Source organism: Microcaecilia unicolor, chromosome 6, assembly GCF_901765095.1.
Source record: "Microcaecilia unicolor chromosome 6, aMicUni1.1, whole genome shotgun sequence".
In the NCBI taxonomy this organism is placed as follows: domain Eukaryota; kingdom Metazoa; phylum Chordata; class Amphibia; order Gymnophiona; family Siphonopidae; genus Microcaecilia; species Microcaecilia unicolor.
Genome location: NC_044036.1, coordinates 265499949 through 265731289, shown reverse-complemented (window position 1 = coordinate 265731289; position 231341 = coordinate 265499949). Strand labels below are relative to the sequence as shown.

At 43.6% G+C, this 231341-nt stretch overlaps 1 protein-coding gene across 1 annotated transcript; it reads right to left on the bottom strand.

Moving 5' to 3' along the window:
* Window positions 1–40297: 40297 nt before the first annotated feature.
* On the bottom strand, window positions 40298–230052 carry CRB2 (crumbs cell polarity complex component 2). The gene is made up of 13 exons (XM_030207351.1): window positions 229847–230052; window positions 139876–140577; window positions 132581–132776; window positions 130263–130402; window positions 129389–129571; window positions 128499–128612; window positions 84298–85233; window positions 81760–82322; window positions 76054–76219; window positions 63718–64582; window positions 60838–60954; window positions 51474–51594; window positions 40298–41110 (listed from the first exon to the last, which is right to left on the bottom strand). Exons 1-13 carry the CDS (start codon window positions 229917–229919, stop codon window positions 40883–40885), a joined length of 4404 nt encoding a protein of 1467 aa, XP_030063211.1. The 5' UTR covers window positions 229920–230052; the 3' UTR covers window positions 40298–40882.
* Between the last annotated feature and the right edge of the window lie 1289 nt (window positions 230053–231341).

Here is a 231341-nt window from a genome sequence, read left to right as displayed (position 1 = left end):
GGCTTACCACTGTTGTATCTTCAGCCCATATTCTTTTATCTGTTTAAATGTCTCCCCCCACCCTATCCAGCATCTTGAATTCACACTCTGTTCTTATCTCCCCACCTCCACTGGGAAGCTTTTCCATGCATTCACCATCCTTCCCATAAAGAAACAAGTCCTTAAATTACTCCTGAGTATAAATGGAAAGGGATCTTAGAATGAGTGTGAAGTGGGGCCAATTTGTAAAAGGGCCCCCTACATTTCATTAGGACATTAATACCCCACCCGTGCCTCAAGAGTTCAGTGTGGATTCCAGAAATTAAGAGACTGAGCATTATCCAGGAATTACACTACTTAAACTCACAGTAATGTTTCTAACATAATTAAAGAGTTAAGATCATTTTAGAACTCTGTTATATGATGGCAAACTAGAGAATGACATGGGGAGAAAGTTTGTCCCTGTCCCATCCCCGCCCTGTCCTCACAAGCTCTGTTGGATCCCATCTGCACAAGCCTCAAACCGTTATGATTTTATATTTAAAAATCATTTTCTTAAAGTATAAAAAGAAACAATATTCTGTACAACTGTCATTTTATAAATCTCAAATCAATACAGAACATGGATCAACAAAATCCCTGTCTCCCCTCACAAATATCCCCTCCAATATTGGGAAAACTGAACAAACCACATTACTACAGAATGCTACATAGAAAATTCATGTTAACAGAATACCTTGGTCACACACACAGAACACAACTGCCAAATACATAATAGCTGACCAAAAATGATAAACATATATTAAACCGAAGCCACACCACAGAAATAAATGAATTTCCTCCTCCACTGTACAAAATATAAAGATCACACATGGTGTTAAGGGAGTGCAACTAGGACAACTGTCCCCTGGCCAGAGAGAGCCCCAAGCCCACTGGAAGCTGAAGAAGATGGCATGGTATGGAACTGGGCTTGGGGGGGGGGGGGGTCTCCTCCCAAATATCTGCCCTGGGCCCTAGCCACATCAAACACCAGCTCTGGCAGGGTACATATTTCAAATCTGACATATTCTAATCACAAGATTAGAAAATAAAAAAAATTTCTACCTTTTGTTGTCTGGTCATTTTATTTTTCAAATCAGGTTGGTCCCAGACTTTTTTCTGTTTCTGTCTTCTCAACTCACTCGCCAGGGTCTCCTGCCCATTTGATATTTCTTCTTTCTCCGTGCTCATCATCCATCTTCCATGCTCAGCATCTCTCTTCTCTGTCTCCTATACTTCCCTGTCCAGCATCTTCTCTGTGTCCATCTCCCCGCATTCATCATCACCATTCTATGACCCTATCCCCTCCACTTGTGTCTAGCATCACTCCTCTGTGTTCCTATGCCCCCCCCCCCCTACAAGTCCAGCTTCTCCCTTCTGTGTTCCTGTTCTCCATGTCTGGCGTGTTCCCTCTGTGTCCATATACCATCCACATGTAGCATCTCCTCTGTGTTCCTGTCCCTATTCTCCCCTCCCTGCCCATTACCTCCCCTCTGTTTCTGTATACCTCCCTTGTGTCCAGCTTCTCCCTTCTCTCCCACACCGGTGTCTCCCTCCCTTCACTGTGTGTTCAGTATTTCACTCCCTCATCCCCTTGGTTCAGCATCTCTTTCCCTCTCCCCCCCCCCCCCCCCCCCCAGGTACAGCACCTCTGTCCCTTACCTCCAGCAACTGCCCAAGGGTCCCGCACCTCTCTCCTTTCCCTCCAGCAACCCTTCTCCCATGGGTTCGCACCTCTCTCCCTGGCCCCCAACCCCCCCCATAGGTCCAGTACCTCTATCCCTGCCCCCCCCCCTCATGAGCCCAGCGCTTCTCACCCTTCCCTCTAGCACTTTTGTCTCCCACACCACCACGGTAGCTCTCCTATGCAGCCGACAGCAATCTTCTCAGGCCTAAACAGGAAGTTGCATCAGAAGGCAGCAGAGAAGGCCCCAGTGCAGCCTATGGAGATCACTGTTAGCTCATCTGGCTGCACAAGGTAGAGCTACTGTGGGAGGGAGGAAGGAAGGCAGACACGGAGATGCCAGACCCACAGGAGCGCTAACCACAGCTTTTTTTTTTAACCATGTGAGCAAAGCTTTTTACTGTTTCTGCAGGGTGGTAAAACGTTTTATTCACACGGTAAATGGGCCAGATTTTTTCTTTTATCACAGCTCCCCATCCCCATGTCAATCTCTATGACAAACCTCTGAAATAAGTAATTCTTTAACAGCTTACAAAACCTATACTAGTTTGGCATCTTGACAACTGAGGAAATTCATTCCACTGATTTGTATTGAATATTTATTGATACTTCCTTCCTGTTTGAGGGGCTCTTTTACAAAAGGGCAACCCCCAATGTGTGATGGCTACAGATTCCCCCCCCCCCCCCCCCCCCCCCACTGCACATTTCTTTCAGGGAATAAGAAGAGGATTGGATTTATTATTTTTAGTCTGTCTTTGTCCAAGGTGGCTTACAAAAGTACACACATAAAATCATATAAACACATACATAAAATATAGTAAATGTCCTGACTGGGTGAGAATCTCTAAAGCTTTGTCACATCTGCCTACCCCTGTGAACATTTTTAGATATAATTACAAAAATTACACTCTGAATATACAGTATTATTCAAAAGAGCATGTTAGACATTAAAGCTCACTTTTGTGCCAGTGAAATTCTGGCCTTAAGGAAACCCTGCAAACCCTATCTAGTTCACATTCATCCTCACCTTGCAGTTGTCAAATTACAGTAATTAAGTATAGTCTTGGATTAGGAATGAAGTTGCTTTATGTGTAAACAAGATAAAGACTAATAGGAATAAGGCATAGGCATAAACACATTAGAGAGACCATTTGCACATAAATAATCATTTTCTGGCAATGTGCTATTCTGTAAGCATGCAGTAATATTCCAATTTTGTGTCCTTTGCAGGTGAATGGAATTTAGGTGGGGTTCATATAGATGATTATAGACTCGTGAAAAATCAGCCATTCTCAACATTTTGGCTCCACTATTTCCCAGATACACTAGTATTCTACATAGAGTAGGAAATCAAAAACTATGCTGCAGTCAGCCTGTAACATTCATAACCCACACTCCTTTTCCCAAACTTTATCCTTCCTTTCCAGCTGCTATCCTTCCTTTCCCTTTGCCCATTTCTGTCCTGTCCAGCACCTCCTCAGTACAGCCCAATCACCAAAGAGGCAGCGCAAACCCTGTAAGAGCCTGCCACATCCATCCTTGGCATAATATGCTGCCTGCTACAAAACTCTCTCACAAAGGGTGGGGAGATATGTCAGACCATGACTAGTCCCTATTTAGAGCCATAAATTTCATACACCACATCAGTTGTACTGACTGTGTTACCTGTGGAGTAACCATACATAAGAAGAAAAAGACTGTATATATGTTTCCTGAGTTGGTCTCTTGTTACTGTTTTTGCCTAGATTATAACAAAGATAACTAAAATTAGGTTTTAATTAATTCTGTTTGTTGTTTGTAATACAAGTTTCAAACCCTATCCTTTTAATACATAAGTGTGTTTTCCTAAATGGAGTCAATCAATACCTCAAAAACCACGACTCAAGGACTCTTAAGTATTATATTCAGTTGACATAAACAGATGCCCAGAAGGTATTCCTTCACCTGTGGAAAAAAAATGGAAATCCCAAGGGTATTCTTGCTTTTGAATTTGAATCTTTGCATATTAGGCCAACAACTGTGGGTAAGGTTCAAGTCTCAAAGCTTTCATTCTGCATCAGCATACGAGAAACCCATCTTGCACCAATCTTTCGATACCCAAGAATATTAATAATGTAACGCACACGTTCCTGTGAAATACCAAGTGTGTCAGCAATTTCCCTTTGAGTGGTCCTTCGATTATGCTTTACAAGTTCATCAACCTTTCTCATGTGAGATTCATCTGTTGCTGTCACAGGTCGTCCACTACGTTTTTGATCACACAAATCAGCCCTTCCTGGTCCACAATCTCTACATTTTTTGGCCCAGCGACGTACAGTACTCACATCAACACAGTCAATACGATAAACAACCTGCATGCGGCGGTGAATTTCGATAGGAGGGACTCCTTCAACAGTCAGAAATTCTATCACAGCACGTTGTTTGAATCGCACTGATGAGTGCTCACTGCATGCTTCCATTTCAAAAAAACAAGTGAACACATGTAGCCTTCAAAACCTGCCAGTTGTGGCTCTCAAAGGGCTGCAGCGTTGAGTGACGTTCGTACAGCTGTCCTGTATCAAGACAAAGAACAAAGGGTGTAGGTCCCTAGACAGGATGGCTTATAAAGTTCCTTGTAGGCCCTTAATCCAAGGCTACAAACATAGGGGCCCTTTTACTAAGCCGCATAGGCGTCTACACAAGTTGGTGTAGGCGTGTTGGATGTGCTCAGGTCCATTTTTCAGCGTACGTGCAAAAGCCTTATTTTTTTTGTGGCCGAAAATGGGCATGCTGCAAAATTAAAACCAGCGCGTGTCCATTTTCATCATGAGACCTTGCCACCACCCACTGACTTAACGGTAAGGTCTCACGTGTTAATCATCAGCACGTGTACACTGAGAAATACCACCGGGTAAGCGCCACAAGGTAGAAATTTCTAATGCGTGTTTTGGACGTGTGTTAAAAATAGAAATACCACTCAAGGCATGCAGGGTAGTTCCACTCTGACAAGCATTGTACGCGCCTTAGTTAAAGGACCCCCCCCTTATTCCTTACTCCTCTTACTCCCTCAACTATCTCTATGTTCTATCTTTGCTTATTTTAAAATGTTCTATTATGTATTGTGTTGACATTGTAAGTAGTATACAATGCCATCTACTTTATAATGTTATTACTGGCTATAAATGTCTATTGCTTGTTGGATTTATTCTTACTGTACACTGCCTTCAATGAATTCCTTCAAAAAGGCAGTTGGTAAGTAAATAAATAAAGGTAAGTGAAGGTGCTTACAGCTGCTGTACAACATTTGCTACCTAGCTCTAATCCATACAGCAAATGTACTCATCTACCTCCACGGCTGCTACACAACACCCACCCACCCATACAGATACCAAATCACACGCTGAGCATCCATTCTCACACGAGATCGACCTCCCTTCCGCATGATCTGCCATCTCTTCCTCTGTCTTCCACTCTCCTCCTTGTCCGCGATATGGCACCTGTCCCTCAAATACCATCCCACCCCCCGATCAAACTCATACCTGACTCTGCGGTCGTCCACTAACAATCCCACAGCTTTCCTTCTCCGGTGCCCTAGTGACCATCCACTAAAATGCACAACCTTACCTCTCTCCCTCTTCATCCCGCCTTGCCGGAAACAGGAAGTTGCGTTGAGGACAGGCAGCGTAGCACTGTCTGCACGGACTGCTAAAACTGGAGTCGATTGACAAAGCACGCAGCATTGATGCAGTTAGTGTACTGTAAAGGTATACAAGCCAGGGTACATATGTGGCTGCTTTGCAGATCTCCATGGGGGAAGCTCTGCCAGACTGCCATAGTCCGAAGACGCTGAGGCATCTGCATTTTCATGGTATAAAAAGATACAAGCCGCTATCCACTGCTGCCACAAAGTACGTTTTGTGACTGGTTGCGGCAGCTCCTGCTCACGTAGAAAAGAAATAACAGAGATAGGCGGCCCCAACTTGGACATGTGCAAGTTAAATAAATAATAAGTGCTCGCGCCCAATCTAATGTATACAATCGACTTTGTTTAGCAGTATGAACAGGTGGACAGAATAGTGGAAGTATTATAGATTACTTTAAATCAAACGGAGACACCGCCTTAGCAAGAAATTTTGAGTGTGGTCGAAGAAATACCTTATTATGCAACATTTGAGTATATGGCTCATAGTGTACCAGCGCTTGAAACTCACCAATACGGTACACTAATGTGATTGTAATCAAAAAGAGCTTTTTCCATGTGATAGAACAGTCGCACTTGTTTTCTGCCAGGGCTGATGCAGCTAGGTACGACCAGGGTTGCCAGGTAGAAATTTTTTTTCCAGCCCAATCCAGGCCAGAAACCAGCCCAAACCCCGCCCCTGACACCCCCACCCCCGCGTCACCGGCCCTGCCCCCGCCGTCACCGGCCCCGCCCCCGCTGTCACCGGCCCCGCCTCCCATGTCATCGGGCCCGCCTCCCCGTCATCAGCCCCGCCTCCCCATCATCGGCCCCGCCTCCCACGTCATCGGCCCCGCCTCCCACGTCATCGGCCCCGCCCAAAACGTCACTAACCCCGCCCAAAAACGTCACTAACCCCGCCCCCCGCGGCCGAAAAAAATCAAAAAGCCGCCCGGAAGCCCTAAAAACCACCCAAAAAACCGCAACCCGCCGCGGGCAAAAATTTCCCGCGGCGGGTCGCGGAAAACCGCCCAATTGGGCGGTAAAACCGCCCACCTGGCAACACTGGGTACGACCAAAAGCACACTGTCACATCCACGTGGGTGCCAGTAGCTTCGGAGGTCACCTGATCTACTGGCGCATGCGTGTGGCTATCTTCTTCACGTGCCGCCAGGGCGCACTCTGCTCATGGAGGTTGGCGCATCCATGGGCTGGTGTTGGTCTTTGCATCAGCTTGAACAGAGGGCGCTGTGCTGAAATATTGAAGCGAGGACTTATGTGTTTTCTACCAAAGCCATAAGTATTCAATATTGCACCGTCCGGGAGTATAAGTGTATGCTGGTTGGGTAGTTAAGAGCAGAGTGACTGGCTAGGAGCCAACATAGAAATTAAACTACTTTGAATATATCAAACCAACTAAATAAAAAGTCTACCTTATATGCATGAATGGTGACAGAGTTCCTGCTTATAAGGATTGTTAGGTTGATTTTTTTTTTTTAAGTACTACTACTACTACTTAACATTTCTAGAGCGCTACTAGGGTTACGCAGCGCTGTACAAAATAAACAAAGAAGGACGGTCCCTGCTCAAATGAGCTTACAATCTAAAGAACAAAATGTCAAGTTGGGCAGTCTAGAATTCCTGGGTAGAGGTGTAGAGGTTAGGTGCCGAAAGCGACATTGAAGAGGTGGGCTTTAAGCAGAGATTTGAAGATGGGGAGGGAGGGGGCCTGACGTATGGGCTCGGGGAGTTTGTTCCACGCGTGGGGTGAGGCGAGGCAGAAAGGGCAGAGCCTGGAGTTGGCAGTGGTGGAGAAGGGTACTGAAAGGAGGGATTTGTCTTGAGAGCGGAGGTTACGGGTAGGAACGTAAGGGGAGATGAGAGTTGAGAGGTAAGGAGGGGCTGCAGATCGAGTGCATTTGTAGGTTAGTAGAGGAAGCTTGAACTGTATGCGGTGATATGAGTATATCGGTCAAGGCGGAAGATAAGACGTGCGGCAGAGTTCTGGATGGACTGAAGGGGGGGATAGGTGGCTAAGTGGGAGGCTGGTGAGGAGTAGGTTGCAGTAGTCAAGGCGAGAGGTAATGAGAGAGTGGATGAGAGTTCGGGTGGTGTGCTCAGAGAGGAAGGGGCGAATTTTGCTAATGTTGTAGAGGAAGAAGCGACAGGTCTTGGCTATCTGCTGGATATGCGCAGAGAAGGAGAGGGAGGAGTCGAAGATGACGCCGAGGTTGCGGGCAGATGAGACGGGGATGATGAGGGTGTTATCAACTGAGATAGAGAGTGAAGGGAGAGAAGTGAGTTTGGGTGGGAAAACAATAAGTTCAGTCTTGGCCATGTTCAGTTTCAGGTGGCGGTTGGACATCCAGGCAGCAATGTCGGATAAGCAGGCCGATACTTTGGCCTGGGTTTCCGCAGTGATGTCTGGTGTGGAAAGATACAGCTGGGTGTCGTCAGCATAAAGATGATAGTGGAAACCATGAGATGAGATCAGGGAGCCTAAGGAAGAGGTGTAGATTGAGAAAAGGAGGGGCCCAAGGACAGATCCCTGAGGAACTCCAACAGAGAGCGGGATAGGGGAGGAGGACGAACCATGAGAGTGTACTCTGAAGGTACGATGGGAGAGATAAGAGGAGAACCAGGAGAGGACAGAGCCCTGGAACCCAAAGGAGGACAGTGTGTCAAGAAGTAGGTTGTGATTGACAGTGTCAAAAGCGGCGGATAGGTCGAGGAGGATGAGGATGGAGTAGTGACCTTTGGATTTGACGAGGAACAGGTCATTGCAGACTTTAGATAGTGCCGTTTCTGTCGAGTGTAGGGGGCGAAAGCCGGATTAAAGCGGATCGAGGATGGCATGAGAGGAGAGAAAATCAATGCAGCGGCTGTGACCGGCGCATTCAAGTATCTTGGAGAGGAAGGGTAGGAGGGAAATGGGGCGGTAGTTGGAGGGACAGGTAGGGTCAAGAGATGGTTTTTTGAGGAGTGGTGTGACCACAGCATGCTTGAAGGTGTCCGGGACAGTTGCAGTGGAGAGAGAGAGGTTGAGGATATGACAGATGGTGGGGGTGATAGTAGGAGCGATGGTGCTAAGTAGGTTGGTGGGGATGGGGTCTGAGGAACAGGTGGTGGATTTCGAGGAGGAGAGGAGACTTACATTTTCTGCCACTTTTTCTCTTTTAAATTTTCTCTTCTTATATTTGATCTGCCTTGCTTGCATGAACACTTCATAACATAACAGATGGAGACTATATAAGCCTAAACTTATTTTGAATGTAATAAATGAATTGTTAGCTTTTGGAAATGTGCATCGCACATGTTTTTGTTTTGTGTTTAGTACAAAAGGAAATGCATTTTTTTCTCCAGTGTTGCAGTACATGCCAAGTTTAACTTGGTGTTGCAAATTCAGTTTTTGACTTCATACTTCTATTTCTAATCCCCCATTGTGTATTTTATTTATTTAGCTTTTTGCAGAGATCAGGATGGGGGTGCAAGGGAGAGAGGGGATTGTGGGGGCGGGGGCTCCCTAATATCTGCCCTGGGCCCCAGGGCAGCGCTGTACACATTATATGCAGGTACTTTCTCTGTCCTTAGAGGGCTCACAATCCAAGTTTTTGTACCTGGGGCAATGGGGTGTTAAGTGACTTGCCCAAGGTCACAAGGAGCTGCAGTGGGAATTGAAACCAGGTTGCCATGATCAAAGCCCGCTGCACTAACCATTAGGCCTAGGATTTTTCTGACCATCTTTCAGGTTAGGTTAGTGGTTCAGTCCCTGATATTCTGTAGAGTTGATTACTATGATAATCTACTGGTATGGATTCCTAACAAATATCTGCATCCTCCAATTCGGAATGGAGCTGCCCAAGTTGTACCTGAATAAAAGTACAGACAGCCTATTAGCTTCAATTTGAATATAAATGTTTGCATGCTTTGACCCCAGTCTTTGAGAGAGAATCGGGGTTGGCTGAAGGGATTGTGGATCCCTGAGCCAACTTGCTTCAGCCCCCCCACCACCACTACCACCACCATTGGCTCCCTGCAGTTCAGTATCTCTTTCTCCCAATTGGTCCAGCATCTCTCCCTGCAGATTCGGCATCTCTTCTCCTTGCTACACGCCCCCCCCCCCCCCCCCCCCCCCCCCCCCGTAGTAATGAAGACAGGTTGCCTCCATCCAACTCATAGGTCTCTCTACTACATTCCATCTCCTCTGATGCAGGACGTGGCAGAAGGAAGACCCAGTGGCTGCAGACGCTGCCTGACTTCATCATTGGTGCTGCCAGCAACCCAAGGCAAGTCTGTAGGACTGTAAGTAAAGGAGGGACACAGGAGAAGGAGATGCTGGAGAGGATTGGACAGTGGAGAGAGAGAGACTGGACCAGGAGATGTTGAGGGAGACACATCATCCTGTGGTGGTGTGTGGTAGTGGCAGTAGGTGAGGGGAGAGGAAACACATGCAGTGGGCAGTTGAAACAGCTCTGCATACCAGCCCACATCTACCTGCTTGTACCACCTGATTGGTTGAATATACAAAAAAGGTAAGCTAGGCCAGTAACATCAGTGACTGGGGATTTTGACACCCTTTATTTCTGGTGTCTTGAGCCAATGCCTCACCTGATCCAATGTTTAAGCCGGCCTGGAGAGAATCTAGTAGTATATGTTTCATCTAGGCTCCAGTTAGGTTATTAGTTTTAAAGGTAAAGCAGCCTGGTTTAGCTAGAACTCATGCAAGTGCATTTTTCATGTCCTGGACCAGCTTTATGAAACTCACTCCCCTTGGAGCAAAGAAGTTCTATGAGTTTTGTGTCAACTTTCTCAGGCTAATGTTTTTTTTTTTTAATGGATTCATTTTCTAGGGGGAAGGGGATAGGATTTGATATACCACCTTTCTGTGGTTACAATCAGTTTTACATATTATATACAGGTACTTATTTTGTACCTGGGGCAATGGAGGGTTAAGTGATTTGCCTAGAGTCACAAGAAGCTGCAGTAGGAATCAAATCTAGTTCCCCTGGTTCTCAGACCACTGCGCTAACCATTAGGCTACTCCTCCACTTTAAAGCAGGTCTTCTCAACCCAGTCCTCGCGGCATACCAAGTCTTATCTGGATTTTAGGATATTCACAGTGACTACACATGAGATAAAATTGCATGCCAATTTCTTTTCTCATGCATATTCATTATGGATATCCCGAAAACCCGATGGGACTTGGTGTGCCCAGAGGACAGGGTGCTTCTCAACCCCGTCCTTGGGAGCACACCTAGCCAGATGGACTTTAAGGATATCCATAGTGAATGTGGAAGAGAGAGATTTTACATGTAAAGGAGGCAGTGTAGGCCAATCTTTCTTATGTATTTTCAGGATATCCACACACTGAATACGTGATATATGTGATAGGCCCTTAGTATTGGGTTGAAAAGCAGTGCTTTAAGGAAGTAATTGTATAGCAGTGTTCCTGTTTTGGCATTATTTTATAAAGGCTTTGATATTTAATGTAGCTTTTAAAACAAGTTAACAAAGTGTGTTAGCTTATCTGTTGCATTGATGGAGAAATTTTAATTAGAAAGCAGGAAATGAGCCTTGTGCTTAATGTGTGGTTATGAGGCCTGTATTAACTGCTAATGTGGTAGCTTGGACAGACATAGCTAAATGCATTCCATTTTAGTGACTTTGCTGTTAGCACATGGTAGCAACCATTGTCTATATTGGTGGTTTTCAATCCATTCCTCAGGGACCACCTGGCCTGTCAGGTTTTCAGGATATCCACAATGAGTTATGCATGAGAAATTTTCAAGCACTGCCTTCTTGGTATGCAAATCTCTCTCATGGGTTGAAAATCACTGGTCTCTCTCAAGCAAAATGTCTCTCATGGATTGGAAATCACTGGACTGTATTAACTGCATAGCTGCCTTTCCCTAAATGGTGAGAAGTCAAGGCTCTAGCACCAGTAAGGCGATCCCTTAGTTGGTAGGACAGTAGAGCTGGTACTGTGGTGGCCATTGTAAGAAGAATACCCCAGCAGTTACCATGGAAATTTTGCAGCTGCCATAGGTTAACCTTTGCAGTTAGTACAGGTTAGGAGCAAAACCTTAGCATAAGTTAGTAAACATACTCCTAAGTAAGCAATAAATTATGCATTAAATATTTTACCATGTACATTAGCTATGCTGGGTATTAACATTATAACTTTGCTAACTTCATTGTTGAATTTTTGCCAGTATTAGCATGCTTCATGAACTGGTTGCAGCCCGGTGTTCCATATTCATTAATAAAAATGGATAATAAATCCTAATACAAAAATAAATATAAAAGTTATTAATTTGGTTGTTTGTTGGCAAATTTTGCTTAAATGGCTTCACTAACAAAGCTAAAAACTGTCTTTGTATTGGATAGTAATATGCATGTAAAACATTTATACTGTAATATATGGTAACATATATTAAATGGTTTTTTCCTGGGGCTCTGGGGGGGGGGGGGGGCTGTTCCAGGGTTTTGGTGGATGCTGCTGGCTGGAAAAGGTTTAAAGTTAGTTTGGGAATTATTAATGGAGTTAGAAGAAAGTGTGAGATGTTTCTTAAATATGGTTTTATTTTACAAAAGAAATAAACCATGATTAAGTGGGGATTGTACTTTAAAGGTAAAATTATGTATAATCATACCTGATAATTTTCTTTCCATTAATCATAGCTGATCAATCCATAGACTGGTGGGTTGTGTCCATCTACCAGCAGGTGGAGATAGAGAGCAAACTTTTGCCTCCCTATATGTGGTCATGTGCTGCCGGAAACTCCTCAGTATGTCGATATCAAAGCTCCATCCGCAGGACTCAGCACTTAGAGAATTACACCCACGAAGGGACACTCTGCCCAGCTCACCACCGCCGAAACGGGGGAGGGGAATTAACCCAGCTCATCCCCACACAAGTGGGGGAGGGGAATCCGTCCAGCTCATCCCCGCGGAGCGGGGGAGGGACACCACACCCGCCGATGCGGGGGGATCTGGCTTATCCTGCAACCGCAACCGCGGGAGGAGCTGACTGACCCTAACACCGCCGAAGCGGGAGGGGTACAAAGCTGCCCTACAGCCGCACGAAGCGGGAGGGAGTGCCGGCAGAATTTATGTCTCAATCCAGCCCCGTAAAACGGAGGGGAGAGGAATGCAGCAGCTCACTGTAACACAAACTCGTCTCAACTCTTGAAGAATCCAAGTGAAAGAACTTGAACACGAAGTCTTTCTGAAATAACTGAAGACTAAACTTGAACCTGAAATGCAACCAGAATAAAAACAGAACAGATATCTGGGAGGGGCTATGGATTGATCAGCTATGATTAATGGAAAGAAAATTATCAGGTATGATTATACATAATTTTACCTTCCATATCATCAAGCTGATCAATCCATAGACTGGTGGGATGTACCGAAGCAGTACTCACCCAGGGCGGGACATTGAAATCCCTGACCTCAACACTGAAGCTCCAAACCGGGCCTCCGCCCGTGCAGCCACAGTCAAACGGTAATGCTTGGAGAATGTATGAGCCGAAGCCCAAGTTGCCGCCTTGCATATCTCTTCCAAGGAGACGGATCCGGCCTCTGCCATCGAGGCCGCCTGAGCTCTCGTGGAGTGAGCCTTCAGCTGGATAGGCGGCACCTTCCCCGCGGCCACATAAGCCGCTGCAATGGCTTCCTTGACCCATCTTGCCACTGTAGGCTTAGCAGCCTGCAGACCCTTACGAGGACCTGCAAACAGGACAAACAGATGATCCGATTTCCGGAAATCATTGGTCACTTCCAAGTATCTGAAGATGACTCGTCTCACATCCAGATATTTAAGAGCAGAGTACTCCTCTGGGTAGTCCTCCCTACGAAAGGAAGGGAGACAGAGCTGCTGATTCACATGGAAGCGAGAAACAATCTTGGGCAGGAAGGAAGGCACTGTGCGAATAGTCACTCCTGCCTCAGTGAACTGCAGAAAAGGCTCTCGACATGAGAGCGCCTGGAGCTCGGAAACTCTTCTGGCTGAAGTGATAGCCACCAAAAAGACTGCTTTCAACGTCAGGTCCTTCAGAGATGCCCTCGACAAGGGTTCAAAAGGCGGCTTCTGCAATGCTCTTAGCACCAGGTTGAGATTCCACGCAGGCACCACTGAGTGCAGAGGAGGGCGCAGGTGATTAACTCCCTTGAGAAAGCGCACCACATCTGGCTGCGAAGCCAGGGAAGCACCCTTCAGGCGGCCCCTGAAGCAAGCCAGAGCCGCTACCTGGACTTTAAGGGAACTGAGCGACAGGCCTTTCTCCAGACCTTCTTGCAGGAACGCCAACACTGAAGAAATTGGAGCAGTGAAGGGAGAAAGTGAGCCTGCTTCACACCATGCTGCAAAGATACGCCAAACCCTGGCGTAAGCAGTAGAAGTAGAGCGTTTCCTCGCTCTCAGCATAGTGGCGATGACCTTGTCTGAGAAGCCCTTCTTCCTCAGACGCTGCCGCTCAATAGCCAGGCCGTAAGACCAAAGGGAGAGGGATCCTCCATCACCACGGGACCCTGATGTAACCGGCCCTGCTCCACTGACAGCCGCAGAGGATCGTCGACTGAGAGCCTGATCAAGTCCGCATACCAGGGACGTCTGGGCCAATCCGGACCCACCAGGATTACCCTGCCGGGATGCTTTGCCACCCGGTCTAGCACCCTGCCCAACATGGGCCAGGGCGGGAACACATAGAGGAGCTCTTGTGTCGGCCACTGTTGGAGAAGAGCATCTACTCCCAGGGATCGAGGGTCCCGTCCTCTGCTGAAAAAGCGCGGCACTTGGCAATTGGCCGATGACGCCATCAGATCTAGGCTCGGCTGGCCCCAGCGCTTCGTGATGTCCAAGAACGCCTGAGCAGATAGTTGCCACTCTCCGGGCTCCAAGGTATGGCGACTGAGAAAGTCCGCCTTGACATTCATGACTCCGGCAATGTGGGCCGCTGAAAGCTGCTCCAGGTTCGCTTCCGCCCACTGGCAAAGACTCATAGCCTCCTTGGCTAGAGGGGCGCTCTTGGTACCTCCCTGGCGGTTGATATAGGCCACAGCCGTGGCATTGTCCGACAGGACCCGTACAGGCTACAACACCAGTACCGGGATGAACTCCAATAACACCAACCGAATGGCTCTGAGTTCCAGGAGGTTGATAGACCACTTGCCTCTGCAGGAGACTAGAGCCCCTGCGCTGTCCTTCCCAAGCAGTGGGCTCCCCAGCCCATCAAAGAGGCGTCTGTCGTGACGACAATCCACTCCGGGGTCACCAGAGGCAATCCTGCAGACAACTTGTCTGTCTGCGTCCACCAGCTCAGCGCCTTGCGCACTGCTGGGTCCATGGGAAGGCGCACAGCATAATCCTCCGACATCGGAGTCCAGCGCAGCAGCAGAGATAGCTGTAGTGGTCTCATATGAGCCCTGGCCCAGGGCACTACTTCCATCGTGGCCGTCATAGAGCCCAACAGCTGCACGTAGTCCCAAGCCCGAATAGGAGAGGCTACTAGGAACTAGTCCACCTGAGCCTGAAGCTTGACAATCCGATTGTCTGGCAGGAACACTCTGCCCACTTGGGTGTCGAATCGAACTCCCAGATACTCCAGGGACTGAGTCGGGCGCAGCTGGCTCTTCTTCCAGTTGATGATCCATCCCAGGGAGCTCACAAGAGCAACTACCCGGTCCATAGCTTTGCCGCACTCTGCATAAGAGGGGGCTCGGATCAACCAGTCGTCCAGATAAGGATGGACTTGTACTCCTTCCTTTAGCAGGAAGGCCGCTATGACCCCCATTACTTTGGAAAAGGTCCGCGGAGCAGTAGCCAACCCGAAAGGGAGGGCTCTGAACTGGAAGTGTCGTCTCAGGACTGTAAAACGCAGAAAGCGTTGGAGAGGAGGCCAGATGGGAATATGCAGGTACGCTTCCCTGATGTCCAAGGAAGCCAAGAACTCTCCTGCCTTCACTGCCGCTATAACAGAGCGGAGAGTCTCCATGCGAAAGTGCCTCACTTTCCAGGCCCGATTGACCCCTTTGAGGTCGAGGATAGGCCGGACAGAACCTCCTTTCTTTGGAACCACAAAGTAAATGGAGTAACGTCCCTTGCCAATCTGATTTTTTGGCACCGGAACGACCGCACCCAGGCGGATCAGGTTGTCCAAGGTCTGCTGCACTGCCACAGCTTGACCGGAGACTTGCAGGGAGAGAGTACAAACCCGTCTCTTAAGGGTTGGCAGAACTCTAGCTTGTAGCCGTCTCTGATGACTTCCAGCACCCACGCGTCTGAAGTTATAGTGGTCCACTCGCCCAGAAACGAGGACAGCCGTCCTCCAATCTGCACTGGGGCGTGGACCAAGGCCCCGTCATTGGGTACGAGACCCTGGGGGAGGACCGGAGGGAGCACCTCCGGGACGGCGGTCTCTGCGAAAGGAATGCTGCTGGGGGAGAAATTCCTCTTGAAGGAAGAGGGGGCAGAGGAACCCGACTTGCCCGGGCGGTACCGACGGGCTTCCAGCAACCGTCCTCTGGAGGTACCGGGACGAGTACTAGCCCGAGCCCTGACCTCTGGTAATTTCTTGCCCTTAGACGTGCCGAGATCGGTCACAATTTTGTCCAGCTCGACCCCAAAGAGCAGCTTGCCTTTAAAAGGCAATCTAGCCAGGCGGGATTTAGAGGCGTGGTCAGCAGACCAATGTTTCAGCCAAAGCCACCGCCGCGCAGAGACTGTCTGAGCCATGCCTTTAGCTGAGGCTCTCAAGACATCATACAGCAAGTCTGCCAAATAGGCTAAGCCCGATTCCAGGGCCGGCCAATCAGCCCTCAAGGAAAGATCCGAGGGGGAAGCCCGCTGCACCATAGTCAGGCACGCCCTGGCCACATAGGAGCCGCAAACTGAGGCCTGCAAACTTAAAGCAGCTGCCTCAAAGGACGACCTTAAGGCCGCCTCCAATCTTCTGTCTTGGGCGTCCTTTAGGGCCGTGCCACCTTCCACCGGCAACGCCGTTTTCTTAGTCACCGCAGTGATTAAAGAATCCACGGTAGGCCACAGATAGGCCTCACGTTCACTCACAGCCAAAGGATAGAGGCGGGACATAGCCCTAGCCACTTTAAGGCTCGTTTCCGGGACATCCCATTGAGCCGCAATTAAGGTGTGCATGGCATCATGCACGTGGAAGGATCTAGGCGGGCGCTTCGTCCCCAGCATAATGGCAGAGCCAACAGGGGCTGAGGGAGAGACGTCCTCCGGAGAGGAAATCTTCAAAGTGTCCATGGCCTGTAAAAACAGGTTGGGCAAATCCTCTGGGCTAAAAAGCCGCGCTGCAGAGGGGTCATCCGCTCCATCCGAGCGGGGATCTATCTCCTCCAAGGAATCCGCAAAGGACCGTTGGGAGACCTCAGACACGCTGCCCTCATCTACATCGGAGGAGACAAAGTCCTCCAAGGCCTGGAAATCAACCCGAGGGCGTTTACCTCTGGGAACCTCAACCTCTTTATCAGAAGAGGGAGCAGGGGCAGCGTTTTGCATGAGGAAAGCCTGATGCAGCAGCAAAACAAACTCGGGGGAGAAACCCCCCAGACTGTGCACTTCCGCAGCCTGGGCAACAGCCCTAGACGCACTCTCAACCGGCGCTCGCAATAGCGGGGGAGAGACATGCTGCGCATCCAAAATGGCGTCCGGCGCGAAACTCCGCAAAGGAGCCGCGCGGGAAGAACGGCGCTTAACTTTAGCCGCTTGTGCCGTCGCCCAAATTAAAGGCGTTCATGGCATTAATGTCTCCAACCTCAAGGGCGGCCCACGAAGAAGCCGTCCGAGCCGCGTGGCCGGCCAAGATGGCGGAGGCGAGGAGCGGGGGATGGGCGTTTATGGCGGGAAAAAACCGCCACGCCGGAGGAACGACCGGGACATTCATCGGTCACTAAACTGTCACCCATCAAGGGCGAATCAGGTTGTAAAACCCCCGCATCCCCTCTAGAAGCGCTCCAGCGATCCGGGGAGCGACCCTTTGCTCCCTCGCCCTCCGACGCCATATGCCACGAGGAGAAGAATCGGGGAACCCCCTGCCCGCTATAAAAAGGTAAAATTACCTGCTTGCCGCTCCGAGCTGTAACGAACTGGTGTCCCAGTGAGTAGCTGCAATGAACGTTTAAAGAAACGTCGAATTAAACGCCTTTAAAGACGTTTAAAATTTATTTTTTTTTCTTTTTTTTTTTCTTTTTTTTTAAACGGAGCCAGCGGGAGGGGGGAGAAAAGGAGGGACCTGGCACCACCAGGTTTGCACTTGCTCAAAAGAGCCCTCAACCCCAGGCCTCAACAAAACCTAAGGATTAGGCTTGGAGGCCTAGCCAGAGCTGCTGCTGTGTGTGACCACCACCTGCTGAGATAGAGAACATACTGAGGAGCAGGGTTGCCAGGTGGAAAATTTTTTTCCAGCCCACTGGAGCCCAAAAAACAGCCCAAAAACCGCCCAAACACAAACCCCGCCCCTGACACCCCCGCCCCCGCGTCATCACCCCCGCCCCCGCCGTCATCAACCCCGCCCCCGCCGTCACCGGCCCCGCCTCCCACGTCACCGGCACCGCCTCCCCGTCATCGGCCCCGCCTCTTACGTCATCGACCCCGCCTCCCCGTCATCGGCCCCGCCTCCCACGTCATCGGCCCGCCTCCCACGTCACTAACCCCGCCCAAAACGTCATTAACCCCACCCAAAAACGTCATTAACCCCACCCAAAAACGTCATTAACCCCGCCCCCCCGCGGCCGAAAAAAACCGCCCGAAGCACAAAAACCAGCCCAAAAAACCGCAACCCGCCGCGGGCAAAAATTTCCCGCGGCGGGTCGCGGAAAACCGCCCAATTGGGCGGTAAAACCGCCCACCTGGCAACACTGCTGAGGAGTTTCCGGCAGCACATGACCACATATAGGGAGGCAAAAGTTTGCTCTCTATCTCCACCTGCTGGTAGATGGACACAACCCACCAGTCTATGGATTGATCAGCTTGATGATATGGAAATGTTCCTTACTGTTTTGGGTACAAGTCAGGTTAAAATTAACTTTGAAACTCTCTATATAGGAAGTTTTGCAGTAACTTCTATGGGGGAGGGAGATTCTAAACAGATCAGAGAAAAAAAAACAGTCTTTAGCTGACAAGCTGATTGGTTGAGTGATGTCAGGTGTTCCTCTAGTGGGGGTGAGTTGCCAGGGAGACTGCTGAGCAGATAGAGCTAGGGAAGACTGGGAAAGAAAAAATGTATGGTGTGTGTGTAATGTAAGAGGAATAAAGGTATATTTTATGAGTTTAAAGTGAAATAAGTGACATTGAAAAAGGGTACTTTGATATTGAAAGTGAGCTGAGTGAATGTTCCAGTATAGCCCTGAATTTCCAGAGATAAGTGATTTACCATTTTAGGGTGAGAGACACTTTGATTTGTGGTAGGAATTATACTACATGAGAAAGCCTATAAGGGTGTCAGAAAAAAGTGTGTAAGGATTTTAAGTATGACACAGGGGAAGGACTGAGAAGTGAAGTTGATATTTGGAAAAAGAAGCCATTAAGCTGTGTCTGTGGGAAAGGTGTGTTGTTGGTGAGAGTTCTGAGTTCAGTACAGGGTTTGGAATCAGACTGCAGATTAAAGAAAATCCAGCACTGTTTTTGTATGAGTATGCTGTATTCTCCAGATTGATCTGATAGCTGTATAGGGAAATGCTATGTTTTTATGTGAAGTCTGTGAGATGTAATGTTGAATCATAATTTGAATATGGAATGGGTTACTGTGTGAGATCTCTGAATGCAGTGTGAAGCCTGCTGGATTTTAGAACAGGGAATCAACAGTGAGAAATAGGTTTTGTAGTGAGAAAACCTTTAACTTATTTTATTTCAATTAGAGAGTGTGGCCACAGTATTGAGAACTGATTAATTGTCACCAGAGTGGAGTCCATTCCTGGACAAGCAGGGAGTTTTAAGGGCTTTGCTTCCATTTATTTTCTTTATAAGTGAGGTTTTAGGAAGAAGAATTCTGTAGATCATCCGCTGAAGGATTTCCAGATGAGCTCCAACGCAAGAAAGACATCATCTAAGTAAATTCAGCTACAGCTAAGTGACATTGCCAAGGGTGTGAACGGAATATATTATTTTTTCACAACACTTTAAGGGAAAACAAAGGAACAGACCATCAGATATTAAAAATCCATGTGATCCCTGCAAAAACACCAATAGTGCACACAAAGAGACCAATTTTTACATCAGGAAAGAGAATAACCACAAATATCTGATTTTGATAAAAGACAATTTAAATCCTTATCTGAAAAGGTTCTTTTCTGCCTTTTTAGGTGAAACAGACAAAGTTAAGGGTTTACATGTAGTTCTACATTTGAATGTTAAATATGTTATTGCATTTCTATTAAGCCTTACACTAATTGTGAATTTGAGTTTATTTGAATGAAAATTTGCTTGCATTTGTATTCAATAAAGAAAAAGATAATTTGTAAATCTGAAGGTGCGGTTCTTCCAGTCCAGGAACAAATCCTAAATTTAGCTTCTTTTCCTCCTTTATTCTTTGAGAGTAAAGGACGGGGTTAGTTTATTTGTTCCACTCCCTCAGCTGTGAGTGTGTGTTCCCTGGATATTCGCCATGACTACAACCATCAGGTATCTGGGAGCACATCACTACAGTCCAGCCGAGAGGGGTGGTAACAATACCCGATTCAGATTTGCCAAGGTCATATGTCTCTTCATAGAAGAGATATAATACGCATGAACACTGCAGCCTTGAATTAGTCATTGTGTAAATGAGTGTGCATAGCTATATTTTGTAACACCTGGTTAGTAGACTGACTATTGCTGCTAACTGTAACTTCTGGCTCTGCCTTTGCTCTATCTCTGGACTGCCCTGGCCCTATCCAAGTAGTGGGACAGTCAGTGATCATTTTCCAGATCATTCCATTGAAAGATACCGATTGGCCCCAGTCAGCTCTGTTTATCTGGGTGTAGCAGCACGTGCTACCAGATAGCTAGCATTGGAATATTGTTGTTGCCACAGTGTTTCTTGCTGTCTGGAGACTATTATGCCTTTATATACCAGGATATGCATGAAACATGTTGACGCGTTTGATGGTATGTGCTGTTAGGGGAAGTAATTAAGGAGGAGGTCATTTGCAGTTTCAAAAGGTACGTGAAGAAGATGTTATATAAAAAGAAGTTGATGCCTGATCAGTTCATCCAGCTGATGGAATGTATACGATCATTTAATCTTAGTAAATAATACTGTTTCATCAAATGCAGTTAGAAACAGAAACAGTTCTCCGAGAACAGGCAAGCCATATTCTCACGTGTGGGTGAGATCATCCATGTTGCCCAGTGCAGAGCTCAAACAAGCTATTACAACTTTAAGAGAATGTGCAGCGTCCCCACTGTGCATGTGCAAGTGCCTTCCCTCCCACCACGAAAGCGCAGGACCATCAAACTCTTCTCATGTGCACTGAGGAGAGAAAGCGATTGTCCCACACTCCTCACAGCATCTGGTGCGTGAGCAGTATTTTTTCTATTTTGTGCATTCCCTTTGGTTTTTTTACCCTGCTTTTTTCATTTTCTTTTCTTATTTTCCTTTCCTTTCCTTTATTTTTGGCGTGCTCCGTTTACCCTCTTAGGCGTCTACTCCAGTCAGGCGTTTGTCCCCCCCCCCCCCCTTTTTTTTCCAGTCTTTACTCCTTTTTTTAGTCACCATCGAGCCATTTGATCTGGCTACGGCTGTTTTTCCTTCTATGTCATCGAAGGTTCCCAGTGGCTTTAAACGCTGTAGCTGGTGCAATAGGACAATCTCTGGCAAAGACATTCATTCTTGGTATTTCCAGATTTGAATTACACGTTGAGTGAAGAAAAATTTCTCAGATTCATTTTAAATTTACTACTTTGTAGCTTCATCGCTAGTCCTAGTATTTTTGGAATGAGTAAACAAATAATTCACGTCTACCCGTTCCACTCCACTCATTGTTTTATAGACCTCTATCATGTCTCCCCTCAGCTGTCTTTTCTCCAAGATGAAGAGCCCCAGCCGCTTTAGCCTTTCCTCATAGGGAAATCGTCCCATCCCCTTTATCATTTTAGTCGCCCTTTGTTGCACCTTTTCTAATTCCACTATATCTTTTTTGAGATGAGGCGACTAGAATTGAACACAATATTCGAGGTGCGATCTCACCATGGAGCGATACAAAGGCATTATAATGTCCTCATTTTTGTTTTCCATTCCTTTTCTAATAATACCTAACATTCTGTTTGCTTTCTTAGCCGCAGCAGCACACTGAGCAGAAGGTTTCAACGTATCATCAACGACGACACCTAAATCCCTTTCTTGGTCAGTGACTCCTAATGTGGAACCTTGCATGATGTTCCTCTTTCCCACATTCATCAGTTTGCACTTGCTCACATTAAACGTCATCTGCCATTTAGATGCCCAGTCTCCCAGTCTCGTTAGGTCCTCTTGTAATTTTTCACAATCCTCCTTCGATTTAACTACTTTGAATAACTTTATTTCGTCAGCAAATTTAAATACCTCACTAGTTACTCCCGTCTCTAGATCATTTATAAATATGTTAAAAAGCAGCGGTCCCAGCACAGACACCTGGGGAGCCCCACTAACTACCCTTCTCCATTGAGAATACTGACCATTTAACCCTACTCCTTTTAACCAGTTTTTAATCCACAATAGGACATTACCTCCTATCCCGTGACTCTCCAATTTCTTCTGGAGTATTTCATGGGTTACTTTGTCAAACGCCTTCTGAAAATCCAGATACACAATATCAACCAGCTCACCCTTATCCACATGTCTGTTCACCCCCTCAAAGAAATGCAACAGATTGGTGAGGCAAGATTTCTCTTCACTATATCCATGTTGGCTTTGCCTCATTAATCCATGCTTTTGAATATGCTCTCTAATTTTGTTCTTTATAATAGTCTGTACCATTTTGCCCAGCACCAACTTCAGACTCACCGGTCTATAATTTCCCGGATCTCCTCTGGAAACTTTTTTTAAAAATCGGTGTTACATTGGCCACCCTCCAATCTTCCAGTACCACTCTCGATTTTAAGGATAAATTACATATTACTAACAATAGTTCCGCAAGTTCAATTTTCAGTTCTGTCAGTACTCTGGGATGAATACCATCCGGTCCAGAAGATTTGCTACTCTTCAATTTGTCAAACTGCCACATTATATCCTCAAGGTCTATAGAGATTTCATTCAGTTTCTCCGACTTGTCAGCTTCGAATACCATTTCTGGCACCGATATCTCTCCGAAATCGTCCTCTGTGAAGACCGAAGCAAAGAATTCATTTAATCTCTCCACTACGGCTTTGTTCTCCCTGATCGCCCTTTTTACCCCTCGGGCATTTAGCGATCCGATTCTTTTGCCGGCTTCCTGCTTTTAATATACCTAAAAAAAAATGTTACTATGTGTTTTTGCCTCCAACGAAATCTTTTTTTCAAAGTCCCTCTTTGCCTTCCTTATCAGCGCTTTGCATTTGACTTGACATTCCTTATGCTGTTTCTTATTATTTTCAGTCAGTTCCTTCTTCCATTTTCTGAAGGATTTTCTTTTAGCTCTAATAGCTTTCATCACCTCACTTTTTAAACATGCCAGCTGTCATTTGGGCTTCCGTCCTCCTTTTTTTAATACACGGAATATATTTGGCCTGAGCTTCCAGGATGGCTACCAGGTTTGAACAGCATCTACGCCTGATGTACATTTTTGACCCCCTCTAAGTTTTTTTTTCACCATTCTTTTCATTTTATCATATTCTCCTTTTTTTAAAGTTAAACGCTACCATATTGGATTTCCTGTGTATACTTACTTCAAAGCTAATATCGAATTTGATCATGCCAACTGTATCAGGAGGCCGCCAAGATGTGGCACTGGGCATTCCAGCAAGGGATGCTCCTTAAGGCCACTTACCTGGTGAGCAAATCCAACAGCCTTACCAACAGACTGATTATCCACATGAGTGGTCACTCAACATGGGTGTTGCCTGTAAGATCTTCCAAGCGTGGGGCAACCCCACGGTGGATGTCTTTGTCACTCAGATCAATCATACAGCCCCTCAGTTCTGTTCCAGGCCCATGACAGACTAGCATCTGATGCCTTCCTCCTTCAGTATGCGATTTTCAGTATGTATATGCTGTCATCCCTCTTATGGGGAAAACTTTACAGAAACTCAAGACCAAGGAACCACGATCCTGATCGCTCCATACTAGCCAGGCAGATTTGGTTCCCTCCTGTTCTAGAGTTGTCCTCTGAAGAACCTTGGAGATTGGAGTGCTTTCCAACCCTCATCACGCAGAATGGGGGACCTCTTCTGCATCCCAACCTCCAGTGTCTGATCCTCACAGCGTGGATGTTGAGAGCTTAGAATTTGCTTCCTTGCATCTTCCTCAGGGTGTCTCTAGGGTCTTGCTGGCTTGCAGGAAAGAATCTCCTAAGAGGAATTACTCTTTCAAATGGAGGAGTTTTGCTGTCTTGTGTGAGGGCAAGACCTTGGACCCCTTTTCTTGCCCTACACAGATCCTGCTTGAATAACTTCTACACCTCTCTGTCTGGTCTCAAGAGCGATTAGCACTTACCATTGCCATGTAGAGGGTATGCCCATTTCTGGACATCCTTTAGTTTGCTTCATGAGAAGTTTGCTTTTTACAAAGTCCCATATCAAACCTCCACCTGTGTTATGGGACCTAAATATCATCCTCACCCAGCTAACGAAAGCTCCTTTTGAGCTGCTGGATTCCTGTCATCGAAGGTCTTGTTTTTTTTGGTGGCTATTACTTCAGCTCACAGGATGAGTGAGCTTCAGGCCCTAGAGGCAGATTCATCTTACATTAAATTTCATCATAGCAGAGTACGGTAGTTCTCCATATGCACCCTAAGTTCCTACCTAAGGTTGTGTCAGAGTTCCATCTGAACCAGTCGATCGATCTTCCAATATTCTTTCCCAAATCTCATGCCTATCCTGGCGAAAGCACACTGCACACTGGACTGCAACGAGCACTGGCCTTTTACTTGGAGCAGACTAGGCCCTACAGACAGTCCTTCCAACTTTTTGTTTCTTTTGATCCCTACAGGACGGGAGTTGCCATCAGGAAATGCACAATTGGCTGGCAGATTGCATTTCATTCACTAGTGCCCAGGCTGGGCTGACTCCTGAGGGTCATGTCAAGGCTCACAATGTCTGAGCCATGGCTGCATTGGTAGCCCACTTGAGGTCACCCTCCATTGAAGAAATTTGCAAGACTTTGATGTGGTATCCAGTCCACACATTCACATCTCACTACTGCCTTGAGCAGGATACTTGACATGATAGTCAGTTTGGACAGACAGTTCTGCAGAATTTGTTTGGAGGTGTAGAATCCAGCTCCCCCCCCCCCCCCCCCCCCCCCCCTTAAAGCTTGTTTTGTTCCAGGTTGCACTCTCACACAGTTGTTTATAGTTTCAGGTTAATTACTATTTTGCCTTCGCTGTTCAGTGAGCCTGGTAGCTAGGGATTACTACATGTGAGAATATGGGCCTGCTTGTCCTTGGAGAAAGTGAAGATACTTACCTGTAGCAGGTATTCTCCGAGGACGAGCAGGCCATTCATTCTCACATACCCTCCCACCTCCCCTCCAAGTTCATTCCATGCTATGTTGTACTGATGGAACTGGGACAGGAAGGCACTCACACATGTGCGATGGGAACGCTGCATGTACTCTTAGATATGTAATAGCTTGATTAAGCTCCACACCGGGCGATGTGGATGACATCATCCACATGAGAATGAATGGCCTGCTGTCCTCAGAGAATACCGGCTACAGGTAAGTTATCTTTGCTTTATGGAACCATGGCACAAATGATTTTAAACAAAATTTATTGTAAATAAATTGTTAGAAAACACCATCTAATCTTAACAGTACAGTAAAATTTACAGTCCAGTAAACACTTTTATGTATGTTTTCACATATATATTCAGTTCTTGGTGACAAAAAAATTTCAAAAATTAGATACCAAAACATGGTTTAAAATTCAGTTGCAAAAACATGTACATTTAAAAATAAAACTGTTAAATGTATATATCAGTCTCTCGTACTATTCAGTAACCATCCTTCAGCAAAAATGTGCAACATTTTATTTTTATTCCATAGTATGCCTTTTAAAATATTCTTGTTTCCCCCTACTCCAAACCAAAGATAAGGTTCACACATTAATGTAAAAACAAGCCCTGATTTATAAAACTTATTCTGTATAGGCACACAACTCTGTAGAAACTAGGCACAGACCACCGTTTCAAATGCTAGCAGCAAGTAAATACAGTTTATTCTTCTCCATTCAACGATCAATTTTAGCATTCCATGAAAATAAGCAGATAGATAACACTAGGAAATAAAACACGATTTTTTTTGTATCTAGTACAAGCTAAAGTAAAACCACTCCAAGCTTCTTAAATAGTGGGGCCTTTTTACAGCGCGGCAGTAAGCCCAACGCGGGCTTACCACTCGCTCTTTTGGGACTACTGCTGGCCCAGTGTAGCTGCTGGCAGTAGTCCCATCCCACGTGCGTGCCATTTCTGGGGGGAAAAAAAAGCCATGAGTTGAGGGTCAGACACTGGAGGTTGGGATGTGGAAGAGGTCCCTCATCTGACGTGTTAGCGCCAGAGCCCTTATTGCCACCTCAGTGGGTGGCGGTAAGGGCTGCCCGCTGCATGGCCATGCGGGGAGAAGTATCTCACGGCATGACCTCTTCTTTTTTTATTTCGGGTTTTACTGGCTGCGGGCCCTGACACAGAGGAAAAACGGCCCCCACCGCTGGCGCAGGGCCCTTTTTCCCATAACTTAGCAAAAAGATCCCAGTGTGCCATTAAAAATATGGGTTTATTTAATGTATTCATCTTGTTAAGAGATATAACATGAATATTGACAGTAAATAGATATTTCTTTAAAATTAAGGTGATTTAATAAAAATGTAGCAAATTGGAATATTATCTTACTGTGCATTGTTGTGTTAACTCCCACATCTGTCTATATCACTGATTCTCACTGCTGCCTTCCAATGACACCACTACCTAGGCTATGCTCATCACTGCTTTTGGAAATTTTCCACAGCTTAGGACATCTGGTCATAAGAACTGAAAAGAAATGTATCCTGTTCCCACTAAAATACCTTTTAACATTCCTTGTGAATGTCTTCACACCCTTTTCCACTCTGCTTTCTAAAAAAAACAAATACAGCTCAAAATATGAGTTTGTTTTACAGATCTACACAACATACTCTATCCTTTCAATGTAAAAAGCCAATTTAAAGAAAATGTGAAGAATGAATTAAAATTAAGAAACCAATGTTTTCATACCCCCTTGTCTGAGGAGCAGGTGGAAACTACTATTGCAGCAATAATTAACCATGTTGCAACAATAATTAACCATGACTTATTTCATATCAGTATCTGCTACTTTACACAGTCCATGGACTGCATTCTTCAAGTCTTGCGACAGGTTTTCTGTTGGATTCAGGACTGAACTTTGACTAGGCACTTCATTGCCTTTGCTTTGTACTTAGGCTGATTGTCCTGCTGACATTTGACCCTCTCCCCGTCCCAGGTCTTTGGGAATAGGGGATCTGCCTGTACTGTGCACCATTCATTGTGCCATCTCTTTTTACATCGCCCTGTTAACATTTCTCCAGTGTCAGAAACCTCTAAAGTAATCTTAAGCCTCACAGGCCTTCCTCAGTTTTTCTTCCTGGCTTGAGAAGAATGGCCTGATCAAGGCAGGTTCTTGGTGGTGTTACTCTTTCTACTTTGCTATGATATTCCTGACAGTCCCAATGGATATTCAACCTGTACCTTTGAATAACTTTAGCCCAGAGGTCTTTGACAGTTCCATGTTTGGTATGTTTTATAACTTTGCTTCAAATTCAGGACATCCAACAAACTGTTTGATTCTTCATTCAAGACTATTCAAATCAATTTAGAGTCCAGCTATGCATAATCACAACAGCTCATCTTACTCTGCAGGACTTGTTAAGGCAAGTTTTGGAAACGGCGACTTTGGGTTTTCTATAACAATGAATGCGAAGAGATGTGATCAAGAATTTTTTGTTTCTTATTCTTAATTATTTTCTATTTCATTTGTTCTGTTAGATTGGAAGTGTAGAATCTGTTATGCAGATCAGTGAAAATCTACTTTAATGCATTTTAAATTATATTTTATCAACAGCAGAATGTGAAAATTTACAAAGGTGTGAGGACTTTGACAAAGCACTGTTGATACTAGTTAGAAAACATATTTATAATGATAGGAGGGATTGTGTAGACTGGGGGGGGGGGGGGGAGAGATTATAAAGAATCAACAGTAAGAAAATCCTTCTATTATTCTGCAAGTATATGTCTTGGGACTTTCAAATGCAGTACCTTAAGAGGGTGAGTAAGCTTACATTCCAGATTTTGCTGCTATGGAAGACCCTTGATCCATTCTGTGATGATCAATGATTGTGTGAATGGCACTCCATGGTTGCTTTGCAGATTTTTTCAACTCAAGCTTTTCAGCACAGCTAACTAATTTAGCCCTTGCTGAGTGAGCTTGAAGGAAGAAATGGTGGTTTATCGAATCCTTTCCTTTCTTCTACGGTATCAATTCTGAGCCAGCTGGAAATGAAAGTATCGTTGTCAGGAAATCTCTTATTGGGAAATCATGTAGCATAAAAAGCAGTCGAATCTTTTGGAAATCTCTTCTGTGCAGGCAGACTGTTTGAGCTCCTGGATATTTCTAAATTATGAACTTTCTTTTTGTTTTTTTAGGATTCTGACAAAAGGATAGTAATACAAGTAATATGAAATTAAGCATATGAGATAAACTGAAAAAATGGTGTGTTAAATAGAAGTGCAGAACAGGGGAAATGATGAAACTTTATTTTCATTTAGTTCTCTGGCTAAACAAGTTACCACCACAAATACAATTTTCAGAATAAAAATCTGATGATTTATAGTTTTAAAAGGATACTCCATTAAAGCATGCAGACAATGTTCAAATCCCAGTAAAACTAGAAAGGAAATTTTGAGCTTAGCCAATTTTGTTGCACTTAAAATCAAACAAAATGTGGGTATTAATACATTTACCTTTGCTCTGTCTCTAAGTTGTAGGCATTACCGTTGAGCAAATATTCTAATATAGACTTGATAAAGACTTTGGATGGAATATTTGGATGCAAATATGTTCATATGTTTGGAAAGGGTGCATCATAGAAGGCACAGGTATGTCTGCAAACTTTAAGCCACTGAGTGGAAGTTTCTACACAAATATTTCTTCTCTAAATCACATTCAACAATTGACATATCACATAAGACTCTTGCCTCTCCCACTTATGCTCTACTTCAACCCACTGGAGGAATTTAGGCATCATAATGTCAATTAGCATCTTTATGCCGATTCAGTGCAGCTATGGCTGCTACTCCAGAAAGATCACATTGAAACCATTGTCAGTTTAAATCTACTTTTTCAAAGGGGCCTACTGGATACCACAAATAAACTGAAGATAAACTCAACGTGTCCAAAGCTTTGATGGTGAGCTCTTTCTTGACGCATCCTTTAAGTGTTTTACTTCCAGTTGATGAAGCTACTCTTCTTGTTCAAAATTTTGGCTTCTTGTTTGAGGTTCGAAGATAAAAGCTGAATCAGTTTCCACATCTAGAGCAGCATTTGACAGACTATGCCTGGTCTGCCAGTTGAAATCATTCTGCATTTACGTGAGCTAAAAATAGTCATGCAAATATTAGTTTTATGTAATCAATATTGCCTTATTATGTAGGCTACAAATATAAAAACCTGATGTGTAAGTTTTACTTGATACAGACATTAAAAACTGAGCCAAATAACGAGCCTTTACCGGTTGCCTTTGATCAATTGCGCCAAATTCAAAATCTGCAATTGAACTTCAAGGCTTTACTTAAGATTGGTCTGCAATATCTAGGAGTCCATCTAATATGGTATCAACCGCTTTTGAGGTCATCACAGGGTACACAATTAAGTATTCCTTCCTTGTCCAGTATGAGATTAGTTACTGTAGAATGAGATCCAGAGTTTTTTTTCTGGAATTGCTTCCTAGTTATGGAAAAGTTTTACAGAATTAGGCAGATAAATACATATTGTGTCATTCCAATTTGATCTGAAGATACAGCTTTTTAGTTATTAGATAGGGTTTGCAGTGCACAGTTATTTAACAAAATCAATCTAGCTCGCATTTATCCATCCTGTCTACTGCCATCATCTTGCAGTTTTCAAATTACAGTGCTGAAGTATAGTCTTGTATTAGAAATGAAGTAGTTCAGCCTGCAGTATGTTTTATGTGGACATAGTAAAAATAACCAAGGTACAGACTAATGGGAACAAGGTAAAAGCATAAACACATTACAGATAATACTCTTGAGTTCTGTCTGAATAAAACAAGATTGCGTAGTCTGAAATGGGTTTGCTGTATGTCATCATGGTGATTAAATATTATTTTGATAAGACCATTCCATCTTTGCTACTGTAAGAAATCTGTCTGGAAGATTGACTGCAACATTAACTTTGATGTTGTGTCATGAACAAAGGATGTATGTTATTTGAATGCTTAGCCTTTGGACTCAAGCTTCATTGTCTTTGGATTCAAGCATCCCCGAACTGTGTGGATTTTTTATTCTTGGATTTCATGAAGTGACAAGTGAAAGGAAAATGATATACCGCCTTTCTGAGGTTTTTTGCAACTACATTCAAAGCGGTTTACATATATTTAGGTACTTATTTTGTACCAGGGGCAATGGAGGGTTAAGTGACTTGCCCAGTGTCACAAGGAGCTGCAGTGGGAATCGAACTCAGTTCCCCAGGATCAAAGTCCACTGCACTAACCACTAGGCTACTCCAAAATAGTTTTGCACTTTTGCTTTTGATATGAGGATTTTAGGTTTGACTTTTTATACATATGTGCACATTTTTGTTGGTAAATTGGTAGGGGATTGTGGATAACTAATTGTTTTTGAAAACGTGTTTGAATAATTTTGCAATAAAATTTGTATACTTTTTCAATATGTTCTCTATGGGCCCTGTTTACAAAGGCGCACTATCATTAGATGCCCATAGGTGCTAAAAATGCACACCTTTGTAAACAGGGCCCTATATATATTGGATGATCTGTATGAGAGAGCAATTTAATATTGTTCCTAGTATATATTTTGAGTAATGAAGATGCATTACATACTCTGATTCATGGCTTATTAATTTTGAGGTTAGATTATGCAAATGTAATTTATGCAGGTGTATTGGGCAGTAAGTTAAAAAGGCTCCAAATTTTACAAAATGCAGCAATTAAACTTTTAGGTAATACATGAAAATTTGATCATGTTACCCCATTATTTTCACATTATCACTGGTTGCCTATTAAATGTAGAATTCAGCTTAAGATCTTAGTTTTATCCCCTAAAGCCTTTTATGGCTTGAAATCATTTACTTAAATACCTTGACTATTCCAAGTATTCCGGAAAGGGTACTCAGGTCAATGCAAGACTCAAGGATGGTAGTATCTTCTAGATTTAAGGAAAGGGGAGAGTGGGTGAAGGAAAGGGCATTTTCCTGTCTGGCGTCCTGTCTATGGAATATTATTCCTAGAGAAAAACACAGAAATGAATTTACTAAAGTTTAAGATCATGTTAAAAACTTTACTTTACACAGGCATTCAATTTTATAGGACAGGAGGAATCTAGAATCTATTAACTTTTTGTATTGTGAGACAATAGCCTTGTGTATGTTTATGGATATCTTGAATGAATGGGATCATGTCTTTTCTATTAATTAAATTTATGCTTTTATTGTCATGTTAACCGCCTTGATCTTTATTAGCTAAGTGGTATACTAAGTTTTTATAATAAACATAATTTCTTCTATTAGGCAGATTTTTACTAGCAGGTTTTGTTAGTTTGTTACTTGTTATATGTTTTTTTTATTTAAAATATATTTATCTTTGCATAAACGTATACACATGATTATACATTTGTGACACTAATTTGTTCTGATTTTAACAATGTTTTGTTAAAGTTAAGTATATTATAAGAAAATTCAATACAAATGTATTGCAAGGAAAAAAAACTATATAAAGATTTGCTTGATTTCTAAATCCAAAACATGACATTTATAAAATTGTGTGATTTACAACAAGTACCTTTTCAAATAGTCCCAGTCTGTGTGCAAGTGAAGCTCCAAGGAAACTACAGGAATTGCATGAGTATTTGTCCAGGTCCTTTTGAAAATCTAAGCCCCCTGCTGTTCAATCCTTTGATTTCCAAGCCCATAGTCACTGACTTTTAGATACATCTTTAAAAGCTTATGTGTTTAGAACTATTACTTCTGGAGATACAGGGGCCCTTTTACAGAGTGGCGGTAAGCCCAATGTGGGCTTACTGCTTGCTCTTCTGGGAAATGGATTGCACGGCGATAACCTGACAGTAATCTACTACCGGGTTAGTGCGGGAGCCTTTATCGCTACCCCAAAGAGTTATCTCACCACATGGCCATTTTTTATTAGGCTTTTACTGGCTGCGGAAAAAATGGCCCTGGCCCTGGCGCATGGGAAAAACAGCCCATGCAGCTAACATAGGGCCTTTTTTTCTGCAGCTTGGTAAAAGGACCCCAAAGTGTTCCAGAAATTGTGCCCCTTCAAGTAATATCAGATTATTATACTCAAAGCTTTTCACATTGCATAATAAGGCATTGTTACAAAGGGTCATGGAAATGTAGCCTCATTGGGAAGCTAGTGGATAAAAGTCAGGTATTTTAATGGGTACCTTAAATTTAGTTTAATTTTTTGTGGGGAAGGGGAACTATGTTAGCTCCATACATTTCAACAACTCTTTCTATGATATTGCAGGCACCTGCTCCTTCTTTGTCTTTCTCCTTCCTCACCTGAGACTGAAGTGATCACAAATTCCACCTGATGTTGAAGAGGAAGTCATTATCTTGTCATTTTTTACATTCTGTTGGTCACCAATTAACCTAGTCAGCTATGTAATTTACTGCACTAATTAGGTGTGCTTGAACTCTGTATTCAGCCATTAACCTTCTGATGTCTGAGGTTCTGCTCATGGTTTAATGTGTACACTTCATGCTGAGCGCATCACAAGTTTATTGGTTACGCTACTGCTCACACACACACACACACACACACACACACACACACACACACACACACACAAAAGAACAAAGAATAGGGAGAAGTCTAAGAAATGACAGTGGTGGACGATTATTAGGGTGCTCATGTCCTATACATTAACGGGCAATTGTAGTACCTTTAGTCTTCTATTTAAGCTGCTATTTATGTGTGAAGATCCATACCACACAGATTTCAAAGGGTCATAGTGGCAGCACTTTTTGGGTAGGGTAAAGCTACCATTATTTTAGCAAGTTAGCTCAGTCCTTTAGCACACAGTATTTCCAGCTGCATTAACACAAAGCCAAATTTAATGCAGGATTCACTAACCTACAGTCCTAAGGATCCATGAGTTAGTAAAAGGGCCCTTAGATTATAAGTGGTGGAGGAGAAACCTACAATCATGAATTTAGAAAGAGTAATAAAATGCAAAAACTTTCTAGCAATTCAGACATGAGGTAAATTTGAATAGACTGGATGCTCAGGATCTGCATCTTTATCTTATGCGTATCCACAATGACTATCCAATAAATCTGTGGGGTTCTCCAGGACAGTCCTGAACTAAAGCTTCTTTATAATTATACAAAACATTCACACTCATTAGCCTGTCCTATTCCATTTATTTATTTATTGCATTTGTATCCCACATTCCCCCACCTATTTGCAGGCTCAATGTGGCTTACATAGATTTGTTAACATTGTCATTTCAGGATATCAGATACAGTTCGTAATGTGTAGCAATTAAGGAAGGGAAGAAAGAAGAAGGAAGAGAGTGATTAGGGTAGTTATAGAAGGTGGGCGTTCATACTTGAGTGGGTTGGTGAGGTGACTTAGTGAGGCTATAGGTTCTCACTGTATGAAGACGTATTTACAAAGAAACTACTATTTATAAGTAACTGTATCAAACAAGTGGAGGAATAGTGTAGTGGTTAGAGTATGTAACTGAGAACCAGGGAGGCCAGGGTTCTAATCCCGCTTCTCCTGTAGACTGTCCTTGAGACTTTGGACAAGTCACTTCACCCTTCATTGCCTCAAGTACAAAGTTTGAGCCAGATTTATGCAGATTATTTAATACAACCACTACTATTATTTGTGGGGCTTGTTTACAAATTAAGCACAAAATACATTATCATGTGAGTAAAAGTCAAACTAACATGCATTAATATGTTGGTAAATCAGGCCCTTAGAATGTAAACCGTCGTGGGAAAGGAAATACCCAATTGTACCTTGCCTTGAGCTTGGCTGTTTAGCCATGAATAATTAAATTTAAAATAAAAATTGTTTACAATTCCTTAACTGTAGGTGGAGGACTCCCACTTAACTTAGGGGGAACAATGATTACCCCATGTATGTGCCATATACACAGATAAAAAAATATTGTGGATAATTATATTAATATAAAACAATCCACAAATCTTTACGACATTTCTTACATCTTTGCAAACCTCACTTGTAGTCCAACTTTACATACCATCCAGTGCCTAGTGATTATATCAGCCTCTCTGTTGGAGGGAGCTTCATGACATCCCACATCTCTACTCGAGCCCCATCTTTCTCATGGCGACTAGGACTGTATGTTCCCTGAGTTGCTCTCTTGTTTCTCATAGCAAGAGTGATGGTTATGACGACTGCAATGAGGATGAGGAGTGATACCGCTCCAAAAGTCAACCCAAGGAGGGATGATGTTTCAGACCTTCGGAACATCACCAGCTTCTGTCATGGAACATGGTTATTACAAAGAGATCAAACAACTCTTTGTCAGGAAAAGCAGGACAGGAAACAAAATACAGCAAAGCAGATTTTAAACTACTGCCCTCAGTCTAATTGGTAGTAACCCCTTTGCATGTTTGTAGTTTTATCAGAGTGATTCCACTGTGGAAAGAACGAACAGAATGCTGTAATTCAAATTTTATATAATGGATTTCACTGTTGGCATGACAGCATATGCTAAAAAAACCCACCAGCAACAGATTTAAGGACACAAAGAAAGCAATAGTTAACAATCTCAAAGACAGACATGAAACTGGCTGGTAAGATTTTTTTTTGTATACTTTTACTGGAATCTCTCAAAAACAATTCTGCATGAAAAAGCAACATACACAGGGATCAACAAACTTAGGGGTCCTTTTAGTAAACTTTAGTAAAACATGGTCTTAACGAACCCATAGGCTGGACTTCCCCATATGCTAAGGCCATTTTTACCGCAGCAGGAAAAAGGTTAATATTTTCCATTTTCCCAATTAACGGCCATTAACAATAATTAGCATGTGAACCCTTACTGCCACTCATTTTGTAAGCAGTAAGGGCGCATGCATTAATCCCGCGCTAATCTGTATGAGGTTATATGGCTGCACTGATTCACGCTTGATATGTACCCTCTGAGAGAAATTTAGGAATGTTTTTCAGCATGCAATTTGCTCACACATTAGGATTTTACTGGGCGGCTAGATGGCAGATAACGTTTAATGTGAGCAAGTGCAAGGTGATGCATGTGGGAAAAAAGAACCCGAATTATAGCAACGTCATGCAAGGTTCCACGTTAGGAGTTACAGACCAAGAAAGGGATCTGGGTGTCGTCGTCGATAATACACTGAAACCTTCTGCTCAGTGTGCTGCTGTGGCTCGGAAATCGAATAGCATGTTGGGTACTAGAAAAGGTATGGAAAACAGGTGTGAGGATGTTATAATGCCATTATATTGCTCCATGGTGCGACCGCACCTTGAGTATTATGTTCAATTCTGGTCGCCGCATCTCAAGAAAGATATAGTGGAATTGGAAAAGGTGCAACAAAGGGCGACTAAAATGATAGCGGGGATGGGACGACTTCCCTATGAAGAAAGACTAAGGAGGCTAGGGCTTTTCAGCTTGGAGAAGAGACAGCTGAGGGGAGACATGATAGAGGTATATAAAATAATGAGTGGAGTGGAACAGGTGGATGTGAAGCGTCTGTTCACACTTTCCAAAAATATTAGGACTAGGGGGCATGCGATGAAACTACAGTGTAGTAAATTTAAAACAAATCGGAGAAAATATTTCTTCACCCAACATGTAATTAAACTCTGGAATTCGTTGCCGGAGAACGTGGTGAAGGCGGTTAGCTTAGCAGAGTTTAAAAAGGGGTTAGCCGGTTTCCTAAAGGACAAGTCCATAAACCGCTACTAAATGGACTTGGGAAAAATCCACAATTCCAGGAATAACATGTATAGAATGTTAGTACGTTTGGGAAGCTTGCCAGGTGCCCTTGGCCTGGATTGGCCGCTGTCATGGACAGGATGCTGGGCTCAATGGACCCTTGGTCTTTTCCCAGTGTGGCATTACTTATGTACTTATGATGCCTCAGCAAGTCCCACAATAGGCCATTTTTAAGATGTGGTAAACGTGTATGAGCAGTACCGCAGCTAAGTAAAAAGGCCTATGCTTGTGTTATGTCCTGCTTTAAACTTGGATTTCCTCCAATCATTTAGGTTCACAGAACAGTTTATACAGTTTTATGCTGAGCTAAAAAAAAAATACACAGATAAATGAAAAGTAATACCGCCACCGTCATAATTTATCAACAGATGGCAGCACTGACACACTACAGGTGTTCACTTGTTCTGTGAAATCTCTTCCTTCACCTCAGCTGGCGAGAAGGGTCTGTCCGTGTGAAGAGGCTGTTTTGCTATTGCTATTGTACCCAGATAGAATTTGACTGTTAAAGGAGTCCCTTTAATTGAAATTCACCACCACATGTAGGCTGTTCATGGTAATAATGAGTTGATATGACTACTGTGCGTCACTGAGTCAAAAATGTAAAGACTGGACTGAGAAGGGCTGATTTGTGTGATCAAAAATGAAGTGGACAATCTGAGTGGAGTGGAGGAGTGGCCTAGTGATTAGAGCACTGGTCTTGAAATCCCGAGGTGGCCAGTTCAAATCCCACTGCTGCTCCTTGTGATCTTGGGCAAGTCACTTAACCCTCCATTGCCTCAGGTACAAACTTAGATTGTGAGCCCTCCTGGGACAGAGAAATATCCAGAGTACCTGAATGTAACTCACCTTGAGCTACTACTGAAAAAGGTATGAGCAAACTCCAAATAAATAATAAAATGACAGCAATGGAAGAGTCTCACATAAGAAAGGTTGATTAACTTATGAAGGACAATGCATGCAGTTGTGAATTTCAATTGAAGGGACTCCTTCAACAGTCAGAAATTCTATCACAGCACATTGTTTAAATCACACCAACAAGTGCTCACTGTGTGCTTCCATTTCACAAGCAATAGCAAAACAGCCTCCTCAGAGAGACACATCTCACCAACTGAAGTGAAGAAAGAGATTTCAAAGAACAAGTGAAGACATAGCATGTCAATGCTGCCATCTGTTGATGAATTATGGAGGTGGAGGCCTTACTCTTCATTCAACCCTCAAATATAGTGTGCCACTCTCTCTTAGGCACAAAGGGGGAAATTCTATATATGGTGCCTTTAAAAATTGGCGCTGTCAAACCACATAGTGTGATTCTATAAACTATACCTAAAGTTAGGCGTACTTTATAGGATATGCTCACGCACTGTTCCTGCGCCTAAAATTTAGGCGCACCCATTTAGGCCACCTAAAACCAGGCCTAAATACCTGCGCCTAAGTTAGGCACAGATCGGGTGTATTCTATAAAAGTGCACATAGTTTTTTGAAACACCCACAACCCGCCCATGTCCACGTCCCCTTTTTGACTGCATTAGAATTTACATGCACCATGTTAGAAGAATATGCTTAGAAAGCTGTATGCGTAAATTCTAATTAAAGCCAATTAGTGCTAAGTACCAATAATCAGCGCTGATTGGCTTGTTAATCAGTTGTGCGCACAATTTGACCACGCAGCCAAATTAGCGTACACAACATAAGGCGCCATATATAGAATTTGGGGGAAAGGGCCTAATTTTATAAGGTGGCACCTAGTTTTAGTCATGAACAACGTGCATAAATCTTGGTATTTTATTCATTTACATACCACTGTCAATATATATGCATAACTGACCTCTTATAAGTTACTGACCAGTGTAACAGTATACACTTTGCATGGCGCATACTTTCCTTGTGGACAGGCACATGGCTGGAGTTTGAACAGTGTGAGCAAGTATGGTGTCAGGGATCATGCCTCATCCGAAGGAGCATTTTCAGCCACCAACATTAGTATTTTATAAAGAAAAGTAGGTTTCTACTTCCTTTGTAAAATGGGCTTGAAATAGGTACATTTTTGCCGTCTTAAACTAGGCCCCCAGTTATAAAATTACCTTCATGAGCCAGCTTGAGAGGTTTCTCCCAATGTCTGCTTATGGGGTAAGATTGAGTGTTTTGGTCTAAGTTCCCAGTCATGTCTCTTTAAGCATTGCTATATCACCTTGGTCCTCACGCCTAGTCCTCGAGGCTTCTTAATGGGTCAGGTTTAGGGGGTACCCCTAATGAATATGCATGAGATTTTCATATAATGGTGGTAGTAGTAGACATGCAAATCTCTTTCATGCATTAGAAGTATCCCATAAACCTGACTTCAAGGACTGGAAGTGAAAAACAGCTATATCACCTAATAGGCCTTTAGTGCTTAATTATATCAAAGCTACAAGAAGGTGGAGAGATGAGACTGACATTTGAAGATCTCCTTGAGTTTGGTGAAAATTAAAAAGTAATTCAGTCACATTGATAGGAAGATGAGCTATTATGGTCTTTAACTGCTATTGTATTCTGCTGTTCTCCGAAAATGACAGTATGTACATTTTCATTCATGGTTTTTTTCCTTTTTTTTTGTTACAAATAAAAATGACTTTGTATAACTTCTTAGATTTAGTTTATAAGTAAATAACCAACATTGTCAGTGGCTGAAAGACTTTATTTTCCAAAGATTATCCCCATATACATAAAATCTAGGAAAACCTTTGGACAGTAGAATATAGTGGGCCATATTTATTGAGCTGCATTAAGGGTTTGCAGTTACAAAAACCTCTGTGTTAACCAGAAGTTTTCCATTGTAACCAAGAGTTTTTTTTTTTTGTTTTTTTTTTTTTTGGGGGGGGGGGGGGGGGGGGGGTTAAGCACTTTAACAACATTGCAGTGTAGCTAGCAACAGCTATGCACTTTGCATTAACTGCATAGTAACTACCTCCATTTTAACTGTAAAGTATAATCCTCACCTGTTCTATGTCCCCTTCCACAGTTGCTATTAGCGCACATTAATAGCTACTGCAGCTGAGTAAAAAGGTCTGTCTAAATATTTGCATTCTTAATCTTAAGCCCACTGGATACTGAGGAGACAAGTTATCGTTGTGGGCTACGGATAAGTCAGTTTATTTTACACAAATTGGGTTGTTTTAGCAAAGGCTCCCATTTTATGCAAAAAAAAAAAAAACCCTATGGTAAAATAACCAGAGTTAACAGTAGCTCATGTTGATAACTTCCCCTTAGTGTACCATCTTGTAGAACCATTTTTTCAAATAGCACAGAATCCTGTGAAATAAAAATAGCAATGTTGGGATTAAAGGGAACAACAAAGAGAACAGAAGAACAAAGTCCCTCGCAAAACACAGATCAAACAAACACAGCGGCATTGACACCAAACATAAAGCCAGATGATGTGTAACTCATGCAGAAATGTTTATTCAAACATCCAAAGATTCAACACAAATCGTGTTTCAACCACAACGGCCTGCTTCAGGAGTCTTCAAATTGGATGTTCTCTAAACATTCTAGCTTTCAAATGTAGCACCAGTACCAATTCTCCTGTACTTACTGGCCTCCTGAAGCAGGCCGTTGTGGCCAAAACACGATTCGAGACGAGTCGTTGGATGTTTGAATAAAATTTTCTGCAAGCTTCATTTTTGGTGTCACCTTCGCTGACATTAAAGGGACACCATCCTCTCTCCAGAATATTTTATCTAAGTTCCTCTGCTAATAGCTATTTAAACCTCTTAATAGCTTTTAATTTATAGAAAATATATGTTAAATTATGCCAATGAGATTGGTGGGGTGGAGGAGTAGCCTAATGCAGAGAGCATCAAGCTAGGAACCAGAGGGCATAGGTTCAAATCCCACAGTGGCTCCTTATGACCTTGGGAAGCCATCAAATCTCTACTGCTAGGGATGACCAGCTGTAGCACTAGCAACATCACCCCATTTAGAAACCATCATACTTGCGGTGGCCCCATGAGCTGGTTGCAGCTCACTGCTTGTAGACAGTAGGGATGAGAGAGAATCAGAGTGGCAGTTTTATAAACAGTCCATTCTAGTAGGTACTATATGGACATTATAAAGTGGCTCACTGAGATTTCTAAAGGGGAATCTGACTACCTCAAACATAATCAGGGCTAGTGCAAGGGTATAAACATCCTAGTCAAACATTCAACCTTGCACTCCCATCCAATTACTCTTTAAGCCGTTTGGCTCCTCCACCAATCATGATTACCTCAATGCTACCCCTCCCTAAATAATCTGAGTAAATGGGTTTCTGAAAATTGTCCACCCTTTGAGTTTGTATGGTTGTCAGGACTGAATTTTGCTTTGACTGTAGGTAGTCTTTGGCACAGTTCCTCCTCCATCCCGGAATCTGGTTCTCTAGGCTTCTGCCTAGTTGTTGGACCAGCCTTTGCTATAATGTATATTTCCTGATGAATCATTTTATTCTGCTATCATTTGGTTTACAGTTATGCAAGGCAGCCCATTTCAATGGATTATTAGAAAAAAGAGACAGAAAATTTTGGAATTTGTTACAGGGCATTTATTTGCGACCTGAAGAAAGAATTCATGTCACTGCTGTTGCTGCTGAGATTCATATCTCAAAATCAGTTCCTGACACCCTCTTGCTATCTATGAAAATATAATATATACAAACTGTCTATAAATATTTACCCAGATTTGTTATTCAGCATTTAACACTGCTGTGGTCTTGAAAAATAACCAAATTTACACAAACTACATTGACCTTTCAAAGGCTAATTCAGTGTAAAATTAGGTGAAAGTCAACAATCACATAAATTTGATAGTAGCATCAGACATATTGAAAAGTTGTTGAGAAAGTTCCCAGCTTCCTAATTGCTGAAAGATTTGGAAAACTAGGAGCGGGGGAAGGCAGAGGGCCAAAGTCTTATGACGGGTCTGCATTCTTCTTAAATAATTTCTTTCCATAATTCGTATTTAATACATCGATAGCTGCAGTAATTCCTCACCCCAAACCACAGGCAATGCTTGGAAAAGAAACTAAGATAGAGCGAGTTCTTGGTGGACTGTAAATACTGGAAAGTATCAAAGACAAGACCTTGGTACTTGGCATCCCTGATATCCACGGCCTCATAGTTACGCCTATCCCTTATATCAAGCGCTCCTCGGGTGGCACTTTTAGAACACTGTCCATCTCCAAACGAGCTCCTGCCACCTCCTGCTGGCTTGGGCTGTAGGTTCCCTCTGACTGGCGCCTCTTCCTTGCACTGAGAACCATGAAAATGAGACCAATAACAAGCAGCAATACACACGCGCAGGCTACAGGGACAGCTACTCCAATTAATGGGAATGGAAATAAACCACCGGGTCTCCCTTTCTGCAAAAGAAATTAATGGAAAAAACAATAAGGCCCTAGAAATTTAATGTAGGTAATGTAGATTTGTGACTGGTTTCTATAGTAATTGGTTAACAAGCAGGAAAAATACATCTTCATGAGGCAAATATTTCAAATATTTGACTGGGCAACTTGTGGAGTTACTGGAAGACTTCAAAAATCTCATCCCACCGTCTGATAAAATTACGTCTAGCCACTTTGTCAGATTAGACAAAGTTTATCTTGAGGCAATGTTTGGAATGTTCCAGTAGCAAGGTTTTATTGGAGTTGGATGGTTTTGAATACTGACTAGTTAAGTCAGGCTGCCAAAATAAGTTATATCCAGTTATGATCAACAGTCAGACTTTTCTGGTTGAGTCCACCGAACATCATAAGAGTCTGGTGAATACTGGCCCCAGCGTGTCAACCTACAATTTCCTAAAAATAGACAATGTAAAGGAAATGTGAGGAGACTTTGTTCAATGTCATTAGACCATTAATGTGTGTGTGTGTGGAGGGGTGGGGGGGTTGATAGTTTTAATTGGCACAGTGGTTTCCTCCTTCTTTAGTTTTCCAACTCAGGTGGACTCTTAACACAGAACCAGCACTTTGAGCTTTCCCTCACAACTACCTTACTTCATCTTTTCAACCTGGCCTGTACAATAGTAGTCTATGACCAAAGTGCATTAGACCATATTACATTTGAGCTGTTACTATTCAGAGATGGTCAAGATTTCCTTCTCCCTTGGGACCATGAACACTGTTGTGTGGGTCAGCAAGGGATGCTATGGAAGTAGAATCCTTCAATAGCAGCAGCAAACTCCATCCAGCACAGTAAACCATGAAATGAGGTCCCTCTGCTTGGCAGTATACTATATATACACTAACAGTGACCTCCCATGATTTTTAAAAAGAAAATGCATGTTTAATAGGGATATATGCAGGTCTTATTTAGCTCTGGTGCTTCAATTATACCAGCCTTTTGGGTGTGTTATAGCTAAGAATCTCACTTATATGTGTGGCGGCCAAATATCGCTGCTTATACAGGCAGTATAGGAGGCCATTCTGTAACAGGGCATCAACGTTTAGGAACCATCCCTCTAATTCTATAAAAGTTGTCAAAAATTGTTCAAGCAATTTAAAGAGCTAATAAGCACCAATAATTGGCCTTTTAACAAGCAATTATTGGCACAAATTAGATTTAATTGGAATTAAATACGCACAAATTTAGGCAAGAGTTGAAAAAGGGGGTGCAGAAATGGGAGGGTCATAGGCGGAACGAGGGTGTTGCTTACATTTACGCGCAATGTTACCGAGTGCAGGGAGATACGTGCCTAATTTAGGTTCATACATTTGCACCATGTTTGTTGGTGGAAATGGCCAGGGCTAAAGTTGGGTGCAATTCCTGGGCATAAGTGCTATTCTCTAAACCGTGACTTATAGGTAAGCGCTGTTTTTGGTGTCATATATAGAATTCACCCCCATATTTCTAGGGGTAGTGAGCCTATTCTCTAAGAACACTTATGTGAACAAGCATTCTTATAAAATACCAAAATGTAGGCCACGTTTACTACAGCTCTATGGCTTGTACAAATGTTAGCACCTAAATGCAGCAGTATGTACCAGGGCCACCGGGGGGGGGGGGGGAGCAAAATTCCCCAGGACCCATCCTTCAATGGGGGCTCAGTGTCCGCCCAGCACTATTATGGCTCTCCTGCTCCTGTGTGCTGCAGAGCAGATTTATCACGCTATTGCATTAACTCTGCTCTGCCGGCCACAGATCTTTCTTCCTGTCGCATCCCGCCTCCTGTGTGAAGTACTTCCTGTTTGGACACAGCAGGAAAAAGGACCTGTGCAGTGCAGCAGAGTGGAGCAGGAGAGCAGACAAGTGAGAGGCTATGGAGGGGGAGGGGGTAAGTGGTGCTGGTAAATCTTAACCCCATCTATGCCCTGCCCATGCTTCTCACCTGTGAACGTCCCTGTAACAATTACACGTGAAGCTTTTATTATAGAATAGGTACACTACTGCCATTTATGCACAATAAAGTACATTTACCCATGTGGGTGGCAGTATTCCATAGCGTCCCACAGATCAATCCAGAGACTTATGGGTTGTGTCTCTCTACCAGCAGATGGAGATAGAGAGAACCTCTGAGGTTTGCTATATGTGGACCTGTGCAGCCAAGTAAATCTCAGTATTCTCTCTATCTAGCAGGTGGACGGACATCTCTGTGCAGCTCTGGTTTGATATGGCCACTGTGCAGCTTGTGGTGTACACCTGGTGGTGCCAGGTCTCCCCCTACCTTTCCTCCGTTGCCTGGGGCTGTTGGCCTGATCGGGTGTTTCCTTTCTCTCCTGACAAAAAAAAAAGTAAGCGTCTCTTTAAGAGCCTTGGTTTTTGTTTAATCATACGGAGGAGCTAGATGGACTGCCGAGTCAATTTTGGGGCAGGCGTTTGTGGAGCATGTCAGTGCCTTCTGAGGCGGCTAAGCTCTGCTCCTGGTGTGGGGGCCAGAGAGCAGTGTCGGGGGAGTGTGAGTCCTGCTGCCGTCAGCCCACAGTGGGTGCTCAGCGCGACGGGGGTTCCCCTCAGGCGTCCGGAGAGTCGGAAGCGCAGGGGATAGTTTCGGCGGTTTCCTCAGGGCAGTTAGTGCAGCGTGCGTCGGCGGGTGTTATTTTCTCCTCTCAGGTGCGACCCCCACCTACGTGAACCGTCAGGGGGGCACCAGGAGTGCACCACTGGCACATGAGGCGGCTCTGATCTGCCATTGGGCAGAGACTCATCTCTCTCTCTCTTGACGGCGGCTCATATAGCAGGGTCATAGAATGTGCAAGCGGACTTTCTCAGTCGCCACCAGTTGGAGGCGGGGGAGTGGACACTCTCCCCTCTGGCCTTTGATCAGATAGCTGCCCATTGGGGGATGCCGGTGATGGACTTAATGGCCACTGCATTCAATGTGAAGGTTCCCTGTTTCTTCAGCAGGGGAAGAGAGCTGCACTCGGAAGGCATTGATGCTCTTCTACAACCTTGGCCCAGGGGCCTGCTCTATGCCTTTCCCCTGTGGCCAATGGTGGGCAGGTTACTGACTCGCATTGCCGGTCATCCCAGTCGAGTGATCCTGGTGGCCCTGGATTGGCCCAGACGTCCCTGGTACGCGGATGTGGTCAGGCTCCTGTTCTCCGGCTCAAGGCGCAGGACGGTCTCTTGTTGCAGGGCGAAGTTGAGAAGGAAAGGGTATCCGGACGCGGTTATCGCTACGATGCATCAGGCTCGGAAAAGATCCACCTCGGTAGCATATGCTAGGGTGTGGTGTACCTTCGATTCGTGGTGTGCGAGTTCGGGATTGTCAGCGGCTTCGGTATTGGTTATCCTCGTGTTTCTTTAGGAGGGTGTACAGAAATCACTCTTGTTGAGTTCTCTTAAGGTGCAGGTGGCAGCTCTGGCATGCTTTAAGGGCCGGCTTCAGGGGACGTCGATCGTCTCCCACCCGGATGTGGTTCATTTTTTGAGAGGCGTAAATCGGTTGCATCCTCCGCACATGCCAGTTCTGCCATCCTGGAACCTTAATCTAGTTCTCATAGCGCTTCAGCGTCCTCCTTTCGAACCCTTATCGGGGATTACGGTTAAGGATCTCACCTTGAAGGCGATTTTCCTAGTAGCCATTACTTTGACTCAGAGAATTTCAGAGTTGCAGGCTCTTTCTTGCAGAAACCCCTTCCTGCATTTTACGGAGGCAGGGGTATCGATTAGGACAGTTCCTTCGTTTTTGCCCAAGGTGGTTTCTCGTTTCCACTTGGGGAAGTCCCTGCATTTGCCAGCTTTTCGCCAGGAAGATTACCCCGAGCAATTCCAGGCTCTTCGTTGCCTCGACGTGAGACAGGCTCTTCTCAGGTATTTGGAGGTGACGAATGAATTTCGTCTTTCTATCTCTTTGTCCTTTTTGGAGGCAGTAAGAAGGGTCATATGGCTTCCAAGGCCACCATAGCCTGTTGGGTGTGGGAGGCCATCTCTTCAGCCTACGTGGCATTGGGCAAGCAAGCCCCTGTGCAAATTCGAGCTCAGGCTTCCTCCTATGCAAAGTTCCGTTTGGTTTTCGGCCCATACGTTCACTCGTCATTATTGGGTGGATGTAGCAGCTCAGCAAGATGCGGTGTTTGGCTCGTCGGTGATTTCTGCCGGGTTTGGGATGTCCCACCCTACTTGAGGACTGCTTGGGTACATCCCACAAGTCTCTGGATGGATCTGTGGGACACTATGGAAGGAAAAATTAATTCTTACCTGATAATTTTCTTTCCATTAGTCCCAACAGATCAATCCAGAGGCCCCACCTGGATTTACTGTCTGCGGTTTTGTTTCAGTTGGTTAGTTTTTTCGGGTTTCATGGTTCTGAATGTTCCTTTGCTTGATTAAATAATAAAAAGAAATAAATTTCGGAGTGTTGGAAGTATGTTGGGCATTTGGTCTGAATGTCAGGAGAGTTTTCTATTGTTTCCATTCCACTGCTTTGGTATCGTTCATACTGAGATTTGTTTGGCTGCACAGGTCCACATATACAGTGGGGGAAATAAGTATTTGATCCCTTGCTGATTTTGTAAGTTTGCCCACTGACAAAGACATGAGCAGCCCATAATTGAAGGGTAGGTTATTGGTAACAGTGAGAGATAGCACATCACAAATTAAATCCGGAAAATCACATTGTGGAAAGTATATGAATTTATTTGCATTCTGCAGAGGGAAATAAGTATTTAATCCCTCTGGCAAACAAGACCTAATACTTGGTGGCAAAACCCTTGTTGGCAAGCACAGCGGTCAGACGTCTTCTGTAGTTGATGATGAGGTTTGCACACATGTCAGGAGGAATTTTGGTCCACTCCTCTTTGCAGATCATCTCTAAATCATTAAGAGTTCTGGGCTGTCGCTTGGCAACTCGCAGCTTCAGCTCCCTCCATAAGTTTTCAATGGGATTAAGGTCTGGTGACTGGCTAGGCCACTCCATGACCCTAATGTGCTTCTTCCTGAGCCACTCCTTTGTTGCCTTGGCTGTATGTTTTGGGTCATTGTCGTGCTGGAAGACCCAGCCACGACCCATTTTTAAGGCCCTGGCGGAGGGAAGGAGGTTGTCACTCAGAATTGTACGGTACATGGCCCCATCCATTCTCCCATTGATGCGGTGAAGTAGTCCTGTGCCCTTAGCAGAGAAACACCCCCAAAACATAACATTTCCACCTCCATGCTTGACAGTGGGGACGGTGTTCTTTGGGTCATAGGCAGCATTTCTCTTCCTCCAAACACGGCGAGTTGAGTTCATGCCAAAGAGCTCAATTTTTGTCTCATCTGACCACAGCACCTTCTCCCAATCACTCTCGGCATCATCCAGGTGTTCACTGGCAAACTTCAGACGGGCCGTCACATGTGCCTTCCGGAGCAGGGGGACCTTGCGGGCACTGCAGGATTGCAATCCGTTATGTCGTAATGTGTTACCAATGGTTTTCGTGGTGACAGTGGTCCCAGCTGCCTTGAGATCATTGACAAGTTCCCCCCTTGTAGTTGTAGGCTGATTTCTAACCTTCCTCATGATCAAGGATACCCCACGAGGTGAGATTTTGCGTGGAGCCCCAGATCTTTGTCGATTGACAGTCATTTTGTACTTCTTCCATTTTCTTACTATGGCACCAACAGTTGTCTCCTTCTCGCCCAGCATCTTACTGATGGTTTTGTAGCCCATTCCAGCCTTGTGCAGGTGTATGATCTTGTCCCTGACATCCTTAGACAGCTCCTTGCTCTTGGCCATTTTGTAGAGGTTAGAGTCTGACTGATTCACTGAGTCTGTGGACAGGTGTCTTTCATACAGGTGACCATTGCCGACAGCTGTCTGTCATGCAGGTAACGAGTTGATTTGGAGCATCTACCTGGTCTGTAGGGGCCAGATCTCTTACTGGTTGGTGGGGGATCAAATACTTATTTCCCTCTGCAGAATGCAAATAAATTCATATACTTTCCACAATGTGATTTTCCGGATTTAATTTGTGATGTGCTATCTCTCACTGTTACCAATAACCTACCCTTCAATTATGGGCTGCTCATGTCTTTGTCAGTGGGCAAACTTACAAAATCAGCAAGGGATCAAATACTTATTTCCCCCACTGTAGCAAACCTCAGAGGTTCTCTCTATCTCCACCTGCTGGTAGAAGGACACAACCCACAAGTCTCTGGATTGATCTGTTGGGACTAATGGAAAGAAAATTATCAGGTAAGAATTAATTTTTCCTTATAAATTTAAGGATTCAAAGGGTGCTTAAAATTTAGGTGAGCTGTTATAGAATCTGCTGGATTCTATATATTGTGCCTTAATTTCTGAGCAGAAATCGAAGCATATTCTATAACAATATGTGTAACTTAATTAGTTAACTATCTAATCAGCGCTGTCAATTGGATGTTAACAAACAATTAATTACCACTAATTGGCATTTAGAGTTACGTGCACAACTCGACAACGTATTCTGTAATGTGATGCACATAAATTCTAAGTTGCATAGTTGAAAAGGGGTTGTGGCCACAGGTAGGTTGTGGGCATTTCTAAAATCTATGCGCGTTGTTAAGAATACACCTGCTCTGCACCTAATTTAGGTGTCAGGATTTACACCAAGTAAAATGTGACATAAATGGCCGCAACAAGTTGGTCGCAGGGAAAAGCACTTGGCGTATTCTATATACTGCACAGAAATCTAAACCTATAAAATTTAGGCATACTTTAGAAAATACGCCTAGGTGTATTTTTTTCCACGTGGAATTTTCAGGCGCCATAGAATCTAGCCCAGAATCTGTACCACACGTGGCCTGCTCCTTTAACTCAATGTATAATGCTGCTTGAGTTTTTTTTTTTACTTACACATTCTGCACTGACACTGAACATACAAGCGGTTTTGAATATTGGTCCCTTTATTATTCCAGTCATTAGTGGCCATTTGTAGCTCTACTGATCTGATAGAAGGTTGGCTTGGTGCTAATGACCTTCTTGAACTGTCCCCACAAATTCCAACAAATCCACCAGTATGTAGGCTATGAAAGGAGCTGGCACCAAAAATCTGGAGGCTTCTATGCTCAGGACAGGGGGAGGGAAATCTTTTTGTAGGAAGTGATGATTGTGTAGGTTAGATTATAAACTATTGAACAGACTGGTCCTTGACTGTGGTATATAAGTGTTTTCATTCAGAAGTCAAGTTTTGAGGTTTTTTTTAATTGTTAAACTGAGGTAGGGGGCACAACATAATGAAAGATGTGTTTTTATTTAAAAAAAAATTACAGAAAAACCATTCTAAAACAGTACAGTCCTTAAAACGTAGGGAGACATTTTGATCAAACACTCTGCACTTTTCTGAAGTGCCTAGATTTTGGAATACTAGGCACTCATTTTCCACACCCTAACTCCATCACAATAGCTGCCTGTTTTTAGATGCCTAAACCTTTCTACTCATTGAAAATAGGCTCTACAACGATATAAAGCAACTAATGTGTTTGTTAATAAAATAAAAATTACAAAAAAAAGAAAATAGGCTCTTATATTTAGGTGCCCTGTCCTAATCCATTTTCAAAGCTCCCTAAGTGAGTGTCTAAAACATTTGGAAGGTGCCTCCTAATTTTTTTAGCGTAGCAAAAATTAATCTAAACCCACTGGGTACACTAACCCTCCCTTTTACAAAGCCATGCTAGTGGCTGCTAGTGTGGTAATGGTGACATGGCCCATTCAAAGTGAATGGGTTGTATCTGCATTGCCACTCACCTTTATAAAAAAGGGGGGGGGTTAAGAGGTGAATGGATTCTTAGTCTTAAACTACTATTTTATGGTTGCCTTCTCCATAAGGTTATAAGCAGCATAATAGAGATCTTTGAACCAGGGATATCTGCTCAAAATATGAGTACTCCAAAGCACAAAGTGAAATATATGACCTGTATAATACAAGCATGCAGCAATACAAAGTGAGAACACTAGAGAAAGATATTCCACCGCCTCATGCAAAGCAGCAGTAAACAGCTCCTGTATCGACAGAAGCCACATGCAATGGAGAAGTTAGTCAACAGCAACAGCAATGAAGAATGCCATCCAGCATAGCAAACCATGCACTGCCTTGCATGCATAATGTGGGAAGACACCCACTTATCAAGAAAATATTCTTGAGAACTATATTTGATTAATTAAGAACAGGGATTCTCAACCCAGTCCTCAGAGCACACGCAGTCAGTCAGGATTTTAGGATACGCACAATGAATATGCATGAAATACATTTGCATGCACTACTCCAATGTATGTAAATTTATCTCATGCAAATTCTTTGTGAGTATCCTGAAAATCTGAGTAGCTGGGTGTGTGCTAAGGGACTAGGTTGAGAACCCCTGATTTAAAGCACCCCCCTTCTTTTTTAAAAGCCACATTTGTATACACCTGTAAAAGTTTAACTCACACCTACAGTGGTGGAAATAAGTATTTGATCCCTTGCTGATTTTGTAAGTTTGCCCACTGACAAAGACATGAGCAGCCCATAATTGAAGGGTAGGTTATTGGTAACAGTGAGAGATAGCACATCACAAATTAAATCCGGAAAATCACATTGTGGAAAGTATATGAATTTATTTGCATTCTGCAGAGGGAAATAAGTATTTAATCCCTCTGGCAAACAAGACCTAATACTTGGTGGCAAAACCCTTGTTGGCAAGCACAGCGGTCAGACGTCTTCTGTAGTTGATGATGAGGTTTGCACACATGTCAGGAGGAATTTTGGTCCACTCCTCTTTGCAGATCATCTCTAAATCATTAAGAGTTCTGGGCTGTCGCTTGGAAACTGGCAGCTTCAGCTCCCTCCATAAGTTTTCAATGGGATTAAGGTCTGGTGACTGGCTAGGCCACTCCATGACCCTAATGTGCTTCTTCCTGAGCCACTCCTTTGTTGCCTTGGCTGTATGTTTTGGGTCATTGTCGTGCTGGAAGACCCAGCCACGACCCATTTTTAAGGCCCTGGCGGAGGGAAGGAGGTTGTCACTCAGAATTGTACGGTACATGGCCCCATCCATTCTCCCATTGATGCGGTGAAGTAGTCCTGTGCCCTTAGCAGAGAAACACCCCCAAAACATAACATTTCCACCTCCATGCTTGACAGTGGGGACGGTGTTCTTTGGGTCATAGGCAGCATTTCTCTTCCTCCAAACACGGCGAGTTGAGTTCATGCCAAAGAGCTCAATTTTTGTCTCATCTGACCACAGCACCTTCTCCCAATCACTCTCGGCATCATCCAGGTGTTCACTGGCAAACTTCAGACGGGCCGTCACATGTGCCTTCCGGAGCAGGGGGACCTTGCGGGCACTGCAGGATTGCAATCCGTTATGTCGTAATGTGTTACCAATGGTTTTCGTGGTGACAGTGGTCCCAGCTGCCTTGAGATCATTGACAAGTTCCCCCCTTGTAGTTGTAGGCTGATTTCTAACCTTCCTCATGATCAAGGATACCCCACGAGGTGAGATTTTGCGTGGAGCCCCAGATCTTTGTCGATTGACAGTCATTTTGTACTTCTTCCATTTTCTTACTATGGCACCAACAGTTGTCTCCTTCTCGCCCAGCGTCTTACTGATGGTTTTGTAGCCCATTCCAGCCTTGTGCAGGTGTATGATCTTGTCCCTGACATCCTTAGACAGCTCCTTGCTCTTGGCCATTTTGTAGAGGTTAGAGTCTGACTGATTCACTGAGTCTGTGGACAGGTGTCTTTCATACAGGTGACCATTGCCGACAGCTGTCTGTCATGCAGGTAACGAGTTGATTTGGAGCATCTACCTGGTCTGTAGGGGCCAGATCTCTTACTGGTTGGTGGGGGATCAAATACTTATTTCCCTCTGCAGAATGCAAATAAATTCATATACTTTCCACAATGTGATTTTCCGGATTTAATTTGTGATGTGCTATCTCTCACTGTTACCAATAACCTACCCTTCAATTATGGGCTGCTCATGTCTTTGTCAGTGGGCAAACTTACAAAATCAGCAAGGGATCAAATACTTATTTCCACCACTGTAAATGTTGTGGTGGCATCAGTGAGAACAAAGGTTACTTACTGCATCATAGGTACAAGAGAAGAGCTGTAGCTATTTGGGTCTTTGTATCTCTAACCTATTTCAGCATTGCATTGTGCATAGTGATGAAATCTCCACATGGAGCTTTAAACTCCAGTCTGACATAACATTTTGTTTCAAAAACCAAAGCTCAGCTGTACTGAGTCATGTCTCCCATTTTATAGCTATAACAAAAATGCTGACTACAGTCCCACTGGCATGTAGCTATGATGCAGTGTCCTTGGAGTCTTATACAGTCAATGAATTTACCTCACAATGCCCTCCAGTGAAATTAGCATTGCAGATACACTTGTATCTGTTCACTAAATCCTGGCAGGTTCCTCCATTCAGGCAAGGATTTGATTCACAGTCATCAATGTTGATTTGACAGCTGAAAGAAAGAACAAATAAAATTAAAGGCAAGAAGTTAACTTAGGTTTCCTATTCATATACAGCTCAACACTGTTATAACGTGGTGCTTGGGCTCCAAAGAAACAAATTGTGGTATAAGCATATCGCGTTAAAAATTTCAAACCCATTTTTCTGCATTCAACTTATACCGTATCTGTAATCAATTTTGCATGTGCGTGATAATTGCAGTACTATAGAATAAGAATACTGTATATAAATCATGTTTCAATCTTTTATCGATGCATTGTACAGTTGTCTAAAGTTTAAAAGAAAAGGGAAAACATAATGAACTCTGTATTTATTCAACCAATGAGGATAAATGAGTGTCTCAAACCGCCACCTTGTCCATAAAATAAAGTATTTAAGATGCCAATAAAGGTTTTTAAATGAACTATGTGTCATCTAAGCATACATTAACAAATGAACTTTAGAGTCTACTTTAAAAATATATTGAGGATTGACTGTTTGATTGATTTTTGTAAATTCCTTCTGATTAGAAGTCTCATTGTAATCCGCTTTGCACTATCTGCCGGATTCTATATAGCGCGCCTAGAGATCCGCGCTGAAATCCAGGCATATTCTATAACAATGCATGTAACATAATTGGCTTAACAAGCTAATCAGCATTGATAATAGCATTTAACAAGCAATAATGAGCACTAATTGGCAATAATTAGAATTTATGCGCACAACCTGCTAATGAACTGTACCTAAATTCAAATGCATGCAGTTCAAAAGGGGTGTGGCTATGGGTGGGGAAATGGGCATTCCATGGGCATTCCTAAATTTACATGCGTAGTTATAGAATATGACCCAGTGCATGTACATCTATGCACAGGGATTTACACCAAGTTTTCACTGGTGTAAATGGAGGCACGCAGTTTTATGTGCTGGAATATCAACTAAGTGTATTCTATATACTGCAGCTAAATCTAGGTGCTTAGGCGGAAATGTTTACCACGTGGATTTTTTAGGCATCTTATATTGAATCTGGCCCTATATAATTAAAGACGGAATAGAAACAACCTAATACAATAGAATAGAATTGCATCTCTTTGCTTCTTTTTAATGATTTCAGTCAAGAAATTAAGTCCCGTTTGCAAACCTGCAAGCGCCTCTGTGATCTTAAGTGGCGGCTCAGGTTTCTCATCCTCATAGTCTTTGGTTGCATCCATAGTTGTATCTAGTTTAACCTTCCCTCCCCTCCAATGTTGACCACTGCTGTAAATATGTAGATATGAAGAAGCCATTTGTGCATCTTCCAAAGCCTTCAGCCATGTTGGTTGAGAACAAGGAAGCATGCAGAACAGAGAGTAAAGTATAGTCTAGGCACTGCCTATGTATACCTGCTGGTCGGTACCAGATGGGTGACTAGTACCGGACAACACATCTCTCTAGCCACTTGGGTTTGCTGGACTTCCATTTGTTTAAGGTTTGATGAATTTCCTTAACCCAAGGAGGTGGAGACGGCTTCGGCCTTGTGATGTCATGCCATCTCTTGTTAATCAAATCGGGAGCTACACTTGCATCACATTATAAGCAGATTCACATTGTAATGGATCACATTATAAAGGGGTTGAGCTGTATTAATGTTGATTTTAGCTGGCTAACCAGATAGTGAGGTATTTATTCCTTTCTATTTCTTTTATAATGTTGAAAGCATTGATAAGTGACAATATTATATGGAAGACTCTTAAAGAAATTTAGGTTAGATTTTGCCCTTTTTCCAATAGACTGTTTTTTATTCCTCACTGGTTGCCTTTTTCTGTAGCCATAAGTCTCACTGTCCCTAAACAGTCACGTTTCCATTTGAAATAATGACAGTTTACAGAACTCTCAGCTTTCCTAGTGAACAATACCAATACTTTAGAAATGATAAGTAGTAGTAGTAAGTAGTAGTAGTAAGTAAGTAGTAGTTTAATACAGTGGTGTAGCCAGACCTGACATTTTGTGTGTGTGTGTGTGTGGGGGGGGGGGGGGGGGGGGGGGGACTAGGCATATAGGTGTGAGTAGTGCTTCTGCAAAATATAAAGAAAGTAAGTAAATTTACTGTAAAATTTACATTTTCCATTCACTGAATCAAGAATAAAATTCTTTCTACCTTTGTTGTCTGGTTGTTTTGTTTTTTTTTCCAATTATGCTTGTCCCAATCTCCAGTTTCTCCTTTCCTCTGTCTTTTCTTTATAAGATCTCTAGTCCATCTGCCACTTCTCTACCTTCCTGTCTTCACTTCCTCTCCTCTAGCCATCTGACTTTGATCTTTTCTTTTCAGCTTTTCTTCATTTATTTTTCTGCTTATCTGCTGAGACTTTAGTAAGAAAGAATGAAGTCTCAGCAGATAAATGTGGTTAAAAAAAATGTAAGATTGAAGACTGAATAGTTTCAGTCTTCAAGCTTCCTTTTTTTTTTTTTACCACATCTACCCTCCTACCACATCTACCTCCTATTATTCCCTACTCGTTTGCTAAATCTCTCCTTTCTTCTGGCACCTTCGCTTTCCCTTTCCTCCCTTCTGTACAACACCCTCTCTCTATTTTCACTCCTCTGACCAGTATCTTCTCTCTTTCTCTTGCTCCCTCCATCCAGAATATCCTCTTTCCCTTACCTCCATCCAGCATCTCTCCCTGTCACCCTACTCCCCCTCATATCCAGCAACCCTTTGTCCTTCTCTCCCATGTCAATATCTCCCCTATATCCAGTGCTTTTTTTGTGCTGCCCCTTTCTTTCCGAGCACTCTACCAAAACCCTCATCCACACCCTTGTCACCTCTCGTTTAGACTACTGCAATCTGCTTCTTGCTGGCCTCCCACTTAGTCACCTCCCCTCTCCAGTCGGTTCAAAACTCTGCTGCCCGTCTCATCTTCTGCCAGGGTCGCTTTACTCATACTACCCCTCTCCTCAAGACCCTTCACTGGCTCCCTATCCATTTTCGCATCCTGTTCAAACGTCTTCTACTAACCTATAAATGTACTCATTCTGCTGCTCCCCAGTATCTCTCCACACTTGTCCATCCCTACACCCCTTCCCGTGCACTCCGCTCCATGGATAAATCCTTCTTATCTGTTCCCTTCTCCACTACTGCCAACTCCAGACTTCGCGCCTTCTGTCTCGCTGCACCCTACGCCTGGAATAAACTTCCTGAGCCCCTACGTCTTGCCCCATCCTTGGCCACCTTTAAATCTAGACTGAAAGCCCACCTCTTTAACATTGCTTTTGACTCGTAACCACTTGTAACCACTCGCCTCCACCTACCCTCCTCTCTTCCTTCCCGTTCACATTAATTGATTTGATTTGCTTACTTTATTTATTTTTTGTCTATTAGATTGTAAGCTCTTTAAGCAGGGACTGTCTTTCTTCTATGTTTGTGCAGCGCTGCGTATGCCTTGTAGCGCTATAGAAATGCTAAATAGTAGTAGTAGTAGTAGCCGGTACACGACAGTACGGCGTACCGGCACCTTTTTTTGTCCTGCACTTCCTCTCAGTCCCCCAGGGGCGTGGTGTGCTGGAGCCATAGGGCCAGTCCGACACGGTAAGCATAGCAGGGAGGCACCAACCTCTGGAGGGTGCCGCCACGCCATGCTTACCGCCACTTATCTGCCCGCCCTGGCGCCCTCTTCTCCCCTCAAGGACCATTTTTTTAATTTTAAATTTACCTAACCTCCATCCGAGGTTGACCGCATGGGCAGCAGCGTCACTGAAAGCGCTCTCCTCCCGAGTCCCAACGTCTCTAGCAGAAGCTTCCTTATTCGTTCATTCTCAGTGTCCCGCCCTCGAGGGCGGGACACTGAGAATGAATGTATCAGGAAGCTTCTGCTAGAGACATCGGGACTCGGGAGGGGAGCACTTTCAGTGACGCTGCTGCCCATGCAGTCGGACTCGGAGGTCAGGTAAATTTAAAATAAAAGAAAAAGGATCCTTGGGGGGAGAAGAGGGCGACAGGGCGGGCAGACAGGCAGTTGGACATGGGAACGGGAGGGCAAGGGAGAGAGGACCATCTGGACATGGATGGCAGGGCTCAGGAAGAGAGGGGAATTGCTTTATAGGGATGAATGGAGGGTGCAGGGGACAGAGGAGCATGGATGGGCATGGATGGGAGGGCAGGGCTCAGGGAGAGAGGGGAATTTCTGGATAGGGATGAATGGAGGGGCAGGGGAGCATGGATGGGCATGGATGGGAGGGCAGGGCTTAGGGAGAGAGGGGAATTGCTGGATAGGAATGAATGGAGGGGGCAGGGGACAGATGGGCATGGGTGGGAGGGCAGGGCTCAGGGAGAGAGGAGAAATTGCTGGACATAGAGGGGAGGGAAGAGAGATGAAGGAGATGAAATGAGGGAAAAGGAAGAGAGGAGAAAAACTGCACATGGATGGAGAAAATAGGCAGAAGCTGGATCCACTGGATAGTCAAGTCTGCGGAGGACCCAGCTTTTACTTATGGATATAGGGCAAGAAATGAAGAAGAAAGGAGGAAAGTAAAGAAATAAATGGAAAGGAAGCCTTGGAAACGGAGTTAAGAGGACAGATAGCAGCAGCAGAATCAGATACTCGGCCAACATGATCAGAAAAACAAAGTCACCAGATAACAAAGGTAGAAAAAATCATTTTATTTTCATTTTAGTGTTTGAAATATGTCCAATTTGAGAACTTACATCTGCTGTCTTATTTTGCACTGGGTATACTGGAGCTGTAACAGCTTACAGAAATTATTTATAATGAAAAAAATAATGTTATTTTGTTCTCCTATACTAGTATAATATTTTCAATGATGTCTGTTTATACGCGCTATAGCTGGTATAAGGGCTGTGGCTATTATAGGGGTGGAGCCATATGGGGTGACCCTGCCCATAATGAGTACCAGCACCTTTATTTCTACAAAAAAAGCACTGCCTATATCCTTACTCTTCCCATGTCCAGCATACCCCCTTCTCTGTCCCCATCTCCATCCAATGTCCAGCACTCCCCATTGTTTTCTTACCCCCCCCCCCCCCCCCCCCCATGCCTAGCATCTCCCTGTCTTCCTACTCACTCCATGTCCAGCATCCTCCAATATCCCTTCTTCCTCCCTCCAGGCTAGCATGTTTCCCCATCCCATTCCAGTACTTCCCCTTTCTTCCTCCCATCCAAATTCAGCATCTCCATTCTATCGCCTTACTTTCCCCAAGTCCACTATATTCCCTTCTATCCTCCTTTGTAGTCTGGGTATTTTATTTTTCTAATTGAGCTGGCCCCAGTCTCTTTTTTTACTTTTCTTGTGTCAGTCTTCTCCTAAATTCTTTTCCAGGTTTATCTTTCCATTTCTTCTCTCTCCTTTTGTCTTTCTTTCCTTCTCTGTGTTTATATTTGCCCATTTATTTGTATCCTCATTCTCCCTTTCTCTCACCCTCTAGTCTACTCTTTTTCATATCTCATCTATCTTCTAGTTTTTCCCATTTCCCTCTCATCCCCTCCCCAGCACCCCCATTTCCCCCTGTATCTCTCTCCTTCCCCAGTCTCCAACCACATCTCTCACCCACTCCCTAGCTCTCCATTTCCATTCTCTGTACTCACCCTTAGCCCACAATTGCCTCTCATCCCCTCACCGGCCCCAGCTCCATCCCCATCTCTCCTTTTCTTGCCTCCAGACCATTCTTTTCTTACCCTGAACCCCATCTTTTTAGCCACATTTTTGCCCTCGCTCAACCCCTTCAGAGACCAGTTCCCTTCCCCTCATATCCCTCCCCAGTACTCATCCCTTTTCAATGCCTCTCATGCTCTCTCCATTCTTCCAGGTCTTTCACACACTGTCTCAACTTTTTCCCACACTTCATCCCCTCTCTTAGCCCACATTTCACACCCTCACTTATCCTCTCAGCCCATCAATATGCCCCCACCCATACCTACCAATTGCTAAGTATTCACTATCCGCTCAAAATTCCCACTCCATCTCTCCCATTGTAAATTCCCTGCTCTGCTCCCCAACACTCTCCTACTCAGTCACCAAGTCCCAGTCATCTTTTGCTCTATTTTCCTACCCCATCTTAGTCATCTGCTCTGTTCAGAGGACTCAAGTACAAGGGGGCGGGGAGAGAAGGGAAAAAGATGTCAAAACCATGAAGGGATGGAGGGAAGGGAAGGGAAGAGAAGGAACATAGATACCGGACCGGCGGGGGAAGGGAGATACAGGGCTGTGTCAGAGGCGAGAGGATGCCAGAACCAAGACTGGGGGGGGGGGGGGGGGGGGGGGAGGCCTCCATAGCTACACCCCTGCTTTAATTCTGAGAGTTAAGCAATGAACTACAGCAAAAGTATTAAGTAACTTCACTATCCAAAAACTATATTTTGATATACATCTCATCCATTCCTTAATTGCTTTTATGATTAGACTTAGCCAAGATAAAATAGTATCAGTGGTAGACAAAACATTTTCTTTAGCTTAATGATTAAGAGTGGTGGGCTGAGAATCAGGGAAGCCCTGCTCAAATTCCATTGCTGCTTCTTGTGACCTTGAGCAAGTCACTTAAATCTCCATTGTCTCATGTATAAACAGATTGTAAACCCTCTAAGAACAGGAAAATACCTACTGTACCCAAATGTAACTCACCTTGAACAACTAAGAGAGGCATGAGCTAAATCCAACATCCCTGCCTTTTCTTGACATTTCTAGCTCTGTCTGCAGTGTTTTGACCCTAACTAACATCTGGACACCCTGAAAGCAGCATATGATTCGCTAATATTGGTTCCATGTTATAATTACCTGTTGATCCTAGAACCCAAACAGAAAAGCCTTAATATCAAGTTGTGTGGTACAACCTGCCCATCATGTGTACAGCTAATTTTAGAGGGGAGGGGGAAATACAAACAATGTAAAAAAAAATTTCTATACCATCCTGAAAAGTGGCACATTGAGGAGCCCTTTTTGCTAAAGCTTAGGGCTAGGTTTACGTAAACGGTGCTATGGGCGCCTTAGCGTTTTTAATGCATGTAAATGGTGTACGCGCATTAAACGCTAACTCACCCATAGAAATGTATAGGCGCGTTAGCGTTTAACGCACCTTAAATTAACAGACTCGTTAAAAACGCTAACGCACCTTAGTAAACATACCCCTAAGTATGTGCTAATGGAATTAGAACGCTATATGCTATGAAGCCCCATAGGTATAAAATGGGCTTCTTAGCATGTATTGCATGCCAAGATTTATTAAAATAGTGTAGTATTTTAGACATTATTTCCTTCTTTTGGAATTATTTAACATGATTAAAGAATAGTAGAAACAAATTGAAGAATGAGGTTCACCAATCAAAAATGTTAAATTGATGCTGGCAAGATCAATTTTAATGGCTGTACACTGTAGTGTCCAGTCAATCCTCCATAATAAAAATAATTGAGCTAAGAAAAAAAGAACTAAAGCTGTACAATATCACTATTTTTTCCCACTCTACAGTAAATTCATTACCATAGCTGCCCACGTTTTGGGCCATATTCTATATATGGCACAAAAAAACCACGCCTAACTTTAGCCACTGTTTATAGAATACGCGTAGCGGCTGTCCCGCAAATAAAATTTAGGCATAGCCATTTACAGCAACTAAAACCTGGTGTAAATGCCCATGTCTTACTTAGGTGCAGATCAGGCATGTTCTATAACAGTGCATGTAATTTTTAGGAACACCAACAACCTGCCCATGCCCCTCCCACTGCCACGCCTCCTTTTGTGATCCATGCATTAGACTTTACACACACCACTTTACAGAATATGCTTAGAAAGTTGCACATGTAAGTTCTAATTAGTGCCAATAATTGCTTGTTAGTGGCCAATTATCAGCGCCGATTAGCTTGTTAAATTAAGTTGCGTACGCAATGCGTGCTGATTTGCGTGCACAGCTTTAGTCACTGTTTATAGAATCTGGTGGTTTATGTCTAAACTATGGTGCCTATTGAAAACAAGCTCCCAGATATAGGTACTCTGTCCTAGTCAATTTGCTGTTTACTGAGCCGGTGGCAATGCTAACACAGCCCATTCAAAGTGAATGGGCTGTGTCGGCATTAGCGCACGGCAGCCACTAGCATGACTTAGTAAACAAGAGGGTTAGACACTAATCCTCAGATTCTATGTAGCGTGCCTAGAGATCCACGCCAAAATCCAAGCGGTTTCTATAACAACACAAGTAACTTAAGCTTAACAAGATAATGAGCATTGATAAAAACACATAACAAGCAACAATGAGCAGTAATTGGCAGTATTTAGAATTTACGTGCACAATTCACTAAGCATATTCTGTAATTACTACTACTACTACTACTTATCATTTCTAAAGCGCTACATGATAGAGGTATATAAAATAATGAGTGGAGTGGAACAGGTGGATGTGAAGCTTCTGTTCACGCTTTCCAAAAATACTAGGACTAGGGGGCATGCGATGAAACTACAGTGTAGTAAATTTAAAACAAATCAGAGAAAATTTTTCTTCACCCAACGTGTAATTAAACTCTGGAATTCGTTGCCGGAGAAAGTGGTGAAGGCGGTTAGCTTAGCAGAGTTTAAAAAGGGGTTGGACGGTTTCCTAAAGGACAAGTCCATAAACTGCTACTAAACGGACTTGGAAAAATCCAAAATTCCAGGAATAACATGTATAGAATGTTTGTGCGTTTGGGAAGCTTGCCAGGTGCCCTTGGCCTGGATTGGCCGCTGTCGTGGACAGGATGCTGGGCTCGATGGACCCTTGGTCTTTTCCCAGTATGGCATTACTTATGTACTTATGTACTTATGTACTAGACGTATGCAGCGCTGTGTGCTGAACTTCTAACATGCATAGGCAAAAAGGAGCATGGTTATGGGTGGGGAAATGGGCATTTTGTGGGCATCCTGAAATTTACATGCATAGTTATAGAATATTATAGCCCAATGCGCCTAAACCTAGATGCCAGGTTTTCATTGGTGTAAATGGATGTACATAGTTTTAAGCGCTGAGATATCCACTAAGTGTATTCTGTATACCACGCCTAAATCTTGGTGCCCCTTATAGAATACACTTAGTTGGCACCGATTTCCGCACCAATTTTTTAGGCGCCATATATAGAATCTCCCCCTAAACTCCCTAGAAACAGTAGGCTAAGAATGGTTCATTTTTTGTCTCCCAAATTTTGCCTTGGAAATTCCATTTCCAGTAAATTTGTCCCCACGAGTCTGCAAAATATATTTTTAATAAGTTTTCCAGCGGAACACAGTGGCAAGTCCAGTGTAGCATACATCTTTCCTGTGAATCCTGCTTTGCAGCTACAATTAGCTCCCCAGATCCCACTGGCGCATCTGCCATCATTCAGACAGGTAAAGTTCTTGCCACACACTTCTGGCGGATATGACCACCTAGAAATACAGAAATAAAAGCATGAAGCTATTTAATTTTCTGAACAATAACTGTAAGCATCTTAGCTAAATGATGTGACCTCTTCTACAGTATCAATGCTATTAATTTGTCCATCAGGTGGAAAAATGTGAGCAGATAAAATATAGACTCAGAGGAAGAATTTTTTTAAAGCAAATGACTCTTATCAAAGTGCAAGTTGATCTACACTTGCAACATTGCAGCGTGTGCCTACGTTTTACATAATCTGTTCATAGGTGTTTGAGGACATAGTTGCAATATATGCCCATATTTTATGCGTGTGCATGCTTAGAGTTTATGCACACATTTGCACCTTCTTTGGAGCAGATGTAAATCAGCATGAGAGGATTTGTGGGCGTCTTACTACAAGCTTATTTTATAAAGGCACAGTGGCCCTATGTCACCTATGTTGTGGAGGAGTAGCCTAGTGGTTAATGCAGTGGACTTTGATCCTGGAGAACTGAGTTCAATTCCCACTGCAGCTCCTTGTGACTCTGGGCAAGTCACTTACTTAACCCTCCATTGCCCCTGGTACAAAATAAGTACCTGAATATATGTAAACCACTTTGAATGTAGCTGCAAAAACCTCAGAAAGGCAGTATATCATTTCCCTTTCCCTTTATAATACATAAAAAAATACTCTAAAAAGTAACAATGGGAAATACGATCAAAATATCACCAAGTTTTGTTAGTTGCTCTTAGAAGGCAGCACAATCTGGACCTTGCTTTGGCATATCCTTCAGGCTGGACTAGCATGTCCAAGATATAAATCATGTCAAGACACTGTAAACTTTGAAGAATACGGGGAGAATGGCATTTGAGGAATGAACAGTAGGGAGCTCTTTTACTGATGTGTGTTAGGCTATTAATGTGTGGTTCAGTGTGCACTACCAGTCAAGCATACACATGGTAATGGCTTTTGTGGTACTTTTGCTATTACCATGCGTTAAACTACAAGTTAATAGCATTTTTGATGCTAAGGGCATAACTGGGCAGGGCATGGGTAGAGAATAGAGGATGCAGCACTTTACTCAGTGCACAGTAAATGCAGCATGTTATGTGCAGCTAGCACAGGACTATTTACTGTTTCCTATATAGGCGGTGCTAAGTTGTTCTGCGTTAACTACTACCTCAGTACTGCATACCATGGGAACTTTTAAAGTGGAACCTGTATTGAAAAATGAAGGAAATGCCCCCAAAACTATCACATTAGTTTTGCAGTTACCCAGGGCTGCTGAGAAGTAGAGGTGTGGAGGGGCAAGATTCCCCTGGGCCCAGCCTCCAAGGGGAGCCCAGCGCCGGCAGCCCAGGTGAGATCCAGCATCTTTTCCTCCCTTCCAACCCACCCCCTCCCTGTACTCTACTTTCCTGGAGTTACTGAATGTCAGGAAACAGCGATTGAGACTGTTCTGCTGGCCATGGGTCCTTCTTCCTGCTGCATCCTGCCTGTGCGGAAACAGGAAATTACGTCATAGGAGGCAGGACGTGGTAGGAAGAAGGACCTGAGGCTGGCAGAGCAGTCTCTCTCGATTGCTGCTGCCTGCTAATCAATCACTCCAGGCAAGTAAAGGACCGGGGGGGGGGGGGGGGGGGGGGGAGGGGCAGCCTCCTTAATATTGTTTGCTCCAGGCTCAGCTTTGTCTCTTGGTGGCCCTTCTGTTACCGTATATTAAATTTCCATGTTAAGCTGGAAACTCTAACACAATTTAGCAAAAGGGCCCCAAAGTGTATGTGATTTTTTGAGCACATGGATATTGGCTGGAGGAAGGTGTGTCACAGCTTCAAGTTCAGAATTATTTTCATTCATTCACACTGAAAATGTAGTTGAACGGTTGTATAGTTTTTTTTAGGGACCTATGATTCTATCATAAGGTGGATGAAGTGCTGCAATATCTATGTATATCAGTGAATATTTAAATAAAGAGATTGTTCCTAACTCATGTCGCCTACTGGTGTTGTTGAAGAGCCCACTCCTCCTACTCCCCCCTTTCCTTAGGCAGTATCTATACCAGATCATTTTCCCCCATCTATATATGAAGGTCCTTCCTATATATTTTCTGAGTATGTTCAATTACTGTGATGACTGCTTAAGCTGCTGTACAGTCATTTTGAAGGGTTTCTCTTATTTTGGCCTTTAGGATACAGGCACTTTTGGGGGGAGTTATGAACTTAACGCTCATGGTACATAATGAAATCTGCTCTCATATGTTCCTCGCTAAATGAATGTAATATATATCAAACATAAGAGGCATCCATGTAGTCTTAGTTAAACTGGTAGCTTCCTTGTGGGTTACTCCCAGTCCAAGCATCCTGCCATCACAAAGCTCATCCTTCTCAATGACTGGCATTTACTGTGGGGAGGGGGCAGCAGCATTTAAACTGAAGAGGGGGCTGGGACAAATATGATACATTTTAGCCTAATTTCTCTCCAGACATAGGTCACCAGTATATTCAACTGGATTTTTAGCAAGAGGAAAGGAGAGATCACCAAAGCTAAAGGGAGAAAAACTGAAGTGAATCTTTAAATTGATTATTATTGAAAAGACTGCAACAGAATTGTAAACAGCAGAAAATACCTATGGGTTCTGTGCCTTTGTTAACCATTCTAACTTAATTATTGTGCTTCATAATGTTATAGAATCCCTCAAAGGGAGGATTATTCTTTTTTTTAATTCACTGCATGTATATATAGTTCTCATCACATACTTAGAGAATAATCCACATTACCAACATTGCAAACATACTCGCAGCGGGGTCCAGAGTACTGGGCAGTACAGCTGCATGAATAGGTGTTAATTCCATCTATGCACGTCCCACCATTCAGGCACTGGTGTTGCTGGCAATCATCCACATTGGTATTACAGTCTCTTCCAGTATAACCTGAATAACACGTACACTGATAATTTGCAACTAAGTCTATGCAGTCACCATGGACACAAGGAACAGACTGACATTCATTAAGGTTAGCTTCACATCGAGGTCCTTCCCATCCCGCTTTGCAAGCACAGCGGAAAGAGTTAAATAAATCCTGACACACTCCATTATTGAGGCAAGGACTGGAAGAACACACATCAGCTCCACTGCACCCTAGCTGAAGGGCACCACTGTATCTAATAAATTGCTCCTGCTGTGGAAAAAGTTGGCTTTCAGTAAATGGAAGAATGATTCCTCCGATGCTCACTTCTCCAAGGCAGCCTGTGAAATTTTCAGCTAAATTCAGCAACACCTCATCGTGTAAGAAATTCAGACTACCAGCATAGCCTTGCATAGTTCTATTCCTGGAGCTATCCAGCTGTGCTAGCCATCTTGATGAAACTGCAGTGGGGTCTTCCATAAACAAAACCAGTCTGTGCCAGAGTGCATCCGAAACCTCTGTGTCACTCAATAAGCTGGCACCTTCCAAACTGTTTCCACTTCGAATGTTTATAAAGAAGAAAGAATCCTGAATGCCAATCTGGAGAGAATCCATTCCCTTAGTGGCCTGAAGCAAAACAGCACTTGTATCTCTTGTTCTGAAATCTAGTGCAACAGTGGTGAGATCCTGGGTTCTAGTTGTATTGAGGATGTATTTTACCGCTGCACTGCTCTGGAATGTTGCATTAGCTAGGCCTGTGTATAAAAGAAAATACTGAATGAGATTTAGTTACAGTTCTCAATCATTCTATAATGAAAATGCTAATTCTATACTCATTACATTACACAGGTCTTATAACCCACAAATACCATTTTATAGTTCATTGCGGTAACAATAAGTAAAAGAACTGAACCAACCGTTCAACATTACATAATACTCATAATGAGACATAATAAACAACAATTCATTTAACATTTGTAAAGATCTTATTATTTATTTTTATTTGCTGCATTTGTATCCCACATTTTCCCCACCTATTTGCAGGCTCAATGTGGCTTACAATGTTCCTTCATGGCATTTGCCACTCCAGAGTAGAAAGGTACAGTTGATATTAAATAGAGAACAAGGATGACATAATAGATTATGTGAATAACATAATGGATCGCCATTACAGAGTAAAAGACAATTGATATTACCAAAAGAATATTGATGACCTGGTAGATTAAACAGATAGATTAATAGAACGTCATTTCAGAGTATAGATGCAATTTGTATACTACAGAGAATATAGATGATCTACAAGAACTAAGCAATAAGCATAGGGAAAAAAAACATTTTGGATATCAAGTAAAAGGTGATGTATTACAGTTCCTATTATGGGTCATTGTGGTATGCCTTGTTGAAGAGATAGGTCTTCAGTGATTTGCGAAAGTTGATTAGGTTGTAAATTATTTTCAGGCCCATTGGCAATGCATTCCACAGCTGCGTGCTCATATAGTAGAAGCTAGATGCATGTGTTAGTTTGTATTTTAGTCCTCTACAACTGGGGAAGTGAAGATTTAGGAATGTGCGTGCTGATCTTTTAGCGTTTCTGGATGGTAAGTCAATGAGGTCTGTCATATAGGCCAGAGCATCTCCGTGGATGATTTTGTGAACCAGAGTACAGACCTTAAATGTAATACGTTCTTTAAGTGGGAGCCAGTGTAGCCTTTCTCTTAGGGGTTTGGCACTTTCATATTTTGTTTTACCGAATATGAGTGTGGCAGCTGTGTTTTGGGCTGTTTGTAGTTTCTTGATGAGTTGCTCTTTACAGCCAACATATAGTGCATTGCAGTAGTCTAGATGACTTAGCACCATTGATCGTACCAGGTTACGAAAGATGTTTCTTGGGAAGAAAGGTTTTACTCTTTTTAGTTTCCACATAGAGTGGAACATCTTCCTTGTTGTGTTTTTCACATGGTTTTCAAGTGTGAGATTCCGGTCAAAAGTAGCTCCAAGAATTTTCAGGGTGTCTGACACAGGAAGGGAGAAGTTTGGTGTGGCTATAGTGGTGAATTTACTTGTGTTGTATTGAGATGTGAGTATGAGACATTGTGTTTTTTCTGCATTGTTTTAATTGAAATGCGTCCACCCACGAGTGCATGATTTGGAAGCTGTGGTTGATGACATTAGTGATTTCCTTTAGGTCATGTTTGAACGGAATGTAAATCGTGATGTCATCTGCGTATATGTAAGGGTTAAGGCCTTGATTGGATAGCAATTTAGCCAGGGGTGTCATCATTAGGTTAAAGAGGGTCGGTGAGAGTGGAGATCCTTGGGGCACACCGCATTCAGGTGTCCATGAAGTTGACATACTCACAGTGGCGTTCCTGGGGGAGCTGGCACCCGGGTCGGATCGCCGATGTGCCCCGCCCCCCAGGTGCAGCACCTCCCCCCCGATGCAGCGCGGACCCCCCCCCGGCGAAAGTACTCCCCCGCGAAGGAACCCCCCCCCCCCCGCCGGGTGCATGCCGCTGGGGGGGGGGGTGCCGTGCGCGCCTGCCCTCCGTTGGTCCATGCTTCTTCTCTGCCCCGGAACAGGAAGTAACCTGTTCCGGGGCAGAGAAGAAGCATGGACCAATGGAGGACAGGCGCACGCGGCACCCCCCCAGCGGCGTGCACCTGGGGCGGACTGCCCCCACCCCCCTAGGAACGCCACTGCATACTCAAATTAGATTTCACCTGGTATGCTCTTGTGGTTAAAAATCCTCTGAACCAGTTAAGCACATTACCTCCAACTCCGAAGTACTCTAGGATGTTTAATAATATTTTATGGCTAACCATGTTGAATGCACTGGACATGTCAAATTGTAGTAGAAGTATGTTGTTTCCTGTTGCAATTGTTTGTTTAAATTTGGTGAGAAGCGTAGTTAGAACTGTTTCGGTGCTGTGATTAGCCCGAAATCCTGATTGTGATTCATGAAGAATTGAGAATTTATTTAGGTAATTGGTGAGTTGCTTGGTCACCACACTTTCCATTAATTTGGTTATCAGAGGGATAAATGCTCCTGGGCGGTAGTTGGTTAAGTCACTTGTATTTTTCTTTGGGTCCTTAGGTATAGGGGTGAGTTGAATGTTTCCTTTATCTTTTAAAAGTCAGCGCAGGTAAATTTCTAAATAGAAAAGTCTTCAGTAGCTTCTGAAACATTAGGCAATCTCTAATTACTTGGAGCTCAAAGGGAAAAGAGTTCCACAAAATAACTGCTTGGTATGACAAAGAAAGAAGTTTGTGTGCATATAAATAAATGCATATTTCTCCCTGTGCACCTAATGCTGAATTTTCAAAGTGATCTATTTTGAAAATTAAGCCGAGCACATACATGCTTACATTTATACTGGCTGTTCGATATGCAGAGTTTCTCTAGATTACTTTGTATAGATACGTTTGTGTTTTCAAGACAACGTACATAAAGTCCAATACCTCCACCAAACCCTCATCCCAAACACCTTTGTAAAGTTTGTGTAAAGGCTGTACATGTTTACTTGAATAGAAGGTGGGCAATTGTATTAAAACTTATTCATACATATAAAGCATGTGTTTTGTGTGCAAAAATGCTTTTCAAAATTACCCGTATAGTATTAGATTCTATAATTGTCGCTGAGAAGAATAGTGCTTAACGCAATTCTAAAAGTCATGCTTACAGTTAGGTGTGGTCTATAGAATAGTGGTTAGCAGGGGCATAGCCAGACAGCCAATTATGAGTGGGCCTCAGTCCAAAATGGATGGGCATGGAATTCAGCCCCTCCTGGCCCCCCTCAACTGTGCTCCCCCCCTACCCTCAAACACAAAATATTAAATACCTGAGCTGGTAGGGATCCCTAAACTGCACCAGCTGAAGATTTCCTCCTCCTCGGGCAGCCAGTGCTCTTCCAAACAGCAGCTAGCAGTACTTGACTTGAGCTGACGCTGCTGCCAGTAGCCCATACATGCTCAGTGCTTCCGCCTGGTGAAAACTGAGCATGTGCAGAGGGGCCGGTGTGTGGTGCCAGCTGCTGTTTGGAAGAGCATTGACTGCCTGACAAGGAGGAAATTCTGGTGGGGTTTGAAGACTCCCACTGGCCATAGCAAGAGAGCCACAATTTTAGGTGGGCCTGAGTACAAACTGGGTGGGCCACAGCCCACCCAGGCCCACCTGTAGCTATGCCACTGGTGGTTAGTGCCAGGAACTGCAACTACATTTAGGCATGACCATTTACACCAATGAAAACCTGGTATAATCTCCACGTGTATATTAGGCGTGGATCAGCCATTATCGGCGCTGACTGAGTTGTTAACTAATTAAGTTGCACGTGCCTACAACTGGATTTGTGTGCGCAACTTAAGTCATGCTATATAGAATCCTGGGGATACACCCTAATTCTGTAAAAATCACCAAAAATTGCACGCACAATTTAATTGAACAAGCTAATTAGTGCCAATAATTGGCTTTTTAAAAAGCAATTATTGGCACTAATTAAAGTTAATTGAACTTTACATGCCTAAAAGTTACGCACGATTTGAAAAAGGGGGTGCAGAAATGGGCAGGTCATGGGTGAAACGGGGACATTCCTAAAATTAACGTATGTTGTTATAGAATAACGGGATATGCACCTAATGTAGGCATGTGCATTTGCATCATGTTTCAGTCGGTGAAATGGCTGTACCTAAAGTTGAAAAATTTTCAAATCATCCCAAACACTAAAAAATTATTTACAGTCTTTTCACAGTGTATTGATTATTTACTCCTTCATATTGTAGTGCACGGGGATCCTCAGAATTAAATAACAGCAACAAGCCATCTAACAAACTTTTCAGTTATACTGATGGAGCTGTTCACCTCGTCATAGATCAACCCGTTTTCTCCTAATTTCTTACATATTTATATTTATTTGTTCCTTTATTTTTAATCATTTCTTAGATGAATTTCTTCTTAAAAAAAAATTTTTTTTTAAATACTTTTTAAAATTTTTTCGAAAAAATATATATATTATGATGTAACTTAGCTTTTGAAGAGACTTAAAGCAGCATTATATCTCCAAAATAAACCTCTACCGACTTGGCCAGGTTTCGAAGGTCGTCTTCAGGGAAGAGGTTTACATTTAGAACTACATAAATTCATATGAAACCTCTTCCCTGAAGAAGACCTTCGAAACCTGGCCAAGTCGGTAGAGGTTTATTTTGGAGATATAATGCTGCTTTAAGTCTCTTCAAAAGCTAAGTTACATCATAATATATATATTTTTTCGAAAAAAATTTAAAAAGTATTTTTTAAAAAAAAAACAATTTTTAAGAAGAAATTCATCTAAGAAATGATTAAAAATAAAGGAACAAATAAATATAAATATGTAAGAAATTAGGAGAAAACGGGTTGATCTATGACGAGGTGAACAGCTCCATCAGTATAACTGAAAAGTTTGTTAGATGGCTTGTTGCTGTTATTTAATTCTGAGGATCCCCGTGCACTACAATATGAAGGAGTAAATAATCAGTACACTGTGAAAAGACTGTAAATAATTTTTTAGTGTTTGGGATGATTTGAAGATTTTTTGATTGATTTAATCCTCACACTTGTTGTATATGGTCCCTTTAAAGTAGATTGTACCTAAAGTTGGGCACTATTCTATAAACCGTGCCTAACTTTAAGCACGGTTTATAGAATAGCATTTTTTCAGTGCCATATATAGAATCTAGTCCATAAGTGGGGCCCTGCCTATGCCCCACCCATGCTCTACTCATTGTATACCCCCCCCCTCCTTTGCAAATCCGCACTATGGAAGTGGGTGTTTGCAGAATAGTACTTAGGCAGCATACATAAAGTTGTATATATGCCAGTATTCTAAACATTTATACATACACATTCATAAATGTTAATGCGTAATGTATAGAACTTCCCCAATAAGGGATAATTTTATAACAGAAACAATGCAAAATTTTAAAAAATGATAATTTTGTAAAGAGCTCGCCCATGTCTCTGAGCCTTTATATAGAACAGGCTACCAGACGCACACAAACACTCCTGCATATTCCTCTCAACTCCACCTCTAGCAATGCCTACTTGTAATCGATGTAAAAATATGTAAGAACAATTCTATAGCTGTGATACATGCAGACATGAATAGTGCCCTAACTGCCACTTATGTGTAAACTAGCCCTAAGTACTAATCTATAAGGGCACATGTAAGTGGCATCACGTGTGTGTGTGGGGGGGTGTACTTGTAGATTGAGCTTGGATGGGGCATGGGTACGCCTTATAAAATTCGATAAGATGAACATGTAGCTTGTTATATTTAGTTGTAGCCATTGATCTGCTGTTAAGAGGTCATGCGTACATTTTTACATGCTAATGCCCATTTGTACTAGTTTTCTATAATGGAATCTGGGCACCCAAATACCATTGTAGAACTGGCATGAATCATACTGCATTATGGAGCCCACATGTGACAATTTCTATAATTACCACCTATGCGTTCTTAGAGATGAACATCCTTTTCGTAAAGATACCCATTTCCCATGTAAAGCATGCTTTTTAAAATTATGCTCTGTGTTTTTATCCTTGCTTTACCTGCCAGAGGAGTAGCTGTGATGCACTGTAGCAGCATAACAACAATATTAATAATAGCAATCCCCCGAGCATAGAGGCTGGTGGCAAGTTTCACATTTAGTGTTTATTGTATATATTGCCCATCGGCAAGTACCATCTAAACAGTTTACAATACAATAAAATAAATACAGAGCAGAAGAGAACTACAATACCATGATAGAAAAGAAAGAAGATTGAGTTACTGCATGCCTACAAGTGTCTCCACTGTCCCAACCAGTCGTGACCATTGAACTAGCAGGATGTTCAAGCTTCTCCTACTAACCTACAAATGCACTCAATCTGCAGCCCCTCATTACCTCTCTACCCTCATCTCCCCTCACGCTCTTACCCGTAACCTCCGCTCACAGGACAAATCCCTCCTCTCAGTACCCTTCTCCACCACTGCCAACTCCAGGCTCCGCCCTTTCTGCCTCGCCTCACCCTATGCTTGGAATAAACTCCCTGAGCCCATACGCCAAGCCCCCTCCCTGCCCATCTTCAAATCCTTGCTCAAAGCCCACCTCTTCAATGTCGCTTTCGGCACCTAACCATTGTACCGCTATCCAGGAAATCTAGAATGCCCCCAATTTGATTGACTGCACTTTTTGTCCTTTAGATTGTAAGCTCCTTTGAGCAGGGACTGTCCTTTGTTAAATTGTACAGCGCTACGTATCCCTGGTAGCGCTTTAGAAATGTTAAATAGTAGTAGTAGTAGTAGTAGTAGTAGTAGTAGTATGTTAATCAGGATAGCATTGTACAAAAAAAATGAGTTTTCAAATCTGCTTTAAATAGGGAGAAAGATAATTCTAAGCAAAGACCAAATGGGAGGTTGTTCCAAAACAATGAAGCAACAGAAAAGCTAGAGGAACATACATTTTCATAGCACATGTGGTGGAATGATGGAACTACCAACAGGGCTTGTTGGGAGGATTGGAGAGATCGTGAAGGAACACAGGGTAAAATGAGGTGATATAGAAATAGAGGTAATTCCAAAGATATGAATCTTCATACAGTAAGTATCTTGTATGGAATACTTGCCGATATTAGCAACCAGTGTTCCTGCTTGAATAAGGGGTGACATGATCTCAGTATGCTGCACCCTGAAGCAGTTTAACGGCAGTATTCTGCACAAGTTGTAGGCATTTAATATTTTTCAATTGTAGACTAGAGAAGAGTGAGTTGCAGTAATCCAGGTTCCCTATAATGAATTAATGAATAACTGTCCTCAAGCCTTCGTGGGTTAGGAGAGACTGTACAGAGCATATTTGTTTCATTTTAAACACAAAGTTACAGACAAGGAATGAAATATGGGTCTGGAAGTTCAGTTGACTATCAAGATGGACTCTTAGAATCTTTAAAGATGGAACCAGTGGCGTTCCTAGGGGGGGGCGGTGGGTGCGGTCCGTCCTGGGTGCGCGCCTGTCCTCCGTTCGTTCCATGCTTCTTCTCTTTCCATGCTTCTTCTCTGCCCCGGAACAGGTTCCTGTTCCGGGGCAGAGAAGAAGCATGGAACGAACGGAGGACAGGCGCGCGCGGCACCCCCCCAGCGGCATGCACCTGGGGGAGGTTTCTTTCGCGGGGGGGGGGGGGGGGGGGTGTCCTTTCACCGGGGGGGGGGGGGGGGGTCCGCGCTGCATCCGGGGGGGCAGGGCGCATCAGCGATCCGCCCCGGGTGTCAGCCCCCCCTAGGAATGCCACTGGATGGAACAAGATCTGTTTGGGTACCAGCCATAGTGACTGGTATTGCTATTGGCACCATATACACTAATGTTCTTTTCATACAGTGCTCTGCACATTGTACTGTCAAGTTGCTCAGTTATGCCAAAATAATGTCCTCCCTGCACAATTTATTCCCACCTACTCCATTCAGTGGAGGTTAAGGACTAGATTCTATATATCATGCCTAAAAAAATTGGTGCCAAAAAGACATACGCCTAGGCATGTTCCATACAGCACACATAAATTTTGGCGTACTTTATAGAATAAACCTAAAATTCCGCACGGGGTAAACTTGGTGTAAATCCCGATACCTAAATTATTTGTGGACTGGATATATTCTATAATAATGCGCATAGGGCCCTGTTTACTAACCCGCGCTAGATGCATGGTCGCATTTTTAGCGGGCGCTGTGTAGATGCCTATAATAGTCCTATGGACATCTATATGATTAGCACACGCTAATTTTTAGCACATAGCTAGCGCACCTTAGTAAACAGGGCCCATAGATTTTAGAAATGCCCATAACCCACCCCCTTTTCAACTGTGCGACTTAGAATTTACATGCATCACGTTATAGAATACGATTAGGCAGTTCTACGTGTTAATTCTAACTAATGCCAATTAGTGTCAATTGCTTGTGAAGTGGCAAATATCGGCATTGATTGGCTTGTTAAGCTAATTAAGTTGCATGTGCAAATCCATAATACAACTGGATTTGGTGCGCAACTTAAGTTGCGCTATGTAGAATCCAGGGTAAATCTCTCATATAGCTAGACTGCTTTGAAAAGCTTAGGGGCCCTTTTACAAAGCGTCGGTAAGCCCAACGTGTGACTACTGCTGGCCCAACGTGGCCGCCAGTGGTAGTTCTGGCTTGAGTGTGTGCTATTTCCGGTGTACTGGACATTATTATTTTTTTTTTTATATTATGGCAATAACCCAGCGGTAATCGGGAAGGTTACCGCTGTGTTACCGCAGGAGCCCTTACTGCCACCTCAATGGGCAAGAGTTATATTGCCGCATGGCCATTTTTTTTGGGGGGGGGGGGGGGGGTTAAGGCTTTTTACCCGCTGTGGTAAAAAGGGCCCTGGCATGTGGGAAAAATGGCCCCACCACTACCACAAGACCCTTTTTCCTGCAGCTTAGTTAGTTATTCATCTCACAGGCCAACCCATGGCTATCTGGATAAGTTATATGTTTAGTTTATGACTGCTAAACAACAGTCCTAAACTAAATCTATGAAAGATTGATTTCTCAACAGATTGCCTAGGTTGAGAGGACAAGAAGGGACCTATTTGTGGCCTATTTTATAAAGGCACATAGGGGCCCTTTTATTAAAGTGCACTAAGCAGTTAGCTTGGATTTTAGTGTATACCTTACAGTTAATATGCTCTAACAGCTAGTGCAGTAAAAATCTAGTGTGACCTGGGACAGTGACTGGGCAGAGACTGGGCATGGACTGCACACTGCAGTTAGCACACGCTAATTACTGCATGCTGTTAAATGTGCAGTTAGTGTGGGTGAATTTAATGTCACCTCATGAGATGACGTGGAAGGGCATAATTGAACGGGGCGCCCAAGTTTTCATCAGGACGTCCTCGCAGGATGGCCCCCGCGAAGGGGCGGGGAAACCCGTATTATCAGAACAAGATGGGCGTCCATCTTTCATTTTGATAATACGGTTGGGGACGCCCAAATCTCAACATTTAGGTTGACCTTAGAGATGGTCGTCGCCGGATTTCAGCCATGATGGAAACCGAGGACGCCCATCTCAAAACCGACCAAATCCAAGCCCTTTGGTCGTGGGAGGAGCCAGAATTCGTAGTGCACTGGTCCCCCTGACATGCCAGGACACCAACCGGGAAGCCTAGAGGGCACTGCAGTGGACTTCTCAAATTGCTCCCAGGTGCATAGCTCCCTTACCTTGGGTGCTGAGCCCCCCAAAACCCACTCCCCACAATTGTACACCACTACCATAGCCTTAAGGGGTGAAGGGGGCACCTACATGTGGGTGCAGTGGGTTTTGGAGGGCTCACATTTACCACCACAAGTGTAACAGGTAGGCGGGGATGGGTCTGGGTCTGCCTGCCTGAAGTGCACTGCACCCACTAAAACTGTTCCAGGGACCTGCATACTGCTGTCATGGAGCTGGGTATGACATTTGAGGCTGGCAAAAAAAATTTTTAAAGTTTTTTTTAGGGTGGGAGTGGGTTGGTGACCACTGGGGGAGTAAGGGGAGATCATCCCCGATACCCTCTGGTGGTCATCTGGTCAGTTCAGACACCTTTTCACGGCTTGGTCGCAAGAAAAAATGGACCAAGTAAAGTTGGCCAAGTCCTCGTCAGGGACGCCCTTCTTTTTTCCATTATCATCTGAGGACGCCCATCTCTTAAGCACGCCCCAGTCCCGCCTTCGCTACGGTGCCGACACATCCCCTGGAACTTTGGTTGTCCTCGCGATGGGAAGCAGTTGAGGATGCCCAAAATTGGCTTTCGATTATGCTGATTTGGGCGACCCTGAGAGAAGGACGCCCATCTCCCGATTTGTGTCGGAAGATGGGCGCCCTTCTCTTTCAAAAATAAGTCTGAATGTCAAGCACATTTAGCGTGTGTAAGGCAGCAATTACAGGCTACTGCCTCCTAGTGGTGACAGAGCAGTGAGGATCGTGAAAGTGTGTAATGAAATATTTTTGGTTAGCACTCTGAATTTATTTATTTATTTATTTACTTACATTTCCCTGCAAGCAGATCTGAATTCTTCCTAAATTATACTGACAAGCAAGGAATCCAGGCCAATCATTATATAAATAAAGGCTATTTTCAAGCAAGTAAACAATCCAAAAGTGAAAACATATAACTAAGACTTATGCGCTAATGTGAGATAGCTCAGGAAAGTAAAAGACAGATGCTCTTATCAGAAAATTTCAAGCCCTGGTTTTAGGCCCTGAAATTAGGCCAACTGCTGTTACCCATTAGCAATAACAGAGCTGTCATACAACCTGGATATAGATGAGGGTAGCATACGTTGTCAGTGCAGGACAACGGATGACCAGCTGGATTCAGAATAGCCTGGCAGGTCCCAGCAGTACAGCAGCAGAGAGGATGGCTGGTAGAAACCTGAAATGATGATAATTCAGGTCGGATGGTAACACCAGCTGGTTTGGTTTCCAGAGCGCCTCCTTTATATGGTTCAGGTAGAGACCTTATCTCTGAAGATAAACAAGCTCCTCCCTTTGTTCTGAACATTCGGATCTCAGAAACCACATTTTACGTTACTGAAGATACAGTTTTGGAATTCAGGAAAGTCCCCGAACCTAGGCACCAGAATGGAGGGGCAAGATGGTCTCTCCACAAGAAGTCCAGGGCAAGTGAATGTGCAATCATGACATCAGCTCAGTAGTCCAGGGACAAGTTCTAGCTGATGAGTGAATCCAAGTTAAAGTTCACCCTGCATTGGGCTCTGCTCCTGAAATAAAATAAAAATTATCCCTTCCCCTCCCACCTCAGCTGACAACACATTTTTGTTAACCAAACTATATTTTGGCATAGGATAATCGGATACATCCATGTTCACTTTGATCATCTAGTCTCTTGTCATTTTTTTCCAGACATCCTGTCCCTAAGCTTTCTCATGATTGTAATCCCGTTTTCAAATAGGAGAAAAGTGCTACAATACGATCCCCAGCACTGTTTGCAGAAACCCTTTAAAAGAAACACACAGTCTCTGTTTTTCATCTCTTCAATTGTACACTGAGTAATAAAATCAACATTGGGGACTGAATGCTTCATGAAAATTGCTGCAACATATCACTGCAGTCACGTCTCAATTCCAGTTCTCTTTTATATTTTCTGATCATAAGCAATAGTTCGTAAAACAATTACTTTTATGGACACAAAAGAAGCAGAACTTACACACGTATCCTCCAGGGACATTTTTGCAAGTGGTGAATTCAGGGCACAGGTAACTTTCACACCAGACGCGCTCCTCACAAGTCTTCCCAGTGAAGTTTGCAGGACAGTGACAATAGAAGTCGTTCCATGTAACGTTACAAATCCCTTCATTTTTGCAAGGTTTAGACTTTAAAAAAAAAGGGGGGGGGAGAGGACAGTGTCATTACATAATATTTCAAACATATTACCCATAACTTTGTGAACACTGAAAATACTAGCGCCAAAAAGCAGCCTGTCACCCGACGCCGAACCTAAAGCTCTAGGTGACTCTTTCAGACAATAGAATTAATTAAAATAGATCTAAAATGGACATGTTCCAGCTAGTCATCTATATCATGGATCCAGAAATATTTACACATTTAGGACTAGATTCTATATAGCACGTCTAAAAATTCAGCACTGAAATTAAATTTGCCTAAGCGCATTCTACAAAGTACACCTTAATTTAGGCATACATTATAGAATAAGGCTACATTTCTGTGCGATTTATAGAATATGCCGAGCGCCTGTCCGCGCACTGAACTTCATCGCAGGCAGTTAGGCCAAGTAAAAGCTGGTGTAAATTCCAAAGCCTAAATTAGGTGCGGACCCAGTGTACTCTATAACAATGTACATAGATTTTAGAAATGCCCATGACCTGCCCATTCCATGCCCATAGCCGCACACCTTTTTCCACTATGCAACTTAGAATTTATGTGCAGCATGTTCTACAATACACCTAGACAGTTCTGCGTGTAAATTCTAATCAATGCCAATTACTGTCAATAATTGCTTGTTAATTGGCAACTATCAATGCTGATTGGCTTGTTTACCAATTAGGTTATGCTGGATATTATGGAATACGCTTGGATTTCTGCACAGAAATCTCAGCACGATATATAGAATCCAGCAGTTAATTCATACACAGAAGCCTGTACACACAGAAAGCTACAGTTATTAAAGTGTGCTACCAACTAACTTGCATTATTATTATTAACTAAGTCCCACTGCAGAAAATAACATGGCTTAACAGCATTAGTATAGCAGCACAGGATAACTCCAGCTCAGGGGTGGAAAACCTTGGTCCTTGAGGGCCGCAACCCAGTTGGGTTTTCAGGATTTCCCGAATGAATATGCACGAGATCTATCTGCATGCACTGCCTCTATTTTATGCAAATAGATCTCATCCATATTCATAAGGGGAAATCCTGAAAACCCAACTGGGTTGCGGCCTTCATGGACCAAGGTTTTCTACTCCTGCTCTAGCTAATAGATAATAAAATAATATCACAAATATGACCTTATTCATTTTAAACATAATTACATGTAAGTAATGCATATTAAATTATATACTTGGTTCACATATTAGCTCATATCTGTGATAATTTTAATGTCTGGGTTTGTAGGTTTGCATGTAAGAATCTGATGGGATGTATACACAGAAAACATCACTAACCAAAGTTTGGGCGATTTTAAATACTGTATTTCACAAATAGTTTCAGAATAGCTACTCTAGCAGTTTGTTTTCATTGTTTTTAGTTACATTTTTACTTATTTATCACAGGTGGTCTATGGAGCAGGGGCGTATCTGGAGTCTGGCGGTAGGGGGGGCCAGAGCCAGAGAGAGGGGGCACATTTTTGCCTCACCCCCCCCCCCGCTGCCACCGCCGCCTCTCTCCACCCCCCCCCCCCCCCGCCGTCAACCCTCCCCCGCTGCTTACCTTTGCTGGCGGGGGGCCCCAACCCCCGCCAGCAGAGGTTCGACCCGAAGTCTTCATATTTCTTCTTCCTCCGACTCCTCCGTGGCCATGCTGTAAGTAACGCTGCTGATTAGTTGAATCCAGTTCGGAGTCTGACGTCGCAGCACGTTGTACGTGTGTACAACGTGCTGCGACATCAGACTCCAAACTGGATTCAACGAATCAACAGCGTTACTTACAGCATGGCCACGGAGGAGTCGGAGGAAGAAGAAATATGAAGACTTCGGGTCGGACCTCGGCTGGTGGGGGTTGGGGCCCCCCGCCAGCAAAGGTAAGCAGCGGGGGAGGGTTGACAGCAGGGAGGGGGGCCAGGGCGAAATCTGCAGGGGCCCAGGCCCCTGTGGCCCCACGCAGATACACTGCTGCTATGGAGCTGCACGCATTTCATGTTCGGACATTACGTAATGTTGTAGCCTGCTAGTGATAGAACTGACATTCAACACAGCAGCCAGCTTTTCTGCCTACCACAAGTAAAGGTGAAAAGCAGAACTGTTAAATAATCATATGCTAGAGAAATAAGTTGCATGTGATTGATTCCTTGTAGCAATACAAATTTAGGCAATGGTAGAGCAGCAGAAGAGGCATCATGTATGAAAAATATAATGGAATTGGGGAATTTCTTAATAGTCGATTTTGCTAAAGTGTGGTAAGCAGTTATCATGTGAATTAGCATGGCTACGCCACTGCATGCTACTTCTCTCACACAGGGGCAGGGAGCAGGAAAGGGATGGAGAATGGATGGGTTATGGCTGTGGACTGCACTTGCAGTTAATGTACAGTAAATATATCCCATAGCCCACTGCTTAAAAAAAAGCAACAACTACAGTCAGCATCCCCATTTGCTCCACTCCCTGTCCTTAAATCAGCAGCTTGACCCCTAGTTGATACTACCACAAAACTACTGTTAGAAGCAGGGCTTTTATTCAGGGGGTACTCAGGGGTACTGAGTACTGGCACCTTTTCCATTGCCTGATAAAATTGATCCATGGTCCCCAAGTATTAATAAAAGAGCTCAGGTTCTGCACACCCAGTGCTGCTTTTTCATACATTCTGTGTCCGGTTGCAAGGTGCCTAGCTATTGTGGGATGGGTTGCTCAGTGATCACCCCACCCCTGAAAGATGGCCTGGAATTTGAGTATCGGCACCCTTTTGGCTAGAAAAAATGCACTGGCTAGAAGTCACAACCAACATTATAAATACAAGCTGGCAACTGTGCAAGAGGAGGATTGTTCTTGTCTCCTCCCCCACTAATTTCTCAGGTATACCTCAGATAAGTGTTAGGGTACGAGAAAGGGTGATGGGAAGTGGGGTGATGTTCAGGGATCTGTTTGTTTGTTTTTTTAATGCATAGGGCCATGGTAATTATGTCTACAGTATTGTGGATGCAGTAACCACACAATCTGCAATTGTATTTACCCTGTGGTAAATGTCTGCTTTCTGCTCTAAAGAGGCAGGCGACTGCCATGCCTCCAACAGCTACTGAACTGATTTTGCACTTATTGGACTAGATTCTATATATGGCGCCTGAAAAATCGGCGCCAAAAATATTTCCGCCTAGGCATGTTCTTAAACCGCACCAAGATTTAGGCATGGTTTATACAACATGCCTAGCCAGTTTATAGAATAAGCCTAGCAGCCATGCTTGTGCTTAACTCTAGGCGTTGTCCATTTACTCCAAATAATACTTGATATAAATACCAACGCCTAAGTTAGGTGCAGAGCAGGCGTATTCTATAACTGTGTGCTTAGATTTTTGAAACACTCATAGTCCACCCATTTCATGCCCCCTTTTTGGCAGCATTAGAATTTACATGCACCGCTTTACAGAATGCACCTAGCAAGTTATGCGCATACATTCTAATTAATACCAGTTAGTATCAATAATTGCTTATTAGCTGGCAATTATTGGCACTGATTGGTTTGTTAAATAATTAAATTACACACACAAATCCAGAATATGAGTGGATTTGCATGCGCAATTCCGGTCATGCTATATAGGATCCAGGGGATTATGCATTAATTTATGCACCTAAAGTGAAATGAAGAGGCAGTTTTGCGAAGGGTGATAAATTTGGTGCAAAGACATGATCTCCTGAAACAGTAGCACCAAGCAGTATAAAGTACTGCTTGCTGAGTATGTGGGTATGTGCCATTACAGAATATGGGACTAGGGAAGGCGTTAGCGTGGCAATATGTAGCCACAATCACATACGCCAAGTCAATGGTAGGTGTAAGTGTTTGTGGCTATCTTGCAGCAATTTCTTACATAACATAAGTACATAAGCATCGCCATGCTGGGACAGACCAAGGGTCCATCAAACCCAGCACCCTGTCACCGACAGCAGCCAAAAGAACAAGCAATTTGTCCCGCCCATCCTAGAAATACTGTATTATTCCCTCGTCCATTCAATAACATTCTATGGCTTTTTCCTCCAGGAAGCCGTCCAACCCTTTTTTGAAGTCCGCTAAGTTAACCGCCTTAACCACCTTTTCTGGCAGCGAATTCCAGATATGCGTTGAGTGAAGAAAAATTTCCTCCGATTCTTTTTAAATTTACCACACTGCAGCTTACTATTGTGTAATTTACACTTGAATCTAGCAGTCACGTTCATTCTCTGCCCTCCTCACACATACGCAGGAATGGCAATGCCCACATATGTTAAAAGAATAGCACCAACCACATACGCAGGTATGTGCCAATTTGTGGTACCTATTACCCGCATATGTGATACTATTCTGTAACATCCACTGGTGTTTGGTGCCTAATCCATGGTGCTTATTTATGGAACTGCCTTTTAGGGAGTGGCCTAGTGGTCAGAGAACAGCTCTTGACATTCAGAGGTGGCTAGTTCAAATCCCACTGCTGCTCTCCTTGTGATCTTGGGCAAGTCACTTAACCCTTCATTACCTCATGTACAAACTTAGATTGTGAGCCCTCCAGGGACAGTGTACCTGAATGTAACTCACCTTGAGCTACTTCTGAAAAAGGTGTGAGCAAAATCTAACTAAATAATTTATTTATTTTATTTATTCTCAGTGCTTGCTATACCGCAAGTTGTCCATGGAGGCGGCTGTAAAACTTTATCGCTCTTCAGTATATAGGCCTATTAGTGAGAGGACTTGTAGTTTGTAATGTCGATCTCTTCTATCATATAATGGTAGGGTATGTTTGGAGTATTCTGCTGTAAGCAGCAACCCACCTCCCCCCCCCTCCTCACACCGATATTCAAAACTATGTAACTGGCCAGGAACAGCTTAGGCCGGTTAAATAATATTTAAGCACCTAACTGCGAATATTCAGCAGGAGATAAACAGTTATCTCCCCTCCCATTGAATATCCTGCTTAGCAGCTAGCTTGTAACACCTCGATATTCATTGCCAAATCAGCCATGTTGAGCGGTCAAAACAGGCCGCTTAAATAGCAGGCCTATCTTTGATTGCTGAAAAGTTAACCGGTTAGCGCTGAATACTGACATAGCCGGTTAACGTTTTAGCGGCCAAAATAAACCTGGATAGTCAATGTTACTCACCAGACACTGAATATCAGGATTTAACGCTGGTGGAGAATTTTAAAAAGAACTGATATACTTACCTGTAACTGGAATAAAATGTATAAAGGTACCTTGCCTCTGCACCCCTACCCCAAATGTCAAAGTACCATGTTTTAAAATCTGATTTTGCATTCTGAATTCATTTAAAACCTTCATTTTAGAGTTGTGACCAATTTAATTTTAAAAGAATCTAAAATCTGGGAAGGTCAGTTTTTCCACTGAAATTGCAACCTTTTAGTTCTTAGATTGTTTTCTCAAGTTTGTTTGAATATCTAGTCAGCAGATTGCTACTGTAGACATGGAAGAAAAGCAGCAGCTATTTATACTAAAGATAATAGGTAGCAGTTGAATATGGGAGTAAAGAGAGTTTTACTTACAATACATGTGTCATCGGAGAGACAGTGTTGAGCGATGTTACTTGTCTGCCCTGCATAAACCTCTTGTGGCAGGCTGTAGTTAGTAATCTGAAGAGGAAAAAACTCCATTTTGTGGTGGTTGAGCCTCATATCTTTAAGACAACCCTTAAAATAGCCTCCCCACCCATCCATAGTGCTTCCATGAGGAAGTCCACCAATGTATATGTTATACCCAGCTGCAAGTGTCACGGACGGTAGCTGCCCTAGTTCAAAATATTTATCTAAATGGGTTATATTAACTAGACTTCCACTGAAGTGTATATTAAACAAGTGCCACCTGCCATCAGCAAAGTTTTCTGAGAAGGCGAGAGTCTTGGCAGATAATATAGTAATGTGGAGCCTGCCATTTTTAAGGAAGAGTGTGAGGCAAGGTGTGGTCTCATTCCCAATTTGCATCACTAAGCCACTAGGTTGCAGAGTACGAATGAAGCCAGAAACATTAAAATTGGTCCCAGGGTTATCAATCATTGAAAAAGTGGCCAGGCTTGAAGTTCCCTCCATGCTGAATGTTCCCGCTGTGTATTCTGAAAGAGAAAGGCAAGAGAAAAACATTCCAATTCATGTAAAATATTCCAAATTTTAAAGACTAAGGAGAAAACAGAGCATTTTAAAGAGCTGTATGACCTGTTAAAAGTTAGGGGGGGGGGGGGAAGGAGTAAGTTATCAAAGTGGCAACTGTTAAGACTTGTTATTTTATTGGTAACCCTAGTTGTTAGTAACTAGATCTCATTGCATCTGTGCTAAAATGACACAAGTTAGTGGCAAAATAACATGTCTTAACGGCAGCCCATGTTGATAACACAGAACACAGGGGCCAGATTGATATACAACACAACAAAATATGTTAGTGATACCTCTTCGCCTGAAACTGCATTGGCTCCCTATGATGTCCTGCATTACCTTCAAACTTTGTACTCTAGTTCACAAAATACTCTATGGTGATACCCCTGGTTATATGATTGACCTCATTGATCTACCAGCCAGGAATAGTATCAGCTCATGCCGTACCTATATGAATCTTCACTATCCTACTTGCATTGGCCTTAAATATAAGGCGACCTATGCGTCTAATTTCACCTATTTAAGTACGCAAATGTGGAATGCATTACCAAAAGCAGTGAAAACGATACATGACCATCTACAATTCATGCGAACTTTGAAGACCTATCTGTTTTGTAAGGCCTACCCTGCTGTTTCTGATTAGCAACCTCACCTCTGCACTGATTTAAAAGACACTGTTATTTCTTATATCTTTGCCATTTATTGTTCCCATTTACCCCTACCTTGATTCTATTTGTATTTGTTTAACATCGGCCGTATTGGAGCTCCCAAATATGGTGACTTGTAAGCCACATTGAGCCTGCTAATGTGTGGGGAAATGGGGGATACAAATGCTGCAAATAAATAAATAAATAAATAAATAACTATGCTCCTACGTTGGATACAGAGCAGGACCTCTGAAGATGCTTCTAACCCGAAAATGAAGGCATGGCATATAATTGTTACAGTACTTCAGAGTAGGTTTTGGTTCGTTACTGACATATAAATCAAGTGCTCAATTATGAGTCTACAATAAATTAAAAATAGGAGATGTTACAACCAAAATACTTAAAGCTTACTTGAGCCCATCTCTAGCCAATGGCAGTGCTCTGTACGTTCAAGCAATTCAATAATTAGTATTACTGCTAAAAGTGGGGATTTAAAATAAAAAAAAAACACTTTTACTTAGTAATATATATTTCTTATATTCAGAATTGTATTTTTCAGTTTCTAACATCTTGTTGCTAATTAGCTAAGGATGGCAGGTAGTGCTGAGCATTACAATTTTTTGAAACCTCTACTGAGCACAACAAAGCATTTTAGCAGCTGGTATCAGAAGGGCAATTTTTAAAGCTAATCCAACAGGGTTATATACAGGGAAGAAAACTATGCCCATACTTTTGGATTTTCAAAACTATGGGCACAGGACTGGCTAGAAAAAGGGACACCAATGTCTGCAGGTGCTTTTTCATCCAATAATTTTCAAAAGTGGAAGTGGGTGCATACTTTCATCATGAAAACACTAGTATACATTTTTCAAGTAAAACATACTTGCTGACTTTGCAGATTTGTGCACGATGAAAATTTATGCCACCCCCCTTTAGAATCAGGTTTGCATGTTTGGTTTAAACCATGTGATCATTGGTGCAATCAATGCCTTCTCTAGGCACCAGTGGAATAAATGTAATGCAATAACCTAATTAGCCATCAGGACACGTTTTGAATTGAATACAACTTCTTTCCCACTTCAATTATTTGATGGATGCAATGAGACTCTATAATCATATATTTATGCTTATTAATAAATCTGTTCTTCTTATTCATTCCCATTGTTCCACTGATTTTCCTTATGGGTTTTTGAATTACTTGCATTTGTATGGTCACCTCATCTGTTGATTAAAAAAGAAATACTGATGAAAGAAAAATATGAAGAGGAGGGGAACATAACTGGAGTCTTACCATGTAAGCACAGTGGGCCATCGTAAGGTCTTATGCAATCACACCAAAACCTTGTCCAAAGATCAATACAAATCCCACCATGATGGCATGGGTTAGGATGGCACCATTCAGTCCTGATGCATCCAAGTTCTATCATGTGTCCTGTGTGACTTAAATTCTGCAGCAGTATCATTGTGGAATCAATCTGCAAATCTTCCATGCAGCCAATAAAATTTTGCCTACTTGCTGTCTTATTTAATAGCACATCCTCCTCAGCACTACCAATATACACTGTAGCAAATGAGTCTAAGACAGGTTTATTTTCTTCATCAACTGGCAAACTCTTCGTACAAATACCGTAGCTGCAGTTTTCATGCCAGAGCATCAAGTCTAAAAAGCGACTCAAAACGACTTGCACACGATACCAGTGGCCATCGTCCACTCTTTGCTGGTGTATCTGCAGACTAAATGTGGTGCCGTTTCTTTTCAGACTAGTGTGCACAAATCCATTATAAAGTTCAAGGTATAAGTATTCATCTTCGCTACCTCTATAAAGAAGTAGCACATTAGATAAAGTTGTTCTGAACCTGATAGCAAGACGGACATCTTCATTATTCTCACTCCTGTTTACAAGCAGGTAGAAAGGAGCATGGCCAGTAGACGTGAAGGAGAACGTTGTTGAAGTGGTGCAAGTGTCATCATAAAAACCAGGCTGGCACTGGCATTTGTAGCCATGTGTTTCTTTTTCATATGTAGGGATGCACAAGGCCTTATTTTGACAGAGATGCCCTTGGCATCCTGTAAGCTTCACAGAGCAGTTCTTACCTCCCCATACATTGCCCTTCTGATCCATTGGGGGGCAATGGCATGTATAGTCAGCGATGCCATCTTCACAGGTGGCGCCATTTTCACAAACATTATTTTCACATTCATTGATATTTATTTCACAGCTGACACCTGAAATGAGAATTTACCTTTAGATATATATACAGATTATGCAAGATAATTAGACTAACTAGATGTTTCTGTACTTATATTGCACTGTAGTATGAAGAAAGAGTGATAACTATACTATTTCAATGTGCCAACATGCAATAAAAAGCAGTCTTTGCCAGTTCCATCCAAGAATTACACTCCAGCTTATGGAGCAGACAGAAATTTAGCTCTACATTTGTTGAAGGAAGAAAATCAACAGTCCTGCCTGAAATAACTAATTGTCTCGATTTTCATGATAGCAGTGCCTGAAAAGAAACCTCATTCTTGTTGGTGAAATAACTTTGGAAAATGCAGGTATAGTTATGCAGGCAGATATTGAAAGGAATGATGGCAAATGATAATTCCCATCGCTGTAAATTTTCAAAACATATATGGATAATATTGTGCCATTTAACTAAACAGCCAAGAATTGTTAGACAAAGTGGAATAGAAATGATTTAAATAAACACTTTTCATTAGAAGCAATAGAACACTATCACTATTCTGCCCCCATTTTCTTGGAGGCAGGATATATTGTGACGTATATTTAATAAGAGTGTTATCTGTATGTAATTGCATTGTTTGTGCAATAGATAGGGTTACCATTTTGTGTCCTCTGAAAAAGAGGACACATGTCACGCCCCCTACCCCGCCCCCGCCCCGCCTCATGCCCCGCCCCTGCCACGCCCCCTTCAGGTCCGGGTTCCGCCCCTATTCCCCCCCCCCGTCACATAGTCCCCTCCCCCCCATCACATACCCCCCCCTCACTTACTGTCTAGCCCTGGTGGTCTAGTAGCGTCTTCTCTTCGGGGCAGGAAAGAGCCCCCTCTTTCCTGCCCGGAGCGCTGCCTGCCCTTGCCTGCTGCATCCTCCTCGGTATGGCTGGGGATTCAAAATGGCCACCGAGAGTTGAAGCGGCCTCGCGAGAGTTCAACTCTCGGCGGCCATTTTGAATCCCCAGCCAGACCGAGAAGGATGATAGACAGGGGAGGCAGCGCTCCGGGCAGGAAAGAGGGGGCTCTTTCCTGCCCCGAAGACGTCACTAGACCACCAGGGAACATGGTAAGGAAGGGGAGGGGAGGGGACGGGAGACGGGAGACCACGCGCCGATCGCCCGCCCACACGCCCACCGCACGCACGCGCCTGCCCGCACCCGCGCCCACGTTTGTCCAGAAATCCGGACAAACGTGGGCGGGGGCAAAATCCGCCGGACGCCCCGGACATGCCCTCAAAAAGAGGACATGTCCGGGGAAATCCGGACGTATGGTAACCCTAGCAATAGATAGAATTTGTACTGGGGTTCTTTCCCCCCCCCCCCCCCCCCCCCCCCCCACTAAAGTTTGCAGTTCCTGTGACTGGCTTCTTGTCAGCTTTCCCTATTGAGCTAGGGCCAGCCCTCTTTCTTTGCCCCTCAGGCTGGGTGTGAGAGGCTCAGTCTGTGCCTTTTGTGCCAGTGCCATGTGCTAGCAGCTTTTCTGAGAGTTGACCTTTCTTAGTTCCACTGTGGTTCCATCAAGGTTTTTTTTCCCCCTTCTCTTTCTCCTCTCTCTCTCTCCTTTAGGTTCTTTCCTTACAGCAAGTCACTTCCCAAGTTTCTTGGAGGCTTCTCCCATAGGTTGCTGTAAAAGGCATTTTCCCTTTGTTTCTCCCTGTTTGAGTTTACAGCTTTGCCTCTCAGCAGTGCTGAGATCTGGCCTCTCCTTGCCTCTGGGGTAGTTGGGTAAGGACTCCATATTGCAATTTGTACATTTCTTACAGGCAGCAGAATTGTAGATTGGATTTTCTTTATGCATAGGGAGAACTGCAATAAAGTAGATTTGCCTAAGAATTGAGAGTCTAGTGGTAAAGATTTCTACTGGGGGAGGAGGAGGAGGTTTAACTGTGAGGTCATACTGGCCAGTAACACTGGACAGTGTTTGGACTGGACAGTAGCAATCACTACTAAACATATTAGCACAAAGAGATTAAATATTGTTTCCTTTAACACATATGAATCTGCACTTGCAATGCAGAAATGAAATGGTGGATACGTTCTCTATTACTGACAACCATGTATACAAACAGCACAAATAAAATAAATGAACATAACTAATCAGAGCACCAAAATCATTCATAAAGAAACTCCCCCAAAATAAATATATTTAAAAATTCCTTCCTGTTTCTTCTTTAAAATTTACTACTTAAATTTTCCATATACTATCTTAACATCCCATCGCATCCTCCACCCACTACTTTCAAAACATTAACATTTTACTTTCATCTGTACTAACAACATGCAATCAAATACAGTAATGTTCCGTAAGGAAGGGAGGTCTCTTCCCCTTAGTTACTCTAGTGGAAGTTCTAACTCCTTCCGAGCAACCAAGGGGAACAGTTACATCATCATCTGGATCAATTACCATATTATTTGCTGAAACAATATCTGACCGTATATTTTTAATGGTTTGAATAATGTACCGTTCATTTTTTTTGACTGGTACATTACTTAGTGGAATTTCCGAATAATCATTTGTTTTCTGAGTTGCCTCTGGTTCTTGAAACTCATCAATATTTTTAACTTGTGACTCTGAAATTTTTCGAAGTTGATCTCTATTCAGAACTTTCACAACACCTTCCCTATTTTGCACTTTATACACATTAGGCCCCCAAACAGTGACTACTTGAAATGGTGTGGCTTTCCATATGTTCTCAAATTTATGCCTTCTTTTGAAACCCTGATCTTGCACCACAACCCATTCTCCAGGTATTAGCGTCTCTGTTCCTATGGTCAAATTGCTTTTTGTTCTTCATCTCCGACCTCTGAGACCAGGTTTGCTATTTCCTGTGCTTCTCTAAAACGTTGTCTTCTTTTGTCAAACCATTCATTCAACGTAACATCATTTTCCTCATATAATTTGTGTGTCTCACAAGTTCCTGGCAGGAGAGAGTGTCTACCCAGAAAAAGATAGGCTGGCGCTGGCGTATAGCCTACAGTAGCAACAGTCTTTTTACTGAACTCTAATTCTTTCCCTTTCTCCAGCAGCTCTCTCCTCAGAGTTTCTATTATATACTTTTGCGCAGATTGGGTTAACCTGCAACTCTCAAGTATCTTTTGTAATTCTGAGGTCTTCTCCTTGTGCTGAAGGACTTCTGTTTCAAGAGTGTGAAGACTGTCTTTGAGATGATCTGAAACCAAGATCTTCCCTGAGGCAACCAGTTTAACTACCTCTGCTTCCTTTTGCAAACTAGTAATAACCTTGTGCTGCTCTTTGCACTTCTGCTCCAATTCTTCCATTTTGGAATGAAGAGCATTGTTTTCTTGGACTTTTTCCTGATAAAGGTCTCGCATAGATACTGTCTCCTGTCCTCCAAGTTGAATCTTCTGCTCCAGATGCTTAATTTCTTTCTCCATGACCAGCAGCTCAGACTTCAACTCACTTATCTTGGTTTTTCCTACAGTTATTGTTCCAGTATAACATTGTATTTCATTATTCTGTTTAGTTATTTGTTCCTTAAGCCCTTCTATGGTTGCCATATTTTCTTGCAGTTGAACAATAGTCTGCTGCTGAACTTTTATTTCTTCTTGTTTTGAAGCACCTTCTTTAAGCAACCTATCTATTTCCTCTTCCTTCTGTTTTAACAGTTCAAGAGACTGGGACAACTTTTTCTGCATGGCATGGAAATTTTCTTTAAGATCATTCATCGACTTCTGCACTTCTGCCTTGGTTAATTTCTCTGCTTTAAGATCTGCCTGACCGGCCGTAAGAGACTCACAGTCAACTTTTATCCTTGGAATCTCCTCCATACTATTATCTTGACCTCCCTCGGCACGTTGGTTAAAATTTGCAACCTCTTCCACACACAAGATAGCATCAGGTTTCACCCCTTCCGCAACTTGGGCTCTTGGAGGAATCATCAGTTCTTTATCGCCCATGTTCATAACTCTCACAAAAATATTTCCTTGCTCAGGTGTTACTAAGATATTTGCTACTAGAAGATTACCTGGAGAGTGTCCATTCTTGGTGGCAGTCACCATCATTGAACATGCCCTCATCCCTTGAACTTTTTGACACTTTCCCTGCAGAATCTTCTCCGATCTGGGTGGAATCACTAACGGGTCTCTCCCTACCGTTTTCACAAAACCCAGGTGTTCCGCATCCGTCCTGTCAAACGTTTTCTTCCTTTCTATGGCTGCCGAAATCAGTCTCAATTCTTTGTTATCCAGGTCTTTAGTCAAAATGGTCAGGTCCTTAAATAAGCCATCCAGATATTTTAGGACGTTCATTCCCACTATTCCAGGTATTGGTTCCTCCCCTTCAGATGTGACCTTAGTGTCCCTGACCACAAAAATGCACCTCTCCAGAATCCTTTGTCCCATACACTGCACTTCTGCCGCTATACACCCAATCACTGGTAGCGCGGTTCCATTGGCCATGGACACATTGATCCAACTTGCGTCTTGTAACTCTTCGATATTTTTAAAATTTTTATAATAATGGCTTGCCACCATTGTGGAAACATTAGAGCCTGTGTCCACTGTGCATTTTGTCTTTACTCCAGCAATTGTTAGGGTAATCACTCGACTTGCTCCAATCGCCTTTTCCTGCAGCGAACTCCAATCTTGTGTTACAATTTCGGTTTCCAGAGACTGTAATTTGGCCTTTTGTACTCCCGCATCCCCCTGTCCCTTCTCAGGAGGTATTCTCTGAGAGCTTGTGCTCGGCTGTTCTCCATCTGTTCTTACTAGCTTGTGTGTCACTTTTTCACTGCGGCAAAACCGAGCAAGATGTCCCAGTTCCCCACAGCTGTAGCAAGTTACATTAGACAAATCTCTTTGCAAGAACCTTCGTGCACCCACTTCGGGTTCTCTTCTCTGTACTCCATAGGCTTCTGCACCATATAATGATTCCTTCCTCCTTGTTTGCGTCATAAGCTCCCCGTCTCCTTTCCATCCTCTCTAGTCTCCTCACCATATCCGCCATAGGGTCCCTTTCTTCACATCCAGCAGCCCCCGAAACCGTACGAGGTACCAACATATCTGACTTATCCCTCTGTAGGACATGAACTGGAGAATCCTGGACTCTATAGGGGTGCTTTTCCTCCTCCGCCCAATTAATTGCAGCCTGCATTAATTCTTTGAATGTCAAGTCCGGGTTTAACTCCACTCGACGGCTCATCTCCTTCCTTAGAACGTCATCTTTAAGACCCAGTATTAATTGCTCTTTCAGTACATCCTCCGGATTTCCCATTCTCCTCGGATCCCTGGATCTTATGGCCTCCAACTTTTCTTGTAATCTATAGGCAAACTCCCTAATGGTTTCACCTATCCTTTGCCGGCAATCGTAAAATTCCTTTACCTTAAGGCCGAAAGGAACTTTGTCCCCATACACATGTATTAAGAGATCAAAGATTACATCGACTGTGCAATGTCTTCGTGGTGCTGAATATTTAATGGTATCTTTCGCATGTCCCTTGATATGGTCCTTTACCAAATCCAGTTGATCTTCTTCCGGCACTCTCAAAATCTTCAGTTCTGTCTTGGTGCTCTCCACCCATTCCTCCACTGACAGATCTCCAGACTTCCTGGGAAATCCAAAGAAATCAGGGATCTCTTTGTCCTTTCTTAGCACAATAGTATTGGTCAATACAGGCACCTGGCGTGCATCTCTCAGGGCTTTTACCGTCTGTTTCAGTTCCTCCAACTCACTTCTCATATCCTCCATATTCACCGGAGACTGGGTCGTGGCTAGAAAGCAAGGATTCAAATTTTTGCAGATAAGGTTTCAAAACAATAGTCACTTATCACCCGCTTAAACAATTTTATTCTCCACACAAAGTTCTTTAATATCAATAGTAAATCCTGTCACCGTGACGCCATAAATGTAACTGTGACCTCACCCTGGGCACGATACTTCACCCTACAATACCCTTAGAATACCTCGAGCAAAATATCATGTATCGGACAGGGTTAAAGTACAGACATTAAAACTAGCCCCGTCTCCCCATTTCTAAAATGGGAAGAGGAAATAAAACTAAATTTGTTATTATATTTTGTTATAACTCAGGAAAACAAATGACATTTACATTGATAATTCAATAAATTATTCTTTTTATTTATGTTATGGGTATGTGTAAAGTTCAGATCCGTTTAACAAATTCAATATTTTTTACCCAACAGATCAACTTCTCCTACGTTTTATCACATAAGTATAATTTGATCTTAGCAAAATTCATTAACTAAATATGCATTTAATCTTAAAACTTTGTCTAAACATCCCCCTCTTCTATAAGAATTGATTCTTTGTAATTATTTCTTTTTCAGCGGGTAAGTATAGTTTGTGTTTTTTCCCTGTTCCTTTGGTTAGCCCTTAATAAGTCAGTCTTTGTGCTGTTTTGTATGTTAACCTCAGTACACTTAGCTTTTCTTCCCGCTTTCTTGTATATCTTCTGTTCTTCTTCTTTCTTTAACGTTGGGTACCGTATTTTTACTGTCAGCTGGAGGCAGGAACCTGGTCCGGGGTACCTACTGTCCTAAGCTTTAAAAATTAATAAAAAAAAACCTAAACCCTAACTAATACAGAAAATCAAGTAGCCTCTTCATATGACCATTGAGTCACTTCTCTAGCTAGCTTTCCCAATAAAATAAATATATAATTATTTGACCCTAATCTAATCCCTCCCATCCAATAAAATTCCCCAGAATCTCAAAATATCTCAGTATAATACCACTATAAGACTACTAAAACAGCTTCAGACACATTAAAGTCCTCTGCTCCAGAACTTCTCACAGCTGTTCTGTATTCGCTGAAACTTTTAAGCAATATAATTTTTCTTTTTCCAAAGTAATTTATTTTAGAATATGTAGGGTTTGTCACTTTTATATCTTTCACAAAACCCCTTTTACAGCACAGTCCTGAATGTGCAGTTATACTGTCACCTTAGTCATGTGCACCTGGTGTGAAGGATTAAGGAACAAGACCTCCCAGGTTACTACTACTACTACTACTACTTACCATTTCTAGAGCGCTACTAGGGTTACGCAGCGCTGTACAAATTAACAATTAAGGACGGTCCCTGCTCGGAAGAGCTTACAATCTAAAGGACGAAATGTCAAGTTGGGGTAGATAAGTTTTCCTGAGAAGAGGTGTAGTGGTTAGGTGCCGAAGGCGACATTGAAGAGGTGGGCTTTGAGCATTGATTTGAAGATGGGTAGGGAGGGGGCACGGCGTATGGGCTCCGCTATATTTTTGTGATACGATGACCAGAACTGAATACAAATCCTCAAGGTGAGGTCGCACCATGGGGCAATACAGAGGCATTATACTATCCAACAGGTTATCCAACAGAGGTTATCCAACAGGTTATCCAACAGAGGTTATCCAACAGGTATTGCTTGTCTGACTTATTAATTTATTTTAAAGTCAAAGCTTCCACCTTAGCACTCAGCTTCAGTCACCACTCTAAAGCCATAAAACCACGCGGGGCTTTTAAAACTTAATCACTAATTAATCTAAAACACACTCTCAGCACACAAGCAGCTCACAAAATCCATTTTATCAGTTTCTAAATGGATTCCCCCCCCCCCCCCCCCCCCAGCTGAACAGAGACCACAACTACATGTCTGTTCAGCTTCACAACTTACCTCCCAACTCCCAACTGTAATGTCTGGAACTCCCTGACATCACTGTCCTGAGCTCAAGCACTTGCCACAAGCCTAAAACATTCCAAAGCTCCTAACACATAAACATAGCATTTTTAAATTAAAACAAACATTTGGTACACATATCCAAATAGCCAGCATTTTAAATTTATAAAAATGGTAGTACCTTTTAGTGTTTTGGAGCCCAAAAATCTTCTTCTTTTCTTTTGGCACGAGCCTACTGCCCAGCTCCGTCACAAGCCAGCCACTGGCTCATGCCCACTTCTGCACCCTTTCTCGCACAACCCCAGCACGTGCAGCGCCAACAGTGTAACTTGCCCGACATCAAAATAAAATAAAAAACACTGGGAGAGTGCACCGGAGCACTTTCCCAGCCTTTCCGGTCCCATGCCAGCTTTTTCTGCCTTCGGAACCGGCTCTGCACATTTAAAAGAGCCAGTTCCCTTTAGCACAGGGAATCCCCAGACCCTGCGTCGAAAACAGCCCCATTCCGCAGCGCTACACGAGTGCTGCCATCACCAACTTGGCCTGATATGGCCAAAATAGCCGCCTCCCCCTCTCACCCTCTTTAAAAAAATGTCCCTGCAGCTGCCGACGCCGTCAACATGACAGCATCCATCGCACCGCCCAGACCTCCGCCACCCTCGAAAGGCTCCAGGTAAAATATTTAACCCCTTATGGGTTACAAGAGAGACAGACAGACTTTAACACAGATGCCCAAAGATTAGCTTAATTTCCAGGAACTAAATTTGATGGTCATGACAAAAATAGCCAATCAGGCAGCAGCAAACCAGAGAGAGGATTCAGTGGGAAAGACTGAAGAAGAGGGGATTTTCCAACCTAGCGCTGTGAAATTAGTGGTAACTCCTTTCATCCCTCAACCTTAAAATTACAGACAATAAAGCTCGTGAATTGATAAAGGATCTCTTGTACAGTTGTTCAGAACTATTCAGAAATGAATCATTCTCAGGCTTTCCATACCAGACAGAAATTGCGTATCCACCTGCTGTAACTTTGTTATGCTGAAGAGATTTCTGTGTGGATCAGGCCTCTCCCATTTCTGACCCTGGCGTCCTCCCTTCTTGATCAGAGGGCCTGAATACAGTGTTAAGTACTCACACAGTAGTTGACAGAAAGACTAAGTACCTCATCTGCTCTACCCTGTTATTCTTGCCCACACTGTGAAGGAGAATCCCAGCTACCAGTGATACAGCATGGCCAATTGAAAGATTTCTCACCTTAAAAAGGTTTGTTGTTTTCAGTGGTGTGCTGGAGCCGGCTTGCTCCGGCTCGCAAGAGCCACTTGTTAAATTTTGACAGCTCTTGCGAGCCGGTTGTTCTTTGAGGTGCTTCAATTTCCATACGAAAATTAAGGTGCCATATATAGAATCCCAGGGTTAACGCAGAATGTTGCGTGCACAAGTTATAGAATGGTGGCAGATAGACATGTAACTTAATTGATAAATTACCAGCTAATTGCCTTTAACCACCAAGAATTGATTATAATAGATGTTAATTGGCGTTAATTTTTCTGTTACATGCTTAACTGCCCTTTGTCAGTATTCTACAAATTGTGCATGCAAAACCTATACCCTGGGATTCTATATATCACGCATTATTATCAAGCGTATTCTATAACAATGTGTGTAACTTAAATTGGTTAAAAACTAATCAGCACTGTCAATTGGATGTTAACAAGCAATAATCAGCACTAATTGGCATTAAGATCTATATGCACAAGTCGCTAAACTTATTCTGCAACATGGTGCGATTAAATTCTAAGTTGCATAGTTGAAAAGGGGGCATGACCATGGGTGGGGTGTGGGCATTTCTAAAATCTATGCTCGTTATAGAATACGCCTGCTCTGCACTTAATTTAGGCGTCAGGATTCACACCAAGTAAAACATGGTGTAAATGGCCGTGACTAAATTTCGTTGTATGGCGAGGCTTGTGGCGTATTCTATATACCAAGCGGAAATTTAAGCCTGTTCTATAAAATGTAGGCGTACTTTAGAGACTACACCTAGGCATATTTTTTTCTGCGTGGAATTTTCAGGCGCCATATATAGAATCTAGCCCACAGTGCGCAGCTGCAAGGGGGTATGGACCTGGGAGGGGCATGATGGGTCAGGGGCATGACTAGCACTTATACTATCAGTTATGCTGCTGACGGCAGTTAGGCACGAGCATTAACACCAGCTCAGGTCTAAAGTTCAGCATGTAACTGCAGAGTTATGTTAGTGATCTATCGTGGCAGTTACCTGCATAATTACCATTACAGAAGTCATGCTTAGTATGCATCATCCTGGTGCCTAACTTTGGTTCAAAAAAGGGAATCACACTCTGAGAGGATCTCTACAGGTTGCCTAAATTGTAGTTTTTGAAATTAAGGCTACACACTGTGGAATAAGCATTTTACCCTGCTCAACAATAATAGCGCTATTTAGAAATGCTGAAATCCACTACACATGGTACCTTATCTTAGTAAAAATAAAAATAAATTTTCAGAATAGTAAGAAATGCTTCTCAGTAGTTCTGAAACATTCTGGATTCTGTTAGAAAGCAGCATGTCTTCCCCATCCCCTACTGAAGGCTTCAAGTCATATAGAAGTCATTTGGGGGCCCTTTTACTAAGACGCACGTGAAATTAGAACTACCACCCGGCTACCGCGTGCCCCAGGTGGTAATTCTAAATTTGACGTGCGTCTAAAACGCGCAGCAGAAAATAATTTCTATTTTCTACTGCATGGTGCTAACTGGGCGGTAATTGGCAGTGTACACGCACTGACGATTACCGTCCAGTTAACATGTGAGACCTTACTGCTAAGTCAATGGGTGGTGGTAAGGTCTCAGGCCCAAAATGGACGTCTGCTGATTTTTATTTTGCCGCACATCCATTTTCAGCCCCCCCAAAAAAGGCCTTTTTTGCAGGCGCGCAGAAAAATGGACCTGCATGCGGCCAATACACGTGCCTATACCAGCGCAGGCCATTTCTCAGCACACCTTAGTAAAAGGGCGGGCCCCTTGGTTTGGAGGAGAGGAGACTTCATGATAAATAGAATATAAAAGCATATTCATGGGAAACCGGTAATGTGAACAAGCTGCGAAAAGAGAATAATCATTAAAACCTAAATGCTCAGATTAACTTCCATAATCATCATTTTAAAAAACAGCACACACTCTGGTGAAACACTGACCTTAAAAACTACCTGACTGATATTCAGCCAGCAGTGATCAGTGTTTTAAAAAACATTGACCGGCACGGGCAAAATTAGCCCCAGATGTTCAATGCCGGGCCATGTTTGGGCACCGGCACTGAATATCCATGGGTAATAACTTGTTCTGGCGACCAAATCCAAGGCATTTGGTCATGGGAGGGGCCAGGATTCTTAGTGCACTGGTCCCCCTCACATGCCAGGACACCAACCGGGCACCTCCCAGGTTCATAGCTTCCTTCCCTTGGGTGCTGAGCCCCCCAAATCCTCCCCAAAACCCACTGCCCACAACTCTACACCATTACCATAGCACTTATGGCTGAAGGGGGCACCTACATGTAGGTACAGTGGGTTTTGGGGGCGGTTTGGAGCACTCCCATTTAGCAGCACAAGTGTAACAGGGGGGGGGGGGGGGGGGGGGGATGGGCCTGGGTCCACCTGCCTGAAGTGCACTGCACCCAATAACTGCTCCAGGGACCTGCATACTGCTGTGATGGAGCTGGGTATGACATTTGAGGCTGGCATACAGGCTGGGAAAAAAGTTTTGACAGTTCTTTTTTTTTGGGTGGGAGGGGGTTAGTGACCACTGGGGGAGTCAGGGGAGGTCATCCCTGATTCCCTCCGGTGGTCATCTGGGCAGTTGGGGCACTTTATGGGGACTTGTTTGTGAAAAAAAAGGGTCCAAACAAAGTGACCCAAATTTTCGCTTCTGGCACCTTTTTTTTCCATTATCGGCCGAGTGCGCCCATCTTTCCTCGGCCGATAAACATGCCCCAGTCCTGCCTTCACCACACCTCCGACCCGCCCCCATCAACTTTGTTCGTTCCCGCAACAGAGTGCAGTTGGAGGCGCCTAAAATTGACTTTCGATTATACCAATTTGGGCACCCATGAGAGAAAGACGCCCATCTCCCGCTTTGGGTCAAAAAATGGGCGTCTTTCTCTTTCGAAAATAAGCTGAATAGTAGTCTCAGCAAATCATTTGGAGGTGATTTTTGAACCAGCTGCTTAAATAGATATGACTGATTCCTGCATAAACATTAATAATTTTTGAAGGGGAAGTACACACATACCTTCTCTTTTTCTTAGCTCATGCTGAACTAAATGCTGAGATGCCCGTAGGAATATAATGGGCGTCTCAGTGTTTAGCACCAGCTGATTTTTAGCACGAGCTAAAAACGATAGCGCACCTTAATAAACGGCCCCCTAAGTGACTTGCCCAAGGTTACAAAAAGGAACAGTGAGATCTGAACTAGGCTGCCCTGGTTCTCAGCCCACTGCTCTAACCATTAAGCTACTTCTTCCCAAACTCTTCCCAGTTCCAGTCTCTGGAATGCCTACTTTACTGACCTTATAAAATCCTGATTGTAAACTAAAAGAAATCTATACTGTGCATAGCATTGCTCCCTACATATACTTTTAAAAATATTACATTGCAGCAAATAAAGTCTTTCCAAAATTGTGTTCTGTTTAGTTAAAAAGAAATCAACCTGCATTATTTTTATTAATTTAGATTTTGCTCACACCTTTTTCAGTTGTAGCTCAAGGATGAGTTACATTCAGGTACACTGGATATTTCTCTGTCCCAGGAGGGCTCACAATCTAAGTTTGTACCTGAGGCAATGGAGGGTTAAATGACTTGCCCAAGATCACAAGGAGCAGTAGAGGGATTTGAACCGGCCACCACTGGATTGCAAGACTGGTGCTGTAACCACTAGGCCACTCCACTCCAACATGGATTTGTATCTGCAGCATTAGTTGTCAATGGCTATAAAAGAGGTCCTATACTTACGTTCTTCCCTTCTGTTTTATTTTTCACTCTCTGTTCCCATCTAATGTTTGTACTAGACAACTATAAGCACTCCTGTCCTCTTCCCTCTGTTCCTGCAGGGTTCATCATGCCAATGCTGTCTGCTACCCAGTAAGGATCAATCCTGCAACATAGGGTCCCTCCTGCCCTGAAGCCCGCATATACCATCACCTTGGCAGGTCAGAAAATAAAGAAGGTTTACTAAACTGGTTAAGATTAAAGTTGATACAAAAATTTGATAGAGAATATATATCTTTTCAAGCTTACAAATTATGCCAGCTTCTTATACCTTCTATGTATCACTGGCTAGATAAGAGGGCTAGACGTAGGCATGGTTTGGGATGGGCATGTTGGAGGGGGTGACACTCTTCCAAACTTCACAGGTGCTAATGCCAAATTGGTCTGCCTTCCCCATTGCCAATATGACGTCCTTTGCCCTTCTCCTCCCCCCCCCCAAAAAAGCAGGCAAACTACACCAGTGAGAGCTAGAAAGGTGAGTACTGGTAGATAGCGCCCTCTCTTTTCAAAATATATGTGCATGCTGTATCAACCTCGGAATTCTACAAACGTCACTAAAAATTGTGCGTGCAAATTGAAGCACACACCCAATTGCACACACAATTTAGTTGAAGCCAATTAGTGCTGATAATTGAATGCTAACAATTATCAGTGCTAATTGGTCTTAAAATTTACGTATGGATCAAAAAAGGGAGCGTGGCCATGGGAGGGTCATGGGCAGGAGTGTTCCCACAATTTATGCTCGCTATTACAGAATAATGGGGATCCACGCCTAATTAGGCATGGGGATTTACACCAGAGTTTCACTGGTGTACATGGTTGCACTTATAAGTGCAGTTCCTGGTGTTATGCACTATTCTTTAAATGGTGCCTAACTTTGAGCGCTGTTTATAGAGTAGCGCTGAGTGCTGATTTTTTGGTACTGATTTTGTAGGCACCATTATTGAATTTAGCCCCAAATGCCCAACAGAGTCCAAAATAACAGCAGTAAATGTGTCCTTTTGAAAAGGAGAGGAGGAGTGGCCTCGTGTTTAGAGCACATCCAGAGGTGGCTGGTACAAATCCCACTGCTGCTCCTTGTGGTCTTGGGCAAGTCACTTAACCCTCCATTGCCTCAAATTAGATTGTGAGCCCTCCAGGGACAGGGAAATACCCAGTGTGCCTAAATGTAACTCACCTTGAGCTACTTCTGAAAAAGGTGTGAGCAAATCAAATCCCCCCCAAAAGTAAAATGGAACCTTGAAGTCCGTTTCCCACTTGAAAATGTATGTTAAAACCTACACTCAGAGATATGTACCAAAAAGACAATCAACTGCTAAAGATTCCAAACTTGGAAAACATCCTGGAATTTGTTTGTGGTGCAACAATGCAAGATTACAACAGCACAATTTCATATCTAATTCCAATATTGTGTATTCAAATGTTAGGGCTAATACTGAAACACCTGATCCAGACAGATTAGGATAAGGAGATAATGAATTTATTAGTAGATGCTCAGGAGGTTTTTGTTTACATACTGTAAAGAATATTACTATATCTTGGGCAGAGTTCCTTCTTCAGACAGTTAAAGATATTACAATTTAACTTACATCAACTTTTTTCATGTGAAATAGTTGTGAAATATTAACCTTGATTCTGTAATGCTTTCTGAAACAAAGTCCACAAATGAAACAAAACACAGTCTTACATGTATGGCTTTTCTTATTCCATATCACTCCCTCATCGGAGGCAGCAAACTTTAAATCATTGTACATGACCTGAACTTTAAATCATCGCACAAGAGCTGAACTTTAAATCCCACATCATGAGTTCAAAATGTCTGAAGAAGCCCGTGTTTAGTGCTGTTACCTGCCAAGAAACATAATCCACCCAAGATAGTTCCAACCAGCAAAGGGTTCATCGTGCCTTCGTCGCAAGCATTTGTGATAGCAATGGGAAGAAATGGAAAATAAAAGGCTGCCCTGGAATGCAGGTCTCATGCTCCCTCCCCCCCCCCCCCCTCATCCTCCCTTCTGTGCCAGTCAGGCAAAAGGGATTGGAGATGAAGTCAGCCAATATACAGAAAGCTGTGCTACGTGCAGGTTAAACTGCACTAAATCTTCCTCCAGCTGGTTCCCATCAGTGCTGACAGGAAAAAGAGTTTGGTTATTATTCTATGTGATGGGCTACAGTAATGCCCTAGAAAATATACACTAGATTCAAATTCACTTTACTTTCCAAAACATGAACAAAGACTAGAAATACATTCCACTCTTTTTCCTCAACCATTACCTATAATTCTCTTCTTCAGTGCATTGAAACCAGGGTTGTGGAGTAAGAGTCGGAAGCAATTTTGGGTAGGGTTGGGGTTGGTAAAAGTAAACTGACTCTGACTCTAGCTTCATAATTAAAAAAAAACAAAAAACAACATAGAATATACAATACAATTATACAAAATATAATTATAATATATGTTAAATTAATCATTTTATCAGTCTATACTTTTTGTCCTGGATGTAAAGTACTGGTAAATATAAGTTATATCCTAAAATTGATAAAGCTAATTGCTTTTACTACATTCCAGAGTTTAATTGCACACTGAGTGAAGAAATATTTTCTCCAATTTGTTTTACATTTACTACTTAGTAGCTTCACCGCATACCCTCTAGCCCTGTTTTTTTGGAAAAAATAAAACATGCATTTCACGCCTACCATTTCCAATCCACTCAGTATTTTATAAACCTCTATCATATCTCCCCTCAGCCATCTCTTCTCCAAGCTGAAGAGCCCTAGCCTTTTTAAGCTTTCCTCACAGGGAAGTTGTCCCATCCCCTTTATAATTTTTGTTGCCCTTGTCTGTACCTTTTCTCTTTCCACTATGTATTTTTTGAGATGCGGTGACCAAAATTACACACAATATTTGAGGTGCAGATGCACCATGGAGCACTACAAAGGCATTATAATATTCTCAGTTTTGTTCTCCATGCCTTTCCTAATAATTCCTAACATTCTATTTGCTTTCTTTGCTGCTACGCACACTGAGCAGAAGGTTTCAACATATCATCAACAATGACATCTAGATCCTTTTCCTGGACTGTGATTCCTAATGTGGCATCTTGCATCACGTAACTATAGGTTGGGTTCCTCTTCCCTACGTGCATCACTTTGCACTTGTTCACATTAAACCCCGGATTCTATATAGCATGACTGAAATTGTGTGCACAAATCCGGTCGTATTCTAGATTTGCACGTGCAATTTAATTACTTAGGCCAATCAACACCAAAAATTGCCACTTAACAAGCTAGGCATATTCTGTGGTGCACGTAAATTCTAAGGCGTGCTGCCAAAATGGGGTAATGGCCATGGGTGTGGAATAGGTGGACTGTGGGCATTACGAAAATCTATATGCACTGTTAAAGAATACACCTGCTCTGTGCCTAACTTAGGCAATGGTGTTTACTACACCAAGTTTTACTTGGTGTAAATGGATGTGCCTTTGAGTTAGGCATGGCTGCTAGGCAAATTCTATAAACTGGCTAGGTGTATTATATAAACCACACCTAAATCTAGGCAGAAATATTTTTGGTGCTGATTTTTCAGGTGCTATATATGAAATCTAGTTCTAAATGCCATCTGCCATTTGGATGCCCAGTCTCATAAGGTTCTCTTGCAATTTTTCACAATCCTCTTGCAATTTAACAACTTTGAATAACTTTGAGGGTCATAATTGAATGGCGCCGGCCATCTAGATGGCCGGCGCCGCAAAAGCGGTCCAGAACTGTATTATCAAAAAAGATGGCCAGCCATCTTTTGCTTCGATAATACAGTTGGGGCTGGCCAAATGTCAAAGATGGCCAGGTTTGAGATGGCCGGCATCGGTTTTCGCCCATAATGGAAACTAATGCCAGCGATCTCAAACCCGGCCAAATCCAAGGCATTTGGTCATGGGAGGAGCCAGTTGTAGTGCACTGGTCCCCCTGACATGCCAGGACACCAACCGGGCACCCTAGGAGCACTTCTAAAAGTTAAAAAAAATTAAAATAGCTCCCAGGTGCATAGCTCCCTTACCTTGGGTGCTGAGCCCCCCCCCCATATCCCCCCAAAACTCACTCCCCTCAACTCTACACCATTACCGTAGCCCTTATGGGTGAAGGGGGGCACCTAGATGTGGGTACAGTGGGTTTTGGGGGGGGTTGGAGGGCTCCCATTTACCACCACAAGTGTAACAGGTGTGTGGGGGGGGGGGTGGGCCTGGGTCCACCTGCCTGAAGTGCACTGCACCCACTAAAAACTGCTCCAGGGACTTGCATACTGCTGTCAGGGAGCTGGGTATGACATTTCAGGCTGGCATAGAGGCTGGCAAAAAAGTTTTTTTTGGGTGGGAGGGGGTTGGTGACCACTGGGGGAGTAAGGGGAGGTGATCCCCGATTCCCTCCGGTGGTCATCTGGTCAATTGGGGCACTTTTTTTGAGACTTGGTCCTAAAAATAGATGGACCAAGTTAAGCCAGCGAAATGCTCCTCAGTGCCGGCCTTCTTTTTTCCATTATCGGGCGAAGCCAGCCATCTCGAAACCACGCCCCGTCCCGCCTTCGCTACCGTGCCGAAAAACCCTTGAAGTTTGGCCGGCTCTGCGACGGAACGCAGTTGAAGCCGGCCAAAATCGGCTTTCGATTTTACAGATTTGGCCGGGTTCAGGAGATGGCCAGCCATCTCCCAATTTGTGTCGGAAGATGGCCGGCGATCTCTTTCGAAAATAAGCTGGTTTGTGTCATCAACAAATTGAATTACTTCACTAGTTATTCCCATTTCTAGATAATTTATAAACATGTGAAAAAGCAGTGGTACCAACATAGACCCCTGGGAACCCCACTATCTACCCTTCTCCATTGAGAATACTGAACATTTTAACTCCACAATATATCACCTAGAAACATGACGGCAAATAAAGGCCATATGTCCCATCCAGTCTGCCCATCCTCTGTAACCCCTAATTCTTCCTGTTCCTAAGGGATCCCACATGCTTATCCCATGCCTTTTTAAATTCTGGAACAGTCCTCGACTCCACCACCTCCACCGGGAGGCTATTCCACGCCTCCACCACCCTTTCTGTGAAATAATACTTCCTTAGGTTACTCCTAAGCCTATTCCCTCTTTACTTTGTCGTATGCCCCCTCATTCCAGAGCTGTCCTTCATTTGAAATAGGCTCGCTTCCTGTACATAAATGCCCTTGAGATATTTAAATGTTTCTATCATGTTTCCTCTCTCCCTCCTCTCTTCCAGTGTATACATGTTGAGGTTCATAAGCCTGTCCCTATAATTTTTGCATTCAAGACCGCTTACTAATTTTGTAGCCACCCTCTGGACCGACTCCATCCTGTTTATATCTTTCCGTAGGTGCGGTCTCCAGAACTGCATGCAGTACTCCAAATGAGGCCTCAGCAGAGACTTATACAATGGCACTATTACCTTCTTTTTCCTGCTGGTCATGCCTCTCTTTATGCACCCAAGCATCCTTCTAGCTTTGGCCTTCGCTTTTTCTACCTGTTTGAAAGCTTTAAGGTCATCAGACACAATCACCCCCAAGTCCCGCTCTTCCTTCTCACACCGAAGCACTACACCCCCTATACTGTACCGTTCCCTCGGATTTTTGCGACCCAAGTGCATGACCCTGGGGCGGGTTGCTGCTGCACTCCCTGTGCGTCACCCCCCCCCAAGGCACTTCACAACCCCTGAAGCGCATCACCTGACCTTCCCTCCTAGCAAGAGGGTGCACAGAGCAGGCATGTGGCTGTAGGCTCTGCCGGTCCCCTGCCCCAGAACAGGAAGTAACGTCAGAGGGAGCAGAGGACTGGCAGAGCCCACAGCCGCGCACCTGCTCTGTGCATCCTCTTGCTAGGACTGCCCCCACTGCCTCCGCCCTTGGTACCCTTCTTTGAAACATAGGACTGAGTCAAGTCATTTTATAGTTTTTCTATAATAAACCACCAGTTTTGGAACCACACTGGTCTTTCCCCTCCTTCACATTTCCGTTGCAATAGGCTGGAATATGTAAAAGCAATGTGTCAAGGTGCAGGATCTCTTTTTATCAGGGCAGTAGCACCCAATACAACTGAGGCTGTTTATGCAACCTTCCACCATGTATTTTGGCTCCGATTGCATCTTTAGCATCTGAGGATCTATTCTTTCTTCATACCCTGTTCAAAATAGTATTTGGTACTGACACATCTATTGTGTTGACGTACTTTTGGGAAGATTTTTTTTTTTTTAATGGGAAGAGCATACACTCTAAAATAAATGTAAACCAACACAAATGATATCCTAATAAGGTTCACTGATATTTGCTCTAAAATTAAAACCACAATAAAAGTGAGAGAAACCCAGTCATTCTTTTCTTGCTAGAAATATCTCACTGAATCAACATAAAACAGCGCTAGAAGTACCAGGGCAGAAAGAGGGAGGTGCCAGCCTCCAATTAAACCTCACTAGAATTTGCCAACATCAGAGCGGAGAAAACAGGGGGGGGGGGGGGGGGGAACCCTCCAAGATGCTTTTTCAATCAAGTAAGGCAGTCTCCCTGGCAACCTTGCAGTGGTACTCCCTATGGTCTTCATGAGAACAAAAACCCTGAAGTTGTGCAAATGAGTTGAAATCTCATCTTTGTTAGTGACCTGTATTTGGCAATGTCTTCTAAGCCTGCGTACGTAAAGATTGTTTGTAATCCAAATGCCTAGGACTTGTGTGTCTCAAGGAGCCTTGTCTTAAGAAGGAATCATACAAATAAAGTCCAGAGGATAATTTCCCTAAGAAACAAGTTGCTGCAGCAACTTTGTGGAGTCAAAGGGGGGAGGTTTCTTCTCATTCCTATTCAATTACCATATTTTGAAAACTTTGGCGAAAGAAGAGTTTACCCACGAGAAATCAGTGTCCACCAAGAATAGAGTACTATGAGGGGCATTTTCGAAAGGTTGTCCAAGTATGAATTAGGACGCCCTTGCGAAGTCGGCCAAAATCAGGTAGGTATAATCGAAAAATAGTATGGACGTCCTTAGACATTCCATTATTGCAGTACAAAACGCCCAAATCAGGGACACCCAAGTATAGTAAAAAGGACGCCTGTCTTCCAGAACCGCGAAAGGACGTCCCTAAAACATTCACTGTACTTGCCAATTTGTCATATCAACGTCCTTATTACTATACTTTCGACTTACTACTACTACTACTTAACATTTCTAAAGCGCTACTAGGGTTACGCAGCGTGACTTCTCCAATGTACCTGGCTGTTCCGTAAGAAGACATATCTAAGGGATCAACCAAGGGACCTTCTATATGGCACTGAGCAAATCTGCCACTGAAGGCTCGATGCACAAAGGCAGCCGTAAAATGTAACTGCCTCAGTAAAACTTAGTGAGTCGCAAACAGTGACCAGTGCTCAAAGGGGGTCACATGCAAATGAGATGCACGGATCCTCCTTTCTGCATCGGTCACTGTTTGTGAATCAAAGCTGTTAAATACATTTGACAGGTTTCACAAAAATCCCTGGTGGTCCAGTGAGCCACCTCCCAACCTCCTCGATACCCCCTGTGCCTCCCAACCACTCTGAAACAATTTCCTGGTGGTCCGATGGACCCTGCACCCCTGGTACCCCCCCCCCCAAAGCAATTCCCTAGTAGACTGGTGGACTGCACCTCCTGACCGCCCTCCTCAAAACAATTCCCTAGTGGTCCTGTGGACCCAGGCCACCTCCCCTCCCAGCCCCCCCCCGCACCCCATCAGAGATTTACCCTGGTGGTCTAGTAACCCCCTGCCCTTTGGACCATTGGACCACCAGGGTAGTTTTTGGGAAGGGGTTTCAGGAGACAGGGGTCGGGAGACTCAAGGGGGTAGAATTGTTTTGGGGGGTTGTCGGGTGAGGGGGAGAAGTAGGGAGCACAAGTAGACAGCCTTTGCAGCTGCCTGCTTGTGCTTCTCTCCTCTCCGACAGCTCCAGAGCAGCTGTAAAATTTGCTCGGTAAAGCTAGGTGCTGTGGCGCTGCGCATCACCCAGAATGCTCATTAGAATACTAATGAGCTGATTGTAAACATCTGCATGGGATTCTCCGTGGCTGCTAATGGCATACGTTAGAGCCACGAAAACCCCTTTGTACATTACTGGCTAAATAACCTTTGCTTTAGACTGGCTACAACCAGTCTAAAGCAAATGCTAACAGCACAGTAAGCTTTGTGCATCAGCCCATGAGTCATCCCTGTCCTTACCGAGATCTAGAAACATGAAGTAATTTATTCAAGTAAACATTTGAAAAGTGTATCTCAAAATCTGTAGCATTTAATCTGACAATTAGATACTGAACCACAGGTGTTAAAAAAATCTACATGTTCTTGTGTAAGATAACACAAGATTTCCATATTTACATTGCAAATGCTACATTAGCTTGGAATAACCTGCTTAGCCTGCTGGAACATAGGTGTCAGCATTTCAAAATGATTGGGGGTGCAAAACACAACACAAATTATCCCTTCCTAGACACAATTGAAGGAGTTTGCTCTTATGTGCTAGAACCACAGCAAACAGTCACAAAACCATCCTTCTGAGAGTTCAGATTGTGTGTGGTATGGGTGTAGTACCTCACAGGTTCCCTTACCTCATATCATAGCCTGAACGCATTCATTGGCAAGCAGCATTAAACCATCATCCTCTCATCAACAAAGAATGCTAATTTAATTCAGTTAGAAGCCAACAAAGGGTTAGTTGGAAGCAATTTCTACAGATTTCATGCCTCAAAGCATTTTCAGCCCACGCTGACTCGTCAGTCTAGCGTATCAGCCAGGTGTAGAGTCATTCACTCCACACAGGATAGATGTAATCCACAGATACATTAGAACATAGTTTCTGTAAACGATTGACTAACGTACTAATTTGTTATTTAAACTAGGTGAGTTCACGCTTTACCAGTCTGTGACACCACAAATGTGCAGATTCATGGTTTTCAGTGGAGTTCTATTGAATTTAGTTTGATGTCAGCCAAATGAAAATGACATAGAATTAATTTAATTATTGTTTCAATGATGCAGTACAATGGCCACTGTTCTTGTCTGGTGGGTTTCAGCAGTCTGATCACATCATTGTAGCCAGCAGCAGAAATCCCAAGACTAATCCACACTTGCATAATATCTGTCTTTACCTTATTAGACTTTAAGTGTCACTATTATGTAGAGGAGAATGGGTAAACTGCTGTCACTTGACAGTGGTTCCCAACTCCCCCACCCCCCACCCCTCGAAATAATGTAAGTAAGTGACTGCACTGACTTCACAGTTCAAAAAATTTTGAATAGTCTGTAAGGGGTCCTCCTTTTAATAAGGTGCGCAGAAAAATGGTCTGCGCTGTTGTAGGCACGTGCATTGGGTGCACTCAAGTCCATTTTTCTGCGTGCCTGCAAAAAAAGCCTTTTTTGGGGAGGGGGGGTGTTGAAAATGGACGTGTGGTAAAATAAAAATTGGTACCAGTCCACATTGGGCCTGAGACCTTACCACCACCCACTGACTTAGCGGTAAGGTCTCACGCATTAACCGGGCGGTAATCATCGGTGCACGCCGTAGAAAATAACAAATATTTTCTGCCACACATATCGGATGCACATAAAAAATGGAATTACCGCCCGCAGCACGCGATAGCCAGGCGGTCGTTCCAAATTGATGAGCATTGGGACGCGTGGACGCCTATGTGCCTTAGTAAAAGGGCCCCTTAGTTAACTTGTCAAATTCAAATCTGATATTTGTATAGGAACAGCTAGGAAGATTACTGCTATGATTGGGGGGGGGGGGGAGGGAAATCCAGTAAACCACAGTCCAGTGAGACTACTGTCAGCATCAGGTAAAATTTGTTAAGAGCAACCTTACTACTTAATGGGAAATGGGACTTGATATACCACCTTTCTGAGGTTTTTTTGCAACTACATTCAAAGTGGTTTACATATATTCAGGTACTTATTTTGTACCTGGGGCAATGGAGGTGTAGGTGACTTGCCCAGAGTCACAAGGAGCTACAATGGGAATTGAACTCAGTTCCCCAGGATCAAAGTCCACTGCACTAACCACTAGGCTACTCCTCCACTCTGGGGGAATAGCTTGCAATGTGTGGATTTAGCAAAAGGAAGTCATGTCTTATTAAACTACTAGCCGTTAAGCCCGTAAAAACGGGCGAGTATTGCAGCCCTCCTCTCTCCCCTGGCCTCACCCCTCCCCCCATGTCCAGCAACCCCCCTCTGTGCCCTGCTCTCACCCCAAGTCCAGCAACCCTGGCCTCTCCCCCCTGCCCTCCACCCATGTCCAGCTACCCTCATCGCCGCTGCTCCCTCCCCCCTCCGTGCCGGGCCCCCTGCAGTGACCTGACAGCGCCTCTCACCTCCGTGTGAAAGCACTACAGGCAGCAGCAGATCGCTCTGCTGCTGCCTGCAGCGCTTCCACACGGAGGTGAGAGGCGTTGTCAGGTCAGTGCAGGCGGCCCGATACGGAGGGGGGCGGGAGCAGCGGTGGGGATGGGGGGAGGGTGGAGGTTGTTTCGTGCGATGTTCCTTTCCAGGCGGCAGCGTCCGACAATTCGACTCCGTTTCCCTCTCTGTTCCGCCCTCTGACGTCATGACGTCTTGACGCAAGGGCGGGACAGAGAGGGAAGTCTGTACTGCGCATTTGCAAGTGAGTACGGTCACTTGCCGTTTATATGTTTGACTAGAATTCTCAAGCTCATGTGAAATTGGGCAAGTCACTTAACCCTCCATTGCCTCAGGCACAAACTAAGATTGTGAGACTTCCAGAGGCAGAAGAATATCTACTGTACATGAATGCACACTGCTTAATAGCTTTTGGGCTTGCAGGTGGTATATAAGAAATTAATAATTTACCTATATATATTTATACATTACAGTTCACAGCCATAAGAGGGGCCTGGGCATTCCCAGAAGTTAGGTGTGACTGTGATGTCACAAAATAGGGTCATTTACGCACCAGCATTTACACCAGGTATCAACAGCGTAAGTGTGGCGCCCCATGCTATGCTAAACTAGCACATTAAAAAGGAAGCTGCACACAGAGTGCCCTTAGCAGAATCCTAGTTTAGAGTGAATCTTCTTGGGGCCTAACACTGGGTGCCATTTACAGAACTCCCCCTATACTCTTTCCATTTTGTATTATAGTATCTATCATGGATGGACTGACAGTGATCTGGACCCCCGGGCACTAAAGGTCATTGGGCCCCCCTGATCCCCCCCATCCCATCCCAGATCTCAACTAACAAACCGTGGCAGTACCTGTCAGTGTCCTGATCCCCTCCGTACTTTCCCTTGGGCAGCCCAGACAGAACAAAATGGTCACAGAGCCAGTTGCGCAGGTGCTCTGCAGGTCCCGCCTCCCTTTGACGCACACTTGGGGGCAGGACTGGGCCACACCCACGGGAGAGTACAGAGGGGATCAGGACAATGCCAGGTATTGCCGCAGTTTGTGGCTGTTGCTGTTTACTCAGTTTTCCCACATAGACGCCAGCCCGCAGCACAGGAGCGTCTGGAGTCGATCGGGAGGAGGAGCTGCTTTATCATGTGGGCGAGAGGTACTGGGCCTGTATGTTCAGTCCGGCCCGGTATCTATTTCATAGAACTGCAAATGAAAAATCTAAATACTGTACACCAGATCTTAACTAAACATTCCTCAGAATTCGAGGTGTGATACATGTGTAGAAAGGCACTAGAGCAGTTAATGCACATTGTTGCAGAAAGATTTCTGCTGATTCAAATTATCCTAAGCCTGTTGCACCAATACTCCCTAAATTCCTGAGATCTGGGAGAGGTCTCAGAGAAAGATAACTGGAGAAGGGAGAGAGGAGAAAGGGATAGCATCAGAGTTCGTTTTAGATTTTAAGCACATGATGCTGTTCAAATCTGGCACTGCAGGCGATCTTAACCCTGCACCCACCCTGTTCCACCCCCCCCCCCCCCCCCGCTCCATTTGCAAAGTTACGCTGTGATCCTAATATAAAGTAATAAGCCATTCTCCCAGCAGGACCCTGCAAGGATTAAGAGACACATCAGAGGAGATTAATTGCCATTATTCCCCTGTCATTTCCACTCCTCCACAGGCACTTGCTGAGCTCAGTAGGTTCACACACAGACAGAATGAAGCTTTACCACCTGCTGTCCTTCTGCTTTAGGCAGTCTAAAGCCTCAGAACCCTCCTCCAGCCAGACAGATGCTTCTAGAAAGGGAGCAGAAGACAGGGCATGGAGCAGAGGTACAGCAGTGGTTAGAGCGCTGGGCTGGCAAGTAGCAGAGGCTGGTGCAAATCCTGCTGCTGCTCTGAATGACCTTGGGCAAACCACTTAATCCTCTGTTGCTTCAGGTACAAAGTTAGATTGTAAGCCCTCTGGGGACAGGAAAATACCCTAGTGTACATCACCTTGAGCTACAACTGAAAAATGTGTGTACTAAATCCAAATAAATTAAATTAAATGGGTTTGGATAAGATTTAACAGCTAAACAGTATTTGAATTATGCACCCATGTCTGCCCTTCAGTGACCCCTTTACAGCCTATGGCCAAGAAGTGGAGAATGCACAAAAACTAAGGGGTCAACAATCAAAGCCATTTATCCAGTCAGTGTTCAGAGTTAAGCAGATCAATGGCTCATTTGAAAATGTAGGCCTCATAGACTGGTCCAGCTTTTGGCTGGCAACCTGATGTCAGAAATTAACAGATTATAGTTGAGAGGCACACCAAATAAATCTTTATCCGAATAGCACTGACGGGGTCATATTAATTCAGTGTTTGCCTACAGAGATAGCAGGACTCAAGATAACTGATACTATTCCCTCCTGTGTGACTTTCTCTCATGATTGTGTTCACATCTATTTTTGTATTATGTCATATTCATTTTGGCCCTTATTTTACAAGCCCAATTTGAATCTGATATAGGCATAAACCAGCACTTAAGACATTTTTCCACGATAAATGTTTAAGTCCTCATTTTACAAAGCCTGGGATATGCACATATTAGACCCAAGTGCATACAAATGGAAAGAGGATGTGGTCTGGGTATATTTTGGTGGAATAAGGGTGTGGCAAGTTCATATATATTTATACCCATTTTAGACAGGGCCTAAATGTCTATGTCCTAAAAGATCAATATCAGGAGTTACACCTACTACCAAGCACGTTTAGAATTTGGTAAATAGCTGCTATTGCACAGCACTCCAGTGGAGGGCTTATTACAGAGGGGGAGGGGGATTGCCCACTTAATGCCCCAGTGGCTTTTGACCCCCCCTAACCCCCCAAATGCCAAACTGGCAAGAAAAACCATTTACACGAGCACGCAGATATGGAATGCTCTACCCACAGACCTGAAATCAATTGTTGAAACGAATAACTTTCGCAAATCTCTGAAAACATACTTCTTCAACAAGGCCTACAACGAGAGCCAACAGCTTCACTAATTCACTTTCCCAACCCAACCAGTTAGGAAAATCCACTTCTACTATCACCCGCCTAACCACTTCCTCTTTCTTCCCTACTTAATCTCTACACACTACTAACTGTATCTGATATTCTGTAATGACAATGTCATAACAAAACTATGTAAGCCACATTGAGCCTGCAAATAGGTGGGATAATGTGGGATACAAATGCAATAAATAAATAAATAAATACATTTACTGTGACCGCATCGGGATAATAACCAAGTCACAAAGACTTTGAACCTAATTAATATCATATATATTTCTATTTTTCTAAAATGTTGTGTACCTGGCTCATAAAACTCCATTTCTCCTGTATTTTAGAACAGGCAGATTCTTTTCTGATATACTGGTGAAACTTGACACGCCCTGGCCTGCACATCTTAATTCATACTTGATAACCTCTCTAAAATGGGGTTGTTGATGAATCCTGTACTCAGCTGTTTTAAATGAGCATGTAAAAGACAGAGTAAATGAAATGAAGTTATTTTTATCTACTTATGACTGAAAGGTTTTCTCTTGAAATATCCAATTAAAATTAGCCTGGCAAGTTATCGGGTTAACTTTAACCGGATATAGTACTACTGAATATGAACCCTTAGGTGATCTAGCAAATGTTCAGGCAAGGTAAGATTGTAGTAACTGCATTCTGACACAGGTGAGACTTACCCCCCTCTGTAGAACATCTAATTAATTGCAACCTAAGTGGATTTGGATTTGGTCACACCTTTTCAGTAGTAGCTCAAGGTGAGTTACAGTCAGGTACACGCTTGTACCTGGAGGGCTCACAATCTAATTTGAGGCACTGAAGGTTTAAGTGACTTTCCGAAGATCACAAGGAACAGCAGTGGGATCCGTGGATGTCCATCCCAGTGAAAGTGAAACTGGAATCTGAAACTTGGATTCCCAAGTATTGCTTTGGTATTTATACTGCATGCTATAACTATAGTTCTGCATTTCAATAAGGATATTGGAAAGGTTTCTATCCATTCATGGAGTATCTTAGATTGCAACTGGCCATCAAAAGTCTATATTTGCTATTTTGTTTATGGCTTTGTAAACCTTGTCTGTTGTTTATTTACTGTTAGCCACATTGAACTTGAGTATGTTCAAGATAATGTAAGGTATAAATGTCAAAATAAATAAAATCAGAATAAAATGCTTGTGGGTGCAGAATAAAAGAGCACTGACCTAGTATATACTAGTATACAAAGGCTCGGCCATCCCAAGATGAATACACAGCTGGTCAAATTGATGGCTTCTGGTTAGAACTTCACTAATATCCAATAAAAATTAGCCAGATAATGCCATAATGAGAATTTTTTTTATTAATAATTATGAATTAAGAAGCTGTCTTGATGCTGTTACCACATCCTGGTAAGGGACTGATCACTATGAATTTGATCAAGTGCCTTTAGTGTTGATGACCATGTCAAAAAGCATTGTGCAAGGTGGTCAACCTGCTAGATATAATAGGCCAGTTTCATAGCAGAGTAAAAGGTTCAAAAAGCTGCCTGTTTTATTACGTCAGCAGGTACCTATGTGCCTTCATAAAATAGGACCCAACAGTAATCCTCAAGTAAGGCAGAAATGCTCTCACACAAAGTTATAAATGCCAAATATATTCTATGTCCACACACATACAACTCAGCGCCACCCTATCTACACCCCAGGAATGCATAAAAGTAGGTGCTGTCTTTCAGCATGCGTGTACCATGTCTTTTTGTGTGTATGTGTGTAAAATATGCTTTACATGGATAAGAATGTTTATTAAAATGACCCCCTAGGTTTATCATGGTGACCTAGAGGACATGAATTGAGGTTGTGGGGTGGTAGACTTAGGAGTAATGTCAGAAAATTCTTTTTCACGGAGAGGGTGGTGGATGCCTGGAATGACCTTGGAAAAAAAACTGTGGCGGAATTCAAAAAGGCGTGGGATGAACACACAGGATCTTGAATTAGAAAATAAATGATATAAAAAAACAAAACTTAAAAGGTTGCATATGTGTTTGCATGCCAAGTGGTTCTTTGATGGCAACTCTGGCTGCAGCAACTAAGGCAAGTGCTGGGCTGGCTTGTGCAGTCTGAGTCTTGCATACGGTGATCCGGTTTAGGGTAGGCTGGAGAGAGCTTTGATGGAAACTCCAGCGGTTTGGAACTTGACGACAGAACTGGGCAGACTTTTATGGTCTTTGTCCCACAAATGACAAAATAGATTTGGATAGCCTGGAGTGGGCTTTGACGGCAACTCCAGTAGTTGGAATATAAGGACAAAGCATGGCAGACTTCTATGGTCTGTGTCCCAGAAACACCAAAGAGAGACCATGATCAAGTAAATAATATCACATTCATTATCGATTTAAATCTTGAATTGATAATGAATGTGATGGTTGGGCAGACTGGATGGACCATTCAGGTCTTTATCTGCCGTCACTTACTATATTACCATTCAAACCTTAGGTGTAGTTTGACAGCTTACTTAGTGGGGGAGGGGGCATAGGGTAAGCAAGCCATATTGGCGGTGGGGATTGGGGACTAATACAGCATTTGCACTTGATGGGTGCCGCCACTATGCCTTTCCTACCCCAAACGTGACCTAATATTCAAAACAGGGAATTCTTGGGTGAAAAAAACAGAATAAGGGAAACTGATTAAAGGCCCTCACTGAAATGAGAAAAAAGGATCTGGATTTTCTCATGGTGGGGGTGGGGGGGGGGGGGGGGGGGGGAGAAATGTCCTGTAATTGCTTTTTAAAGCCACATAATAGTTCCTATGAAGATTTCTGTCCTTTTGAGGAATCTTTTTCCCCCGTGTGCCTTGTGCATCAAGGTGCCTAGTACAGCATTTTAATAGGTGTCCCAACAGAACCAAAGCCATTGCTGCAGCCTGTGCAATATGCATTCTCTTACCAAAGACCCCAATTTTTTCTTATAAATAAAATCCCAGCTATATCAGGAGTTTCACTGTATTGGCATAAGAACGTTGTCCAATAAAATGGTATAAAAAAAGGGACAATATAACATAATTTAAACTTATAATTTGCTATACTTTTACTGAAGTAATAATACAATCATAATTCTAATACAGTCATATCTACTCTATCCTGATCAATGGAAAAAAGAGTAGTGGGGAATGGTATTTGATATACAGTCTTTCTGTGGTTACAATCAAAGCGGTTTACAGATTATATACAGGTAATTTCTCTGTCCCTACTGGGCTGACAATGTAAGGATTTTATAAAAGTTTTTTGATAACCTGGAGAAATGTAGGGTTAAATGACTTGCCCAGGGTCACAAGGAGCTGCAGTGAGAATTGAACCCAGTTCCCCAGGATCTCAGCTCACTGCACTAACTATAAGACTACTCCTTTATTGGTGAGCCTTTTTAGTAAAACACCAACTGTGGGTTTAAAAAAAAGAATATATTCAGTTATTCATAGTAACATCAGTGGCATAGCCACAGGTGGGCCTGGGTGGGCCGGGGCCCACACATTTAGGGCTCAGGCCCACCCATCAGTAGCACATGTTTAGCAGTAGCTGGTGAGGATCCCAAGCTCCGCCAGCTGAAGACTTCCCCCTGATGGTAATGAAAACGCTACTCTCCATGATACTGGCACCTGCACATGCTCAGTTTTCAGCGTAAGCCTGCTGCAGACTGCCAAGGTAGAAAGAAGTGTTTTCCCGCCAGATGAGATATTTTTTTCATGTTGGTAGTGGTGGTGGGGGGAGGAAGAACACTTGGTGCCCAACCACTTCTTGCCCAGACCCACCCAAAATCTGTTGTTTGGCTACACCCCTGATTAACATACATACATAGTAAATGACGGCAGATAAAGACCTGAACGGTCCATCCAGTCTGCCCAACAAGATAAACTAATTTTACATGGTATGTAATACTTTATATGTATATCCGAGTTTGATTTGTCCCTGCCATTCTCAGGGCACAGACCGTAGAAGTCCGCCCTGCACCGGTTTTATTCTCCAAATACCGGTGTCGCCACCCAATGTTCGCTAAGATTCCATAGATCCATTCCTTCTAAACAGGATTCCTTTGTGTTTATCCCACGCATGTTTGAATTCCATTACCATTTTCATCTCCACCACCTCCCGCAGGAGGGCATTCCACGTATCCACCATCCTCTCTGTGAAAAAAATACTTCCTGACATTACTCCTGAGTCTGCGCCCCTGCAACCTCAATTCATGTCCTCTAGTTCTACCACCTTCCCGTCTCCGGAAAAGATTCGTATGCGGATTAATACCTGGGGGAATTCTGCACAACTGCACAAAGTTTCCAAGTTTATTTAGTATTTACTACTCTGCCACATCGGGAAATCCATTGCAGCAGCTTACAAAGTTCTATAATAGGTGAAAATAGAACATTTAGGAGGAAGAGTAAATACAGGAAGCAGAACTACAATTGGTTGACAGGATAGAAGAAGGTTAGAACGAAAGTACATGCTATATACTATGCGCTGTAGACAGTGCCAGGTGCCAAACCTCATAACTGGGAACACCCCTGGGTGTTTAGGTGGGGGAAAATAAAAAGAAGATTAACCAAATGCATCTGCGAATAAATAAGTTTTTAGTCTCTTTTTGTACTTGTCCAGGGACTTCTCCAATCTAAGATTTAACAGAAGCACATTCCAGAGACTAGGACCTGAAACTGAGAAGATAGAATCATGTGTGGAGACATATCTAATTTGTCGAAAGGTTGGAATTATTAAGTGATTGTGATGAGTAGACCTTAGGTCCCGTATAGGACAATAAGGAATTATGTAGCAGGCTAAAAGTGAGAAAGTTGATTGATGGATCTTGAATACAAGCAGCAAAATTCCTCACCTACAATGAACAATTCTACACAAACTGCTCTCCATTTCCCTTCAACCTCTTTCCCTGATTATGTGGCAAGAGGCTGTGTCATCCTCCTCTGCCTTCCTAGGCCTGACTATCTGAACTGTGTGGGCCGCCATAGATTAGCGCAGCTCAAATAAGCAGGGCTGGCGTTAGGGATGGGCAAACAGGGCAATTACCCCATTTCACTGGGGGCCCCCAAACTTGCCTGAAATTGAAAAAGGGACAATCTGCAAGGTAGCTTTGAGGGCCCCTTCCCTAGTGTATGCCCTGGGCCCCATCATGTCTAGCACCGGCCCTGAAATAAGCAGTCAGGCCTAAGATGGCAGTATGCAGTTGTTCACCTCTTCTTCCTCTTGATGAGTGATTGGGGCAGGGAGGAAAGAGAGTCCAAGCTGGGTGAGTGCGAGGAGGAGGGGGTATGGGATGCTTAGGAGTGTATCATGTGGGTGGGGAGCATAACAAGCTTGAGGTATGGAGAATTAGATGAGGTTGGGAGTGGGGGTATAGCAAGCTTCATAGTGTGCTACGGGGCTGGAGTTAGAGCAAGCCTGACAGAGTGCCATGAGGAGGCGGGGGACAGAAATAAGGTGAGGTAAGATATGTGCCTGGAAAGGAAAAAGGAGATGTTGGGGTTTGTTTGTTCAGGGCAGGGAGAGAGAAGGTAGGGTGGGAATATGTGCCAGAGGGGAGAAAGATAGAGAAATGGAAGTATGTATATGGGAGGGGGAGACCTTGGGACAGAGAGAACTAGGGGTCTGATGGGAGTTATATAGAGGAGAGAAAACTGTGCTTTTAGTGAGAGAGAGAGAGAGAGAGAGAGAGAGAGAGCTGTTTAGGGGAAAAGATGGTGGTGGTGGAGGAGATTTTAAGCCTGGGGAGGAGTTAGGCCTTATGATGGGGGAAATTCTGCACAAATTTACAAATTACACAGAATTTTGAAGAATTTTAAAATATTGTGTGTAAAATTTTCAAAATTGTTATGCTGAATTTTATTTTTGTTGTGCAGAATTCCTCCAGGATTAATGTAGAGTCCCTATACAGGTAGGCAGCAGTGCTGAATATAGATAGAACGTGCTCACCACTAGGCGTAGCTATACCTATAGTAATGAAATTCAGCAGTTTGGTTTGCTTTTTTGCAGGCCTAAATTAAACCACTAACTATATGGAAAGCAGCAGAATACCACTTTTTTATGTATATAATGTAGAGATAGTGAAAGTGCTGAGGCACATAATAGGGATTTATGTTAGCACTATCCATATAGCATCACTGAAAATCAAGAGACGTAGGATTTATGGGTGTAGCAGCAGCTAGGAGGAGTAGCCTAGTGGTTAGTGCAGCGGACTTTGATCCTGGGGAACTGAGTTTGATCCCACTTCAGCTCCTTGTGACTCTGGGCAAGTCACTTAACCCTCCATTGCCTCAGGTACCAAAACTTAGATTGTGAGCCCTCTAAGGACAGAGAAAGTACCTGCATATAATGTGTACAGCACTGTGTATGTCTAGTAGCACTATAGAAATGATTAGTAGTAGTAGCAGCTGCTAAATGTATAAGTCTCTTTGAATATTGGGATGCTGCATATTCAGGTTTAATGCTAGCTCTGAAAATTCTTCCCCCCCCCCCCCCCCCCACCTTAAAAATGTTGTTTCACCATGTGCACCCTTTTAGCCACTTTCAGGGGAGGGGTTCTTTAGGGTGGCAGAGAACCTGCCAAGCAATACAAAGTCTTATTAATCAGACTATTCTGCAACTTGTCAACAGAATAAATCAAATATATGCAGACAGCTAAAGTAAAACAAAAAAGTTAACTGGCAATACTTAGCGCTGACCGGCTACGTTTAGCAGGCAAATCAGACCGCATAGATATCTTTGCCCGCTGTTAACTTAATCGTCTAGCGCTGAATATTTGCTTAGCCGGTTAAGTTAGCGCCGTCCAACCCCCCCCCCCCCCCCCCCCAGATATTCAGTGCTAGTCACTTATGCGGGCTGCCCCCCATGGGCTGAATATTGACTCCATTGAGTCTATTTACAGTAAAAATAAAGGACCCCTGATGCAAGTACTTGTTGAAACACGACTGTGTTGGGTCATTAATAAATTATTAACATGGTTGTGGCTGTCTCCGCTTTTTGCTGTTTGTTTCTGTGAAACTTTTTTTTATTGCTCTTCTGTTTTCTCTTCAGAACCTAAACATCACCACTAGGGAAGAGGTGGGCAGTGTTTCTATTTCTGGTGATCTGGTGATTTTGAGGGTGAATAGAGAAGTAATCTCACTTAGGGGAATTTAATATTGTGTTGTCATTACAAGTAGTATACCATGCCATACTTTGTATTGTTGCTCGAATATTTTTACTGCTCTAATTTCCTCCTGCTCATGTTTGATCTATTCTTACTGTACACCGCCTTGAGTGAATTCCTTCAAAAAGGCAGTAAATAAATCCTAATAAATAAATAAATAAAATGAGAAAAAGTAATTTTGGCAGTTTATCATTTTCTCAGGCTGGCCACAAGATGGCGCGCTAACAACTTTTCTTCTATTGAACATCCTTTGCTGTACTGCAGCTTTGAGGCTTACTGTAGTAATCATGTTACCACACCAGATGCCTCATTATCTCCCAGACAAAGGTGAGGTTTAGTGCAAAAGCACATGAAAATATGGCTTAGAACTCCGTTCTGCCCCTAATTGTTCATTTTTATCTCTCTCTTTGGAAGATTTTGTGTGGTCTAGTCTCAGAAATTTTCTGCCAGAGCCATCCATCCCCAGAGGTGACTGCACTTATCTTTCCTGCAGTACTAAATTATCAAACTGTTATCTTACTGAATGAAAGACATTGTCCAGATTTAATTTGTTACCATCTCACCTTAGTACAGTTCTCCTATAAATTAAATAGCTGAAAATAACAGCTTCGGTATCTCTCACTACTCCTTTGTTCTCCATGTTTTGCCTTTGACAGAGTAATTAGACAAAAGGGGCAGCAGAAATGTCCCTACTGGTTTCAGACATATTTGTGGCTCTTTGGGGAAGAGAGTAGCATGGTACTTAAGAGACCTCACACTTGGACACTTGGACAACCAGATCTCTGATTTGTTTGGTAAATACCCACAGACAAATGCAGCTACCTCCACAACTCCAGCTTCCACCCTTCATATAAAAAAAGATCCATTATTTACAGCTAAGTCACAAGATACCACTGTATCTGCTCTGACCCAGGGGACAGAGACAGACACCTTGAAATCCTGACTGCATCCTTCAAACAGAAAGGCTACAACCCAGTGGCGTAGCTACGTGGGGCCACCAGGGGCGTATCTGGAATCCGGTGGTAGGGGGGGCCAGAGCCAGAGAGGGGGGGCACATTTTTGCCTCCCTCCCCCCCCTGCCACCGCCGCTGCGCCACTCTCCACCCCCCTGCTGTCAACCCTCCCCCGCTGCTTACCTTTGCTGGCGGGGGGCCCCAACCCCCGCCAGCCGAGGTCCGACCCGCAATCTTCATATTTCATCTTCCTCCGACTCCTCCGTGGCCATGCTGTAAGTAACGTTGCTGATTCGTTGAATCCAGTTCGGAGTCTGACATCACAGCACGTTGTACGCGGGTACAACATGCTGCGACGTCAGACTCCGAACTGGATTCAACGAATCAGCAGCGTTACTTACAGCATGGCCACGGAAGAGTCGGAGGAAGAAGAAATATGAAGACTTCGGGTCAGACCTCGGCTGGCGGGGGTTGGGGCCCCCCGCCAGCAAAAGTAAGCAGCGGGGGAGGGTTGACAGCGTGGAGGGGGGCCAGGGCGAAATCTGCGGGGGCCCAGGCCCCTGTGGCCCCATGCAGATACGCCCCTGGGGGCCACGGGGGCCTAAGCCCCCGTAGATTTGGCCCTGGACCCCCCCTGCAGATGACCCTCTCGACCCCCCTCCTGCCGACGACCCTCTCAACCCCCCTCCCGCCGCCAACCCGCCGTCGCCATGGGATACCATTGCTGGCGGGGGACCCCAATCCCCGCCAGCCGAGATTCTCTTCTTCCTGCGAAGGCTTTGTTCTGTTTCTGACGTCCTGCACGTACAACGTGCAGGATGTCAGACTCACAGAAACAGAACAAAGCCATCTTGCAAGGCTTTGTTCTGTTTTTGTGAGTCTGACGTCCTGCACGTACAACATGCAGGACGTCAGAAACAGAACGAAGCCTTTGCGGGAAGAAGAGGATCTCAGCTGGCGGGGATTGGGGTCCCCTGCCAGCAAAGGTAGCCCACGGCGGCGGCGGGGGAGGGTTGGTGTAGGGAGGGGGTCGAGAGGGTCGGCGGCAGGAGGGGGGTCGAGAGGGTCGTCAGCAGGGGTCGTCAAAGGTGGTGGCAGCGGCGGCGGTGGGGGGTTCGGCAATGGCGGGGGGGGGGCTAAAATGAGCTCCCTCACCTCGGGCTCTTGACCCCCCTCCCGCCGAAGTCTGGCTACGCCCCTGCTACAACCCCAAAATAATCTCCAAGAATATTGCCTCCTCCCTCAAAACACCCAGGGAAAATCTGCTACAGTACAAAGAAAAAAAAAGTCACAGACAGAATCCCCCTTATAGTGACATACAACCCAGAGCTGGAAAAATTAAGAAAAATCATAAAAGATCTGCAGCCTCTACTCCAAAAGGATGAATTACTGAAAGAGATATTCCCATCCCCACCAGTGCTGGCCTTCCGACAGCCACCCAACTTAAAACACAAGCTAATTAGAAGTAAGCTCCCAACACAGACTCAAAAAGAAAAGAATGGCACACATCCTTGCAATATATCCAGCTGCAAACTATGCCAAAATATTTCACAGGACCCACGGTTATTCACAAAGGAAAAATATTCAACATTAAGGAATCTTTCACGTGCTCCTCTTTCAATGTGGTATATATCATTCAGTGTAAAAAATGCAATGAAGGCTGCTACATTGGAGAAACAAGTCAGACGCTAAAGAAGAGATTTAATTTACATGGACACCATATGAAAAATGCTAGTACCAATAAAGATGTCACCTGTGGGGCAGCACTTTACAAAACCAGAACACTGTACCAGTGATTTCATGGTAAGAATCCTAAAGGGGAACTTTAAAACAATACAGGAACGTAAGACCTTTGAAGTCAGAATGATTAAATATTTTGACACCCACCAGACAGGACTTAACAAAGATCTGGGTTTTCTAGCCCATTATAAACCATAAAATTGTACTGCTTTGTCACCCTCCTGTCTCCATGCAGATCTTCCCTCTCACCTATCCACCCCCATCCTGTTAGACTGTCACTGAAATGCTTTGATGTTTCACTTATATATACTGTCATCTACCAACATTTGCTTATTTCCGATCTGACGAAGAAGGGCAACCTTCGAAAGCTAATCAAGAAATGTATTAAGTTATGTCCAATAAAAAAGGTATCATCTTATTTTCTTTTCCATGTTTTATTTTGTTTTATTTCTATTGATTACCTTTGATAAATACTAAAGCTATTCATTGTTTTGGATTGAGCTCACATTTTTTCATTGGTAGGTCAAGATAAGTTACACTCAGGTACAGGAGACATTTCACTGTCCCTAGAAAGGTTACAATCTAGCGCCTGTGTTTACAAAGGCGCGCTATAAGCCCGTTAGCGTTTTTAAAATATGTTAAATGCTAATGTGGGCTAAACGCTAATGTGCCTATAGGAATGTATTGGTGCATTAGCATTTAACTTTAAAGGCGCATTAAAAACGTGTCTTAGTAAATATACCCGTAAGGAAGTAATATCAGAATGTGAAATGTTCAAAAAACGCCTATCATTTTATTTTATTTTATCAGTAACAATCTTGATGTTTCACAAGCCTTAATTTCATATTACGTTCTCGTAGTACAAACAAGACATCCAGAAATTTTGTTTAAAGGCAACATGGATGCCTGTGTACTTTTGGAAAACAGGCTCCCAGAACTCTTTGTAATAATGCACAAATTTACACCTGCTCTAAAGAATGTATAAACGTGTATGCAACCGCTGTCTGGATAACTGCCACTAACCAGGGCCATCCATCATTATTCAGCTGCTCTATTTGGATGAAAATAATTCCAGACCACCTTGGTGCTATCTGGATAGTTTCAGATTGGTATGGGGCAGCGTGGGAGTGGAGCAAAGATAAAGCTGGAGATTACTCTGTTTATTTTATTTATTTTGATATTGCTCACACCTTTTTCAGCAGTAGCTCAAGGTGAGCTACATTCAGGTACATGGGGTATTCCTCTGTCCTTGGAGGGCTTACAATCTAATTTTGTACCTGAGGTAATGGAGGATTAGGTGACTTGCCCAAGATCACAAGGAGCAGCAGTGGGATTTGAGCTGGCCACCTCTGGATGTAAAGACTGGTACTCTAATCACTAGGCTACACCCCCCCCCCCCCCACCACCACTCACTATTAATGTCAACATTCAGTCTTGTCAGCACAGCAGTAACTATCTGGCTAAAGCTAGGACAGTAAAAAGCTATCCCAACTTCATCCAGTTAGCCATCTGGAACAGGAGCTGCATTAGTTTTTCTAGGCAGATAGTGGCACAAGTCACCATTCTATATGGATATTCAGTGACTGCCATTATCCAATACTGGCACTGAATAGCCAGATTTCTTTTCTTCCCTTCCCTTTTTTTTTTAAAAACAATGGCTGCTGCAGTGACCAAAATAGAAATTGTGACTTGGCAGCTGATTAGATTGCAACTCCTCTTGAAGGAGTATCCTAACGGTTAGAGCAATGGGCTGAGATCCAAGAAAGCCCAGTTCAAATCCTAATGCAGCCTCCTGTGATCTTGGATAAGTTACAACCCTCCATTGCTCCAGGTACAAAGACCTAATATACTTGAATGTTACTCACATTGAACTACTACTAAAAATGGTGTGAGCTAAACCCAGAATCCCTTCCCCCTATTGAAAGTAAAATGTCATGTGTTGCCAATGAAAAGGTGTGAGCTAAATCTGAAACTCTGCTAATGGTAGAAAAGAAGTGACAAGTTATTGTGTGCTTCACAGTATTTATGAATGAAAAACAAATCATAATTCACTATAATAAGGCTACAAGAGAGAGAAATTAAGTTCACGTGCACGCGTCTGTATGAATCTTACACAGTGTCTCTATTTTGCAGACAAAACGTTTGGAAAAACTCTGCACTATAATGAGCAGTGTTAAAGGTCTTACTGAAACCTAGCCAGCCCACATTTATATCACCCTCCTTTCTCTTCTTTTGATCTCCTTTGGTCACCTCACCCAAAAATTTAATTAAGTTTCTTTGGCAAGATAAGTCTTTTCATTCAGTCATGTTGCCTAGAAACCTGAAGCCACCAGCTTCAAGATTTCACATTCTTCTTTCCTTTGGAAGGGTTTCCATTACTTCACCCTCTCTTCCTTCCATTGTAGAGTAAAGGTACTTCTGCCCTTCCACAGTTTTCTGGAGTCTCTCCTGTTCCTAGTGATAAGTGAAATCCAGTTTTGAGGACTGCAGTCAGTACCTCCTAGAGCTCCTTATCTGCCCTTGATTAATACTGCCCCACTTCCTTGGTTATTTTAATTGTGTTAGGACCTTGAATATTACCTGTTCAGTAGGGATGTGCCCAGGGCAATGATTGTTGGTTCATTTGGTCTTTATTCCAGATTTTCACAAATTTCTTTTAAACAAAAAATGTTAACGCATTATGGGCCTTTTTTATCAAGCTGTGTTAGCGGTTCCCACGTAACAATGATGATGGAGCCCATTCAAAGTAAATGGGCTTTGCTGGTATTACCGCACCGGAAGCCACTAGTACGGCTTAATAAAAGAGGTCCTAAATTGATTTAGCATGCATTTAAATGTTAAATACACTAGTAAACCTAATGCATCCTAATGAACGCACTTCCCTATTGTTCAGTAAATAGAAATGCGTTCAAGTCAGAGTTCTTATATTTTTGGTCTATCATACCCTGCTTCTAGTAGAAAGAGCTAAGTGTAAAATATAAATAACTATAGCGCAGTGTGTTCCATTTTAATTCTTCTTGCTTTCCATCTGGCCAATGTGAGGAACCCATGAGGATACAGGGAGAAGGGACCAGAGAAAGGAGCAGGACAGGAACATGTTCTCGTCCTGAGTCCAACCACAAATCCCAAGTTCACAGAGGCCAGGAGGCCACTCCTCCCGGGAAGTATAAGTATCTTAAAGACCTAAAGCGGGAAGGAGGACTACAAGTCCCAGGAACCTATGCAAGTTACCAAGCAAGAAGAAAGGGAGCAGAAAGAGAACTACAAGTCCCAGGAAACCGAGGGGGAAGGGAGAGATTGGGTAATGAGAGATAATCAGGGTGGGGAGCATAAAGGGAGAGGAACTAATGAACTTGGAGTGGGGAGGAGAAGGAGAGGAGATTCAAGCAGGAGAGACCTGGGGTAATAAGCCCATGGACATGACTGCTCTGGCCCTGGTACAAGGGAAGAAATTAAAGGGCTTCTTAGCAAACCTGGCTGGGAGGCTGTTGGCACATGGAAAAAGAGTCAAGCAGCTGTTACCATCAAGGAGAAGGTGAGGGGCTGAAGAAGTGTTTGGGGATTTGAACTATGACATGGGCTTGTGCTTTGCTGAGAAGTGTTTGGGGGTCTGAACTATGACATGGACTTGTGCCTTGCTGCGAAGTGTTTGGGGGTTTGGAACTGTGACATCAACCTGTGCACTGCAAGGAAGTGCTTGGGGATTTAAACTAGGGCATGGACTGTGTTTGGCTGGGGAAACAGTGGAGGAAGGGTGGTTTCCTAGCTGGGGGGAGGAACAGTCTATGATCAGTAACTCATTGTGACTTATATGAATGAATAAACAGCATTTGTGCACTATATTTTGGCCTGGAGCTTTGAGAGGGCTTCCTGGGGATCTGGGGAGAGCGCTGGGGTATATTTCCCAGGATTGAGGCCGCCACTGGAGAGGTTCCTGAGGCACAAGAAGGAGGCCAGCAGATACCCTCCTCTTTTCACTTAGTCATATTTTAAATATATAAGACTTATTCACCTTCTTCCTTGATTGAACCGTACAACCTTTCCAGCCTTCTTCCTGCCTCCCCTTGTTTCTCCTCCTCCATCTGTCTGTCTATATTTCTTAACTCCTTTTTGCTCTTAATTTTTTTTTCTTACTCTGGTGAACCATTGTGGTCTCTTCATTTTCTTCCTTTCATGAATTTGCAGTTTTTATTGTAGTTCTGTGGCTCCTCTGTATGATTTAAATCTTCTTCACCTAAAACTCTTCTTTAATGTAATAATTTGCTCTCTTGGCTCAGGAGACTTGTTGTACTACTATGCAGTTCTGGTCCAAAAACGTGCTTCAGTTTGCTAATCAGGCACTGCAATGGACCAAAGCACTCCCACAAACAAAGCCAGGCAGGAATAAGAGGATTGGGAATGACCACACTGATGAACTAGGATGACAATAGCAAGTCCTTTATTAAAACCATGGATAAGTGACAAATACGTAGACCCAACATGGGCCGTGTTTTGGCATAAACACATTGGGTACCAAGTCAAGTAGAAGACAAGAGATCATCTCTCTAAATACTAGTTGATTGTAGCGATTACAATTATCAGATGCCACTGAAGCCAGCATGTTCGGATCAATGTTACTCTGGCTACGTAGCAGTACACATGGGTGGAACAAGCACAAAGATGGCAGACACCGATGCAATTGGAGAAGATGCTATGTACTTGAGGTATGTGACTTGTTTTGAAATGTTTTCTGACCAATAATAGTAATTAAAGTAGGCTGATCGTATGTTCTACTCTTTAGTTGAATATTGGACCACACCCTGAGGCAGCGAATTGCGAAACATGCCACATGTAGGTGGAGGTGTCCATGTTCTGCGTTTTATGCAGTGTTTGTTGGAAGATTTGTGATACAAATCAAAGCTGTAAGATGTTTTATGTTTAAATCATTTTTATTGAACCAAGTAACAATAAACAAGGCATTTCTTACAACAAGTAAAGTTTTCAATTTTCACCCCCGCTCCTCTCCCTCCTCCCCCCCCCCCAAAAAAAAATCCCCCCTCCTTTTTCATTCCTTCCTCCCCCTTCCCTCTCCTCCCCCCTCTAATCTATAACATCCCATTACTTATAAGTTCAATAAGCTGGAAGATGTTTTAAAGCATGAAGATATAAGCTCAAAAGAATTTTCTACATATAAAGAATAAAGTTTCATATGGTTGGAATACAAAAAGAAGTTTTGGATTGAATGTTATAAAGTGATGTGGAGGGGCATAAACGAAAGGGGCGCCCACGTTTTCCTGAGGACATCCTCGCAGGACGTCCTGGCGGAGGGGCAGGGAAACCCGTATTATCGAAACAAGATGGGCGTCCGTCTTTCATTTCGATAATACGGTCGTGGACGCCCAAATCGCAAAATTTAGGTCAACCTTAGAGATGGTCATCCTTAGAGATGGTCATCCCTGATTTTCGGCGATAATGGAAACTGAGGACGCCCATCTCAGAAATGACCAAATCCAAGCCATTTGGTCGTGGGAGGAGCCAGCATTTGTAGTGCACTGGTCCCTCTCACATGCCAAGATACCAACCTGGCACCCTAGGGGGCACTGCAGTGAACTTCAGAAATTGCTCCCAGGTGCATAGCTCCCTTACCTTGTCTGCTGAGCCCCCCAAAACCCACTCCACACAACTGTACACCACTACCATAGCCCTTACGGGTGAAGGGGGGCACCTACATGTTGGTACAGTAGGTTTCTGGTGGGTTTTGAAGGCTCACATTTACCACCACAAGTGTAACAGGTAGGGGGGGGGATGGGCCTGGGTCCGCCTGCCTGAAGTGCACTGTACCCATTACAACTGCTCCAGGGACCTGCATACTGCTGTCATGGAGCTGGGTATATTATATTTTATAAAAAAAATTTTTGAGGGTGGGAGGGGGTTAGTGACCACTGGGGGAGTAAGGGGAGGTCATCCCCGATTCCCTCCGGTGGTCATCTGGTCATTTAGGTCATATTTTTGTGGCTTGGTCGTAAGAAAAAAAGGACCAGGTAAAGTCATCCAAGTGTGCGTCAGGGACGCCCTTCTTTTTTTCCATTATGGGTCGAGGACGCCCATGTGTTAGGCACGCCCCAGTCCCACCTTCGCCATGCTTCCGACACGCCCCCGTGAACTTTGGTCATCCCCACGACAGAAAGCAGTTGAGGGCGCCCAAAATCGGCTTTCGAGTATGCCGATTTGGGCGACCCTGTAAGAAGGACGCCCACCTTGCGATTTGTGTCGAAAGTTGGGTGCCCTTCTCTTTTGAAAATAAGCCTGTTAGTGATTGAACAGCTGGGTTTAAGATCATTCATACTCTGGCTACAGCGGCATCTGATAATTGTGATCGCTAGCGTTTAGAGAGATGATCTCTTGTCTTCTGTGTGACTTGGTACCCAACGTGTGTACGCATATCACTGTATCACAAAGACTCCTGAGGAAGGCTGTACAGCTGAAACACGGCCCGTGTTGTGTTTACATTTTTGTCACTTATCCACAGTTTTAATAAAGGACTTGCTGTTGTCATCCTGGTTCATCAGTGTGCTCATTCCCACTCCTCTTGTTCCTGCTTAGTTTGAAAATTACACAGAAATAATCTGTTTTGTTTTGCCATTTTCAAAATGAAATAAAATTTAAAAATGCATGTGGTTTCTGTCTGTTTGTATTTGTTAAATTGTGCTAAACACACACTAAAATGAGTTAAAAATGAAAAGAAAGCAACATTTTTAAAAACCTGCATACCCATACACTAAATTATAGTCACTGGATCCCAGATTACCCTTTACTAGCACTGTTTCACTAATACAAGCCATATTTAAGTTGTCATCTTACCTCTCTAATTTTGTTTGTTCCTGGAGGTAGACTTAAAAAGACTTTGCTTTTACACTCATACTTTTCTTTTCTGAGGAGAAATATGTGTGTAGTATTGGAAAATGTGAGGGTCCCTTTATCTATGGGGTGCTTTATGGTGAAGGTAAAAGTGCATGAAGTGAAGAGTGCATGTCTACATCTAATAATTGAGGGCAGTTATAAAACAGTTCCCCAAAGGATTATAGTAATACGTTGTATTAATCTGTACCAGTTCATTGGTTTCAGATGAAAGCCATGATTTACTGTAACGGAGTAGAATGCAAAGCATGTTGGCAGTGCCAAAGCTCCATTTTGCTGTATGCTAACTTCGGATCATTATACTAGAACAATGTCATTATCAATCACTTCCAGACATTAAATAAATGCCTTACCTGTAAAGCCAAGTGCGCAATGGCAATGGAATCCATTGATCAAATCCTCACAGCTACCTCCATTTTGGCAAGGATGGGATCCACACTCATCGATATTTGATGAGCAGTTTTCCCCTGAGAATAATAAAATACAGTCACTCCCTTCTTCATTCTAGTCAGAAACCTCTAAATCCATTCCTAATTATGCTAAACTGTGAACGGACTATTAGTGGCATTAGTAGTTCAATGGCAAACTGAATTCACCAACGGTATCATGAAACTGCTAAATTGTCAACTGTAGTCTCAACTGTTGTGTTCTTTCTTCCAAGGCTGAAGCGTAGGTGCAAAGAGAATACCTGTTCTGTTCCAGCCAAAGAAAACACCGTGCGTCTACTACCAATGGTCTATTTTCTTTTCTGCATCATTCCACGTTATCTCTCTCAAGCCAATGATCAAGTCACTAAAGGGGCCTTTTTACAAATCGGCAGTAAGCCCACCGCGGGCTTACCATGTGCCAATCTGGAGTTACCACCAGCCCAATGCAGGTGCCAGCGGTATTTCCACCCCCAGCACGCGCCATTTCCAGTGCTAGCATAAATAATCGAAAAATATTTCCACAGGCGCTAACCTGGTGGTAGTCGGGCAGCACCACATGCTATCCAGTTACCGCTGGGTTAGCATGGAAACCCTTATCACAACCTCAGTGGATGGTGGTAAGTGCTCCCTCCCACATGGCCACACGGTAAGTGAAATCTTGCTGCATGGCCCTTTCTTTTTTTGGCCTTTATGCCTGCTTCGGTAAAAAGGGCCTCGACACGTGGCAAAAACGTCCCCCGCCGCTAGCGCAGGGCCCTTTTTTATCGCAGCTTAGTAAAAGGGTTCCTAAAGGAATGTCGATGGACTTTTCTCACCTGTGAATCCTGGTTGGCATCGACAGAGGTAGCCCGCAGCCTCCATATAGCTGAACTTGCTGCTGAATTCTGGCAGAGCCCCATAGTAAGCTTGATTGGATCTTTCTAAACACTCTGCTCCATTCTGGCAGGGTCCCGCTATACATTCATCTTTATCGATGCCACACTGCTCACCTGTATAACCTATGGGGAGACCGTTACCATTCAGTGTTACCTTTCATCATTATATGAAAGAAAACATTTTATGTTTCAGCTTATGTTGTCACTGATCTGACAGAACACTCAGGGCCCCTTTTAAGTGGAGGAGTGGCCTAGTGGTTAGGGTGGTGGACTTTGGTCCTGAGGAACTGAGTTCAATTCCCGGTACAGGCAGCTCCTGGTGACTCTGGGCAAGTCACTTAACCCTCCATTGCCCACCACATTGAGCCTGCCATGAGTGGGAAAGTGCGGGGTACGAATGTAACAAAACAAAAAAACTTGGCAAAAAGGGGCCTACACTGGCGTCAGCATGTGTTTTTGATGCACTCCGAGGCCCCCCTTTTACCGCAGCAGGTTAAAGGTAGGTCTTTCTTTTTTTAAAGAAATGGCCGTGCGGCAAGTGAAGCACTTGCCGTGTGGCCATTTCGAGGGCGAGCCCTTACCGCCACCTATTGAGGTGGCGGTAAGGGCTCCCACGCTAACCTGGCGGTAACTGGACAGCATGTGACATTGCCCAATTACCGCTGGGTACACACTGGCGCTACAAAAATAAATATATATTTGTAGTACCAGATATGACGGTGCACTGGGGGGTGGGAACTACCGCCGGGCTGCAGCGGTAGCCCGGCGGTACTTTGTAAAAGGGGCTCTCAGTTTGATATTATTGTGACCTGACCTGGCCAGCAGACACAGGTGTAGTTCTTAACTCCTTCTACACAGGTGGCATTGTTCAGACATGGTCCAGAGGCACATTCCAGGATATCTATCTCACAGTTCTTGCCTGTAAAGCCTGTGTCACTGCAGTCACATTGATACCTGAAATAAGCCAGCAATGCATTTCTTAGTGGTTTCAATTGACAAACAGCAGTTTAAAAACCTCAGCAAATCTATACTGGGACTATTATAAATGGACTTTGAGAAAATTTGGCACATCTTACAGTAGCCTAGTCCAGTGCTTGGGGCACACCCAGCCAGTCAGCTTTTCAGGATATCCACAATGAATATGCATGAGGTAAATTTGCATGTAAAAGGAGGCAGTACATGCAAATTTCTCTCATGCATATTTATTATGGATATCCTGAAAACCCAACTGACTGGGTTGAGAAGCACTGGTCTAGTCAATGCATCATTGTAAGCCACATTGAGCCTGCAAATGGGTGGGAAAATGTGGGATAAAAATGCAACAAATAAATAAATAAATAAATAAATAAATAAATAAATAAATCATCATTAATTACTTGTCAGAACACAAAATTTCAAAAACTTAAGTCTGGCACTGAGGCTTAAAATCCATTACAGTGTAAAAGCTGGTCAGCTCTACTTAGTGATAGCTGCTATTGTTCTGGAAGTTCTGATACTTCCATTGGGAGCCCTTTTACTGAGGTGAGCCAAGTCCTCAGGCAGGCTTAATGTACTAAGGGGTCCTTTTACCAAGCTGCGATATAAAGTGCTCTGCAGTAGTGGCAGGGGCCATTTTTGCCGCGCACCAGGGCCCTTTTTACTGCAGCGGGTAAAAATCCCCTGAAAAAGACATGGCTGTGTGGTAATATTATTCTTACCATGTGACCATGTGGGGGGGGGGGGGGGGTGAGCACTTACTGCCATGTGGTAACCGGGCAGCATGTGGCACTGCACGATTATCACCAGGTTAGCACCACACTAGAAACCATGGAATAATTTTCCGTAGCGCTGGGAATGTCACGCACTTGAGGCAGAACTACCACCGGTGGCAGCGTTGGGCTGGCAGTAGTTCTGGGTTGCCGCACGGCAGCTCTTTAGTACAAGGGCCCCTAAAAAAAAGGTCTAATGCAGGACGCACTAAGAGTCCTGCAGTTATTTCTCTGTTTGCGTGCACTAATCAAGTGCTACATATTTTTGGGAATTGTTTTTTGGGCGTGTTGCAGGGTGGGAAATGGGTGTGGAAGTACTAGCCAGCTAGTGTGTTTGCATAACTGGTTAATGCAGGAGTATTTACCATCTCCTAAATAGAAGCTAATAAGTGCTCCTGTAATCCTGCACGCTAATGGAAAAATTTGTATGGGATCAGCAAAAATTTAAAAGGCTTATTTTATAGCTGTGGTAAAAATGGGCTTAGCACGTGGGAAAGTCCAGCATTAGGATATGCTAAGCCTTTTTTGTTACTTCAGTTTAATAAAAGGGCCCCTTAATCTGTACTAAGAAATATGCATGAATCTATGAATTCCATCCATGCAAATAGTCTCAGTACAAACTTTTAAACAGCAAAACCCTATATGCTAAGTATGAAGCCTGACATTAGGAATTGGGACATCCAGGATCCAGGTTAGGACATTCACAGTTCACTGCATATTTTACAAAAGACTCTGGGAAATATATGTTATTTGCTGCCACTTAACAAAGATACATACTGTAAAAAAAAAAAAACACCCAGCATCATACAGGACACATACATGTGTATGTACCAACCATCCAATACAAATACATAAGTGTTTGAAAATACATGTACAATTTCAAATTTCACAAAACTAGAAGAGCAGACAATTAAGAAGCAGAGTGAAATAACTTGGGCTTCTAGCTAAGGAGTCTAACACCAATTCCCTCTCCATTCACTGGTGGGCCCCAGGTCTAAATGCGCAGTTCACATGCCTCCAGGTGCATGAACAAACAGTGACTACATTGTTTTACTTTGCTGGACCAGACTAGGTGAAGTGTACTGTGTACACCAGGTGGTGTATTCTGCCCCTGATGCATCCAATATTATTGGCGAAACACAGCCATTGTTAACCTCGGAGCATTTTACTTCATTAAAAATTTTCTTATATGATCTGCTCCCCTGTCTTATATTGTCTATGTTGGATTTGGCAGACTCCCTGCCTTATTGTTTTCTGACTTCTAAAATGACTTCTGTAACATTTAGGAAATTTAACAATAAGTACTCTGTGACCTGAAGCGAAAGGGAGATAGCCTGAAATGAAGAACTCAATCTGCGCTAGAGTGAAAGAAATAACTCCTTACTTATTGATGAGATCCTTGCAGTTCCCTCCATTTTCACATGGCTGGCTTTCACATTCATCTATATCCACCTCACAATGTGTTCCCTCGTAACCTACAGGGCAGGTACAGGTATAAAAGCCCACGTGGTCATTGCATGTACCAGCATTGTGGCACGGATCTGATTCACACTCATCTATTTCAGTTTCACAGTTCAAACCTTAGGAATGAAAACACACACCATTATTTCATGCTAGCATAGAGATCAGCTCATGAGCAAGGGTAGGTATTTTGGATTTAGCTCACAGCAAGTTACATTCAGGTACAGTAGGGGTGTTTTCTTGTTCCCTGAGGGCTCACAGTCAAAGTTTGGCCATTCAGGTAGTGAGGGTTTAGTGACTTGCCCAAGATCACAAGGAACTGCAGTGGGATTTGAACCCTGGCTTCCCTAACCATTCGGCTGCTCCTCCATTCCACTCAATTCCACCACCACCACAAGCGGAAAAAGTTTATAAAACTTTTTCTGCTTGTGAAGCATGTTGTACACACAGAAAAGGGCTTACTGTGCAACTGCATAGCCATGGTAAAGAAAAATGGAAAGCCATCTGGCTATAGGCATTCCTGGAGGCATAGTTGCCATGTACACTCAGTTTATTAAATACACACATATGTGCATAGAGTGAATGCTCCAATTTACACTTTCTTCAGATCAGGTGTAAGTTTGTTGTTGTTGGGGCTGGATTTGGTCAGACAACGGATTTTGGTGATACAGAAAGAATAGGCATGAAAAAAGCAGCTTTCTAAAGGGATCCATCTGCCTAATACCACAGTTAGTCAGTGAAAAGCCTTGTTAGAGTTCCCATGTAGAGCATCTAAATATCGCTTCACTAACTAGTGAGATTTAGCAGCTCAAGGCATTCCCAGAAGTGTCAGTGAGAAATGTATGCATGTAATTTCCCCCACTTGTCTCCATCCACTACAATAACAGAAGTAAACACAGATGCTATTATACCCATCTACCTTTAACTAAGTTCTGTTTTTCTTTTATTATAAGACTCTGAGGGGCATTTTTGATATGATGTCTAAGACCAACCAAACGTCTAAAATTCAAGTGGGGAATACAGCCATTTTCAAAACAGAAAATATCTTTTTTTTCCGAAAATGGCTATTTGTTAGATGTTTTTGTGCTCTGTGCGTTTATCGTTTTGGTCCATTTTCGGAAAAAAAAAAGTCCACGTGAAAAACGCACAAATTCAAGCCATTGGGATGTAGGAGGAGCCAGCATTCTTAGTAGATTGGCCACACAGACATCCCAGGACAGCAATGGGGCACCCTAGGGGACACTGCAGTGTACTTCAAATAAATGCTCCCAGGTACACATCTCACCATTGCTGAGCCCCCCAAAACCCAATACCTCCAACTGTGCATCACTACAATAGCCCTTTTGCGTAAAAGGGGCACCTATATGTGGGTACAGTAGGCATCTGGTGAGTTTTGAAGGGCTCACAGTTTCCACCACAAATGTAAAAGGAGGGACAGGTATGGACCTGGGTCTACCTATCTGCAGTGCACTGCATTCACCCCTAGACTATTCCAGGGTCCTGCATGCTGCTCTAATGGACCTGAGTTATAACATCCAAGGCTGGCAAGTAATGTTTTTAATCACATTTTTGGGGAGTGGGAGGGGGTTAGTGAGTACTGGGGGAGTAAGGGGAGGTCATCCCTGATTCTCTCCAGAGGTCATCTGGTCATTTAGGGCACTTTTATGTGGCTTATTCATTAATAAAACATGTCTAGACCAAAATGTCCAACTTATGGCCCTGGATATTTTTTTGTTTTGTTACATTATGGCAGAAGATCCTGCCCTTAACATGCCTTTGACACGTCCACTTGTGATTTGAATTCACTTCTGATGGGCTTCATAGAAAAAAGTCTACCAATTTGGATGTTTTTGTGAGAAAAACATCCAAATGCAGATTTATGCCACTTTTTGGACATTTTTCTCTTGAAAATGAGCCCCTCTGTATACCACCTGCTCGCCCTAAAAAGGCCACTCAACATATTCTACAGTAAAAGAAATGCCTAGGTAATTGTGCAAATTTGCTAGACAACCCCCTAACATTGCTGCATTGATTTTGTGAAAACTTCCACCAAATTTAGCAGTTTAAAAAAAAATTTACAACCTAGTCAGGACTTGCTCCAGCCCCACCCCCTACACAATACAGCTTAGAAAAAGCATGAGAGACACCTTGGACCTTCAACTGGGTCCAGTATTTAACCATTTAAAAATTACTCTGGTAACAAAATGATCAAAATGGAATGAAAAATTTAGAAAGATTTTCATTTCCATTTTAGAATTACTCACTTTTCCAAATCACAGCTCAAGATGTATCATTGATTTGAAGTGTATCAAATAAAAGTGAGCTTTGAACTAAGGGGTGCTAAATTCAGCTATGGTTAGTTGGATCGCTTCCCAAGACAGTTTATAATTTAAGCCCTAATTTTGCTAAACTATGTTAGCAATTTAATGTGTGTTAAACAGTGCAAGCCCCATTGATTAATCAAATCCATATCCTGATTCTCAGTGGGGCCTAGTTACTAACTAGAGGCCTGATATGAGCAGTCCAAGAAAGGCAACACAAGCAGCTCTGCTGATGTAAATATGTGCATGTACTCTATGCATGTATTTGTTCATTTTATAAAATATGTGTCTACTTTGCAACTCTGCCTCAACTGTGCCCAGATTGTCCATCCGAGAATGCCTACATGCAGCAAGCCTTTAAGTGCATGCTGTCTCATCACCCTGTGTATTTATAAGTACATAGATTGCCAATCAATTTTATAAAAGGCATTTTCTGAAGTTAAAACAGGCTTTACATGCAGGGAAAAAGCTTCATAAAGTTATCCTCCATGTATTTCACTAACTGTAATTAATGTGTGTTAATGTTCATTAATAAAGCTCAGTAAATGATGCCCTAAGTTCAGAGGCAGCCAAAGGCCATTGCCGCCTGAGGCGAGAGCTGAGATGGTGCCCCCTCCACGCCAGACGTGGTCTGGATTCTACCCCCTTCCTTCTTCAACCCTATTCCCCAAGCCTACCTTTGTTTTCCAAAAGATGACTGTGGCTGCCCTGCCACCAGCACTGGCCTCTTCTTTCTACTGCAGCCCACCTCTGAGGAAACAGTTCATGTCAGAGGTGGGCTGCAGTAGAGAGAAGAGGCCAATGCCGGTGACAGGGCAACCAATGGGAATCGCTGCCGCCTCCAATTTTTAATAAACAAAGGTAGGCTCGGAGAAGGGGATTGAAGAAGGAAGGGGGGAGATGCCAGACTGCGGCCAGTGTGGGGGGATATGCCATTCCCTGAAGAGCGCCACCACAGGTGGCCTAATGGTAGGGCCGCCACTGCCTAAGTTTGACCTGGCACATGGTTAGAAGACACATCAGTGAGAGAAAAGGCATTTGAATCTTGGTTTCCCTGGTTCTTAGCTTGCTCCTTTAACCACTAGGCTACTCCTTCACCCCAGTAACATGAATTAAACTCATCACCACACCATTCAAGGTAACAGCTAAGTATCTAGTATTTTCAAATGTATTCTACTGTGCAGAGCTTTCAAAAGCTCATGCGTTCTCATCAACAGCATGACCCATAAGTTAAAAACAAAGTTTTAAACTAGTAGGGAAAGGAAGAAGTGGAGAACTGTCCCCATGATTCCTGCCTTCACTTTAATATTTGTCCCCTTGGTTGAGAATTTGACTATTGAGCTGTGAAACCTCTTCAGAGAAGTCTGACAAAGAGGGCATACTGGAGGGAGCACTCAGCAATGTAAATGAGGAGTGCAATTAAAAACTGAAACTAATTAATATTACACTGCTGCATTTGCACCAATATTGAGTATTCAAATATTTCCTTTCCTGTTTCACACTAAGCAAAACATCCTGGTACTAATTTGCTAAATGAAAGCTTGAAACAAAGCTAGTCAAAACTGTGAACTTAAAGCATAAATTCACAGGTGGGATGCAGCTTTTTCTTAATGACATGGGCAACTTGTAAAAATGAATTTATCATCTGCCTTTTTCGCCTTCCCTCTGCAGAATTTTTGGCCTAGCATGGTGCCCCTCACAAGTGGAACTCTTCAAATATATGCAAGCACTGGGTAGACCAAAAAAAGAGATCATGCGCCAGTCAGTACCAGGGGGTGTGTGGGAAAGAAGATTAACTCACAGTCACAGCGCTGGAGTGAAGAACGAGGCACTGCAGCCTTCAGAATAGCTTCTCACAAAAAGCTTGCGAGTGGAGCTCTTTGGGAACATCTTATATGTTTGATGGGTGCATCTCACCCCCTTTTCTTTGGGCAAGAGAAGCACAGAGTAAATGTTATTGTTACTGGCGACTAAACGAGTTGACCAGGGTACGAGGGTCCAATGGAGCTGGCAATGAAAAATACTGAAGCACTCTCAAAGAAAGAGAAAAATCTAGCCGAGTCTCAAATCGGAGGCCGTTGTAATTAGAGCTATACTGAATAGCATATTTTACTATTTGAATACAAATAATGAAAATATTATTTGGCCAAATACGGATACCAAATACGAATAATGGGTATTGAGCTTTAACATAAATAATAAAAGAAGCAACATGAAATCAGAAGTCAAGTGTTTATTTCAATAGGGTTTAGCACAGTACAGCCCCAGATTATTTGTATTCGAATTTAAATCACTATTTGGCCGAATACGAATAATGTATTTGGGACACGATTCGGGGTCGAATCAAATTGAATACGAATATTCAGTACAGCCCTAGTTGTAATCTCAGATTTTAACTAATCAACTTGAACCTCTGCACTGATCTTCAAACTAAAATTAAATCTGAAATAGCGACAGCTTATCCCTTTCCCAATTTGTCTGCAACATAGTTAGGATGCACCTCTGCTGACCCCTGACCCTCTCTGCCAGGTCCAATTAGAGTAGCTCACAGTCCCCGTGAATATGCAACAGAATTTGTTCAAGTGCCAGTACAGGTCTGCTAGAAAGGTTTTCACCAAAATGATCTGCTCCTGCCTAATACAATGAACAGAATATAAACAGGAACTTTTAAAAGGAAAATACATCCATTGCAGCAATGAGAATACAAAAGAAAATTGATTTTTTTCTTTAAGGGGTCCTTTTACTAAGCTGCATAAGCATCTACATGCGCCAAAATGGAGTTACCGCCCGACTATCGTGTGGTTCTTGCGATAATTTCATTTTTGGCGCACATCCGATACGCTCGTCTGAAAAATATTTTTTATTTTCGGACACGCGGAACAGATGCGTGCCAAGTGGCATTTAACGCGCATAGGTCATTACCACCCTGATTCTTTACTGCTAGGTCAATGGCTGGCGGTAAGGTCTCAGAACTAAAATGGATGTGCGGCAATTTTGATTTTGCTGCACGTCCATTTTTGGCCAAAAATAAAAGGCCTTTTTCACAGGCATGCACCCAAAACCCGCGCCTACACTACCGCAAGCCATTTTCAGCGTGCCTTTGTAAAAGGACCCCTTAATTTTTTCTGGCAAGTCCTCCTCAATCAAACCCACAATTCAAAACTTTAAGACAGGCCCTCCCCCAGTTTTTTCTCATGCCATCCATGAGTCGAAATAGGGCATGTGTGACCACTAGTTATTCCTGCCTGTCTAGAGCCGTACTACAACACCAGTGGTACAGGAGTACCTAGGGATCGCTCCTGCCCCATTTGGACTCACAGGGTATGAGGGGAGCGATTTAAGACATACAAGAGAAGATCCTGAGTGGGGAGTTTTCTCCTAAAATTTTGAATCCTAGAGTTGGTGGCCAACTCTATTTTTCCTCATGTGTGTGCTGTTTTAAATATCTCAACACCACAAAACTGAACAAAACAGCCAGCACACTCCCTATTGTTAGCTAAGGGTAGGCTTCCAAAACCTGCCTCAGTGTTACCACAGCTAATCTCACTTTTAGGTCATCCGTAATATGCGTATACTTTAGACCCAATACATAGAGATTTATCTTACACATATTCATAGATAAATATCCTGAAGATTTGATTGACTGCATGGTTATTAGGGCATATTTACAAGGCCATCAGCTAGGATTCATCACAAAGCACTACTTAAATACCAAATCCCTCCTGCTGCCTTCAAACCATAAAGAAAAAGGAAAGAAAACACGGTCCGTTTTATGTAGATGAAAGTCTATTAGTGCATCAGGGGTTCCTAAATACAGTTCTCAAGATCCATAGACCAGTCTGGGTTTCAGCATTTCCACAATGAATATGCACGAGATCTATTTCCATTAACTGCCTCCATTGCATGCATATATACACCTCATGAATATTCATTGTGGATATCCTGAAAGCCCAACAGGATCACAACCATTGAGAACTGAATTTGCCCTTCTCCATCACCATTATAGTGCCACACTTATTTTAAAGTGCTTATCTTTTTACTGTTTTAAAATACATGTCTCTACAGCAAAGTACCATCATGCTGCAGTAGAGCTGGTACAGAGGCTAACTTCAACAGAAATGTAGAGTTATATTTAGGGGGACCTGGATATGATCTCTCAACATTGATCAAGATGGATATGCTTGTCTCCAGATATTTTATTTTCCCAAGTATGCAATAGCTTATCCTGTCCCCACTTGCATGAAGGGTTTCCTTAAATAAGCAGTGTTGCTGGTGAAAAAGTCAATACTTTTGTTTTGGATGGCAGCAGAAGTTCCTACAATATTGCTATGGTGCCTGCAGATGATTACTTTATTAACGATGGAGAGAAAGGGTATTCAACATCTTACCTCAGAGCAAGGAACAATTTTCCAATGAATATGGGAACGTTTTTCGAACATGCTTACTCCTACAGCTCACAGCAGGATCCTGAACTTCCCATAGTGGAATTGAATCATGGACCTTTTTTTTTTTTTTTACCCATAGCTAATTAGTGCAGTGTCAAAATGGGGAGGGTGGTATTGTTAAAATCTCCATGGGCCAATGAAAGAAGATGCTGTTGGATATGTTGAATTGAATGATTTTTGGTAATGGATGATGCTTACTGTTTTGGATTTTTATAATACAGCTTATGTCTGTGTGATGGCTCTATAAACATGATTTAAAGATATTTAAGGGAAACAATCTTTTTTTTTCCTTTTTTGTCTCCTCGTCATACTACAAAAGTAGATCTTTGCCGGGAAGTGAGAGTACAGTAGGGCAGCATTAAAATCTTATCCCAATGGTTTGACAACCTCAGCACAGCATGGACATATGATATAATATAATGTATACCCACAATCATATATGTGACACTTACCTGTATAACCCATAACACAGGTGCAAACGTAGTGATCCATTTCATTGGAACAGGTGCCGTTATGTTTACACGGTCTTGATGCACATTCATTGATATCTATATCACATTGAAATCCTTGGAAACCAGGCACACAGAAGCAGTTATATTCATTCACCTTGTCTATGCAAATCGCCCCATTTTGGCAGGGACTAGATGCACATTCATCAATGTTTTCTTCACACTGGGCTCCACGGAAGCCCGGGTCACAGCTGCAGGTGTAGTTCCCCATCTCCTCAATACAAGTTGCGTTGTTTTGACAGGGATTGCTCAAGCATGCTGGCATTTCCATTTGGCAGGCTTCTGTACTGGAGCCCGTTTCGCACCGGCAAAGATATCCACTCACACGGTCAATACATTTTGCACTTGGATGTCTGCAAGGGTTGCTGTCGCATTCATTAATGTTAACACTGCAGTCAGCACCTGTGAAACCAGGGGGGCAAAGGCATTCGTAGTCCAGGCTTCCAGGGGTGCTGCTACAAGTTCTATTGAAGGGACATGTTTCCAAAGTGCAGGCATCGTACAGAAGATCGCAGTTTGTTCCTATGTACATTGGGGGCGTTCTAGAGCACGAACACTTGTAGCCGTTCTCGGAGTCCATGCAGCTTGCCCCATTCTGGCAGGGACCAGATGAACAGTTACTTATCTGGTCAGAACACAAAGCTCCTGTTAAGAGAATGAAGGAGAGCCAGTTATGGATTTTTCCTGCATCCATCTCCCTTTCAAAAGTCTGCACAAGGGGTACAAGCAGTGGAAATGTAATTGCCACAATATATTGTAAGCATTTTATTTTTATTATATTGCTTATTATATCATTGTAGATGCCCTAGAGTGCATATCACAGCAGTCTGCAATGCAAAATAGCCAACTAGGGAGTTCCTTGACTAAGATGAGGTAAGAACTGGCCTTAGCACTCCCTTAAAAACAAGGCAGACGATCTGCAAAATCCAACGTGGAGATAAACAAAGCAGATCAGTCAGTAATACAAATCAATCTTTATTATAGGGTAAACACCCCAATAGAAAATGCCTGACACAGGCTGTGTTTCGCCCAAAGGAGCTGCGTCACGGGCTCTAAAACAATAAATAGTAAACAAAATTATAATCACATATATAAAAAAGCAATCACAATCACATATATAAAAGCAAAAAAGTGGAGGAGTGGCCTAGTGGTTAGAGTGGTGGACTTTGGTCCTGGGGAACTGGGTTCAATTCCCACTGCAGGCACAGGCAGCTCCTTGTGACTCTGGGCAAGTCACTTAACCCTCCATTGCCCCAGGTACAAATAAGTACCTAAGCAGCATTGAGCCTGCCATGAGTGGGAAAGCGCGGGGTACAAAAAAAAAAGACCCCAAATACCATGACATATACAGTTAAAAACACATAATAAATACATGTATGTAAAAAATACAACAAATAAGTGAGAATACAAATATGTAACAAGTACTAATAACAAATATAATATAAAGTAAAAAAATACGTAAAAACAGCAAATATGATACAAAGTCAATAAGTTAAAAAATGATAACATACATAAAAAAGTGCCGTATAAGTTGGATACCTACCTCATATAAGGTTGCCACCATATTTAGCTATAGGACAAAAAGGAAAAAAAAAGGCTACTGAGCATGTGAAAATAGAAATAGAGATGGAGAACTTTTTATGTACATTACCATTTTTTGATATATTGACTTTGTATCATACCTTACCACGTGGCCATTTTGGGGGGAGCTTTTTTACTCACTGCAGTAAAAAGGGCCTTGGCGTGAAGGGAAAAACGGCCCCTGCTGCTACCGTAGAGCCCTTTTTACCTCAGCTTGGTAAAAGGACCCCTCAGTTGGTTAAGATGTCCTAAAAGTTTTGGTGTGTGCAAAATGGAGCTATGAATTAAACATGTGCACAACTGATTTCCATGCATTAAAAGGCCCTAATATGGGTTTAAAATATTTTTTTAACAACATTGTATGAAAAGATCCAAAAAATTAATTTAAATAATGGGAAAAGCCACATTTTTAAAAATTGGACTTTTTGCTTGTCCACATTCCTGCCCTGGTGAAAACCATTCTTATGGTGAAACTTGGATCCTACTGGAGGCAATTTTATTACTATACTGACACCTTCTCATCTCACCTCACCATGGATACCTCTGCTTAAGCTAAGTGATTTTCTGCATTATAAGATGTTGTATCCTGCTCTTTTGAATGGACAATATACTTAGGGCTTCTTTTACAAAGTCGTGCTAGCGATTCCCATGCGGCAAATGAGAGGAAGCCCATAGGAACTGAATGGCCTTCCTCTCTTGCCGCACTGAGAACCGGTAGCACGGCTTTGTAAAAGAAGCCCTTGGTGCAGACTCTGGAACTCGTTGCTGGAAAATGTAGTGACAGCAGCTGGCTTTACGGAATTTAAAGGGGGTTTGGACAAATTCCTGAGGGAAAAGTCCATTGAACATTATTAAGATTTTTTTTTTTTTTTTGGGGGGGGGGGGGGGGTTGCCGGGTTCTTGAAGCCTGGATTGGCCACTGTCAGAGACAGGATGCTGGGCTTGATGGACCCTTGGTCTTTTCCCGGTATGACGGTGCTTATGTACTTATGCAATGATTGAGATATAGATGCCTGGATATGTTTGAAATATCACTTTGGGCCACTGAAGTATTTCTGAGCACTTAAACTCACTATAATCTTTATGACTGAAATATCTAGATGGTATGCTGAACCGACTAATTGAGTATATGATTGCTGTCTGTCCAGGCAATTATTATTGTTAGTGGAAGATTTCTCCAATATTGACTACTTTGAAATGGGTATAATCTACAGGTGAAAGTACTCAGACTTTCCACCTAGCTGCAGATTTTTGAAAATTGTCTTTTTATAGTTTTGCATTACTTGTATACAGAGGACTGTAAGAGTTGAACACTGTCTAGGTTGAGCAAATATTTATTATGGAAACTAAATCACATTAAGTCATTATTATTAGGGTGGGTAACGATTAAACATTTTACTCACACGATTGATCGCACTTAATCACAGCCTGCATTTTGGGCACATGCTTTTCCAATTTTTTTTTTTACGTTGACCCAAACATCCTTCGGAACAGGTGCCCAGCATGGTTGATTATCCTTCACAACATGCTATTCAATTAGGGGTAGGCAATGCTTAAAAATTGTAATCAAAATTAATCGTGGTATTAAAAACTTTAATCATATGATTAGTCATACCCTAGGCTAGATGGCTTGATACTAGTAAACTTCCACTGCATGGAAATCTTTTAAACCTGCTGGATATAATGAAAAGTTGCATGCACACACTTCCTTCCTACAGCACATTGATCCACCTCCCCTCTATAGAGCTACCTACAATTTTCCTCACCTGCTGCATCCTTCTCCTGAACATACACCCAAGTGTATGAACCTGTTACCCCTGACATACAGACACCCATTTCTCTCCTCTCCTTCTGCTGCTACTGACTGCTCCCCCCCCCCCCTGTATTTATCTTAACATTTAGCTGTCTATTCATAAGGTCTCCGGCAGTGATTCCCACATGCTATTTGCAACTGATGTCACTGCCAGGCAGGGAGAGAAAGCAATGCTGGACAAAGGAGGGGAGTTACAAATTTGGTCAGGATTTAAACATTTAATTGTAGTTAAAATTTAAAAAAAAATTATTGCATTAATAGTGCACTAAATGCCCACCCCTAGTCATGGGGTCTTTTTACTAAGCTGCAGGAAAAAGGGGCCCTGTGGTAGCAGTGGGGGCCATTTTTCCCAAGCGCCAGGGCTCTTTTTCCCACAGCAGGTAAAAAGATCCTTAAAAATGGCCATGCAGTAAGATTACTCTTACCATGTGGCCATGTGGGGGGGTGGACTTACCGTCTCCTATTGAGGTGGCAGTAAGGGCTCCTGCGCTAACTGGGCAATGCATTGTAATGCTTGATTACTGCTGGGTTAGCGCCATGCTATAAAAAAAATTTTTTCAAGCACACCGGAAAAGGTGCACACGCAAGGCAGAACTATTTCCGGTGACCGTGTTGGACCGGCAGTAGTTCCGAGTTAGCATGTGGTAAGCCCGTAATGGGCTTACTGATGCATTGTTTATAAGCCATTCCCCCCCCCCCCCCCCCCCAGATTTTGTATAGGTTGCTCAAATTAGTCAATAGCCCTTTTACTAAGCCACGTAAGCATCTATGTGCGCCCAACGCGTGCCAAAATGGAGTTACTGCCCGGCTACCGTGTGGCTCTTGCAGTAATTTCATTTTTGGCGCACGTCCGATACACACATCTGAAGAATATTTTTTATTTTTGGGTGTAACAGACGCGCACCAAGTGGCATTTGGTTTGCGTAGGTCATTACCACCTGGTTACTGCATGAGTCTTTACCGCTAGGTCAATGGCTGGCGGTATGTCTCAGACCCAAAATGGACATGCAGTAATTTTCATTTTGCCGCACCTGCATTTTCGTCAAAAATAACAAAAAGGCCTTTTTTTACAGGCATGCTAGAATTGGATCGGTGCACGCCCAAAACTCGCGTTTACATTACCACAAGCCATCTTTCAGCGTGCTTTATAATAGGACCCCTCAATTAGGCACTAACAACCAATTATTTTAGTTAATTGTCAGTAATTAGGAGTTATGCACGCATCTGCCCTATGCCCTACTCTATAACATGCGTGCCTAAATTTCATAGCATGCAACTCAAAATGAGCATGGCAATGGGAGGAGCATGGGCAGATCAGGGACATTCCTAGAAATCAGGCACAATGCTATAGAACACATGGGGGGTCTTTTACAAAGGTATGATAGCGTTTTTAGCGTGCACTTCTGTTTAGCGCGTGCTTCACACTAGAGACACCCATAGGAACATATGGGCATCTCTTGTGTTTAGCGAACGCTAAAAATGCTAGCGCGCCTTTGTTAAAGGCCAACTTGGATTTGTGTGCCCAACTGCCATCATTTGGGATCAAGCATTTTCACCAAAGTTAGGTGCAGTAAGTGCACCAAGCTACTATGCACCCTTTACAGAATACTGTCTTAGCGCAGGTTATAATGTTACCTAATTTTGGGTGCCATTTACTGAACCTGGCCCTTAATGCTCAATGCACTTTACAGGAAAACATTTGATCTTGTGCCAGTGATGCTCATGATCTTTCCCGTTTCCAAGAATGTGCAAAAGGGAACATTTTCATTTTCTGCACCTTACGCAAAGCTCACGTGTTAATTGAATCAATGTAATATCTAACAACTGTTAAATGTAAGCCACATTGAATCAAAACTCATTGTTGGATAATTCTGGGATACAAGCATAAATAAATAATTAAACAAAAATATATGCTTCATAGTCTTTAATGAAAGAAGTTGCACTCAAAGACCAAAATCATCAACATTGGCCATTTGGCCAGCATTTTGTCTTTTCCCCTTTTACTGGGGGGGGGGGGGGGGGGGGGGGGGGAGAGGCGCAGGGGTATCTGTGGGAGGCATGCTAACCTAGCAAGCTGGAACTGTGCTATAAATAATGTACACAAAGGACTCTCTTCACCAGAAGGGATTGTGGATTTAGCATGTGTCTTCTCCAGTTAAGTGTTACATTCAGGTACACTAGGTATTTCCTTGTCTCTGGAGGGCTCACAATCTAACCCCCCCCCCCCCCCCCCCCCATTTACTAAGTCACACTAGTTGCTACCGCGCAGCAATGCTGACGCAGCCCATTCGCTTTCCATGGTCCAGAACTAAATATCCATGGCTAATTCTGCTTGCAGTAGTCAGCATTTTAAAAAATACTGATTGTCATGGGCTGAATATTGACTGGCTTATTTTTCAAAAAGCCAGAAAGCACAGTGATGAAAGATATTCTGTGAATGACAGTAATGTGTAAGATATAGTGCTGAATACACTCTCAGTACACGTGCAGGGGCATAATCGAATGGCGCCAGCCATCTATATGGGCGGCCATCTCTAAGACCGGCGCTGTAAAGAGGTGTCCCGAACCGGCCATCTTTCGTTTCGATAATACGGTTGGGGCTGGCCAAATGTCAGAGATGGCTGGGTTTGAGATGGCCAGCATCGGTTTTCGCCGATAATGGAAACCGATGCCGGCCATCTCAAACCCGGCCAAATCCAAGTCATTTGGTCATGGGAGGGGCCAGCATTCGTAGTGCACTGGTCCCCCTGACATGCCAGGACACCAACCAGGCAACCTAGGGGGCACTGCAGTGGACTTCATTAATAGCTCCCAGATACATAGCTCCCTTCCTTTGGGTGCTGAGCCCCCCAAATCCCCCCCAAAAAATCCACTTCCCACAACTGTACACCACTACCATAGCTTTTATGGGTGAAGGGGGGCACCTACATGTGGGTACAGTGGGTTTGTGGTGGGTTTTGGAGGGCTCACATTTACCACCACAAGTGTAACAGGTAGGGGGGATGGGCCTGGGTCCGCCTGCCTGAAGTGCACTGCAGTACCCCCTAAAACTGCTCCAGTGACCTGCATACTGCTGTCATGGAGCTGGGTATGACATTTGAGGCTGGCATGGAGGCTGGCAAAAATGTTTTTTTTTTAGGGTGGGAGGGGGTTGGTGACCACTGGGGGAGTACGGGGAGGTCATCCCCGATTCCCTCCGGTGGTCATCTGGTCAATTCGGGCACCTTTTTGAGGCTTGGTTCTAAAAATAAATGGACCAAGTAAAACCGGCCAAATGCTCGTCAGGGCCGGCCTTCTGTTTTCCATTATCGGGCGAATGCAGCCATCTCTTAACCACGCCCCCGTCCCGCCTTCGGTAAACTGCCAACACGCCCCCTTGAACTTTGGCCGGCGCCGCAACGGACTGCAGTTGAGGCTGGCCAAAATCGGCTTTCGATTATGCCGATTTGGCCGGACTTGAGAGATGGCCGGCCATCTCCCGATTTGTGTCGGAAGATGGCTGGCCTCTTTCAAAAAATAAGCAGGATAGCCCCTCAGTAAGATGCTGAATGCAGGATAGCGTATTCCATGTTATGGAAGCTATGGCTGCAGATAAAGCATGTCTATGCTGTAACTTTATAATTAAGGATAATCCTTATTGTACTGAAACAGTGCCCCCCCTCCAGTCTCCTTTATCTACACTAAGATAGCTTGAATTGGAAAACCAGTAAACAGAGGGTAGAACTTAACGTGTTCCTTGGATCATTTCTTGGCCTTCACCGCAGGCAAGTATAATGAAGAGGTCCAAGTTTGGGGGGCTTTGAAAATAAGCTGCTTACTGAAAAGAATGCATAGTACGGAATTCATTTTGGGGGGATTAGTGGCTTTTTTATAATATCAGTGGCCATGGGACTGGGCTTCCATCCCAATGTATTGTTTTCATTAAAATCTCCTTGAGGTGAAATAAGAAATGTGCTGTACAGGGAACTTTACAAACGGTCTTTTATGCAATGAACACCAATTCTAATTCTCACATACATAAGATGTACGTATGCAGGTTTTTAGTTCAGTATTTTATGTATGACCATGCTATTCAAATATTTGAAGGACTGAGTTGGAAACTTGTGAAGAATGTGTGCAGGTGTATAGCCTTAGTTATGAATATTTCGCTATTATATATATAAACAAGGTTTCCTACAAAGTATTATGGTACAAGTAAATGGAGGAGTGAATTTTGATATTACATGAAGTGTTTTGTTGAAGGGACATATTTTATACAAGCAAGATAGATTCTTATGTGCCTTTATCAAATAGGCTTGCACAATGACCTCAAGTACTGCTCAAATTTACACTTGCTCCAGTGGTGTAAATGTGTGTATGTGTGTGTACATGTGCACACACTATGGGATATATGTTATAAATCATTTGTCATGCACGTATGCTAAAACACAGGTTTTAACTACATAGACTAGACTCAACTCAGGGCTGCCAAGAGTCTGAGCCGGGCCCGGGGCAGGGCTGCCACTGCTGGCCCTCCCCCCAGGACTGACGCTGCTGCTGCCCCCTGAACCACTGCGTAGCCAGACTATAAAAATTGGGGGGGGGGGCAGGAGCCCCCCTCCCTGCCCCTCGCCGCAACTCCATATACCTTGACTAGCGGAGGTCCCCAGGTCCCGCCAGCAGAAGCTTTCCTTGTTTCTCCAGCGCTGTTCTCCATTGCATTTCCTGCCCTGCGGCTGCATTTCCCCTCACATCACACATGCTGAGCATGTACGACATGAGAGGAAAAGCAGCCGCAGGGAGGCAACGTGGCGGAGAACAGCGCTGGAGGAAGGCTTCTGCTGGCGGGACTTGGGGATCCCTGCCAGCCAAATCAGAGGCCTTGAAGCCCTGTGTCTGCTCCTCCCCAGCTTCTAAGGGGGGCCAGGAGCCGAAGTTTTCTCTCTCCTGCTCCTGTCGGGATGTGATCACCTCTCTCCTGTCAGGAGCAGGAGAGAGAGACAGACACCAGCACTGGGCCCCCCCTTGGAGGTCGAGCACAGGGAAATCTTACCCCCCCCCCCCCCCTTGGCAGCCCTGACTCCACTAGATGATCTGCCTTCTAGTACAGTGAAACCTCGGTTTTCGTCGATAATTCATCCGAAAAATATCGATGAAAACCGAGGCAACATTTTTCTCATTAAAGAGCTGGCAATTTTGTATAGGCACTGAACCAGAAGCAGCAGTATGGGCTAAATGACGAAATTTTTCTCATTAAAGAGGTGGTGATTTTGTACTGGCACTGAACCAGAAGCAGCAGTATGGGCTAAACGACGAAAGTTTTCTCATTAAAGAGCTGGCAATTTTGTACAGGCACTGAACCAGAAGCAGCAGTGTGATCCCATAACCGGAAACAACGCCCCAGAAGAATGACACGTGAGAACGCAAAATTAGCAGCGTGGGCATGCCGACGAAATCCGAGGCGACCGACGAAAACCGAGACAAAAATTTCGTAAAACAAATCAACGATAACCGAAAACGATGAAATCCAAAGTCAACGAAAACCGAGGTTTCACTGTATATAGCGCCTACCCTCTGGAATTCACTACCCTCATTACTCTACCTTGAACTTTCATTTCCTAAATTCAAGGCAGCCTTCAAGATCTATTTATTCAGATCTGCTTTTGGAGATAATTGTTGAGCATTACTTCCTGGCACTCGGCGACTGAGGCCCAAGTTCCGTTTCTAAGTATATGTGGGATTGATATTAAACTCCTCTCCTCTTAGAATGATTGATGCTGGCTACTTTCTCTGTCTTATTGAACTAGAGTTCTTTTTGTTTCACAGGTTTATTTTTATATATTGTTGTAATCCCTGGTTAGGTTGGGACTACTGAAAAGAGTGAGCCCTTGTAGAGAGTTACTGGGAGGTCCCTGGATTGGAGAAAGTGCAGCCCATGGGAGGGTTTATGGAATAAAATGCAGAAAAATAGTGCCCATGTTGGGGTGAGTGATAGATTTGGAAGGAGTTAAGAGAAAATAAATGAGGAAGATGAGAGCGGGAAATGTCCTTGGTTTTTGAATCATGCCTTGGTTACCTAGCGGTCTGTGGTTGTCTGCAAGCCTCTGCCAAGTGACCTGAAAGGAGAAGGGGGATCCTGAAGTGCCAAATTGGAGTTGGGCTGAAATTAAGGAGCAGTTATTGCCTCATGTACAATAACTAAAGAAGGAGCCATAGCTTCGAGTGGATTGGGGAGTCCAGCCCGCAAGCGGGGTTTAGGGCAGGAAGGTGCCTGCTCAAGACTGGGGTGTAGTCCTGCGAGGTACACTCACAGAAGGACAGCCATAAGGGTCTGTGCCTGGGGGTAGCGGAGTGACTTGATGGAGGAGAACAGCCCTGAGGTGTCATCTGGAAAACAGGATAGGCATGGACAGGAGACTTATCTATATGTAAATAGCCCTGCCTAAAAAATCCTCCTGTATATAAATCCATGAAGGAAGTGGTAGAGGTGTTCCCCACGGAATGACAGAAGTCTAGGATTAAATTATATGAGAACTATTCCAATGACTGTGTTGAAGATCAATTCACGTTTCTATCTGCCTGTTGCAGAAGTTCAAATAAAAGTTGAGTTTATTAATAACAGAAAAAATCTGGACGGAATTTCAGCAAATCTATACTGTATTGTCAAAAAATGAGCTGAACTCTATTGAACAATCTATAAATGTTCATAACCTATAGGATGTGATATCTATCTTTTATCTCTTTTTTTATTAAATATTACAATCTTTCTTGCTTTTTTTCTTCTTTACAATATAAAAAAAGTGGAGTTTTTTAAGACCAAAGATTATAATGGAGTCCTAAGAAAGCAGATGATTATATGTATTGAATAAGAATAACGTCATGCAAAGACTGATGAGGTCTTTTTCTCCATTTTGATTAAAAAGAAATAAAGAAGAAAAAAAGCAAGAAAGATTGTAATATTTAATAAAAAAAAAAGAGATAAAAGATAGATATCACATCCTATAGGTTATGAACATTTATAGATTGTTCAATAGAGTTCAGCTCATTTTTTGACATGTGAGTTTATTAATAAGCCTTTGGAGTGATTCATGGTTCATGGACTGAAGAGCTGAGTGGAACCCAAAACTAGTAGATTGTCTCCCAAACCCCTGGATCGCTATTCCGGACCACTGACCCACTCCCAGCTCGACTGCAAGTGGACTGGAATTGAGGTGTGTGGTAAGAGTGGCCCGTGTGAAAGCAAAGACTGTGAGATTTGAAGTGAGAGAGACAGTGAACTTCTTTTGTGGCCCAAGTCTGGAGCTAGGACTGGGTGAGACCTGGGTTACATTGTGAGCCACCGTGCTGTATTTTATGAACGGTCGTATAACAATTAAATTTTAACCATAACCATAGCCCCATAGTTATTTTATTTATTTGAAGTTTGTTGTGATCTAAGATAATAGATAAATACAAAGCCATTTTTGTCATCCTCCAAAAACACCTGTACTGGCTGCTGATTTTCAAATAGTGATTTCTTGGAACAGGTTTATTGATGAGTGCTAAACTGTTTCCTAATATTCGTGTTATTCATTTGGGGGAGGGGGGTTAATATGAGGATTAAATGAAAAGTAATGCCTCCGCCTCCATAATTCATCAACAGATGGCAGCATTGACACACTACACGTGGAGGGGCATAATCGAACGCGAACACCTATCTCCATGGCGTCTATGTCCAAAAACGGGTACGTGAAGAGGCGACAGACCGTATTTTTGAAAAAATGGATGTTTTTCAGCTGGGCGTTTGTTTTTTTTAGCGATAATGGAAACTAAAAACGCCCAGCTCAAAATCGTCCTAATCCAAGCCATTTGGTCATGGGAGGGGCCACGATTCATAGCACACGCGCCCCCCTGACATGCCAGGACACCAACTGGGCACCCTAGAGGTCAGTGCGGTGGACTTCAGACAACGCTCCCACATGCATAGCTCCCTTACCATGGGTGCTGAGCCCCCAACCCCCAACCCCCTCCCCAAAACCCACTACCCACAAATGTACTACACTACCATAGCTCTTAGGGGTGACGGGGGCACCTACATGAGGGTACAGCACAAGTGTTACAGGTAGGGGGGATGGGCCTGGGTCCACCTGGCTGAAGTGCACTGCGGTACCCACTAAAAGTGCTCCAGGGACCTGCATACACGCAGGCCTCTAGGACTTGTTGCTGCTATATAACATTGGCACACCAGTTGACACCTGAAGACTAATCTCTCAGAAAACGTCCTTTATTGGAATAAGCATGCTTACTCACAGTTAACTGCAGATCAGAGGTTGTGCCCCACTGGCAACGAGTCTCCCTGGTACTGAGATGAGCAGTAGGTCAGAGCTGGCAGAATGCTGTACAATGCCCTCTTTCAGCCACATTCAAGGTAAGAACTAAGTTCTGTAGCGTGGCTAACACGTGAAAGGGATCTAAAACTGGCTTACAAAAATGGCCACTACCTCATGGACTACCGGAAACAAAACAGGGCACACTCTGACCTAGTAAGCAGGGGGAAAAGCACCATGGGAGTAGAGCCTACCAACTACCAACATTGTGAGCATTTGCCACAAGCTAGTGGAATCACGGAGCCCAATACCCAACACCCACCACAATGTATTGCTGATGTGACTCTGCGGTGCCCTTAACAGAAAAGGTGTCACACTCACCCAAGAGCCACATCAGAACCAGGGAAAGGCTGTCACAGGATAGAACACATTCTGCTGTCACGGAGGTGGGTACGGCATTTGAGGCTGGCAGAGAGGCTGGAAAAAAAGTTTGTAAAGTGGGATTTTGTTTGGTGGGAGGGGTTAGTGACCACTGGGGGAGTCCGGGGAGGTCATCCCCGATTCCCTCCAGTGGTCACCTGGTCAGTTGGGGCACTTTTTTGGGACCTGTTCGTGAAAAAAAAAGGGTTAAAAAAAAGTGACCCAAAATCGCGGTAAAAACGCCTTTTTTTCCGATTATCAGCTAAAGACGCCCATCTCTCCTCGGCCGATAACCACTCCCCAGTTCCGCCTTCACCATGCCTCCAACACGTCCCCAACACGCCCTGTCAACTTTACCCGTTTCCGAGACGGATTGCAGTTGGAAACACCCAAAATCGGCTTTCGATTATACCGATTTGGGCGCCCACGGGAGAAAGACGCTCATCTCCCGATTTGGGTCGAAATATAGGCGTTTTTCTCTTTCGATTATAAGCTGGATAGTCACTTGTTCTTTGAAATCTCTTCCTTCATGTCAGTTGGCGAGAAGCGTCTGTCTGAAAAGGCTGTTTTTCTATTGCTTGTGAAATGAAAACATGCTGTGACCACTTGGTGCAATTTGAAGAAGGCGCTGTGATAGAATTTCTGACTGTTGAAGGAGTCCCTTCAATTGAAATTCACCACCACATGCAGGTTTCTTTATGGTGATGACTGTTGATATATGTATTGTATGTCACTAGGCCAAGAAAAAGGAAAAATTGTGGACCAGGAATTGCTGATGTGTATGTGTATGATCAAAAATGAAGTGGACGACTCATGACAGCAATGGACGAGTCTCACATGAGAAAGGGACAATTGGAGGATCATGCAAAGCATCACATTGCAACCCTAAAAACTTTGCAAGAACGATTGAGAAGAGTTTGGAAACACAAGGAAATTTTGTTAGATGACAATGTTAGGCCTCACACAACAGTAAACACCACAGGCAATTGTGAAGATAGGTCTCACAGCCCTACTCTATCTGTCATACAGCCCAGACTTAGCGCCATGCGAATCCCATCTTTTACCAAAATTGAAGGAATACCTTCAGGGACATCATTTTGACTCGAATGAAGAGGTGGAAAGGACTGTATGAAGAAACAAGATGTGCAGTTCTTTTGCGACAGCTTTCAAAAACTTGTCCATCGTTGGCAGAAAAGTGTGGCGGAATGTAGCGGCTATGTAGAAAAGTAAATACATGTAATAAAAGAGCAAATTTCAAGCTTTATTTTTAGTCATTACACTATCTTCATTTATGTTTCAACATTTTTTATTGATGACAATTCAAATGGAAAATTTCCAATAATCTGAATATGCATATGTTTAGAAGCAAACATGAACGCCTTAGAACCATGCATTACAGTCCGTCATCAAATTCTTTTGAAACATTTTCTCCCCCCCCCCCCCCCATCCTCTGCTTGTGTTCTAACTTCCCCCCCTCCCTTTTACACTATCTTCATTTAAACAAAAGTTATGGAGGTGGAAAGATTACTGTATTAATTTCTCTAGGGTTCAGTTTCTCTGATATTTCAGCCATTTCATCTTGTTCTATAATTCAGTATTTCTTACACCCTGCTGTTCTTGATGGATTGGGTACCACAGATGCCTCATCCATGGATGAGTTTTTTTCCTTACCATTCTGCATAAATAGAAGAAACCCAGCTTAGTTAATCAGGTCACTTCTCTTGTTCCCTTTGTTACCTCTGCTGAAACTGATCTACGGTATTATAGAGATTGGCATTTGTTTTGTGTGGGTTTTCTCTCTTAAACAGTGTTCTGGAAGCTCTCTAAATAAACTGTGTACACAGAGCAAATTCATTAAGAGCTAAAATGCTTTCATGCACACAGTACACACATCTGCAGAAAACATTACCCAAGGATTTCCTGAGGGTTACCACACAGCAGGAAAATTTTGATAGCTGATGCAACAGCACTTCAAATTAAATAGAAAAACACATGTCCATGTTCTGAACGTGTCAGACGCCAAGTAAATAAAGGCTTACAAAATTAACTGATTAATTGTCAATATGCCTAGGGCATAATACAGAAAGGGGAAACATTTCTTTGATAACATGTTACACTTTCTCCTCAAACCTTACTGCAAATTACTTTGGGCCGACAAATTAGTGAATTTTAATTGTTCTAAAACCTTTGATTATAAGTACAGATCCACACAAAGGCATTGATCAATTCAAATTCTTTGTTCCCATTGTTTCTCATTTTTTGTAAAAATCTCATGCAGGGGCAGGCCCATTGCCTTGGCATTTGGCGGGGGAGGGACAGGAAGGGAAGACCAACCACAAGGATAAGGCAGAAATCTCTCCAAAAGCATGCTGCCAAAGTTCCCTTCTTGGGAAGCAGCCACTGGGTAGTAGCCATGTAAAAACTCATGAGTGCCCCTGTTAGAGTGGTGGCCTAGAGGACTTTTACTCTATCTCCCTGCTGAGGCACATTAGTAGTCCTCATAGTCACCTCCCTTTCCTGGCCTGACAGCCCTGATTTTGGGTGCTAATACTCATCACAGTCAAAAAAACTAAATAATCCCACTCTATAAACTAGTTTACCTGTATGTTAGAGTATATTAGAGCATATTAGTGTGCTGGCTCTTATGTTTTAGATCGTGTGAGTTAACACTCTAGCTCTGATACTTTAACTCGTGTTAGTTAATAAATCAGAGAGGGCATGAGAAATCTTATAGAGCAGCTAGCAGTTACCAGCTAGCAAGGCTTTAGGCTTCTTAAGCACATCCTTTTGTTGCGAAGTGCATTATGGAGTATGAGATACAGTTTCCTTGTTCGATTTAGGATATACATGAAGATATAAATTGAGAGCTTGTTTATCATTTAATGTATAATTTATCACATACATGATTTTGGAGTGGTTAACATTCGGTTTGATTGAGCCTAGATTTAAAGACGGACAGAGATGGCTGCCGCTGCATAGAGCTGTTATGAACAGCGCTCCAGCTTACTTGGGTAAAGCATTTTTCCTCGCTTAAAATGCCGCATACTAAAAGAAAAGGGGTTGTGAAGAGGGTTCCCTCGCCCTCCTACCTCAACACCAACCCAGCTAAGTTTGGATCGATTTTTGACATCAATCTCTCAATTACAAAGTGGAGATAGTACCGTAGTGGAGCGAACCGGAGAAGCGGAACCTCCACCGGTTGAAGAAACCTCCCTGTCTCCTTCATCGCAGATGCTTCCTCCGTGTCCGGCAGCGTTAGCAGTCCTAGGGGCGACCCAATACACCACCGGAAGTGTGGTTGCAGAGGCGTCGGGAGAGGGACTCGAGCTGCTACAGACACTGCCGAGCCCTAAGAAGATTGTCTCGGGGGAAAAACCAGAGGTAAATTTAAATTTGATCTGGACAGTGTTGAATGGAATGAATGAAACTCTTGTTAAAAACGTCTGGGGAAGTCCACATCCTAAATGAAAAATTTGAGGAATTGAAAGTAACAATAGAACAAGTAAAACAAGAAACTTCAATAAAGGTTACGAATATCCAGAAAGAAGTGGATTTACTTCATGAATTTAAGAATGCAGCAATAAGAGATAGTGGTGATATTCAGCGTAGAATTGAACAGATTGAGAACCACAACAGAAGATTAAACTTGCGATTTCTTAATTTCCCAAAACTCCTAGGAAACTCTCCGATTGATCTCTTTAAAAGATATTTAAATGAGAACTTAAAATTTCCTCTTGAAGGTATTCCCCCAGTAAATAAAATTCACTATATTGTGAATTCCATGGAGACAGGCAGGAAAAAAACGGATTTGAAGCAAACAAATGAAAATTTGGCTATTTCAGCTCTATTAGACCAAACTTTGGACAATTGTACTGAAAGGGCAACCCTCATAGTTTCTCTGGTATTTGAGCAGGACTTAAATGCCATTATGAGAAACTACTTCAAAAATTCTAATACTTTATTTGGAGGGGAAAGGATATGGATATACCCAGACGTTACAAAGCAAACCCAGCAAAGAAGAAAACGTTTCCTGGCAATGAGAAAGAGGACATTGGAGATAGGGGGTTCTTTTTTTCTTGCGTCCCCATGCAAATGCAATGTAAAACTGGGTTTAAATAAGTATGTTTTCTATTCACCAGACCAGTTAAAATCATTTTTAGATTTGAAGCAACTTAAGTAACATCTAAAAAGAAATTATTGGGAGTATGCAGCGAATATTTCCTTAAATATGTTATTTCTACTTTGTAATCTTCTCTATTCTTTTGTTCCTCCACTTAATTTGTGGTCTGAGGAAGCTAAAATGTTATTTCTTATTTAAAAAGAAGTGGAATGTATATTTTCTTTTGGCTGTATTTCATAAACAAGTTATGCTTGTTAATTATACTGAAATTAATAAATATATTATAAATAAAAAAAAACATTCGGTTTGATTGAGAGCAAAAGGTTTGCTCAGGGGTGTTACTGAAACATATTTGGAGACATTCTATGATAGAGAAACCCATCCACCCTCTAGGAATAGCCTACTTAAAGTGGGCTGTCCGCTTGGGTGAGTATAACCTCTGAGAATATCTCCTTTTCACACAGAAATGTTTGAGTATTTTAAGCAAGTTTGCTTTAGAACTCTTCGGCTCTCTACTTATATCTTCTTAATTAGCAGAGTTAAGCTAAGTTGAGAGAACCCTGGTTTGCATCACAGTCAACAGTCTTGTGCTATTAGTTTCCTATCAAGCGGTCTCACCCCCTCTGGTTCCCTTGGCAAGAGATACATTATTTTGTGAAAATAAAGAGTAACAGAGAGTTCCCAGGAGCCCCCAAGATTTCCTCTAGCTTATCACTAAGTAGAAAAATGTCATCTCTTCTTAAAATTAGGAGGAGGAGGAGGAGGAGGAAAGAAGTAATACCCACTCTTTGTGCGTGGGTTTTCTAGCCCTTTCTAATTTTGACCTCATCTTTATTTGCTCAAGGTCATTTTTGCTTTGGGTAACATCAAGTCCCTGCTTCACAGTTTCCCAAAAGATTGGTGTTGTCAGTGAATTTTCTTACAATATTATTGTCCCATTCCACGTTCCTACCTGTGCTCCCGTCGTGGGGAACGATGGTCGGTGGCCCTCGTGGCGTCCAGGGCTGCGGGGATGGACCTCCGGAGAAGCCGGCGCTGCCGCGGGTCGGGCCAAGACCGGCGACCCGCTGGAGCGAGCACCGGCCTCGGAGAGTGGAGCGTTACGCCGGCCAAGATGGCGGCGCCGGCGCCGTCACCTCCCGTGCCCGGGGCGGACCGGCGCGGAGGCTTCACCTACATCACCCCGGATTGGCGCGCCGGGGCTAAGACTCCACCTGGAGGGCGGGCCGGCCAATCCAGAGGCTCCATCGTCTTCCGGGGTCGAGTGGGTTGGTTCCTCTCCGGGGAGGGGGCGGGGCGGCGCGATATTTAAACAGGAAGACAAGGGGACTCAACTGCTTCCGTTTTCGTGTATGCAGAAGCCGGCACAGTAGGTTTGTACGGAGTGCTAGCCGCCCTTGCTAGCTACCATTCAGAGACTGTGCTACTTGTCCTCTCGGAGTGCTAGCCGCCCTTGCTAGCTACCATTCAGAGACTGTGCTACTTGTCCTCTCGGACTGCTAGCCGCCCTTGCTAGCTACCATTCAGAAACTGTGCTACTTGTCCTCTCGGAGTGCTAGCCGCCCTTGCTAGCTACCATTCAGAGACTGTGCTACTTGTCCTCTCGGAGTGCTAGCCGCCCTTGTTAGCTACCATTCAGAGACTGTGCTACTCGTCCTCACGGAGTGCTAGCCGCCCTTGCTAGCTACCATTCAGAGACTGCGTTACTGTCTACCAGCCAGGTCAGCCATCACCCCGCGGTTCCAGCAGTCCTGCTGGCCGCCTGCAGCTGGGGGCTCAACCCCTGGTGAATGGCGGCCGCCGCGGGTGAAGATTCGGGGTGCACGGCTGTCCTCTGAGGTCTTGCGGGGCCTTAGGGAACCTAAGGGCTCACCACTAGCAACAGGACAATTATTGTGCTTCCAGGGAATCACTACTACACCACCTTCAACCCTGGTAGAAAAGTGCTAAAAATGAAATAGGTTTGCCCTTATTTAAACTTCAGAACGTATCAGTAAATCCATGAACAAGTCATTCACAGAAAAAAAAAATAGTGGACTTAGCAGATGTGCAAGACAAATACAAAAGTACAATATACTAAAGTGTTTCTTTTTTTGTTGATGGAAAATAGAAGAGTGATGCAGAGTTTTTCAGTGTGACAACTCCATCAAAAAGATAAAGCAAGGCAGCTAAGTAAAGCATGGAAATGGCTGATTGTTATCCACAGGGGGACATTAATCTGGTGTCTTACAAAACGATAGAAAGAAATGGAGCATTAGAACAATATTTCTCACAATCCACTGAACAGGCTGCCAAGTCAACCAAGCACCTATTCAGTATTGTGAATGGCCCTACTGCAACCCCCACAATAGAATCTGCCTGCCCATTTTAAAAATGAACTGCAATGATTTTGCTGCATACTTTGCCAACAGAATTAAAAGTCTCTGCCAGGATCTGTAGGCAGCCTCACCCAGTCTCCTTTCAGTTAAAAAGGAATGCATAAACTTGTCCCCTTCTTACACAGACATATGCGACTTTCTTAACCCAACAACAGAGGAGAACCTTAATTAATCCTGAGAGGCCTTCGACCAACCCCTTTGATACTCGCCCATCAATGATTATACTGCAGGCAAGCAGAGGCCTATAAAAGAGGCCACAAAACCATGATTGCCTCTCTTTTTTGGAGTTAGTTACATCATGTTCCAATAAAACCTTTTCCAGATGGGCTGGATCAAAGAAAATAAATCGATTCCCTGGAAACACAACAATCCATTTAATTTACTCATTGAAAAAAACACAACCACATTTCACATCTTCACACAGAACTACATTGGCTACCAGTACATGCAAGGATTCGATTCAAACTAGCCTGTACACTATTCAAAATTCTCACAGGAGACTGTCCAGGCTACATGCCTTTACATGAAGAACTCATTGCCAATAAGAAGTTGAGAAGGCCTAATAACTGCTCCTCTTTTACTCTACCATCCCCTAAAGGTATAAAACGAGCCAGTATCTACGAGCAACTATTAGCATACCAAGCACCCAAAGTCTAGAAGGACTTGAACTTAAGCCTAGACTATTTAAATGACTATAGGCAATTGAGAAAACATGTAAAAACATTTCTCTTTAAAACAAATTCCTATGTTAATTCCTCTAAAATGGTAATTTGATCTATAATATTTGCTGTATGTCCCGAGGTATTGTCTTGGTCCTATCTTTGTATTCAAGACCCAAAATGTAAACCATTTAGAACTGGTTAGGGTACTGTCAGACAGGGGCGTAGCTGCTATGGGGCCACGGGGGCCTGAGCCCCCGTAGATTTGGCCCTGGACCCCCTGCCGGCGACCCTCTCAACCCCCCCCTCCTGCCGCCTGCTACCTTTGCTGGCGCGGGACCCCAACCTCTGCCAGCCGAAGTCTTCTTCCTTCGGTTGGTTTCTTCTGACTGAGTCTGATGTCCTGCATGTACAACGTGCAGGACGTCAGACTCACAAAAACAGAATGAAGTCCTGCAGATCGCAAGGCTTCATTCTGTTTCTGTGAGTCTGACGTCCTGCACATTGTACGTGCAGGACGTCAGACTCAGTCAGAAACCAAACAAAGGAAGAAGACTTCGGCTGGCGGGGGGTCAAGAGGGTCATCGGCAGGGGGGTCAAAGATATTGGAGGTGTTGGCAATGGTGGGCGGGCGGGCAGGGGTCGGCAATGACTGGCTGGCAGGCAGGAGTTGGCAGCGCCGGGGGGGGGGCTAAAATGTGCCCCCTCACCTCAGCTCTGGACCCCCCTACCGTTAAAGTCTGACTACACCCCTGCTATCAGACCTGTGAGTTCTTGTACCAAGTAGAGCACTGCCGAGCCCGGTTCTCGGACCAGGTTCTGCTTGGCGGCCAGACAACCCCGGGTTTCACCTGCGCTGACCGCTGTTCCCCAGAGGTTGATCCCCTAGGTGCGGGCGGCCTGCAGGGCTTACGAGATGGAGCAGGAAGTGGGGTGATGAACGTGATGGCCAGACAGGCAGCAGGCAAGAGAGTGATCCAGGTACAGGCAAGGTCAGGAGGCAGGCAGCAGACACAAGAGTAATCCAGGAACAGGCAGTCAGTATAAATCAATATATGCATCCAGCTTCTCCTACATCAGCACACAACTATGGAATGCACTACCAAATGTCATAAAAACAATGCACGACCTAACAACTTTCCGAAAATTATAAAGACCAACCTGTTCAAAAAGACATACCACAATGATCCATCCTAAATACCAGACAACTAAACTCTACCAGAACCAGACAAAACCGAACTCTCTATACCTGACTGCTTCAATCACTCTGTCACTAATGAACGTTAACGCACTACCAGTTTATTTCTCATGCCGGAAATGAACTGATTATCTAACTTACTCTATAACTTACTCTATCATTTATGAACTTTAATGCAATACATAAGTACATAAGTACATAAGTACATAAGTAGTGCCATACTGGGAAAGACCAAAGGTCCATCTAGCCCAGCATCCTGTCACCGACAGTGGCCAATCCAGGTCAAGGGCACCTGGCACGCTCCCCAAACGTAAAAACATTCCAGACAAGTTATACCTAAAAATGCGGAATTTTTCCAAGTCCATTTAATAGCGGTCTATGGACTTGTCCTTTAGGAATCTATCTAACCCCTTTTTAAACTCCGTCAAGCTAACCGCCCGTACCACGTTCTCCGGCAATGAATTCCAGAGTCTAATTACACGTTGGGTGAAGAAAAATTTTCTCGGATTCGTTTTAAATTTACCACACTGTAGCTTCAACTCATGCCCTCTAGTCCTAGTATTTTTGGATAGCGTGAACAGTCGCTTCACATCCACCCGATCCATTCCACTCATTATTTTATACACTTCTATCATATCTCCCCTCAGCCGTCTCTTCTCCAAGCTGAAAAGCCCTAGCCTTCTCAGCCTCTCTTCATAGGAAAGTCGTCCCATCCCCACTATCATTTTCGTCGCCCTTCGCTGTACCTTTTCCAATTCTACTATATCTTTTTTGAGATACGGAGACCAGTACTGAACACAATACTCCAGGTGCGGTCGCACCATGGAGCGATACAACGGCATTATAACATCCGCACACCTGGACTCCATACCCTTCCTAATAACACCCAACATTCTATTCGCTTTCCTAGCCGCAGCAGCACACTGAGCAGAAGGTTTCAGCGTATCATCGACGACGACACCCAGATCCCTTTCTTGATCCGTAACTCCTAACGTGGAACCTTGCAAGACGTAGCTATAATTCGGGTTCCTCTTACCCACATGCATCACTTTGCACTTGTCAACATTGAACTTCATCTGCCACTTGCACGCCCATTCTCCCAGTCTCGCAAGGTCCTCCTGTAATCGTTCACATTCCTCCTGCGACTTGACGACCCTGAATAATTTTGTGTCATCGGCGAATTTAATTACCTCACTAGTTATTCCCATCTCTAGGTCATTTATAAATACATTAAAAAGCAACGGACCCAGCACAGACCCCTGCGGGACCCCACTAACTACCCTCCTCCACTGAGAATACTGGCCACGCAATCCTACTCTCTGCTTCCTATCTTTCAACCAGTTCTTAATCCATAATAATACCCTACCTCCGATTCCATGACTCTGCAATTTCTTCAGGAGTCTTTCGTGCGGCACTTTGTCAAACGCCTTCTGAAAATCCAGATATACAATATCAACCGGCTCCCCATTGTCCACATGTTTGCTTACCCCCTCAAAAAAATGCATTAGATTGGTGAGGCAAGACTTCCCTTCACTAAATCCGTGCTGACTTTGTCTCATCAGTCCATGTTTTTGTATATGCTCTGCAATTTTATTCTTAATAATAGCCTCCACCATCTTGCCCGGCACCGACGTCAGACTCACCGGTCTATAATTTCCCGGATCTCCTCTGGAACCTTTCTTAAAAATCGGAGTAACATTGGCTACCCTCCAGTCTTCCGGTATTACACTCGATTTTAGGGACAGATTGCATATTTCTAACAGTAGCTCCGCAAGTTCATTTTTTAGTTCTATTAATACTCTGGGATGAATACCATCAGGTCCCGGTGATTTACTACTCTTCAGCTTGCTGAACTGACCCATTACATCCTCCAAGGTTACAGAGAATTTGTTTAGTTTCTCCGACTCCCCCGCTTCAAATATTCTTTCCGGCACCGGTGTCCCCCCCAAATCCTCCTCGGTGAAGACCGAAGCAAAGAATTCATTTAATTTCTCCGCTACGGCTTTGTCCTCCTTGATCGCCCCTTTAACACCATTTTCGTCCAGCGGCCCAACCGACTCTTTGGCCGGTTTCCTGCTTTTAATGTATCTAAAAAAGTTTTTACTATGTATTTTTGCTTCCAACGCTAATTTCTTCTCAAAGTCCTTTTTTGCCCTCCTTATCTCCGCTTTGCATTTGGCTTGGCATTCCTTATGATCTATCCTGTTACTTTCAGTTGGTTCTCTTCTCCACTTTCTGAAGGATTGTTTTTTGGCTCTAATGATTTCCTTTATCTTACTGTTTAGCCACGCCGGCTGACGTTTAGTCTTTTTTCCCTTTTTTCTAATACGTGGAATATATTTGTCCTGAACCTCCAGGATTTGGCGCTTTGTATATCACTTTGTATATCTCATTCCGGAAATGGCGATTGCCATTACGGCATAATGTAAGCCACACTGAGCCTGCAAAAAGGTGGGGAAATGTGGGATACAAATGCAGCAGATAAATAAATAAATAAATAAATAAATAAATAAATAAATAAGGCATACTGCCTGTCTACTGATGTTTATGAGCAGGGTGGTTTCAGTTTCTGGAACAAAGTGAAAGGTAGTTGTGTCAAAATGCTGGTGAGCAAGTCAGGAGGCAGATATATCAATTAAAGCATAAGAGCCAGTTTCCACTCCAGCCAATAAGTCCTTTGAAGAGGAACAAGCTCAGAAAGCATGACATTCTGTTTGGGAATTTCAGATAAAATCTCTCTTCTGCTGCTCTCAAAACAGTAATGTCTGAAAGTGAAAAAGTGAATGCATTTGCAAGCAATGAGCCATTTACAAGGGAGGTTTGCTAAGTTCTCACCACCTTTCATTCTCAATGTCATGTCCTGTGCTTTCATCTATCTATGCTGTGGTGACCGGAACATCATGTAATGTATTCAGTGTTCCAGAATATTTTCTGCATATTCACTCATTCCTCTTTGCAACTGTTGCTTCAAGCAGCCATGTAAACCTTTTGCAGCTCATTAAAACTAACAACTGTAGGTCTTGGTTCACTCATAACACAGGGGGTTATTCATTAGGGAAGGGGGGGTTATAGTAGAGATGTGCATGGAAAAATTCTCTGGTCATTTTAGGATTTTTCCCCCAATTTGTAAGCGTTTTTATGATGTGTGTCACATATCTATGGTAATTCTTTTTTAATGTGTTAATCTTAATTGCCTTTCGTGCATGGAAGAGGAGCAGGACTTGGGTGTGATTATATGTGATGATTTTAAAGTGGCCAAGAAGGTAGAAAAGGCAATGACAACCTAGAACAGGGGTGAACTGGCAAGGGCCGAAGTTGGATGGGTTTTCAGGTTTTCCCCAATGAATATGCATGAGATCAATTTGCATACAATGGAGGCAGTGCATGCAAATAGATCTCACACATATTATTTGCGGTACTCGAGGACTGAAATGGGACAACCCTGAGCTAGAAGGATGCTTGGGTACTGGCACAAAAAAAGCACTGATTTTATACTTAAACAACACAATGCTTAAAATAGGAAACAATTTAGTTGTAATGCATTTGCTTGTATCTGTTTCCTCATCTTCCTCTGAAATGTAGGTCAAACACCGTGGAATGATACAGTACCTTTACAGCAGATTAATACAATGTATCTGCAACTAGGTTCAGAATGTTAAACTCCCTATTCACCGGATCAGGTCTTAGAAATAAAGGCCAATAGAAGTGCATAGATGACACCTTGTTGACAAACTTAATTCATTTGTGATTAGGTTTCGTGAGCTACCTCCTTTTATCAAAATGAACTAATGAGGGGAGCCCAGTTTTCAAAAAGCTAATGACAAATGAGGGAGAGCAAGATGGCCAATGGATTACACGTCCTGGCATAGAGCTTCTGCTTACCTTGAAATAGGTTTGAAACACAAGGTTATGCAAGGCACTGCATAGTCTTCTGCTCAAGTGCAAGGCCCAATGGCTAAATTTGTGTCGCTAGATGCTCCAGAGACTCCAGGTGGCTCATTACAAGAGTTGTGGGTGAAGGAAGCTCCCTGACACTGCTTGAGCTGAAAGTTCACTGAATCTAGAGGCTTGGGAACCTCCACTGCAGCCAGGAGGAAGTGGCACAGAGACACTGTTGTTGAAGGTAGAGAAAGTGCAGGCCCAGCTCTGCAAATTCTCTCAGAGAAAAATGGAGAAAAATGTAGGCAGATAAGAACATATAGCCTATCCAGTCTGCCCATACATGCCATCTACTCTTCCTATTACTACCTTAAAGATCCTATGTACTTGTAACAAACTCTCCTGAATTCAGATACTGTTTTCATCTCCACCACATCCACTGGGAGGTGTTCCACAGATTCACCATCCTTTCTGTGAAGAAGTATTTCCTCGGGTTACTTCTAAGTCTATCCCCTTTCACCTTCATCATATGCCCCCCTTGTTCCAGAGCTTCCTTACAGTTGAAAGAGACTCGCCTCCTGTGCATTTATGCCACCTAGGTATTAACTGTCTATCATATCTCCCCTCTCCTGCCTTTCTTCCAAAGTATACATATTGAGATCTTTAAGTCTGTCCCCATACGCTTTATGATGAAGACCACTGACCATTTTAGTAGCCATCCTATGGATCAGTTCCATCCTGTTTATATTTTTTGAAGGTGCGGTCTTCAGAAAGGTACACAATATTCTAAATGAGGCCTCACTGGAGTCTTATACAGGGGCATCATCTCCTCCTTTTCCCTACTGGTCATTCCTCTCTCTTTGCACCCAAGCATCCTTCTAGCTTTCACCATGGCCTTTTCTATCTGTTTGGCCACCTTAAGATCATCACATACGATCACAACCAAGTTCCGCTTCTCTTTCATGCACAATGGTTCTTCACCCACTAAACGGTACTGTTCCCTCAGGTTTTTACAACCCAAATGAATGACCCTGCATTTTTTAGCATTAAATCTAAGCTGCCAAATTCCAGACCATTCCTCTAGCTTTACTAAGTCCTTTCTCATGTTATTCACACCATCAGGTGTGTCTACCCTATTGCAGATTTTGGTGTCATCCACAAAGAGATAAACCTTACCCAGTGGCGTAGCAAGGGGGGGGGCGGTCCGCCCCGGGTGTCAGCACAAGGGGGGGGGGGTGATCCGCCGCTCCTAGGCACCCCCCGCACCCAAAATCCCCCCATAGGCGCCTCGTATAACAGTCCTTCCTTCCCGCCCAGGGCAGCCCTCCTCCTCCTCTCCACACCCCCCTCCCTGTGTCATAACCCTTTTACTTCCCGTGGTGGCAGCGACGTCAGTTACGTTACGAAGAAGACACCACAAGCTCCCCTCCGGCTTCAGCTTCTCCCTTCGCTAGTTTGCTTTGCACACAGTGAGTGTCCCGCCTTCGCGGAAACAGGAAATGCATCATCATGAAGGCGGGACACTCACTGTGTGCAGAGCGAACTAGCGAAGGGAGAAGCTGGAGCTGGAGGGGAGCTTGTGGTGTCTTCTTCGTAACGTAACTGACGTCGCTGCCACCACGGGAAGTAAAAGGGTTATGACACGGGGAGGGGGGTGCGGAGAGGAGGAGGAGGGCTGCCCTGGGTGGGAAGGAAGGACTCGAACAGGGACCATTAAAGAGAGCAGAGCTGCTTTGCTGCAGCACTAGCCCTGCGTTTTGTGGGGGCAGCTTTCAGGTGATAGGAAGGATGGAACGGAGAGGGCAGGGGAGAGAGGAGAATGTTGGACATGGATGGAGGGGGAAGGGGCAGGAAGGAACAGAGAGGAGGACTGTGGGGAGCTGAGGGAGGGCAGGGAGAATCGCTGGACATGGATGGGAGGGGAGGGCAGGGGGAGAGAACAAATTGCTGGACATGGAGAGAAGGGGAGGGCATGGGGGAGAGAAGAGAATTGCTGGACATGGTTGGATGGATGGAGGGGAGGTCAGGAAGGAACGGAGAGGAGGGCTGTCGGGGAGCTGAGGGACGGCAGGGAGAATTGCTGGACATGGATGGGATGGGAGGGCAGGGGGAGGGAGCAGATTGCTGGACACGGAGAGAAGGGGAGGGCATGGGGAGAGAAGAGATCACTGGAGGGGAAGGCAGGGGAGAGAGGAGAATTGCTGGACGTGGATGGATGGATGGAGGGGGCAGGGGAGAGAGGAAATTTGCTGGATATGGATGGATGGAGGAGAGGGCAGGGGAGAGGAGAATTGCTGGACATGGATGAATGAATGGGGGCAGGGGAGAGAGGAAATTTTCAGGATATGGGTGGATGGAGGAGACGGCAGGGGAGAATGGAGAGTTCCTGGACATAGATGGAGAATTGCTGGACATGGAGGGATGAATGGGGGCAGGGGAGAGAGGAAATTTGCAGGATATGGGTGGATGGAGGAGACGGCAGGGGAGAATGGAGAGTTCCTGGACATAGATGGAGAATTGCTGGACATGGAGGGATGAATGGGGGCAGGGGAGAGAGGAAATTTGCTTGATATGGGTGGATGGAGGAGAGTGCAGGGGAGAATGGAGTTGTTGGACATGGATGGATGGAGGGGAGGAAAGTCAGGAAGGAAATGTACATGGATGGAAGAGAGAAGAGAGGAGAAATGTTGGACAAGGATGGAGGGAAGGAAAGACAAAGGAAGGAGATGCACATGGAGAGAGGGCAGATCCTAGATGGAAGGAGCAGGGAGAGAGGGCAGACTTTGGATGGAGGGGACAGGAGAGAGAGGGCAGACACTGGATGGCAGGGAGAGAGAGAGAGAAGACAAATGCTGGATGGAAGGAAGACAGTGAAAAGAAGATGAGGAAAGCAGAAACCAGAGACAATAAACTGTAAATATATATTTTTATTATTTTGCTTTAGGATATAGTATTGTAGCTGTGTTAATAAATGTTTATAAATAGAACATGTAAATAAGGTAATCTTTACTGGACTAATTTTAATATATTTTGACTAACTTTCGGAGAACAAAACCCCCTTCCTCAGGTCAGGATAGGATATTGTAAAAGCACTATACTGATCTGAGGAAGGAGGTTTTGGCCTCTGAAAGCTAAATGTATTAGTCCAATAAAATGGTATTATTTTATTTTCTGTTCTGTGGTGTTGCATTGTATGCTCAGTCTGGCCTCTTGGGGGTTCAGTTTAATTTTTGTCTAAATAGAAAGTTTGATTACTTATTCTATAGTGGTTTAGGGTTTATCTGTGTTTGTGAAAAAGACACGGCTTTCAGTTGGCATTGACTGTGCAGGATCGACGATCTGTACTATTCTGTCTGGTTACGTTTTACAATAGGTGAATTGATGTTCTAGTGCTCACTGTAGTGTTTAAGATGCTTTCCTTTTCTTTATGTGACTCGTAGAAATTACTGCTTATGGTATGGTAAAATTGTTCTAGAGATCATGAGTGTTTTGTATTCTCGGTATGCCTAGTACTGGATTTTGGAGGGGGGTGTTAAAAAATGACCAGCCCCGGATGTCAACAACCCTAGCTACGCCACTGACCTTACCAGACAGCCCTTCAGCAATATCGCTTACAAAAATGATAAAAAGAACTGGCCCAAGAACTGAACATTGTGGCACACCACTGGTTTAACATTCTTTTCCTCAGAATGAGCTCCATTTACCATTACCCTCTGTTGCCTTCCACTCCAGTTCCTAACCCAGCCAGTCACTTTAGAGCCTGTACTGAGGGCACTCAGTTTATTTATTAGTTATCTATGTGGAACCGTGTCAAAGGCTTTGCTAAAATCTAAATACACTACATCTAATGCTCTCCCTTGATCTTGCTCTCTGGTTACCCAGTCAAAGAAATAAATCAGATTTGTCTGGCAAGACCTGCCTCTAGTGACACCATGTTTCCTTGGGTCTTGTAATCCATTGGATTCCAAAAACTTTACTATTCTCTGTTATAAAAGCATTTACTCACCACAGAAGTCAGACTTACTAGCCTGTAGTTCCCAACCTCTTCCTTACTTCTGCTTTTGTGGAGAGGGACCACCTCTGCTCTTTTTCAGTCCTCCCAGACCACTGCTAAGTGTAGAGAAGTATTGAAAAGGTCAGCCAGCGGAGCTGCTAGAACTTCCCTAAGTTCTTCAGTACCTTTGGATGTATGCCATCGGGCCCCATCACTTTGTCTCTACTCATGTGGATGTGGGAACTGGGCCAGTGCCATGCTCAGTTCCAGCAAAGGGGGGGGGGGGGGGAGTGTAGAGCCCCTGGAAGACCATAGAGGTTTGCTTTCTCATGCTGATAGTGCTGTGCAGAACTTTTCCCAGCAAAAGACGCCTCTAATTTTCCCAGTTCGTGAAGTGAAGACCACCTTGGTAAGACCTGCCTCTTTCAACTTTGAAACAATTTGGAAAGGTTTGTTATCACTGGAGTAGTCTCTTTCCATTCAACTTCAAGAAATGAATGTGAAATTTAGTAAAGACTAATGGGCTCATTTTCAAAACAGAGAAGCGTCTAAAAAGTGGCATAAAGCAGCATTTGAATGTTTTTCTCACAAAGACGTCCAAATCAGTATTTTCAAAACCTATTTTTAGATGTTTTTCTTTTGAAGTGCATTCAAATCTCAAAGGGGTGTATCAGGGGTGTTCTCAGGGTGTGACTTTGGCGTTCCTGAGACTTAGACATTTTTCAGCCATAATGGAAGAAAACAAGAGCGTCCAGGACTAAAACTAAAGACATTTTGAGCTAGACCTGGTTTTATAATGAATAAGGTACAAAAAGGTGCCCTAAATAACCAGATGAACACTGGAAGGAATCAGGGATGACCTCCCCTTATTCCCCCAGTGGTCACTAACCTCCTCCCACCCCCCAAAAATGTGATGAAAAACATTATTTGCCAGCCTCAGATATTATACTCAGGTCCATTAGAACAGCATGCAGGTCCCCGGAGTAGTCTAGTGGTGGGTGCAGAACACTGCAGACAGGTGGACCCAGGCTTCTACCTCCCCCTACCTGTTACACTTGAGGAGGAAACTATGAACCCTCCAAAACTCACCAGAAACCCACTGTACCCACATATAGGTGCCCCCTTCACCCGTAAGGGCTATGGTAGTGGTGTACAGTTGGGGGGTAGTGGGTTTTGGGTGGGTTTTAGGGGGCACAGCAGACAAGATAAGGGAGCAATGGTCACAAGGGAGCAATGGTCACATGTGTACCTGGTAGCATTTTATGAAGTCCACTGCAGTGCCCCCTAGTGTGTCCTATTGCTTTCCTGGGATGTCAGGAGGCCCAGTGTACTAAAAATGCTGGCTCTTCCTACATCCCAATGGCTTGATTTTGTGCGTTTTGCACTTGGACGTTTTTTTTTTTTTTTTGAAATGGACCAAAAAATAAAACGTCCAAATCACAAAACTTTCTATTTTCGAAAACAAAAGTTAGACGTGTTTCTTTGCAAGCTCAAGATATTGGTCAATGAAATGATTTGAGGATCCTTTAAAAAGGAGGTGTTTGTTAAAGACTGTATTGACATTTATAGAAAAATGGAGATATGGAAAATGCAGTTCAAAGGGAAAATTTGTAAGTACTCATCTTTCCTTGTGTTCTATCAACCTCCCCACTTGAATTGTTTACGTTCCTGACTTTTCTTCTTAAGATTCCACCGGAGAATATACCTCTTGTTTCCAGAGTACTGGAAGCCGTATCCTGCTGAGGATGTAAAAAGATTTGAAGCTTTTCAAAGAAAAAGATGAAAATGGTATGAGGTTTGCGTAGAAAAAGATGAAAATGGTATGAGGAGAGACTTGTCGACCTGAACATACCCTGGAGGAAAGGAGAAACAGGGGTGATATGATAATAATGCTAAATATTTGAAAGGTATTAATCCACAAACCTTTTCCAGCGACGGGAAGGTGGTAGAACTAGAGGACACGACTTGAGGTTGAAGGGGGACCAACTCAGGAATAGTGTCAGGAAGTATTTTTTCACAGAGAGGGTGGTAGATACCTGGAATGCTCTCCTGCGGGAAGTGGTGATGAATTCTAAAAATGCATGGGATAAACGCAAAGGAATCCTGTACAGAAGTAATGGATCCAAAGAACCTTTGCTGAGATTAGGTGATAACACAAGTAATTGGGAAGCAAAGCCAGTGCCGGGCAGACTTACTACTACTACTACTACTACTACTTAACATTTCTAAAGCGCTACTAGGGTTACGCAGCGCTGTACAATTTAACATAGAAGGACAGTCCCTGCTCAAAGAGCTTACAATCTAAAGGACAAATGTATAGTCAGTCAAGTGGGGGCAGTCAAATTGGGGCAGTCTAGATTTCCTGAAAGATATAAAGGTTAGGTGCCAAAAGCAACATTGAAGAGGTGGGCTTTGAGCAAGGATTTGAAGATGGGTAGGGAGGGGGCTTGGCGTAAGGGCTCAGGAAGTTTATTCCAGGCATAGGGTGAGGCAAGGCAGAATGGGTGGAGCCTGGAGTTGGCGGTGGTTTGTGCCCTGATCGGGGCTGAATAGATTTGGATGAGCTGGATGGAGCTTTTCTGGGCTTCAAAGACAACTTCAGAAGTTTTAGAACAAGGACAGCGTCAGGAAGACTTCTACAATCTATGCCTTGAAAATGGCAAGGACAAATCAAGATCAGGTATACATATGGAGTATCACATCATACCTTATGTAATGAGTTTATGTTAGGTTATGTTGTTATGTTATGAAGGACTTACCTCTCGTCAACTATCTAAGATTCAAGGCGAGTTACATTCAATTTAAAATAAAAAAAAATTGACAACAAATATCAGAAACTATACAATTTCAAGAAAGTAACATAATAAAAAGCCATTGCAAATGTTTTTAGCAAATTCACCGCAGCTTCTACAGTTCACCAGGGACCACTAGCTGCCCCCCACGATAGGTTGAAAGGCAGTGAGAAATTTGAGCAGCAATCTAGATAGAGGTCCCTTTACCAAGCTGTGAGAAAAATGGCCCTGCGCTAGTGGCGGGGGCCATTTTTCCCATGCACCAGGGCCCTTTTTACAACAGTGGGTAAAAAGCCCCCACACATGGCCATGCAGTAAGAGAACTCTTACAGCATGGCCATGCAGCAAGGAGCCCTTACCACCATCCATTGAGGTGGCGATGAGGGCTTCCATGCTAATTTCCTTTTTCCGTGTGGGGGGTCTCGGGCCAGCAAACCAAACACCATCGCAGGGCCCTTTTTACCACCGCTTGGTAAAAGGGGCCCTAAATTCAGGGCTTTTTTTGAGGGGGTACTCGGGGGTACTGAGTACCGGCACCTTTTCCAGTGTCTGCTAAAATTGACTCAAGTTTTAATGAAAGAGCTCAGGCTCAAGACACCAATTCTGCCTTGTCATAGATTCTGTGACTGGTTGCAGGGGGCCTGGCTATTGTGGAGTGAGTCCCTCAGTGATCACCCCACCCCTGAAGGGTGGCCTGGCATTTGAGTACCGGCACCTTTTTTGCTAGAAAAATTGCACTGCCTAAATTACTCCGTTCCTTTTATCTTGCTGCACCATATGCCTGGAATAGACTTCCTGAGTCGGTATGTCAAGCTCCATCTCTGGCCGTCTTCAAATCTAAGCTAAAACCCCACCTTTTTGATGCTGCTTTTAACTCCTAACCCTTATTACCTTGTTCAGAACCCTTATCATCCTCACTTTAATATTTCCTTATCTCTTATTTGTCCTGTTTGTCTGTCCTAATTAGATTGTAAGCTCTGTCGAGCAGGGACTGTCTCTTCATGTTCAAGTGTACAGCGCTGCGTACGTCTAGTAGCGCTATAGAAATGATAAGTAGTAGTAGTAGTAACCTGGTGGTAACCGGGCAGCATGCGGCGACGTCTAATTACTGCCATGTTACTGCTGCGCAAGCCATTTCTGGAGGTTTTCTTTTTCCTCCTGAAATGGCGTGCGCTCGGGGTGGGACTACTGCCAGCAGCCACTTTGGGCTGGTGGTAGACCTGGAAGAGCACCCGCATTGGTCTTACTGCCACTCTGTAGGGCCCCGTGGTGTCTTATTAGCCCTCTTAATCAGAATGACGTTGTTTTCAATTTCTTGTTTTGTGGACTGGTTTCCCCTTTAACTGTGGGCTAGTAGGAGAGTTTTATTAAATTTTTATTTCCTGTAATGAAGACTTGGTTGGTGGTGTTTTCTGCAATTGTATACTTGTATTATTTTTATAAAAGCCAAGAAATATACATTTTTTAAAAATCTAATCGTAGAATAAGTTTTTAGTCCACTAGAATAGTTTCACTGTTTACAGAACTTTATTTTTCTGTTTCCAAGTGGACCAACATGGTGACCATGATATTGTAAATTAGGTAGGTGTAGAACATTAACATTTATCATCCTGTCCTGACTCTGCAGTGAGTTAATGAGGGAGCCTCACTTCAAAGCAGGGGCGTATCTGGACTCCGGCGGTAGGGGGGGCCAGAGCCAGAGGGAGGGGGCACATTTTAGCCCCCCCCCCCCGCCGCCGCCGCCGCCGCCCCCACCGCCGAGCCCCCACCGCCACCAATGACTCTCTCCACCCCCCTCCCGCCGCCAACCCTCCCCCGCTGCCGTTCTTACTTTTGCTGGCGGGGGACCCCAACCCCCGCCAGCCGAGGTGTGCTTCCACCTGCCGCTGCCGTAAAAACATCTTCTTCAGCCAGCGGGGGACCCCAAACCCCTGCCAGCCGCCCCGCGGTGTTTAAAATTCATCTTCGGCCTCCGTGGCCGTGCTGCTGTGATAGGCGCTGTTGAAATCCACTTCAGAGTCTGACGTTGCAGCACGTACAACGTACAACGACGTCAGACTCCGAAGTGGATTTCAACAGCGCCTATCACAGCAGCACGGCCACGGAGGCCGAAGATGAATTTTAAACACCGCGGGGCGGCTGGCGGGGGTTTGGGGTCCCCCGCCGGCTGAAGAAGATGTTTTTACGGCAGCGGCAGGTGGAAGCACACCTCGGCTGGCGGGGGTTGGGGTCCCCCGCCAGCAAAAGTAAGAACGGCAGCGGGGGAGAGTTGATGGCGGTAGGGGGGTCCAGGGCAAAATCTGCGGGGGCCCAGGCCCCTGAGGCCCCACGCAGATACGCCCCTGCTTCAAAGGGTGAGATACAAATGTTTAATATTGGTTCAATTAAAAGATATCAGAAATCTTTGGAATAAGATTTAGTATCTTCTTATAACAACCCCCTGTTATGGTATATTTATTATATAGCATAATTGAGTTTACATAGAGTTTTCATTTATTAATGCGTAATATGGAAAGGCACATAAGTAAAATATTACTTTTTCTGTTGCTGTTCTGGATGTATATTTATTTTGCATATTTATATAGTATTCTCAATCCAGGGAAAGACTTATCCAGAAGTGTTCAATACATACAAAAAAAAACTTATACAAACATCATATGTAAAAATAATGAAAACAGGATTAAAACAAAAAGCACAGCCAACTGCCACCCACGTCCCATCATTCTTTAATAGCAAATGAGTGGATGAAAGCAGGCTTTTATCAAGAAAAGTTTTTTTTTTAAAAGGGCAAGTAAAATCACTTATCAGAAAAGCTTACAACCTAAGAATGAGTCACTATTCTTAATGTTCATAATGCTGACTAGCTTTCCCGTTGTTTATCAAACACTGAATATAAAAGCACAACCACCCATGAGTAAGTTTATGAATTGTCCCTCCTACTAGTCATGCTGGGTAGGACATACCATTGCTTACAAAAAGAGCCCCCCCCCCCTTTTATTAGATTGCTGTAGTCAGGTTAGCCTTTTATTGTATTGCTTCCTTTCTTCCATGAGACTTTATTAGCATTTAATGGTTATTGCTCCCAATGGTTTTCAATCAGTTTAAGGCCACATCATTGGCCTAGGAGGAAAAGATGCCATCTGGAGCCTCTTTTGTGGGTTAAAGTGATTAGGGAAAATTCCAGTTTACAACAGAATAGCCTTTTACCCTTCCCTTCTCTACTCCAGCACAGACAGGACAATGTCCCCAAGTTTCCATTTTTAGGTATTCTCATGAATGCTGCAAATGTAACACTCCTTTGCTCCTTTGTGAGCCTCCCACCCTGCCCCCACAAAAAAAATTTCAACTTTCAACCATGTGATCTTCTGAAGAGTCATTCTGCATTCCACTGCCCCAGGACTCCTATTATTTTCAAGCCCAACCTTTTATTTTGACATTGTCATTCAGGCAGAAAAGATTGAATGGCAAAAATTGTGTGGAACCTGTACTGATTAAGACTGGCACAGTGCAGGAAGCTAGGTTCTTCTCCACATGAATGTCTCTCTTTTTGCCTCAGCATTCACCTTCTTGATGCTCAGACCTCAACCAACAATATGTGTTAGTGTTCTGTCTGTAAAGCTGGGTTTCTATAAAGCATGAGGCAGGCATAAGGGCTTCTTTTCCTGGGCGGGGGGGGGGGGGGGGGGGGGGGAGAGAATTATCTTGAAAGTTCTTCCATTGGTTTAAATGAAGTCCTCTTTTTCTCACAAATACATTACACAATAAATTTCAGATGTTCCCAAATACACTTTTTTACTTAGATGTAGATCACAATTATCGGCAGATGAGTAAACAGTCTATTCTGATAGAAGCTGCTTGGAGTGTATTAAAGCAATTGAATCCTTTCCCTTTTTCATTTTCAGATTTTCTTTCCCCCATTTCTGACAAGGTATTCTTAGAAGCCCTTATTATTTACAAGTAAAAAAGGCCCGTTTCTGGAACGAATGAAACGGGCGCTAGCAAGGTTTTCCTGGGAGTGTGTATGTTTGAGAGAGAGAGCCAGAGTGAAAGTGCGGGTGTGTGACAGAGTGAGACTGTCTGTGTGACAGTCAGGCTCATTTTCAAAGCACTTAGCCTCCCAAAGTTCCATAGAAACCTATGGAACTTAGCCTCCCAAAGTGCTTTGAAAATAGGCCTCAGTGTGTTTGTGAGAATGAGAATGTGTGACAGGGCCCCCTCCCCTGTTCCTAATGCCCCTCACCCCGTTCCCTCCCCTCCTTTTCCTCCTCCTTCCCACACTTTGGGTTCCTTAAGGCTTTCAAAAGTCTATGTACCCCCGTGGCCCTAACGCCCAGTATCCGGATACCCCACCGCTTTCCTCCTCACCCCTCCCCCAAGATGTAATACTTTCACGTGGCCCTAACGCCCAGTATCCGGATACCCCACCGCTTTCCTCCTCACCCCTCCCCCAAGATGTAATACTTTCACGTCCTTCATTTTTAAAAAAAAGTGTCCTATCTACCCTGTGTACAAATGCCCGGCATTCAGATTGTGTTCCTCTCCTAAGTTTTCATTTCTTTCATTCATTCAGAACTTGCCCCCCCCCCCCCCCCCCCCCTGAACACTTTTGGTTCCTTCAGTCTTTTAAAACTCTCCTATGTACCCTGTGTGCTAATGGCCAGCATTGAGATTGTTTTCCTGTCCCAAATTTGCATGTGTTTCAGTCATTCACAACTCCCCCCCCCCTTCTCCAGTTTAACACTTTCATTTCCTTCAGTCTTTTAAAACTCTCCTATCTACCCTGTGTCCTAATGGCCAGCATTCAGATTGTTTTCCTTTCCCAAATGTTCATGTCTTTCAGTCAACTCCCCCTCCCCCCATTTAGCACTTTAGGTTCCTTCAGTCTTTTAAAACTCTCCTATCAACCCTGTGTCCTAATGGCTAGCACTCAGATTGTTTTGCTTTGCCAAATTGTCTGTCACTGATGTCACTGAGGTCAGTGCGTGCCTGCCTAGCAGACCACTTCCAGCAGGCACGGTCCCAGGCACATCCTGTTGGAGGTGAGAATTATTATATAGGATTTATTCATGTATTTAGGCCACCCCACTGATAACTCCCAGAATGGGTTACAAAAATACATACACAATCATGAAACAAACATCTCAACTAACTCAGGGGCTCATTTTAGAAAGAGAAAAATGTCTAAAAAGTGGCATGAGGCAGCATTTGGATGATTTTCTCACAAAAACGTTCAAATTGGTATTTCCAAAACCTGTTTTTCAGATGTTTTTCTAAGCTGTTCGTCTGCAGTGTGTCCAAATCTCATGAGGGCATGTCGGGGGAATAGAAAATTATTTTCTACTGCGGGATTTGGCATACACCAAACTCAGAATTACTGCCAGATGCATGAGCTAGCCCAGCAGTAGTGCTGATTTGGCACACATTACCCACACATTAGCTCTCCCACGACTTAGTAAAAGAGCCCCTAAGTTTGTTAGATCCATGTTCCATTAAAATCTATGATCATTGGCTATCATGTTATTTATTAGGATTTATTTACCGCCTTTTTGAAGAAATTCACTCAAGGCGGTGTACAGTAAGAGTTGATCAAATATGAGCAGGAGGCAATTAGAGTAGTAAAAATATTTGAACAAATCAAAGTATGGCATGGTATACTACTTGCAATGACAACACAATATGTACTAGAACATTATAATTGGTAGTGAAGGGTAAGGCAAAGTTGTAACATATAGATGAGTAAGAAAGTAGGAAGAATTACAAAGTAAGGTGATTGATTTGAAGAAAGTTGCACGTGAGGTCAGAGAGATGGTTAAATATTATCTTAGCTAGGGTAGGAGTGGATAAACATGTCCTGCTGCAGTATGTGCAGCCCCGAGCCAATCCTTGTGTGTGTGAGTGAGACTAACAAGTTAGTTACTTCTTCCGTTAAAGGCTTGGTTGAAGAGCCAAGCTTTCACCTGCTTCCTGAAGTAGAGGTAGTCTTGTGTTAAGCAGAGCCTTTGAGGCAATGCATTCCAGAGTGTGGGGGCTACTCCAGAGAAGGCTCGCTTGCGGGTATTACATCGTGTAATGTCTTTTGGAGAGGGTATTGTTAGTGAAAGTCCTTGGAAGGACCTTAGTGTCCTTGGCGGTGTGTGGAGGATCATCCTATTCTTCAGATACTCGGGGCCATTTCCTTTCAGGGCCTTGAAGATCAGACATAGAGTTTTAAATTTAGCCCTGTATTGTACTGGTAGCCAGTGAATTTTTTGCAAAAATGGTGTGATGTGGTCACGTCACTTGCAACCTTCTATGAGTTTTGCTGTTGCATTCTGAATCAACTGGAGCTGGTGCAGGCCCTTTGAAGTCAGGCCATTGTATAGTGCATTGCAGTAATCCAGTCTTGATATTACCATGACATGCACAACTGGGAAAAGGATAGAGGCAGCGCAGCTGTCGCAAATAGTAGAAGCAGCTCTTGAAGGTTGCTTGGATTTGGGGAATCAGAGTAAGTGTTGAATCTAACTGTATTCCAAGGTTCCTGACTTGTGATTTGAGGGGGAGTTCATACTTCCCAAAAGGGATTTTGATGTCAGGTATTTATCCACTTGTGTTAGGGACCCAGAGAAGCTCGGTTTTACTTGAGTTCAGACAAAGTTTGTTGTGTTTAGCCCATTCTTGAATTGATGTTAGACAAGTGATCAGTTTATTCAAGGCTGTAGGTAAGTCAGGTTCAATGGGTTTGAGTAGCTGCACATCATCTGCATAGATGTAGAACTGAGTGTCCATTGACCGAATCAGCTCAGCTAGTGGCTTGAGGTAGATATTGAACAGAATAGGTGACAGTATCGATCCGTGTGGTACCCCGCAGGTCAGTGTCCATGGTGGTGATGAGTTGCTGCCAATCATTATGGATTGTTGCCTGTCTGATAGATAGGATCTGAACCAGGCAAGTACTGATCCATTGATACCTGTTTCTGTCAGTTGTGCTAGCAAGATATCATGATCCACAGTGTCAAAAGCTGCTGAGAAATCTAGCAGTACTAACATCAAGGCAAATCCCTTGTCTCGGTTTCTGTGAAGATCATCTAGCAGGGATACGAGAACCGTTTCTGTTCCATAACCAGGTCTGAATCCAGATTGACATGGATCTAGCCAGTTACTCTTTTCTAGCCATTCATTAAGTTGAACACAGTTTGTTCTATGAGTTTCCCTAGAAACGGGATGTTGGATACTGGCCTGTAACTTTCAAGTTTGTCCTGGTCAAGGGTGTTTTTCTTCAGCAGAGGGCGAACCACTGCCCTTTTTAATGCTGTTGGTAGTTGCCCATTAGAAAGAGAGGTGTTCACAATTTTTGTGATGCCTTCTATAAGGCCCATACTTGCTTGCTGCACTATCTTTGATGGGCAGGGATCGAGGGAGCAGGTAGTTGGTCGAAGGTCTCCTAGGATTTTGTCAAGGCTCTCCTCTGTCATTAGGTTAAAAGTGTTCCATCTGTCTCTGTTAGGAGGGGGCGAGTTTGTGCACCCCTGGTTGACTGGTTGGGATTGCCTGTAAATCTTGGTGGAAACTTTTAATTTTGCTGGCAAAGTATGCAGCAAAATCATTGTAGTTCAGTTTAGACTGGGCATACTTATCTTACGATATTGATATTTCACTCACGTTTCCTGGCCTCATCAGGCTGTACTGAGACAACACTTGTACTTTTCTTGGAAAATAATTAGGACTGCAAGTTAATCACAGTTAACTCTGCGATTAATGCATTAATTATTAATCATGATTTAAAACATTAATCATGTTGCAGCATCGTCTGTCTCCTTCAGACATCTCATCTGCTCTCTTCTACTCCTAATCCCTGTCCTCAGCGCAATCTGGCAGCTTTGATTATCCACAGAAAAATAGAAAATGACTGCAGGTAAAGAGCATATGACCTATCCAGTCTGCCAATACATATCATCTACTATCCCCCTTCTTCTCCCTTAGAGATCCTTTGTGCTTGTCCCATCTTCTCTTGAAGTCAGATGATCTGTCTCCAGCACCTCCACCAAGAGGCCATTCTACACATCCATCACCCCTTCCTTAGTTTACTTACTCCCTACTCCTGCATCTAACCTCTTTTACCTTCAACCTATGCCCCCATATTCTAGAGCTTCCTTTCAATTGAAAGAGACTCATTTCCTATGCATTTATGCCATGGAGGTATTTAAATGTCTCTATTATATTGTCCTTCTCCCACCTGCCTTCCAGAGTATACATGCTGAGATCTTTAAGTCTGTCTTCTTACAAAATATGATGTATTTGGATGGAGAGATGAAAGAGGAGTTTTATTCCACCAAGGGTAAAGCCATAAGGGTAAGGGGCTGTAAACTGAAATTTCAAGAATCAAAGGGGCAGAATTACTTTCATCTAAGCAGTGCTGTACATTTCAAGTCTGCTAACCCCAGGCGCACATTGCAGCAAGATACTGACCCTAGGGATTTTGTAATTTGTTTTTAATCATTCCAGTTCATATTTTTCTCTTACCTCCCCTTTCAGAGGTGTGAAGGTTTCCCACATCCCAGTCTGCAAGTGAAAAATAAATGCATGACCTCTGGGCCACTGCAAGAATCCGAAGAAGGAGCAAGAACATGCCAAAAGAGGGGCAGGAAAATGACAGGGCCTTGAGATTGCAGTGACTCAGAGGCCCCATGCTGGTTCCATCTTCCTCTTACTTCTTTGGCAATGCAGGTGTCATGCACATATTGTTATGCTCCCCACTCATGACTCCTGGCAGCACTTGGTCCACTAGGGCATATCTAAATGCCTGATAGAGAAAACAGCCCCAACAAACCCTCACCTCAGAGTTATTAGTGTACAGAGAACTACACATTCAAACTGCTGGCTATACTACGCCTTCCATAAGTAGTTTAATATAGAAATTCACAAAAACTGTATTTACGGCATGATTCATAAAATGCAGGGGGTGTATTTCCAAAGGGGATGAGAACAAAAACTGGACATGGTGGAGCCATGGAAGAAGGGCCCCCTGTGAAGTGTACATTTGTGAAGAGTTGTTTCTGTTGACTTGGAGAACAATCAACCCTTAATTTATACACTTTATAGAGGCCAGATATACTAACCAGTCAATATTCAGCCCATGGCAGTCAGTGATTTTTAAGCTGGTGACAACCGGAGGCAGAATTAAGCCCTGAAATTCAATGCTGAACCATGTCTGGGCACCGGCATTGAATATCCTGGGTCAGGCTGCAACCTGGAAGTTAATGCAAGTGCTGGTGGGTATTCAGTGCCTACACCCACATAGCTGCCTTTTAGGCAGTCCTATCTACCCACTTGGCTATGTGGGTTCTAGCACTGAATAAGGCCCACGTCCGAATAAATGCTAGTTCCTCCCAGATTCTGCGTCTGGACCACTCATTACCTGGACACCACCTTGGTGGTTAGAGCCAATGTTCAGCACCCGGCCCACTCAGTGTGGTCTAAGCAGGCCAGTGGCTTAGCCAGAAGGCAGTTTTTGGGTGGGCCAGTGGGCAGGTTGGGTGGGCATGTATTTCCTCTTCCCTTCCCCCCCCCACCCCCAACCATGAACTTAAAAAAATGAAATACTTTAGCTGGTGAAGAACTCTAGCCCACAGACCCCTGTTTGGAAAAGCACAGCAGTCAAAGGCACTGCTCCATGCTAGTGACACTGGCTTCGGCACCATAGGCATGCTCAGTTCTCATGCATGACATATTCCAATCATTAAATAGAAAATAAAAAATGTTTTCTACCTTTGTTGTCTGGTCATGTTATTTTTCTAATCATGTTGTCTCAGTCTCTGGTTTCTGCATTCCTCTGTCTTCTCTTAACTTTTTTTTTCCAATATCCTCTGTCCATTTGACCTTTCTTCTCTCTCCATGTCCACCATCCATCTCCCTTCTGTGTCCATGTCTTTATCCTCCCTCTGTGTCCTTGCTCTTATCCTCCCCCATGCCCAGCACCTCACCTTTGTGACCCTGCTCTTATCCTTCCCTGTGGCCATAATCTCCCCCTATTCCTTACCTCATGTCCAACATGTCCTGCATCCTGTCCTTCCTTGTGTTCAGATTCTTCTCCCATTCTTTGACTCATGTTCCATCAACCCCTCTCTGTGTCCAGTCCTTCCCTGCATTCATTCTTCCCCCTCCACCATTCCTTCCCTTATCCAGCAACCCTTGTGAGAATTCATCCTGGGTATCCAAAATCTTCCACCATTCTTCCTTCATAACCAGCATGCCCTCTTTATGTCCTGTTCCTCCCTGTGTCCACCCCCCCATTCCTTCTCTTGTGAGCAGCATTCCTTCCCTATATCCCCGACCCCCAATTCAGCATCTCCTCTATTTTCTGTCCTCCCCTGTGTCCTTTTTCCTCACCCCCAATCCAGCATATCTTCTATTTTTCAGTCCTCCTTGGTGTCCTTCCTTATGCCCAATTTTCCCCTTCTTGTTCTCTGGCACTCTGAAGTCTTCCTGTCCCCTTCAGCAGCTCTCTCCCCTTCAACAGCCAAGTGCCAACAGTCCTTACCCATGACTATTAAACCCAGCAATGAAGCAGTCCTTCCTTGGAAGGCGGCGCGGGACCTCCCAGCCACATCACGCTGATGACTCTGCGGTGTCTCACCCCTAAGACACAGATTTCCTGTTTCTGTGAGGGCGGGAGCCCTCCCACCCTCTCAGAAATAGGAAGTTCGTGTCGGGCGCCGCAGAGCCATCAGCGTAACGTGACTGGGAGATCCAGCGCTGCCTTCTTCCAGTTCCACGGACTACATCATTGCCGCGGCGAGCCCTCGAGCAGCAACATACTTTCCTTTTGCAGCGATCCTCTCTCCCACCCCTGCCGCAGCGCCTGCCTTGCACTTTGTAGATGCGGCGTCCTGCTCCGGAGTCCTCCCGCCGCTGCACTGATGCAACTTCCTGTTTACACAGAGACATGGCAGAGAGAAGGCCCCGGAGCAAGATGCCGCGTCTGTGAGTTGCTGCCAGCGCCGATAGTAAAGTGCAAGCGCCGCAGCAGGGGTGGGAGAAGGTGAGAAAGAAATGGATGTGTGTTTCTGGGTGGGCCTGAGGCAAAATTGGGTGGGCCCAGGCCCACCCGTAGCTACGCCCCTGAAGCAGGCAAGATCCTCTCCTGCCCACTTAAACCATGCTGAATATCAATCCCTGAGTATTTTCCGCTGGATAATAAAGGGGTTCACTGGGTAAATCTCTCTTATCTACACCGTTCTCCTCCACCGCTAACTCCAGACTCCGTTCCTTTTATCTTGCTGCACCATATGCCTGGAATAAACTTCCTGAGCCAGTATGTCAAGTTCCATCTCTGGCCATCTTCAAATCTAGGCTAAAAGCCCACCTTTTTGATGCTGCTTTTAACTCCTAACCCTTACTCACTTGTTCAATGCCTATGTTTTATCATTCCCACCTTATTTATTTTATTAGGTTTTGCTCACACCTTTTTCAGTAGTAGCTCAAGGTGAGTTACATTCAGGTACACTGGATATTTAGTAATTCCTTTATCTCTTATTTGCCCTGTTTGTAAGCTCCGTCGAGCAGCGACTATCTCTTTATGTTCAGTGTACAGTGCTGTGTACGTCTAGTAGCGCTATAGAAATGATAAGTAGTAGTAGTAGTACTATATCAGGTCTGATTCTTTTATCTACTTTCCCTCATGGCCTGTCACAGAGTATTACTTAATGCTTCTTTGGGCTGGAATGTTAAGGTACTACACTTCCTTCCTGGCTCAGCCAGGCTTTGCTACATTTTGTTCTACAACTGAGTTTCTGCATTAAAGATGTTAAGCGACCTGCTCGCAGTTGTCAAAGGTGTTATAAAAACTGGATTTGAACTCGAACCTTTAGCTCTCATAGTTTTATTCTCTACTCAGAAGTAGAGATGGCCAGTATAATTTAAATATGAAAATGATTTGTTAAATTTTATGCAATACTTTCTTTATATCCTTTTCTAACCAGCCTCCATTGTATACCAGTGTTCAGATAAAGAAGTAGTTTCTCTGTTATACTGTACCTTTCACAAAGAAAAACACTTTTTATATATATACTGGCACATCAAGGACGGATTATTAAACTCTCCAGCTGATCTCATTCAGAGTGTGCTAACAGTACACAGATTTTAACGTTTGGAAAGCCAGATTTCTCTTTTTTTACCCTGTTTCTGCCTTGAGAAATTTCCATCTAAGCTTCAAAACTGCCAGGCCAGAACCATAAGCTAACGAAGTAACTGGAAAAGCTGAGATCTTATAGCACTGTAACCCTCCTCCCCCAATCACATTTCCCCAGCCACATCAAGAGGCCTGAAATGGTTTTGTGCTGTCAATGGATTTAGCTCACATCTTTTTTCAGTTGTAACTCAAGGCGCATTATATTCAGGTACAGTAGGCATTTTCTTGCGTCCAAAGGGCTCACAATCTAAGTTAAATGACTTGTCCAAGATTACAAGGAGCGGCAGTGAGATTTGAATTCTGACTTCAATGGTTGTTAGCTGGGTGCTCTAACCACCACTCTGTGATTCTGTTGGCAAACTTACAAGGAGATGGGGATGAATTTGTACGCAAGGCACAAACTGCACTGGCTACCCACACAATCACCAGCTTAGAAACAAGGAAACATTTAGGAGGCTGGGCTGAAAGCTTCTCTGAGATGCAAAAATTTCCCAAAAGTGAAATGCAAGGACAATGGGAAAACAGGCTGTTGGCGACAGTTATCTATTCAGATACGTAGACATCAGGGGCAGGAGCTTAGGCAGTGACTCAAGAGCCATTCAAGCAAAAGGTCTTCACATAAAGGCAGCTAGATGTTGGGTGAGCTGCCAGAGTCAGTTCAGAAATGGGAAAATGTTGTGTAAACTAGCCCAGGAGGCAGCAGACACATCGCTGGAAGGATGACATCAACCACAACATAGGTCAAATCATACTTCTTGGGCATTTTAAAAGGTAGTTCTGGACTTGTAAGCTTTTAAACTCTTAAAACATTTCAAAATGAATTGTTAGTGAATCAACTACCAAATCATAAAATGCATATCTGCATACAATTATATTACATAGAATCTATGGGGCCCTAGTTTTTGCATACCAGATACATTATTTAAACTATTAAGTTGTCACAGGACAAATCATGTATTATAATTATTTGAAAATGAGGAAAAGAATGATACAGTAATAGAATAAGTTAAAGGATGTGAGATGGAGAACAGTCAGTAAATCAGAACCAGAGAGAGAAAAAAAATGTTTGGAGAATATGTGCATTTTGGGTTTTAACAATGGTTTCGGACAAGTTCTTGGCGCTGCTAGACATACAGAGTGCTGCGCATTGAACATGTAAGAGACAGTCCCTGCTTGACAGTGCTTATAATCTAATCAAGCAGATGGAATCCATCTACTTTTGGGAATCCTACCAGGTGCTCGTGACTTAGATTTGCAACTGTGGAAACAGATTACTGGACTTAATGTACATTTGGTCTGACCAAGCAAGGTAGTTCTTATGTTAAATCCTACATTATTACATGTCTTGTAGGCTGTACCATGTTATATGCCTGCAACCTGCTCCTGCCCTCTGGGCTGGCTATTTGCTGTAACATTAAGCCAAAGGGATCCAGTATTGGAGGTGGTGTCTGTGGGAACCTTTCTGGTATGGTGTCCTGTGTGGTTATACACTCTAAAAGCTGGCCCTGGCTTAGAAAATTAGTTATTAGAGGGACACACACACAGAAACTGGGTGATTGTATGCGCCTCCCTCCTTTCAGAAGAAAGTAGGCTAATGATGTGGACAAGTTTCAGACTGTCTAAAAATTACCCTCCTTCAATCCGGCTAAAAGCACATGCAAACTTCTACAGCAAAAAGGTTCTATAGTGCATGTATTTTTATCCTAATTGAGGGGAGGTATAGCTGGGGGAAGTATTCTAGCCAGAATATTGGAATATAAACAATGCAAATTATTAGTACTGTTCACTGATAAAGAGAATTGAAAAAAAAAAAAAACAACAAATTGGAATCAGTGTTGGTTTTTTAATTCTATACAAATATGCTTTCTCTTTGAAAATTGAATACGAGGTCACTTTGCATTCAAATGTTTAAAAATTGTCTTTCTTTTTAGTTTTTAAATTCTTCAAGGGGGGTGCTGTTTGGAGTAGATTTGAAAGGAACAGGGAAGCCATCAATGACTGACTTGTCTGGATCACAGCATTCCTTTAGTATCCGTATAGGGAACCCTGGTACTGAATGTGCTTGTCTCATATACCGGAGAAATAAAGCTTAATGAAGAAAAAATAATTGAATGCGATACCTTTTTACTGGACTAAATTAAACATTCATAGAGTAGCTTTGAGGCATCCCCCTCCTTAGGTTAAGACAGAATGAGCAAAAGTCAGTATAAGTGAATCATAAAAAGCATTCCGATGATACTCTGACCTTTGATAAAGCTGTTACTACTTTTCTAAGAGAGAAGTTGGAGGGTTCACATTGTATCTTTGATTTTTCACTCCAGCACTTTCCCCACTCCATCAGCTCAAGCAGAATGTTTTGCCTCAAAGACAAGGAATTAGCCGTTGGTGAGTGTAGAGGAGTTCAGGATTGAAACAATGGCAAAACAGTGCCGAACACAAAGGATTCTGCTGCAAGAACAGCTTTTCAGAAACATTTATAGGAAGAAATGACGCACAAGCAGATGAGTTTGTTTGCTGGTGTTTTCTTTTTCCCCCCGTCACTTATTGATATGTTTTCTACACGACAGACATTGGTCCCCATTCCAATTTCATTTGTGCTTTGAGAACCTATCATCAGCCTATGTACTGTGTTTTGAAAAGCTAAAAAAGAAAACTGAGCTATGTGGGTGGGATCTACATTTGGACTACCTGCCCTGCATGACCAGTGAAATCAAAGGGTGACTTGCAGACAGTATATATGACACTTCTCCACTGCAGAAATACATTCCTCTAGTTCAGGCTGAAAAGCGAGTAGCAGAAGTCTCAAAGTAGATCTACTATTCCAGTCTCTTGCAGGAGGACCTAAAACAAAGGTCAACAACCCCTATTTCGTAATCCTTAGCACAAGTGTCTCCTAAATTCTGACCAGCATACTACTCCTCCTGGCTGCACAATATTAGCACAGTGAATACACACTTTTTAAAACTTTGCAGCCAGCCTTTGGCCTGTGCATATTAAGAAAGGTCTCATGCGTAGAATGACGATTACTGCCCCATTTCTGCCAAGCGCCAGAAAATAAAAATTATTTTCCGGTGTGCATAGTGGATGCATGTCAAAAATGAAATTACTGCAAGGCCTACATGGTAGCCGGGCGGTAACTCCAAATTGACAAATGTTGGGTGCACGTAGGCGCCTAAGCGGCTTAGTAAAAGGGCCCCATACTGTAGAAGCAACATCTTCAATAATTCCTAATCACCTTTTCACCAAGGCAGCGAAAACTGCTGCTGTTTTGAACACTATACTATACAAAACAGAGAATCAGGACTTGCAAAATTGCACCTATACATCTTGACCTCAATCAGTTTGTGGCAGAGAGGAGAATTTCCTTTTATCAACATTATCCTAAAGTGCACTTAGAACCTGCCATATCAGACTAACAGCTGCTGGTGTTCTTCTCTGTAGCCCTTTAAATGTCACCCTTTAAGAGCCATGCCTTTGGAGTACCTGTAGCTCACAGCTCCCCCAGACAATCAGGGCTGATAAGTGTGGTCCGACCTGTACTTAAACCCTCACTTAAAATTCCAACACAGGACAGAAAGCAACAGGGTTATCAGCACAACATCACTCAAATTTCCTTCTTGACTGAAAACACCTTTTCGGATGATCCAAGGTCAACACAAAAACAGATCTCACATTCTTTTAAAACAAAAACCACAAGGAAACCATCCCCAGAGCTGCATGTAAATCCCTTCAACATCTAGACAACAGATACAACAGGAAGGCAGACTTCAGAGGACATTGGTATTACCCAGTGCTCTCTCTCCCCACCCCCATCTCTTCCCTGGAGGGTCTTGATCAGAACTGGGACATGGACAATTCAGACATACCTTATGCTACAATGACCAACATTTCAAAACCACATAGAACTACAGTTTAAACTGTTATTTTTCGCTCTCTCATCTCTGATTTTAAAATGACATTGCATTTTTATTTTATTGTTTTTGGTTAGATCACATTTTAAAATATTTTGTTTGCTCAAAGTTATAAAAGAATGTACCAGTATTGACCTGAATTTCAATGCAGAGTTTTTATATTGTGGATACATTATGGGAAATTTTAGTTAAAGAATCAGTAAACGTGTTGAGGGTGGAGAAGATGAGAATGTATGATTTTATTGTGTTTTAAAACTTTTTGTCATCTGCACTGCACAGTCATATTGTCTGAAAGTTGCAGAATATAAATTGTGAAATTAAATAAACCCTGCTATGAGGATACTGTGATGTAGGCAAGCTGAACCCAAAGGACATTAGTAGGATAAAAGCCTGCTGAGAGCTCCTTGTTGCTGCTGGGGTGATGTCTACTACTAGTACTACAACTAATCATTTCTATAGTGCTACTAGACATATGCAGCACTGTACACATTATATGTAGCCACTTTCTCTGTCCCTGGAGGGCTTACAATTTAGGTTTTTGTACCTGAGGCAATGGAGGGTTAAGTGACTTGCCCAAGGTCACAAGGAGCAGCAGTGGAAATTGAACTCAGGATGCCAGGATCAAGCCCACTACAGTAACCATTAGGCCACTCTTCAAACTGTCCTGCCCCACTGGGGAAACTAGTTGACATAGAGGAGCATTTTCGACCGGGGATGCCCATCTCTAAGGGTGCCCATCTCCAAGGATGGCGCCGCGAAGGGGCGGGGCCTGCCGTATTTTCGAATGAGATGGGCATCCATCTTTCATTTCAGTAATACAGTTGGGGCCGGCCAAATGTCAGAGATGGCCGGGTTTCAGATGGCCGGCCTCGGTTTTTGCTGATAATGGAAACTGAGGCCGGCGATCTCAAACCCGGCCAAATCCAAGGCATTTGGTCATGGGAGGAGCCAGCATTTGTAGTGCACTGGTCCCCCTGACATGCCAGGACACCAACCAGGCACCCTAGGGGGCACTTCTAAAAATTAAAAAAAAAAATAGCTCCCAGGTGCATAGCTCCCTTATCTTGGGTGCAGAGCCCCCCAACCCCCCCCCAAAAAAAACCCACTCCCCACAACTATAAACCACTACCATACCCTAAGGGGTGAAGGGGGGCACCTACATGTGGGTACAGTGGGTTTCAGGTGGGTTTTGAAGGGCTCCCATTTTCCACCACAAGTGTAACAGGTAGGGGGGGATGGGCCTGGGTCCGCCTGCCTGAAGTGCACTGCACCCACTAAAACTGCTCCAGGGACCTGTATACTGCTGCAATGGACCTGAGTATGACATTTGAGGCTGGCATAGAGGCTGGCAAAAAACGTTTTTAAAGTTGTTTTTTGAGGGTGGGAGGGGTTAGTGACCACTGGGGGAGTCAGGGGAGGTGATCCACGATTCCCTCCGGTGGTCATCTGGTCAGTTTGGGCACTGTTTTGGGACTTGGACCTTAAAAAAAGGGACCAAATAAAGTGGACCAAATTCTCGCCAGGGACGCCCTTCTTTTTTCCATTATCGGCCAAGGGCGACCATCTCTTAAGCATGCCAATGCACGCCCCTGTCCCGCCTTCGCTACCCTTCCAATATGCCCCCGGGAACTTTGGCTGTCCCGGCGACGGAACGCAGTTGAAGCCGGCCAAAATCGGCTTTTGATTATACCGATTTGGCTGGCTTCAGGAGATGGCCGGCCATCTCCCGATTTGTGTCGGAAGATGGCCAGCGATCTCTTTCGAAAATAAGCTGGATAACTAACCAATGTCTGTGCCTGTTGGGATGCTCCTCAAACTCTCTGATCAAGATGCATTAGGATTTGGATTTTAGATATAATTATTCACCTTTCCAAATCTCAGCAAGATGGTTCAGAATCTACATGGGTTTAAAATATATTTTTGATTGATTGGGATTTATTAACCAAATTTATGAAGACATTCAGCCACCAAGTGGAATCTTTCAGCGAGCTGAACAACAAGTGCTTTCAAATCTGGACACTGTATGTTCTCATTTAAGTGACTTGTTCAAAAATACAGAGTTTGAATTATAGAAATGGATTGAAAGGAAAATGCAGAGATCTCAGGCTGAAGCTCATACTAGATTGTTTTAGCAGAGTGTGCCGAGACAACAGTGTGGTCTTCTTAACTTTTCCTGCCAAGAGAATTTGGAAACCATTTCAGAGCAATTTACGAGAGCAGTCTTCCACCATCTCGAAAACTGATTTAAAACTGAAATTGGCTTCAAACCAAAGACTACCAGGACAATTCTTACTCTAACATTTCTCCAGTATGATACTAAGGGGACCTTTTATTAAGCTGCATAGGTGCCTAAGTGCGTCTAACACACTCCAATTTGGAATTACTGCCTGGCTACCACGTGGCCCAAGCAGTAATTCCATTTTTTTTACAAGTATCTGATACACACACTGGAAAATAATTTTTATTTTCCAATGCATAGTGCTAACCGGGTGGTAATCGGCAGTGTACACGAGCTGATGATTATTGCCCGGTTAATGCGTGAGACCTTACTGCTAAATCAATGGGTGGTGGTAAGGTCTCAGACCCAAAATGAACACTTGCCAATTTTTATTTTGCAGAATCTCCATTTTTGGCCAAAAAGGCCTTTTTTACAGGTGTGCTGAAAAATGGATCTGCGCGTGTCCAATACATGTGCCTACACTAGCGCAGGCCATTTTTCAGCCCACCTTATTAAAAGGACCCCTAAATCAGTGGCATTCCTTGCCTGGATGGCACCTGGGGCGGAGCGCCGATGCATTTCCCCCCCCCCCCCCGGGTGTAGCGCCCCCCCCCCCACTAAATTACACCTTCCCCCCTCCGGCGAAATGACACCCCCCGGGTGCACGCCGCTGGGGGGGTGCCGCGGCGCGCGCCTGCTCCGAGTTCGCTAAACTTCTTTGCTCGTTCGCTACAGCTCCCTCTACCCCGGAACAGGAAGTAACCGCCCCCCCGCCCTTGGTACGCCACTGCCCTAAACTACAGCAGCAAGCCAAATGCCAGTAAATGGGTAGATTCTGACACTAAGCCTGCAGTTGTGTTAGACTTTCCTTACAAGGCTTATCTTACATGAGAGTATGAATGATTGCTGCTAAGGAATACTTTATTTATTTGAGACTCATCACTTAGTCTTATTTAAAATACAAATTTGAGAATCTTAATCAGGTGGTATAAAAAATCTTTTAAATAAATAAATCAAAAGAGCTCAGTTATGGTGATGCCCATATGAGACTTCATGCATGACTATCTGTTTCTTTTGCTTCTCTTTATTAATCCCCTCATCTACCTAGTCCAACCGCTGCAAAAGTCAGCAGTTACAGATGGCAGCTACCTCAAGAATCCAGTGTGAGTCCAGCAGGTTGGGTAAAACCACCTTAAACACTTGGCTTCACTCTTTTTTCTTGCTGGTTGTAACACCACAAGACCACTCACAACTCATAATATACAGTATAATAGACATTTTACAGTCTACTAAAGGAACTTGCTATTTTTTCTCACCACCTAAATATGTGATTCTCAAATACTGTTGGTGGTTTGTGTCCTTGGGTAACAAGCACTTGACAGCAAGTACAGCAACTTAATTGCAACTTGTGAGGCAGATAAAGCTAGCAACACAAATGTGTGCATTGCAGAAAGAAGTGTTTCTTTGACTAACAGAACATTAACAGAGGATCTTATAAAACTTTAGGCCTCCAAACCTTTGTGGTGATTAATAATGAATGATAGCCTGTTAAAATTAGCCCATGCAGCAGTAATGAACTAGATTTACTATACAACCCCAATGAGTGTAAGTTTCACAGTGGTCCTCCCATTTATGACTGGAACCAATGAAAATGCCCATAAAATCGTAAAACTGTATCCTTTGTTAAATGTATCTCAACCAAGTGATATCGGTTGACAACATGAAATCTAAGTCACCCTGGCCCTTGAAAAGGGCACTAAGTCTAGCCCAACAGTCCATCAGTTGCGGTGCATACTACCACACAGAACACCAGTATTCAATTATTGAACTTAGCTCCCATTATTTGGGGTAGCAGGGGATAAGGCAGTGGCCCCACCATCTTAAGATCTCACTTCTGCCAGGTCATGGTCTGCACGCTTCAGTGGAGGAGTGGCCTAGGCTGAGAGCTAGGGAAGCCAGGGTTCAAATCCCACTGATGCTCCTTGTAACCTTAGGCAAGTCACTTAGCCCTCCATTGCCTCAGGGAACAGGAAAATATCTACTGTATCTAAATGTAACTCACCTCAAACTACTCCTGAAAGTGTGTGAACAAAATACATTCAAGTCTGTTGCTTGCAATGGCTGAACATGAATGGAAGAAGGAGGGTAAAGAGGAAGACCTACCAACGAAGCCCTTTGACACAAGGCAGGTTATAATTGAGCAGGAACAAGAAGACAACTTCAAATAAAGTCTCAACACATTAAGGGGAAGGATGTAATTCACCAGGAAGCCCACAGACTATGAGAGAACTACTGGGCAGAAAAGAGCAGTTTCTACTATCCCAGAGTGGTCCAGTCTAAATTGCAGAGCCCCTACAATGCTCAACCATAGCTAAAAATTCCAATGCTGTCAACTTGAAAAGCAGAAATTGACAGCTCCAGGATAGGACCCCACACCTCCCCTCTATTCCCCAATGTTTTCCTTTTGCACAAAGACAACTGAGAAAGTTAGAGAAGGACAAGAAACTATAAAAATAATGCAAACTGGGGGTTATGCTGTAATGCCAACAGACCTTGTTTTAAGTAATCAGGGAGAGTTATGTTGTCATGGTGATGGAAAGGCCTAGTGCTTATACTGGTAAATCCCTGTTGACCTGTCATGATCCCTGCCTGCCCTGGTCAGCGTAACAGATTAGCTGGGGCAGAACACACACACAAACACTTATGACCGTTTCCAGAAAGTGATTATTAGTAGGGTAACCAGGGAAAGCTTTTTGTGTTCTGTTGGTGAGAGACCCAGAGCTGGGTATAAAGCATACAACTTGATTCAATAAGCTATTGGAAGACTCCCCAAAAATCCTGAGAGCATCAGCCTGATGAAATGCAGGACACCATGCACTAAATGCACACTGTCGCTTATAACATAAAAGGAAGGTCTGTGTTTATCCAAGGCCCTAAAGACTATCAACTCTTCACGTGGATGGGAAAGTATTCTCTCTTAAACAACCTGAGTATGCAAGGAACTGAGCCTGTCTTGCAGCAAAGCAGTGTTTCTCTGAGTTTCCTACAAATGTATTCTTTTAGGAGTAAAGTTTCAAAGATTGTGTGAAGATCAAATTAGTCCCCATCTAGGGCTGGTTCAAGAAGTTGTGGTGCCCTCAGCCAACTTCTATTTCTGAACCCCCATCTTGGGACCAGTCTCATGGTATGACCCTTGCAAATATCAGAACTCATACTGCAAGAATAGCTCCACAATGGAAAGAAGCGTTTGGGCACTCTTAAACTTCAGCATTCTGAGTCAGTGGCTCACTGGCTCACTCTTTCAGCCCTCCCTGCCCCCATCTGCGAATAGGAAGATTTTCAGCTGCCTAAACATACCCATTACATTTTCAGAATGTAGACTGGCTAAATTTAAAAAAAAAAAGTGTCCTGGGGGGCATTTTGCAGATATGTATCAAAAGTATATGCATAAACTTACATTTTTATGTGCAAATAGCAGGATTCTAACATGCCTGATTTTTTACCTCTGCTTTGCACTGCCTAAATGTGCATGTGCCCATTCACCTAATAACTAAATTAAAAAAAAAACAGTGTATGAGTGTTTTTTTTTAATTACAGGCTCACTAATTAGGCACCTTGCTAAAAATTTACAGGCCGATATTCAGCAGCATGTTCAACACTGGCACCAGATTTTAAATTAATAGGTATTTTCAGCTCTCCTACACAGAGAGGCATAATTGAACGGTGCCGGCCAAATCGAAATACGCTTGGCGCCGGCCAAATCGCTCACCGGGTTTAGAGCAGGATTGCCGGGTTTATATGAGATGGCCTGCTTCGTTTTTCAGCCATAATGGAAACCGGGCCCGGCCATCTCAAACCTGGCGAAATGCAAGGCATTTGGGCGTGGTGGGAGGAGCCAGCATTTGTAGTGCACTGGCCCCCCTCACATGCCAGGACACCAATCGGGCACCCTAGGGGGCATTTAAAAATATTTAAAAAAAATAGCTTCCAGGTGCATAGCACCCTTACCTTGGGTGCTGAGCCCCCCAAAACCCACTCACCACAACTCTACACCATTACCATAGCCCTAAGGGATGAAGGGGGTTACCTACTTGTGGGTACAGTGGGTTTTGGGGGGTTTTGGAGGGCTCAACATTAACCACCACAAGTATAACAGGTAGGGGGGGATGGGCCTGTGTCCACCTGCCTGAAGTGCACTGCACCCACTAAAAACTGCTCCAGGGACCTGCATACTGCTGTCAAGGAGCTGGGTATGACATTTCAGGCTGGCATACAGGCTGGCCAAAAAAGTTTTAGTTTTTTTTTTTGTGGGAGGGGGTTGGTGACCACTGGGGGAGTAAGGGGAGGTGATCCCTGCTTCCCTCCGGTGGTCATCTGGTCAGTTGGGGCACTTTTTTCAGATTTGGTCCTAAAAATAAATGGACCAAGTCCGGCCGGCGAAATGCTCGCCATTTTTTTTCATTATAAGGTGAAGCCGGCCATCCTGTACCCACGCCCCGTCCCACCCCCCATCCCGCCTTCGCTACCCTACCAACACACCCCCTTGAAGGTTGGCAGGCGCTACGACGAAAAAGCAGTTGGGGCCGGCCAAAATCAGCTTTCGATAATACCGATTTGGCCGGGATCAGGAGATCGCCGACGATCTCCCGATTTGTGTCAGAAGATCGCTGGCGATCCCTTTCGCAAATGAGCTGGACAAGTAGTCAGCAGCAATGAAGATACTTACTATATCACTCTCCATAAAGGAGGCAATCTACAGAGTATACCAAAAATTAAACACCAAAATACTGGGCACAAATTGCGAATTCTATAAGAGGATCTGGGCACTCAATTAAGAATACTAGTGTAAGTCAGCATTTATGTAGTATTTAGGCATGTCCAGGGGTGGACTGAAAGTGAACTGGGCCCCCGGGCAGGAAAGATCATTGGGGCCCCCCGGCTGCTGCCCTCTGCCCCCCCCACCACTGCGCTGTGCCACCACCACCCCCTCTCACACACTACAGCCCCTCCACTGCCACAGATGCTGCCCCCTCCCACACATTTCAGCCCCCCTGATGCCCCCTCCCATACACTATAGCCCCCTTACTGCCGCTCCCTTCCACACAATACTGTTCCCCCACTACCGCAGCTGCCACCCCTCCCACACACACTACAGACTCCCTACCACCACAGCTGCTGCCCCCCCCCCCCCACACACACACACTACAGTCCCCCGAGGCTCAGAAGGCTCTTCCCAGTCCTACCTTGAAGGGCCCTGGTGGTCTAGTGGCTTCTTCAGAGGCAGGAAAAAACCCACTCTTTCCTGCCCACTAACGCTATTCTGCCTGGCGCCACCGTGTTTTCAAAATGGGTGCCGAGACTTCCTGTGGTAATCTCAAGGTTCTCGACAGTCTCGCAAGACTGCTGCAGGTTGATTCCTCTCAACAGCCATTTTTAAAACACAATGGCACAGCGCCAGGCAGAATAGCAGAATAGAGTGTTGTTCTTTCCTGCCCCCACAGAGGCCACTAGACCACCAGGATCCTTCAAGGTGTGACTGGGGAGGGCCCACTGAGGTGCAGGGGGCTGTGGTGGTGGCAGGAGAGCCTTTGGGCCCCCTAGGACCTCTGGGCCCTTGGGTACTGCCAGTTGCCCAAACGGTCAGTCCGCCCCTGGGCGTGTCTATGACAGGTACAAATGTGAGTGCCTAAATGCTGCACTTTGGTATATAACATAGTAGATGATGGCAGAAAAAGACCTGCACGGTCCATCCAGTCTGCCCAACAAGATAAACTCATATGTGCTACTTTTTGTGTATACCTTACTTTGATTTGTATCTGTCATTTTCAGGGCACAGACCGTAGAAATCTGCCCAGCACTATCCCGCCCTCCCAACCAGCCCCCCCTCCCACCACCGGCTCTGCCACCCAATCTCGGCAGACACTATTCTATAACATCTGCATGCAATTGTGGGAGATGCCTCTGCCCTGCCCCTTGCAATTGCGGGCTATATGCCAAGATTATGGAATGCTTCTTAGCATCCAACTAGCATTTACGCTTGAATATTTAACATTTGCACCCACAAGTGCTAGTACTCTATAATCTGAACACAAAAATGGCACATGCAATTAGGCATTCACATTACAGAATTAGGGGGATAGTGGCTGAATATCACCATGATCAGGATAATTTTCATGGCTCATCCTCACCCCACCTTCCTTCTGCCTGGTGACTATGCAGATAGTATAGGGCTGGTTAGACAGATTCTTGGCATAGCCACTGGTAAACTTAGAACTCCACCCCTTAGGGGTTAATTTCCTTGACCTACTATTTGATGTGATCCTTTCATTTCCTATGTCTCTTACATAGTAACATAGTAGATGATGGCATATAAAGACCTATACGGTCCATCCAGTCTGCCCAACAAGATAAACTCATAGCATAAGGTATGATGTGATACCACACATGTGTACTTGACCTTGATTTGTCCTTGCTATTTTCAGGGCATAGACTGTAAAAGTCTGCCCGGCACTGTCCTTGTTCTCCAACTTCTGAAGATGTCATCAAAGCCTCACTTCAGCCCACCCAAATCTGTCCAGCCACGTGAGGACACAGACTGCAGAAGTCTGCCCAGCACTGGTCTTGTTCTCCAGCTACTAAAGCTGAATCTGTCCAGCCACGATCAAGACACAGACCGTAGAAGTTTGCCCAGCACTGGTTTTGGTTCCCAGTTATTGGTGTTGCCATCTAATCACCACTAAGCTTCTTTGGATCCATGCCTTATAACTTCTGACTGGACAGTCCTCTGGGAAGAGGGCGTCTCAGAATAAAGGATTAGTCAAAAACAGTGATTATCAGAAGTAGAAACCCATCCCAAATTTGGGGATTTTCCTCTAGATACTGCTTCTCAGCTCATGGAATCCTGATAAGAAACCTCCCCATCCCCACCACCACTTTAATCTTGTACACATAATCAGAATTTCTATATACTGCAGGGAACTTGTAACATGCTTTGGAAATATTTTAGAAGAGGGACATTTTTTTTTCATTTTAACAGATGACCAATGTATATACAAATTTGTTTATTAGCAAGTAGTATTGTTTAGATAGGGAAATCAGCAAAACTATTCAAAAGGAAAATGTAAAAGCTGTTTATTAGCAAGAACTTTCTCCATGTATTTATTTCCATGCATGGGATTAAGATGGCCTTTTATTAAAGTGCATTAAGAATGTAACACAACAATACACTAGTGAAAAAGTGTGCAGCTGCTGTACAGAAATTATTATAGTAGTGATTCAAATTAATCAGATAAACAGGACTAAAAAAATTAATGCTATAAATTGTAAGGTAAAAATAGGGGGCCTGACCTGAATAGCAGGAGCTGCTATTTGGATAAGTCTTTCTGGCTGGGTCTATCCAGCAATTTTCAGTGGCCCTATCCAGATAATGCTGCTGAAAATCATTACTGACCATGCTGCACTATCTGGCAGTCCCAGAAATTATCAGGATAGCAGATAATAGCAAAAATGCTGTTCTAGGTTTTCCAGATAGTAGACCAACTATCTCTGCTGTCCAACACCACCAGCCTTGCTGCTCTCTCTGGATATTCACTATCCAGATAGAAATTTTGAAGATCTGGATTTTTTTTAAATCGCCATTTAAATTAAAAAAAAAACAACAACAACAAAAAAGGCTAGCCACAGCAACTGAATATTGGAAGAAAGAACTTATTTCCTTCAGATCTCAGAGTAGTTTTATTTATTTATTTATTAACCACCTTTATGAAGAGATTCACCCAAGGCAGTGTACAGCAGGTACAGCTTAACATAAAGCTTACAATTTTGTTAACAGCATAACAATAGTAAAATGACCAAATATAAACATAAATATATGAGGTAAATATGGAATTGGCAAATTGAAACCTAGTAACAGGACTAACATGAAGCAGTATCAAAAACACACATTTAACAGCACTGAACAATCATATAACAGACACATGGCAAAATGTCAGTAGAATACTATAATAGACAGTATGGAAGAACATTCAAAAAACAGATACAACGTCTGCATGATACCACTGAAACACCTAATAAGCATATATTAGTACAATTCAAATAACAGAAATGCTGCTAATGTTTTTCCTACAATACAGCTTAATATGTAGCTGAGGGGTCAAGTGCAGATATATAGATAGGGATTAGCAGGGCCGGTCTTAAGGGGAGGCGACCGAGGCGGCCGCATAGGGCCCCGCGCTTAAGGGGGCCCCGCGCGGCACGCCTCAGTCAGCCTCCTCCGTTCCCGATTCCCGGCGCTATTTAAATTTACCTTCCTTTTAAATTTACCTCTGTCCGGCAGCGCAGCGTCAGTGAAGGAGGCGGCGCTACCGAGTCCCGACGTCTCTAGCCTTCCCCCTTCCCTTCGCTCAGTGTTCCGCCTTCTTCTGACGTCAAGGAAATGACGTCAGAAGAAGGCGGGCCCCTGAGTGAAGGGAAGGCTAGAGACATCGGGACTCGGAAGCGCCGCCTCCTTCACTGACTCTGTACTGCCGGACGGAGGTAAATTTAAAAGAAACAAAAAAGGAAAGGGATCTTGGGGGGAGAAGAGGGCAGGCGGGCAGTTGGGACATGAGAGCGAGAGGGCAGGGGAGAGAGGAGCATGGATGGGAGGGCAGGGTTCATGGAAGGGAGAGAGAGGAATTGCTGGATAGGGATGAATGGAGGGGGCAGGGGACAGATGGGCATGGATGGATGGGAGGGTAGGGCTCAGGGAGAGAGGAGCATTGCTGGATAGGGATGAATGGAGGGGGCAGGGGCCAGATGGGCATGGATGGATATGGATGGGACTGGGCAGGGCCCAGGGAGAGAGGATCAATTGCTGGATATGGAGGGGAGGGAGGAGAATTGCTGGATATGGACAGATGGAGGAGGGAAGGGGAGAGAGGAACAAGGATGGACATGGATGGGAGGGCAGGGCCCAGGGAGAGAGGATTTACAGATGGTAGACAGAACACATAAGGACACAGGAGGATGGTGGACATGGTGAGAGAAAAAATATCAAATGGAAAGAAGACACTGCATAAAACAGAAGACACCGGGACCAAAACGAATAGAAAAACTAAATGATCAGACAACAAAGGTAGAAAAAAGTATTTTATTCAGAATTTATTAATTGGAATATGTCAGATTTTGGAAATGTGCATCTGTGGTATTTTGCATGTAAGTTTCAATTTTTCTAGTATTGCTGCATGCTGAGTCTGACTTCTTGAGGTAACTTTCCAGTTCAGTATTTTGCCTTCATATCTGTTGTGTCATGTGTTTTTCATGTGTGATCAAGGTGCAGTATCCTGCTAGTGTGTAGTATTTGCAGCCCTTTTTGTTTTGCTTTTTTTCACGAGGTAGTATATTGGTATTTTAGAGCCTGGTGTAATTACAGTTCTGCCTTTCCACGCATAAGGTTGTAGCTTGTCCTGTCTTTGGATTTAGTGCTGTTATGGTTTGGTAAGGTTATGAGTGTGTTTTTGCACAAGTTTGTGTATAGTGTTTTGGAGTGGAGCGATTGTATGTCCGCATCTCTGACCCCCCGGGGTTATGAGAATTGGAACTACTAATTGTAGTGGACCTGAACTGAATAATTTCTGGTGAGGGGGGTTTTCATGATAGCATTGTGCTTATTATTTCAATCAGTTTTTCTGTACAAATTTAATTCATTTGTCTTTATTTGAAATTTCATAAATAAAAAATGTTCTAAAAATTTTATAATCAATGGGGTGGAGCTGGGGCGGGGGTGGGGCTAGGATGGGGCCCCACCAAATTGGTCTGCATTGAGGCCCCGCACTTGCTAAGACCGGCCCTGGGGATTAGATAGGTGGTACAGAGTCAATTGGGATAAATAGATGGGTGGTTAAACTCAAGGCAAGTTCTTTAAACAAGATATGAGAAACTGGTCTAAGTTACAGGGTGTGCAGCAAGCTAGGCCAGGTACTCAATGAGTGTAGTCAGTCACTCTGTGTATTAAAGGCTTGAGAGAACAGCCAGGCTTCTACCTGCTTTCTGAAATTAGACATAACCCATCTGGGAGCAGGGCCGCTTTAACCACCTATGGGGTCCTGGGCAAACTTTTATGGATGCCGCCTCCTCCCCACCCCACACAAGGGCCAGCAGCAGCACAGCTTTCTTAGCCCCCTGCCAGCCAAGCTGCTTCTCGCTGAAACAAATGCAGCATAAAGATGCAGAGCCACTGTCTTGGTCACGCTGATGATGATTCTGTCGTTTCTGCACTTAAAAACAGGAAGTTCATGTCAAAAGAGGCAGAACCAGTAGAGCCATCAGCTGTGCAGCCTAGACAGCAAATCCACCCCAATACTGTTTGTTTATTTATTTATTTGTTGCTGGAAGCAGTGGGACTGAGGGGGGTAATGCCAGAAAAGGGGGAGTAGCCTAATGGTTAACAGATCTAAATTTCAAATAGGAAGGTTCCTTAAGCAGGTCCAGCGGTAGGGAATTCCATAGGGTGGTGATGCACACAAAAAAAGCTGAGGCATGAGTAGATTCAAACTGAGAACAAAAAACTGAAGGAATAAGCAGATGACATTCATAGACAGAACATAAACTACAGACCGGATGATGTGGGGTTATAAGAGATGTTAAAAGGAGTTTCCAGAGTATTTTATGTGCCAATCTTTTAGCTGGTTATGTTTAAGTGCACTTTTAAAATGTCCAAGAGGCCTTGTAACAGTCGTTGTACAAAGGAAGTGGTAGGTTGGTATTCAACATTACTTTGTCCTAATCTTGTAGACCATTTCCAAGGATACAAGCTTCTAAATATCATTCCAGTTCTCCCCTAGCCTTCTATCAAAGCTTCCAAGCCACTTTGAAAGGAGACTATGTACAAGTAAACCGGATATTAAAAATACAAGAGCCCTGAATTTGTCTAAATCATTAGCAGAATGACTGTTAGAGTTGACGACTAGTATTCTTTACGGGTAAACAGAGCTGTTTCTGTGATGTAATCACCGTGGTGCTGTGTCAGTTACCCCCCTGGGAAGAGCAGAAAATAGATTTACACGCTCTGGTTGGCCCACCACTGGGAAAATACAAGCTGGATTGAAAATGGCTTGCTGGTTAAACTGGTCAGATCTGCCAATTAGTTCTGCTATAGTGCACCTTTTAACATCTGAGCAATGTGTAGGCATAGGATGTCTCGAAATTTCTGAGCTGTGGAATTCAAGCTTATATGAAAAGGATTCACATAGTAATAAAACAAAAACATAGAATACTCAGACTGCAAAAGGTCTCATTTGATCAATCATATTTGTAGGCAGGATCCCCAATATACAGACCTCAAATGTTTCTTTAACCTGCTTTTCTAAATTTTCAAGAATGGTGATTCCACGAACCCATAGCAAACTCACTGCAGTGTTCGACTGCTCTCCATTTTAGTTTTTATAGTATCCTATTATATCAAGCTTAGTGTTTTCTGGTTAAGCATTTTGGGGCCTTTTCACTAGTGTAGTAAGTTTTTACACTTACTGAACTTTAACAACAATTAACATTCAGTAAGTGGAAAGTCTGTGCGGTAATTGTTGGAAGTGCACCCAGCATGTCCTCTACATAGTAACGTGATAGTAACATAGTAGATAATGGCAGAAAAAGACCTGCACAGACGGTCCATCCAGTCTGCCCAACAACATAAACTCATATGTACTGCTTTTTGTGTATACTTGACCTTGATTTTTTTCTGCCATTTTCAGGGCACAGACCATAGAAGTCTGCCCAGCACTAGCCCTGCCTCCCAACCACTAACCCCGCCTCTCGCCACCGGTTCTGCCACCCACTCTGAAATGTTCTTCACCATGCATTAAGACTGTTTACAATTAGCACAGATGCACTTAATGCCTCTTCTACTAGCAGCAGACTTTGATCCTGGGGAACTGGGTTCGATTCCCACTGCAGCTCCTTGTGACTCTGAGCAAGTCACTTTACCATCCATTACCCCAGGTACTAATAAGTACCTGTATATACTATGTAAACCGCTTTGAATGCAGCTGCAAAAACCACAGAAAGGCGGTATATCAAATCCCATTCCTTTTCCCTTTCTTGAGGAGGCGCTAACTGCAGCCTGTAGTCCATGCCCATTTCCTGCCCTGTAACACAGCATGCAGTTAATGTACCAATTAGAACATGCTGTAATGCATTTACCACGCTCACACTTAATGCACTTTAGTAAAAGGACACGTTAATCCAATATACAGAAATAAAATAAATAAATGGAAACTGTTCTTGTTAGTAGCCAGCTTAAATCTTTCTTGCTATAAGTTCAGCCCATAGTTTCTTATAGTTTCCTTGAAAAAAACAAATCAGCCTCTAAAATCTTCAAATTTTATTTACAAAACAGACTAAACATATGCTTGAAAATTAGTTATGGGGGTAATTCTCAACTGGTCATTTCCATTTAGGTACTCTGAGGCCACATGGTAGGTACCTATTTTATAATGGAACCTAGATGCCAAGGTTCCATTATCAGTTATCTGCACTTGACACATCGCCTTTCAAGTAAAGCAAGCAAAGCGGTTTACAGAATAAATCAGAGTGGTTTTCAATAAGACACAAAACACAAAGGAATCCCATTGTATATACAGGACAATAAAGGAGAGGAATAAGGAGAACAAGAAAAAGAAAAAGAATCCCTGTTATTCAGAGGATAGCCGTTGCTATCTGAAGGAGCTTGGGCAAAAGGCTGGGGAGAAAAGGTGGGTTTTTAGGGAAGCACGAAATTTAGCATAAGACTGATCAGAATGGAGATTGGGCAGAAGGGAGTTCCAGAGAGTGGGGGGCCCTGAAAAAGAAGGCAGAGTGATGCATGGATTCCCAGCGAGAGCAATAAGCTGGAAGAAGAGCTAAACAATGAGCAATAAAAGACTGGAGTGCACAGGAAATGACATAGGAAACAATGAAAGAGAAAAGATATAAAGGAATCCCAAGGTGCAAACGTTTGTGTGTGAGTGTGAGAATTTTGTCCTCAACATAAAAGGAAACTGGGAGCCAGTGATGATGCATAAGAAGATTCTCATGGTCCCGACGGTGCACACCGGTGAGAATTCTAATAGCCTAAAAGCTCATCCCAGTATAGGCATCTAACATTTATGCAGATGAAGTTACACCAGCTCTAGAACTGGTTGAGTGCAGATGCCTAAATGCAGCTATGACATGTGTAATATATATATATATATATATATATATATATGTGTGTGTGTGTTTATACTGTAAGTTACGCATGTAAGCGGAAATCTCGACTGTGTCTTGCCCACGCTCTACTTGTATACATATACCCTGCAGGAAAGGAAGGTCAGGGGAGATACAGACATTTAAATTCTTCAAATACATTAAGGAACAAAACAATCGTTTCCAAAACCAGAAAAGCTATAGAACTATAGGACATGAAGTGAAGTCGCAAGGAGGGAAACTTAAAAGCAACATCAAAAAATACTTTTTCACAAAGAGTGTGGTGGATGCCTAGAATGCTCCTCTGCAGGGAGGTACTGGGGACTAAAATAGTGAAGGAATTCAAAAAGGTGGGGGATAAATGCAAGAGGTTCCGTATATGGCATAAAAATGTAAAAAAAGTAGAGCATTTCCACTCAAAGTAAAACTAAAATAATATTAAAGTGTGAAAGAGTTTGACTACAAGGAGCAAGAATTACAATTAGAGTGACAAAAGCGCTCCATTTCAGCTGAAGTCGTAACTGTCACCCCTCCCCCAATCAGAAGCAGTTGTCCCCCCTGGGGCCTTCGGGGTGAAGGAGGACTCCCTTTAGGCTGTCCACCCCCTGACCACAAGCTCTGCCCTTCCACCACCCATAGGCCCTCCCCGGGCCTACCTTAGAAGCCCTAGTGGTCTATTGACCTTTTTGGGCAGGAGCGATCTTGAGTCGTGCCCACCTATGCTGGCTCCACAATCAAAATGGCTGATGTGACTTTTTACATCAGCCTCATGAGACTGTCATAGGAGATTGCAGCAGCCATTTGAGTTTGGAACTGGCATGGTTAAGGAGCAATCCCCATTCACTCAAAATGGTTGCCGTGACCTCCTGTGGCGTCTCACAGCAATGTTGACTGCAGAGCTGGCATAGGCAGGAGTGACTGGGGATCATTCCTGCTCCAAAGAGGTCACTAGACCACCAGAGCTTCTAAAAGTAGGCCCGGGGGGGGGGGGGCTTCGGGTGGTGGGAGGACTGTGCTTGTGGTCAGGTAGGAGGATGCAGATTGTAGTTGCATTGTGGTCATGGGGGGATTGGTTTTATCTAAAAATGTACTGGCATTTTCTGAAGCTGGAATTCGGGCTGGTTTCGACTTGAAGCTGAAACTAAAACTTGGTTGACCTCTTATCAGAACCCTAAAGACAAAAGTGGAGTAACCTGCAGTGAGTCACATATACAATCCTGACCACCTTTCTGGCAGACTGGATGGGCCATGGTGGTCTATCTGCAATCATATACCATTTTACTTTCTTTCTTTAAAAAACTACATTACTTTATCTAGCTTTTCTCTTTTCCTGTTTTCTTTGCAGTACCCTGTGTTTCTGACTGCCTCTCTTCTCTCTGGACCATTTCTGGCTGTGTGAGGTGCTGACATTACACAGGGCTTCCTTTGGAGTGGTAACCAACACAAAAGAGGCTGAAAGTCCAGATAATGGATTACTTGCTGAGAAAGGAAATTAAGTGCAAAGCTAAGTAAAAAATCGTTCCTCTGTGCTGCTGCCAGGGACTGAAATAACTGCTCCTGCCCACCCTGAAGCAACATAGAACTCCTGTCACGTAGTAGTCAAAAGCAGTGATGTCCCGATGATCAGAAGCCCAGCGAGGTTCTAAACAGAGCTCTACTACTACTACTACTCATCATTTCTATAGCACCACTAGATGTATGCAGCGCTGTACACTTGAACATGAACTTGACAGTGCTTACAATCTAATTAGGACAGACAAACAGGACAAATAAGAGATACGGGAATTACTAAGGTGGGGATGATAAAATAAGGGTACTGAATGAGTGAGTAAGGGTTAGGAGTTAAAAGCAGCATCAAAAAGGTGGGGTTTTAGGCTAGATTTGAAGACGGTCAGAGATGGGGCTTGATGGACTGGCTCAGGAAGTTTATTCCAGGCATATGGTGCAGCAAGATAAAAGGAATGGAGTCTGGAGTTAGCGGTGGAGGAGAAGGGTGCAGATAAGAGAGATTTACCCAGTGAACGGAGTTCCCGGGGAGGAGTGTAGGGAGAGATGAGAGTGGAGAGGTACTGAGGAGCTGCAGAGTGAATGCACTTATAAGTCAATAAGAGGAGTTTGAACTGTATACGGAAACAGATAGGGAGCCAGTGAAGTGACTTGAGAAGAGAGCTAATATGAGCATAGCGACACTGGTGGAATATAAGTTGTGTGGCAGAATTTTGAACAGATTGAAGAGGAGAGAGATGGCTAAGTAGGAGACCTATGAGAAGCAAGTTGCAATAGTCTAAGTGAGAGGTAATAAGAGTGTGGATGAGGGTTCTGGTAGTGTGCTCAGAAAGGAAAGGGTGAATTTTGCTTGTGTTGTAGAGGAAGAAACGACAGGTTTCAGCAATCTGATGAATATGTTCAGAGAAGGAGTGTGAGGAGTCGAAGATGACCCCAAGGTTACGAGCTGATGAGGCAGGGAGGATGATCGTGTTATCCACAGAAATAGAGAATGGGGGAAGAGGAGAGGTTGGTTTAGGGGGAAAGATAAGAAACTCAGTCTTGGTCTTATTTAGTTTCAGATGGCGGTGAGACATCCAGGCGGCAATGTCAGACAGGCAGGTTGATACTTTGGCCTGAATTCCTGCTGAGATTTCTGGTGTGGGGAGAGGTAGATCTGGGAGTCATCAGCGTAAAGGTGATACTGAAAACCATGGGATGAGATCAGAGTACCAAGGGAGGAAGTATAGGTGGAGAAAAGAAGAGGTCCCAGGACAGATCCCTGAGGTACACCAACTGACAGTGGGACAGAAGTGGAGGAGGATCCACCAGAGTATACACTAAAGGTACAAATGGGAGAGATAAGAAGAAAACCAGGAAAAAACAGAGCCCTGAAATCCAAGTGAGGACAGCGTATCAAGGAGTAGGCTGTGATCAACAGTTTCAAAAGCAGCAGATAGATTGAGAAGGATGAGGATAGAATAGAGGCCTTTGGATCTGGCCAGGAAAAGGTCATTGGACACTTTAGCAAGTGCTGCTTCAGTGGAATGAAGGGGACGAAAGCCAGATTGAAGTGGATCAAGAACAGCTTGAGAGGAAAGAAAGTCAAGACAACGGCGGTGAACAGCACGTTCAAGTATCTTGGATAGGAAAGGGAGGAGGGAGATGGGGCGATAGTTGGAAGGACAGGTAGGGTCTAAAGACTGCTACTCGGAGAGGCTGAGGAGTGAATAGATGGATGGAGTGGACTTCGAAGGAAGAAAAGCAGTGAGACTGAGGTGGAAGAAGAGGTTGAAATCTACAAGAGGGTGAAAGTAGTAGAGTGACACCACCTCCGCGGCCAACCGGGCAAGGAGTATGTGAGAAAGATAACCTCCATGGCATAGGGCCGCAACTGAAGCAGAGTCTTCAGGGCAAAGCCAAGTTTCAGTTAGGGCAAGCAGATGGAGAGAACGAGAGATAAGCAGCTCATGGATGTAGGAAAGTTTGTTACAGACAGAATGGGCATTCCACAGAGCACACAAGAAAGGCAGGCAAGAAGGGGGGAGGAGAGGAACAGAAATTAGATTGGAGACATCACGGTGTGACCTGCACAAATAGGATGAGAACTGATGTGGAGGACCAGGATTGGGATTGATGTCCTCAGCAGAGAGCAGGAGAAGGAGCAAGAGAGTACGGAGAAGAGTTGGAGAGGTATGACGACAGCGACGAAGGTGAGATGTACTCAGATAGAAAGAAGATGGATGAATGGAAGGAAGGAAGGAAGGAAGGAAATGTTGAAGGTTGAGAGCTGAGAAGAAGAAAGGGGACAAAAAAGATGGTGAAAGCAGAGGGTGGGCAATGTGTTCGTGCAGAGTACAGTGGTTTCAGATGGAGAAACAGATTACGAAGGGACAGTACCAAGAAGAGAAAGTGTACTGGAGCCATAAGTAGTAACTGGGAGAAAATATAAATGTAAAGAGAAAATGCCCCGCGCGCTATCCCTAGAGCGGAGGCCCTGAGTGGACCGGAGTGGACCTGGGAGTCACCCCGGAGAAGGCTGTGAGGATATGCAGATGAGCTGCAAGTCCTTCACAGCACCTGAAAGGCAGCCGGTGGGAGAGCTGGGCACCTCTCAGCCAAGAAAAGGTTTACCAGGGGTTAGGCCGAAGCCAGCATTCTTCCCTCTGAGGGTCACCTGAAATTAGCGCTGGAACAGGGTGGGGCAATAATGCCCTTATGATCAGAGCTATAATAGCATGAAAATTTAGGCAGGCTATTAGCTCTGATCATAGGGGAAAAGTGTGAGAGGATTATGTCTGAGTGCATCCTCCCACACTTGTTTGACAGGTCTGTGCTGTCAAAAGCCCAGACCTGTAAAACACAGGAGCAAGAGGTCTATGGGATCCCCTAGACCCCCCCAAAAGCAAGACCCTGGTGGCCTAGTGCCCCCAAGCCCCCGCATCCCTCCAGACAGCAAAACGTGGGGGGGGGGGGGGGGGGCTGGAGGTCCGGTAGACCTCCAACCCCCTCCGCCATGAGGGCACAGGGGGCTAGAGGTCTGGTGGATCTCCAGTACCCCTAACCTCCCCCCCCCCCCCCCGACAGCAAAAAGAAATCCCTGGTGGCCCAGTGGCCAAATCTTATATGATATCGAAGACCCACCCAATGCATCCCAGTGCTACTCCCTCCCCCGCCATTTAAAATACCGGGGGAGGGGAGTCAAGGGCCGTTAGACCACCAGGCGATGGAAGGTGAGGGTAGGGTTGGCCACTGGGCCACCAGGGATTTCTTTTTACTGTTGGGGGGTTAGGAGGCTGGAGATCCACCGGACCTTCAGCCCCCCTATGCCCTCGTGTTGGGCAGGATCGGAGGACTGGAGGCCTCCAGCCCCCCTGTGTCTGGGGGTGGGGGGATGGAGAAGGTCACTGAACCACCAGGAAAACTATCTGTGGGGTTAGGGGGGGCCTTCAAGCATGAAAATACATGCTGGACAAGGGTCCTCATTCCTCCTCAAGCTGGCATAGGGTTTGCCACGGGAGCAGCGCCAATGTTTGGTGTGCTGCCTGCTGAGCATTGGGGAGGAATAGTAAATTACCTGTTTAGCATGCATTTACATGCTACTTGCGGTCAAAGCCTGTGAGTATGTTGTTACATGTACTCGTGGGCTTTGATCATGGGGTGGGAGAAAACGCGGTCGCTAGTATAGCACTAATAGCCTCTAGCGCTTGCTTTTGATCAATGGCACATGAGTTACTTACCTCAGCCAGTACAAAACTCATGTGTCATCAGCCCTGGTACTGCATTTTTTCACTTATTGGCAGGGCTGGGATTTAAGGTTATGGAACCCACAGGCAGGACAGGTGCAAGGTTCCCTTTGGAGACTAGAGAGTAGAGGATGAAGGTTCCTCTTCAGAACTCAGAAAGCAGTATGTTGGAGGGCGGTCTGAAGTTTTTTTGTACTTTCAAGACTTTGCACCCTAGACATGTATATACATTGCCAGTTCCTACATACAGCCCTGCTTTTAAAAAAATGCCATTTTATTAATTACATCAAAGAAATACAACTTTGAAAAGAAAAATGTGAGTGAATACCTAAAATATTACCAAGAAAACATCAAAAGTTAAAATAGAACAATGTATATAATCACAATTAGACCACATAAGAGGAGATTCCAAAGAATAGTATCACCAGAAGAAGTTGGTTTTTAAATACATTGATTCAAAACAAGAAAATCAAGTGGCTAGGCTAATTATAATACTTCCATTTCACAGCAAACAGAAAATTAGAGTATCTGACATCTGGCAACCCTTTACTCTCCAAATAAAACGGTAACTGAGAGGGCTCAAAGATGACATAAGTATGATCATCAATAGCTACAATACATTTACATAACTGAAATTTAGCACCCAAGTCCAACAGTTTTTGGTATGAGAGAAATTTTTTCCTTCTAGACTGAGCCCATCTCTAAACATCAGCAAAAACAGAAATCTTTGCATCTAGGAAAGGCAGGATCTGTTAAGTGTGCTGTAGCGGCTAAGAAAGCAAATAGAATGTTAGGTATTATTAAGAAAGGAATGGGAAACAAAAGTGAAGACATAATAATGCTTTTGTATCAGTCCATGGGGCGACCACACCTTGAATATTGTGTTCAGTTCTGGTCACCGCATCTCAAAAAAGATATAGTGGAATTAGAAAAGGTGCAGAGAAAGGCGACGAAAATGATAAAGGGGATGGGACGACTTCCCTATGAGGAAAGGCTGAAGCGTCTAGGGCTCCAGCTTGGAGAAAAGATGGCTGAGGGGAGATATGATAGAGGTCTATAAAATAATGAGTGGAGTGGAACGGGTAGACGTGAATCGTTTGTTTACTCTTTCCAAAAATAATAGGACTAGGGGGCATGCGATGAAGATGCAAAGTAGTAAATTTAATACGAATCAAAGAAAATTTTTCTTCAATCAACGTGTAATTAAACTCTGGAATTTGTTGCCAGAAGAGCTCCGTGGTCTGAACCTCCCCCCAGTGTGAGTATGCTTTCCAGACGCTGACACTTACACTCCTGAACTGGGCATGCATGAGGATTGCCTGCATTTCCACCTACAACAGTAAAATTTTGTGCCCCCCCCCCACCAAAAAATGGGCTGCTGGCTACACTCCTGTTAGTAGCATGTAAACAATCTGAAGAAACTTCTGACAATGGGGGTTCTTCACCTCCTGCAGGTTGTCTCTGAGTAGAAGATGGCAAATGAATTTTTTGGAGAGGAGGAAGGTCTGAATCAGAGTAAAGCAAAACTTCATTTTATTATTTATAGACAAAAATTTAAGTGTAACAGTAAACATTGGAGGGAAGTTTAAAATTCTCAAGTTCAAATCTCCTTGTATAGTTATCAAAGTTCTCCACCTTTCCATATAGAACCATTTTCTCCTGTATTAATGACGACTGAACTTGTTTTACCTGATAAATGAGAAGATCTATCGGCTCAACATTGTAAGTGGCCTTCTTCTACCTTCATCAACCAGGCAGAATTCAATTGCAGGGAGGGTAACACCCTTGTTCATACTTTATACAGAACAACCAGAACCATCTATATGGCTTCTAGAGTAATTTCTGCTGGTTTAATCATGGAGGTATAGATGATCCTGTCCCTCCCTGATACACCCACTGGCGAGTTACAAAAATGCTGCACCCCGCCACTCTGGCCTGGCAGCATTCCACTTTCTGAAGGCACTGATTCGTAAGTAGTACTAGAACACTGTGCCTTGGGTTCTGCTAGGCCGAGCAATACATTGTTCCAAAGTTCTGGGCTCTTCCTCATGTCGACCATGATGTTCTTTACTGTTCGATTCTCCATATAGTTTTCTTGGTAGTATAGAGTAATGGTTTACTGTCACCTTCTCCCATGCAGTGTGAGTCACCCCCCCCCCCCCCCCCCCCATTAATCATTGCTGCACAATATAGAGGTGGTGTGGCTTACGTGGTAACATAATAAATGATGGCAGATAAAGACCTGCATGGTCCATCCAGTCTGCCCAGCAATAGTAGCATTACAACATTTTACTCACTAAGGGCCTCTTTTACTAAGCCACATAGGCGCCTACTCACGCCGAACATGTGCCAAATTGCAGTTACCACCCAGCTACCAGTGGCCCTTGCAGTAATTTCAATTTTGGTGCGCGTCCGATACGCATGGCTGAAAAATATTTTTTATTTTCTGGCACACGTAACGGGCGGGCACCAAGTGGCATTTCACGTGCATAGGTCATTACTGCCCAGATTCTTTTCCGCTAGGTCTATGGCTGGCGGTAAGGTCTCAGACCCAAAATGGATGCGTGGCAATTTTAATTTTACCGCATGTCCATTTTCGGCAAAAAAAGAGGTCTTTTACAGGCGTGCTAAAAAATAGATAAGCATGTGCACAAAACCCGTGCCTACACTACCACAAACCATTTTTCAGCATGCCTTTGTAAAAGGACCCCTAAGGTCCACTATAAGATGTCTTCCCCTCTCCCACTGGTTTGGGATCTCTGTTTGAACCTGTCTGCCATGGGAGGTCCTATCAGAAGTTTAAACTCTAGCAAACATAACTTCAGGTTGCACAGATGCATTCAGACCCCTCCCCATGATAAGGGGCACACCTTGAGGAGCCAGATAAAAACTCAAACAGAATAATGGCAGCAGTGGAAACCTACTTGTGTTTTAAATTAATTTTTGGTCTCTTGGTAGCAAAGTGAAGGAAAATGATACAAACAGAGAAGACAGATACATGCTACATGCCTTGCAAGACTGTTTTAAAAAAAATAAGGCCAACTCCTTTAACATAAGTCTGACCTTTGTTTTCTCTGGTCAGTGGTTTACGATGGACAGGGATGGTTCATTTTTATGGTGACACCTGGAACACAGTCCAGATAAACAGCTGTGATCTGTATACACTAGAGCATGACCGGGGTTTATTGATGTCCTGACTCCTTGACCTTCGTCTTACAACCTCAAGCAATGACCTGGCAACAGAACAGGAGGATGGAATAAAGAGTAGAAAAAAAGCCCAGACATTTTTCATACCATCAATCCCTTATGTTTTTAATTAGCACGTTGACTCCATAGCCATTGTGTTTTACACAGGGCCCATGGAAATCAAAGTGCCTACACCCCACACAAGGATACAGGCCTTGAACAATTATATGTGAAAGACTTGGGCCTGTGGCAGAAACAGACCTTTGACTCTTTGATAACAGAAAGCATAATAAATCAATATTAGGGAGAGACAATCTTTTTTTAATTCTGAGCGCGTCAGACTTTGGATGTTTTTGCACTAAATGTCCCAAATCTGAATAATGCAGCAAAAATGGCTACATGCAAGATGTTTTTGTGCACTGTGTGTTTATCTTTTTCGGCCATTTTCAAAAATACAAAAAACCCCTCCAATTGAAAAATGTAGAAAATCAAGCCATTGAAATATAGGAGGAGCCAGTATTTTTAGTGGACTAGTCACACAGACATGCTACCACTACTACTACTAATTTCTATAGCACTATTAGATGTATGCAGTGCTGTACACATTATATGCAGATACTTTCTCTATCCCTAGAGGGCTCACAATCTAAGTTTTGTACCTGGGGCAATGAGGGGTTAAGTGACTTGCCCAAGGTCCTGCAATGGGAATTGAACTCAGGTTGCCAGGATCAAAGCCTACTGCACTAACCATTAGGCCACTTCTCCCTCCAAACAACAGATGCAGTGGGATTTGAACTGGCAACCTTTGGTTCTCTGCATTGGTTTTCAACTGGCTGCTTTAACCATTAGGCCACTCTTCCACATCCCAGGAGAGCAATGGGGCACCCTAAGGGCACTCCTGTGGATTTCATATAAATGCTCCCAGGTACACATCTCACTGTTGCTTCCTTATCTTGTCTCCTGAGCCCTCCAAAACACACTACCTACCAACTGTACACCACTATAATAGCTCTTATGGGTGAAGGGGTCACTTAAAGATGGGTACGGTAGGGTTTTGGGAGACTGACACTTTCCATCACAAGTGTTCCATTATGGCTGTAAAAGGTCCAAGTGTTAGGCATGCACTCAGGCACAATTCTCCTGCAGAAGAGGTTTGACAGATCCGGGCTGTCAAAAAAGAAAAGAAAAAGAAAAGAAAAGAAAAGATAGTCTGGACCTGGCAAACCTAAGGCCAAGCCCCCTGACACAAGAGCCTGGAGGTCCAGTGAACCTCCAGACCCCCCTACTCCACCACAAACAAAATCCCCCCCCAACAACAATAAAAAAAACTGGTGGTCCAGTGGGACCTCTACTAGCTACTCCCCACTCCACCTACCCACCTGGGGGCTGGCCTGGTGGCCTAGTGCCTCCCCAGACCCTTGTGTTTTGGGGGTGGGGGGGCCTGGAAGCATGCAAATGGAGGGTCTCTCCATTCCTCCCCAATGCCCTGGCAAACCCTGCCAGCTCTGAGCTGGCATAGGGTTTGCCGAAGGAGCAGTACCCTTGTTTGGCTCAGCATTGGGGAGGAATATTAATTCTCCTGTTTAGCATGCATTTGCTTGTGATTAGCGTTTAGAGCCAGTGATCATTGGCCTACAGGGCATGTCTGGGGCGAAGAGTAGGCATGACAACGCTGATCAGTTAGCACAGCCACATTACTACACACTAACTGATTAGTGTGTAAACCCTTAAAATGGCTGTGCTAACTGATCAGCGTTGTCATGCCTACTCTTCGCCCCAGACATGCCCCCTTAATGAAAAATAAAGAAATATTCTTTAGCATGTGCTTTGCGCAGACACAGCGCATCCTGCAGCAAATCCTTTTAAGTTGAGGTAAATGCATAGTAACACTTACCACAGCTTATTAATAGAAGCCCTAAATGTTGACACCTAGGCATACAAGTTGAAGTATTTTATAAGTTTGATGCCTAAGTGTGTGACCCACCCATGCTATGCCCCACCCACATGTACATCTCATTTGCAATTATACACTAAAGCACTTAGAAACAAACTTATAGAATTAAGCAGTAGTTCCCAAACCTGTAGGCCAATGATCAAAGGCAAACACGGGCGTTAGAAGCCTTTAGCGCCAGACTAGGGCACGTGTTTGCCAGCGCCCGATGATCAGAGCCGGCGAATGCGTGTAATAACAAGCTCACTGGCTCTAAACGCTAATCACAAGCGTATGGGAGGGAGTTACTTGGTTTGTGACTCCATATTCATATATTTCTTTTGCTGTTGTTGGAATGGTATTGTACAAGTTGTTCCTGTGCACATTCAAAATGCAATAAAATATTCTATGATTATATATATACACCTGCACAAAAAAAGCAGAAGCAGAAGATGACATATACTTTGTACCTGTAGCAAATTTCAAAGAAAAAAGTATACGCTTCCATTTTTTAAAGTTTGATGTAGTTTGACAGTAAAAATTAACCACAGACTTCGTCAGAGCAAACAGTCTTAATACTGGCCCCATAAATTGGCTTCTAAGTTGAATGGAGATTTACAAATTAAAAATATCTGCACAGGCGCATAATGTTGTAAGTTAGTGAAGACTTGATCTTCTGCTCCGTGACATTACAAATATTTTTCCTTTTCATAGTAACTCCATATTTGTTTAAACAGAAGAACTTACTGGGATCCCTTTAGTGTTAAAATCTTCAAAGGAAAATATTGACAAAACTGTTGAAAAAAGATGGCAAAAGAAAACAAGATGGAGAACGAAGAATCGGCCTCTACCTGGGAATTATGATGCTGTAGTGACGGACATCTCTAAGGCCACAGCAGCTGCCTTGGAAACTAAGCCTGAAATAGCATATACCAAGCTGGATCAGGTGATTAAGGCTCTTATGGAAATTGCTAAGCACATTGACATGTGGACCATGGACATAATAGGTTAGTTTTCTCAGAATAAGGAGTGGAGTAGCAGGCTGCGAACCAGGAAACCAGAGTTCAAGTCCTGTTTCTCCTAAAGATACTCTTTGCAACCTTAGATGGGAAGGCGGTAGAACGAGAGGACATGAAATGAGATTGAAGGGGGGCAGACTCAAAAAAGATGTCAGGAAGTATTTTTTCACGGAGAGGGTGGTGGATGCTTGGAATGCCCTCCCGCGGGAGGTGGTGGAGATGAAAACGGTAACGGAATTCAAACATGCGTGGGATATGCATAAAGGAATCCTGTACAGCAGGAATGGATCCTCAGAAGCTTAGCTGAAATTGGGTGGCGGAGCAGGTGGGGGGAAGAGGGGTTGGTGGTTGGGAGGCTAGGATAGGGGAGGGCAGACTTATACGGTCTGTACCAGAGCCGGTGATGGGAGACAGGACTGGTGGTTGGGAGGCGGGAAATACTGCTGGGCAGACTTATACGGTCTGTGCCCTGAAAAAGACAGGTACAAATTCAAGATATGAGTTTATCTTGGGCAGACTAGATGGACCATGCAGGTCTTTTTCTGCCGTCATCTACTATGTTACTATGTTAGGTTACTACAACCTTTATTGCCTCAGGTACAATTTAGATTTCAAACCCACTAGGGCAGGGGAAATAACTTGTGTACTTGACTGTAACTCACTTTTTAAGGATGGAATTGGAAAGAAGCAAGCAATAAGTCCAATACAACTGCAAATACAAGCTGCAATGATAAAAGCCTTATAGATTAAGGTTGATTTGAAAATTTGTGCTATAACTTGGTGCCAAGATGTAAGTACCCCAATGGGGCATGCTTAGTGTCAACTCTGTAACAGCAGGGTGTGCCTAAGACATTATAGAATACTAGCAGAAAGCCCTGTTGGCACACCAAAATATAGGCGCACCCACTTATGACAGGTCAACGGTTGATGTAAGTTGGCACACCTAAGAGCGCCATGGAATTCGCACCTCTAATAATATTCTATAAGTTGCATGCATTGCTTGGCAACCCACTCATGCTCTGCACATGTTACCCAACTTTGTAGTTATGCAATAATCAATTTTGGTGCTTACATGATAGAATAGCACCCAGCACTTAACATAAGAACATAAGAGTAGCCATACTGGGTCAGACCAATGGTCCACCTAGCCCAGTATCCTGTTTTCCACACAGTGGCCAAGTCAGGTCACAAGTACCTGGCAGAAACAACCCAAAAATGTGATTGGTAGAAAAGGCTCAGACAAAAGTAAACAACTTTCTTCAAATTAGGATTCATCCCTATCAGGCTTCAATACGTCTCCTCTTAGGCTTCCACAGCTGGCCTCATGAATGTTGCAGTTGTCCGGGTTTTGCCATATCTAAGTGGAACCAATGTTTCAGCCATCATGCTGTAGTTTCTCAGGGTGTGAAGTAAAGTGATGCGGTAGCCGTGTCAGTCCACTTTTAAAGGTAAGAAATAAATCAAAACATAGAAAACAAAATAAGACTTACATGGATAACAAACAATTACTGGGCCCTCTGATGTATATAATTGCTAACATTCTGTAACATATGCACAAACTTGCCACCTAACAATAGGCACCAAGTTATAGAAGTGTCCTTTCAGTTTCTTGGGGATCCAGGAAGTGGTAGCAGAAAATGACTTATGTGGTTTGCTTGAAACTTTGATGTCTTTCCTATTGTGTCTTAGAAGACAAGCTAAATTATAGGGGTGCATATTGGGGAGACCCAGACCACCCACTGCTCAGTTCCCTTGCAAGAATTTCATCTTCAATTTAGATGTTTTGCCTTTCCAACGAAATCTTGCTATTTCCTGTTTAGTTGAGGTCTATACTCAGAATCCAAAGGGGCACATGTTGCAGAACATAAAGCTATCTGGGGAACAAGGTCATGCGAAATAGACTAATTCTGTCATTCAAGAGAGCAGTAAGGAATTCCATATGGTGAACTGTTGCTTGATGCACTGAAATAAATGAGCAATATTATATTTATATAAGTGTTTCAAATCTGATGGAAGTTGAATTCCTAAATAGGTAAACAAATCTGAACAAATCTGAAGCCTTAGCAACTAATCAATTTAAAACCTGAAAAATCCCCATATTCCTGAATACTCTTTAGAAGGGCTGGCAATGATTCTTTATGGTGTGCCTAGTGTACCAAAAGATCATCAACAAATGCAGCTAATTTAAATTCCGAACACCCCACCTGCACCCCTTTAATATCTTGATTGTTTAAACTTTACATAATGAGAGGGTTTAGGGTAAGTACAAATAAAAGTGGTGATAAGGACACCCCTGTCAAGTGCCACATTGAATACTAAAAATATCAGAAGCTATCCCATTTACCCAATGGCATGCTTAAGGGTTACTATATAATTCCATGATTGCATCTCCAAATCTGCCTAGAATTCAAAATTTAATTAAAACAGCATGCATAAATGCCCAATTTATGCGATCGAATGCTTTTTCAGCATTGAAACTAATCAACAAAGATGTTGCCCCTGTGGAATGTACCACTTTCAATGTAGCCAAAATTGTCCTGATATTTTTAACTGCATGATGATATTGCACAAATCCTACAAGGAAAGACTTGATGACCTGAACACATATATCCTGGAGGAAAGGAGAAACGGGTGATATGATATAGACGTTCAAACCTTTTCCAGAGACAGGAAGGTGGTATAACTAGAGGACATGAATTGAGGTTGAAGGGGACTCAGGAATAATGTCAGGAAGTATTTTTCACTGAGAGAGTGGTAAATACCTGAAAAGCCCTTCCACAGGAGATAGTGGAGATGAAAATGGTAACAGAATTAAAAAATGAACGGGATAAACAGAACAGGGCCGTGCCAACACGGTAAGTGAGGTAAGCATGGCAGGGGGGCGCCACTCTCTGGGGGGTGCCGCCGCACCATGCTCACCTCGCTTGCCCTCCCGCTCCCATTGTTCAACTATTGCCCACCCTCTTCTCCCCCCCCCCCCCAACATCCCTTTTCTTTTTTTTTCTTTTTAAATTTACCTTCGTGCCGGTCCAGCAGCGCAGCGTCAGTGAAGGAGGCGGCACTCCCGACGTCTCTAGCCTTCCCTTCGCTGTGTTCCGCCTTCTTCTGATGTCAAGGAAATGATGTCAGAAGAAGGCGGAACACAGCGAAGGGAAGGCTAGAGACGTCGGGAGACGAGCGCCGCCTCCTTCACTGATGCTGTGCTGCTGGACCGCCACGGAGGTAAATTTAAAAAGAAAAAACAAGAAAAGGGATGTTGGTGGGAGAGAAGAGGGTGGGCAGTAGTTGAACAATAGGAGCGGGAGGGCAGGGGAGAGACGAGCATGGATGCGAAGGGGGACGGGAGAAGAGGGTGGGCCAGGCCAACTGGGACATGATGGGAGCGGGAGGACAGAGGAGAGAGGAGCATGGATGCGAGGTGGGGGGGTCATGGAAGGGAGAGAGGGGAATTGCTGGATAGGGATTAATGGAGGGTGACAGAGGAGCATGGATGGGAGGGGCAGGGCTCAGGGAGAGAGGGGAATTGCTGGATAGGGAATTAGGGATGAATGGAGGGCACAGAGGAGCATGGATGGGAGGGCAGGGCTCAGGGAGAGAGGGGAATTGCTGGAAAGGGATGAATGGAGGGGGCAGGGGACAGAGGAGCATGGATGGGCATGGATTGGGAGGGCAGGGCTCAAGGAGAGAGGGGAATTGCTGGATAGGGATGAATGGAGGGGGCAGGGGACAGAGGAGCATGGATGGGCATGGATTGGGAGGGCAGGGCTCAGGGAGAGAGGGGAATTGCTGGATAGGGATGAATGGAGGGGACAGATGGGCATGGATGGATATGGGTTGCAGGGCAGGGCTCAGGGAGAGAGGGGAATTGCTGGATAGGGATGAATGGAGGGGGCAGATGGACATGGATGGATATGGGTTGCAGGGCAGGGCTCAGGGAGAGAGGGGAATTGCTGGATAGGGATGAATGGAGGGGGCAGGTGACAGAGGAGCATGGATGGGCATGGATTGGGAGGGCAGGGCTCAAGGAGAGAGGGGAATTGCTGGATAGGGATGAATGGAGGGGGCAGGGGACAGAGGAGCATGGATGGGAATGGATTGGGAGGGCAGGGCTCAGGGAGAGAGGGGAATTGCTGGATAGGGATGAATGGAGGGGACAGATGGGCATGGATGGATATGGGTTGCAGGACAGGGCTCAGGGAGAGAGGGGAATTGCTGGATAGGGATGAATGGAGGGGGCAGGGGACAGATGGGCATGGATGAATATGGATTGCAGGGCAGGGCTCAGGGAGAGAGGGGAATTGCTGGATAGGGATGAATGGAGGGGGCAGGGGACAGAGGAGCATGGATGGGCATGGATTGGGAGGGCAGGGCTCAGGGAGAGAGGAGAAATTGCTGGACATAGAGGGGAGGGAAGAGAGATGAAGGACATGAAATGAGGGAGAGGAGAAAAACTGCACATGGATGAAGAAAATAGGCAGAAGCTGAGGACCAGAAATGAAGAAGAAAGGAGGAAAGGAAAGAAATAAATGGAAAGGAAGCCCTGGAAACAGAGTTAAGAGGACAGATAGCAATAGAATCAGATACTGGGCCAGCATGATCAGAAAAAGAAAGTCACCAGACAACAAAGGTAGAAAAAAATCATTTTATTTTCATTTTAGTGTTTGGAATATGTCCACTTTGAGAATTTACATCTGCTATCTTATTTTGCAATGTATAGCAGTTTGTTTCTAAGAATATTGCTCACAATTCCTGTCAGTGTGGCAAGTGGTGAGCCATCATTTTCATGGGGGGGGGGGGCCGCCGCCACCGCTGCCAACTGATAGTCTGCAGGGGGGCGCCAGAGACCCTAGGCACGGCCCTGAAACAGAAAGGAATCCTGTTTAAAAGGAATGGATCCAAAGAAGCTTAGCGGAGATTAGGTGGCAACACCGGTAATTGGGAAGCAAAGCCAGTGCTGTGCAGGCTTGTACGGTCTGTACCCTGAAAATGGCAAGGACAAATCAAGATCAGATATACATATGAAGTGTCATCCTTTATGTAATGAGTTTATCTTGGGCAAACTGAATAGGATGTACAGATCTTTATCTATCGTCATCTTCTATGTTACTATATGTTATTTGATGTTCAGCAATTAATTTCAGTAACAGTCATGCGAAATGATTAGCAAGGATTGTTGCTAGTAATTTAGGTTCATGGCACAGCAGGGAAATGGGTCGATATTATTCTGGCAAAGCTGTATCTTTACCTGGCTTTTGGAATACTATTATTTGGGCAAGCCACAGAGAATCAAGCACAGATCTTCTGTTCTATGATTCTATTAAACACGGCAGTTAAGTAGAAATACAACCTCATCTCCCAAAAGTTTATCGAATTCCATTCTATAATCATCCAGGCCTGGTGCTTCATTGAATTTACTTTTACAAATAGCCTAGGCTACCTCCTCTGTTCAGATGGGAGCATTCAAAGCTCGAGATTCCTCTGGGGTCAGATGGGGGGGAGGTAAACACTTTTTAAGTATATATTTGGGGAAAGTTTATTTGTGCAGTCCTGTGTGTATAGATTTCTATAGTGTGTTTTAAAAATGTTCGAGATATGTTTGTCAGAGTGGTCTGGGCAATTTAAATAATTTCTAAGCACCAGAACCCTCCTCAGCCCTCTCCACTGTGCCGATAATCTAGCAAGCAGTTTCCAAGTTTTATTTCAATATTTTTATAACTGGTAGTGATAGTACATTGCTGATTGTCTGGTATGTTGATGCAAGGGTTTGTTTAAAGAAGCCTGCACTGCTAGCAGTTGTCTTTTATGGGATGATGTGGGATTGGTACCACACAGTTTTTGGACCAGGTTACATTCTAACTGAAAAATAGTCCTGTCTCATAATTTTCATTTAATATAACTATTTGTAATAATTTCCCCTTGCAACACCGCTTTAGCCAAATCCAAGTAGAGATTCTTGATTAAAATGTTTGAAATATGCCCATTTCTGTAGAAGATTATCTCTATTCTGATGCAAAATTTAGAGACTAAGAGAAAATCTTCAAGATCTACCCATCTGAATATTACCGTTAGATTGAAATTCAACCCAAATAGGGGCATGATCTGATATTACTGATGGGCCTATAAATGGCTTTTGCACTTTATGAAAGAGGTTTTTATCGACCAACAAATAGTCTATGCGAGAATTAGCCATGTAAACTCTTGAAAGATGAGTAAAATCTCTCTCATTCAGATGAAAGATTCTCCAGGCATCCACTCACTACCTCTAATAATTCACACAACAAGGGAACACCTTTGGTTGTATCAATTTTTTCTTTATGAAGGTTGTATGTTTTATCTAAATCTGGATCCACTACATGACTGAAATCACCGTCAATAAGATATGAATAGAGAGCGCATGTAAATAGGAAAGTATTGTTTTAAAAAATTGTTTGCTATAAACATTTGGGGCATAAAGGTTACATAGGCATACAATATATCATAATGAGTTCAATAATGAATTGATCTTCTGGGTCAACAATGATTGTATTTTTCTCTACTGTCAAGCTTTTATGGAAGAGAATAATCATTCCTGCCTTCTTACCAACTGCAGGTGCATCAATAACCTCCCCAATCCACCAAGTTTTAAATTTTTTGTGTTCTTCTGAATCTAAATGGGTTTCTTGCAATAAAGCTACCATTTTATAATGTTTATGTAAAGTATGGAGTATCTTTCTTTCTTTTTATAGGGGAAGAAATTCCTCATATATTCCAAGAAGAGATCTTTAGCATCGTTCAAGTAATAACACTCATGAGTAAATAGTCAGTGTAAATGAATCTAGAACTGTACAGAAGGCGTTGTCCCAGCCACCAACCCCCCTCTCTTCCTAAGTACGCAGTGTAAATAATTACAATATACAGAGCCCCCCTTATCCTATCACAGTACTGCAGAAACTGACTTCCTAGATAATACTACAAAATAAAAAGCAAACGAGTTCTCCCAACCCCCCTTTCAGCCCTGCCCAATCCCACCGTCCCTCTCCCAATACTAATTACTTGCATTACTCCCCAAACTCAACTTCCACCCCGCCTACCAAACTCCCTACCCCCAACCACATGAGTGTCCAAATCCCACCCATATACCAAAGACAAAAGATCAGATAGAAAAAAAGTTGTCAGTTCCTCCTATTTCCAATCCCGAAGGGGCCACCCTCATTCCTCCCTTCTTAACTTCTTTGTCCACCATCCCTTAATGGGGCTGTCACTTAAGACTCCTCACCCATCAAAACAGTCAAGCTAAGCCTGACAAATTTGCTGTGCCCCATCTCTCACAGTTCCAGCATATTTGACCAAGATATCCAGCAATTCAGCATTCACACCCCTAGAAACCACACACGTTACAAAGCAGTCCAATTATAGGCCAGAACTCTAGGGTATATACACAAACATAATACATACAACAGATGGACATAGTTAGGGATAAAAATATCCAACAGTTTGTGATCTTATGATGAGTCCATTCTCCATTCACTCCACTATGTAAAAGAAAAAAAAATTAAAGTCAACTAACTGCAGGCTTGATTAGGTAAAGCGATGGCTAAAACCAAAAACAAGATTAATCCCTAATTAAATCAAGAGTATGACTAACAAACACAAAACTGTATATAAAGAGAAAAATATCTTAAAATTCACCAACAAAAATTGAAGTTGTCTAACTGTTCGAAGATTATTTTGGTCAGTGGCCTGGACTGAAGACAAAAACAACTCAAGGTGCAACAACCAAAGCCAAAGTTGGCAGCTATTCAAGGATTCTCTCAGGCTAGATCCAATCCTGATGCCAACTCTAAGAGAGGAGCCACCCATAAATTTAACAATAGATATCCACGATTTAAGGCTTCTCTAATAAGTATAAAAACCAAAAGGACCCCGAGTTGTCAAGACGTTTCTTATGGAGTGCGCAGCAAGTCTCATTATCCTCTCAAAGTTATGCAAATTATATTCATCTATATTCTAAGGCATCTGCTGCAAAAACAGAGAAACAATCAATATTGCTCCATGGCCTCATAGAACAATATTTCAGTACACTGCAAACACGAAGAATTTCCTTCCTCCTGCTCTTCCAGCATTATGTGTGTTCATGTCTCTGCCAATATGGAAGGCAGCTTAGCGAGGAAGGCCTTGGCTTCTTCAACATGATCATAAATCTGGGTTTGGCCGTCATGATTGATCCTTAGTTTAGATGGGTACAGAAGGGCAAATTTAATCTGACTTGCAAACAATGTTGAACAAATTGAAGCAAAAGCTCTCCTTTGGGCCTGAACCAGTGGGGAATAATCCCTGAAAGCATAATACATTTTTAGTATTGAAGGTAAGAGTCTGTCCAGCTCATATGGCTAGCAGAATAACATGTTTGTGCACAAAGTACAGTACCCGGAGGATAACAATGCGTGGTCTGCCATTATTTTCCTTCCTCTGCCCCAATCTGTGAGCTCTTTCAATGTGCCATGCCTGCAATTGATCACACCTCTGCAGAGACTGTGATATCCAGAATTCTAAAAATCCCTGCAGTTCACCTTCAGCAATAGATTCAGGTAGGCCCACCGGACAGAGGTTATTTCGGTGAGAACGATTTTCCAAGTCGCCAACTTTCTATTCCAGATCCCATAAATATTTTTGGAGTTTCTCCTGCATTTATTCCGCCACATGGGCCTGGTCCTCCAATGCACTGGTACGTTGTTGCTACACATCTAATTCAAGCCCCATGCTGTCCATCCGCTCATGCGCTTCCTCCATCCTATCATATAATTATCTGAGCTTCTTATCTTGCTTTGCTTCCACAGACGCCATGATCAGAGCCGCTAGTTCCACTGTCCAAAACGAGCTCACCGGAGGACTGACTGGGCTTTGTGGATCTACCACCTAAGAATCAGAATCACATGGCTTCCATTTTTCCTTCATCACTGATTTAGAGGTCATTCCCACAGCAGACAGCTTCTGCAAGTTGTGCTTTACAGACCCCAGCTTATCAGACATCAAGTACACTACCAGGGTGTCTGAAAATGTGAGGGAATCACAGTATATTTAGACTAACTGGAGGGCTTGGAGGAGCTAAGCAGATCAGCTACCGCTCCATTTCACGGTGTCAAAACTCCATCTAAACTCAATGTAAACTCAGCTACGTTGTGTTCACCACATCTTCTGCCAACAAATTTCATAATTTAACTGTGCACCGAGTGAATACTTTCCCCGATTTATTTTTATAGTGTCACCTAGGGATGTCTTACTAAGCCGCTCTGGCTTGGAATTCTTTACCATCTTTCATTCTTCAATAAAGAAGTTCTCTCCTATTTAGGAAAGCTTTAGAAACGTTTTTTTATTTGAGAAATATATCTTATCAAAAGAACAGGATGATTTGTTAAATAGATTTTTAGCAATGGTTGTGAAGACTGACAAATTGTAATTCCTGGATTTTGTTGTAGTCATTCTTATGTTATCCGCATTGAACTTTGATGGTAATGCTATATGACATGTAATGTAATCTATTATCTTAATGGTGTGTCCCCTAGTCCTAGTCTTAGTCCCTTTCTCCATTGCCCTTTATACCCCAATCATGATTTTATATATCTCTCCTGAAGACTAGATACTTGTTCAACATTTCCTTGTAGTGGAGCTGCTCCACCACATTATGATTTGGGTCATCCTTTTTGGAACTTTTTCTAATTTCACTGTATCTCTCTGCCTATTTGTGATGCCATAATGTGGCTCTGTTCTATATGGTGTTACTTTGCTCTGATGGTGTCTTCACATTCCTAATATAACCTAGCAACCAAAAACAAACAACCACAGAACCTGAGGAAGAACCATCATATCCTGAGATGATGGATATGCAGAAAATGAACAAAAAAAATACCCCAGTGTGGGGAGTAATTTTAGGTTCTAACCAGCTACCTCTCCAACTTAACTGCATGTGCATGCGGATTCTACTTTGTCAGCGGTGCTGCAACCTTTTAAGAAAATAAGAAGCCAGCATAGCTGCTTTGCCCTTTCAACCGGTAGCCATGGCTACTGACAAACAAAGACTGCCCGCTGCTCCCCTCTTGCAGCTAAGTTTTAAGAAATGCAAAGCAGGAGAAAAAAAGAGGAAAAGTTAAGGGAAAATGAAAGCACTGAACAAAAGTAAGCACAAATAAAGTGAAAACCACCTCTAACAATGGATTTCAATCCAAGTCACAGGATACTCCACGTCTGCCTGTATGTTTTCTCAAAGTGGGCTGACCATGTGGTTCAGTGGCAATGTGTGCTGCCGGAGCTGGGTTGCTGTGGCAGCGGCATTCACAGCCCCTGAGGAAGTCATCATGTAATAGCGACATCTGGTGGCCATGAGGATATAAACATTGAGGGTGGGAGAGAACGGTTACAAAGGCCTATAATGCTACAATCCAACAAAGGCTTTTTCCAACTGAGCTGTAAGCCAAAAAAAAAAAAAAGCAGGAGGAAGCTATCAGACCTTAAAAAAAAAAACATGCGTGCTTCGTAAACCAAGAAAGACATTCCGAACCCAAAACAACCAAATGTGATCATGCCTTACACCAGAAGGCTTTACCATGCAACACATGGTGTGCCGCTACATGTTGCAAGCCAAAGTTAAGGGCACTGATACTTCAACACTAATTATCCATTAATGATCACAGCCAAGGGCATTTTCTTAGTTAGTAAACAATTTTTAAAAAACAAGGGCTTGAGAGTTTTCCTGTGCTTTTTTTTTTTAGCTGGAACACTGATGGCAAGATTTGAAGGGCTTTTGTTGTAATAAGAGAATAGAGTGTGTAGTTCTTATAAGCACCTCCTAGTTAGCCACTCCCACTAACAATTTAGGTAATTGTACAGATTCTCCTCAGAAATCCAGGCGGGCACAGCATAAATGCACCACCTGAAGAGAGGACTCTGAACAGGAATTCTTCACCAATTGGATAGCTGGGGTGGGGAAAGGAGGGGAGAAAAAAAAATCTGCAAACCTTCTGTTCCAAGGGAAAGGTATTATGAAATAAAACATTTTGGGCCCTGTTTACTAAGCTGCGCTAAAGGCGCATTAGCGTTGGTAGTGTGCACTAACTGTGTAGGCGCCCACAATGTTCCTAAGGGTGCCTACACAGTTAGGGTCCTTTCAATGCAAAAGCAAGAAAGACCTAGTAATAAACTCAAAGAAAGAGTAGGCTACAGTGCCAAGAAATGGAGATACTGATATTCCTCCAAATTCTGTATATAGCACCTTAAGTTGTGCGCATTAATTTGGCTGTATGGCCACATTGCATGCACACCTTAATTAACAAGTCAATCAGTGCTAATTGGTACTTAACCAATTAGCAGCACTAAATGGTTTTAATTAGAATTTACGTGCACAACTTTCTAGGTGTATTCTAGAATGCGGTGAGCTTTAAACGTCTCTATCAGAGAGGAGACATGATAGAGACGTTTAAATATCTCAAGGGTATTTATGTATAGGAAGAGCGCCTTTTTTAAATGAAGGAGAGCTCTGGAATGAGGGGGCATACGACAAAGTTAAGAGGGAATAGGCTTAGGAGTAACCTAAGGAAGTATTATTTCACAGAAAGGGTGGTGGAGGAGGCGTGGAATGGCCTCCTGGTGGAGGTGGTGGAGTTGAGGACTGTTCCAGAATTTAAAAAGGCATGGGATAAGCATGTGAGATCGCTTAGGAACAGGAAGAATTAGGGGTTACAGAGGATGGGCAGACTGGGTGGGTCATATGGCCTTTATCTGCCGTCATGTTTCTATGTTTCTATAAATTCTCATGTATGCACTTGAAAAGGGGCAAGGCCATGGGCATGAAATGGGCAGGTTGGAGGCATTTCAAAAAACTATACGCACTATTATGGAATATACGCGTTCGGTGCCTAACTTAAGCGCAGGTATTTAGGCCAGGTTTTAGGTGCTATAAATGGGTGCACCTAAATTTTAGTCATATGAATGGCGCATGAGCGTATTCTATAAATATATAAGTTTGGGTGTCGTTTATAGAATCACACTAACTGCGTGGTTTTTCAGCACTGATTTTTAAGGCACCATATATAGAATTTGGCCCACTGTGAAGAGTTTAAAATGCTTCAGCTCCAACAGAACTTATATTCCACGACTAGTATTTTCAGTTCATTTGCACAAATCAAGAGAAAATACATTGTTTAAAAAATAATTATCAATGGAAAATATGGTCTGTGCAGTTCACTGCACTTTGTTACTATCTTTCCATAGTCAAATGACTATCCAGCAGAATTCCCAATATTTTAAATTCTGTTTCAACTCTCAGGGGAGCATTTAATCCAGTAATATTACCACCACTACTACTACTTATTATTTTTATAGCACTACTAGATGTACGCAGCACTATACACTGGACATTAAGAGCCAGTCCCTGCTCGACAGAGCTTACAATCTAATTAGGATAGGCAAACAGGACAAATAAGGTGGGAATGATAAAACATAGGTACTGAACAAGTGAGTAAGGGTTAGAAGATAAAAGCAGTTCCAAAAAGGTGAGCTTTTATCAGGAAAAGGTGTGGTTACCATCAAGTTCCTAAGTTCCTGATGGTAATCACACATTGTACTGATATTACTGGATTACATTTTATGTTAGATAATGCTCCCCTGAGAGCTGAAACAAAATTAAAAATATTGGGAATTCTGCTGGATAGTTGACTATGGAAAAGCAGTCATACCAGGTGTATTGAGGAAACTGAGACAAATTCATCATTGTTTCAACAGAGAATTTTAGGTTGCTAGTTCAATCGCTGATTTTATCCCAAATAGATAACTGTAATGTTTTATACGTAGGTTGTGCTACTTTGGTTAGCAAAATATTACAAACTATACAGAATGTAGTTGCCAGATTGTTTTGTCCTAAAAGAAAATACGAAAGCGTACGCCTGTTTTTGTTGAACTGCATTGGTTGTTTGAGGCACGAGGAATTTTAAAGCTTTGTACTTTATTTATCTGATATTACAGGGAGCAGGACCAGATTGTATGATCGATTGGATTGGATTTCCCAAGCTTAAGGACAGAAGATATATAGGAAATTATTCGGATTTGATATTCGTCTCCCCGCGAGGAGTAAGATACAAACACAAGGCCTCGTTGAAGGGCCCTTTTACAAAGCAGTGGTAAGCCCACCGCGGGCTTACTGCATGCCAATCTGGAGCTACCACCAGCACAACCACCAGTTCCACCCCCAGTGCGTGACATTTCCGCGAAAAAAAAAAAAGATTTCCGCAGGCACTAACCCGGCAGTAATCAGGCAGCACCATGCACTACCTGGTTACCGCCGGATTAGCATGGGAGTCATTACCACCACCTCAATGCTTGGTGGTAAGTGCTCCCCCTCACCCACATGGCCACACAGTAAGTGAAACCTTACCACATGGCCATTTCTCTTTTTGGCCTCTTCACCTGCTGCAGTAAAAAGGGCCTCAGTGCTTGGTAAAAAGACCCCCCCCCCCCCCCCCGCCCCGACATATTTATCAGCAAAATGGTGACATTCTATTCCAATTCAGACAAGGTCTATTCCACTTTTTTAAGATGTTTCACAGAGCCCTGAAAACTTACCTGTTTGAAAAGTATGTTTTAACTACATTTTAAGGAAAATGTATTTGTATAGAAATTTGGATTGTATTTGTTAGTAATTCCTGGATATGTCCAGTTATCTTTTAAGTACATCGCACTGAACTCATTTGGGTAAGTTGTGATCCACAAAAAATAAAGGGGGTCCTTTACAAAGGAATGCTAGCGTTTTTAGTATGCGCTAATGATTTGTGCATGCTAAATGCTAGAAATGCCCATAGGAATATTGGGTCATCTCTGTTTCATGCATGCTTATTTTTAGTGCGTGCTAAAAATGCTAGCGCACCTTTGTAAAAGAATCTCTAAGTACATAAATAACATAATAAATGATGGCAGATAAAGACCTGCATGGTCCATCCAGTCTGCCCAGCAGTCACATTCATTAATGCCACACTGGGAAAAGACCAAGGGTCCATCGAGCCCAGCATCCTGTCCACGACAGCGGCCAATCCAGGACAAGGGCCCTGGCAAGCTTCCCAAACGTACAAACATTCTCTACATGTTATTCCTGGAATTGTGGAATTTTCCCAAGTCCATTTAGTAGTGGTTTATGGACTTGTCCTTTAGGAAACCGTTTAACCCCTTTTTAAACCCTGTCAAGCTAACCGTCTTCACAATGTTCTCCGGCAACGAATTCCAGAGTTTAATTATGCATTGGGTGAAGAAACTTTTTCTCCAATTTGTTTTAAATTTACTACACTGCAGTTTCATCGCATGCCCCCTAGTCCTAGTATTTTTGGAAAGCGTGAACAGACGCTTCACATCCACCTGTTCCACTCCACTCATTATTTTATATACCTCTATCATGTCTCCCCTCAGCCGTCTCTTCTCCAAGCTGAAAAGCCCTAGCCTCCTTAGTCTTTCTTCATAAATTAAATTAAAAATAAAGGTTGCTGGCCAGGGCTCATTTCTTATTCACTTAGGGGTCCTTTTACGAAGATGCAGCAAAAGGGGGACTGCGCTGGCACTGGCATGTGTTTTTGACACATGCTGAGGCACCCTTTTACCACAGCAGGTAAAAGGCAGGTCTTTGTTTTTTTTTCAAGACATGGCTATGCGGCCATTTGGGGGGGGGGAGCGCTTACCGCCAACCCACTGAGGTGGCAGTAAGGGCTCTCTTGCTAACCAGGTGGTAACCAAGCAGCGCGTGGCACTGCCCGATTATCGCCAGGTACACAGGCACTACAAAAATTGCAATATTTTTGCAGCACTGGAAATGGGGCACGCTGGGGGAGAGAACTACCACTGGGCTGCTGCGGTAGCCTGGCGGTCCTTCCCTTTTAGCGAGCGGTAAGCTCATGTTGAGCTTACTGCTGCTTCATAAAAGGGCCCCTTAGTTTTAAAGGATGAAATCACTGCATCATGCAACATTAACTGGGAAAGTACCTCAACAGAACAAAGCAAATTCCAGTTTGGGATCTCAAGTTCAGATATTGCACTATTTTAAGCCCTCCCACCATTAAAAAAAATGCATCATTTGTAGTTACAGCATTCTTTTCTCTTTCATGGATTATTTTCCTGGTTTACTGTACATATCATCTTGAGAATAGATTGCTACAATGTTCATTCAGCATACCTGCAGGTTACCTGACTTCAAATATTCCAAGAATTACTCAGAATTCTTGCACATCCCTGGAAGTGGGCACATTTATAGATGAATAATTGTGCAATCAAAACTCAAAAAGGTGCTACAAAAAGAGAATTAGAATTGTTCTGCATTCTATCAGTCTCCCTCCACAGTGTCTTTATTTTTGAAATGAGCGCATTCGAGTAACGGATCTTTATTTTTTTTTTCAGAGAAGGCAAGAAAATATTCTGGGTAAGTGAAATGGTAACACTGGTGGTAGACTTCACTGGTAACTCTGGAGTGAAATAGAATTCTGCAAAACATCCCTGCTTGTAGTAAATCTTCTCTGTAATCATTACCAAGTAGAGTTAGCAGCTATACGTATCTATTATACACAATCCCACATGCTCGCATTCACCCCTCTACCTGCTATAAACTTAACACAGTTGTTACGTTGGAAGACGACCGGTCCCCAAAGCTTTTCTAATCCATTGGGCATATAAAACATTTAAAAAATCAAATCAAATAAATAAATGCACTCTTTTATAATACACCCAAACGCTAGAAACTTTTATAGTACATGCTAAATTGTCTTCTTTTTTTACAGCTACTCAAAAGACAAAAATTCTGCTACCCACGCTTGTACACGATATATCGCACCATCACTTCAATCCAAAATGATGTTACAAATCTTTTTGTCATAGCACTATAAACCCAGCAGTAAAGAAAAAGGGGGGGGGGGGGGGAGAAAAAACTTACCCCAAATGAAAAGTGAAAGTAGCAGAAGCGTAACGGTATTGTATAATCCGGTATTCTCTCGCTTTATTCCCATAGTGACTACTGAACCGTCAGGCCTGTTAATGATTTCAAATCAAACTCTTGGTGTGGATAGATCCTTGCTTGCTTCCCTGACATACTTCTGGGAATCCTTTCTGAAGGTAGCAAATGAGCTCAGAGGCACTTCATGCTCTGCCGACTGGGGGACTAGCACTGGAGCTGTGGACAGAGTCTCTGTCCACTTTGAAACTCTTAATTTGCATCAGAGGGAGGGAGAGAGGCAGAATCTGGGGAGTGGACTCCAAGGAATGGATTTGGAAATCATCTTCCTCAGACACTTCCAGCAATCAATCATTTCTTACCTTGTGTATTTTTTCGGGACATTAATAACACACACATTCCGATACGTTTGTTTTTACCCTCTTAATAACTAAGTGCTGCTACACAAAAGACAGATTATAATCACCTATTTATTCAGCCTGGAGGACAAATAATTATGTCTCTACCTAACATACGACCAATATTCAGAAGAGGCTTATTATACATGTAGCAGCTGCTACTAAAGGTACAAATTCCCTATCTGTGGCTTTTCAACATCACTATACATATACCCCAGGATTCTATATAGCGCACCTAGCATTGCACGCCAAAATCCAAGCGTATTCTGTGCCAACGTGAATAACTTAATTGGCTTAACAAGCCAATCAGCCTTGTTAACAGCACTTAAGCAATAATGAGCACTAATTGGCAATAATTAGAAGTTACATGCATAACTTGCTAAGCGTATTCTGTAATGCACTGCACCTAAATTCTAATGCGTACAGGCAAAAAGGGGTGTGGTTATGGGTGAGGAAATGGGCCTTTCATGGGTGTTCCAAAATTTACATACACTTATAGAATATGGCTCTCTGCGACTAAATCTATGCACCTGGATTTATGCCAAATTTTTGTTGGTGTCAAATGGAGGTGCGTAGTTTTAGGTGGAAGGATATCAATTAAGCATATTCTATAAACTGCGCCTAAATATAGGCACCCTTTATAGAATACGCTTAGGTGGAAATGTTTTCCACGCGGATTTTCTAGGCACCATAAATAGAATTTCCCCTATAGTGCCATTGATAATCTTTCTATGATCCAGCACTATCTGTATAGCACCAGGGCAGAGTCAGGTCAGAGTAAGCATGAGTTACCCAGCAGTGATAGCCACAAGTTCCCTAATACTGTAAACTTGCATGCATATGCTTAGAAATGCTAAGTAGTAGTAGTAGGCAAAGTAGTGCATGAAAGATATACTGTCAGTTATCCATTATATAATTAGCTGTTGTTTGGTTATAATTGCTGATAATTGGCACTAATTAGTAATTATGTATATAACCAGGGCCCCTGAGAGACACAGTTGGGCCTGTGGCAAACAATCTTAAGGGCCCTGCCACCACCGTCCCTGCCATCTCTGTCCCTCTCCCCCTTGCCTGCTTAC

Excerpts from the sequence above, each read along its gene's own strand:
- CRB2 (XM_030207351.1), bottom strand. The coding sequence starts at position 229,919 with ATGGGAATAAAGCGAGAGAATACCGGATTATACAATACCGTTACGCTT. Across the intron at positions 85,234-128,498 it reads TTGCGCACTTGGCTTTACAG|GTGTCAGCTGTGAAATAAAT; the intron begins GTAAGGCATTTA and ends TTCTCATTTCAG. Across the intron at positions 51,595-60,837 it reads GCAGGATTCACAGGAAAGAT|CTGTCAAATCAACATTGATG; the intron begins GTATGCTACACT and ends TCTTTCTTTCAG.